The 269,741-nt window shown below is 43.1% G+C and overlaps 10 protein-coding genes and 3 long non-coding RNA genes across 17 annotated transcripts; 5 read left to right on the top strand and 8 right to left on the bottom strand.

Annotated features, from left to right (window-relative positions):
• Positions 1 to 2,903: 2,903 nt before the first annotated feature.
• Positions 2,904 to 23,739, top strand: map3k14a (mitogen-activated protein kinase kinase kinase 14a). Its single transcript, XM_079520361.1, has 16 exons — positions 2,904 to 2,959; positions 9,966 to 10,226; positions 10,583 to 10,670; positions 10,819 to 11,041; positions 11,757 to 12,236; positions 12,722 to 12,856; positions 12,955 to 13,084; positions 13,503 to 13,631; positions 18,693 to 18,797; positions 18,917 to 19,080; positions 19,632 to 19,782; positions 19,977 to 20,315; positions 20,504 to 20,613; positions 21,545 to 21,683; positions 23,076 to 23,176; positions 23,528 to 23,739. Exons 2-16 carry the CDS (start codon positions 9,974 to 9,976, stop codon positions 23,687 to 23,689), a joined length of 2,709 nt encoding a protein of 902 aa, XP_079376487.1. The 5' UTR covers positions 2,904 to 2,959; positions 9,966 to 9,973; the 3' UTR covers positions 23,690 to 23,739.
• A 2,272-nt stretch (positions 23,740 to 26,011) lies between these two features.
• On the bottom strand, positions 26,012 to 31,469 carry LOC306936666 (apoptosis regulator BAX-like). Of its 2 annotated transcripts, none has more exons than XM_079520257.1 (6): positions 31,368 to 31,469; positions 30,856 to 30,904; positions 28,576 to 28,746; positions 28,329 to 28,464; positions 28,132 to 28,236; positions 26,012 to 27,500 (listed from the first exon to the last, which is right to left on the bottom strand). In XM_079520257.1, exons 1-6 carry the CDS (start codon positions 31,396 to 31,398, stop codon positions 27,399 to 27,401), a joined length of 594 nt encoding a protein of 197 aa, XP_079376383.1. In that variant the 5' UTR covers positions 31,399 to 31,469; the 3' UTR covers positions 26,012 to 27,398. The 2 variants fall into 2 exon arrangements, with proteins under 2 accessions (XP_079376383.1, XP_079376382.1); XM_079520256.1 differs by lacking the exon at positions 31,368 to 31,469 and adding an exon at positions 31,097 to 31,343.
• Positions 31,470 to 36,391: 4,922 nt separating this feature from the next.
• On the bottom strand, positions 36,392 to 79,673 carry LOC306936664 (apoptosis regulator BAX-like). Of its 2 annotated transcripts, XM_079520253.1 has the most exons (11): positions 79,489 to 79,673; positions 71,426 to 71,518; positions 66,950 to 67,033; positions 62,475 to 62,558; positions 55,369 to 55,452; positions 50,909 to 50,977; positions 41,068 to 41,116; positions 39,104 to 39,274; positions 38,857 to 38,992; positions 38,660 to 38,764; positions 36,392 to 37,893 (listed from the first exon to the last, which is right to left on the bottom strand). In XM_079520253.1, exons 1-11 carry the CDS (start codon positions 79,517 to 79,519, stop codon positions 37,792 to 37,794), a joined length of 1,008 nt encoding a protein of 335 aa, XP_079376379.1. In that variant the 5' UTR covers positions 79,520 to 79,673; the 3' UTR covers positions 36,392 to 37,791. The 2 variants fall into 2 exon arrangements, with proteins under 2 accessions (XP_079376379.1, XP_079376380.1); XM_079520254.1 differs by lacking the exons at positions 66,950 to 67,033; positions 71,426 to 71,518 and having other exon boundaries at positions 62,475 to 62,567; positions 79,489 to 79,672.
• Positions 79,674 to 80,859: 1,186 nt separating this feature from the next.
• Positions 80,860 to 83,489, bottom strand: rps11 (ribosomal protein S11). The gene is made up of 5 exons (XM_079519450.1): positions 83,414 to 83,489; positions 82,240 to 82,380; positions 81,909 to 81,984; positions 81,554 to 81,683; positions 80,860 to 81,031 (listed from the first exon to the last, which is right to left on the bottom strand). Exons 1-5 carry the CDS (start codon positions 83,426 to 83,428, stop codon positions 80,908 to 80,910), a joined length of 486 nt encoding a protein of 161 aa, XP_079375576.1. The 5' UTR covers positions 83,429 to 83,489; the 3' UTR covers positions 80,860 to 80,907.
• A 42,079-nt stretch (positions 83,490 to 125,568) lies between these two features.
• On the top strand, positions 125,569 to 134,747 carry lfng (LFNG O-fucosylpeptide 3-beta-N-acetylglucosaminyltransferase). Its single transcript, XM_079520490.1, has 8 exons — positions 125,569 to 126,116; positions 130,743 to 130,791; positions 131,047 to 131,149; positions 131,494 to 131,647; positions 131,777 to 131,862; positions 132,233 to 132,398; positions 132,518 to 132,603; positions 133,163 to 134,747. The coding sequence occupies exons 1-8, from the start codon at positions 125,697 to 125,699 to the stop codon at positions 133,227 to 133,229; spliced, it is 1,131 nt and encodes a 376-aa protein (XP_079376616.1). The 5' UTR covers positions 125,569 to 125,696; the 3' UTR covers positions 133,230 to 134,747.
• LOC306936856 lies at positions 128,003 to 148,536 on the bottom strand. 2 transcript variants are annotated; one of them, XR_013791552.1, is made up of 4 exons: positions 148,446 to 148,536; positions 143,789 to 143,920; positions 143,549 to 143,684; positions 128,003 to 129,030 (listed from the first exon to the last, which is right to left on the bottom strand). It is a non-coding gene; the product is annotated as an uncharacterized lncRNA (long non-coding RNA). The 2 variants fall into 2 exon arrangements; XR_013791553.1 differs by lacking the exon at positions 128,003 to 129,030 and adding an exon at positions 130,580 to 130,775.
• A 528-nt stretch (positions 148,537 to 149,064) lies between these two features.
• Positions 149,065 to 197,733, bottom strand: ttyh3a (tweety family member 3a). Its single transcript, XM_079519579.1, has 14 exons — positions 196,711 to 197,733; positions 193,762 to 193,934; positions 189,373 to 189,484; positions 188,125 to 188,345; positions 185,165 to 185,260; positions 183,356 to 183,428; positions 181,599 to 181,674; positions 176,123 to 176,178; positions 174,872 to 174,964; positions 172,695 to 172,787; positions 170,706 to 170,842; positions 159,837 to 160,013; positions 156,411 to 156,495; positions 149,065 to 151,998 (listed from the first exon to the last, which is right to left on the bottom strand). Exons 1-14 carry the CDS (start codon positions 196,834 to 196,836, stop codon positions 151,912 to 151,914), a joined length of 1,605 nt encoding a protein of 534 aa, XP_079375705.1. The 5' UTR covers positions 196,837 to 197,733; the 3' UTR covers positions 149,065 to 151,911.
• Positions 197,734 to 198,677: 944 nt separating this feature from the next.
• snx8a (sorting nexin 8a) lies at positions 198,678 to 209,898 on the top strand. Of its 2 annotated transcripts, XM_079519580.1 has the most exons (13): positions 198,707 to 198,775; positions 200,118 to 200,245; positions 201,482 to 201,611; positions 203,196 to 203,386; positions 203,555 to 203,675; positions 204,008 to 204,144; positions 204,231 to 204,311; positions 204,407 to 204,567; positions 205,721 to 205,850; positions 205,952 to 206,020; positions 207,427 to 207,576; positions 207,932 to 208,081; positions 208,479 to 209,898. In XM_079519580.1, the coding sequence occupies exons 1-13, from the start codon at positions 198,739 to 198,741 to the stop codon at positions 208,557 to 208,559; spliced, it is 1,566 nt and encodes a 521-aa protein (XP_079375706.1). In that variant the 5' UTR covers positions 198,707 to 198,738; the 3' UTR covers positions 208,560 to 209,898. The 2 variants fall into 2 exon arrangements, with proteins under 2 accessions (XP_079375707.1, XP_079375706.1); XM_079519581.1 differs by lacking the exon at positions 200,118 to 200,245 and having other exon boundaries at positions 198,678 to 198,775.
• A 199-nt stretch (positions 209,899 to 210,097) lies between these two features.
• Positions 210,098 to 214,025, bottom strand: nudt1 (nudix (nucleoside diphosphate linked moiety X)-type motif 1). Its single transcript, XM_079519582.1, has 4 exons — positions 213,783 to 214,025; positions 213,503 to 213,650; positions 211,785 to 211,930; positions 210,098 to 210,803 (listed from the first exon to the last, which is right to left on the bottom strand). The coding sequence occupies exons 2-4, from the start codon at positions 213,643 to 213,645 to the stop codon at positions 210,631 to 210,633; spliced, it is 462 nt and encodes a 153-aa protein (XP_079375708.1). The 5' UTR covers positions 213,646 to 213,650; positions 213,783 to 214,025; the 3' UTR covers positions 210,098 to 210,630.
• Positions 214,026 to 215,462: 1,437 nt separating this feature from the next.
• On the top strand, positions 215,463 to 219,911 carry mrm2 (mitochondrial rRNA methyltransferase 2). Its single transcript, XM_079520255.1, has 2 exons — positions 215,463 to 215,935; positions 218,248 to 219,911. The coding sequence occupies exons 1-2, from the start codon at positions 215,632 to 215,634 to the stop codon at positions 218,679 to 218,681; spliced, it is 738 nt and encodes a 245-aa protein (XP_079376381.1). The 5' UTR covers positions 215,463 to 215,631; the 3' UTR covers positions 218,682 to 219,911.
• Positions 219,912 to 227,220: 7,309 nt separating this feature from the next.
• On the top strand, positions 227,221 to 230,835 carry LOC306937182 (tubulin-specific chaperone D-like; the record flags this gene model as incomplete). The annotated part of the gene is made up of 1 exon (XM_079520846.1): positions 227,221 to 230,835. One exon carries the CDS (start codon positions 227,221 to 227,223, stop codon positions 230,833 to 230,835), a length of 3,615 nt encoding a protein of 1,204 aa, XP_079376972.1.
• Positions 230,836 to 242,768: 11,933 nt separating this feature from the next.
• LOC306936370 lies at positions 242,769 to 243,463 on the bottom strand. The gene is made up of 3 exons (XR_013791486.1): positions 243,369 to 243,463; positions 243,141 to 243,251; positions 242,769 to 242,843 (listed from the first exon to the last, which is right to left on the bottom strand). It is a non-coding gene; the product is annotated as an uncharacterized lncRNA (long non-coding RNA).
• A 3,048-nt stretch (positions 243,464 to 246,511) lies between these two features.
• LOC306936922 lies at positions 246,512 to 247,418 on the bottom strand. Its single transcript, XR_013791568.1, has 3 exons — positions 247,324 to 247,418; positions 247,096 to 247,206; positions 246,512 to 246,798 (listed from the first exon to the last, which is right to left on the bottom strand). It is a non-coding gene; the product is annotated as an uncharacterized lncRNA (long non-coding RNA).
• Positions 247,419 to 269,741: the final 22,323 nt, after the last annotated feature.

Raw genomic sequence — 269,741 nt, 5'->3', positions numbered from 1 at the left:
GTGCTTTTTTTCTGCAAACTGTTAATAAAGTATTCAATCAATCAAAGCTCCTGAGATGCAAATATGCATAAGAAAATGATGCCTATCTCACAGTGGTGCTATCAACACTGTCACTTACATTATGTTACAGCTTTATTATTTATTTGTGCACATTTAATAATTTGACCAACAATAAAAATGTAATGTACAGACACAGTACACTGCTGTAGACCTATACAAGCATTTGCATAGCGGCCTGCCCTATACCATACACGCACAAATTTAGGCCTACACAAAGTCTGTCCAAAAAGGGTTTGATGTATTTGTGAAGTTATAGTTACAGTACTGTGCTCTGTGCTGTATTGTAGACAATGTACTGTGCTCTGTACTGGGGAGTCCCTGGGGGGGTCCCTGGAACATCCAGACCCCTACGCGCCCAGAGGGCCGGTGGTCGAGAAATGACAGAGTTACCGCGTGGGGGTCCCCGGAGCATCCAGACCCCCATGAACACATCCAGGAGGTCGGGTCTGTTCCGGTGAGCTTTGCCACATATGTGGCGCATGCCACATATAGGCTCTGGCCTGACAGCGCGTTGCATGTTCAAGTCCCGTTCACGACGACCTTTGCTGCATGTCTGTCCCCTTCTCTCTCCCTCTTTCCTGTCCGTCTTCACTGTAACTACTAACTATCAATAAAGGCACAAAAGCCAAAAACAAATGACAGAGTTACCGTGTTGCATGGCTTTCCGTGCTCGGACAGACACGTACAGGGACACGTATAGGGACACACATAGGGACACACATAGCTGCGTAATGGAGCAGAGGCACCGCTCAAAAAGAAAGAAAGACAAAAAGGATTGTTCAACAGATGTCTGCATGTCTCTGCACCAAGCAAGTGAATTCCGGTAATTCAATATTTTCCTAAAATGACTACAAAATTGTACAGTCTCTAAAATGAGATCATATATAAAACGAGCACATCACATCACAGCCAGAGTGGGCGTGGGTTGTGGGGGGTGGGGTGTAGTGGGGCGGGGCTGCATGGTAACATCCGTGCAAGGAGACCTACTTGTCAAGCTGTCAAAAATTGTAGCAACAGAGCCCTACTATGTTTTGGTCACATTTCTCTAATAACATGATGATGATGTTGTGTAGGCTTTCCTGGCTGGCTTGAAGCACCATTGACTTGATATCAAACATAGTAGGCTATAGGCTATTAGGCTACACACCCATCAACAAACACCCATCAGACCTTTTATCCAAATTATTGTATTTCCTATATTCTTGTTGTATTGGAGAGCAAGTGATTTCAAGGTCAGAGTTGAATCTCAAGCAAAGAAAAGGCTACCATATTTGGGCTGCATTCTTGACAACAAACTGACGGGTCAAAGCATGGCATCAGAGGTGATCAAAAAAGTAAATCAAAGAACAAGATCTTGCCGGACTCTGCCCTCAATGCCCTCAATGCCCTCAATACCCTCATATCTGACACCCACAGCCACAATACTAGAGTGAGGCAGTGAGCTACAACAATCTGGTTCCAACCACCTATAGAACAAACAAGCAATTCTCATTCTATTGCACTGCCACCAACGTGTGGAACCCCTAACAAAAATGTAGATCACTGCCACTGCAGGCTTCCTTCAAAACAGGCCTGAAAATCCATCTGTCAGGACTGGAGGCCAACGGGTAAATGTCACTTCTCACTTCTCCTATAGAAAGGTGATGGCATTCACTGCCTTCTGCCTATACGCTGTGTGTATGTGCGTGCGTGCGTGCGTGCGTGCGTGCATGCGTGCGTGTTGTCAAGTGAGTTCATGCAAACCAATTAAAAGTATTAACACTGTAGATAATTGTATATATTCTATCTATCTATCTATCTATCTATCTATCTATCTATCTATCTATCTATCTATCTATCTATCTATCTATCTATCTATCTATCTATCTATCTATCTATCTATCTATCTATTAAATAATTGCAACCTTATGTTGCTATGTAGCCTCCTACATTCACAGAATGGAATGAATAATTGTGTGTGTCGTTCAGTGTTACACTAATTAATAATTTGTAATGGTGGCAGTTCTATGTCATATGACATGGCAGCTAAAAGCCTTTCCCTGGATTAGGACACCATCTTGTGGCCACAATTTTAACATACCTATACAAACAAGTTACTATCATGTCCTTGTGAACAAACAAACAAACAAACAAACAAACAAACAAACAAACAAACTAACTAACTAACTAACTAACTAACTAACTAACTAACTAACTAACTAACTAACTAAATAAATAAATAAATAAATAAATAAACAAACAAACAAACAAACAAACAAACAAACAAACAAACAAATAAATAAATAAATAATGAATTGCAAGTAGGCCATACAGTTATGCTGTTACATAGGCTACAGTAGGCCCAGGAGAAGGAAAGGCTATATGAGATATTGTTTTAAGAAAAGATCACCACATTTGAGAACTGATTTGAGGAATCAGCAGGATGCCCAAATGCCACCATGTGGCAGGTGGCCATAGGCCTTTTGATTGATTGGTTGGTTGATTGGTTGGTTGATTGATTGATTGATTGATTGATTGATTGATTGATTGATTGATTGATTGATTGATTGATTGATTGAATACTTTATTAACAGTTTGCAGGGGGAAAAAGCACAGGAAAATACAGTTCAATACAAGGTCTTGTTTACATATTGGGGTCATTCAATTAAGTTTCAACTATGTCACCGTTTTTCTTTTTCATATATTTCTACAATTCACATGCGTGCAGAACCAACGCTGCTGCCTGCAGCAGAACTAAAGTTGAACTAGAACATTACTTTCGTTTTTCACTCCTAAAAGTCCTACCTCATGACGCAACTGTTTCCCACCAACAGACAGTACTGTAAACTGCACGCATCTGAAGTGCGCACAGCTCAGCAGCAAATCGGCCGACGCCTATTAATTGGAAAGCAACAACTCGGTAAGTCAACGATCCTTTGTTCTGTCCACTCGACAACATTCCAAACAACGTTAAGACGGCTTCACTTGATAGAACAATCAGTTTTCGATATTTCATAAGTTTGTTGCGGGTGGCAAAAGTAGGACCATGGCTACATTATTAAGCTATACGTGAAATGGCGGGGCCGGGTGGTGTGAAAGTATAAGCCAGCCGTTATAACTTTGTATAAAACACACATGAAGCTGCCCAGAAGACATTTCACAACATTATGTCAATGCAACAATCGTCTGTCAACAATTAGGCCCATGCTGGATGAATATATAGGCTGCATTAGCCTATGGCATTAATGTAGCAGGATATAGTGTATGGTCTGGTGATTTTTTTTTCTTTTCATAAAGTCTCGGAATGAGGACTTCCGCGCACGCCATAGATATTATGCACACACGTACGATTATGAAGCAAAACAAATGAGCCAAAGTGCTATATGGTATAGGAATAGGATATAATATGCATATATTTGAGTCTCGTGCCAGTTAGTTAATTATTTATCTTACGGTAAAGCATTTAAATTATTATTTTTTAAAGCTGAGAGTCTATACTCTCTAGGCCATTTTACCGTCATTTCTACCTAAATAGCCTATCTAGTGGCGTTCCTAACTTCTTTTATTGTGTTCATCGCTTAGGCTTTGTTAGGTGAAGTGTTCGTGATCCGTTTTCTCTTTTCTAGCAGTGCTACATTTTGGCAGCTGTGCTTATAGTAGCTTATAGTTTGTCTAGTTCAGTGGTTTTCAACCAGTGGCCCGGGGACCACCAGTGGTCTGGTCATTGAGGGGGTTCCAGGTGGTCCCCACTCCCCAGCTAAATGATGGAGAGTTGGTAATCAAATGGACCCTTAGTAGATCTTTAACTCTTGAGAGTGTAAAATGTTTCTGCATTAGCCTACTTAGTTTACATTTACAAGAAGTCTACACAATTAGAGAATGTAGAATAATTACAATACAGCATACAATTGTGGACAAAATCTTATCCAACAAAAACAAAATATTCAAAGTTTGGTGTCTGAGAGAGAGGCTATCTCTTCAAATGGTGGCCCATGGCTCAAATGCAGAATAATAATGGACCTTGAAATGAAAAGGGTTGAGAACCCCTGGTCTAGTCTGTTATTGCTGCTTATCAGCAATGCACAGTAACTGTGTGGTAACTCATGGCCTGCCCCTTGAAGCTAACCAGACCTGGCTCTGCTCCGTCTTTGGGAACCATGGGTGTCTTATTAGTCCAAAAATTCCAAATATCCCTTGGTGAAATGAAATGGCCCTCCTGTTTTTCTCCACGAAGTAGAAGGAATATGCAGGAGACAATAGTCTGTAATGTAGAATGATCAGCTCTTAGCCTACTACTTAGATGTAGTTATCATTCATACTAGCTGCACTAGAAGTACATCAGTAGGTCAATATAGGCCTACTACACATACGATTACATAGTGTATGTAGTATACTGAATGTTACAGTATATGTAGAATATCAGCATATTCATTCAGCAGTATTCTGTTATGTATACCATAGTATACAGAATTCAGTGTTCTGTGTTTGGCCACTATCAATGTCTTATAGTAACTAACTACTAGTACATATTCTACCATACACACATACACACACGCACACACACGTTCTACTACAAAGTTCATCAGACCTGTGTGTGAATTGTGTTATAAGCATGCACTCTGTATTTCCACTTAACTACACAAGTCATAGAATAATGTAGTGGTAACTAATGTCCTACGGTCTGTTTAAACACTTACAAGTTATGATAATGCAAAAAGGGGAATATCCGCACTCTAAGTTTCTTATGAGTTTCTTTACTAATGAATACACAGCAGCAGTCTACCTAGAGAAACAAACGCGCTTCGGCACGTAGGCCTTCCTCAGCGTTTCAAACTCTCTTGAGTTGAAATACGTGCGGATATTCTCCTTTTTTCATTGATCTTCAAGAATCTGCACCCTTCAGCTACAGAGACTACGACTCCCCCTGAGTAGAGCGTGCCTTCTCCTAACAGGTTTTTGTTCTAAGTTATGATAATGCCCCAGGGAATATTCTTTCTATTAAGCTAAAAGGTTCATCACCAGTGAATCACTAGATAGCACCTAATGAAATTTAGATTGTAGGAAGAAACTGTACAAAAAAACGATCTCGCATTTTGAGTTATTCTACTGCAGCTGCATCACAAGCGGAAATGTTGCCGGAAAGGGGGGGCGCGCGTTAGTCCGCCATCGCGTTAGTCCGACTATACGTGGTTCACCCATGGCTTCCGCGTGCGGTTAGGGTTTGTGGATAGGGTTAGTATGAGGCTCTATGGGTTAGGGTTAGGGTTTGGGGATAGGGTTAGTATGAGGCTCTATGGGTTAGGGTTAGGGTTTGGGGATAGGGTTAGTATGAGGCTCTATGGGTTAGGGTTAGGGTTTGGGGATAGGGTTAGTATGAGGCTCTATGGGTTAGGGTTAGGGTTTGTGGATAGGGTTAGTATGAGGCTCTATGGGTTAGGGTTAGGGCTTGGGGATAGGGTTAGTATGAGGCTCTATGGGTTAGGGTTAGGGCTTGGGGATAGGGTTAGTATGAGGCTCTATGGGTTAGGGTTAGGGCTTGGGGATAGGGTTAGTATGAGGCTCTATGGGTTAGGGTTAGGGCTTGGGGATAGGGTTAGTATGAGGCTCTATGGGTTAGGGTTAGGGCTTGGGGATAGGGTTAGTATGGGGTTCTATTGGTTTGGGGTAGGTTAGTACATGGCTCTATGGTCGGAATATTGGGTAGTTGGATTTATGGCTGTCAGATTATTGGGACATCGGACTAACGCTACGCACCTGGCAGGAAAGAGGTGAGACATAAGAAGGCGATTAAGAAAATGGCCTATGACGTTTGAAACAAATTGAGAGAGAGAGAGAAATGTTACAAAAAAAAATAATCAAAAAACAAACATTTAGTGCGATTGACATCCAGAATGTTGGCAGGCCATTGAGCTCAGACTATTCAGAGTATGTCTATTGAAAATAGACAAGTGTGCAAAAGAGTGAGATAACATATTGTAAACAAACACTGAGGTTATTCTACACTGTGTTTCATTCCATTGTGGGCAGAACTGAAGCAATAAACCATGCAAGATGTCTTCAGTATGGATTCAAGCACAGCACGCACATGGTTTACAGACACTAGACTACACTATACATTGATAGTCTCCCAGGACACATGTACTGGTTCCCTCAGGCTCAGCCACTGCACAGTAAATCCTTTTTAGTGAATTCACCGAATTGTATAAAAACAAGTTGTTTACTGTGTGTGGGATTGGTGAAAGCTTGTGTGTGTGGGTGCCATGGTGACAGTAGGTTATTCCATTTAGAAGGTTGGGTTGTATTAGTGTGACATGCTGAAGATGTGGGTGCTGTTAACATTAACAGACCTTACTAAGGGCTTTGGTATTCTGCTTATCTGAGTGGGTGTATACACAGTCAAATACTGAGTCTTCATTTAACTCTGAGATTGCGGAGATGACCCCGCAATGGTCCATTTGGTTATATTTGTACTCTCTTGACATTACAAATGGATAACTAAACATTTCACTGTAAATAGTCAGTGGCTATACAGTAGAGCCAGTGTGTGTTTCACATTACAAACAATTGCCCCACTCTCGATAAAGTGCTTAGATGTCATTTTGTTAACGATCTGATGACAGGGACTCCAAAAGCGTTGTTCTCCAGTTTCTGTGTCCTTTAGTGGTTCTTGTATGAGTAAGTTGTTATGGTTGCCAGCCATGAACTTGAAAAAGAGGAAATCAAATACAGGAAGTAAGATTATTCCGAATAGAGAATGAAGGCCAACCTTGAACACTCATTCTTACAGTTAACTGTTAACTGTCTTTGACAGATTTGTCTTTTCCAGTCCAGTCTTCTGAATATTGCTGTCTACCTTCCTGAAGTGGGTCAATTCAATTTGATGTATTTTAGTGCCAGTCAAGTGAAGACAGCTTGGAAGTCAAGTTTGAGGTATACAAATAACAAATAATCACAGATTTAAGATTTGGCAATGTGTTGTGAGCTTGTAGATTTGATGTGTTGTGAGCTTGTAGATTTGATGTGTTGTGAGCTTGTAGATTTTCAGTTCATTTTCACAAGTTCTTTGTAGGCCCGGGGTTTTGTTTGATTTTGAGAAAATGAATGATTTATTTAGTTCGTGCATTTTCCTTTTTTTGAGGGGCGCTATCCCCTCCTATAAACACCTATAGTGTTTAATGTTTGTGATGTCTGAACACAAACATTAAATGCCATTGACAATGCATGGAGAATTTACGTCATATGTGTCTGAGCAAATGGGCATACTGTATGTATGTCGGTGGGATCCCTTGGCCAATAAGGGACTACCGTTCTTGATGATGATGTACGATGATTAGAGCCCCTCACGGGTGTGATCTTTATCTTTGAAATATTTATATTTTGATGTAGAAAGCGAGATATTGGATAATGGATCCCGACACACTATTTGGCAAACACTGGTATATATTGTATTCTATTCAATTTGTTCTTTTGGCCATCCTTTAGTCCTGATTCTACACTGTTCCACTGCAGGGCTGGGCTATACTAGGCCTTGTCATAAAAATGATAGCAGAAAGCAGAGGCGGTTGAAGGTCAACCAACTCCTCCCAGATAATAGATTGAAGCTGGTGGTAGTTATTGCAGGGACCGATACCTTCCTAAATAGACTATCAACATTATATTGTAATAAGGAGTATGATTGATGACAATGTTTTGTCAGGTTGACAGATTCTATGAGCATGATTTTAATCCATGTGTTATTCTTATCTGTGTACACTGTAGTGCTATGCTACCCAGAACCACAACCAATTTCTTACAACAAACCGCGGTACAAGACTTTGTCCAACTATGTGGTCAGTGGTTACAGGGTGCTCAAGTATAGAATAAGTGCATGACTATTGCTTTTGTGTTTCACATTTTTTGTGTGTGACTCAAGTCACAACTTCAGAGTTAACTGGATTTTATCTAGAAGGGCAGTTCAGTGCGTAGATCAACAGATTGTTCCATTATTTAGATAAAGAGAGAAGAGGCAGAGCAAGCAGGCCAGGCCAGCCCGGCTGGAGGGGAAGGAGGGAGGGGAAATGTGGGGAAATGGAGATGCATTTCCCATAAGTCATTGTCAGCCAATCACAGCTCCTCCCCCTGGTTGGCCAAGAGCCAGGATCAAGCGACGCTGAGCAACCGAGGTGCACACGCACAGCACCATTACACAGAGGACTGGAGAGCAGAGCAGAAACACAGATAACTTGGACATAGAGACAGAGCTTGCAGATCAACACGGAATATCCTTATTTTACTGCTGTAAATGTCAAGCTGTTTAGTCCGGATATCCAGTAGAAACAAATAGAACAGACCGGCCTCTTTCGGTATGTGTAGATGCACCCCCCACCCCCCCTGCCCTTCTTCAAAGTCTGTTTATCTGTTATGCTATGTTCAGTGAGTTTGTCTCTTCTTGAAGTCAGTTGGGGTGTGGTATTGTGCTATGCTTTTGGAGTACCAGTGCTTTTAGCAGTGCCCAGAGTCGCGGAAGTAGTATTTAAGATGATTTATATGATATATATACACCGTATGATATTACATTGATATTACAGTGCAGTAGGTCACCACAGAAGGTACCACATACATTTTGAAAATGCAGTGTTTTATTAGCAAGATTTTAAAACCATTTCCTTTCAACATTTCTTTCCCAAGTTCAAGGTTCTTTATTATTTTTTTACATCTTGCAATAACTCAGCAATAAGTGGCAGCAATCCTAACGCTAGTTATTCAGCAGGCATATACACTTGTCATGGCTCACCAACTTCTACCTTTAAGGGCCTCTGTGAGGAATTTCTTTGTGCAGAAAATGGTCAAAAAGCCGAAGGACAGAGAGACTGATGTCAAATACAACACACACATGATGCAACATGCTGCAACGACCATACTGTAGCTCTCCGAGTTCACTTCCAATTTCTACCCCAAACTCTTCCTGCTTAAATTAAATGACCTTCTTCATTCTTTACCTCGTCAAAGTCTGAGAACATGCACACATTAAAGATGTACAGAATATTTTCATATGACAAGACAATGTTGTTAACTACTTCACCACAACAACTAATTCTAAATCTACACGCTCACAGTCAACAAGCTCACAACAACGCATTGTGAGCTTGTAGATCAACGTATTGAAAAAAAAAGTAGTTAATAGTAATACATTTCATTGATTTAGTCATAGCCTTCAGTTCATACATAAACACAACCTAATGTGTTTTACAACCTCTTGATCTCCAGCATGCATATTCTGGGGGTAACATTAGGCAACAATAGCAGATCGCTGTGCGTTTGTAGATCAGTGTTTTCTGACGAAGAGATTTGGTGTAGAGTGAAAAAAAGAGTGTACCAAGTAGAGTTGCAACTCTGGTCCGTTTTAACTAAGTATGACCTTGGTTTCTTGAATCTCTACTTATTGAATAAAAACAGAAATTGGACCCCAAAATGGATGTTTAAAATAAGGCTATTATATAGGGAATACTGACAGACAGCGCGTTTGTACTTCATGGTGTAAACTTTCCAAACAAGGTTGTGTTTACTGCCTCATCTACCTACTGTAGTACCACAAAGAAAACCCCACTGGATTTACAAAGGTCAAACATGATTCCTAACCCCTAACTGTACGAGAGCCTGATATAGCCATAAATATTAACGATTTGTATTTCACCCTGACACAAAGACTATTATTGTTCCACTCTGAGCAGGTGTGAAGATCAGTTGACAAAGATCTCAGCTGAACCCTTCTAGCACGCTCGATTGCTGTCGGTGTGCACTGCTCTGTATCGACAGGTGTGTGTGATTGCTTCCATCCGTAGACGAGAGATGCCCGACAGCTTGAACTGCAAGTAGTCGGGCCGTTAAAGTGTATGACTTCGCATCCACGTTGCTCATAACATTGCTGTCTGTGTCTTATACTCCAGTTGCGGAAATGGCGGTGAGGCAGAGGATCCTAAACTCGACCGCGCCTTTCTCCGGGTTGCCCCAAGCCAAGCTGAAGGGACCCTACCAGAGCTGCCCGACCCCAGACGAGGGGACAGAGGAGGTGGAGGTGGAACAGCACAAGGGAATGTTCATGTTCCCTAGTTTTAAACCCATTCTAGACAAACTTCTGACGCAAGGCACTGCAGAGCAGGTGGGCAAGGGGCCTTTGAAGAACTCCTCGTTCATCGCTCAGGCTGAATGTAAGTATGACTTGAAACGGAGTCATTTAAAACACACTGAAACTCTGATAACAATTCTTCGGGAAGTCTGCACAGCCTTCATTTAACAGAGAGTGTAAACATTAGGGCCCAGTAAGGGCCAATTTATACACTCTCAGTGTTCCCTATTTAATTTCTATACTTGTGTTTTTCCCTTTAAAAAATAGCTAAAATAGCAGCTCTACAAGCTGACAGTTTAACTAGATTTTTGACAATGTTTGCCTACGTATATATTGACTTTCCCAAAAAATAGAGACGCCAGGTTGAAAGTTGTGAAATTAGCACTGAGGATTTCTCTCCAGAGTGAAAGTGTCAACGTGTGCCCTCTGTGCATGTAGGCGAAACGCAGGACTCCCAGGAGTTCAGTCCCTCCTGCTATGAGCGTTCCTCCTACGTAGCCTCCCCCAACTGCTTCACCAGCAGCAGGTATGACATGATGTTTCCTTCCATGACAACCCTCAAAGCATTTCACTCCGTCTCCCACCCACGTCTCCATCGTGGATGTTGTTATTATTGCCATAGCTGCGCAATTCACAGTGTTTTCCACATTTGGTTTCTCTCTCTCTATCCCCAGCGTGTCCTCAGAGCACAACAATGTTGCCTGCCCGAGGACGGCTTCCGTCCAGGAGCCTAATGGCTCCCAAACGCAACTCAGCCCCAGGAAGAAGCCGCGGAAGAGGCAGAAGCGCAAGGAGAAGAAGAAAGAGGAGAAGAAAGAGGAGAAGAAGAGACAGAGACAACGCGTGCCTTCTGGTGTCCCCGAGCAGGAGAGTGGCAGCTCTGTTGTCCAGCTGCAGGTGTGGAAATAAAAAGATCACACTCGTGTGAAGTGAGGGGCGCCTGCATAGTGCATATGTTTGTTTAAGGTGCCGTTAACAAACGTTAAATGTCCATAGACTTGGCTGCCACTCTATGTTTGTTAAAAGTGCTCTAAACAAACAATCCATAGACTTGGCTGACGTCATTTCAAAACCCAGATGTTGGAGGGGATAGCGCCTCTCAAAAACCCTGCACATGTTTCATGTCCCACAAAGAGAGCAGTGGCATTGTTTGCTGCTACAAAATCACTGCAAAAACCCCATAGCTTTACAAAACGTGTCATTATAGCCACCACTATTCAAAAGTGGTCAGTCACGTAAACTACATTCTTGCATCCGAATAAGAACTGACACCAGATTTGCAATGTTGAACCTGTGAATACTTTTTCCTCTGTACATACATCCCTGCACACACTGTGCTGTGCTCCACAATATTTCTATGGACCCAAAGTTACAAAAACATATTTTTAAAATAAATTATGATGTAACCACTTAAGCCAAATATAGTGTAAAGCTCACAATGCGCTGTGAGCGTGTAGATCTGCTATTTTCACTATTTTGAAAATGTTATTTTTTTGGGAAATGTTCTACATTTCAAAGCAACAATGCACTTATATTGAAAAGAAAACGTACTTCATAATTTGCGCTTTCTAACTACTCGACGATGTACTTTTGTCCACCACTGCTCTTGAAGGAGGAAGTGTCCAACAAGTCTTGCAGAGGAGGGAGACGCAGGAGCAACGGTACCTCCTGCTGCAGCAGCATCGGTACCTCCTGCTGCAGCAGCATCGGCACCTCCTGCTGCAGCAGCGTCGAGAGCTCCGAGGTGCAGGACACCGGCCCTCCGTTGCACCACACCCAGCAGATCTGCTGTCAGGGTCCTGGTGGTCGCGCTGCCCTGGCCTGCTGGGGCAGCACCGCCGCAGTCCTGGGTCCCTTCTCTGATCTCACTGCCCGTGGAAGGGACAGTGACACAGAAGAGGCGTCCTCCGCCTGCAGCAGCGTGGGGGACTACACGCTGGCCCTGGCTGGACTCCGGGGCAGCGTGAGCCAGGGGGACCCGTGCTACGCCGGGCCCTTCTTCAGGGACGTGGAGAGGGACGCGCGGGAAGAGGAGGAGGAGCTCTCGGCGTCCAGTTCCTTCGTCAACGAAGGCTTGTTCTTTTACAACGAGGTATGTTGTCTCACTCAGTGGTTCCCAAATACTGTGGGTCGAGGACAGATTTTGATTGGTCCCCCTTTTTTTAAACTATTATTATTATTTTAAAAAATCACACCTGTGTGAACTGAGTGGTGTAAGGTATTATATAGCCTGATCAGCTGTGGTCTGACGTAATGTCTGACGTAATGAAATCAGCATCAACCAATCAGCATCAACCATGCTCATTTTTTGAGCACAGACAGACAGACAGACAGACACGTAAACTAACAAAGCCAGTTGTAGGAGTGGTTTACACCACTCAAAAATAAATAAAAAAAACATTCACAAAAAAGACAAAACAAAGAAATCTTTTTTGCTAGTTCTGCTAGTTTTGGATCCCGGGCAAACGTCTGCAAAACAGTCTGGGAACCATGCACTGCTCTAACTGACTGACAGAAACATCAATCCTTTTGTAGTTACGTGGCTCACGCTCACTTCTTCCCCTTGTTTCCTCTTAGAACTTCCAGCCTGTGGATTCTGAATACAGAGAGGGGAGGGAGTACTTTGTCTCTCGGTTCATCAAACAAGGCGCATACGGAGAAGTGCACAGTGGTCAGGATGTCAACACAGGCTTTAGATTTGCTGCCAAAAAGGTATTTCAATATCCCTCTTGCTTTTTCCTTCTTCTCAACGTCTGCATGCTCAGTGAGGTCCATGTGGTTGACCAACTTCTGGCCTTCTCGCCCCACAGATTCACCTGAAGCGTTTCAGCAGTGAGGAGGTGGGTGCGTGGAGTACCCTCAGATCTCCCCGCGTGGTGGAACTCTTTGGGGCGGTCAGAGAAGGGCCTTACGTTGTCCTCTTCATGGACCACAAACACGGTAAATAAGCTGTGTGACTATATTTGATAGTATGGCATCACGAAGCCTTGGTTCTCGCCCTGCCTAGGGCTGTCACAATCATTACATAATAATTGTCTAATCGCAATCATTTGAGATAATCGCAATCATTTTGTCATAAACGTCATTATCGTTTCCATTTTGAAAGATGTTCGTACACAAAAAAGCAGTATAAAAGTATAAAATGGATAAAAAATGTCTAGTCAGCTAGTTTGTCATATCTTCCCTGTGCACTCTTTTTTTAAATTACGAAGCCTAAAAGGCAAACAGAAATGTAATTTCTATTCATAGTGTTCCGATTTCCAATGCCAAAAACACAATAAAATCGCTAAACGCAATTATTTGTGTGCGACAATGAATCATCAACGTAAATGTGTAATGGTGAGTGCTGTTGTTCCAGGCTCGGTGGGCCAGCTCATTGCGGAGAGGGGCCGGCTGCCTGAGGACCTGGCCCTCCACTACCACTGGCAGGTCCTGGCAGCACTGCTTTACCTGCTGAAGAAACGAGTGGTGCATCTCGACATAAAAGGTATAGGACACACGGCAAGACAGAAAAATGACTTCACTTGTGCAATAGCTATTTCTGTAATACATTCATCATAAAATACGTAGACAGATGTTCACGTCAGTCGGGTCCCAATTATCCCAGTAAGAATCAGTCAACCAACTATTAGACCTATCTGTTTTCGGCCTAAATTATACTTTGTTTTTGTAACTGTGTCCAACATGACAGCTGACGTTTAGTTATATTCGGAGAGGGGTACGGCCATATGACGAAGGATGGCTTTACTCCACATTATCACATAATTTCTAAGAACTGCCACACTGTTTACAATGGTGAAACTGAATGTACATGTAACAATGTGAGAGTTCACATAATGTACTCTATAGTCCATAGGCCGGGACCCCAGAAATATGCCATTCACATAATGTACTCTATAGTATAGTCCATAGGCCGGGACCCCAGAAATATACCATTCACATAATGTACTGTATAGTCCATAGGCCGGGACCCCAGAAATATACCATTCACATAATGTACTCTATAGTATAGTCCATAGGCCGGGACCCCAGAAATATACCATTCACATAATGTACTGTATAGTCCATAGGCCGGGACCCCAGAAATATACCATTCACATAATGTACTCTATAGTATAGTCCATAGGCCGGGACCCCAGAAATATACCATTCACATAATGTACTGTATAGTCCATAGGCCGGGACCCCAGAAATATACCATTCACATAATGTACTGTATAGTCCATAGGCCGGGACCCCAGAAATATACCATTCACATAATGTACTCTATAGTATAGTCCATAGGCCGGGACCCCAGAAACATACCATTCACATAATGTACTATATAGCCTATCGGCCGGGATCCCAGAAATATACCATTCTGTGATCGCAAATGTTGTTGTGGAATACAGGTTCAGCTGAAAATTAGACATGCCTTGGAACATTTCACTGTGCTTGCACCCATATTATTATTATTTTATTGCAGAATAACACATGGTTAAAAGTACTGTGTGATACTAGGGTGACAAGACGTCTCGATTTCAAGCTACTTGTCCCAAGTTCCGACAAATATCTCTCAAATCTAAATCGTCCAGGTTTTCACCAGAATTAAAACGTATTAATTATTGTTTTCAGTGGTTGCATAGAGTAGTGCAATAGAGCGTCGCAGTCCCGCCTCCTACCAGGGACCAGGAAATGATTCTCCGTTCATTTTCCTCATAGACATTTCAGAAAGTATTTATTTAAAGACGTTTACGCTGCGGACAAAGCCAACTCGAGTCGTGACAAATCATGACAACAAACACAATTTTTGGGGCCGAAAAAATAATTAGAAAGAAGAAAAAAACGGCAGGTTACAACACTTTTTTGTTGTTTTTCTTCTTCGTAATTATTTGTTTGGTCCAAAATATTGTTTGTGTTGTCATGAGTTGTCACGACTCGAGTTGGCTTTGTCCGCGGCGTAACCGTCTTTAAATAAATACTTTATGAAATGTCTATGGGAAAAATGCATTGGGATTCATTTCCTGGTCCATGGTAGGGGGCGGGACCGCGACGCTCTATAGAGGGTATGTGCATGCATAATGTGAATGGGAAATCGAGTGGCAAATCGAGTGGCAAAGTGACATGGCAAAGTAAATTTAATGTCGTTTAACATCATTTAATGCAATCAGATTGACTTTTCTGATTGGATGTATGGGCTGTCAAGGCCAGAAAAGTCGTTTTTTGGCACTCAGTAGTAGGCGTTCCCGCATAACTTCCGGGTATGATGATGATGTCACGCGCATAACCTCTATTGTAGACGTTTATCATGTTCTTTTCATACAATGAACATGCTCACCTAACCAATCAGAAAACAATGAACATGCTCACCTAACCAATCAGAAAACAATAAACATGCTCACCTAACCAATCAGAAAACAATGAACATGCTCACCTAACCAATCAGAAAACAATAAACATGCTCACCTAACCAATCAGAAAACAATGAACATGCTCACCTAACCAATCAGAAAACAATAAACATGCTCACCTAACCAATCAGAAAACAATGAACATGCTCACCTAACCAATCAGAAAACATGAACAAATGCATTGCGTGTTTCAACACCGAGGCTGATGTTTGTCAATCAGACGTTGCCTGTATGTACAGTATGTAAAACCTGTGGGCGTACATGAACGTGCATGAATGGGCGCACGTACATGGCGACTGGCGAACGCGCACACATTGAGTCAAGGCGTTGAGTCTTCTTTGTTAAATTTAGAGACTTGTGTTGTACATTTTGAAACATGGTAGCAAGAATATGGATCAATGGCCAACGAGGAAAACAAACTAAGTGAAGTCTTTGCGTTTGGAACCAAAACAAGATGAATGAATAGATGAAATGTTTGTCATCTCTTAGGACTGACACTGCCTAGATATTGATATGGCTTCTGATATTTGACCCACTGCTGTTGTTACTTCTCGTCCTTCTGAATCAAATGGTATCAAAACACCGTTGACCTTTTTAGAGGACATATGGCAGCTTTCTAGTTGAATCATTCAACCCATTCTGACCTGAGATCAGATTCTAAAAATGTCTTCTACATCCTGACAGTTTTCTGAAAAAGCTATGTTTCTATGCCAGTCGTTCTTCGATTTTTCAAAAATAGCAGACCTACAAGCTCGTAGCGCGCCACTCGGTGGCGCGCTATGAGCTTGTAGATCTGCTATTTTTCAATAGCTAAAGCATAACATAATGCTAACACCAAAAGGGGTTCCCGCCCAAAATGGGTTAAACAGTAATTCCATACATCACAGATGTCAGCAGAACCGATGGTAAAGAATAATGTGTCACCTCGGTCTGTTATTTGAAAGTATTTGACAGAAGAAAACCACAAATAAGTAAGACAGATTCCCAATATTATTATCAAAGGACCTTTTCTGGCTTAATATTTCGCAGCTGTTGTGTGTGTGGAACACGAGTGTCATAGACGACGTTAGCCTAGATCTGATCTGATCTCCGGCACCTGTGTTGTGAAACCAGACTACCGCAGGAGACGGCAGGCTGGGAATTTCCCATAGTGTGACTCACCGCTTGCTCTTTAACAGAGGGCGCATGTGCACGGCGTCAGGAGAGTAAAGAAGGAGAGAGAAAGGCCGAACCAGACCAGACGAGAGAGAGGGAGAGGGACGGGGGAGGGGAGAGAAAGAAGAGAAGGAAGTAGTTCGGAGGGAACCGAGTACAAAAAGAAAGAAAGAGAAGGAAATAAAAAAACAACGAGAAGTGAAAAAAGTGAGAAAGAGAGAGAGGAGAGAAGAAAACTTAAGTGAGAAAGAGGATGTGCTGCATTTTCAAGAGTCGGACAAACAACATGGTTTTGTACTGTTACAGTATAGGGACCAGACGCCACCTGGTGTCTGTAGTGATTGAGATGAAAGAAGTTGCAGACATCAACACCTGTCGCCTGTCAGTTAATTATCAGTCCCGCCGCATTCATTCCACATTGAATTCAGCTGTCCAACAGCTGTCCCATAACCAGTGGTGGAAAAAGTATACTCACATGTTTTACTTGAGTAAAAGTATCAATACTGCAATGCAAAAATACTCTGTTACAAGAAAAAGTCCGGCATTCAAAATGTACTTGACTCAAAACGTACTTGACTCCATCTTAGCCCGTAGTACTTGCTCTAGCCTCGACGACCTTACAGGCGTACATGCATAGGCTCAATTTATGTAACTTAGATAGCATTTTATGTAGACATAGCACTCTAATAGTGTATACTGTACACATAGTTTCATTATATAGATATTCCACTGTTAGGTTCGTAGCAAGTTTTAAACATCTTTTGAAAATGTGTCGCATTGCGACGCATTGTGAGCTTGTAGATCGGCTATTTTCAAATGGCCGAAATGTATATAGGGCTGAAGTGTTTAATGTATGTTTTGTAGGCTACAAATAATCCAAAACTAGTAACAAAAAAAGTAACTAGTAACTAGTATTCAAATAATTGTAGTGGAGCAAAAGTACAATATTTGGTAGAAGTAAGTATTGGACATTGGAAATACTCAAGTAAAGTAGAAATACCTCAAAAGATTGTACAGTACAGTAAGTACAGTACTAATGTAAATGTACTTAGTTACTTTCCACCACTGACCATTTAAGCCATACTGTATATCGTTGTGTGATGAATTGTGAAAATAGCCCATCTTCAACTTCACGCTCACAACACGTTGTGATGCAACATGTTATGAGGGTGTAGATCTGCTATTGTTGCTGCCTTTGAAGAATTGTGCCGTACAGACAATGTACAGACATGCCAAAATAGTATTCTCTCAAGCCAGAGAACCATTCCATCTACTGTACAGATGCTACATAGAGTCTGTAACTATGCATCCTGAAAGCAGCTCACAGAAATCTGCCACCTGTTCGTTATTTCCGTCCACGGAAATATATTTTAAAATAGCTTCAAAATACATGTTTTAATTTCCATTTCTGCCACGCCACAACCTAGATATGCTTTGACTAATTTGATTTACAGTAGGACAAATAAATGCAAACTGCAAAGACAAAAAGGAAGTGGGGAGGCTTTTTGAGCCTTTGCGTTCCAATGATTTACAACACCAGTCCCTAACAGTGATGCACAATTCATCGGAAAAAGATCATAGACACCTATGCGACCTCATTTCTAAACTTGAGCGAGAATCGTGCAGCACTGGTTTGCTGTCCAATTCATGTTAGTTACTCCTATGTTTTTGCTACAAGAGAGAGAAGAGAGGTTTACGTCAAGCACTTTGATGTCTGTTTAAAGTCACAGTAGTTGGCTCCAGGTGCCACATTTTGAATGTAGTAATGTTAAGCAACTACAGACTAAAGACTAAAGACAATAAATATTTTCGGATAGACATGAGAATCGTGATCTCAATTCTTGTGGAGGGAAATGGAGATTCACATTTGAGCTAGAATCATGCAGCACTAGTCCCTAAGCCTAAGTTCAACAAAGTTTGATTCAACGACGATGACGGATAGGATATCATAATGACCAACGAATGAAAAATGTTGAATAATGTGTCTTGTCTGTTTCCTTCAGCTGACAATGTGTTGCTGTCAGAAGACGGTAAAGACACCTTCCTGTGTGACTTTGGACACTCGGAAAGACTCGACAATCATGGACAGAGCCTCAGTGGATGCAGAGGTAACATAGCATGACCTCATGATTGACCACATATTGTACAGTCCACACAGAGAAGTCAAAACACTTGGTCGTGGTCAGTGTCTAAATCTTCAATGTCTCCTTGTTCTAATGGAGAGCAGATCTGAAGGGCACAGAGACTCACATGGCTCCTGAGATCGTCAAAGCTCTGCCCCGCGGAGCCAAAGCAGATGTGTGGAGCAGCTGCTGTCTGCTATTGCACATGCTCAATGGGTGTCAGCCGTGGACACGCTACTACGCCTGCAGACTGTCCCTTTATCTCAAGGTATTCCTTCATGACCACAATCGATAACCCGCTCTCAAGTCATGCCTAAGAAAAAAATCACACCTGTGTGAACTGAGTGGTGCAACTGTTCACACACTACGTCACACACTAACCATAGCAACCATGCTCACCTGTACGTGGCCCCACGTACAGGTACACACATACATAGACACATAGATACAGACAAAGCTGGTTATTGGAGTGGTTTGCACCACTCAAAAATAAATAATCACACCCGTGTGAACTGAGTGGTGTAAGGTATTATATAGCCTGATCAGCTGTGGTCTGACGTAATGTCTGACGTAATGAAATCAGCATCAACCAATCAGCATCAACCATGCTCATTTTTTGGTACGAACAGACACGTAGACTAACATGAAATCACACCCGTGTGAACTGGGTGACCATAGCAACCATGCTCATTTTTTGGTACGAACAGACAGACAGACAGACACGTAAACTAACAAAGCCAGTTGTAGGAGTGGTTTACACCACTCAAAAATAAATCTGTGGCACCATTTACATCAAAGTTCATATTTGGATGGTTGCAGATAGCCAACGAGCCTCCACCTTTGAGAGAGATCCCGTCAGACTGCAGCGACCTCACAGCGGAGGTTATACGAGCAGGGCTTCAGAAGGACCCGGTCAAGAGAGCATCCGCCTCCGATCTCAAAGAGAAGACGGCCAGAGCTCTGAAAGAGGGTGAGTACGTAGGGTGAGAACTGTGCAACTGAGCAACTATAGCACTGGTATATAAATCGATATTATATCCATATTGTGATACAAGACAAGACTATCTGGGATTTAAACTCCATATTTTGTGTTGTCTTTAGTGTTCAGTGTTGTCTTTTTTCTTTTACATGTTTTAATCACTCCACTATAATGTTGGATTGCAGTGGGAGGACTCGCCAGCCCTGTCCGGGGGGGAGCCTATGTGGAGCCCCTGCGTCTGGTTGACAAACCTCCAGACTCCCCTCAACCCAGCGGAGTCAGCTTCGAGGAGGAGGAGGAGGAGGAACAACGCACACAGGACGGGGGGAGGTCCAGTTATGAGCCAGATAATGGCGATGATGATGAGGAGGAGGAGGAGGAGGAGATGAAGGCGGACACTGAGAAGAAAACGGATCATGGCTCCCCTCTGCGTCTACAGACACGCTATCACGACGAACCAAACAACAAGACGGCCAACGTCATCACCACCGTGTCTGAACTTGAACTACGTAAATTGGAAAGAGGTGACGTTTGTATTTTAAGTCTCAATAGTGTGTGTGTGTGTGTGTGTTTGTGTGTGTGTGTGTGTGTGTGTGTGTGTGTGTGTGTGTGTGTGTGTGTGTGTGTGTGTGTGTGTGTGTGTGTGTGTGTGTGTGTGATTACAATCAAGCGCCTGTCCTCATTAATTGCATCCGTGTGGTTTTGTGTTCAGATTTCTACCTGAGCAGTCTGTCCCAGCTGCACTCCGCTGAGATACAGGAACAGCTGCTGTCCTGCCTCAGCAGTGACTGCTACTCCAACTGGGAACCATGGGACAAAAAGGTAAGCCATCACTCATCCTAACAATTCATCTGTTACTTGAGTTCAGAGTACATGGGTGGCGTAAGTGAGAAGAACATAATTCAAAGTTATCGATCCGGCCATAAGATGCAAGTTGTACATCCCAGAGAGTTGAAACACTGTAGTGTTTCAACTACAGTCCCTATAGGAGGTGCACAGAACATTTCCTGGCAGTCCAGCCAGTAGTACTTGAGATGTTGTGTACAGACAGACAGGCCGAACAACCCAGCAACACAGCGGTCCTTAGAGCCCTGTTGCTAGTGGGGCTGGAATTATCTGTTGAGTATAATCTCCAACTGTCAAAAATAACTTTTTGTCAGATCACTGCAGGGTTTTTTACCCTTTATTTATCCCGACAAAACGTCGGCAACGCCCTTGCTTGAGCTGCTTCACACAGCAACACACACATTAAAACTTGGGAACTGTCCAGTACAACCACATGTCTTATGATGTTGGCCACTGAGCAGCTCCACTGGAGCCGTTGGAGGTTCAGTGCCTTGCTCAAGGGCACATCAACAGTGTTGAGGGAGATGGGAATGTTGTTCAGTCACTTCCACACCCAGATTTCTTTGTGCCGGTCCAGGAAACAAACCCGGAAACCATTCAGCCACAGGCACACTCCTCTGAACTTTAACCCATTATGACCTGAGATCAGATTCTAAAAATGTCTTCTACATCCTGACAGTTTTCTGAAAAAGCTATGTTTCTAGGTCAGTCGTTCTTCGATTTTTCAAAAATAGCAGACCTACAAGCTCGTAGCGCGCCACTCGGTGGCGCGCTATGAGCTTGTAGATCTGCTATTTTTCAATAGCTAAAGCATAACATAATGCTTAAAACACTGCTGTCCTGTGATGGGACAAAGTAAAAAAATTCTTCTTTTATCCCTACTCTCCTCTTTGATCATGTCCTATAGGACTCTGGCCGTTGGTCCCTCAGCCCTGGAGATGACCTCAGTTCCGGTGTGTTCTCCTACAACAGCCAACCAGAAGGCCAGGTTCTCAGCATGGACTGGCTGACTCACACACAGCTGGCCCCACCCTGCTGTTTTGAAGGTGAGATGGTTCAGTATTCATGTCTCCCCTAGTCTAGCATGGCCAGACTGTTGCCTCCCACAAATTTCAAATTCTTCCGTTCCGATCATACCGTCTGGAACACGGAAGCTCTGTTGATGATCAAGCGACAAAGCGGATGTGAAGCCTCCTCGCCCACTTCCGTTTTGTCTTTTCAGTTGCTCAAATTTATCCTGATATAAATCAAAATCGTCCAAGCATATATACAGTAGCTTGGTGCTTAGCAGAAATGTAAAGGTATTTTGAAATACATATTTCTGAACGGAAATGACAAACCAATGCCAGCTTCCTACCTCGGATTTCGGGAGGAGTAGTTCCAGACTCTGTATTATAGCTGGTGTATTTCTTGCTCTGTGATGGACTCAGGCGTGGACGTGTGCATTTAGAGACTAACATGCTGGTGTATTTCTTGCTCTGTGATGGACTCAGGAGTGGACGTGTGCATTTAAAGACTAACATGCTGGTGTATTTCTTGCTCTGTGATGGACTCAGGAGTGGACGTGTGCATTTAGAGACTAACATGCTGGTGTATTTCTTGCTCTGTGATGGACTCAGGAGTGGACGTGTGCATTTAGAGACTAACATGCTGGTGTATTTCTTGCTCTGTGATGGACTCAGGAGTGGACGTGTGCATTTAGAGACTAACATGCTGGTGTATTTCTTGCTTTGTGATGGACTCAGGAGTGGACGTGTGCATTTAGAGACTAACATGCTGGTGTATTTCTTGCTCTGTGATGGACTCAGGAGTGGACGTGTGCATTTAGAGACTAACATGCTGGTGTATTTCTTGCTTTGTGATGGACTCAGGCGTGGACGTGTGCATTTAGAGACTAACATGCTGGTGTATTTCTTGCTCTGTGATGGACTCAGGAGTGGACGTGTGCATTTAGAGACTAACATGCTGGTGTATTTCTTGCTTTGTGATGGACTCAGGAGTGGACGTGTGCATTTAGAGACTAACATGCTGGTGTATTTCTTGCTCTGTGATGGACTCAGGAGTGGACGTGTGCATTTAGAGACTAACATGCTGGTGTATTTCTTGCTCTGTGATGGACTCAGGAGTGGACGTGTGCATTTAGAGACTAACATGCTGGTGTATTTCTTGCTCTGTGATGGACTCAGGAGTGGACGTGTGCATTTAGAGACTAACATGCTGGTGTATTTCTTGCTTTGTGATGGACTCAGGAGTGGACGTGTGCATTTAGAGACTAACATGCTGGTGTATTTCTTGCTCTGTGATGGACTCAGGAGTGGACGTGTGCATTTAGAGACTAACATGCTGGTGTATTTCTTGCTTTGTGATGGACTCAGGCGTGGACGTGTGCATTTAGAGACTAACATGCTGGTGTATTTCTTGCTCTGTGATGGACTCAGGAGTGGACGTGTGCATCAGAGACTTCAACAGGAGAAGCATCCGGATCAGAGAGACGCGTCGGGTGAAGGTGGGCCACATTGCCACTGGAATCAGTGACCAGGTGAGAGTCATTCCTTCCTGCACCGCCATGACTCCAGACACCACTACTGTATGATGCATCAGTCGTGTCAGTCCATTCTAAAGGCTTACAACATGCTTCTATATTAACCCATTTTGGGCGGGAACCCCTTTTGGTTTATTATTATATTATGTTATAATTTAGCTATTGAAAAATAGCAGATCTACAAGCTCATAGCGCGCCACCGAGTGGCGCGCTACGAGCTTGTAGGTCTGCTATTTTTGAAAAATCGTGAAAATATTTATTTCAGAAAACTGGAGGATTTAGAAGATTTTTTTTACATTTCGAGGTCAGGCCTAAATGGTATTAACCACATCTATGCCTCTCGTTTAGATCTCAGAGAGGGTGTTCACCCTGGAGACCCAGGAGGGTCAACAGGTGGCCCATGACGAGGAGGTGCAGGACTCTGGGCTGGAGCTCTGCTGTGTGTCGGCACCCGACTGCAGTCCTTCCTGGAGGTGGCGGATCAGAGACGGACTGCTGGAGACTAGATAGAGCCACAACGACCCTTTAACCCATTTTGGGCGGGAACCCCTTTTGGTGTTTTAAGCATTCTGTTATACTTTAGCTATTGGAAAATAGCAGATCTACAAGCTCATAGCGCGCCACCGAGTGGCGCGCTACGAGCTTGTAGGTCTGCTATTTTTGAAAAATCGTGAAAATGTGGCACAAATCTTTGAATATATATTTCAGAGCTGGGGGGTCCCTGGAACTACATATTTTGAGATGGGGGTCCGTGGCCCAATAGAGATAATTCTGGGGGTCCTTGACATGAAAAAGGTTCAGCACCACTGACATAGAAACATAGGTTTTTCAGAAAAAAATTTGGATTTAGAAGCCTTTTTTTTATCGACCTCTCCTAAATGGCTTAACGTGCCATTCTGCCACTGTTTACAGCACCTTGCAATGCATTCACAACATGGCCAATGTTCCAACCTGCCGCCTTCACTGGTGGTTCTCTTGTTATTTGTGCCCTGTAAACAAGGTTCCTGTATCTCATGTTTTGAAGGGGGATACATTTGTAGTTTTCCAGTGTGCCTGTCTTATGCTTAATTGTCGGTGAGAGCTGTAGCCATGGTCTTTTTCATGTCTATGTAGAACCTATTGTACTGTATATACTGTACATGAAGTACTTAATGTACTGTATGTGCTGTCGCTGCCTTGACAGCTGAACTTCACTATGTGGGTTTCAAACTTTCAATAGAGTACTTAAGTCCTGACATCACTCGTTCATCCCCTGGGTCGCAGGTTTTTCCCTATGGAGAATAACATTTGGTCATAAAGTCGTCTCATAAGCATTGTGGTCCAAAAATAAACAAACTGTCTAGGCGATATTGTCAGGGAGGTGGCTCTGTATCGTTTACATTAATCAGTCACTCATATTTGATAGTCTGTTTCTGAGAAATTTGAACTAATTCGGCAGCAGTGACATTATTTTCTTGCCGTCACCCGTCAGTTGATTCTTCATATCCATACGAGTCAAACCATTTGTTTATTTTTGTAACACCGTTCTTATTTCAAGCCTTTTAATTCTGTCTGAGAGTATCTGTGGTCAGTTTTTGTTTCACTGTCTGCGGACGTTGCTGCGTCTCTTCAGTGATGTCTCCCTTGTTCATTTTGTTCTTAATTTTGCTGTCGTTTTCTGTGTTTTAGATTTAGTATATTTAGATTTTAATTTTCTGCACAGCACTTTGTAAACATTGAATTGTGAAATGTTCTATATAAATAAGATTGGATTGGATTATTTATTTGTTGACACAATATAAAGAAAGGTCTATGGGAATTCAGAATGGAAAGAAAACTGCGACCCAGATCGGATGCGTAAATTACGTCAGACTTCAGTGCTCTATAACGCTTTATCTTATGACATCAAAAACCACTGGGATTCTTGCACTGGCAAGAATTGCACCTGGAAAGCTTGGTGATGCGAGGTTACTGGCCATCGCTTGTCTGTTGACGATACCAAATCAATAAAATATATACCAATACCTCCGTCTTCTCATATACTGTAATTGTTCACAATGCCCAGTGCCCACCAATGAGGTTCCTGTTACTTATATGACCAGGTCTAGCAAAATGGTCCTCATCTCGCCTATAATGAAAAGGCAGAAAATCTAAAATAAACTCGATTTTTATTTTTTTGTGATTTTCGTTTTTTTTCATATTAACACAGTTTGAATGTTGAAGGTTTTCATTCCAACAGGTTATTGATTTGGGCAAATTAAATGTATACATTTATAAATCAAAGTAGGCTAGCCAGCTCTAGGTGTTGAAATGTTGTGAACATTCAAAGGGGATTTTCTCAGCTTTGGGTAAAACGGCACAATCATTTTAAAATGGTCATATCTCCTTCAAATATTTTCCAATTTCATTGAATGATACATCATATGAAAGCTTACATTCTGTACTTTAATAATCTGTAAAAACCTGAAAAATTACTCTGGTCGAGATGAGGGCCTATTTGCCAGACACGGTCACATTACGATCTAATACATTAACAGTAACTATTATGGATTAACTGTACAATTCAGCAATGTAAATCCTGTACTTTTGAGATCTGTACAATTTTATTTGCCAATGCTTAATTACTTTGTTAATTTTGCTGAAAAACATGTTGCTATATGTACTATAGCTACAACCTAAAATGACACGGCTGCTTTCCGGGATTGAATGGGTTAAAATAAAATAAAAATTAAACACCTTGCCATTTATACTATATATTTAGTCCAGGTTACGAGCCGTTATTAACCATCACTTTGGAATGCCGCTCATTGCTAAAACTGATTAATTTCCCAACACCAACCATGATAACACATATTTCATAGGAAGTCATAAAAATGATTTATTTTGTATTACAACATACAAAATGTCACTGCAAAAAGGTTTTCTGAGGGGACTCACAAAACAAACTTGTTTTACAAATGTGATAGAAAAAAGGTGAAAATCTGGTAATATCAAGTGATGTATAGTTTAAAAAAAAAAAAAAAAAAACACCACCAAGGCACTGACAAACAAGAAAATGTATAAAAAGAATTCCATGTTGAAACTGAAGGTAGGATTGTAGTTCGAGATTGAAAAGCTCACTTAAAAATACAGTACATTGAACACTATGCTTAGAGTGAGGTAATTATCTGGGAGTAATGCACAGTGCTCTGGGTGTCAGAAATGCATCAAGTCTTCAAGTCTTTAACCCCATGGGAAATAATGCAGTCATGCCTCTTTGCACTGAGGAGAGCTGAACCTCTCCTACACCAAAAATCCCCAAAACACGTCAGTTATTCGGCCCCGTTTCATCAAGTAACGGTCACACATTTACTCTGTGGAAGGCCCGATAAGGATCAAGAGGGAGAGATACCATGGTAAAAAATGAGCTGCGTTTAACAGGGTTTCTCAACAGGATTCATATCATTTATACAAAACTGCTCACTTTCAAAATCAGAGGCACTTTCATAATAAGCATTCCACACCGTAAAGAATTGTTTCGTATGATGATCTGTGGTAAAGTCAGCCAATCCTTAAAAATCACTTTATAACCTAAAGTGCATCCTCCAACTTGTATTAATTTAATCAATATCCACTCCGAAGAGCTTGTGAAAGGTACGAATGTTGCATCACATTCATTATTTTTTTCCCCAATTACAAGGACTTTAAAGCATGACTTTGCCACCATCAAAGATGTCACAGATTTTCACAAGCAAATATCCACTGACACATGCAAAAATGCATACAAACCATAGCACAGAGAGACACCACAAGGAAGTGGATGGAGAGTTGGAAGATGGGAGAAAAACTGAAAAGAATGAAAGTGCTATGCAGACTCTGGGCAACAAAAAAAAGGTTTGCAGTGACTAGTTTTGTACCAACTAAAAATAAATTACTTCAAATGTGTGCCTTGGGGTGGGGTCGGTCCATCTCTTCACCCTTCTGTAGTGCATTGCATGTCATCAAGCAGCACTGCACATGTCTCCGGCAGCATGGGGATTCACGGGTACGGACGTTAGACAATGTACTTCCTGATTCTTGGACATGAACGGAAGGTGGAGCACACAAGTGGTTTATTGCATCCGACTCTTTATCCATCACCTCTGTAGTCCTCAGAATCGTCCCTCGTGTCTGCCTCACATCATTTCCTCCGTCTTGCGCCTATGTTGCCTTGACTCGCCACAGCCCGTTTACGTCGCATTCCTCCTTCCTGCTCTTCGTCCTATGATAGTTTGCGCATAACGAGCGCAGCGGTGAGAGCCCCGACTGCAAACACCGCCACGGTTTGCCAGGTTGGAGTGCCGAAATGTGCACGGATCCCATCCTGAACGTCAAGAGAGGGAAAGATAGCATTGCTGACAACTACCATCAACCAAGCAATACAAATATATGTGCTTAGAAGATTGCCCAAATCTCTGCCAATAGAGACCAGAGCTGTCAGAATCGGGCCAAAAATTACTTTCGAAAAGTCCTTTTAAAACACCATGTGGGTTCGATCCATTCGAACCTATCAAAATTCTAATGTAATTTATTTTTTTATATAAGTTAGTACTGTAAAACCTAATTTAAACACAGCAGAAGTCTTTCTTTTGGAAGTTGGAGCAATCTTTACGTCAAAATGAAATTTGAATTATAATAAAAAATTGTTTTTATTATAATTCAAATTTCATTTTAAGAGAAATGTGACAATTGAAGCAGTTTTACAGTGAGGGACAATCCAGACAGTTTTTACATAGATTTTCAGATCAAGTCTCGTTGGAAGCGGTCTGCCATCACTGCCAAATTAATCACCCTGCCAAATGACATAGTTGTCATCAATTGATATAACAAATATGTGGTAGTTGGTCTGCTAGAAGCTCTCACAAGAAATATAAGGAAAAATATCCTGGTGGATATTAAGTGCAATGACGCAACATGGTTGGTTTCAAATCTAATGTTTTCCCTTGGGTCCTTACCCAGCCTCCTTGCTCTCGGATCCAATTAATCACATGCTCGCGTAGGTAGTCTGTGGTCCATGAAATAATGGTTCTAATAATGTCTGGGATTTGTGTCATCAGAGCCTGAATGGATGAGAGAAGAGGACATTCCATAATTATCATTTATCAATATCTGTTTGGAATAAGCGGGTCAGATCTGGGACTATCTCACTCACTTTGATGACAAGGCGACAGGCAAAGTAGAAGAGCGCTACAACTCTGCCCCAGTTGAACTTTCCATCTGAAAAGATCTCACAGGCAACTTTTAAGAATGCGTCCTTTGTAGGCTTGAGCCCAGGATTATCTATCAACCTGGAAAGCGGGAAAAAAAATGAAATGAAACACATTAAAAGTTTATAATCACATTCATGGAACATTATTAAGACAGAATTTTGGAATTCCACTGGAGTCACTGTCACATACATTTGGAGTTGTACATTTCCATCTAGCTCATCTCCAATCTGTTGCAGGTACTGGCCAAGCTTCTTGTGGTTTGGGTCAACCAGCTCTCCCCCGCCCAGCTGTTCCCGGGTCACAGCTGTATGGGCAGCTGTATGGTTGTCGCCATGCCGTTGGACCCGCTCATAAATGAAACTGCAAAAGAGGCCACAAAGAGACAGATGGAAATAGATTGCAAAGTAATCACCTAATACTTTGTCTTTGTGGGGAGGCGATAAGGGAACTACTGGGGGAAAAAAGATGACTTTACCATTTCTCTGATAGACAGCTCACAGTTGTGCCTACCTGCCTTTATCAAATAGTGTGATAACTTCCTCCCGTTAAAATTAAGGAATTGATTATTTATTTCAGATAGAATAGTAAGAAACCAAAAGGCAGCATTATACATGGCGGGGACATTCACATTTTTGACATAAGAATCTAGGAAATGTTTGAGTCTCAACAAAAAGGATGAGAACAGTGTGGGACAAAATGAGGAAGCTTAAAAATCTGTGAAACTATTTTTTATTCAAACAACAATCTTCAAATTTCATCATTTATTTGCTCTTCTTGTTTAATTGGTTATCATTAAAGGACCACTTCACCACTTTTCAACCTACCTTCATATAATTGGTCCTCACTAATGTTTGATGAAATGCCACTACTCTACTCAGTCTGTGTCTCATAGGAGGGCTATGGGCAGTTCAGAAACCTGTCCACCAGTGACATCATCGATGGGGAATCCAAGCGAATAGAAACTGCAGGCTTTCTATTCCTGAAAAGTTGCAATGCGATAATGGAAGCCATTGCTCTCACGATAATAAAAATCAAAATATTTTTGCCCAACGATGATGTCACTGGTGGACGGGTTTCTGAACTGCCCATAGCCCTCCTATGAGACACAGACCGAGTAGATTTATTTTGTTGGTATTTTCTCATGAACATTAGCGAGGACCAATTATATGAAGATAGGTTGAAAAGTGGTGAAGTGGTCCTTTAAACTGGTAAAGTCTCCAAAGACATGGGTGGCAAAGAAAGCAGAATGGAATTATCAGCCACCCCGCCTGTCCAGTGAATTCACTGAATGCTGTCAGGCCAGCCTCACAAGGTTTGTTCACACAGCATGCAAAAGCTTTGTCATTCCAAAAAATATATTTGCCTACTGTAGCATACAGTGTACACATTTTTTTACTGACATGGTATGTTGTGAACACACCTTTCGGGAGAACTAACAGCTACACCAAGTAATTTACTATTTCCAATATCAGGCTACAGCCAGTCAGATATGAAATATAACAAAATATGTATTCAATATTATATCTGTTTTTTGTTACTTTGTTTGCATCTCTGTTGTTTTATTGATCTGTTGGCTTTGGCATGTAACTGTGCCAGTTTTCCCTATTGTAGCCGAATCAGGAGCAGTACTGGCACCTGCCATGGAGGGGTTCTTCCGGTTTGAATGGCTCTCCCTCTGCCGGATAGCCCCAATGTGGAACCCCATCTTGGAGCTAATAGCGGACGGTGAGCAAACAGGGCTACTCATCATAAGCTATATTTACATTAGCTATATTTACATTAATAAAAATCACACCCGTGTGAAGTGAGGGGCACTCTTATCATCGTACATCATCTCATTCTGGCCAATCAGAATTTGTGTCCTCACCTTCGTCATCAATCTTTGTGTTACGCAATGTTTGTGTTTACACAAACACCCAAAATTGTCCATTCATTGTCAATGGGAATTTAATGTTTGTGTGAGACAAAGTTTGTGCACACACCAAAATCTGGACATAGGAGCACCCCTCAAAAAAGGTAGGGTGGGGGGGGCAGAGGATTCCAGCCACTCCCATGGGGCTCATTCAGTCTCTGGGGCAAGCTAGTAGGTGACACAATTGTTTAAGTCCAATTGTAACTGGAGGACAGACAAGTCAGACATGTCAGTTTAAATGGGAAATTGAGAAGTTTTATGGCTGTTGGTGGGGCATTTCACATTTAAGTGCCATAATGTGTTATTCCCCATGTTTGTGCCGAATTTAGGGGGAACAGGGTCAGCAGAGCTCCCACTGGTGCTGTGCCCATGGGCATCTCTCACTCTAAATAAGTAGTTTGACAGGTACATGGGCACACTGTTCCTCTGAGTGTTGTAAAGACCAGGCCGATGGCCATTGCAAGTTGTTGTACTCTTGTCTTCTACCTTGACCCAGCCTAGCAACGTGTTGGTTGCCCTTTGGTATATTTAAATCAGTTTGAATGATATAAACTTACTTCTTTAGTAGCACCGTTCCCAGTTCGAGCGACTGATCTCCAGTATTGCCTGAAAGACAGACAGATAATGTTTAGTGAATAATACAAAATCAGATTGAGATCACTGTGGAAAGTGGAAACCCACGTTAGCTTTTAAGGCTAGCCGACATCAGCTGCATGGCTAACAAGCTAGATATTAGATAAACAGATGAACGTAACCTTCAAACAGTAATACTAACACGATGATTCGTCACTGACTCACTGTTGTCTGTTTGGTTCTTAGTCAGACATGCCATCTCTCAGGCTAACTTTACACAGCTCGATGTAAACAGTTGTCGTTTCTCTAACGTGTATTGCCATTTAAGCTAGCCTAGCCAGTAAAGCTAATGACAGTGATAATTAACAAGATGTAACCTCAAAAACACGCTACTAGTACAAGTGACAATTCGTTTTTTGTTAATATTGTCGTTCACGTCAGTGTCTCCGTAATGATGTGTACATTTAAAGTGTATAAATAAAGTAGCACTAGCCACCTGAATCATGTCCTCCCGCTGATGATGCCATCTTGAACTGCAGTGCTTGTATGTATGGGAGCCCGCTTCCGTAAAGTCACGTGACACAATGTTTGTTTATGGGAATCAGATGCAGTCAGTGTTGGAAAGTAACTACATAAAGCACACATTTTAGGTGTTTTTTACTCCTCTACATCTCAGTGACAAATAGTCTTTACTCTCATGTATACTGTACATCAATTTTAAATTACTTAATTAAATTTAACTAATTACTTTGTATATTTCATTTCAAGATTTGTAAACATTTTGAAAACTTGAAATGGGACATTATGCATAATGACTTAAGTACTTTAGTTTTTGTACTTTTTATACCAATACTTTTGTAATTTCACGTAAGTAAATCTTTCACTCCAGACTTTTATTTGTAAGTCTAATTTTAATTGAATACTTTTTCCACGACAGTAAACTGGAAAGCCTGAGGTGAAATGGAACCAGTTGTCCTTGAAGTGTAAAAGTTGAGAACCACTGCCATGGAGTAGCCTACCCATTATTAAACCCAGCCTGGTAAACAGAGCAGGCGTTTTAGCCTAGATAGATACAGCATAGTATATCAAAGCCTTTCTTTGCAGAGCAACATTTAACAATATTACACAAATAGGTCTCAGCTTAACAACCCAGGGTATACTATATACAAGTTAATATAAAGCATGCAATAAATGTCTCCCATATTATGGGTTATACATTGCAATACAATTCTTATCAATGGAGGGGGGAAAAGTCCATATTTAAACTATGGGATGTGATTGGTTCCTAAATAATTGGGTCAACTGCCAGCTGTATTAACCCTGTACATGTACATATTTACCAAATGCCACAACTGAGAATCCCATTTATGCAGAACCTCAAAGTACATTTTACACACAATGAAAAATGCAAGTCTTATCTCCAAATCGGTTGTCCCTACATGACAAAAGACGCTGACAAATGATTTTTGCACTTGCTGTAATTTGGGGCAAATGTAGGATTTGCCCCAAATTTTGTGTCGTCCCTTTAAAATTGGGGTCTAAAAGGACCCCAGCAAACGATACTTTATTTTGTCGTTTCTTATGAACACCATCCTCGTCTAAAAGCCACCTCAGGAGTGTATGTGTGCATTAGAGACTAACATGCTGGTGTATTTCTTGCTCTGTGATGGACTCAGGAGTGGACGTGTGCATTAGAGACTAACATGCTGGTGTATTTCTTGCTCTGTGATGGACTCAGGAGTGGACGTGTGCATTAGAGACTAACACGCTGGTGTATTTCTTGCTCTGTGATGGACTCAGGAGTGGACGTGTGCATTTAGAGACTAACATGCTGGTGTATTTCTTGCTCTGTGATGGACTCAGGAGTGGACGTGTGCATTTAGAGACTAACATGCTGGTGTATTTCTTGCTCTGTGATGGACTCAGGAGTGGACGTGTGCATTTAGAGACTAACATGCTGGTGTATTTCTTGCTTTGTGATGGACTCAGGAGTGGACGTGTGCATTTAGAGACTAACATGCTAGTGTATTTCTTGCTCTGTGATGGACTCAGGAGTGGACGTGTGCATTTAGAGACTAACATGCTGGTGTATTTCTTGCTCTGTGATGGAATCAGGAGTGGACGTGTGCATTAGAGACTAACATGCTGGTGTATTTCTTGCTCTGTGATGGACTCAGGAGTGGACGTGTGCATTTAGAGACTAACATGCTGGTGTATTTCTTGCTCTGTGATGGACTCAGGAGTGGACGTGTGCATTTAGAGACTAACATGCTGGTGTATTTCTTGCTCTGTGATGGACTCAGGAGTGGACGTGTGCATTTAGAGACTAACATGCTGGTGTATTTCTTGCTCTGTGATGGACTCAGAAGTGGACGTGTGCATTTAGAGACTAACATGCTGGTGTATTTCTTGCTCTGTGATGGACTCAGGAGTGGACGTGTGCATCAGAGACTTCAACAGGAGAAGCATCCGGATCAGAGAGACGCGTCGGGTGAAGGTGGGCCACATTGCCACTGGAATCAGTGACCAGGTGAGAGTCGTTCCTTCCTGCACCGCCATGACTCCAGACACCACTACTGTATGATGCATCAGTCGTGTCAGTCCATTCTAAAGGCTCACAACATGCTATATTAACCACATCTATGCCTCTCGTTTAGATCTCAGAGAGGGTGTTCACCCTGGAGACCCAGGAGGGTCAACAGGTGGCCCATGACGAGGAGGTGCAGGACTCTGGGCTGGAGCTCTGCTGTGTGTCGGCACCCGACTGCAGTCCTTCCTGGAGGTGGCGGATCAGAGACGGACTGCTGGAGACTAGATAGAGCCAAAACGACCCTTTAACCCATTTTGGGCGGGAACCCCTTTTGGTGTTTTAAGCATTCTGTTATACTTTAGCTATTGAAAAATAGCAGATCTACAAGCTCATAGCGCGCCACCGAGTGGCGCGCTACGAGCTTGTAGGTCTGCTATTTTTGAAAAATCGTGAAAATGTGGCACAAATCTTTGAATATATATTTCAGAGTGAATTTTTTTTAATTAAAATATTGGCTTCTGGGGGGTCCCTGGAACTACATATTTTGAGATGGGGGTCCATGGCCCAATAGACATGAAAAAGGTTGAGCACCACTGACATAGAAACATTATTTTCAGAAAATAATTAGGATTTAGAAGCCGATTTTTTTTTATCGACCTGTCCTAAATGGCTTAACGTGCCATTCTGCCCCTGTTTACAGCACCTTGCAACGCATTCACAACATGGCCAATGTTCCAACCTGCCGCCTTCACTGGTGGTTCTCTTGTTATTTGTGCCCTGTAAACAAGGTTCCTGTATCTCATGTTTTGTAGGGGGATACATTTGTAGTTTTCCAGTGTGCCTGTCTTATGCTTAATTGTCGGTGAGAGCTGTAGCCATGGTCTTTTTCATGTCTATGTAGAACCTATTGTACTGTATATACTGTACATAAAGTACTTAATGTACTGTATGTGCTGTCGCTGCCTTGACAGCTGAATTTCACTATGTGGGTTTCAAACTTTCAATAGAGTACTTAAGTCCTGACATCACTCGTCCATCCCCTGGGTCGCAGGTTTTTCCCTATGGAGAATAACATTTGGTCATAAAGTCGTCTCATAAGCATTGTGGTCCAAAAATAAACAAACTGTCTAGGCGATATTGTCAGGGAGGTGGCTCTGTATCGTTTACATTAGTCAGTCACTTATTTGATGGTCTGTGTCTGAGAAATTTTAACTAATTCGGCAGCAGTGACATTATTTTCTTGCCGTCACCCGTCAGTTGATTCTTCATATCCATACGAGTCAAACCGCCGGGATCATTTGTTTATTTTTGTAACACCGTTCTTATTTCAAGCCTTTTAATTCTGTCTGAGAGTATCTGTGGTCAGTTTTTGTTTCACTGTCTGCGGACGTTGCTGCGTCTCTTCAGTGATGTCTCCCTTGTTCATTGTCTCCACCAGGCCGAAGGCATGGGGAGAGAGTATGTTTTGCACTCCGTCCGTCCGTGTGTGTGTCCGTGTGTGTGTCCTTCCGTCCGTCCGTTACCAGCTAATCTCCGGCACCGTTAACCCGGTCGATGCCAAACTTTGCACACACACTCCCTGGATGCCAACGATGAACCTCTGCCCCACATTTTCCAGAACGGCCTGTTATAGCGCCACCATGAGGCAGCTTTTCACATTCTTTACCTAAAACTGCACCGATCTGCGTGAAACGTTGCATGCACACTCCCTAGAGGCCAAGGACAAACCTTTGACCTGCATTTTCCGCATCTGCCTTTTATAGCGCCACCAGGAGGCCGACTTTTGTAAAACGTTTTTTGATATTACTCCTCCAGATTCTGTCCAAAAATCTCACAAATCGTTACACGGTATCTCTATGGTCATGTGCTCAAGTCGGATCTGTCCGATATTTCATATTCCATCCTAATTGGCTATAATTGGCTTTCACAGTTTGCAAGATTGCCCCGTTTTGAACAAAAGCCTCAAATCATGAACGCAGCATGCAATTTACGTGAAATCTTTCACACATTTTCTTACAAGGCTGAGGAATATATCCCACCCTTTTCACATTGGCCTGTTATAGCGCCACCAACAGGTTGATTTTTGCAAAACACATTTTTGGAACAAAATGCCTCAAATCATCCAATTGCCATCAAAGGCAAACATGTTTATATTACTCCTAAACATTTTGCCAAACATCTCACAGTCCTATCCTCCTGGTGGAGACCTGTGCCCAGAAGGGCACTTTTTCTAGTTTTGTTCTTAATTTTGCTGTTGTGTTTTAGATTTAGTATATTTAGATTTAAATTTTCTGCACAGCACTTTGTAAACATTGAATTGTGAAATGTTCTATATAAATAAGATTGGATTATTTATTTGTTGACACAATATAAAGAAAGGTCTATGCTCTATGGGAATTCAGAATGGAAAGAAAACTGCGACCCAGATCGGATGCGTAAATTACGTCAGACTTCAGTGCTCTATAACGCTTTATCTTATGACATCAAAAACCACTGGGATTCTTGCACTGGCAAGAATTGCATCTGTAAAGCTTGGTGATGCGAGGTTACTGGCCATCGCTTGTCTGTTGCCGATACCAAATCAATAAAATATATACCAATACCTCCGTCTTCTCATATACTGTAATTGTTCACAATGCCCAGTGCCCACCAATGAGGTTCCCATTACTTATATGATCCAATACATTAACAGTAACTATTATGGATTAACTACAATTCAGCAATGCAAATCCTGTACTTTTGACATCTGTACAATTTTATTTGCCAATGCTTAATTACTGTGTTAATTTTGCTGAAAAACATGTTGCTATATGCACTATAGCTACAACCTAAAATTACACGGCTGCTTTCCGGGATTGAATGGGTGAAAATTGCCATTGCCATTTATACTATATATTTAGTCGAGGTTACGAGCCGTTATTAACCATCACTTTGGAATGGCTCATTGCTAAAACTGATTAATTTCCCAACACCAACCATGATAACACATATTTCATAGGAAGTCATAAAAATGATTTATTTTGTATTACAACATACAAAATGTCACTGCAAAAAGGTTTTCTGAGGGGACTCACAAAACAAACTTGTTTTACAAATGTGATAGAAAAAAGGTGAAAATCTGGTAATATCAAGTGATGTATAGTTTAAAAAAAAAAAAGAAGAAAAACACCACCAAGGCACTGACAAACAAGAAAATGTATAAAAGGAATTCCATGTTGAAACTGAAGGTAGGATTGTAGTTCGAGATTGAAAAGCTCACTTAAAAATACAGTACATTGAAGAAGAACACTATGCTTAGAGTGAGGTAATTATCTGGGAGTAATGCAGTGCTCTGGGTGTCAGAAATGCATCAAGTCTTCAAGTCTTTAACCCCAGGGGAAATAATGCAGTCATGCCTCTTTGCACTGAATTGAGCTGAACCTCTCCTACACCAAAAATCCCCAAAACAGCCCTGTTTCATAAAGTAACGGTCACACATTTACTCTGTGGAAGGCCCGATAAGGATCAAGAGGGAGAGATACCATGGTAAAAAATGAGCTGCGTTTAACAGGGTTTCTCAACAGGATTCATATCATTTATACAAAACTGCTCACTTTCAAAATCAGAGGCACTTTCATAATAAGCATTCCACACCGTAAAGAATTGTTTCGTATGATGATCTGTGGTAAAGTCAGCCAATCCTTAAAAATCACTTTATAACCTAAAGTGCATCCTCCAACTTATTAATTTAATCAATATCCACTCCGAAGAGCTTGTGAAAAGGTATGAATGTTGCATCACATTCATTATTTCTTTCCCCAATTACAAGAGCATGACTTAGCCACCATCAAAGATGTCACAGATTTTCACAAGCAAATACCCACTGACACATGCAAAATGCATACAAACCATAGCACAGAGAGACACCACAAGGAAGTGGATGGAGAGTTGGAAGATGGGAGAAAAACTGAAAAGAATGAAAGTGCTATGCAGACTCTGGGCAACCGGAAGACTGCCGGAAGTCCCTCCCCGGACCTCAACTTTGAGGTCCTGGGTGACGTAGGGCAACCGAGCGCTCAATGTTAAAGCCCAGCTGCACGGGGTTTCCCGGTCATGAATCCACGGGTCCGCCTGTAGTCCCTCCTCCTACCACTAGGACCTAGAGCTTCAACGTTGGAAAGTCTGCCTGCCCCCTTGGGATTCACGGGTACGGACGTTAGACAATGTACTTCCTGATTCTTGGACATGAACGGAAGGTGGAGCACACAAGTGGTTTATTGCATCCGACTCTTTATCCATCACCTCTGTAGTCCTTCGTGTCTGCCTCACATCATTTCCTCCGTCTTGCGCCTATGTTGCCTTGACTCGCCACAGCCCGTTTACGTCGCATTCCTCCTTCCTGCTCTTCGTCCTATGATAGCTTGCGCATAACGAGCGCAGCGGTGAGAGCCCCGACTGCAAACACCGCCACGGTTTGCCAGGTTGGAGTGCCGAAATGTGCACGGATCCCATCCTGAACGTCAAGAGAGGGAAAGATAGCATTGCTGACAACTACCATCAACCAAGCAATACAAATATATGTGCTTAGAAGATTGCCCAAATCTCTGCCAATAGAGACCAGAGCTGTCAGAATCGGGCCAAAAATTACTTTTGAAAATTCCTTTTAAAACACCATGTGGGTTCGATCCATTCGAACCTATCCAAATTCTAATGTAATTTATTTTTTTATATAAGTTAGTACTGTAAAACCTAATTTAAACACAGCAGAAGTCTTTCTTTTGGAAGTTGGAGCAACCTTTACGTCATAATGAAATTTTAATTATAATAAAAAACAATCTATTTATTTTTAAGAGAAATGTGACAATTGAAGCAGTTTTACAGTGAGGGACAATCCAGACAGTTTTTACATAGATTTTCAGATCAAGTCTCGTTGGAAGCGGTCTGCCATCACTGCCAAATTAATCACCCGTTTCAATTTGACCCATTATCATTTTGAATTAATTAAAGTGATGTGTGATGATTAAACATATGTGCTCAACTACCGAATTAATCTGGTTTTATAGTCCAACTCTTTTATATTCAAATATGGAAAATTCGTTGACAGCCTTAGCACCAGGCACACCCAAAGAATAACAGTCTTGTGTGCATAACAAATATGTGGTAGTTGGTCTGCTAGAAGCTCTCACAAGAAATATAAGGAAGAATATCCTGGCGGATATTAAGTGCATTGACGCAACATGGTTGGTTTCAAATCTAATGTTTTTCCTTTGGCTCCTTACCCAGCCTCCTTGCTCTCGGATCCTATTAATCACATGCTCGCGTAGGTAGTCCGTGGTCCATGAAATAATGGTTCTAATAATGTCTGGGATTTGTGTCATCAGAGCCTGAATGGATGAGAGAAGAGGACATTCCATAATTATCATTTATCAATATCTGTTTGGAATAAGCGGGTCAGATCTGGGACTATCTCACTCACTTTGATGACAAGGCGACTGGCAAAGTAGAAGAGCGCTACAACTCTGCCCCAGTTGAACTTTCCATCTGAAAAGATCTCACAGGCAACTTTTAAGAATGCGTCCTTTGTAGGCTTGAGCACAGCATTATCTATCAACCTGGAAAGCGGGAAAAAAAATGAAATGAAACGCATTAAAAGTTTATAATCACATTCATGGAACATTATTAAGACAGAATTTTGGAATTCCACTGGAGTCACTGTCACATACATTTGGAGTTGTACATTTGCATTTAGCTCATCTGCATACTGTTGCAGGTACTGAAGAAGCTTCTTGTGGTTTGGGTCAAGCAGCTCTCCCCCGCCCAGCTGTTCCCGGGTCACAGCTGTATGGGCAGCTGTATGGTTGTCGCCATGCCGTTGGACCCGCTCATAAATGAAACTGCAAAAAAGGCCACAAAGAGACAGATAGAAATAGATTGCAAAGTAATCACCGAATACTTTGTCTTTGTCACTGGTGTCACTGATGTCACTGGTGGACGGGTTTCTGAACTGCCCATAGCCCTCCTATGAGACACAGACCGAGTAGATTTTTTTTGTTGGTATTTTCTCATGAACATTAGCGAGGACCAATTATATGAAGATAGGTTGAAAAGTGGTGAAGTGGTCCTTTAAACTGGTAATACTGGTAAAGTCTCCAAAGACATGGGTGGCAAAGAAAGCAGAATGGAATTATCAGCCACCCCGCCTGTCCAGTGAATTCACTGAATGCTGTCAGGCCAGCCTCACAAGGTTTGTTCACACAGCATGCAAAAGCTTTGTCATTCCAAAAAATATATTTGCCTACTGTAGCATACAGTGTACACATTTTTTTACTGACATGGTATGTTGTGAACACACCTTTCGGGAGAACTAACGGCTACACCAGTAATTTACTCTTTCCAATATCAGGCTACAGCCAGTCAGATATGAAATATAACAAAATATGTATTCAAATTTGTATTATATCTGTTTTTTGTTACTTTGTTTGCATCTCTTTGTTGTTTTATTGATCTGTTGGCTTTGGCATGTAACTGCCTTGCCTGATTGAAAAGCAGTACATCAGAACAGTTTAAAAAGCTGTGCTAAAAGGATAAGACAAGAAGTCTGGGGAGGGGGTGGGCATTTTTACATTGTGGTCCGTTGTACTCAATTCACCATCTCCGATATTAGCTCCGATATGAGGTTCTGCATGGGGCTAACCGGGCAGAGGGAGAGTCCGTTCAAGTGCAGACTTGAACGGACTCTTGTCCGAGATAACTACAGATGTTTGAGGATTTTCCGGAAAGTAAAATTTGGGTTGAAACAACCACTTAAATCACAAAATTTGTCAGCCTGTGCCAGTTTTCCCTATTGTAGCCGAATCAGGAGCAGTACTGGCACCTGCCATGGAGGGGTTCTTCCGGTTTGAATGGCTCTCCCTCTGCCGGATAGCCCCAATGTGGAACCCCATCTCGGAGCTAATAGCGGACGGTGAGGTTCCAAACAGGGCTACTCATCATAAAGACATACTATACATTAAATATCAGCAACAACACTACAAGCAATAGTAGCTATATTTACATTAATAACAATCACACCCGTGTGAAGTGAGGGGCACTCTTATCATCGTACATCATCTCATTCTGGCCAATCAGAATTTGTGTCCTCACCTTCGTCATCAATCTTTGTGTTACGCAATGTTTGTGTTTACACCCAAAATTGTCCATTCATTGTCAATGGGAATTTAATGTTTGTGTGAGACAAAGTTTGTGCACACACCAAAAGCTGGACATAGGAGGGGATAGCACCCCTCAAAAAAGGTAAGATAGTAGGGAACACAATATTGTTTAAGTCCAATTGTAACTGGAGGACAGACATGTCAGTTTTAAATGGGAATGGGCAATTGAGAAGTTTTATGGCTGTTGGTGGGGCATTTCACATTTAAGTGCCATAATGTGTTATTCCCCATGTTTGTGCCGAATTTAGGGGGAACAGGGTCAGCAGAGCTCCCACTGGTGCTGTGCCCATGGGCATCTCTCACTCTAAATAAGTAGTTTGACAGGTACATGGGCACACTGTTCCTCTGAGTGTTGTAAAGACCAGGCCGATGGCCATTGCAAGTTGTTGTACTCTTGTCTTCTACCTTGACCCAGCCTAGCAACGTGTTGGTTGCCCTTTGGTATATTTAAATCAGTTTGAATGATATAAACTTACTTCTTTAGTAGCACCGTTCCCAGTTCGAGCGACTGATCTCCAGTATTGCCTGAAAGACAGACAGATAATGTTTAGTGAATAATACAAAATCAGATTGAGCTTTTAAGGCTAGCCGACATCAGCGGCATGGCTAACGGTAACAAGACAACTCACCCTTTTTGCCACTTTTGGTGAGTTGTCAGGACAACTCACCCCGAACGTCCGGACAACTCACCCCGAACGTCCGGACAACTCACCAGGGGTGAGATGTCTTCACTTTCGGGGGTGAGATGTCTTCACTTTCGGCCACTTTCGGGGTGAGTTGTCTTCACTTTCGGGGTGAGTTGTCTGACTGAATATGTAGCCTTTGAGCTCTTTTATATACTTTACTGAACTAATGGTGACATAGTTCCTATTGGATATTGAAGTAGTCTATTTTCAGAACTTTACGACAACAACAACAATTTCTACAATAATATATAAGTATAATTAAGTCAAGGCATGATAGCACAATCACAATATAGGCTACAGATGTAAATATATTTATGACACAGTAAAATGTCGAAAATGAGTGCTATTCCTTTTTAAGTATGTCAAGGTCAAATTCATACAATAATGTTTGTATTTGTAAGGTTTATTAAATTTTAATAAACCTTACAAATACAAACATTATTGTTTGTATGTAGGCTACCCAGTAGCCTACCCATATGATTAGATGAATGTGCAACATTGTTTCCATCTTCCAAGCATATTCCTGCCAAAATGGAGATCTTAAATTGTTGAAAATGTCTTTAAACCTCTGATTCCACTCATTTCCTTGTATAATCTGAATGATTTATCCCATTTATCCTTAATATAATCTAGATTCATTCAACCTTATCTTCCTGAATTAAAGTGTGTGTGTGTGTGTGTGTGTGTGTGTGTTTTAAACTTCTGAAGAAATGTGAACTGAACCCCTCCTAATTTGGTTACTCCAGATGGCTGAATGGTTATATAAGGTCACTTGTAATTTCTCACATGCTAATGTATAACTAGCAGTAGCCATATCATCATCGTTGTTGGGGGGGGGTCAATATTGCTTTGCTATTCAGATGTAATTCAGTCAGTATAAGTAGGCCTATTAGAACTGTGATTGATCGTCCGTTGGGAGTGCAGTCTAATTAGCAACTTTGTACAGCCGTGAGACTCTGCCTTTGAAGCGCAAACATTATCCACAAACGACCCCCTCAATGCTGCATAGAGAGTGAGAGAGAGAGAGACACTCTACTCTACTTACAAGTGTTTCACCGGATTCTACTGTTAAATAAATAATTAGCCGTGACTGCGCACGTCTGTAGGAACCGATAGTTAGATCCGAAATTGCATTAGGCCTACTGTAATGGGTGCCACGGAAAGTACAGACAACTCACCCCGCAATGTCAGAAAGTGAAGACAACTCACCGGGGTGAGTTGTCTGGACTTTCGGGGTGAGCTGTCCGTACTTTCTCGCCCAACTCGCCCCAGCGGAAAGTACAGACAACTCACCGGGGTGAGTTGTCCAGTATTCCTGACCAGCTGGTCTCTTAAATTTGGAGGGTGCTTAAATACTACTGCTGGGGCTTGTGTGAACACAGTGTTCAGCCTAGGGTCTGACTGGATAATATGCCAATGTTTAGAGATCATTTTTTTAAATTCAAAACCCATAGGAGAGCATCTGAGCACACAGAAGGGAGCATTAGCCTTTTTGGTTTTAATTTTGGGAGCGAGGCATTCCTCTTGTGTCTTATTTTTAAAACGGTCGGCAGCGACATCTAACCATTCCTGCTTATACCCTCTTTCTAAAAATCTGTTGGTGAGATCTGTAGCTTGTGCATGATAACCAGCATCTGTGCTGCAAACCCTTCTAGCTCGATGAAATTGGTTAATAGGTAAACTTTTAACCAGATGAGTAGGGTGAAAATTGTCCCCTCGTAAAATAGTGTTTCTGTTTGTGGGTTTGCGATACAGATCTGTCTGTATCGTGTTATCATGTTTGATGACCAACACATCCAGAAAGCTAATTTGTGTGTCACTGAACTCCAGCGTAAATTGGAGATGTCCGTTCACAGCATTTAAATAGGCATGAAATTGTGAGAGAGCTTCTGCCGTACCAGCTCATGAAATAAACAAATCGTCAATGTAGCGTCGATATAAACGAATGTTGGAATGATAAGGGTTAACAATAGGATCTAGCACAAACTGTTGTTCAAAATAGCCCATGTATACATTTGCGTAATTTGGGGCCATTGTGCTACCCATGGCTGTCCCTTTGGTTTGCAAATAAAAATCATTCTTGTACAGAAAATAGTTCGTAGTCAACACTAATTCAGTGAGTGCAGTGTAGGCATGCCACGGTATGAGATTTTACAGGACGGTACGGTGCCGGTATTGAAAACCTATACCTCGGTATTTATATTAAAAAAAAAAGAAAAGATTGCCCCCCCCCCCCACCTATGTCTAGTGACTACCCCCACCTCCTTATAAGCCCTTCTTTGTTCCCCAACCTGTAGGCCTACATATCTTATTTTTTTATTTTTACCTTTTATGATAATTTGAATTTTGTTATTTGTCATGTGACTTGTCATGGACCGAATGGAAACAAGACTGCAAGGACTTTTTTCAGTGATCCCTTTGGACATTGACTGTACCCTATACTGATTACATTTCTGCCAATAAAGTATTCAATCAATGAATCAATAGCTATTCCCCACTGTATTTCACTGTACTATGGCTCCCCCTAATGGCCGTTTTGTACCCTGCACGCTGTAGTGCAATCTGCGCATGCTCACAACTGCGTGCCTCTGTGTTGTTGACACTTGACAGTTCACACTTTTAGTTTAGTACATGTGGAAATATGGAATATACAATTGGATCTGGGTGTCTTTCAGCAACACTAACTCAAAGGTAGGAAGCAACTTTTCAATCTACTGCAGCTGTGTGGTGAAAATAAATGTTTTGCCTTAGTCTGGGAGTGGAGTTGCACTGCATGCGCGCAGCATGCGCTGCCCACCAACGCTTTATTAAAATACCGTAAGCTCGGAAATATCACGGTATCAACACCGTGGCTGTTCCTGTCGCGGTATTACCGAAATTCGGTAAACCGTGGCATGCCTAGTGCAGTGACACATGCAGTACTGGGTTTGGTAAGAGAACCTCTTAATAGTAACCATAGCAACCCATCGAGCTGTCTAACCTGTCACCAACAACTTAGATCGGGTATTGATATGATGTTTGTATGTTTGTATTTGTATGTGTGTATGATTCCTTCCCCTGGTGGCCACACAGGGATAGCCTAATGGCTGCATTCTCTGTCCTGAGTGTCATAGCCGAGTTCAAGCCCAAATAAGGACTGTCCACAGGTGTGAGTGCTTGTCACGGATTTGTATCTGCCCACTTATACCTCTATATATACCTGTACTATATGCGTTGCTATATCTAATATACCTGACGAAGGCAACAGAGGTTGTGTTTTTCCCCCGCCTTGGTAAATAAAGTTTTTGGGGAGCTTTCAAAACTGCGATTTTAAACAGAGATGATTTTACAAAGTGTAAAATAACATGGAACATAACATTAAATAAATAAATCTGCTATGTCAATAGTAATAATCTGTCAGTAATATAAATCATCTTGACTAATTCCCTGTTATCTTAAATGACACTATAATCATGTACAGTATATGCAGTAAGACCTGCTACTGTTTCTGCTCATCTTTAGATAGTGTTTATCTGTAATATCAAACAGCTAAACTCTTCAACAGAATCAACACATTAACACTTAGACACAACATGTAGATCAAATGTGTGAAGTGATTAAATGTCAGTTTAAACACATAATATCAATAATAAGGTCATTATTCTACAGTACTGTATGTAGTAAATCCCTTCAACTGTTATGATGATAGAATATTTTCTGATTGTGAGTCAGATCATAATAGTGTTAATGTTTTGATTTTGTCTGTCAGAATATGTTTAATATTCTAATATGAAATATAAAGCGTTGACAGAGCATAAAATGATTGTTTAATTTTACGCTCTCAAGAGATCTATAAGGGTCCATTTTGTTACCAACTCTCCATCATTTAGCTGGGGACCACCTGGAACCCCCTCAAGGACCCCCTCAAGTTTACCAGCAACATGACCGGCAGTGGTGGAAAAAGTAATCAATTGTTTTACTTGAAGTAAAAGTATCAATACTGCAATGTAGAACTACTTCGTAGTAAAAGTAAAAGTCCGGAATTCAAATTGTACTTGAGTAAAAGTACAAAAGTATTTGCGCCAAATGTACTTAAATTACCAAAAGTAGAAATAACTCACTATGCAGAATGCCCCATTTCAAGTTTTCAAATGTATAAAACTAGAATTTTGCGGGCCTTCGGCCCGCTCATCCCAGCGCCATGTGATGCGTCGCAAATGGGAAGAAGGCAATGGCAACCCATGATGTTTTCATTTATGCATTTGCTTGGAAAGCGCAAAGTTGCCAAGCTGGCTGAGTGGCCCTGTTTGGTTTTGTGTATTTGCGTATGAAAGCGAGCGTGGCAAGGCGCAGGAACAGTATACTGTACTGTGCTGTACTGTAAGTCTTTGTACTGTACTGTACTCATGTGTACTGTACTGTTCTCTGTACTGTTATTAGTGTTGTGTTCATATTTTTTATTATTATTATTATTACATGGATTAATATTCTGATGTACTGTACTGTACTGTTGTCTGTACTGTTGATATTATAGTTGTTATTAGTGTTGTGTTCTTATTATTATTATTACATGGATTAATATTCTGATGTGAGCTTTCTTTCTGTACTGTACTGTACTCATGTGTACTGTACTGTTCTCTGTACTGTTGATATTATTGTTGTTATTAGTGTAGTGTTCTTATTTTGTATTATTATTGAAAGAGAGCATGGCAAGGCGCAGGAACAGTATACTGTACTGTAAGTCTTTGTACTGTACTGTACTGTACTCATGTGTACTGTACTGTACTGTTCTCTGTAGTGTTATTAGTGTTGTGTTCTTATTTATTATGATTATTATTATTATTATTATTACATGGATTAATATTCTGATGTACTGTACTGTACTGTTGTCTGTACTGTTGATATTATAGTTGTTATTAGTGTTGTGTTCTTATTTTTTATTATTATTATTATTACATGGATTATATTCTGATGTGAGCTTTTTTTCTGTACTGTACTGTACTCATGTGTACTGTACTGTTCTCTGTGCTGTTGTTGTTATTATTATTATTAGTGTAGTGTTCTTATTTTGTATTATTATTATTAGCGTTTTGTGGCGTGTGTGTGTGTGTGTGTGTGTGTGCGTGCGTGCCATTTCAGCTGCATCGCGAAGCGATCCGCACACACCACACACACACACACACACACACACACACACACGTGTCTGCAGTGACACTGCGTTGTACACAGCTGTTTTGTGTTGCAGCGCGTTGTTGCAGCGCGCGCGTGTGCGTGTAGTGTTGGTGTTGTTGTTCTTATCCATATATGCGCCTCGGTTCGTCCCGATTGTACCACGCCAGGTGTCGACGCGGTCGTGTTTGCATTATTGTAACTGTGCATGTAATCGCGGCGCTCTCCATCCAAGTTAGAATCAGTGTAGAACCTGTGTTGTTGTTCTTCTTCTTCTACTTTTGGTTTCCGGCAGGCTGTACACTGTGTGTGTGTGTGTGTGTGTGTGTGTGTGTGTGTGTGTGTGTGTGTGTGTGTGTCAGTGGCGGCTGGTGACTTTTGTCCTAGAGAGGGCGCTATGAAAATATCAAGAAAACATGCACTATAGGTATCATCACATTCAATGGAAGGCTTTTAAAAATAAAAAATAAACATGGCATTGCCAAACATGGCTAATTTCATGTAGATTGAGGCTACAGTTTTCTTGTCTTGTTGTTCCATTATGAAAAGGAATTATTATCTTTACCTGGCTCCATGTGGCTCATCATTCATGTTTTTCTAGCGTCTATGGTGACTGTGTGTTAAACTATATGTCAAACTGTGTTGTGATGTTTATGCTGCCCCCAAGTGGTTTGTGGTGTGAATAACATTGATCGCACACATTTTGCGACCCAGTGGCTTCCTATCGTTTGAAGACATGTGGACCGCAATGCATTACTCTTCAGTGCTGAGAGTCAAGGGCTACAGATGAACGCGCACCAACATGTGACACTCAGTAACCAATCAGAAACGTCACACAACGTAAACAACATTTGACATTTCATGGCAGCATAATACAACGTGGCAGCATAATACAACTTTGAATCACTGCCTTTGGTTAGTGGTTCCTTATATTATATAATATTTACGTTTCTGGATTGCTAATTTTAAATAAATTACAGGCTGCAGATGTCGTTTCTCACTTTTCTCAGTCATTCTTATTCACGTTTTATTCAGGGGTTGTGCATGGTGGTGCGGCGCACCAGCGCCCCCTATGGACCGGCCGCCACTGTGTGTGTGTGTGTGTGTGTGTGCGCGCGCACGTGTGTGTGTGTGTACTGTGTACCTTCCGGTAGTGTTTCCACCACGTGGGTCACGTGGTGGGGTTTTGAGCCATTGGGAAGGGGTGATGTAGTGTTGCCAGGTCCACGTATTGTAAGCGAGTGGTAGTGTGTGTAAGTATAGGCTGTAGGCTGTAGGAAGTCAGGGTTTGCGGCCTTGTTTACATAGACGTGGCAACAATGTTGGCGGCGCAGCCAATGAAAAGAGGGGAATCACGGGATGCAGTGTTGCCAGGTCCGCGAATTGTAAGCGAGTTGTAAGTAGCGTGTTGAATGGCATTTTTTCTGGGCTTGTTTTCATAGACCTGGCAACATGTGAGTGTGTGCGTGCGGGGGTGTGGGTGCTTGGGGAGATATTGTTTGTTGTGAAGAGATACAATGCCGGCGTGGGTGTGGAAGGGAGGCGACGTTGGTGTCAGTGCAAGGAGTAATGTTCCGCGGGTGGTGTTGAGGGTCGGCGTTCGGCGCGATATGAGGAGATAGCGGCCGAACGACGCAGAGGGTAAGTGTGTGACGTCACTGCCGTGTGAGTGTAGTCAAGAGAGGACTAAAGACCTACCTTTTTAATAAGGCCTTCCCCCAAACCCACTGATTTTATTCCCTGACCTCGTGTTCATTAACACTTTGATTGCTACAAGATCTCGACAGGCCTTTTTGGATGTTGCTACCGTTTAACATTGCACAAAGGCCTTGTTCGGGGGCCCACAGCAAAATGTTCTCTTATAGCGAGAATCACACGCATACATCAAAAGAAAGCTGAACTTGTCCACTTCAATTTAAAAAATACATTTTGATTTTACCATGTTCCATTCTGGAGATATTGACCTTTTTGCAACACCTGCATTTGCCTGGAAGTGGTTATCTTGAACAGCGAGCAGAGTTATGGATGGTTTAAAGTCAGAGACATTGACAGGCAGATATAAAATTGAACCCAATAAATATCCTATACATCCTATACACCGAATGAAAGCCCTGAATGTGTACTTTTACGAGGAAAAGAGTAAACATTGATCCCATGTACAGTTAGACAGTAATTGGTTATTGAATGCAGCTTGTGCCCACCAGATAACTTCAGAGAAGACATGGACGTTAACTCCTCAATATTCACAAAATAAGGCCTATAGCGACATATAAATACTATATACCGTATGAAACAGAAGACTCTCTGCTTTCATAAGAAAAAAACTTCTACTGTAGTAATAATAAAAATCACACCCATGTGAAGTGAGTGGTGCAACTCTGTCCCATATTCTGTTCTCTGCTTATTCAATACAGGTCGCTATATACGGACTGAGGCAGAAAGTCATGTAAACCTTTTATTTACAGTTTGGTCTGTAAACTTCTACTGTAATAATAAAAATCACACCCCTGTGAAGTGAACTGTTGAGAACAGTTGCACCGCTCACTTCACAGGGGTGTGATTTTTATTATTACAGTAGAAGTTTACAGACCAAACTGTAAATAAAAGGTTTACATGACTTTCTGCCTCAGTCCGTATATAGCGAGCTGTAGTGAATAAGTACAGAACAGTTGCAACGCTCACTTCACAGGGGTGTGATTTTTATTATTACAGTAGAAGTTTACAGACCAAACTGTAAATAAAAGGTTTACATGACTTTCTGCCTCAGTCCGTATATAGCGACCTGTATTGAATAAGCAGAGAACAGAATATGGGACAGAGTTGCACCACTCACTTCACATGGGTGTGATTTTTATTATTACTACAGTAGAAGTTTTTTTCTTATGAAAGCAGAGAGTCTTCTGTTTCATACGGTATATAGTATTTATATGTCGCTATAGGCCTTATTTTGTGAATATTGAGTTCGGGTCCATGTCTTCTCTGCAGTTATATCTGGTGGGCGCAATGTGCATCCACCCAGTAACCAATTTATGACAGACTGTACATGGGATCAATGTTTACTCTTTTGCTCGTAAAAGTACACATTCAGGGCTTTCATTCGGTGTATAGGATGTATAGCATATTTATTGTGTTTATTGTTATATCTGCCTGTCAATGTCTGACTATAAACCTTCATAACTCTGCATCCTTTAGATGATGATGATGATTCACTGCTTTCATTGTTTTGATCGCAGTAACATTGGGGGGGGGGGGGGGTCATGGGCACATTGGGCAGCAAAAGTCTTGATCGTACGGCTATAAAAAGTCCCATTCCACCGTTCGGTTCAGAACTATAGTATAACGGTGAGACGCGTTGTCATCATGAGCTGATTTTGTTTTTCAAGCTAGTATAGGGAACATGCCTGGGCATGCACGGTTTAGGACGCGGAAAAGTTCGTTATACATTACACCCGGGTCGATTACGTCCCCGACGCGTTCATTGCGGTCTTATCACTACAATTATAATGAATAAAAAAGCGTTACAATCACACGTCTGAGCGATCTCCGATTATGACGGCTCTGCATGGCGATACGTGATCCACCAACGGTAGACTGTCTGTTGTCATGGCGGCCCCTCTCGATACTGTAGTTCGTTTGTTAGTTCGTAGTATTGTAGGCTCGGGGATCGTTTGGTCGCTACAGTATGAAGAAGTAAACATGCATCTGTCCATGTGTGTTGCCGATCTGGTGCAGAATCTGCAGATCATGTGTTAGGCAGCGTAACAGCGTTCCGTATGTTTTTTTCCGAGACATGAGCCCCCATCTCGCAAGGCCCTCCTCCTGCAGGAGAAACAGGAGGGGAGGGGGGAATCGAGTATAAAAGCCAATAGGTGGAGGAAAGCCTGGTGAGGCGAGGTTAGGTGAAATTTGATTCTTTTCACACACGGGCTACATCGGCATGGGCGCATCCATTCTACACTGGTTTATACACGTAAAGCGGCCCGCCCTCCTGTTTTCAGGAGGGGAGGGTTTTTTTTTTTTGGGGGGGGGGTTTCTGATCACGTGAGCGGGACTAAGCAGCAATGATAGGGCGATGGTTCTTCATTGTCCGGGTGGGTAAAAAGATGAATGAAAGTATGCTATAAAAAAGTGATTGAAACGTATTGATACGTGATCCGCACCCGACGTTTGATTAATTGATAACGTATTGATACGCGATTCGCGTCGGCTGTGTTAACTGTTGTTTTTTTGTTTCCTGCTTTTAATCATGTAATGTTCTTTTTTTTTTTTTTTTTCTCTGCTTTTACCTATTGTTTCATATATTATGCCTACTGTAGCACTTTGAGATTCTGAGGAATGTAAAGTGCATTATAAATAAAATCCATTATTATAATTATTATTATAGTGTAAAAAAGAGCGTACCAAGTATAGTTGCTACTCAGGTCAGTTTTACTAAGGCCTCACTCAGACCTTTACTGCATTGCTGTACTCTCATAATACTCACAATCTGGAGGTGGAGACCTACTGCTTCTCCTCTTCATCACTGGTAGAGAGACGACTTCATCTGTGGTCTCTGCGCCCACTGCAACACAACACACACATCAACCACAGTCCAGATGGAACCCTAACCCACTGCAACACAACACACACATCAACCACAGTCCAGATGGAACCCTAACCCACTGCAACACAACACACACATCAACCACAGTCCAGATGGAACCCTAACCCACTGCAACACAACACACACATCAACCACAGTGTGTACATCAGCTATTTTTAAATGGCCGAAATGTATATATGAAGTGGTTACTGTATGATTTGTAATAATAATCAAAATCTACAAAGTAACTAGTAACTAAAGCTTTCAAATAATTCTAGTGGAGCAAAAGTACAATATTTGCCTCTGAGATGTACAGTAGGGCAGTAGAAGTAAAGGTATTGGAAATTGCAAATACTCAAGTAAAGTACAAATATCTCAAAATTGTACTTAAGTACAGTACTTAAGTAAATGTACTTGGTTACTTTCCACCACTGATGACTGGAGCTGCTCATTGATATGAGACTGACTATCAGTCACTGTTATAGAGTAGTATCACTATGATAGAGTCCAATACTGTAATAGTTGTTGAACTCATTTACATTTTACATAAATAATAATGCATAATGTATAAATAATGTATACTTGGGAAGCTCATGAACGTAATAAATTGTGGGATGAGCTTGTATATCTGCTATTTTTCAATAGCTAAAGTATAACATAATGCTTAAAACACCAAAAGGGGTTCCCGTCCAGAATGGGTTAAGAATTACCTGTGGGATTTGGGGTTATCTATGCAAAGTACACAAACAATCCATTTAAATAAACGTTAGACTTTAAAATCTCAAGCAATAGCGAGAATAAGATTTAACACTTGAACGCAGAAATCCACATTCAGTGGGAACATTTACCAAAAATGACAGATCTACAAGCTCACAAAGCGCTGTGAATTTGTAGACCTGCTATTTTTTAACGAAGAGATTTGGGGTAGAGGGAAAAAGTGGTCCAAGTACAGAGTTAACTCAGGTCTGTTTCACTAAGTATAGACTAGAGGGTTTCATTGTTTTAGACTCCTTCAGTTTGTATTCTGCTATGGAGAAAACCTGATGTAAATCTGAAAACACATTGGAGGCCATGAAGTAGAATTGATTTGATACTCACGCCCGACTAGTTCACGTTCACATTCATCAGTCATGAAAAGAGAAAACACATGGTTGGAATAGTTAGAAAACTGATCATTCACAAACAGAAAGATGACTAATAATTAGCAAATTGTTAAGGAACCTGAAATATCGAATGCAATAATGGAATGGTTTAAATGAATCGACTATATTTTGTTTATTATACAAAATAAGACCTTGCTTCATATATCATAATGATTCAGCATTCTATTTTCAACATTCTAATTTAAGTGATTAATTATGTACTTGGAGATACATATTATATTAAGGTTGAGTGTATTATAATGCACTTATAAGGCGTTACAACACTTGTAATTATGCATAACAACTTATAACAAGGTTTATAAAGTATTGTAACGTATAATCATATAATTTATAAGTGCTGGTCATAATGCATTATAAACTCAGTGGAACTGTACATTATAACTACCAGGTAACACTTTACTTAAAGGTCGGCTCTACAAGATAGAGCCCCAAATGTGTGAAGTGATTAAATGTCAGCTTACAACTTGAACCCCAGCATCCCTATTCTGAATGGAACGTTTGCCAAAAATAGTCGATCTACAAGTTCACAACGTGTCGTGTTGCGACGCATTGTGAGCTTGAAGATCGGCTATCTTTGGTGTAGTCAAATACCTCCACACACAAAAAAGGCCATACGCTCGACCTGGTCATCACTGACTCCGCCCCCATAAATAACCTCACTGTCTATTCCCTGGGTGTATCTGACCATAAGGTTGTCTCCATGGAACTGCCCTTCCCCCCCTCCCACGCCAAGCCCAAACGCCAAATCAGTTTCAGAAACTTCAATAACATAAACCAAGACACCATGACCTCCGACCTCATACACCTCTCTGCCACAACCCTCCCCTCTGCTGGAGAAGCAGTGGACTTCTACAACACCAACCTGCAAAACCTCCTAGACCTCCACGCCCCTGTCAAAACACGAACAGTCATCTTCTCACACTCAGCCCCCTGGTTCACTGGAGAGCTGAGAAAAATGAAGGCAGCCGGCCGCGTCCTGGAACGGCGACTCACAGCCACTGGGCTAACTGTCCACCGCCTAGCCTACAGACAGCACCAGAAAGCCTACTCAAGGTCCCTCAGGGAAGCACAATCACAGTTCTACTCAAACATCATAAATGACAACCCAGGAAATTCCAAAACACTATTCTCCACCATCAACCATTTTCTGAAACCACAAAACTCCAAACGCAGCGACACCACAGTTGAACAATGCAACACCTACCTCAACTTTTTCAAAACCAAAGTAGACAACATCCGCTCCCTCCTCTCCAGCCCCACCACGCCAGCTGTCCCAAACGCCACCCCACAGTCTGCGATCCTTCACCCCCTGTCCTGCTTCACCAGCACCACACAGCTGGAGGTCGAGGACATTGTTAGAGGGATGAAGCCCTCCTCCTGTGCCCTGGACCCCCTCCCCACCCCCCTACTCAAATCCAACATCCATGCCATAAGTCCCCTGATCACTAGCATCATCAATCACTCCCTCCAGGCTGGCCACATTCCTCCCTCTTTAAAGACTGCCATTCTCACTCCTCTCCTCAAAAAACCCTCCCTGGACCCAGACATACTTGCAAACTACAGACCCATCTCCAACCTCCCTTTCCTGTCCAAAATATTGGAGAAAGTAGTAGCCGCACAGCTCCAACACCATCTCAACCTCAACCACCTCAGCGAAAAAATTCAATCTGGCTTCCGTTCCGCCCACAGCACGGAAACCGCCCTGGTTAGGGTCACAAACGACCTCCTGATGGCGGCTGACGCTGGCTCCCCCTCCCTACTCATCCTTCTGGACCTCACGGCCGCATTTGACACCGTCGACCACAACATTTTAATCAACCGCCTCCACTCCACCATCGGCATCAAAAACACAGCACTAAATTGGTTCATATTCTACCTTTCCGACCGAACTGAATACGTCTCCCTGGGAGGTTCCAAATCCCACACCCAGCCCGTCACTTGCGGTGTCCCCCAGGGTTCTGTCCTCGGCCCCACCCTTTTCACACTCTACCTACTACCCCTCGGCCATATCATCAACAGACATGGAATATCATTCCACTGTTATGCTGATGACACACAACTATATCTCAAAACCAACACCACCGCCCCATCACAATCCTCACCATCACCACCACCACCCCTATCCGCCCTCACCACCTGCCTGGAGGAGATCAAGGCGTGGATGAGTCGCAACTTTCTGCAGTTAAACAGCTCCAAAACTGAAGTCATCCAAATAGGCACACCACACCAGATCCAAAACTCCCCCATAACCACCATCACCTTCTCTGGACAGGACCTCCCCCTCTCACCGGTTGTCACCAACCTGGGAGTAAAAATGGACCCTCACCTCAACTTCGAGCCCCACATCAGACATATCTGCAAAACTTCTTTTTTCCACCTCAGAAACATCTCAAAACTCCGACCAACACTCACGCTAGCTGACTCAGAGAGACTCGTCCACGCCTTCGTCTCCTCCAGGCTGGACTATTGTAATGCACTTCTCATCAGGATCCCTAGCAAGAGCCTTCAAAGGCTCCAATACATCCAAAACAGCGCTGCTAGGATCCTGATGAGAGTGCGCAAACGAGAACACATCACACCCATCCTCCGCTCACTTCACTGGCTCCCCGTCGCGTTCCGAACACAATACAAAATATCCCTGCTCACCCACCAATGCGTCCACGGAAACGCCCCCCTCTACCTCAAAGAATTAGTCTCCCTGAAACCCTCGACCCGCACCCTCCGCTCATCAAACACATACTGCCTCAACCCCGTCACGGCCAACCTGCGCACCATGGGTGACAGGGCCTTCTGCACAGCTGCCCCTGAACTGTGGAATGCTCTCCCCGTACACTTGAGAGTGCCACAGTCAATCGACTGCTTCAAGAGAGGACTAAAGACCTACCTTTTTAATAAGGCCTTCCCCCAAACCCACTGATTTTATTCCCTGACCTCGTGTTCATTAACTGTTGTTTTTTTGTTTCCTGCTTTTAATCATGTAATGTTCTTTTTTTTCTTTCTTTTTTTCTGCTTTTACCTATTGTTTCATATATTATGCCTACTGTAGCACTTTGAGATTCTGAGGAATGTAAAGTGCATTATAAATAAAATCCATTATTATTATTATTATTATAGTGTAAAAAAGAGCGTACCAAGTATAGTTGCTACTCAGGTCAGTTTTACTAAGGCCTCACTCAGACCTTTACTGCATTGCTGTACTCTCATAATACTCACAATTTGGAGGTGGAGACCTACTGCTTCTCCTCTTCATCACTGGTAGAGAGACGACTTCATCTGTGGTCTCTGCGCCCACTGCAACACAACACACACATCAACCACAGTCCAGATGGAACCCTAACCCACTGCAACACAACACACACATCAACCACAGTCCAGATGGAACCCTAACCCACTGCAACACAACACACACATCAACCACAGTCCAGATGGAACCCTAACCCACTGCAACACAACACACACATCAACCACAGTGTGTACATCAGCTATTTTTAAATGGCCGAAATGTATATATGAAGTGGTTACTGTATGATTTGTAATAATAATCAAAATCTACAAAGTAACTAGTAACTAAAGCTTTCAAATAATTCTAGTGGAGCAAAAGTACAATATTTGCCTCTGAGATGTACAGTAGGGCAGTAGAAGTAAAGGTATTGGAAATTGCAAATACTCAAGTAAAGTACAAATATCTCAAAATTGTACTTAAGTACAGTACTTAAGTAAATGTACTTGGTTACTTTCCACCACTGATGACTGGAGCTGCTCATTGATATGAGACTGACTATCAGTCACTGTTATAGAGTAGTATCACTATGATAGAGTCCAATACTGTAATAGTTGTTGAACTCATTGACATTTTACATAAATAATAATGCATAATGTATAAATAATGTATACTTGGGAAGCTCATGAACGTAATAAATTGTGGGATGAGCTTGTATATCTGCTATTTTTCAATAGCTAAAGTATAACATAATGCTTAAAACACCAAAAGGGGTTCCCGTCCAGAATGGGTTAAGAATTACCTGTGGGATTTGGGGTTATCTATGCAAAGTACACAAACAATCCATTTAAATAAACGTTAGACTTTAAAATCTCAAGCAATAGCGAGAATAAGATTTAACACTTGAACGCAGAAATCCACATTCAGTGGGAACATTTACCAAAAATGACAGATCTACAAGCTCACAAAGCGCTGTGAGTTTGTAGACCTGCTATTTTTTAACGAAGAGATTTGGGGTAGAGGGAAAAAGTGGTCCAAGTACAGAGTTAACTCAGGTCTGTTTCACTAAGTATAGACTAGAGGGTTTCATTGTTTTAGACTCCTTCAGTTTGTATTCTGCTATGGAGAAAACCTGATGTAAATCTGAAAACACATTGGAGGCCATGAAGTAGAATTGATTTGATACTCACGCCCGACTAGTTCACGTTCACATTCATCAGTCATGAAAAGAGAAAACACATGGTTGGAATAGTTAGAAAACTGATCATTCACAAACAGAAAGATGACTAATAATTAGCAAATTGTTAAGGAACCTGAAATATCGAATGCAATAATGGAATGGTTTAAATGAATCGACTATATTTTGTTTATTATACAAAATAAGACCTTGCTTCATATATCATAATGATTCAGCATTCTATTTTCAACATTCTAATTTAAGTGATTAAAGTGATTAATTATGTACTTGGAGATACATATTATATTAAGGTTGAGTGTATTATAATGCACTTATAAGGCGTTACAACACTTGTAATTATGCATAACAACTTATAACAAGGTTTATAAAGTATTGTAACGTATAATCATATAATTTATAAGTGCTGGTCATAATGCATTATAAACTCAGTGGAACTGTACATTATAACTACCAGGTAACACTTTACTTAAAGGTCGGCTCTACAAGATAGAGCCCCAAATGTGTGAAGTGATTAAATGTCAGCTTACAACTTGAACCCCAGCATCCCTATTCTGAATGGAACGTTTGCCAAAAATAGTCGATCTACAAGTTCACAACGTGTCGTGTTGCGACGCATTGTGAGCTTGAAGATCGGCTATCTTTGGTGTAGTCAATACCTCCACACACAAAAAAGGCCATACGCTCGACCTGGTCATCACTGACTCCGCCCCCATAAATAACCTCACTGTCTATTCCCTGGGTGTATCTGACCATAAGGTTGTCTCCATGGAACTGCCCTTCCCCCCCTCCCACGCCAAGCCCAAACGCCAAATCAGTTTCAGAAACTTCAATAACATAAACCAAGACACCATGACCTCCGACCTCATACACCTCTCTGCCACAACCCTCCCCTCTGCTGGAGAAGCAGTGGACTTCTACAACACCAACCTGCAAAACCTCCTAGACCTCCACGCCCCTGTCAAAACACGAACAGTCATCTTCTCACGCTCAGCCCCCTGGTTCACTGGAGAGCTGAGAAAAATGAAGGCAGCCGGCCGCGTCCTGGAACGGCGACTCACAGCCACTGGGCTAACTGTCCACCGCCTAGCCTACAGACAGCACCAGAAAGCCTACTCAAGGTCCCTCAGGGAAGCACAATCACAGTTCTACTCAAACATCATAAATGACAACCCAGGAAATTCCAAAACACTATTCTCCACCATCAACCATTTTCTGAAACCACAAAACTCCAAACGCAGCGACACCACAGTTGAACAATGCAACACCTACCTCAACTTTTTCAAAACCAAAGTAGACAACATCCGCTCCCTCCTCTCCAGCCCCACCACGCCAGCTGTCCCAAACGCCACCCCACAGTCTGCGATCCTTCACCCCCTGTCCTGCTTCACCAGCACCACACAGCTGGAGGTCGAGGACATTGTTAGAGGGATGAAGCCCTCCTCCTGTGCCCTGGACCCCCTCCCCACCCCCCTACTCAAATCCAACATCCATGCCATAAGTCCCCTGATCACTAGCATCATCAATCACTCCCTCCAGGCTGGCCACATTCCTCCCTCTTTAAAGACTGCCATTCTCACTCCTCTCCTCAAAAAACCCTCCCTGGACCCAGACATACTTGCAAACTACAGACCCATCTCCAACCTCCCTTTCCTGTCCAAAATATTGGAGAAAGTAGTAGCCGCACAGCTCCAACACCATCTCAACCTCAACCACCTCAGCGAAAAAATTCAATCTGGCTTCCGTTCCGCCCACAGCACGGAAACCGCCCTGGTTAGGGTCACAAACGACCTCCTGATGGCGGCTGACGCTGGCTCCCCCTCCCTACTCATCCTTCTGGACCTCACGGCCGCATTTGACACCGTCGACCACAACATTTTAATCAACCGCCTCCACTCCACCATCGGCATCAAAAACACAGCACTAAATTGGTTCATATTCTACCTTTCCGACCGAACTGAATACGTCTCCCTGGGAGGTTCCAAATCCCACACCCAGCCCGTCACTTGCGGTGTCCCCCAGGGTTCTGTCCTCGGCCCCACCCTTTTCACACTCTACCTACTACCCCTCGGCCATATCATCAACAGACATGGAATATCATTCCACTGTTATGCTGATGACACACAACTATATCTCAAAACCAACACCACCGCCCCATCACAATCCTCACCATCACCACCACCACCCCTATCCGCCCTCACCACCTGCCTGGAGGAGATCAAGGCGTGGATGAGTCGCAACTTTCTGCAGTTAACACTCCCAACGCGGATCGCGTATCAATACGTTATCAATTAATCAAACGTCGGGTGCGGATCACGTATCAATACGTTTCAATCACTTTTTTATAGAATACTTTCATTCATCTTTTTACCCACCCGGACAATGAAGAACCATCGCCCTATCATTGCTGCTTACTCCCGCTCACGTGATCAGAAAAAAAAACAAAAAACAAAAACCCCCCTCCCCTCCTGAAAACAGGAGGGCTGGCCGCTTTACGTGTAGAAGCCAGTTGAACGCTGAACGGAACGCTGCCTATTGCCTAAACACATATGCACCAGATCGGCATTGCAATGCATAACATCTGCAACACACATGGACAGATGCATGTTTCCTTCTTCATACTGTAGCGACCAAACGATCCCCGAGCCTACAATACTACGAACAGTATCGAGGGGCCGCCACGACAAGACAGTGTTCCGTTGGTGGATCACGTATCGCCATGCAGAGCCGTCATAATCGGAGATCGCTCAGACGTGTGATTGTAACGCTTTTTTATTCATTATAATTGTAGTGATAAGACCGCAATGAACGCGTCGGGGACGTAATCGACCCGGGTGTAATGTATAACGAACTTTTCCGCGACCTAAACCGTGGTGTTGTCATCTGTGGAAGTCATTTTTTCCTTCTCGTCGACATCACAGCCGGGTGACGCTTTTTTCCCCCTCCATCGCCCCCAAGCTGCATGCCCATAGCCTGGCTTGGCCAGCCTCATAGCGGGGATTCACTGAAGATTCTTCCCCGGAGGAAACATCAGTGAACCCTCGCTATGAGTCTGGCCGTGCCAGGCTAGCATGCCCAGGCATGTTCCCCTACACTAGCTTGAAAAACAAAATCAGCTGATGACAAAGCGTCTCACCGTTATACTATAGTTCTGAACCGAACGGTGGAATGGGACTTTTTATAGCCGTACGGATCAAGACTTTTGCTGCCCAATGTGCCCATGACCCCCCCCCCAATGTTACTGCGATCAAAACAATGAAAGCAGTGAGATAGATTAGGCGAGGCGGCAATCATCATCAAAAAGAAAGCATAGTTATGAAGGTTTATAGTCAGACATTGACAGGCAGATATAACAATAAACACAATAAATATGCTATACATCCTATACATCGAATGAAAGCCCTGAATGTGTACTTTTACGAGGAAAATAGTAAACATTGATCCCATGTACAGTTTGTCATAAATTGGATACTGGGTGGATGCACATTGCGCCCACCAGATATAACTGCAGAGAAGACATGGACCCGAACTCAATATTCACAAAATAAGGCCTATAGCGACATATAAATACTATATACCGTATGAAACAGAAGACTCTCTGCTTTCATAAGGAAAAAAATTGTACTGTAATAATAAAAAAATCACACCCCTGTGAAGTGAGCAGTGCAACTCTACTTATTCACTACAGCTCGCTATATACGGACTGAGGCAGAAAGTCATGTAAACCTTTTATTTACAGTTTGGTCTGTAAACTTCTACTGTAATAATAAAAATCACACCCCTGTGAAGTGAGCGTTGCAACTGTTCTGTACTTATTCACTACAGCTCGCTATATACGGACTGAGACAGAAAGTCATGTAAACCTTTTATTTACAGTTTGGTCTGTAAACTTCTACTGTAATAATAAAAATCACACCCCTGTGAAGTGAGCGGTGCAACTGTTCTCTACAGTTGCACCGCGCAACTATAAAGAACAGTTGCACCGCTCACTTCACAGGGGTGTGATTTTTATTATTACAGTAGAAGTTTACAGACCAAACTGTAAATAAAAGGTTTACATGACTTTCTGTCTCAGTCCGTATATAGCGAGCTGTAGTGAATAAGTACAGAACAGTTGCAACGCTCACTTCACAGGGGTGTGATTTTTATTATTACAGTAGAAGTTTACAGACCAAACTGTAAATAAAAGGTTTACATGACTTTCTGCCTCAGTCCGTATATAGCGAGCTGTAGTGAATAAGTAGAGAAGTAGAGTTGCACTGCTCACTTCACAGGGGTGTGATTTTTTTATTATTACAGTACAATTTTTTTCCTTATGAAAGCAGAGAGTCTTCTGTTTCATACGGTATATAGTATTTATATGTCGCTATAGGCCTTATTTTGTGAATATTGAGGAGTTCACGTCCATGTCTTCTCTGAAGTTATCTGGTGGGCACAAGCTGCATTCAATAACCAATTACTGTCTAACTGTAGATGGGATCAATGTTTACTGTTTTCCTCGTAAAAGTACACATTCAGGGCTTTCATTCGGTGTATAGGATGTATAGGATATTTATTGGGTTCAATTTTATATCTGCCTGTCAATGTCTCTGACTTTAAACCATCCATAACTCTGCTCGCTGTTCAAGATAACCACTTCCAGGCAAATGCAGGTGTTGCAAAAAGGTCAATATCTCCAGAATGGAACATGGTAAAATCAAAATGTATTTTTTTAATTGAAGTGGACAAGTTCAGCTTTCTTTTGATGTAGGCGTGTGATTCTCGCTATAAGAGAACATTTTACTGTGGGCCCCCGAACAAGGCCTTTGTGCAATGTTAAACGGCAGCAACATCCAAATAGGCCTGTTGAGATCTTGCAGCAATCAAAGTGTTAAACAGCTCCAAAACTGAAGTCATCCAAATAGGCACACCACACCAGATCCAAAACTCCCCCATAACCACCATCACCTTCTCTGGACAGGACCTCCCCCTCTCACCGGTTGTCACCAACCTGGGAGTAAAAATGGACCCTCACCTCAACTTCGAGCCCCACATCAGACATATCTGCAAAACTTCTTTTTTCCACCTCAGAAACATCTCAAAACTCCGACCAACACTCACGCTAGCTGACTCAGAGAGACTCGTCCACGCCTTCGTCTCCTCCAGGCTGGACTATTGTAATGCACTTCTCATCAGGATCCCTAGCAAGAGCCTTCAAAGGCTCCAATACATCCAAAACAGCGCTGCTAGGATCCTGATGAGAGTGCGCAAACGAGAACACATCACACCCATCCTCCGCTCACTTCACTGGCTCCCCGTCGCGTTCCGAACACAATACAAAATATCCCTGCTCACCCACCAATGCGTCCACGGAAACGCCCCCCTCTACCTCAAAGAATTAGTCTCCCTGAAACCCTCGACCCGCACCCTCCGCTCATCAAACACATACTGCCTCAACCCCGTCACGGCCAACCTGCGCACCATGGGTGACAGGGCCTTCTGCACAGCTGCCCCTGAACTGTGGAATGCTCTCCCCGTACACTTGAGAGTGCCACAGTCAATCGACTGCTTCAAGAGAGGACTAAAGACCTACCTTTTTAATAAGGCCTTCCCCCAAACCCACTGATTTTATTCCCTGACCTCGTGTTCATTAACTGTTGTTTTTTTGTTTCCTGCTTTTAATCATGTAATGTTCTTTTTTTTCTTTCTTTTTTTCTGCTTTTACCTATTGTTTCATATATTATGCCTACTGTAGCACTTTGAGATTCTGAGGAATGTAAAGTGCATTATAAATAAAATCCATTATTATTATTATTATTATTATAGTGTAAAAAAGCGCGTACCAAGTATAGTTGCTACTCAGGTCAGTTTTACTAAGGCCTCACTCAGACCTTTACTGCATTGCTGTACTCTCATAATACTCACAATTTGGAGGTGGAGACCTACTGCTTCTCCTCTTCATCACTGGTAGAGAGACGACTTCATCTGTGGTCTCTGCGCCCACTGCAACACAACACACACATCAACCACAGTCCAGATGGAACCCTAACCCACTGCAACACAACACACACATCAACCACAGTCCAGATGGAACCCATAACCCACTGCAACACAACACACACATCAACCACAGTCCAGATGGAACCCTAACCCACTGCAACACAACACACACATCAACCACAGTGTGTACATCAGCTATTTTTAAATGGCCGAAATGTATATATGAAGTGGTTACTGTATGATTTGTAATAATAATCAAAATCTACAAAGTAACTAGTAACTAAAGCTTTCAAATAATTCTAGTGGAGCAAAAGTACAATATTTGCCTCTGAGATGTACAGTAGGGCAGTAGAAGTAAAGGTATTGGAAATTGCAAATACTCAAGTAAAGTACAAATATCTCAAAATTGTACTTAAGTACAGTACTTAAGTAAATGTACTTGGTTACTTTCCACCACTGATGACTGGAGCTGCTCATTGATATGAGACTGACTATCAGTCACTGTTATAGAGTAGTATCACTATGATAGAGTCCAATACTGTAATAGTTGTTGAACTCATTTACATTTTACATAAATAATAATGCATAATGTATAAATAATGTATACTTGGGAAGCTCATGAACGTAATAAATTGTGGGATGAGCTTGTATATCTGCTATTTTTCAATAGCTAAAGTATAACATAATGCTTAAAACACCAAAAGGGGTTCCCGTCCAGAATGGGTTAAGAATTACCTGTGGGATTTGTGGTTATCTATGCAAAGTACACAAACAATCCATTTAAATAAACGTTAGACTTTAAAATCTCAAGCAATAGCGAGAATAAGATTTAACACTTGAACGCAGAAATCCACATTCAGTGGGAACATTTACCAAAAATGACAGATCTACAAGCTCACAAAGCGCTGTGAGTTTGTAGACCTGCTATTTTTTAACGAAGAGATTTGGGGTAGAGGGAAAAAGTGGTCCAAGTACAGAGTTAACTCAGGTCTGTTTCACTAAGTATAGACTAGAGGGTTTCATTGTTTTAGACTCCTTCAGTTTGTATTCTGCTATGGAGAAAACCTGATGTAAATCTGAAAATACATTGGAGGCCATGAAGTAGAATTGATTTGATACTCACGCCCGACTAGTTCACGTTCACATTCATCAGTCATGAAAAGAGAAAACACATGGTTGGAATAGTTAGAAAACTGATCATTCACAAACAGAAAGATGACTAATAATTAGCAAATTGTTAAGGAACCTGAAATATCGAATGCAATAATGGAATGGTTTAAATTAATCGACTATATTTAGTTTATTATACAAAATAAGACCTTGCTTCATATATCATAATGATTCAGCATTCTATTTTCAACATTCTAATTTAAGTGATTAATTATGTACTTGGAGATACATATTATATTAAGGTTGAGTGTATTATAATGCACTTATAAGGCGTTACAACACTTGTAATTATGCATAACAACTTATAACAAGGTTTATAAAGTATTGTAACGTATAATCATATAATTTATAAGTGCTGGTCATAATGCATTATAAACTCAGTGGAACTGTACATTATAACTACCAGGTAACACTTTACTTAAAGGTCGGCTCTACAAGATAGAGCCCCAAATGTGTGAAGTGATTAAATGTCAGCTTACAACTTGAACCCCAGCATCCCTATTCTGAATGGAACGTTTGCCAAAAATAGTCGATCTACAAGTTCACAACGTGTCGTGTTGCGACGCATTGTGAGCTTGAAGATCGGCTATCTTTGGTGTAGTCAATACCTCCACACACAAAAAAGGCCATACGCTCGACCTGGTCATCACTGACTCCGCCCCCATAAATAACCTCACTGTCTATTCCCTGGGTGTATCTGACCATAAGGTTGTCTCCATGGAACTGCCCTTCCCCCCCTCCCACGCCAAGCCCAAACGCCAAATCAGTTTCAGAAACTTCAATAACATAAACCAAGACACCATGACCTCCGACCTCATACACCTCTCTGCCACAACCCTCCCCTCTGCTGGAGAAGCAGTGGACTTCTACAACACCAACCTGCAAAACCTCCTAGACCTCCACGCCCCTGTCAAAACACGAACAGTCATCTTCTCACGCTCAGCCCCCTGGTTCACTGGAGAGCTGAGAAAAATGAAGGCAGCCGGCCGCGTCCTGGAACGGCGACTCACAGCCACTGGGCTAACTGTCCACCGCCTAGCCTACAGACAGCACCAGAAAGCCTACTCAAGGTCCCTCAGGGAAGCACAATCACAGTTCTACTTAAACATCATAAATGACAACCCAGGAAATTCCAAAACACTATTCTCCACCATCAACCATTTTCTGAAACCACAAAACTCCAAACGCAGCGACACCACAGTTGAACAATGCAACACCTACCTCAACTTTTTCAAAACCAAAGTAGACAACATCCGCTCCCTCCTCTCCAGCCCCACCACGCCAGCTGTCCCAAACGCCACCCCACAGTCTGCGATCCTTCACCCCCTGTCCTGCTTCACCAGCACCACACAGCTGGAGGTCGAGGACATTGTTAGAGGGATGAAGCCCTCCTCCTGTGCCCTGGACCCCCTCCCCACCCCCCTACTCAAATCCAACATCCATGCCATAAGTCCCCTGATCACTAGCATCATCAATCACTCCCTCCAGGCTGGCCACATTCCTCCCTCTTTAAAGACTGCCATTCTCACTCCTCTCCTCAAAAAACCCTCCCTGGACCCAGACATACTTGCAAACTACAGACCCATCTCCAACCTCCCTTTCCTGTCCAAAATATTGGAGAAAGTAGTAGCCGCACAGCTCCAACACCATCTCAACCTCAACCACCTCAGCGAAAAAATTCAATCTGGCTTCCGTTCCGCCCACAGCACGGAAACCGCCCTGGTTAGGGTCACAAACGACCTCCTGATGGCGGCTGACGCTGGCTCCCCCTCCCTACTCATCCTTCTGGACCTCACGGCCGCATTTGACACCGTCGACCACAACATTTTAATCAACCGCCTCCACTCCACCATCGGCATCAAAAACACAGCACTAAATTGGTTCATATTCTACCTTTCCGACCGAACTGAATACGTCTCCCTGGGAGGTTCCAAATCCCACACCCAGCCCGTCACTTGCGGTGTCCCCCAGGGTTCTGTCCTCGGCCCCACCCTTTTCACACTCTACCTACTACCCCTCGGCCATATCATCAACAGACATGGAATATCATTCCACTGTTATGCTGATGACACACAACTATATCTCAAAACCAACACCACCGCCCCATCACAATCCTCACCATCACCACCACCACCCCTATCCGCCCTCACCACCTGCCTGGAGGAGATCAAGGCGTGGATGAGTCGCAACTTTCTGCAGTTAAACAGCTCCAAAACTGAAGTCATCCAAATAGGCACACCACACCAGATCCAAAACTCCCCCATAACCACCATCACCTTCTCTGGACAGGACCTCCCCCTCTCACCGGTTGTCACCAACCTGGGAGTAAAAATGGACCCTCACCTCAACTTCGAGCCCCACATCAGACATATCTGCAAAACTTCTTTTTTCCACCTCAGAAACATCTCAAAACTCCGACCAACACTCACGCTAGCTGACTCAGAGAGACTCGTCCACGCCTTCGTCTCCTCCAGGCTGGACTATTGTAATGCACTTCTCATCAGGATCCCTAGCAAGAGCCTTCAAAGGCTCCAATACATCCAAAACAGCGCTGCTAGGATCCTGATGAGAGTGCGCAAACGAGAACACATCACACCCATCCTCCGCTCACTTCACTGGCTCCCCGTCGCGTTCCGAACACAATACAAAATATCCCTGCTCACCCACCAATGCGTCCACGGAAACGCCCCCCTCTACCTCAAAGAATTAGTCTCCCTGAAACCCTCGACCCGCACCCTCCGCTCATCAAACACATACTGCCTCAACCCCGTCACGGCCAACCTGCGCACCATGGGTGACAGGGCCTTCTGCACAGCTGCCCCTGAACTGTGGAATGCTCTCCCCGTACACTTGAGAGTGCCACAGTCAATCGACTGCTTCAAGAGAGGACTAAAGACCTACCTTTTTAATAAGGCCTTCCCCCAAACCCACTGATTTTATTCCCTGACCTCGTGTTCATTAACTGTTGTTTTTTTGTTTCCTGCTTTTAATCATGTAATGTTCTTTTTTTTCTTTCTTTTTTTCTGCTTTTACCTATTGTTTCATATATTATGCCTACTGTAGCACTTTGAGATTCTGAGGAATGTAAAGTGCATTATAAATAAAATCCATTATTATTATTATTATTATAGTGTAAAAAAGAGCGTACCAAGTATAGTTGCTACTCAGGTCAGTTTTACTAAGGCCTCACTCAGACCTTTACTGCATTGCTGTACTCTCATAATACTCACAATTTGGAGGTGGAGACCTACTGCTTCTCCTCTTCATCACTGGTAGAGAGACGACTTCATCTGTGGTCTCTGCGCCAACTGCAACACAACACACACATCAACCACAGTCCAGATGGAACCCTAACCCACTGCAACACAACACACACATCAACCACAGTCCAGATGGAACCCTAACCCACTGCAACACAACACACACATCAACCACAGTCCAGATGGAACCCTAACCCACTGCAACACAACACACACATCAACCACAGTGTGTACATCAGCTATTTTTAAATGGCCGAAATGTATATATGAAGTGGTTACTGTATGATTTGTAATAATAATCAAAATCTACAAAGTAACTAGTAACTAAAGCTTTCAAATAATTCTAGTGGAGCAAAAGTACAATATTTGCCTCTGAGATGTACAGTAGGGCAGTAGAAGTAAAGGTATTGGAAATTGCAAATACTCAAGTAAAGTACAAATATCTCAAAATTGTACTTAAGTACAGTACTTAAGTAAATGTACTTGGTTACTTTCCACCACTGATGACTGGAGCTGCTCATTGATATGAGACTGACTATCAGTCACTGTTATAGAGTAGTATCACTATGATAGAGTCCAATACTGTAATAGTTGTTGAACTCATTTACATTTTACATAAATAATAATGCATAATGTATAAATAATGTATACTTGGGAAGCTCATGAACGTAATAAATTGTGGGATGAGCTTGTATATCTGCTATTTTTCAATAGCTAAAGTATAACATAATGCTTAAAACACCAAAAGGGGTTCCCGTCCAGAATGGGTTAAGAATTACCTGTGGGATTTGTGGTTATCTATGCAAAGTACACAAACAATCCATTTAAATAAACGTTAGACTTTAAAATCTCAAGCAATAGCGAGAATAAGATTTAACACTTGAACGCAGAAATCCACATTCAGTGGGAACATTTACCAAAAATGACAGATCTACAAGCTCACAAAGCGCTGTGAGTTTGTAGACCTGCTATTTTTTAACGAAGAGATTTGGGGTAGAGGGAAAAAGTGGTCCAAGTACAGAGTTAACTCAGGTCTGTTTCACTAAGTATGGACTAGAGGGTTTCATTGTTTTAGACTCCTTCAGTTTGTATTCTGCTATGGAGAAAACCTGATGTAAATCTGAAAACACATTGGAGGCCATGAAGTAGAATTGATTTGATACTCACGCCCGACTAGTTCACGTTCACATTCATCAGTCATGAAAAGAGAAAACACATGGTTGGAATAGTTAGAAAACTGATCATTCACAAACAGAAAGATGACTAATAATTAGCAAATTGTTAAGGAACCTGAAATATCGAATGCAATAATGGAATGGTTTAAATTAATCGACTATATTTTGTTTATTATACAAAATAAGACCTTGCTTCATATATCATAATGATTCAGCATTCTATTTTCAACATTCTAATTTAAGTGATTAATTATGTACTTGGAGATACATATTATATTAAGGTTGAGTGTATTATAATGCACTTATAAGGCGTTACAACACTTGTAATTATGCATAACAACTTATAACAAGGTTTATAAAGTATTGTAACGTATAATCATATAATTTATAAGTGCTGGTCATAATGCATTATAAACTCAGTGGAACTGTACATTATAACTACCAGGTAACACTTTACTTAAAGGTCGGCTCTACAAGATAGAGCCCCAAATGTGTGAAGTGATTAAATGTCAGCTTACAACTTGAACCCCAGCATCCCTATTCTGAATGGAACGTTTGCCAAAAATAGTCGATCTACAAGTTCACAACGTGTCGTGTTGCGACGCATTGTGAGCTTGAAGATCGGCTATCTTTGGTGTAGTCAATACCTCCACACACAAAAAAGGCCATACGCTCGACCTGGTCATCACTGACTCCGCCCCCATAAATAACCTCACTGTCTATTCCCTGGGTGTATCTGACCATAAGGTTGTCTCCATGGAACTGCCCTTCCCCCCCTCCCACGCCAAGCCCAAACGCCAAATCAGTTTCAGAAACTTCAATAACATAAACCAAGACACCATGACCTCCGACCTCATACACCTCTCTTCCACAACCCTCCCCTCTGCTGGAGAAGCAGTGGACTTCTACAACACCAACCTGCAAAACCTCCTAGACCTCCACGCCCCTGTCAAAACACGAACAGTCATCTTCTCACGCTCAGCCCCCTGGTTCACTGGAGAGCTGAGAAAAATGAAGGCAGCCGGCCACGTCCTGGAACGGCGACTCACAGCCACTGGGCTAACTGTCCACCGCCTAGCCTACAGACAGCACCAGAAAGCCTACTCAAGGTCCCTCAGGGAAGCACAATCACAGTTCTACTCAAACATCATAAATGACAACCCAGGAAATTCCAAAACACTATTCTCCACCATCAACCATTTTCTGAAACCACAAAACTCCAAACGCAGCGACACCACAGTTGAACAATGCAACACCTACCTCAACTTTTTCAAAACCAAAGTAGACAACATCCGCTCCCTCCTCTCCAGCCCCACCACGCCAGCTGTCCCAAACGCCACCCCACAGTCTGCGATCCTTCACCCCCTGTCCTGCTTCACCAGCACCACACAGCTGGAGGTCGAGGACATTGTTAGAGGGATGAAGCCCTCCTCCTGTGCCCTGGACCCCCTCCCCACCCCCCTACTCAAATCCAACATCCATGCCATAAGTCCCCTGATCACTAGCATCATCAATCACTCCCTCCAGGCTGGCCACATTCCTCCCTCTTTAAAGACTGCCATTCTCACTCCTCTCCTCAAAAAACCCTCCCTGGACCCAGACATACTTGCAAACTACAGACCCATCTCCAACCTCCCTTTCCTGTCCAAAATATTGGAGAAAGTAGTAGCCGCACAGCTCCAACACCATCTCAACCTCAACCACCTCAGCGAAAAATTTCAATCTGGCTTCCGTTCCGCCCACAGCACGGAAACCGCCCTGGTTAGGGTCACAAACGACCTCCTGATGGCGGCTGACGCTGGCTCCCCCTCCCTACTCATCCTTCTGGACCTCACGGCCGCATTTGACACTGTCGACCACAACATTTTAATCAACCGCCTCCACTCCACCATCGGCCTCAACAACACAGCACTAAATTGGTTCATATTCTACCTTTCCGACCGAACTGAATACGTCTCCCTGGGAGGTTCCAAATCCCACACCCAGCCCGTCACTTGCGGTGTCCCCCAGGGTTCTGTCCTCGGCCCCACCCTTTTCACACTCTACCTACTACCCCTCGGCCATATCATCAACAGACATGGAATATCATTCCACTGTTATGCTGATGACACACAACTATATCTCAAAACCAACACCACCGCCCCATCACAATCCTCACCATCACCACCACCACCCCTATCCACCCTCACCACCTGCCTGGAGGAGATCAAGGCGTGGATGAGTCGCAACTTTCTGCAATTAAACAGCTCCAAAACTGAAGTCATCCAAATAGGCACACCACACCAGATCCAAAACTCCCCCATAACCACCATCACCTTCTCTGGACAGGACCTCCCCCTCTCACCGGTTGTCACCAACCTGGGAGTAAAAATGGACCCTCACCTCAACTTCGAGCCCCACATCAGACATATCTGCAAAACTTCTTTTTTCCACCTCAGAAACATCTCAAAACTCCGACCAACACTCACGCTAGCTGACTCAGAGAGACTCGTCCACGCCTTCGTCTCCTCCAGGCTGGACTACTGTAATGCACTTCTCATCAGGATCCCTAGCAAGAGCCTTCAAAGGCTCCAATACATCCAAAACAGCGCTGCTAGGATCCTGATGAGAGTGCGCAAACGAGAACACATCACACCCATCCTCCGCTCACTTCACTGGCTCCCCGTCGCGTTCCGAACACAATACAAAATATCCCTGCTCACCCACCAATGCGTCCACGGAAACGCCCCCCTCTACCTCAAAGAATTAGTCTCCCTGAAACCCTCGACCCGCACCCTCCGCTCATCAAACACATACTGCCTCAACCCCGTCACGGCCAACCTGCGCACCATGGGTGACAGGGCCTTCTGCACAGCTGCCCCTGAACTGTGGAATGCTCTCCCCGTACACTTGAGAGTGCCACAGTCAATCGACTGCTTCAAGAGAGGACTAAAGACCTACCTTTTTAATAAGGCCTTCCCCCAAACCCACTGATTTTATTCCCTGACCTCGTGTTCATTAACTGTTGTTTTTTTGTTTCCTGCTTTTAATCATGTAATGTTCTTTTTATTTTTTATTTTTTTTCTGCTTTTACCTATTGTTTCATATATTATGCCTACTGTAGCACTTTGAGATTCTGAGGAATGTAAAGTGCATTATAAATAAAATCCATTATTATTATTATTATTATAGTGTAAAAAAAGAGCGTACCAAGTATAGTTGCTACTCAGGTCAGTTTTACTAAGGCCTCACTCAGACCTTTACTGCATTGCTGTACTCTCATAATACTCACAATCTGGAGGTGGAGACCTACTGCTTCTCCTCTTCATCACTGGTAGAGAGACGACTTCATCTGTGGTCTCTGCGCCCACTGCAACACAACACACACATCAACCACAGTCCAGATGGAACCCTAACCCACTGCAACACAACACACACATCAACCACAGTCCAGATGGAACCCTAACCCACTGCAACACAACACACACATCAACCACAGTCCAGATGGAACCCTAACCCACTGCAACACAACACACACATCAACCACAGTCCAGATGGAACCCTAACCCACTGCAACACAACACACACATCAACCACAGTCCAGATGGAACCCTAACCCACTGCAACACAACACACACATCAACCACAGTCCAGATGGAACCCTAACCCACTGCAACACAACACACACATCAACCACAGTCCAGATGGAACCCTAACCCACTGCAACACAACACACACATCAACCACAGTCCAGATGGAACCCTAACCCACTGCAACACAACACACACATCAACCACAGTCCAGATGGAACCCTAACCCACTGCAACACAACACACACATCAACCACAGTCCAGAAACAGTGTTTCGGGGGTGAGATGTCTTCACTTTCGGCCACTTTCGGGGTGAGTTGTCTTCACTTTCGGGGTGAGTTGTCTGACTGAATATGTAGCCTTTGAGCTCTTTTATATACTTTACTGAACTAATGGTGACATAGTTCCTATTGGATATTGAAGTAGTCTATTTTCAGAACTTTACAACAACAACAACAACAATTTCTACAATAATATATAAGTATAATTAAGTCAAGGCATGATAGCACAATCACAATATAGGCTACAGATGTAAATATATTTATGACAGTAAAATGTCGAAAATGAGTGCTATTCCCCTTTAAGTATGTCAAGGTCAAATTCATACATTTAATAAACCTTACAAATACAAACATTATTGTGTTGAAAATGTCTTCAAACCTCTGATTCCACTCATTTCCTTGTATAATCTGAATGATTTATCCCATTTATCCTTAATATAATCTAGATTCATTCAACCTTATCTTCCTGAATTAAAGTGTGTGTGTGTGTGTGTGTGTGTGTGTGTGTGTTTTAAAAATGTGAACTGAACCCCTCCTAATTTGGTTACTCCAGATGGCTGAATGGTTATATAAGGTCACTTGTAATTTCTCACATGCTAATGTATAACTAGCAGTAGCCATATCATCATCGTTGTTGGGGGGGGGGGGTCAATATTGCTTTGCTATTCAGATGTAATTCAGTCAGTATAAGTAGGCCTATTAGAACTGTGATTGATTGATCATGCGTCCGTTGGGAGTGCAGTCTAATTAGCAACTTTGTACAGCCGTGAGACTCTGCCTTTGAAGCGCAAACATTATCCACAAACGACCCCCCCCCCCTCAATGCTGCATAGAGAGTGAGAGAAAGAGAGACGCTCTACTCCTAACTTACAAGTGTTTCACTGGATTTTACTGTTAAATAAATAAATAATTAGCCGTGACTGCGCACGTCTGTAGGAACCGATAGTTAGATCCGAAATTGCATTAGGCCTACTGTAATGGGTGCCACGGAAAGTACAGACAACTCACCCCGCAATGTCAGAAAGTGAAGACAACTCACCGGGGTGAGTTGTCTGGACTTTCGGGGTGAGCTGTCCGTACTTTCTCGCCCAACTCGCCCCAGCGGAAAGTACAGACAACTCACCCCGACATGTCAGAAAGTGAAGACAACTCACCGGGGTGAGTTGTCCAGTATTCTGGCTAACAAGCTAGATATTAGATAACAAACAGATGAACGTAACCTTCAAACAGTAATACTAACACGATGATTCGTCACTGTTGTCTGTTTGGTTCTTACTCAGACACGCCATCTCTCAGGCTAACTTTACACAGCTCGATGTAAACAGTTCCGCTCTCACCATGGCAAGACGTGTTTTCTCTCGCTCGTGCGCGTCTTCTGACTCAAAGTCACGGTTTCTTCCACATTTTCTCTTTCTCCTCCTATGGTGTACGGATTCCTATCTTAATATACCAAGGGGATTACATCGAGGTGAAATGGAGAAAAACAAAACCGTCAAAGGGGATTTTCAACCTGATTCCCACAGCGACTTTTACCTGTTCAGTGACGAAATCAACGTGAACAATGGAAAGCGGCCTGGATACGGCTTAGGAGCTATTCAGTCCCTACTAGCCCGAAGAAACAAGCTCCAGATTAGCAAAGGGAAGAGATCTTTCTTTCTCATTATTTTGTTACTGTCTGGCGACATCGAAAGTAACCCTGGTCCCGTGAACACGCGACAAATGGCAAGACTGCTCCGGAGTGGACAAGTAGCGGTGGAGAACAAAGGAATCACCGTCGACACACCAACACCAATGTCGACCAGCCAGGCGACGACCAACAACAACAACACCGCTGGCATCCTTCCTCACCACCAGCCAACCTGCACACCCATGCTGAATATACACGCTGACGTCCCGGTTGTGGATACTATATTCGCAAGACCCGAGCGCGTCCCAGGCAACAGCAGGAGGAGTGATCTAACATCGGCGGCAGTCGAGGCACAAGACACGGACAACACCACCATCTACAGGCGTGAAGAGTCTCCACATCCAACCACGGGGGACAACGCGGCTGGAGACGGACCCAATCGGCCACACCGTGATACTTTACCTGCTATTTCTCCAGTTGACACCATGGCTCAATCAACCCCACCAGAGCCCTCAACAAACCTGGACGAGGGACCCCATCCCCCACTCCCGCCACCCCACGACGACCCCCACGCACCCCCCACCCTCCCCCCACGGCAACCCGCGGCTTCTACAGACATCAACAATGGCCCTCCGCTCCCCTACTTCACCACGGAGGAAATAAGCACCATAGTCAGAGCCAACGGACTTCATATCTTTCACCTGAACGTCAACAGCCTTGGACCCAAAATGGCTGAAATCAGGCATATGTTTCAATGCGGTAAGGCGAACATCATTAGCTTCTCTGAAACTAAACTTGATGAGTCAACCAAAGACCCAGAAGTTGAAATAGAGAACTATTCTTTGATCAGAAACGACAGAAACAGGCATGGTGGTGGCGTGTGTATGTATATTCACAAAGACACTGAATATGTTACTCGTACTGACTTACAGCATGATGAAATTGAAACTGTGTGGGTTGAATTAATTTTCAAAAAGGCTAAATCAGTATTAGTGGGCACCGTCTACAGACCGCCTGACCAACATGGGTTCTATGATATACTTGAGGGGTGCTTAGCTGAGGAGGAATGTGTAGAGAAAATCCTGATTGGCGACTACAATACAGACATGCAACGTAAGGAAGCACCTGTGTTTAAGTCATTCAGTAAGTTCTGTGATCTACATAGTGTCAGTCAGCTAATTACCCAACCCACTAGAGTGTGTGCACTGTGTGATTCTACTCAAACGGTCATTGATCTCATTCTGTCCTCGGACAAATCCAGAATCTCCAAGAAAGGGGTTATTGTATGTGGGCTTAGTGATCATTTTATGATATTCTGTACCCGCAAAATACAAAAACTTAAGACCGGCTGCCACAAAACAGTCATATCAAGGGACCTCAAAACCTACTCTAGTGAGGTTTTTAACCAAGTATTGGAGAGTCTGGATTGGTCCGATGAGCTTAAAAGCACACTTGTCGAAGAAGCTTGGCTTGGCTTCAAAACCAAATTTACATCAGTACTGAACAACATGGCTCCTTTGAGAACCACCAGGGGCAAAACCCGCTCGGAACCATGGATGAAGTCGGACATACTGGCTGCAATGAAAGCCAGAGACAAAAAATGCTCTGAATTTCTAAAATGCAAGTCAAAGCTAGCCAAGCGCTTCGACAGTGTTCGCCAAGCTCGTTTGAACAACCTAAATACCCAACGAATCAAGCTACGAAACAATGTAACTGCCATGACCAAATCAGCTAAAAGTAACTTCATTAATGATAAAGCTCAGGAAAACAAAAACAATCCTCATGAGCTCTGGAAGCTACTAAACAATCAACTAAGCTATGGTCAGAAACTAAAAACCAGATTTTCAAACATAAACATCAAATCGGACAACACTCTCATCACTGACAACCTTGATGTGGCCAACTACTTGAATATCTTCTTTACAAACATAGCAACAACTCTGGTTAACAAACTGCCCTCCCACTCTGGGCTCTTTGGTGTAGAGCACATTACAACCTTCTACAGAAACCTAGGTGTTTGTAAAGACGATTTTAAACTAGTTATGGTAACAACTGATGAGGTAATTAAGAAACTGAGTGCCCTCCAACCCCACAAGGCCACAGGCCATGACAACATTCCCTCCAAATTTCTCAGAGACTCAGCCATCTCTATAGCTCCAATCATCACCCACATAGTAAACCTCTCCATCAAACAGGGACAGGTCCCCCAAGATTTCAAACTGGCCAAAGTAACCCCCTTGCACAAGAAAGGGAGTAAATTAGACCCCGGCAACTACCGCCCTATTTCTATTCTTAGTTCCATCTCGAAAGTGATGGAAAAAATAGTCTATGAACAGGTTGAAAAGTATCTTGCCACTAATAAATTATTGTACGAGTTCCAATCTGGCTTCAGAACATCCCACTCCACTGACACATGCCTTCTCTATTTGAACGACCACATCAAACAAGAGGTGGACGCTGGCAAATACTGCGGCATGGTCATGCTGGACCTCCAAAAGGCTTTTGACACCGTGAACCACTCCATACTGGTTAACAAGCTAAAAGCAATTGGTTTCGATAGCACATCAGTGAGCTGGATGCAATCCTACCTGGAGGGGAGAGAACAGATGGTGGAAGTGAACGGAACACTGTCCCCCCCCCTCCCAGTGAGCTGTGGCGTTCCACAAGGAAGCATACTAGGGCCTCTACTGTTCCTAATATATGTAAACAACATGACTTCAGCTTGTGACTGCAACTTGTTCCTGTTCGCAGATGACTCAGCACTGCTGGTCTCGGACAGGGACAAACTGCAGGTTGAAAATGCCCTCAGCTCTGAACTCGGTAGAATCTGCACCTGGCTCGCTGATAACAAACTATCTTTACACCTGGGAAAAACTGAATCCATTCTCTTTGGCTCTATTAGTAATCTCAGCAAGGCAAATGGCTTCTTGGTTAGAGTGGGTGACAATGTTATCACACGTAAAGATGAAATTACCTACCTAGGTTCCATCCTGGAGGCTAATCTTTCCGGTGATAAAATGGCCACCAACGTAATCAAAAAGGTCAACCATAGAACAAGATTCCTCTACAGGATCTCCTCACTGGTCAACAAAAACACCTTGAAGACCTTAACAGGAGCCCTTGTACAGGGTTTCTTTGACTATGCATGCACCTCCTGGTACCACAGCACCTCAAAGGCCCTTAAAATCAGGCTCCAGACTTCCCAAAACAAACTGGTCAGGCTCCTACTTGATCTAGCCCCCCGAACCCACCTAACCCCTGCCCACTTCGACAGGCTGGAATGGCTTAGGGTCGACGACAGAGTACAGCATCTTGCAATGGGTCTGGTCCACAAGATTCGATACACCACCAAGATACCCATGTACCTGTCTAGATACTTCCTTAATGTTAACGAAGTCCACACCCACAACACCAGAGGGAGTGCAACGAACCATGTACAACCCAGATTCGGCACAAACAAGGGACTAAATTCTTTTTGCTCCTATGCCACCAAAATGTGGAACGCCCTACCAACTGTCATTAAGACATGCGAATCCCTTGACTCCTTCAAAACCGCTCTCAAAGGGCACCTACGGATGGCTGCAATTCGAAACTGGCCCCCGTAAAATCTGAATCCCCCCCCCCCCCCGCCCCCCCCTTTTTCCCCTCACTGTATATATTTCTTTTCCCTTTTTACCTCCTTTATGATGAATTCCTGTTCTGTCTATAGAAGTGTCTATTTGTACGTCTCTAAATGTTTTGATGATTTGAACATGGTGGACCCTATTGGAAACAAGTGTAATGCTTAATTGGGTCGTCCACTCAGTTAACAGCCTTTGTATTGAGTTTGTGCTTGAAATGTACTGTAATTCTGCAAACTGTTAATAAATTCTTCAATCAATCAATCAGTTGTCGTTTCTCTAAGGCTGCGTACACACCTAAAGAACAAATGTTTGGTCCGTGTGCGATGCCTGATTGCTATTTGATTGCTGCTCCAATTCATTTTCAATGGGAGTCACGTCGTTTGATCGGACAAACCTGTCCGATGTGGGGGCGGAGGGCACAACAAACACATCGGACACCTTGTAGTCAAAACAGCCAACGAACAGGGTGGGACTTCAGATCGGACAGAAGGGTGGTTTTTAACCGCCAACTAATAGGAGAGAACTTCCGTTCTTGACAGCACTGGGTGGGGTTTAGGCTGTAGTCTTCTGAGTTACGTGACACAGACTATTATATCGCTTGTTTGTATGTCTTCTTTTGGCTACGGCCGTGCGTAACTTGGAGAGTCCAAGTTGCGCACGGCTGTCTCCAGTGAGTGAGTCCAGTCTGGCACTAAGTTCTATTCTATATACAGAAATACAGGACGATAGCCAAAATAGCCGTCGGGCCTCGGCAGTTGTGAGGCTGCATTAATAATTAGTTCTAAAAGCATGTCATTTTTACGGGGATCGCTATTGATTTTAATAGTAGACGCATATATGTCTATGAGTAGCCTAGAGTAGAAATGTAATGGCAGCGTACGAGGTTCACATGCGCAAATATAACAGATGTACAAGTTATCGACACGAATGGTACTTACGGTATGGTACACGATGTAAGCTTGTAGATCTGTTTATTTTAAGCATGCGCCACCGCCACCACGCAAAGTTATGACGCGCGCACATGTGGGGGGAGAGACCCGATATATTTTATAGCTCTATGACTATGGGAGAGACGCAGACAGAGAAATATTTAAAATCATCCTGTCTCGCTCTAGCGCACGGCCGCACGCATAAAGAGCCAATGGAGCAAATGTTAAATAAGCTACACAGGTGGTCCTAAATGATTAAATGATTACATCACTATAGCAAAAGACGTGATATAGGTCAACTCAACTGCAGCGGAGCTGTTCTGACTTGAAGCTTAACTGACCAGCACGGCTTCAAGTTTAAACCATAAGATGACATGGAAATGCCCGTCGATTTGATGCGCAGAAATAACATAGGCCTATATCGAATCAGGTTAAGGTGCACACATGGAAGAAAAGTCCTTTTTATCGGGATTCGGGGATACTTTGTTGTAGGCTATACGTCTCCGGTGAATTGTATGCACCAGCAGCAAGCACATTATTGTTCAAACACCTGCTCCTCTGTTGTCTTATTTGGCTAATAAAATAATTATTAAGAATTAATGCAATTTCAAGTTGTTGCTGCAATCATGATTCATGTTGCTGTTCTTCTCTCTGTGTGACTGAAGGTTGCACCCAAAAATTGTAGACAGTGATTTCCCGCACCCCCTCATGTTATTTTTCCCTCCGTCGCAAAATGACCTCTTTTCTTTTTTTCACTATTTGGTTCGCTTAACATGTCCACGTGTCATTTGTTTACATATTTGGTACGCTTTACAAAGTCCAGTGTGAACACCAAACGGACCAAAATCAAAATGCAAATATTTGGTCCTTGATCCGGACCTTCTAAGTGAACTTTGAGTGTGAAAAACGGCCTCGACAAACTACCGCTAGCTGCTGCTGCAGTCAAGAAAACTACACTGAACATTATGTGCATCTATTTCCGCGTATGTAGCACCGCCCAAATCGCGCAAAGCATTGTGGGACATGGAGGCATCAAATCATAAAAATGTAATCAGTGGTCGGTCGGACAGATCTGTGTGTCCGAAAGGTGTGTACGAAGCCTTACGTGTATAGCCATTTAAGCTAGCCTAGCCAGTTAAGCTGATGACAGTGATAATTAACAAGATGTAACCTCAAAAACACGCTACTAGTACAAGTGACAATTCGTTTTTTGTTAATATTGTCGTTCACGTCAGTGTCTCCGTAATGATGTGTACATTTAAAGTGTATAAATAAAGTAGCACTAGCCACCTGAATCATGTCCTCCCGCTGATGATGCCATCTTGAACTAGCCTGGCTTGGCCAGCCTCATAACGGGGATTCACTGAAGATTCTTCCCCGTATATGAGTCTGGACTTCGGCCATAGGCAGCTTGAAAAGTGGGCGTAAGTAGTTGCCTTGCCTCCAGCTTCCGCATACACTCTGCCAATGAGCCCGAGTCCAGACTCATATGCGGGGAGGAAACATCAGTGAACCCTCGCTATGAGTCTGGCCGCGCCAGGCTAATCTTGAACTGCAGTGCTTGTATGTATGGGATTGGGAGCCCGCTTCCGTAAAGTCACGTGACACAATGTTTGTTTATGGGAATCAGATGCTGTCAGTGTTGGAAAGTAACTACATAAAGCACACATTTTAGGTGTTTTTTACTCCTCTACATCTCAGTGACAAATATTGTCTTTTACTCTCATGTATACTGTACATTAATTTTAAATTACTTAATTAAATTTAACTAATTACTTTGTATATTTCATTTCAAGATTTGTAAACATTTAGAAAACTTGAAATGGGGCATTATGCATAATGACTTAAGTACTTTAGTTTTTTTTACTTTTTATACCAATACTTTTGTAGTAAGTCTTTCACTCCAGACTTTTATTTGAGTCTAATTTTAATTGAGTACTTTTTCCACGACAGTAAACTGGAAAGCCTGAGGTGAAATGGAACCAGTTGTCCTTGAAGTGTAAAGGTTGACAACCACTGCCATGGAGTAGCCTACCCATTATTAAACCCAGCCTGGTAAACAGAGCAGGCGTTTTAGCCTAGATAGATACAGCATAGTATATCAAAGCCTCTTTGCAGAGCAACATTTAAAAATATTACACAAATAGGTCTCAGCGTAACACCCCAGGGATATACTATATACAAGTTAATATAAAGCATGCAATAAATGTCTCCCATATTATGGGTTATACATCGCAATACAATTTTTATCAATGGAGGGGGGAAAAGTCCATATTTAAACTATGGGATGCAATCGGTTCCTAAATAATTGGGTCAACTGCCAGCTGTATTAACCCTGTACATGTAAATATTTACCTAATGCCTAATAACACTGAGAATCCCATTTATGCATAACCTCAAAGTACATTTTACACACAATGAAAAATGCAAGTCTTATCTCCAAATCGGTTGTCCCTACATGACAAAAGACGCTGACAAATGCTGTAATTTGGGGCAAATGTAGGACAGGATTTTGTGTCGTCCCTTTAAAATTGTAATTGTACCGCTACTATTCAATCAAATTTGTGTTGATAATGTTGGTATAAAATTGACAAAAGTGCCAAATCGCATACTTTGTGTATATGCTGCTGGGCTGAGTGAAGACAGACATGGACTACAAAATTTACAGAACATTTTTATTTTTGACAAAAGTCAGCTAAAAGGAACATCTTAGAACTTCTGGAATTGCTTCTTGGCTCCAGCTGCCTTTGTTACTTTGAGCACGTTGAACCGCACCGTCTTGCTGAGGGGACGGCACTCTCCGACGATTACGATGTCTCCAACTGTGACGTCTCTGTAGTGGGAGAAGCAGAGCAGACAACACGATATTAAAACTTCCATATGTAAATTTCATCCGAACTGCTCGCTCATGTTCAGAACAAGTTGCATCAGTATTGCCATTAGGCAGTGTCGTCATAGTCTTGCAGACTTGGAAGACCATCGTGAGAAATACATCATTTGCAGCAAAACAAAGCACCTACACTAAAATAACTAGTTGCTGGAAAGCAAGCAGTTCGGGGAGACAAGTTACATATTGCTTGGCTGGCTGGCCCCAATAACCATCTGGAACAACTTCATATCAATATAAATCTGAACTAGTATCATCTAATTACCTATAATTACATTGTCATTCTTTTTTAGATTGGTTGGGGGACCTCAACAAAGTGTTTTGGACAGACATTCCAATACAAGCTACTAATGTAATAAAAAGATTTCTGCTCAACTTTTCCACTTCTGGAAACAAGCGCATATAGTTTCCATGTTCATTTATTGCAGAAAGTGGAACTAAAAAGGTAGTGTAGGAGATGCCTTGTACCTGAAGGCAGGTGACAGGTGAACAGACATGTTCTTGTGCCTCTTCTCAAAGCGGTTGTATTTGCGAATGTAATGCAGGTAATCACGTCGGATAACAATGGTCCTCTGCATCTTCATTTTGGTCACCACACCTGTGAACAGATAACAGGGGAAAGAACGTTAATACAACTGCAGAAGCTAAAGCCATGAAGATATTAACAAAAAAATTGTCGATTCAGAGACTATTAATCCAACGTGGATCAATGCTCAAGGCAGGTCTACATCAGTGTTTCCTAGTATAGGCAGTTGTCTGAACCAAAATGTCTTGGAAGACAATCTCATAGCACAAGCACATAGATCCCAAAGTTGTGACTCACCAGAGAGGATACGTCCACGGATGGAGACGTTTCCAGTGAAAGGGCATTTCTTGTCAATGTAAGTGCCTTCAATAGCCTGGTGAGAATACAGAAGATACTTTCCTTTAGCCCTTTATACATAATTACAACAGTAAATTCAGGATAAAAGTTCAAAATGATTGCATCAGCTACGCCAATAGGCAGTGTCGTCATAACCCGACGGGCTTGGAAGACCATCGTGATATAAACATCATTTGCAAATTTGAAGTACATATACTACATAAAATGATAATCTAACACCACATCTAATCAATCAATACTACTCTTCTTGTATTTCATAACTTGACATTACCTCTCTTGGGGTCTTGAAGCCAAGCCCAACATTCTTATGGTAGCGAGGGAGCTTTTCCTTTGCCTCCTTCGCACCTTCAGTGGCCAGAACACGCTTCTTGTTCTGGAAGATTGTGGGCTGCTTCTGGTAAGCCCTCTCGGTCTGTGGAATGACACAAGAAATGTTAGGCCAATAGATTTATATTGATCATGCATGTTCTTAAACAAAGTGAGCTGCATCAGTGTTGCCATTTGGCAGCATCGTCAAAGCCTTGTGGGCTTGGAAGACCATCGTGAGAATACATCATCTGCAGTGAAACAAAGCTCCTTCACTAATATCACCATTGTAGGAAAAGCTGTTGAAAATAAATCATGGAATACTTTAACCTAAAAGGCATGTCTGTCCATCTGTCACATCACCTGCCTTTGTTTGGATAAGAGGATTTCCCTACCCAAGTTTCTAAATTAAATTATACTGAGGAAGTTTGTCACACATTTTACATTGGCTTCTGGCTATTTGTAAATAACTGGAAAATCTGCCAAGGGCAAACGGAGTGCTCTTGGTTAGAAAAGGACTCTAGTACATGCAGTAAAAGGGTGCTCAGGAAGGCAACAAATCAATAGATTGGTAACTCCACGCGAAACGTTTGTTTACGTAATTTTGGTAAAATGTTCCACTTCGGCTAATCAAACAGGAATTAAGACATTACCCAAATATCATTCACATATTAAGGGTCACTCAATATAATAAAACGTTCACTAGCATCTTTGTGGTTACATTAGCCATCACGAGAGATGTGGAAGCACCATTTACAACACGTCAAATTACCAAAATCACAGAGACAATTATTTGGGGGTCGATGTGTAATAACGTAACTGAGAATGAAAGTCAACAATCGATTCCCAAATCCTGCATTGCTAGACTACCGGTGGCAAGCTGAAGCTAAAATAGCTTTAGCTTAGCATTGTGGCTAATTTCCTCCATCTCTGGACTGCACGCGGAGCCGCGGACGGGCACGAAGAAGGGATGATTTAATACTTTTTAAGCTTTAGAAAGCATCGCCGTGTCTACAAATCCCTCCGTGTTGCACATAAGGAACAAGTAATGATATAAAAGAGACATTCTGCAGTCTAACTGTCTGGGAAGGACGTTAAAATAACGAGTAAATGTGGCCACGCCGTTTTCTTGAACGTACTTGTGCGTCCGCCATCTTCGCCTGCCGAGGTGTAAAGAGGCCTGTGCATGCGCGCGACGCGCGGAAGTTCACAAACGGGCCGGAAGTGACGTCTGGAAAAAATACGTGTTTTTTCGTAAGTAAGTAAAAGTCTAAATATAGCGATATAGAACTAATTTGTTAAAAGTAAAAGTATTTACTATTATTATTACAATATTTGTCTCTGAGATGTAGTGAAGTAGAAGTATTGGTAATTGGATTTTGCTCAAGTACACTACAATTATACCTTAAAAAGTACAGTAAATTTAGTTAGTTACTTTCCACCACTGTTATTAAGTGGAACTGATGGAGCACTGGTTCAAATACTCCTACTTTTTGCAGTAGGTCTAGGTCTACACCCTACATAATATAGCCACTGCAGTGCATTCTACATTGCTGAATTTTAATGCACCCTGCAGTGTCTCAACGTGTGTCTACCAGCAGGGGGCGGCAAATAACCATTATACCCTTGAGTGGTAAATTAAAGACTTGGCCTGCAGAACTTTTGTGGACCACTCTTGAGCAGAATATAATGGCAAGTTATACTCAACATAAATCCGAAAAGATTCATTTGTGATTCCTTTCCCCTAGTAAACTTCACATTAGGCCTAAATTAAACAAGTATGTTTTGTATTGCAGTAGTATTATTAAACCAGAAAATAAACAGCCGTCTTCAATAAATGACTGAAAACGTCCTCTGACTTTTAAACACTTCTTAAATTTAATTCTGTAAATGGATGTTGATTAATCTGGCATTGTAGTTCCTGTTGCTCCATCTCCATCCATCACGGATGGTGGTTTGATTATGCTATAAACAGAGTGGGATTCAGACAAAAACACGAATAACTAACTAATCTACTAACAAAGAATGTATGTCAGTAGCTATGAACTGTATACAAAAGTATACATCTGTCTCTAGCTCTGATCGGACCATAGCCTTAAGAAGTCACATCCCCCCTCCTCTCTTTCTGATGGGTTGGCAAGCATGAACAACAATGCTGAGGGGGCTTCTTTACTCAGTGGTGCCTGAGTGAATGTAGGCCTCAGAGTCTGAGTGAATGTAGGTAGGCCTCAGAGTCTGAGTGAATGTAGGACTCAGAGTCTGAGTGAATGTAGGACTCAGAGTCTGAGTGAATGTAGGCCTGAGTCTGAGTGAATGTAGGCCTGAGTATGAGTGAATGTAGGCCTCAGAGTCTGAGTGAATGTAGGGCTCAGAGTCTGAGTGAATGTAGGCCTCAGAGTCTGAGTGAATGTAGGCCTGAGTCTGAGTGAATTTAGGCCTGAGTCTGAGTGAATGTAGGCCTCAGAGTCTGTGTGAATGTAGGCCTCAGAGTCTGAGTGAATGTAGGCCTGAGTCTGAGTGAATTTAGGCCTGAGTCTGAGTGAATGTAGGTATCAGAGTCTGAGTGAATGTAGGCCTCAGAGTCTGAGTGAATGTAGGCCTGAGTCTGAGTGAATGTAAGCCTGAGTCTGAGTGAATGTAGGTCTCAGAGTCTAAGTGAATGTAGTCCTCAGAGTCTGAGTGAATTTAGGCCTGAGTCTGAGTGAATGTAGGTATCAGAGTCTGAGTGAATGTAGGCCTCAGAGTCTGAGTGAATGTAGGCCTGAGTCTGAGTGAATGTAGGCCTGAGTCTGAGTGAATGTAGGTCTCAGAGTCTAAGTGAATGTAGTCCTCAGAGTCTGAGTGAATTTAGGCCTGAGTCTGAGTGAATGTAGGTATCAGAGTCTGAGTGAATGTAGGCCTAAGTCTGAGTGAATGTAGGCCTGAGTCTGAGTGAATGTAGTCCTCAGTGTCTGAGTGAATGTAGGTCTCAGAGTCTGAGTGATTGTAGGCCTCAGAGTCTGAGTGAATGTAGTCCTCAGAGTCTGAGTGAATGTAGGCCTCAGAGTCTGAGTGAATGTAGGCCTCAGAGTCTGAGTGAATGTAGGCCTGAGTCTGAGTGAATGTAGGTCTCAGAGTCTAAGTGAATGTAGTCCTCAGTGTCTGAGTGAATGTAGGTCTCAGAGTCTGAGTGAATGTAGGTCTCAGAGTCTGAGTGAATGTAGTCCTCAGTGTCTGAGTGAATGTAGGTCTCAGAGTCTGAGTGAATGTAGGTCTCAGAGTCTGAGTGAATGTAGGTCTCAGAGTCTGAGTGAATGTAGCCCTCAGAGTCTGAGTGAATGTAGTCCTCAGAGTCTGAGTGAATGTAGTCCTCAGAGTCTGAGTGAATGTAGTCCTCAGAGTCTGAGTGAATGTAGGTCTCAGAGTCTGAGTGAATGTAGTCCTCAGAGTCTGAGTGAATGTAGGTCTCAGAGTCTGAGTGAATGTAGTCCTCAGAGTCTGAGTGAATGTAGTCCTCAGAGTCTGAGTGAATGTAGGTCTCAGAGTCTGAGTGAATGTAGGTCTCAGAGTCTGAGTGAATGTAGGTCTCAGAGTCTGAGTGAATGTAGGACTCAGAGTCTGAGTGAATGTAGGCCTCCTCAGAGTCTGAGTGAATGTAGGTCTCAGAGTCTGAGTGAATGTAGGCCTCCTCAGAGTCTGAGTGAATGTAGATCTCAGAGTCTGAGTGAATGTAGGCGTCCTCAGAGTCTGAGTGAATGTAGGCCTCCTCAGAGTCTGAGTGAATGTAGATCTCAGAGTCTGAGTGAATGTAGGCCTCCTCAGAGTCTGAGTGAATGTAGGTCTCAGAGTCTGAGTGAATGTAGGTCTCAGAGTCTGAGTGAATGTAGGGGCCCATATGGTGCCGGTGGTCATATAAAAGGGTGGAAGTGGTTTAATTGTGAACCCAAACTTTTCAATGTAGGCTCATCACATGACAACTAATGAGAAATGTCACCGCTGCCTTTCTGTGTGGAGTTTGCATGTTCTCCCCGTGTCCCCTATTGTAGGTAGTAGGTACCCTCACAAAAAACATGCAGTAGTCCTGGTCCGTAAACTGCCTCCCCCTGTCCCCCTGGCCAGCCGGGGCGCCTGATGGAGGGGAAAGGAACTGGTTGGAATAACTTGTATCTTCCACGCACTACGTCCAACTGGGGAAACTCCCCCCTGTCAGGTGAAAAGAAGCGGCTTGGATGCTCATGCATTGAAGGAAGCATGAGGTCAGTCTGTTGCTCTCCCCAGGTTGGCAGAGGGCGTGTAGCGCCCAGGATTAGATAATTGACACTGGGTGAAGAAATGGGTTACAAAACCATGGGATACAAATTAAAATCACACCTGTTTGATGTGAGTGGTGCAACTCTGGTGGGGGGGGGGGGGGGGGGGGGTTCCAGACCGTTACCGTGTGTCACTGTACTGTACTGGCACATCCGAAATCACCATATATACAGTTAATATGTGCGTGTGTGTTTGTGTGTGTGTTAGGTTGCGCACAGGTGGTGAAAAACAACCATGCTGTTTTCGTGCTCAGACGCACCCACCCAGCCAGCCAGCCACCTACCTACCCACCCACACACACACATAGCTCCATAAGGGAGTGGCAATATAGAAAAACTCTGTTACAAGTAAAAGTCCAGAATTCAAAATGTACACAAGTAAAAGTACAAAATATTGGCATCAAAATGTACCGGTACTTGTCTTAAAGTACCTAAAGTAAAAGTACTCATTATAGGCCTACAGGGCTGAAGTGGTTAGTGTACATTTTGTAATAATAATCAAAATCTACAAAGTAACAACATTTTCAAATAAATGTAGTGGAGTAAAAGTACAATATTTGGATCTGAGATGTAGTGGAGTAGAAATAAAAGTACAGGAAATTTGAAATACTCAAGTAAAGTACAAATACCTCAGAATTGTACTTAAGTACAGTACTCAAATGTACTTAATTAATGTACACCACAGGCTTTCCTATAAAGCTCCAGCTCCCCACAGCTTTCTATATGAGACTTAAAGGACCACTTCACCACTTTTCAACCTATCTTCAAATAATTGGTCCTCACTAATGTTCATGATATAATACCACATTTGTTTTCTACAATTGGTCTGTGTCTCATAGGACGGCTGTGTGCAGTTCAGAAACCCGTCCACCAGTGACATCATCGTTAGGCAGATTTATTTTTAAACAATATTTTTTTTAAATATACATTTAGATTTTTAGTATCGTGAGAACGATGGCTTCCATTTTCAGGAATAGAAAGCCTGCAGTTTCTATTGGCTTGGATTCCCCATCGATGATGTCACTGCTGGACAGTTTTCTGAACTGCTCACAGCCAGAGTATGAGACACAGACAGAGTAGGAAAGAATGGTGCTATTTTATCATGAACATTAGTGAGGACAAATTATATGAAGAATCAAGATACAGGTTGCAAAGTGGTCCTTCAACGTGATAAAGAAGGAGAGTGTTCTGTGAAGAACAGACCATCTCACCATCAGACACCCCAGGGAGCAAAGGAGAGCACAGCTGGACACCCGATCCCACAAGAGTGCATGCTCCCTCCCTCCCAGAGAGTGTTTGTCTGGACACAGAGGTTTGACCCCTCACACAAGGTCTCAGTATACAAAATGAAACTGTCACACAAGAGTAATGAATCACTGCCGTAGTGAAAACGTTGTTTGGTTTGTGCTCATCTTTAACAGTTGAGGTAATACGTCATCTGAGATAATAACAACCAGAAGTGGGTCCTTTGCTTAGCCATAACCCATTCAGGCCTGACGTCGAAATAAATAAAAAAAGTTTTCTAAATCATGACAATTTTCGGAAAGATTTGAGGCACATTTTAACGATTTTTCAAAAATAGCAGACCTACAAGTTCTTGTAGATCTGTATCTATTTATATATAGATCTGCTATTTTTCAATAGCTAAATTATAACATAATGTTTAAAACATACAGTGTTGACTTACTGAAATTATACATTACACAGAATTTGGTAACCAAATGAAGTTTTTATTGATCCCCACAATCCATCTATCACTGTCAAATATTTAGATTCTGGTATATTATTTTCAGTGTTTTTGATTAAATAGAGCCAGAGTGCTTCAGTGATCATGGGTAGCAGATTTAAACAATGGTACTATTGTTTGTCTGTTCTTTATTTTGTAATTATGTTCATTTAACGGAGACAAAGGGCACATGTTTATGATCTTGTGTAGATGATTTACAATATGTATTGTGTAATTTTCTTGTGTTTCAGTGGTGTGGTACAAATTACTTGATCATTGCATGTAGTCTTTGGGCTTCCACATGACAAAGCGAATCAAAGCTTTTAATCTAATGTAATTATGCACTAGCGTGTGAGAATACATCATTTATCCATTGCATCTGTAGCCGAATCTTTGGTGTTAAGAAGATTTGGTTCCAGTAATTCCGATTTGGTTAATTGTTGTTTCTCAGACCACCCATGTAAAGTGTCTTTGGGTACTCAGAAAAGCACTATAGAGGGTATGTGCGTGACATCATCATCAAACCAGGAAGTTATGCGGGAATGCCTACTGAGTGGCAAAAGACAACTTTATGGCATCGACAGCCTATACATCCAATCAGAAAAGTCCAATATGATTGCATTAAACAACGTTAAGCAATGTTAAACTCACTTTGCCACTCACTTTGCCACTCGATTTGCCACTCGATTTGCCATTCACTTTATGCATGCGCATACCCTCTATATGGGGCGCCCCAGCCCGCTGGCTGAGTGGTTCAGGTACATGCCACATATAGGCTCTGGCCTGACAGCGTGTCATGTGTTCGAGTCCTGTTCATGACGACCTTTGCTGCATGTCTCTCCCCTTCTCTCTCTCCCTCTTTCCTGTCTATCTTCACTTGTAACTATCAATAAAGGCAAAAAGCCAAAAACAAATCTTTAACAGAAAAGCACTATATACATTTGAGATATTATTATTATTATTATTTACTGGATAAAAATAATAATGTTTTTGGGCCCACCTGTTAAGTGGTCAGATGGGTGGGCTGCTTGGGTGGGCTGCATGCATTTTCAGAGCGCCTTTATTTTAATGATCAATCAAGCGATTGTGTTCCGGCTTGGATCAATGGAAGTATAGAACACTATTAGTTCCTTCCTATAGTTTAAGTTTTGGTACCACAAATAAAAACGTTTTATTGTTTAAAGGAAAGAAATAACATGAGAATGTTTTGTTATGCAACCTCTAGAATTTAGATAATCAAACTCTTTCCCTAAGTGGGGATATAGTTGACATACAGCGACAGCCAATTTCAGCCCAACTATCTCACCCCCCACCCCACACACAATTAAAACACAGCATGTATATATTCTAAAACTACCACGAAGTGTGAATGCTAAAAAAAAGTTTTTAATTAACTCATATCAAAAATGTTTTCCCATCTTCCAGTTTTCGTACACTATATTTGTATGTCAACACATGTCAACACGACCAGTAATAGGAGTTTTGATCTTTTCATCTGAATTGTCACCACATTCTTGGATTCTGGAAATATTCTTTTAATAGCTCATTGCTGCGGAAGGGTGGAGGTCTCTTCGCTGGCATATAGGAATGCCAGTTAGGCCCTCAACTCTTTGAACTGGCTCATTTTCCTACTCATAAATTGACTGCGTGTCACTTCACATTCCGCTGCTTTGCCCAACATGTTTACCCAGCGTCCCGGAGCATGCTTGCAGGCGTGCTTACTTGTGTATCTAATGGCAGGGATGTTAGCTCAGAAGGTTAACCCAGCGAGGGCAATGATTGCTATCAAAACAAAGACCTTATGGGAGCCCAGCAGGAGTTTTTCTGGTGATGGTCCTGTGTGCACTGTGCAAGGCCCCTCCCTGTTCAGGACTGTTTGGAGCCTGTAAACAACACAAAAAACAGTTTTTTTGCAGGGACAGCTAGGAGCCGCAATGGAAACAGGCCTGATGATCTGAACAGATGGGAGCAGTGTTATCTAGTTGAGTCTAGGCTGGGATATAGACCCCCCAGTCCCCTGACCCTCCTTTGTCTGAACAAGATGCCTCAGGTTTCGGGCTGGGATAGCAATAAAAAACGATTCCCCTGCACTAAAGTATATATCTTTTTTAATCATTTTGATGCAGACTTTGTGGGAAGTCTACATATCGTCGAAGTCGGGTGGAAAACTTGCATGTGGGGTGGCCATAGCTGAACGAGTATAGAGGCCACCTCGCCCATCGCCTGGGAAACAGAAGGTCCCTGGTTTGATTCCTGGCTATGTATCGAGGCGTCCATGAGCAAGACACTTAAAATCCCTAATTACTCCCCCCTTTTTTTGGCGCTCAATTATGTCCACCTGAGCAGCTATCAGCTGGGTGAAACTGAATGATCTATATTATTAATTATTATCCCGATGAAGATCTAATAAGATCGAAACGTTGACGAACAGCAATAAACGTTAGAGGAGCTTTTTCAGCATTGCCAGTGTGCAAACTCTATTATTCCTTTTGAACCTGAATGACTCCCACAGGATTAATGTTATTGTTAATCATGTACAATGTAATGTAGACTAATAGACTACATTATATTGTTTTTATGTCCAAAACTGTTACTTTACAGAACATAAGAAAAAATAACCTGCGTTCCAGTGGATCCGATTAGCTCTTATTAATACTTTTCTTGTGGTTCAATATTTATCAAACCCACAGAAACACTTAACCATTTTCACGTTCGCATTCCCTATTTTTAAAAAATAGGCTATTTTTATTACATTTGTTTTGTGCGAAACTGTTGTACGGCAAAGCTAGTAGGGCATTAATTAACTAAACAAAAGGAAAAAGTTGAAACATGGACATATAAGGAGGTTTCTGCCTGAAATCAACAATATACTTAGTAAACATAATACTATAGGCCTATCAACTTAATTGACTCGTGTTGACACTGCTAACTTCATATTGTTGTTGATGTTGTGCTACAGTCAACGATTGAACCTATCACTGTCCGGCTGCAGCACACTTCTGGGCTGACCCAGAGGAACATGGTGGGCTTCACTGTGGGTCAAAGCTGGGTCACTCTCCACATCTGGACAAGTCATCCCATCTGCCATTCAAATGTGAACAAGACCATGGGATGAAATCAAGAACTTGGGGTTGGACAAATTCAAATTGTAACATACTGTACTATACAGTATAGGCCCACATACAGTATACATGCACAGTAACAGTAACAGTAACAGTAATGTGTTAATGTTTCCATTTATTGCTTGGCGGCTTAAATTAACACATTCTTACTGTAGTCATAAACAAATGGTGATGTTTATTACACAAGCACTGTATGCCCATGTATTAAATGTGTGGTAGGATTTCATCATGTACTGTAACAGTGGGGGTTTGGTCTGCGGTGAAAGAAGTCGATATGGTGCAATAACTAGCATGCCAAGATCTACGACTGTGGGGTCAGAGGTACTGGTCATGCTTATCAGTATCTGGTACCAACAATAGCACCATGGCGCTTAACTGATTTTAAGTGATGTACCATATGCTGCTTCCACCGCACACATCATTTATCCCAGCGGTTGTCAACGTTTAGATTTGTTTTGCAAGGACCCCCAGTTCGATAGCATTAGGCCACGGACCCCCATTTGATGTGATTTGATCTCTGGGTGGGACCCCAATCTATATGTGTTCATTTCATTCTAATATATATATGGTCACGCCTCGTGACATCACACCTCCATATATGGTCACGCCTTGTAACACATCACACCATGGCGGTCTCCATATATGAAGATCGCGACACTGACCTCATCAAACCCTGGATATGGCCATACATGGAGAAGACTGGATCATCACCTAGATCTGCATATATGGAGCCGGCCAGCAACTCTACATCTGACCTCAAACCCTTAGATCTCCATATATTCTTATATGCTCCATATATGGCCAGACCTCATCTAACCCTGTACGCTCAAGACACTGCCTTCGCTGCCACCCTTAGATCTCCATATATGGAGCATACCTGTTCTGATGTTGCTTCTCGCCCTCAGGGCGTCTTACTGGAAATATAATATAATAATAATATTAATAATTATTATTTGCGACCGAAGGTCGCAGTTAACTATGGAATCGTGCATTTCCCGTCAGTGTAAATGGTAAATGGTGCATTTATATAGCGCCTTTATCCAAGGCGCTTTACATAGATTGTGCATTACATTCACCCATTCACACACACATTCATACACCGATTGCGGCGGAAGCCATGCAAGGCACCAACCAGCACATCAGGAGCAATTTGGGGTTCAGTGTCTTGCCCAAGGACACTTCGACATGTAGACAGGAGGAGCCGGGATTCGAACCGCTGACCCATGGATCATTGGACGACCTGCTCTACCTCTTGAGCCACAGTCGCCCCAGTGTGTGTGTTGGTTGGTCGGGGTGAGAGAGCATGTGACATCACGTGACATCAGGGATGGAACACGTGACATCATCAAGGATGCAGCACATGACATAAAGTGACATCATCAGGGATGGAGCAGGTGACATCACGTCACCCTTAGATCTCCATATATGGAGCTGACCTGTTCTGAAATTCCATATGTTGGTCCTTCCCCATCCTTCCTCTTCGATGTCTCCCTTTTGACTGATACCTGTCCATTTAAACTCTAGACGGGCCTGCCCCAAAGTTATTAGTGCAAACCCAGGCACCCAGGCGGATGCGTAAAGGGTGAGGTCGCTTCTCGCCCTCAGGCGTCTTACTGGTTATTAAAAGGACATTGGACCAACGTCTCCCTCCAGTGGTTCCCAAACCTTTCAGGTAGAGACCTGTTTGCCAGGGACCACCCAAACTAGTGAAAATAGCAATACAAGCGCACAATGCGTCCCTTCGTTCTGCGTTGTGAGCTTGTAGATCGGCTATTTACACTACTTTTTAATTACTATTATTTTTAGTTATGGAATTTCTTAGATTTATTAGATTTGTTTTAAAATGTATCAAATTATTTTCATTTTCTTTTATTAAAAAAAAGAAACTTTTGAAATATATACAGTATATTTTAAATAAATGTAGGAAAAGGAAATGGGATTTTTATTCGAGTCGTGACCCATAAAAATTGGTCCGTGACCCACAAATGGGTCCCGAGTCACTCCTTGGGAAACAGTGCTATATAAACACATGCTCATAGCTTTAAAGGAGACACGGCGGCATGGTCCTAATTTAATATTCTCCTGTCCAGACATGTACCGTATGCCTGTCAAACAGAGTGATGTTTGGCAAGTGGTGGACGGTGTATATGTGCCGTTTTATACCATGATGTGAGATGAAAGGGAAGGTCAACAGTACAGAGTGTCTTCTCTCCTATAGGCTCATGTGTGAACCATCCAGCATGGCTGTCATGATGACAGCTTCCCTGGGGTGCACTCCGCGTGACTGATGGGCTCGCAGTACTGCCTGGACTCATGAAATCGAAAAGACGAAAACTATAAACCATAATCTGCACCACATATCTAACTATGAGATGACATGCAGAAGCTATTTGCACTTCTTGTTGTCATGGTCAATTCAATGCCAGCTGCCTTTTGCCTGCATTCGGGAATGCAGCTGAGCTCTCGTTTTGCAATGTGAAATGTTATTCCTGCGCAAAAGACAAATTGGGAATTTGAATGCATTGAGACTAGCTCCACCACGGCATAGTGAATATAGAACTGGCTGTGAAATGTTTAAAACATGTAGAAATTAACACAAACAGAGTCCGCAACACTGGCTGTGTTATTAATCAGCACCCGGCCTGTATACATTTTTGTTTTTAAAGATTAATGGCAGCCGTCAGTGTGAAAACTCTGTTTATTTCCATATTTGAACACACAAATTTGCAATCTCAGGCAGGCTTCCTACAGCCTTTTGACCCTAAGCAGCATCATAAGATTTAATACTTAAACTGCAACAATTTGTCCTGTAAAGGTAACTGGAGAAAGGCAAAGCGACGCCCCACAGCTACGGCGAACAGTGAGCTATATATCCCCTGCAGCAGGAGGAATTCTCCCTGGCAGATGGCGGGGCAGAGCCCCTGAGGGCCAAAGGCAACGCTACACCCTGGGACCCGGATACCTAATCACGCCCTGTTGAGCCTCTCACCTGCTGCTTCGCCACTGACAATGTTATCTCATCTCCCTGACCTATTGTGGCTCGCATTGGCAATAATGACAGTCGAGAGACCCACGCAGTGCTGCAGTGGAGCAAGTCTCTCCCTGGAGAGAGACGGGACCATGGGAAACTCGTAGTAATCAATCTCGCCATCTTGCCTCAATTGACGTATCTCGTTTCATATCAGGGCACACAGACAGCTACTGTGCTTCTGGTATTTTAGGTCAGTCATGGAGAACGCGGGTTCTTTTTTCTTTCTTTCTTTGATTGAAATATATTGTTTTTCATGTTATTGCATGATTGCAGATAATGATGTTGCTTGCCTTTGTGCCTTTTGTGTATTGAACATGTTATCAGATAAAAAGGGGGAAAAGAAACTCAGTAATCTCAGTGAACCTTAGTAATCATGCAACTTCTTGAGAGTAGAGAGATAAAGTTGCACAGGTAAGAGTCTCTTAATACAACTGCTTCTTATTCCAAGCAGTAAAGTTGCCTGTCTGCAAACACCGATAATAACCAAGTGTGTTTAAAAACAGTAACAACGAATGCTCACTGAGTGCTATTGGTCTAATGAGAAAACAACAGCCACTGCTCACACGTGACCTTGGTTCCCACCATTTGAATATGATACTGTCACAGTGTCCTAGTTCTCACTGCGCTGCTTTAATTGGACTATTATTACTTTATCCCGCTGGATTCCTCTTCCAATTTGGATGGTAAATGAAATACTTTGAGGAGACAACCATTATTTAGTGCTGTGTACTGTACAAATCAAGGACACTGCACTAGAGTGAGATAGAGAATACGCACCGTGTCAACTGATGTCCAAATTAGACTAAGGTGTGATTATAATACTCTGTCGTATGATGGTACGTTGCACTCCAAAAATAGCAGATCTACAATGTGATTTTTTTGCTTAACTTCTCATATAGTAGCCTACATTAACTCAGTAGCCCTAAAAGATACTGCGTAGCCGACCATGAATACAAATTCTAGAGTGTGGCCCCTTGATTGAGAATTAGGTTATCCATCACATCAATAAGCGGACCCTTGGCGATAGAGCTGTCAGTGTGGCAGCCCCCCCTGCCCTCTGGAACTCTCTCCCCGTGGAGATTCGCCAGACGCCAACTTTGGACTCTTTCAAGTCCGCACTGACGAGACACTTTCGGCTTTTGGCAAATAGTTTGTTTATTTTTGTAATTGTACGTTTTTGAAAGGTGCTATATAAATCCAAGTTATTACTATTATTATTATTATTATTATTATTATTATTATTATTATTATTATTATTATTATTATTATTATTATTATTATTATTATTATTATTATTATTATTATTAGTATAGTAGTAGTAGGCTCTAAGGTTAGAATTGCATGTCTTTTCAGGGACTATCATGAAGGGACAAAGACACAGAGAAACAACTCCATCCATGGACACGACAGATAACCTTGTCCCATTGTGTGACTGGAGTCTTTCACTGTAGTGTGTGAGACGTGATAAAGATAAGGACAAATCCCAAACATTCACAGGAGAGCAAACAAACTCTGCATGCTCCCCCCTCAACTAAAACAAACATTAAATCACCTTATCTATAAGATGGATTTCATCTCGAAGACCACCTTCAGTTCAAAGTAAAGCAAGGAAATGTTGCCTCTCTGAAGACATAAAACTTTGGCACTTTCCTATTTGGCCTTTGAAATGCTTAAACATGTGAGATTGTCATTGTGAATTTGCCGACAGTAGTAGGTCTACAAATTCATTTTAGTGTTGGTGTCCGCTCAACCCAGCTATGAACCGTGTGAAGTGAGTGGTGCAACTCTGTCTGGGGGTCCCCAGGGGGGGGGGGGGATCCTGACCCACGGGAACGCACCCAGGGTGCCGGCCCGATTCCGGCGAGCCGCCCGCGTCCGAAACGGTTGAGAAATGACAGAGTACCTGTACTGGCACACCCGAAATTACTATATTAATATATACAGTTAATATGTGCGTGTGTGTTTGTGTGTGTGTTGCACACAGGTGGTGAAAAACAACCATGCGGTTTTCGTGCTCAGACGCACCCAGCCACCCACCCACACAGCCACCCACCCACACACATAGCTCCGTAAGGGAGTGGTTGCACCACTCAAAAATTCTATGCTGTGCATTGTAAATCAGTTAAATAAGCTAAAATACAACAGTCAGAATTGCATTGCAAGAGTATGTGTAAGGACAGTGTTAAATGCTGATTTCGAAGTCCACCTGCAGAAATGCTGAGCATAGGTTTTAGAGTAGGAAACCTGGTTGGAGGCAACCATCCATCCTGTTATCAAGACTTTGGCTGCATGTATGCTTCCTGAATGAACACTAAAAATGTACCTTTCCCATGTGATTTACATTTCCCTTGAAACGACCATATATTTTCCATACAAGCACAGACCAAACACGTGACGTGGGGACCATTCTCCTGAGATGATGCAACGGTCATTAGCCACAGAGGAGCAGTGGCGTGCACAGATAGACACTAGGGGGTGCTAGAGCACCCTCTGCCCTTTTGGCAATGTGCCCTTTTGGAAAAAAAAAGAAAAAAAAAACATTTTTTTCTCTTTTTTTTTTTGATTTTTCAAAAATAGCAGACCTACAAGCTCATAGCGCGCCACTCGGTGGCGCGCTATGAGCTTGTAGATCTGCTATTTTTCAATAGCTAAAGCATAACATAATGCTAACACCAAAAGGGGTTCCCGCCCAAAATGGATTAAGGCAACCGGCCGGTTCCACGCGCTGCACAAGGTGCCCTTTTTTAACTTGAGCACCTGCCCCTCTAAATGTCTGTGCACGCCACTGCAGAGGAGAGTGACGATGCTCAGCGATACTAATCTACAAGGAAGGCCCTTACAAAGTAGTGGGAATCCATGTAATGGTCAGAGTCCAAAGAAGAGAGACTGGTCTACACAAGACTCTAGGAACAGCAGCTGACGTACTAACAGTCCGACAGTCCTCCTACCCAAAGCCCAACCCTAAACCTAACCTCACAGGAAGCCACAGGTTAGTTTTAACCTGCCACGCATGTCGGGAGCCACAGGTTATCTTTAACCTGCCATGGCAGCGGTGGCCGAACGGATTGCGGAGCGGTCTTGATACCGGATGGTCGCCAGTTCGAATCAGCGGTCCGACACGTTAAAATTACCACCGCTGAAGTGCCCTTGAACAAGGCATTGAACCACTACGATGAAATGTTCTATGAGCAGGGCCTGGCTGGAAACAAGTTCTTGAGCTTAGCCCAGATACCCTGGGTAAATATAGTAACTTTGCTTTGCCACAGGTTAGTTTTAGGTTTTAACCTGCCATGCATGTCGGGAGCGCGACTGTGTTGTTGGACTAATTTGCCTGTCGGTCTGTTAGTATGTCTAACCAACGTATGCACCCCTAATAGACCTCACATTTTACTTTTTATCATGATGCAACATGAACACAATATAAAAGAGGAACAAAAATTAAATCGAAGCCCCTGTGGTGTGTGTCCCTTTGAGGTGGTCCCAACATAAACATTGATCTGTTGAGCAGAAGAGTAAACTTCCCTTGTTTGTACCATAAACACACTTCCTGAGGGCATTGTCTATCTGTAGAATAGATGTAGTGAGATACATCTCATTGAACTCTGCATAAAGATTAGACTCACTCTATTTGGCAAATAGACTCCAATCAGATTGACCTACACAGACAAATCTTCTGTTCTGTGTTAACTCAGGTGGTTCCATTTCGGTCCATTTTTACACTTTCATTGTGCTCTGTAGTTGGTCATCCATTGTTCTCACTATTGTTTCCAGTAAAACCTTGCTCTGTGTTTATACTGTAAATAATGTATCATTTTAAGGTCCCTTGTCCCACTATCTTTTCAAGTCAACATTTATCGTGTAAATTGGAAACCTTTCTGGTCTTATCCTCAAATCTTTGCAAATTAATGCCACAATAAGATTAATCCTTATCCAACAAATCAAATGTATTTTCTGCAAGAATGCATTTAAGCGGTCCCTGTTAGATAACAGTAACGGAATGGATCAGAGCGAATAAAAACACAAACGGGCAGTGCGTGGTTTCCCAAAACATCTCAGCGTTAAAATCATCTTGTTTCCATTACAGGGGCAAAGTGCATAAATGATCCCCAAGCTGTGATATTTTAGGAAAACAACTAGAACAATATTTGACTATATTATGAACAGAATGGATTTACTAACTATTTCCACTCATTTGATGTGTTCTGGAGCTTATTTTTCATTTCCTGCACTCCATAACTTCAGATTAAAATCTGTGGTGGCAACAACCCAACTGCAACAAATCCTTTACTACAACAACCAGGCTGATGATGTTATCACGATAGTCCCCAACACCACCGGCACCCTGAGAAATGATACAGCCAGCGAGAAGGCATGCCGTGCATAATTGGAGACATGATTGGGGAATAGCAGATAATGTGTGGATTTCAGTGGTGGAAAAAGTACTCACATTACTTAAGTCAAAATGTATTGGTATCAAAATGTACTTACACTTTCAGTACCAAAGGTAGAAAGTACTCATTTGCAGAATGTATTAAAAATATTTAGAAAATAGATGATCTACAAGCTCACAATGGCATTTTGTGAGTATATTTTCAAATACATATAGGGCTGAAGTAGTTAATGTGTTTTGTATTAATAATCAAAATCTACAACGTAACTAGTAATTTTCATATAATTGTAGTGGAGTAAAAGTACAATATTTTCCAAAAGTAAAAGTAGTAGTACTGAACATTGGAAATACTCCAGTAAAGTAAAAGTACCTCAAAATTGTACTTATAGTACTTGAGTACTATAAGTACAGACGAGGACGTATTCGGTGTTTCTGGGGCAAGTAATTAGCCGATCTACCCTTTTTGTCACACGGAGACGGCGTTTTGGGGGACTTTAACGGCTAATTTTGAAACTACCTTCCAGAGTGGGAAAGTTTGGAGACGCGACTTTCACGTCTCCGTGTGTACAGCGAATGCCGCCTAATTTGCTGAAATGGTGATGTCATAGTCCCCTCGCCCCTCCAAACTAACCAGTGTTAATGGTTTATTTCACCATAACCACTTACATATAAGTATCACAGCTATTTTATATTTGCACATAATGTCTATAAATCTCTTCTCCAAAAATAGCCGATCTGCAGCCCGCACGCATGCAAACCGTTGTTGAGATTGAGCAGGCATGCACGAGAGAGAAGTTGTGTGTGAGGAGCTGATCACAGATAGAGGGAAAGTGTTATATTTGGCCTATTATTTATGCTATATATTATTGACCGCGTCGCAGTCACAGTCACAGAGAGAGAGAGAGAGAGAGATGCTGCGTGTTAAAAAATAGAAGGGGCGCGCTCTCTCTCTCTCTCTCACACTCTCTCTCTCTCTCTCTCTCTCTCTCTCTCTCTCACACTTACTTTGTGCTTGCTGCTGTTTTCAGAAGAATTAATCCAAGGTTTGTCATATATTATGGTTTAGTAGGCATACACTTTAGCTGGTCAGTCAGTGTGTGCAGACTCAGAGAGAGAAGCAGCACTGCTCTGCTCATTAAATTGATATGACGCATATGCGCATCTGATCAAGATAATTAGTTATTTGGCAACACCTGTGTGAAATACCAACGCTTTCATATAGCCTTTAGAATAAGCTTTTTCTTTTTTTTGTGGCCATCTACAGGCCAGCCATGTGTACTGCATCTTTATCTTGAAAACGAAGCAGTTTACCGGTCTCGAGTGGACGTCGTACATAATTAACATAACCGCAATGTAGACGCAGTAAAGTTTTATATCGTTCAAAAAACTTAGGCGGGGAACAGCCCGCGACGTCCTCGTGAAGGCAGCCCCTGAATGTACTTTACATCACTGTGATAATGTGTGGGTTCTTCGCAGCCTGGAGGGAGTCCCACCCAGGGAGCTTGGACAGGAAGCAGTGCAGATGGAGGTCAAAGTTGGGTGGCTGACATCCTACTCACTATGTGTCCTGTTATTCCACTCCCCGCCAACACACAGACAGGACTGTGATCAGGGACACTGTCCAGGGACTCATCTTTAAAAACTTAACAAACATAACACAAACATAACAAAACATACTTGTTTTTGCTCCCTATGGGACTCTTACACCACATGCACGCTAGCAGCATCCCTATGTGGGCATGTTCTACAAGCTCTCAACGTGCATTGCAGCACAAGCTTGTTCATACTTTATTGTCTCCACCAGGCCGAAGGCATGGGGAGAGAGTACTGTATATTTTGCACTCCGTCCGTCCGTCCGTGAACAGCTAATCTCTGGCACCGTTGACTTGCTCGCAGCTAAACTCTGCACACACACTCCCTGGATGCCATAGCTGAACCTCTGCCCCACATTTTCCACATGGGCCTATTATAGCGCCACCAGGAGGCCGACTATTGCAAAACACATTTTTTGACAGTACACCTACAGATGTTGTCCAAACATCACGCAAATTGGTACACAGTCTCTCTATAACCATTAAACGAAACGGGTCTTTCAGAATTTTCATACTCCATCCTCATTGGGTAAGATTGGCTTCCAAAGTTCGCAGGAGAGCTCCGTTTGCCGCAAATCTAGAACATATCATGTGATTTCTGAACTCAATCAAGGCCAAGGAAGAAATGCCACTTTTTCAAATCAGCCTCATGGTGGCGCTCTTACTGGCCAATTCTTGTTTTTACCTATAACTGCACCGATCTGTGTAAAACTTTGTATGCACATTGTACACTCCCTAGATGCCAAGGAAAAGCACATCTGCTCTTTATAGCGCCACCAGGAGGCCGACTTATGTAAACCTTTTTTTTTAAATTACTCCTTTTTATCCAAATTTCACACAAATTAGTAGTCACGTGAACAAGACCGGTCTATTTGATTTCTCATATTCCATCCTGATTGGCTTCCAAAGTTTCCAGGAGTGGTCCGTTTTGTACAAAATGCCGCAAAACATGAACGCAGCGGTGAAACTGTTCATGCTTATTCCAACTAGGCTGAGGAAGAAATGCCACTTGACATTTTTCTAATTATTATTATTACTTTTTTTTTCGTTAAAGAAATTGGTGTAGAGAGAAAAAAGGAGGGGGCAAAGCAGAGACCCGTGGGGAGCATCGGTCGACAAACGATTCACCTACAATTATATTTAGTTGATTATAAAGGCCTATTTCATACGTGATATAAGATGACCACCGAAAACTACACGTCACGCCGCGGTGGTCAGCGACTCACCGTTCACCCAAACACATCTCTCTGTTTCTACTAACCACCATTTCGGTGGTCACCTTATCACCTAAAACTGGAGTATGAATAGGCCTTAAGTTTTTTTGATTGATTGAAATATTTATTAACAGTTTGCAGAATTACAGTACATTTCAAGTCACTACCAAAGGCCAAAAGCAACACAAGGGCACATGTACTCTGGTGCAGTGTTCCTACACGCTTTTAAGAGGCATATTCACATTCATATTTATTTACATATTTCTTTATGATACTACCTCTGGCCTTATTTGTATCATGTTTTCTGCTTTTCCAGGCCATTGCTAAATTCGGGAAAGCGGATGCTGTTGCTGGCTATAATGTAATACTCCTCATTCTCAAAACATGCAAAGATAAACCCCCAGATGTTAAATATATCTATTCCAGGCAGAGTTGTATCCTCTCTAAACATATCTTTAACGGTGCCTTCTCGGGTCAGGCCTAGAAATAATCATAACAGCACAGTAAACTCGACAAATCCCAAATGCTAAAAATATATCAAACAGCTCCACAGAACAGAATGCACACATAAACAGGATTAGGAATCAACACATAATTCATCTTCTTATTTTCTTTCTTTTTTTTTTAATGCTCTAACAATTGTCTATTGTAAACAGTGGTGACATCTGAGGGAAAATGACCATGTTGACACTAAGGGGAGGAATGTGAGAGGAGCTCGTGCAGACTACAAAAGCAGAGGCACAATAAGGACTCTTCCTGGAGATGTGACCGTGCTCACGCTGTCTCTCTGAGGTCGGTACATGGATGTTGGACCACGTCCATATCAGACCATGGCGAGGAGAACCAGTGGCGGAAAAAAGTACTCTGATTTCTTCAAGTAAAAGTAGCAATACCACAATATACTGTATTCCAAATTAGACTTGAGTTACAAATAAATACAACATTATTGGCATCAATACAGACGTAAAACTACTCAAATGTTTCAAAATGTGTTTGACTATTCATCTACAAGCTCGTAGATAATAATAATATAGGGTTAAAATAGGGTCGTTAATGCATGTTTTGTGATAATTATCTAAATCTGCAAAGTAACTATTAACTAAACTAACATTTTATTTAATATTTGTATCATCATTCTGAGATGTAATGGAGTATAAAGTATTACAAAATGCAAATACTAAAGTAAAGTAAAAGTACCTAAGTACCAAGTACTGTAAGTACAGTACTTGAGTAAATGTACTTGGTTGCTTTCCTTGGCTGGCGAGGAGCTACTGTACTGCACATCCCCCTGGTTGGTCTCAAGCAGCCTGACGGTCTGACCTGGGGAAATAAACATGTTTTCCGTCAATACTGCAGACACAAAGGGATGTCAGGAGATGATGACCCTTTCCCGGTAATCAGGACGAGATATGCAGGAGAGGAAGGACTCCTCCCCTAACCTTTGCTCGCGCAGTGATGAGGTTTCCATGTTTGCGTTGGCTTATGGTAAAAATACAATATTAAAAAAACAGCAGAGTACGGGTCTTGTTCATTGGTTTGGTATTGACAATAGAAACTACAAATGGCAATTCATCTGAATTCATACTCATAATTCATTTTTCAGGGTTAAGATATTTCAGTTGACATTCTGAGGAGTTTGGTTGGTTTAAAATGAGATGAAATTATGTTCCTGTCTTTTTTGTCACTTATTTGCATCCAAATACCAAAGCCATTGAAGGGATTGAATTTATTTAAAAATAGGATATTTCTGTTGTCATTGTTTCATTATATTGACTTAGTACTGCCGTTAACTTCCCAGGCCAGTATATACAGTATAGCTACATTGTCTCATGGTTATTTTCCAGTGACATTCCAGTTAAAAATGAAATGCCTAGAAATGAAACATTTAAGTTAATTTCTTTTACTTATTAATTTCTTTTGTTGTTCATCCCAATCCCTATCCCGTCATGTCAATCACACAAACTTTTATAATTGATTGTCTGAACTTTTGGGAAATATTACATCTGCGAATCTGTGGGTGAAGTTAGGAATTACCTGATGAATATAGATATTTAATACATGCATATGACACTCGTTATGGTCCCCCCCAAGAACCATCATGCATCTGCTCAGCTGTGGAGATATTACGGGGGGATATTAAGCAACTATTTTGAGTCCCTTTCAAATACTTTATGGTCAAGTAAGGGCCAAAGATGCATATCTAAGCGTTATTTGACCTGAGGCTTTCTTCTTTCCGACTGAAGTTCAAGACTTGTCCGGAGGCTCGGCCCACTGTCTTTCTTCCCCTGTGATCACTTTGACCCCAGGCCGTCACTCCAGTAATGTTACACAAATGTCATGCATCACAGGACTGACAGCTAAGAGGCAAGCGTTTGGCCTGCGAACATTGTCTGAGGGCTCTTTGTGATATAGAACAGAGACCCCTGACTAAATGAACAATGGTGTTTTACTGATAAGGTCAGACAGAAAAGAACGCGGTAGTTGTTTTCCCCTCAAAGCCTCTGTTAGAACTTCTTTGATGCTTCAGCTTCTTTATTGCTTGTCTTAGCGCTGTTTATTATTTGAGTTGGATGTTTTGGGTATTTGCTCCACGGTTAGTCCCACAAACCATTCTTTATTTCGAACGCTATCAAGCTTTCAAGTGCTTAATATGACTATCACATGCTTTATACTATAAAGCATTTAAATATTGTAAAGTTGTCTGTCTGTCTGTCTGTCTGTCTGTCTGTCTGTCTGTCTGTCTGTCTGTCTGTCTGTCTGTCTGTCTGTCTGTCTGTCTGTCTGTCTGTCTCACAGTCTGGACAGACACTCAAATTATGAAGACTGGAACAAAGCCCTCTGAAGAAAAAGTCTCACCTAATGTTATTTTCATCCCTTGTCCACATATCACATTTTCATTTCAGCATCAGCATTGATTCATTCATTAACAACGTAATGAATGCATGATTGTGCACACATCCTCTGTCACACTGTACAGCTGATACAGTCAAGGGTTGTTATCAGAGCTTGCCTATCAAATATAGTGTAGTGATCAGGGACAAAGGCTGCACAGATATACAGTACAGGACCCCTGAATTATAGATGAAGTGCATGGGCTCTGTCTGTCCTATCAACACACATTTAAACTGAGACACTCACAGAGAAAGTAACACACACACTCACAGAGAAAGTAACACACACACTCACAGAGAAACTGACACACACACACTCACAGAGAAACTGACACACACACACTCACAGAGAAACTGACACTCACACTCACAGAGAAACTGACACACACACACTCACAGAGAAACTGACACACACACACTCACAGAGAAACTGACACACACACACTCACAGAGAAACTGACACACACACACTCACAGAGAAACTGACACACACACTCACAGAGAAACTGACACACACACACACTCACAGAGAAACTGACACACACACACTCACAGAGAAACTGACACACACACTCACAGAGAAACTGACACACACACACACACACACACACACACACACACACACACACACACACACACACACACACACACACACACACACACACACACACACACACACACACACACACACACACACACACACACAGTGCAACTGGACACCTACTGCCCACAATGTGGAAGTGGAAGTAGATTCAAGGTGTTGAAAGCAGCTTAGAACGTAACCAGACCATTGAGCAATATTTGCGGCAAGTTTGAACCCAGTTGGAGTGTTGGTGTGCTGTGACACACCAATACTGACCCGGTACACCATGGCTGCGTTTGTCAATTTTAATATTATATAAGATAGATAAGCTCCCCACCCATGCAGACTCTCCCAAGTTAGTGCATCACATAGCGTCATTTCCCCCCCACACCATGCCCATATCCCCCCTCCCACACCATGCCCATATCCCCCCTCCCACACCATGCCCATATCCCCCCTCCCACACCATGCCCATATCCCCCCTCCCACACACCATGCCCATATCCCCCCTCCCACACCATGCCCATATCCCCCCTCCCACACACCATGCCCATCCCCCCCCCCTCCCACACACCATGCCCATATCCCCCCTCACAACACACCATGCCCATATCCCCCCCACACCATGCCCAGGCCATATCCCCCCTCGCAACACACCATGCCCATATCGCCCCCACACCATGCCCATATCCCCCCTCGCAACACAACAGTGGTCCCCAGGTTGATTCTTAGTCAGGGCTGCGGTCCCTGATTCATAATCAGTTGAAAACCCCTGTAAACGACTGATAGATAGAACAGACTGGTGTCCATCATGTACACACTGGGTCCTCTGACTTAGTATATTGTAATATTCAAGCCTCTGCATATCGACAGCTCCAAGTGCCTCCTTAAATTTCATTGTGATATAGATGTTATCTGCTCTATTTCCTCACACAACGTGCCTTTTGCTGGGAGAGAGTGATCATTCTGTCAGACCACTACAGTGAGTGGTTTATTACCCATTTATTGCATACTGAGACTATCCGATGAGGCCAAGGTTTGATCAAAGACAGTGGCCGCAACTTGCATTCCGCTGCAGGCAGCACCTCAAAGGAAATGACTCAAGTGCAGTAAACAGACAACAAGCTGTGCTTTTAATCTCTCTGTCTTATGTCTGGCGCTCCCTGTGGCTTTGCTGCTCCACATCTCCATGTGGAAATTTCCCCCCTAGATATTGCATTCCTCTGTCACACTGTCCCGGTTCGTTGGTCACGATTCAACATTGTGTCTTCTTTGCCTCATGGTCTCCAAAACCACACACACAGTAGTTGGCCAAAGCTTCTGGATCATGGACAACACTGAGTAAGTACCAACAGGGTAGGACTGACGTAATAGTCATTTATATTCAACCACCGGGGACGGCAGTGGCTCAGGAGGTGGAGCGGCCGTCTTGAAATTGGAAAGTTCACGGTTTGATCCCGGCCTCCTCCTGGCTGCAAGTGTCCTCGAGCAAGACACTTAATACCTAACTAACCCTAACCCGATCAGCAGGTTGTTGCCTTGCATGGTTGCCTGTGCCGTACGTCGGTGTGCGAATGGGTAATGTGTATAATAATGCACCATTGCTTATGTTTCTATGTGTGCCTTATTTGTGGTAAGTCATATAAAGGTATATTCAGTGGTGGAAAAAGTACTCACATTTTTTTTATCGTGCCGCATTGTGAGCTTGTAGATCGGATATTTTCCAAAGGGCCGAAATGTATATAGGGCCTTATGTGGTTAATGTATGTTTTGTATTACTAATCAAAATCTACAAAGTAACTATAGTAACTAAAGTTTTCAAATAAATGTAGTGGAGTAAAAGTACAATATTTGGATCCGAGATGTATAGCGGAGTAGAAGTAAAAGTAGTGGAAATTGGAAATACTCAAGTAAAGGCTAGGCTACCTCAAAATTAGTAATAATAATAATAATAAACTTTATTTATATAGCACCTTTTTTGACAGTGTCACAAAGTGCTTAACAATATACAAACAACAGTGTTACATAACAATCAATAACAATCAAACATCAATAAAATGACATTATCAAGGGAATTAAAAGCAAACATTGGTTATCGGTTTAAAAAGGCTTTCCTATAAAAGTGGGTCTTTAATTTAGTTTTAAAAATAGCCAAGGAGCTAATAGACCTCAGGTCAGATGGCAGGCTGTTCCAGAGCCTGGGAGCCCTGCTTGAAAAGGCCCTATCCCCCTTTGTCACCATTTTAGTTCTAGGCACCTCTAGTAGGGCATTGGCGGACAGGCTGGTGGGGTTTAATAAGATCTGCTAGGTATTGCGGTGCCAGGCCATTCTGAGTTTTAAAAGTCAGTATTAAAATCTTAAAATCAATTCTAAAATGTACAGGGAGCCAGTGTAGTGAGGCCAGTACCGGCGGGGTGATATGTTCAGATTTCCTTGTTCCAGTGATGAGTCTTGCGGCTGCGTTCTGTATTAACTGTAGGCGGTGTATGGATCCTTTGCTGAGTGATGAATAGAGGGCGTTACAGTAGTCCAAACGGGATGAAATGAGTGCATTGACAACTTTATGAAGGTTAGGGGTGGAAAGGACTGGTACTTAAGTACTGGTACTTAAGTACTTAACTAAATGGACATTTCCTGATGTTTCTTCGAAGATTTTGTTTAGTATTTGTGCTGCCATGGGGTTGTGGGGGGAAAAATATATGTGAATAATTGCTTTGAAAATACTATGTTGTAAAGAAAAATCAATAAACGTATGTTTTAAAAAAAAAAAAGTACTTAGTTACTTTTCACCACAGGGTATATTCATGATATAAACTGAATAAGATGTCATAGCTGTAATAATATACTTCTGTCTGTGTGGAAATAAGCACATTTTGTCTATAGGATCACATGCACCAATAAGGCCCTATAGCTGTTTAATATGCCAGAGAACAGACAGCCTTAGTGATGCACAGCAACAGGTTGCCATGGAAACCACACAGTTGTGTGCCGCTGTGTGTGTGTGTGTGTGCGCGCATGTGTGCGTGTATGCGCGTGTGTGTGTGCGCGTGCGTGCTCCTCCCCCTTTTCCAGTGGTGGAAAGTAACTAAGTACATTTACTTAACTTACTTAAGTACTGTACTTAAGTACAATTTTGAGGAATTTGTACTTTACATGTTCAGTACTTTTACTTCTACTCCACTACATTTCAGAGGCAAATCCACTATACAATTTTGATTATTAGCTAGCTATTACAAAACATTATCCATTCAGCCGTTTACATTTTTGGCCATTTGAAAATAGCAGAGCTACAAGCTCACAATGCGGTGCATCACAACGCATTGTGAGCTTGTAGATCTGATATTTTCAAAATATTTTAAACATGAAATGTGAAATTCTGCACAACGAGTACTTTCTACGTTTGGTACCTTAAGTACAAGTAGATTTTGAATTTCCAGACTTTTACTTGTAACAGAGTATTTCTACATTGCCGTATTGATCCATTTACTTAAGTAAAACATGCGAGTACTTTTCCCACCACTGCTTTTCTCTGCCCCTCCATCTTTCTGGTGGCGGCACACTTTCCCTTGGGGGTCTCACATACTCATACAGCATCTGTCCCCTGAACCCCCCTCTGCCCCCTGTCGGCTCACCCGCCCACTCTGGAAGCCAGAGGGGCCGCCGTCCGTCTCTCTCAATGGAGCCTGGCCACACACACACCTGCTGAGAGGGTCACAGGTCACCGTCCTAGCATGACCACATTACCACAGCCTGGCTGGACTCCGAGCAGAACCCCCACCGCCCACCCACCCACCCACCCCCACATAAAAGGCCAGGGGTTCCCCATTCATTCTCACGTCACTTTAAAGCCAGGCGATAAGAATCATAACCTTTTATTACCATTCATTGCCTGTTGCAAACTCAACAGACGCTTCAAACAGATGCCTAGAGAGTACTGAATGTTCATAAGTATATCATGCACAGTATAGAGCGTCGCAGTCCCGCCCCCTACCATGGCCCAGGAAATTATTCTCCGTTCATTTTCCTCATAGACATTTCAGAAAGTATTTATTTAAAGACGTTTACGCCACGGACAAAGCCAACTCGAGTCGTGACAAATCATGACAACAAACACCATTTTTTGGGCCGAACAAATAATTAGAAAGAAGAAAAAAACGGCAGGTTACAACACTTTTGTGGTTTTTCTTCTTTGTAATTATTTGTTTGGTCCAAAATATTGTTTGTGTTGTCATGAGTTGTCACGACTCGAGTTGGCTTTGTCCGCGGCGTAACCGTCTTTAAATAAATACTTTTTGAAATGTCTATGGGAAAAATGCATTGGGATTAATTTCCTGGGCCATGGTAGGGGGCGGGACTGCGACGCTCTATACTGTTGCTATGCTCGGGCACCTTGTATATCTTACCCTGTAAATACTAAATATATGTCGATATTTTAGTTTTTGTTGTTTGATATCCTTTCACCCCTTGTCCCCTGCACCCTCTTCTTCCCTTTCTTTCTTCTATGGAAAATGACAAAACAACTTATTTTACTGCTGTAAAGAAGTTGGTGTGAGTCGTGTGACAATAAAGCTGATTCTGAAACATGACGGCAATGAAGCACAAGCACATAACATAACCCACCCAGTCTGATCGGAAGACCCCTGAATGTTCTCCACCCTGAAAATGTCTGCCGATGCACGGGAACTTTATTCAATAGAATGTACTTACATACATAATAATTTACTATGCAGCCTAGATTGCCCAATTGTAATGGGTATTTCAAGTCACGGTTTTGAGGAAAGAATATAAAGGATGTTTCATGTCAATGACTATTAAGAAGACCAGTGGCATGGATTCTTCATGTAACTTTACCTTGGCTTTTCAGAACTAATATTTCCTTTTTATCTTCCCCTTGGAGCCTTGGCTGCTCCGTCATGTGATTGGTGTGCGTATGTGTGGAGACAACGGGAAAGGGAGCTCTCTTTGGTGTTCACTGTGTCTGGTGGACTGCCTGCTGCCTCGCAGGGCCCTAAAGGAATCACCCGGACCCTCATCAATCTGGACGCACATTCCAGGATAGCTGACAATGGGACTCCACTCTCTCCATGGCAGATGGCCTGCCTCGGGCTGTCCAAGCCAAGCTCCCATTGTTTAGGCCTGGGTTTCGATGCGGGGACCTTTGCCCCCCTCCCTCCTTCTGTGCAAGAGACTGAAGAGAGGGATATTTGGGCACACGATCTGAATTCAAACTATATGCCAATGAACAAATATCAAATAATTTGGCCATAATCTGATCTGAGTCCTAGCTACTCCATAACAATTGAATGTGAAAATAGCTTCTGACGTGATGCATATATATTGTAGCAACAAAATCCATAATTTATTGGAGATGCTGACAACTCACAGTCCATATGGATGAAGCGTAGCTCATTTAAATCCCCCAGGAGCCAGGCCTGGCCCCAGCAGGCAAATGGCTGCAGGCTATCACATGGCAGAATGGAAGCCATGCTGTTGTTGTCTACAAGATATATGTCAAGTCAAAACAAAGTGATTTGTGGGAATGCGATAGGAATGGCTTTGGGAAAAAATGTAAATGGTTGAAAAAAGTAGATTTAGTATCTAACCTAAATAAAAAACTTAAGAAAATACTAATAGATACAGACAGAGGTAGTACAGACAGAGGTAGTCCCTAGCTCCCTACTTGGTTTTACAACTATATCTTGTGGGTTGTCAAAAAAAACATTGTAGGCGTTTTCTTTATTTACCCAATAGTAGCTGAGCATGAGCGCTCCGTTTCAGCAATGCTGTGCACTTCACAGACACGCACGCACACACACACGCATGCACACATTAAAACCTGGGATGGCAGTCTGACCAGTGGCAGTACAACCACAGTCTGTTGGCCCCTGAGCAGCTCCACTTGAGCAGGTGGGGGTTTGGTGCCTTGCCTTGCTCATGGGCACTTCTGCACTATTGGAGGAGGGGTGAGGGGTGGCCATTCACTTTCCCGTGAAGAGTTTTCCCGCCAGTTCGGGGAATAGAACCACGACCTTTGCGGCATTAAGCGCACTCCTCCAACCTTTAGGCCGCAGCTGGCCACAAAGGAGAGTGAAGGCTACGCTCTCCCTTTGTGAAATGGGAATTGTCCCGGGTGCTGCACTAAATACACAAAGTATAAAGTAACTCCATTCAACAATTAGCATAAGCTGCCTCTCTATGAGAGATCATGCAATCTCACTCTCAACTTTTGTGAGGGAGTCGGCCGCGTTTAACACATCTGTTGTCTCCCATGTCTGTGCAACCCACAGACAGGTCGGCTCACAGTGTTCCCTTTATGCAGCTCTGAAAAGAGTCAAAAGACCTATAGGGGCTCCTGATGGATGGCCGTCATTCCAATGAAAATGGCAACCCCAGATAATGAGAAGAATGGCGGGAACAACCTCTCCAGATACACCCCTAAAGGTCCTTAAAGGGTGCTCTTAAACAGCCTGATGCTGCTGAGCCTAATCATGTTTTGGGGGGAAAACATGCCTGAGCAAGTTCTCTACCCACTTTTTTAAAGCAGGCCTCATTTGCATGCGTTAGAATTAACAATTTAAAAGATATATCCATTGTTATGAAAACGGCACGCCAAACAAGCATTTAAAAAGTGATACGTTACAAAGACAAAACCTATCTAGCAAAATATTAGTGGTCCATCATTTAAATGCTAGTTGAAAGTAAACAACTTGGTAATTAGCCAACTTCAGAGTAGCCTAGTTACCCTGAATACACTAAGCAAGTTAGTACAAAGCAATGTTGTCTTTCTGGATGACAGATTTTCCAATAACAATAAGAGTAGGAGTGTATAAAGATTAAGAATAAGATATTTTACAGAAGTACAGTGTCTTAAGAGCACATGGGTGACCTGTGATAAATGGCGTATTTATATAGCACCTTTATCCAAGGTGCTTTTTTTTTGTGGCTTTCACTTTTATTTTACATCTTTTATGGAGGGACAGACAGGCTGACAGGAAATGGGGAGAGAGATGGGGGGAAGACATGCAGTAAAGGCCGTCGGGATCGGGAGTCGAACCCGCGGCACACTGCCAGACTGGACTACCAGCCAAGGTGCCTGGACCGCTGAGCCACGGCCCAGGCCTATCCAAGGCGCTTTACATAGATTGTGCATTACATTCACCCACACAGGAGCACATCAGGAGCAATTAGGGGTTCAGTGTCTTGCTCAAGGACACTTCGACACTAACTCTAGGGGAGCCCGGGTTCGAACCTTGCGGTTACCATCCAGCCACTCTACCCCTGAGCCACCGCTGCCCCATGTAATCATATTGGTAAGCTGTCAGTCTGTTTTGACATAATGTGCTTATTATGTGCATGTCATGTCGATGTGACTGATGTGCCTGACACAGGACACACACATTTATGGAAAAAGAAAGGAGTGAAAGGTTATGTTCAAGTTCAGAGGAAGTTTACCACAGTGTCAGCCAAGACAGCACCAAAATAGACAATTAAGAAAACAATGCACTATTTTAGAGATGGCTTAGTGCTATTTATGAACTACCGGTACATGACGACACCATGGGTCAGAGGAGACAGGATGACATCTAAACAGAGCATCTCAAGCTTCCTCGGTTGCTAAACATATCAGTTATTTAACAAAATGTATAAATATATTTGAATTTGGTGAAATGAATGGGATGCGTATTACAATTTTATTTTTGGATGCTTTCGATAAAGATCATGCAGCTGGGGCTGCCAACCCTCTTGGATCCTGCAGGAGTCTCCTTGATTTCAAGTTCAACCACTACATCTCCTTCTGGATTCCTGGATTGTCATTTCTGTAGCCATCATTTTGCAGTGGGCTAGTAAAGCAAGCCTGATACAAGTATCAAACTCACACAAATTTCACCAGAACACAGGAAATGACATCTGCTAAAAAAGTTTGAAAAATAAAATAAAAAAGAAATCCTTGATTCTCAGTCCAAATATTGGCAGCCCTAGCCATCTGCTCCTATTGATATCTGTAAAAGAAGCACCTCTCTTGGGCCATGGCTCAATGGTCCAGGCACCTTGGCTGGTAATCCAGTCTGGCAGTGTGCCGCGGGTTCGACTCCCGATCCCGACGGCCTTTACTGCATGTCTTCCCCCCATCTCTCTCCCCATTTCCTGTCAACCTACTGTCTGTCCCTCCATAAAAAATATAAAATAAAGGCGAAAGCCACAAAAAAAACATTTAAAAAAAAAGAAGAAAAAAAAGAAGCACCTCTCTCAACAACCGTTTTGCCTGGGAGAAATATTAAAGCACGAGATGTTTATTTTCTTAAAGTATCCTTCCGTGTCCTGGAACCAGTGATACCCCTAGACCTATAGCTCTGCATTGTCTTTCTGCTGGCGAGATCCCCTTTAAATCAAAATGGACACTTGTGAGCCAACACAATGGCCTGCATTGTTTCTCGCTGAAAGGAGAGCATGTGCTTTGCTAATGCCGCACTCGTAGCAGCCAACCTCCGGGACAACTTCTACATTCAGCCTTTGATTAAGAAGCACAGTTAGCCATGGATGACTTCCTCCAAGGTGCCTGGAGGTTGTGGGAAAATGCCAGTGAATATAAGTGTGGCCTCAATTGGGGCCACCTTTGCCTTATTCAATGGGCTGTATCTATGGACCATAATAATACCGGGGTGTCTTCAACTGAGCCAATGGTTGGGTTCAGTACATGACTTTCGTAACTTGAAAGCAGAAGTGTAATCCATTTTAGTCTTTGTTTGCATGTAGCTATGGCAAGGATTCACAGCTCCTCTCATGCCACAGTGATACTGTGTGTCTGTGTGCGTGCGTGCGTGCGTGCGTGCGTGCGTGCGTGCGTGCGTCTCAGTAATATGATCACCCCTCTTCCCATGCCACAGTGGCACTGTGATAAACAGAAAGGTGCTTCCCCATCTTATTTAGGAAACACAACATTTGTTGTTCCACTTAAGCGATTGTAAAGGCGTTGTAGAACCCTCTTAACATCATGTTACTGGCCTCTAAGCCTTCAATAATTATACATACAAGAGACTAATGAATTAACTATAAAGTGGATTAACCCAGTATTTAGCATAGACTGACTGATTTGACCCGCTTTTGAGTTTAGCCCGAAAATATCATGGCTAAAAATAAAAAAATAATCGCAGGAAAGATAATGCAGTGTAATGCACATTCATTGCCCAGGGCTATCGCTGGGCTAAATCCTAAATGTGCAGTGTGAACAGATCTCCATAGCTCTTAAAAAATGTAAAAGTAAGCTACTTCACCAGCAAGTGACCTAAAAAAAGGAGAAAAAAAAGAAGATAAAACATTAAAAGAATGCACAAAGCTAGGATAATACTTGAATCTTAGGCTGGAAAAGGCATTCTATATAACAGTGTATCCGTGTAGGCAAATTCCTGTTGGCACGTCCCTCATGATCCATGTTAAGATTGTTAGCCAAAAACAGACTAACACAAGCTTAACTGCATACCAAGACAGGGACTGGAGCTGGGTCTGGACTCATGGAGCATGGGCCGGGGGGGGGGGGGGAGGGGGTGGGCTGCTGGGGTCAGGGCTGTTGGTGCCCGGCCTGATCTCAGCCTCATCTGTGGCAGTGTGAGGGCTGGGCCACAGACGGCCTCCCATTTAACAGTGTGATTAGCATGGCGCCCGTATGGAGATCTGTGAGGGGCGAGGAGGGGTCGCTGTCTTTGGAAGGAGATTAATGCAAGAGCGCAGGCAAGGCGGAACACCTGCCACTCGTTCCTCTCACACACGCAATCAAAGCGCCGGGTCTTAAAAAGAGAGAGAGACTATAGAGAGCTAACACTGTCAGCTTTTGTCTTTGTATTAGGCCTACGTGTTTTCCCCCCCGGCATATGACCATGCCACTTGCTGAAAACAACTGATTTCCGAGTGGGAGGAACATGTGACACGTGGTACAACACAGTACAAATGAGGCTTTGGGACTGGGACTCACGCAAGGCCATGCCTGTAAATGGATTTTAAACAGACAGTTCTGGTCCTTGATTGTGATTAGCTGAGCCATGTTCAAAGCCAGGCTCTATAAACACATCTGCGACCGCACGACATCAGATTCCTGGCGGGGGGGGGGGGCACGCGTTAGTCCGACATACGCGGCCGGTTAAGACTCACCCGTGGCTTCCATTCATACACCGATAGGCAGAGGAAACCACGCAGGGCACCAACCTGCCCATCGGGAGCAGAGTCTTGCTCAAGGACACTTTGACACTAAACTCTGGGGGAGCCCGGGATCGAACTGGGAACTTTGCGGTTCTCATCCGGCTGCTCTACCGGCCACTATACCCCTGAGTCACTGCCGCTCCATATAAGCCTGATTTCCACTGCCATGGCCTCACACCACTCCACCCCACACCGCCAACTACCACCGTTTCCACTGCAATTGGGCTAAGTGGTGTCAAAGTGGTACTAAATGAGTGCCTAAAAAGTACCCACTCCAGGGTGTGTCTGAGCTAGGCCAAGCAGGGCCAAACGCGTCATAATGCCCGATCACTCACAAACTTTTTATTTAGACCAAAATCATACAGTTGTGTAATGCATTATAATAGATTATATTGTATTATAATCACTCTCAATCTATTTTAGTGTATAGTAATTATCATAGTTGTAATACATTATACTTTATATTGTATTATAATCACAGTCATACTCCATAGTGTATTATCATAGTTGTAATACATCATAATATATTATAATCATTTATATTGTATTATAATCTCAGTTATAAGGGTCCATTTGGTTCTCGCCAATAGCTGGAGTACTCCTCTCCTGTGCACTCATATACATTACATTGTTAGGCAAGAAGCAATGACCTCCACCTCCTTACATTACAAAGCCCCCCCCCCCAGGAGGGGAGGGGAGGAGGGGGGTACTGCGAGGGGGTACTCTATTTTAATGGAAATGGTAGATATTTTGATGCGGTGTGGTGCGGTGTAGTGCCGTGTGGTGTGGTGCTAAAGCTGCAGTCGAAATCGGGCTATAGAGAGTAGCCTATAATTATTTAGGCCTATACCTGTGATTGTGAAGAAATACACACTCGGGTACATGATTGAGGTTGAACCGTATCCTTTCTTCCTTGAAATCTGTAACTCGATCAGTTCAATCCCAGTCGTGTACTGGGCCCTATAAGTAACAGTTGTGTCCCAACCTAACCTAACCTACTCCTGGCTGATGTCTCTCGTGGGAAATCATGAAGCTTGTAGTCTGTGTGCTAATGCTGCAGTTTCCCACGGATACTATGAGAGCTAAACAAGCCTGATAAAGAGGTCAGCTAGGCATCACATTTCTAACACTAGGTCTGTGGAAAAAAGCACGACCTCTCACTCACCGTTTAGAAGATGCACACATGGCATCGGATTGAGTTTTATTTTAGAGTTGGTCTTTGACGTTATAAATGATAATAATATAAAGAAACGTCTCCCTTCTTTCACTGAGAGAATGACAGTAGGACAAGGTCTCTGCTAATCCATTTTAATATGAGAGGATCATCCCTGTTAGACCCATGCACCACAAGGGTTTAATATGAGAGGATCATCCCTGTTAGACCCATGCACCACAAGGGGATAGACTTCTGCTCTGTGGGACGGAAGCTGGCCTTGTTCCCTCACGAGAGCTGGGCCAGGCCAGGAATTAATCCTGGTTCCAAATACAGCAGTCTTGCCTAGCTGACCAGGTTGCGTGTGTGTGTGTGTGTGTGTGTGTGTGTGTGTGTGTGTGTGTGTGTGTGTGTGTGTGTGTGTGTGTGTGTGTGTGTGTGTGTGTGTGTGCATGCGTGCGACTGTATTATGCTGACAGGTGGTATTCTATGTGTATAATACCATGTGGTAACCCCTATTATCATGTATCCCTAAATACTCAGTTCTGATCCTGCAGGTTTAGTTTCATGTTGTCAACAGCAATTAACTAATGAGACGGTTAAAGCTTGAATCACTGGTCCAGCAATCATATTTAAAAGCAAGCACATCCATACAATAAAAACTAGGCACAGAAAAACAGTAGAACAGGAATGAAGTCACCACCACAGCTGATGTTTCATGCATAAAGCTATCACTTCACTTCATGTGATGAAGGATAACATCAAATATTTGCTCTCCTTAAAATCATATTAATTCATGAGAAATCAAACAAAATCAAATCAAATCCTACATAAATAAGACAAATTAACCTATGAGATTGTGACTGAAACTAAACATAAAATTAGACGATACGACACTGTGAGCTTGTAGATTTATTTTCGACGACATTTCACGTAGAGGGAAAAAGCCAAGGGAGGTGCCAAATATAGACCCCTGGGACGGACTCTGGTCAACTAAATTTATAGTGTAGGGTTTAAAGAACACGCATATACATACATAAGCACAAGCCATTTTACGTGACCGGAAGATATGCGAGTGAAGACAGGATATGAATAGGAACAAATAGAAAACATGATGTTCTGACAAACAGGTGACAGAGACATCCTGTATCCTCCTTGGGCCTATGGTATATTATATTATTTTGAACACAAATCATGGTGTCAAAAGGCACATCTATATGTTTACACGGGTTAAGAGCGATTGAGTCAAACCGCACGCACGCTTGACCATTTTTCCAGCTTGTCTTGGGTAATTAGCCAGAATTCACTGTACAGTCTCAGTGATTTTTACAGGCCCGTAAAGTGATTTAATTGCCTTACTGAGTAGACACATCTGCTTCACGTCGTTCCCCCAGCCTCCCATGTTGCACATTATGCTACTCTCTCTGCTTGGGTTCACACTTGCAAAACAATGAGATGCGACAAATCCTTGCTACTCTGCAAATCATTTATTAACAAACATAATTTAGCTTTTTAGGGACAGCCTACATATGACCCACAAAGTGAAAGAAACTCACAATGAGTCATAATAAAAACAACCACAACAAAGCAGTGGAAATGGTTGACACCGTAAAACAGAATAGAGTCAATCAAAACACAGCAGGTCCTCTGAGAATAATGAATCTCTGGAAGAATGTTGGTTGCCAGGGGACCTCTGACTGAGCACAAAAGCATTAATTACAACTATGAGATGCTAAATGCGTTACAGATGTTGGTATGATGTTACTAATTGATTCGATGACTGACGCTGAATGTCTGGAATATCTGTTATTGTTCTCTGCGGGGAACCGTCCGAGGGCACGGGGATGAAGCTCAGATAGGGCAGAGGTTTCGACCTTGGTATCACAAAAATGTTCGAGACCCTCCGCCACTGGGGTGTGTGTGTGTGTGTGGGGGTGGAGGGGGGGTGGGGGTGCAGCAGTTTCCTTTCGGCCCACTGGGAGCCACCACAAGGCCCCGAGGCCAGGGAAGTGAGGAGGTCACAGTGGTTTGCTCGTTTCTAAACAGATCATGTATCAGAGAGAGCTCTGAAGTGTGAGACTCAGGGGACACCGAAGAGTCCCCCCCCCCCCCCCCCCACCACCACATTAACCCTGGCATCTCTATTTTCTTAATCTAACTGCTTAAATATTTTCACAAAATGAAAAGATGAAAACAAATGATATTTATTTCAAGTATATTCAAAGTGTAAAGTGGTTGACCTGAGGGTTTCGTCATGGGTACCACTAAGGAACAGCTAGTGCAGAGGAAGGCCTCATCGTAAATGTCAAATGTCTTATACTGCATTCTTATGATAAATGCTTGAATATTATTCAGCTTCAAATGGGCCACCGTCTTCACTGGTCAAAAGGTGTGAGATATGAAGAGACCTGCATCTGTAACACAGAGTTCTGAATTACAATAATAGAGGGTATGCGCGTGACATCATCATCATACCCGGAAGTTATGCGGGAACACTTACTGAGTGTTAAAAAAAAACGACCTTCTGGCTTTGACAGCCCATACATCCAAACAGAAAGGTCCACTCTGATTGCATTAAAACATTAAACTCACTTTGCCACTCGATGATTTGCCACTTTATGCATGCACATACCCTCTATTACGCCATTCCATTAGAGAACATTTGATGAAGAATACTCTCCACCAAGTTATCATGCTGGTGTAGGCTATGTGAGCGTGGTTGGTGCTAGCTACCACTGCGAGAAACGTGTCCTTGGTCAACCCCACAGAATTGATTGATTGATTGAAAATTGTATTAACAGTTTGCAGAATTACACTACATTTTAAGCACAAACTCAATACAAAGGCTGTTAACTGTGAGTGGACGACCCAATTAAGCATTACACTTGTTTACAACAGGGTCCACCATGTTCAATTCATCAAAACATTTAGAGACGTACAAATAGACACTTCTATATAGACAAAGAACAGTACAGGAATTCATCATAATGGAGGTAAAAAGGGAAAAGAAACATATACAGTGAGGGGAAAACGGTGTGAAAGATATGGAAGTTTAGACTAGGGGTGATCCCTACGATCATGGCCACTTCACTGTCAATACTGAAGCAACCCATCTCTAACTGCTGTCACCTCTGTGAGTTTCACGCAATGTACATAACACCCACATAACACACCCCTTAAGTGTAACTTCAGCATTTTCCCATCAGAATCTCCCACAGCAAACAGCACTCTGCATGCAGTGACAGTCCCGTGAGATTCACAGAGAGAGATTCGCACATCAGCATGCCCTGTCATTTACACAGTAATGCGTTCCGGAGCGCTATTCTTCTGCCATAATATGTGCACACAGATCACATCGCACATATCTTTTCATACTCCACAACATGACATGCATCATTCAATATAAAGCCTTTCTTGTAACACTGATGAGAACGACAAAACAACAAAATAGGAAACCAAACCACGCGACTCTCCCAAACATTCACAATCATTAAAAGACAGTAAAAGGAGGCTAGACAAGACTGGAGCCCTCCCAATTTAACATGTCAATCATTTGTTATTCTCATGACAGCAAGGACTGACACAAAGGAAGAAACGATGGGAAGCACCAGACTGAGTGAGTGGAAGTAGGGCAGAGGCAGGGGGGCTAGTATGTCTGAACAATTATGCAAATGGCCCGGGTTGAACTGTTGAGCTCTATTAAGTACGGAGGTGAAAGTGACTAATTATAACTAAAGAGAAGCACTGGGGCCCCGTTTAAAATAGGACAGCAGCACCTACAATTATTGCCCATAATCACGATGTGTCCATTTTTGCCCTGATGTCATATTAGTACGATGAAAATGGATGAAATGCAATGGAAATACGGTCGATGAGGATGTTTTCCATGATCACCCAGACCTCTTGAATACAGCAGTGTCATTAGATTTCATTAGATCATAGGTCGTGTCATATTGAACCCACAGAGGGAGACTTCAAACATTCCAGCAGCCAAGATACGTGTTTCCACCTCACAACAAGATAGTTTGTGTGAAAGGTCCAAACATTCGTTCAAATCTAAGCGGAATTGATTTTGCTCAATCTTAGGTTTACCCTGCCCCCCACTGACGGCCGTGTTCACTTTCCCTGCACGCTGTGCCATATTTACATACGGAAGAGAGCACAATGCAGATATGCTTAAGCACTTGAATGGATCCATTGTCATCCCTTTGTCCCCTGGATATCCCATTGTTTGTGCCAGCAAGAGGAAGGTTAGTAGAGAGCTAGAAAGAGACTGCAAACACAGTTTAGAAACTGCCTTTTATCCTGACAGGGTGAACTTGTCCCTGGGTTCTAAACAGAAGAAAGAAACTTTGGCTAATAGAGGAAGTCTGCTGGCTATACATATGCACCCCTACACCAGCATGCTGGTTAGAACACAAAGACCAGACAGGATTGCAGTGCCACAGCAGTATATTCAGGCTTTGTACAGGTGATTAGGACATGATGGCATCATGGCAATGATGATACTTACTTAGGCCTTGAAATTCCCTGAGGAACATCATGTCATAGGCCATCGATGAGGCTCCTCCGTCCCCTTCGGTCTTGTGCCCTCGGCTCCAGTTGTTGCCATGACAGCCCTTGTGACTTCATCTCCTGCTCTGTGGTTCTTCTCCAGGTGGCTCTAGGCCTTCGGCTTCTCCAGGTGGCTCTAGGCCAGGGGTGTCAAACTGGTGATCCGTGGGCCAGGGAGAGGTCCAATGCGGCCCTCGAGATGATTTTCAAAAAGGAAACAACGCTGCTACTCCCCCTCCCCCACCTGCCCCGCTAATGGCCCTGCTGTAGAAGGCTTTGTCTCTGCCCAGGTGCGGAATGTTGTCACTGATGGGCTCGTTAACAGTCTATTCAACTAGTAGTTGAGTTGTTGTGGATTACTCTCCTCACACTCTGATACAGCAGGACATGGAGAGGCTAACCAAAGTGGTTACGAGCTCAGTAGAGTTTAATTTCCCTTACCAAGTGAGGAATATAGTCTACTTACACACGATAGTCAAAGCAAAGAGATGCAAAGTGTCAGATTTCATGATGGCTACATGTCAATTTGCCATTTTGGATATTTTGGATAAAATAATGATTGCATTTTTAACAATTTTCGAGTGGTTTATTGGGTCTTTTTTGTATAGGCCTAGAGTCAAGGCCTATAGAGGCAATGATGATGATGGTGATGAAATTATGATTTCATTTAACTGAACAAGAAAAGGAAACACGGTATTAGTAGTGCAAAATAAACAAAGGCATAAACAAACGTAGGCATAAACAACTCAAACAAACAAATACTCACAGGGACATGCTAATAAACAGAAAGGAGCAAACTTAACTTACATAATGCATCAACTTTGGCACATATGTGGGGTTCCCACATTACCTCTCCAGGCAAAGGCAAATGTTTGTGTGGTTACAACCTGGGCCTATGTAGGCCAGCCACAGGTGTCCCAAATTAGTATTAGAGATAGGGCCCTGTGCACCCACCACTAAATGAGGTGATCAGCTCCCACTCCACCCCACTTTCAGCCAAAGAGTGGTGGTTTTGTACAACTTTACTTGGACAATAATAACATTCCATCACTTATTCTCACCAGGATATAGAAGAGCAGCCATAAAAGAAAGCTGTAAGAACAATATTTAGTGCAAAAGCACTTTCATTCCTCAAAACAGCATGCAGTCCTGTGCAGTAGAGACTGTGCTTTTGTCAGTGAAACATTGATACCCGGTAATTGAAAAAGGGTATTTTCTTAAATTTAATAATGGAATAGAGAATTAGAGTTAAGCTTGCGGAACATTGCTTGCAGGAAGCTAAACAATAGCGAGTAACAATACTTTTTCTCGAAAACCTGCCACTATATTATCATATATCTGTTACCATTTGGATGTTCTCACTATCATTAATGCTGAACCATAATTTGTGTAGCCTACATGTATTAGTTGTTATGGGGTGTCTAAATTGCGTGATATTATTTCTCTAAATAATCCATTGTTGTGATATGAGCACACTACAGTATGCCAATGTCCCTCTCCTTTCCGCAGTTTCTGGCTCACTCAGGGAGGTATCCATAACAGAGAGTCTTAAGACCTAACTTATGGCCTACTTTGTCTGGCATTTAACTCCTTTTGTGAATCTATAGGAGGTTCTTTTGGATCCCCTTGAAACTTGATCTTGTCTACGATGAATCAATAAAATAATATAGGCTCCATTTACCTCCTCAGCCCCATAGAGTGAGCCATTCCCAACAGTAATCTTACCAGAGAGCATCCTATGTTGTATATAGAGACGGCAGGGAAACTGAAACCAACTTCTGAAGGGCCGCCCAGTCCCCTGGCTCTCACTTCTACTGTGACCTGTAATCCTATCACAGCCAGTGTGTCCATGCTGGGAAAATAAACAGAACCAAAGACTGCTCCCACTACGCTGGCTGCCCTCGTCCACTGAGCCTCACGTTCACAGAGCACAAGCTCAGAGACAGATGAGAGAAGACCTAATGTGCTGGCTTTTTTTTTTTTTTTTTTTTACTTTAGTGCAGTTTCTCTCAGTTTTTTCTTTGGGTTGTCTCCTTCACTAGTGCACATGAATGCAAGTAGTAATGCGCACGCACGCACACGCGCGCACACACACACACACACACACACACACACACACACACACACACACACACACACACACACACACACACACACACACACACACACACACACACACACACACACACACACACACACACACACACACACACACACACACACACACACACACACACACTCCACAAGAGCAATGTGTGCAAGAGATGAGAATAGGGCAAATCAAAGAAAGCACATGGGTACAACTACAAAAGAATGAAACTTGTGCTAAAGATTTCCATGTTTGGTTAGGTTTTTCTTTTTGGCACAGAGCACAAGCTGCATCCATTCACATGTGTTGCACATGCAGCGTACCAAGACACATCTGAACATTTCTTGAACTGTAAAGCACATGTGTTTTCAACTTTCTGTGGTGTGTGCAGTGCATGAGTCAATATGAAGAGGTATGCTGTGAAGTATATACCCGGGTTCTGGTACATCACAAAACTATTGTTTTCAGGGACTTGTGCATAATTACGACAATAGTAATGATTTTTCCATTGATCTGGGACTTCTCAGGAATCTTTCACCTAAAACGTGGGTGTCCTCCCATATACAGACTATAAATAGCATTCCTCTAATCATCATGCTCATCTGCTGAGGCTCCGTGGCTCTGCTCGGAACCCCCGGCGGACATGTTGACATGATCAGGAGAAAATCAAGCGCTGTTGCGTTTATTTGTGGGCACCCAGCAGGGGAAGTGGTCTTCTGGGATGAAGGGGATTTAATTTCACTGGAATCCAGCGGTAATGTCATCTGTGTGGATCAAGGATGTGGTGGTGGTGGTGGTGGTGGTGGTGTGGGGGCCATCTTCTGAACAGAAGAACGGAGGCTGCTTTTATTTTGTATTTCTTTTGTCTCGTCGGTCTCTATGAAGGGAACATGATACAAAAAGAGGCATTATGTGATACAAAAAAAAGGCATTAACCACTTTCAACCTGGGTCTGGCAACCCTATTTTTTGGGAAAAAACTTAGATAGATAGATAGATAGATAGATAGATAGATAGATAGATAGATAGATAGATATGCTATTACTCCACCGTGCAACTAGGTGGTTAATAACCGACATTGTTTTCATCAAAGGCCTTTCAAAGGTGGGACAAATGCCTATAGAGAAAGAGTGTGTTCAATGCAGAAGAATGGGGGCGAAGAGGCCACCCCCCCCTGCCTGTTTTTTTATGCACATTGTCTGAAATCCTGAATGTTCATTTGGGTAAAGATTTTTGGCAGTACTTTGGCCTCCGTAAATTAACATTCAGTTTTTAGTTGCCTTCTATGGCTACTTTTAAAAGTTGATCAACACAGTGCGTTGTCACCTCTAAGAAGATTGAACTTTAACATCAACGTATGTATATGAAACACTTCCAGATTATATATATATACAAATTTAAAAAGGGTACTTTCCTGTCAGTGCAAGTATAAGCATATAAAGATGAATAGGCCTATACGCTAGAAGAGTGATAATGTAAGAATGCGTGAGTCAGTAATGTACACGCAAAAGGTCTTTTTAATGACTTGACTCCATACAGTCAGAGCAAGATATGGTACCTGACCAGAAACATGCTTAACTGAGCATAGGCCTACTAATCCCGGGGTCTGTTGGGGCGTGAGGTTATTTAAATGTCTGCACCACCAGCTGCACGCCGGTCTGAATTGAATCTCACGTCATGTCTTGGGTCAGAGATTTGCTTGCAGCACTAAAAGGCCCATTGCCTTGTGAGGGCCAGCATTTGAATAACAAGTGTTCAGGTTCAGGAATGGCCAACTGTTCAGAGGCGTCACAAGGTCAGAGAGGAACAATAGAATTGGCCTCCATTGGTGAACAAGGCAGTCCACACTTGGCTGGCCACGCCTAAAACAAACCGCATTGAATGGAACTTAATTCTTCCGAAACAAAACTCAAGATTTTAATATGTTTAATCATTAATGGTAAACTACAAACTCTGTGTACTTGTTGATGCAATGTTTCACCAGGTGCAGCCTAAACCTGCCCTGCCCAGACAACCACCTGCAGCACTGTTTTCCTTGGGTCAATATTTCACCTTTATCTCTGGAACAGGCAAACTGAACTTCTGATCTCCTTCAAGCAAGAAACCGCCAAACTAAACTTGTATATCACACGCGCTCGCGCGCGCACGCACGCGCACACACACACACACACGCACACACACACACACACACACACACACACACACACACACACACACACACACACACACACACACACACACACACACACACACACACACACACACACACACACACACACCCACACCCCCCACACAGTCACACAGTCACACACGCACACTTCATTGTTTTCACAGGCCGTGTCTTCAAGGCTGAAGGCAGCACGCTGCGTTCAAGGCCCGCCCACGAGGCGTGGCCTGCGTAGAAGTTTATATAGCTTCCCGTGCAACAGTGGCGCTTGTATACTCCTTAGCTATGAAACGTAACGGGACTACCGCCACATAACGTTTTCCGCGTACCACTGAGAGATATCACCACATGGACTTGGACTTTGTATCTGGAATTAATTCAGTGTGCTGCTGAATAGCGCTTTAATTAGTTATTTATTAGAATTAAAATCATGTTGAAAAACAATGGGAAGACAGCTGTCTCCATAGTCAGCGCAGCGTTTCTCTGCCTCCTCCTGTTGCTGCTGGTGGCTGCAGCGTCGCAGCATCACCGCTTCCAGGTGGCCGAGGATCATCCCGCGGAGGAGACGCTCCGCTCCCTGCGGAGTCTGGCGCCGGACCACACGAGCCCTGCCGGACCGCAGGCGAAGAAGATCGGATTCTCCGCGTATTTCACCAAACTGTCCCGGGGACGCAGAGAGGCGGAGAAGCCCGCGCTGTCCTCCGCATCGCCCGGGGCAAACGCGTCTCCTCCTCCCGCCGAGGACATCAGCGCCAGTGATCTCTTCATAGCTGTCAAGACCACGAAAAAGTTCCACCAGTCGAGGCTGAATCTTCTGCTGGATACGTGGATCTCAAGAAACAAGCCACAGGTAAATAAGAGGCTAAATAAGATTAAGAATATACATTTATGCCTGGATGGTAGCCTAATTGTTTTGGGTTATACATAAAACAATGTGATCCATTAATTCACCCCTTATCTTACTCGCGTTAGACTATACGATCATGTACGTGTTCTACGAAAAAGAAAATAAAGGGTATATAGATCTATCTTAGACTATCTACCTCTCCATGAGTCCCTGTAACTCTATGTAATTGTTTCTCTGAACTGAGGCCATTGTCCCTGACCCCGTCCCGTTGTGCTTTAACAATGGCCCCGTGCAACACATGCAGGTGATGCCTGCAATGATAGCCCGGCTACAGTGTTGCATTGTTCCCTTGTTATCAGATGACAGACACGCTGAAATAATGGCCACAGCAGCCATGTTCCATTATCCCGAATATCCGCTGGGATCTGTCACTTTTATATTCGGGCTCCAAAGTGATGTCCCTGAGAACGACGGGAGAGAACAGTTTTCAAGCCCACACCCACCCTCCCCTCCCTCCCTATTATCTCCCCTCTTTTGGGCGTCCCCCGTGAAAAGCCTAGTGTCGGTGCAATGGATGCTTCACAGCAGCGACTCTGACTGGTGCTGTCCCCTTTCCAGGGCTACAACAAAGCGTCTTTCTGATGGGGGAAGAAAAGCTTTCCCAGCGTCTTGTCTCACTCTCTCTCTCCATGGGAACGTGGGAGCCGAGTCTGGGTCAAGCCCATACCGAGGGATGGGAAGACGGGGGGCTTCGCTAAGGGGATGCCTGTAAGGGACAAAGGGGTGCATCTGTTGGGAAGTTTGGGTCCTGGAGGAGTAGCACGCTGGGGTATGAAATAAATGTGCCTTTGAGACTAGAATCTCTTTTAGGTTGTACACAAAGACACAGTCAACAGAAAACACACAGGCTAGTCAGAGTGGTTTTATACAGCAGCCATGGCTGTCACACATGGTTTTCCAAAAAGTCACTTTAATTGGCTTCGGACATATTCACACGTCCCACCATCCACGTTTTTCTTTCTCTCTTTTTTAAATAGAACATTTCCATCACCATTGTATTCCAAACACCACTGTTTCTGAGCTGAGAGGAATGATCCCTGGATAGGGAGAGAGCTGGGCCACGGAAACTGAGCGGACAACATTTATCTTTCAATGTCACATCCACTTAGCTAATTCAAAATCAATTCCCACTTTCTGTGCGCATGTGTTGAACACTTACATAAGCACAGCAAGAACGTCACAGCTCCCAGATAGTTAAATTAACGCAGATGACTCCGCTGTGTATACATAATTATATTATACAACATCAGGTAACTGTTAAGGGGAGGCTCCCAGATTGACTCTGCAGCAGTGTGCGTGGGAACGGGGTTGTGCTGCAGTGGATGATGTTAGTTATCCCAGCATCCTCCAGCTCTAACAGCGGGGCTTAGAGAGGTTAGGCAGCTGGTGCACGGCAGCGCAGACATAAAGGACAGACTCAACCCACAATGCAAGAGGGAGTTCCTAGAGGAGCACTGCCAGGTGGCCAAGAGAGGGAGAACAAAAGATGGCCTTAATGCTAGCCATATGATGCACCCAATTCCCACCATATCTACATATGGTCATCACTGCACTCATGAGGTCAGACGTGTCAACTGCGAACACCTGTGGTGGTTTTGATTAGTCATCGCGATGATGCCATTGAAAATGCAGGCTATAGCAGGAGGATAGTGTTATGTTGCTATAAGTCAGTGGGCATTAATGACATAACAATTGTACCACCCCCCCCCCCCCTCCCCCCCCCCCCCCCCACCAAAGTTGTTTTTCCAACATTGCTGGCGTTTACCGATACGGAGTCGGGGGTTGCTATGAGATGCTGTTGTTTGCACACAAAACGGAGACATAAACAAAGACAGAAGAAGAATGACTGCTGCAGGACAGTGAATGTGCCTGTGGGCCGGCCTCCTTTGTCTGGCTCTTGTTATAGCTGAGCCCCTCCAGAGATAAAGGTGGCAGACAGTAGGCTAGTGGTGAAGAATTTACTGAGCAGCATTTGGGAATGATAAATGCAGCGCACAGAATTGACGATTCTTTTTTAGAAAGAATAATTTGTCTTCTTAGGAACAGCCAGAGTCAAGATGTTCAGGGGATGACATGTGTCTGCCTATTTGGATTCAAAATATCAGCATATACATTTGACTTTGGTAGTGTCAGGACAGTTGGCACACGGATCACAATGGCATTGCGTTATACGCATTCCACTCTTAATTGAAATTACAGTAATCAGCTAGTGCTCCAGCATCAAGTGCTCATTTAGCTGGCTGTTGGAACAGGACTTGGACTGTGATGAATGAACAGATCTGTTTACAGCTGCTCTCGTCAGAGAGTGAAAGAAAAAGACAGTCTCGTTGTGGAGGTAGCCAATGAGACCTACCAGGAACACCCAGGGTCCTTGAAAAACAAGGGCTAGTTTTTGTACTATTATTCAAAGTGGCTTTTTTCAAGCCTTTGCGATCTGCCAGGGCACTGGCAGCCCATATATTTTACTATTGTGGCAGTTCTTATGCAAGGCCTGAGTGCTCCATTTACTGGTGCCATCCGCTTCTCTTGTTCTGGCCGTCCTGATTGCCTACCAGGTCTCCCACTGCAGTGCAGAACTGCTTTGTCATAATAAAAAAGTGCTGTAATAGCTCACCGTTTGTGAGCTCACGGCCAAGAACACAGAGGGGGGAAACAGGCTGGGTGGGGGCAGTTGTTGATGGAGGGAGGGGGTCTATAGTGCCCTTCCTTCCTGGGGTGCTGGAGTCAGCCAGCCAGGCACCACATTCAGCTCCGCCTGCAGGGCCGTGCCAGGCCTTCCTGTGGTGAGGAGAGCAGTCTCTCTTAACTCTCATCCCATCGCTCTCTTCTCTTTGCCCCGTGGCCTCTTCATCTCTTACTGGGAGAGAGTCACACAGACAGCATCATTGTTTTCATTCAGTATGAATTAGTATTCCATAGACGTAACTGTGCTCTTTTTTTTTTTTTGGGGAAGTTTCAGTTAAAGGACAAAGACAGATCAAAAAAAAAAATCTCTTTCCCTTCCCGCAGGCTTCTCTTTAGTTAACTCCTGCAGCTGTATGCAAATGCTGGCAAACATATTTAGAATTTACCCAGTGGAGACTTTACCCAGCATGAAAACTCACGGCATTGTTCTATTCAAGAGGGCCTAGCTAAGTATGTGGAAAGGGGGGTAGGGGGTAGCATAGGGGATGAAGTAGGGGGTGAATGGCCACACACAGATTTCGATTTACTAATCAGTAGTGAGATTCCCCCCCCCCCCCCCCCCCCCTCTTTCCTCCCTCGCCTTCGCCACTCTCCCTCCTCTTTCTGTCAGTACACCCAGGCAGTCCTGGCAGCTGCCTCAATGATTAGGCTGTCCATTCACGGGGCTTTTAAAGCAAACAGCGCCAGTCTCAGATCCCCTTTACCAGCGAAATCACCACCCTTCCTTAGACAAACACGGGCTCATGGCTCTCGCATCGTGCAGCATCTGCTCAGAGTTTATTCCGCAAACCAATGAAGCCGCCTTGCCCTTTTTCCCCCCCCTCTTCCACGGCAGACATTTAGGAGGAATAGTGTTTGCACAGGCAAACGATGAGTGCGTGCGCAACTGCGCATGTCCCTGGCTGGTACCGACTCAGCTGGCTCTTCAAAAGATGCAGTTGCTGGCTGCAGCTCAGCGTGTGTGGTTTGCCGCACGTAGTTTGTCATAAAGCACTCTTTATCAGTCAAACCCAGGGAGCAGGTGAGTCGCCTGCTGCACTGTGACCCGGGCGTGCCGAGACACGTGGCGCAGATAAGGCAGCGTGCCGTTCGGCAGGTGCTGTCTGACTCACCTGAGAGGTGATGGGTAAACAGACCAGGGTGGCAGTTACACGGCCTGAGGCTCGCCGGCTTTTTCATCCACTCCGCTCAGTCTGAGGTGCACACCCCACCTTGCACCTGCTCAGTCCGAGACGCCATGAAAGATCATATAATCCCTGCGTGCTCTCTGTGATGTGGCAGTCTTGGAAGCCCTTTGTTGTGTTAACTCCTTTTGTTACCGATACTACTACTGTTATCTAGCGCCCGCAGCTTATTGCTGCTCCCTTTGTGCTCATAACTTAAACTTCCTCATAAGCCCTCTGTGTTGGTACAATTAAACAAGAAAATTGCATTGGTGGTCTGTATAATACAGAGACTTGTGGCGTGCAGCATGCCACATGTTAGGCGAACGCACGTTTTATTTGCACAACATGTTGAACGTAGACAGTGCGTCCAGCGGAATTAGGGGCTGGTTTGGGAGTGAGACAAGGGTGTGGGGAGGGGGTGTTTGGGGGTTCATACCCCCCTTTGTTCTAGGTCTACGATGCTTTGGGGGGGCTGCAGAGTTGCCATGGAGAGAGTGAAACCCAGGACAAAAGGCCTTTATTGGGGCATGGGCTGTTTAACTCAATGTGTTTTTCACTGCATAAAAGACTGATGATGGATGCAAATCACACTGAGTTAGGAACAAGCAGCACATCAGATGACTGGAAATCAGTTGATCTCGTGACAAAGTTTTCCTCAGTTTCATTTCATGTATTTCAAGGGGAAGTTGTGTCATCTCTGGTTTTCTTTATTTTACAGACATACGTCTTCACAGATGGAGAAGATGAGGAGCTGAAAAAGAAAATTGGTAAGTTGATGTACTGTATGCTGACTATAATAAAAGTTGAAATTGGTTCATCATTACGGCCAATTTTAGACATTTTGAAAGCAAATCCTATCTCAATCTGTACATGCATATTTCACTGGTCTTAGTGGAAAGTCATATTATGACTCCAACAAAGTCACATTACATTTCCTAGGCCTTGCAGATCCAACATTTGGCCTCCAAAATAGGGTACTTTCTTGTAACTCTAACTAATAATCATTTTTCTCATCATCACAGGGAGTCATGCCATCAACACCAACTGTTCTGCAGCTCATAGCCGCCAAGCGTTGTCTTGTAAGATGGCGGTGGAATATGACAAGTACATAGAGTCTGGGAAGAAGTAAGTGCACCCACAATTTGTTTTAACCCATTGATACCTGAGGCTGAATCTGGGAACGCCTTCTAGGGCCTGACCTAAGGTTTCTGAAAACCTTACAATTTTGATTCATTATTTTTTTAAATAGTTATGTTTTTTCAAAAATAGCAGACCTACAAGTTCATAGTGCGCCACTCGGTGGCGCGCTATGAGCTTGTAGATCTGCTATTTTTCAATAGCTAAATTATAACAATAGCTGATGAGACACAGAGAGAGCGCCGGCATCAATGGGTTAACCTCAAACATTTGTTTCTTAAAGAAAAAAAGTTACAATTTTGCACTTTCTGACTGTAACTTCTGTTCTTCAGGTGGTTCTGTCATGTTGACGATGACAACTACGTGAATGTGCGGACTCTGGTGAAGCACCTGTCCCAGTACCTCCACACCCAGGACGTTTACATCGGTAAACCCAGCCTGGACCGGCCCATAGAGGCCACGGAGAGACTAGCGGAAAACAAGATGGTGGGTGGATGATTGTTGCCTTTTCCATAATATAATGTACTTCTTCCTGGGATATGCCAACTATGGACAATTATGCTATGTTAGACTACAAAGAAAACTAACAATCTCTCTGTCTGTAATGTGTTTCAGAGACCAGTCAACTTCTGGTTTGCCACCGGAGGCGCAGGTTTCTGTGTGAGCCGGGGGCTAGCGTTGAAGATGAGCCCGTGGGCCAGGTGAGATTTGATCAAACGTGTGCAACAGTGATCGTAAATAGCCAGTGGTGGAAAAAAGTGCTCAAATGTTTTACTTTTTTGAGCAGGAATAACAATCTACAAAGTAACTAGTGACTAAAGTTTTCAAATAATTGTAGTGGAGTAAAAGTACAATATTTGCCCCTGAGATGTAGAGCAGTAGAAGTAAAAGTACTGGAAATTTGAAATACTCCAGTAAAGTAAAAAAAAAAAGAAAATCCTCAAAATTGTGCAGTACATGAGTAAATGTACTTAGTTACTTAACACCACCGTAAATAGTAGACATGTGTTGTCCTCCTTCGGCGTGCAGAGTGCCGTTGTGTTAATCACGTGTATCGTGTCTCCTCCTCAGTGGCGGCCATTTCATGAACACCGCCGAAAAGATCCGCCTGCCGGACGACTGCACCGTCGGTTACATCATCGAGTCGGTGTTGGGCGTGCCGCTGACACGCAGCAACCTGTTCCACTCACACCTGGAGAACCTGCAACAGGTCTCACGATCTGAGGTTCACAAGCAGGTGAGATGCTCAACTGCTGCGCACTCAATGTATAGACGTATTGTTGCAGACGGTATTGATGAGAATCTTTTTTTTGGAAGGTCATTGTGCTCATGTGACATTCATTATTCTCCTCCTAGATCACGTTGAGTTATGGAATGTTTGAAAACAAGAGGAACATCATCAATTTGAAAGGGGCTTTTCCCGTGGAGGAGGATCCATCAAGGTGAGAGCTATACAGAATATAATCATTTAAATATACCGTATATAGATTTAGCATGTGTCGTACTGTATATATAGTCTATCTAAAGGCTCGTGACACGTTCGGATCTTGTAGATCAGGGTTCCCCAATAGGCGGCCTGCGGGCCATTTGCGGCCCGCGGAGCGCCCCCTTGTGGCCCCTGGAAGAATTTCAAAAAAGAAAAAAAAAGTTTTTTGTTTTGTTTTGGGGGGGGGGGGGGGGGGGGGGGGGGGGTCCCAGATATAAATGGCATTAAATGGGGGTCAGTAGCCTATGCATGTCAAACTGGGCACCCCCTCAAGGACCACTGGTGGTCCCCGGGACCACTGGTTGAGAACAATTTTTAATTAATTAATGAAAACCCAATTTTTCACGCGTGCAGACTCGGCCCCCAGCCTGGTTCCCTAGTCAAAATATGGCCCTTGAGGAAAATTAATTGGGGAACCCTGTTGTAGATCGTCTATTTTCCCTATTCACCGTGTACTGTAATGTGTATTAGTAAACGCTTAATCTAAATCTAACCCTCACACCTCTGTGTTTCAGGTTCAAGTCTGTGCACTGTCTCCTGTATCCAGACACGCCGTGGTGCCCTCCTCTGGTTGCCTATTAGGGCGACCCCTCTCCTTTCTCATCCTCGTCCCCGTCATGCCTCGGTATCTGGAAGGCTCGTGGGGACCAGCGTTTGGTTATTAGACCATGTGGCTGCTGTATTTTCGCCGCAGTGACACATGGTGTTCAATAGTTTTATTAGGCTGCTGTGCGGCCTCTGCCCTGGGACACTTCCTTCCTGTCTGGTGCCTGGGCTCTCTCCCATTGTTGCAATGGTAGCCAGAGCCAAACTCCTGGCAGGAAGTAGCTTTCAGCGTTAAGCTTTGCAGGCAATCAATTGAGCTTTGTGTTGCAAAAATTTCGCTTGTAAAATGTAATAATGTATTTGCGATTCTCATAGAATGTAATGCCTTAATGTTCAAACCTTTTGCCAGCTTTAAACAAATAATATTCTTTAGATTTCTGTTTTACGTTTGACCTATTCCAATTTTTTAAGCGATGCTGATGCATCTTTCTGGACTCAAATGTTTAACTAATCATTGTAATTTCTTTGATTGTGAGAAAATCCGTTTTCTTTAGTGGTTTAGTGGTGTTTTTTTCTCTTTTTCGCTTTGACTCCGGACAAACTCCATAATATGAAGAGGTTATGCTTTTTTAATGATATCTGTCAGTGTTATTTCTCTCACAATTTGAGCTGGCATTAGGTTTTTTATTTTATTTTGTACAAATGTAACCTTGGGTGATGTAATCTAAGGTATATCAGGATAAAGCACTTTTCCCATTTTATATTTTAGGTGAACCGACTGAATTTACATCAATTGTCCATTATATGCATCAGATCTTTGTTAAAACCAACCAGCAACCCCTAAATATCAATATCACAATATTCTATTGTATTTAAGAACAGTCCTTGCATTTAATTACAATCAGGGAAATTAATATATGACAGAGATGTTGATTTGGGGTTAACAATCAGATTTTGATTAGCTTAAAAATTAATGAATTTGAAAATTGCACAGTTGAGTTTCAAATAAACTGTTGTTTGCTCCTGTAATGATGCTCAACCTAAGAGGCTTAACTGACAAAAAATAGTTTAAGCATGGATGTCATTTAAGTAGCCCCAAACAGTGACGAAAGCAACAACAACACATGTTTGAATGTGGATATATTGACCACATACCTTTACGCAACACATATTTTTGCACAAAAATATTGCATCCTGTTATTGTTAAAATTAATGTTCTTTAATTCCAGTTAAAGAACTGTGCATTGACCCACATTGGGTGATACTGTACATCTGCAGCAGTACTGTGTACTGTGCCTTTGTTTATGAACTGTAGTGATTGTACATGTTTAGAATGTAATTTCCCGTGGCGGTTTACATAATGCTTTTGATGACCTTGATATGGTTTTGTACTGCTTTGAATTGTACTCGATGGCTGTGGTGGTTTATTCTCCAGTATCTGGAGGGTTCAGACAGTTCATTCAAACACTAGCTTCTCAGGGATTATGTTGTGATCCTGGTATTGTTGCCATGGGAACCACAGTGGGGCCCAAACTTTGAATAAAGTTGCATAACCACTGAGAAACATTACATATTTGTCTGTGTCTTTTTTAATTTCACTATTTTACTGATTTCATTCAGGTTATAGCTATACAATAACAGTCAGTGTCAAAGGTAGGCTAGTCATCTTATTATTCTGTCATTGGGTTAAAGCTGCAATATTAAAAATATAAAGCAATAATATGTCAAAATATTAATGACCTTTTTTATTTTTTTGGTATTCTGACAGCCAGCAATGGGTAGAACGCTTCAAAAAAAATTAGTCTCTGTGACACATCTAGGGGACGTAATCTGCATTCAACGATGTTCCTAGAAGCTTTGTCATTGGTCAAAAAAAACCTGGTCGCAGGAAGCAGACAAAAATTCTAGGATAATCTTTGAATGCAGATTGTGGCCCCTAGATGTGTCACACAGACTAAAAATTTTTGGGAGCGTTCTACCCATTGCTGGCTGTCTGAATACCAAAAAAATAAAAAGGTCATTAACATTTTGACATATTATTGCTTATAGCAGCTTTAAGGAGAAAAAATGATGTGAACTTTATTAAGAAAATGTGACACAAACAACAACTTCCAAGTGCAAGCACTTTCTTTTCTGACCCAATATACAGTATGTTTTCCAAACTGTCTTCCCAAGTGTGACGCTGAAAAGCTGGCCCAAACCCAGGGCGTAAATTGTAATGCTAATGGTGCACACTTAAAAGGACTGTCTGAGTCTCTCTATTTATTATTCTACAAGTGTGGGTATGGGAACGGACATACTGTAATTGCAATAGCAAACACTTAAGAGAAAATACACAGTGGAAACCACCATAGAACAGTAATCACATGTAACAGTTGTAATTTAGCTGACTGGGGTTGTAAGTAGACATGACAGTTTGGTGTACCTCAGGGATTACTGCGTTAAGATGACATGTGGAATTTGTGTAAATTGTATTAGGCAAAAGTTTAATCTCGTATCGCTCTTGCTCCTCATGGCGGTGCCGTGCCAGCACGTACGACCTAAATATGTTTTCATAGCCGAGAATGTTTCAAAGCTGACAACAAATCAGCAACGAAAATAAAGTCAGTCAAACATTTCTATATGGGCCACACACAATTATTGTGGCTACAGGCAATTCTAGGTGTTTTGGCAGCCCTCCATGTTGTGTATATGAATGTACTGTAAACCCAATAGATTAGTGGTTCCCAAAGTGGGGTCCGGGGACCCCCAGGGGTACTTGAGGGAGTTCCAGGGGGGGACCCAGCTAGATGATAGTTTGTAACCAAATGGACCCTTATGGGTCTGTAACTCAGAGAGTGTACAAATGGAACCAAATGGACCCTGACGGGTCCATTTGGTTCCATTTGTACACTCAGAGTTAAATTAGCATTGATTTTACAATATAAATTGGGGGTCCCAGAGATAGAAATGCTATTAAATAGGGGGTCCATAGACTAATGCATGTCAAACTGGGGGGTCCTTGAAATTAAACGGGTTGAAAATCACTGCTAGAGACATACAAATCTTTTCTTATGGGGGTCCCTGGCATATCTTTTCAAATGGGGGTCCACGGGCTAATTGGTGTCAATGTGGGGGTCCTTGACATGAAAAAGTTTGGGAACCACTGCAATAGATAATGAAATATAGAATTACATGAGAGAATGGGACTCTTGCCCGGACAACCAGGGCATTGGCTAGATAGAATGAAAAGACAATATATGGTAAATTACTGTATAACCTAAATGATTTTGACTGAGGTATTATAGGGAAATAGCCAAAGTCTGACTTGGTCATGAATTGCTATCTTTATTGAAAAACAAAAAACCTTTTTGTAAGTAAACAACTAAACTGATGCTTGCGCGTACCGTGTGCTGTACATCCATAACTTGCACATTAGCCTAATTATGACTAACGATAACGAATAGTCATTTCTCATGTCATCCACATTTACTTTTCTTTCGCATGGTGCGGTTCTTCTTCCTCTGACTGACAGGCTGAATATAGAGGGAGGTTTATCAATCAATCATCACTATGCAAATTAGATAATTGGGATTAGTTTATACAGTCCCGTTTAACGCAGTCTATGATTTTCAAGCCTCTATATAACTTCATTTGCGCCAATTGTGTCACAGAAACGGATGGGAGGGTGGGGGGGGGGACATGTTGATTGATGTCTGCTTGAACATGAGATCCAGACACATAAAAGCTTCCAGCTTTTCTCACTGCACATCTCAGGAAGGCAAAACCTATGATTATGGTCTGTGGTCTGGATGTTTGCTTGTGTAATTTGTCTCCCACGCTAGGCTTCGCTGACCAATCCTCGGCTATGTGAGGGAAGCCGACTGAGTTCAATATCATTTGAGTAATGCATGGAGCCTTGATATCATCTATTTCCTGTGTGTGTGTGTGTGTGTGTGTGTGTGTGTGTGTGTGTGTGTGTGTGCATGTGTGTGTGTGTGTGTGTGTGTGTGAGAGAGAGAGGTAATGACAGGTGAGAAATAACAAGTCCAGATCTGACTGGACTAAGAGATGGTAATCACAGAGCAGTATGTGACAGGATACTGCAGCACTATACACATGGTTATGCTTCTGTGCACCTGCTTGCACGTTATGCTAAAATGTATGCGCCGTTGTAGAATGGCGTCCCTTGCCGAAAAACAGCAGATCTAAAAGCTCACACCGGGGCAGACCAAGGCGCAGTTGGAGGAAACACATCGACTCACTGGCCTTGGAACGTCTCGGAATCCCCCAGGAGGAAGTCACTAATGTTGCTCTGGAGAGGGAAGTCTGGAGCTGTTGCCCCCGCGACCAGACTACGGATAAGCGGTTGAAGATGGATACATATATTATATAACTCAGGATTTATGGTGAGAGATGACTGGAGACTACCGTGAGTGATTTTCTGCCAGTGATTAAGATTATCCGGTATCCAAATATTAATCATGTCCTGTTTACAAAACAGAAATAAAATCCCATACGACTTGTTGATGTTTCTCGGTTTGAACTTTGAATGATCACACTGGTTTAGAAATGAATGACACATTCCTCTACATTTATGGCTTTACTCCCAGGGACGAAAAAAAAATAATAGTCGTGAAGTGTCTGCTACCCATGTAATGAAAGGCAAGGTTCCAAGAAAGAACTTCCTTATTGGAGATGACATTAATTCAAAGCCAGCCGTTATGAATTTTGTTGTGACTGTTTTGTTGGCCCCCACTGCTGAAAGAGGTCTGTATTTGTCTTTTCGGAAACAGAACCCAGTCCTTTATCTATGGAGTCAGATCAAAACTCTTTTTTAAAGATAAGATAGACCTTTGTTACCCGTGGGGAGATTCTGGTGTCAGCAGCAACAGAAACACAGGATATGTAAAGATAAGGATAGATGGATAACATCAAACATAAAGTTAAAAAAAATCAAATAAATTGTCTCGGATACTAGACATATGTGCTGGGTCTGACTCATTAAGCTAAATTATGTGCAAAAATAATAAATCCAGTGGATATGCACAATTGTACTTTCATCCTCAATGGATATATGAATGGATGGATGCATCAACAGTGAATATGAGATAATATAGGCCAGGTTTTTTTTGGTATATAACTTTGTAATGCTACTGACATCTGAGCGCAACACTCTAGAAAACAAAGTATTACATTGTGGGTTTGAGCTGGCAGGCCCTTTTTTTGTCAATCAATCAAGTCACCTTAATTCACTCACTATGTGAATAATGAATATATGAGTGGATATTAGTGTCTCACAAATTCTAATTAACAGGCATTTGACACTGTTTGTAATGACAGATTAATTGGATATGTTAATTTTAATCCTTCGAGGGGATACCATAGAACACTGGGTAAATCCTCCCTCCCTCGTTACCATGTCTAACATTGAGAGAAACCCTTTTGATCAGGGCTTGTTGGTCTGCGACTGTTTGTCCAGCCGATACAAAAACAAACACCTAGGTGTGATTTCCGGCACCTCCTAAATGAGGTGGGCGGGAATATGTGAAAATTCACAACCCGTTAAGTTTACCGTTTGTCTTCGTTTGAAATTGTGACACGGAAGAAAATAGAGGTCTAACTGTGTGTGAAATGGAATACCCCGGAGTGGCAAAGTGGGCCGTCGGAAATTAGCCGGAGCTGGTGGACCCTGACACCATCTCCAGCTGAACAGATCCGAACCGACACGTGGATGGTGGCGAAACTGCCACTGAGAGGGACATGCCACAGAGAGAGTTTTGATTGATTGATTGATTGATTGAATACTTTGTTAATGGTTTTCAGAAGAAAGCACAGGAAAGTACAGTTCAATTAGGGTCTGCTAAGAGGATTTAAACCCAAGAAAGACTATGGCTAGTTTGTTTCCATTGGGGTATTTCATAATCAATTCGTCGAAGAGAGATAGTGTGTGTGTGTACGCGTGCACGTGCGTGTGATTAAAGAGATGGTGGTGACTTGCACGTTGTCGTTGCCGTGACTTTGCCATATTAGCCCGTTTCCAATTAACATCCCACATTGTCTGCGGGATTAGGAGACGTAGTGCAATTCTCTGGCCCCACTTGGGAGTTCCCTCTAACAACTGGTCGTGGGCCTTTAATCCTCCTTGGTGTGCTCAAAAGGTTGAGGAATTTACTATAATCCAGATATCACATTTCCTCACAATGAAAGTGCCTGGACTTCAGACGTACTGATACGTTGCTCTGTCATTGTCTTGGAATCAGTGACCCGAGGAATTTCAAAGGCCCGGCTCAACTTGAACAGGTCCTGTTGTGAACAGCCATTTGATCTAACTCACATCTAATGTAATACTCATAATTGAACTGTTGTTTTTGCAACATTGTTCAAATTTAAAATGTTAATTCAAATTGTCAATCTCTTCATAGGTCAAATTTGTCTTTCACTATAATGGACATAACCTGACTCCGCCAGATGGGGCAGCAGAGAGTACACTGGGTTCCCCCCCCTCGAGAGCAGGAGGGGGGGGGACCCAGTGTACTCTCTGCTGCCCCATCTGGCGGAGTCAGGTTACAATGGACAAGCATGTAGGTTCAAATCCGCAGAGACAAAATTAGCCCAATCAGATCATTTCTTAGAAATGTGAAATAGGCCTGGCCAGAGCCTTAGATATAGACAGAGTTACGCAAACTGCGTTCACTTCATGGGGCCAGTCCAATGGCGGCTCTCCTACATAGACTTCTATTGAGCATGGGGACAACCAACTGGGACAAGTCCTGGACCGGAAGTAGGCAGAAATGCATTGGACTCAGGCAACAGCCCAGCTTTAATGATCTTAAATCCCTTCATTTTAGATTGTTTTTGAGTGGTGTAACCACTCCTACAACTGGCTTTTGTGTGCAGAAAAAAATGAGCATGGTTGCTATGTTCAAAATAATTTCTGACGTAATTAAATCACACCCGGGTGAACTGGATGACCGTAGCAACCATGCTCATTTTTTCTGCACAAAAAAAGCCAGTTGTGAAATCACATCCGGGTGTGATTTCATTACGTCAGATCAGAGCTGATCAGGCTATATAAAACCTTACACCACTCAGTTCACACTGGTGTGATTTTTTTAGTAATAGTACAACATTAACATTAAAGAGACTTTAGTTGTTACTGTACAATACTTTAAAACAGTTGTCATGTTGCACACATGCTTAAAATAGCTCTTATTTGCGCCGCCCTCGTTGAAAACAATGTATTTCCAACTCCAGCTTGTACCAGTTCAGGCTCCATGAACAGCGCTCGAGCGCTCGGTTTCTGCCCCATCAACATCGCAACTCTTCTATTAGATGGCTCTGGGCCTGGCCACGCGATTCTTTAGGCTTTCTAGATAGTTACACTGGTCGATCCTTTAACTTTACGTGACAAAACAGGCACTGAATGTGTCCGAGGAACGGGAGCAACGTTTGTCTTTAAACCTCAAGTCATCGCATTAAAACGATCTGACTTGGACTGACTGCATGCTCTCCTTTCTCTTGTTGAATGGTAATAATACTGACACCTGCTAGTGTGTTGAGTAATGCATATCCCCTCCTTCAACAGTACAGTCATTAGTCTAACAGCAGAGATCAGTATCAAGATCAATATCTATCTAGAATAGATTTAGATCCATATTGAAATGAAAACACGAATCCTGGCATTGTACTGCAGGGACACTAGATTTACAGTATTCATAGCTTTACCGAGGGTGACAAAAAAACAATTATTAGCTTTATGTACTTCAGCATGATATAATTTAAAGGAATAAGGTCGTGTGACAAAAGTAGGAACTGAAAATGATCTGAAGACTGTTATTAAGTGCTATTTTGGCAATATCTATCGCATACTTACAAAGAAGTTGACAGCGATACTAATGTATGTATACATTACAAATCCAGAGGCAACTGTCGCACACACACACACACACACACACACACACACACACACACACACACACACACACACACACACACACACACACACACACACACACACACACACACACACACACACACACACACACACACACACACACACACACACACACACACACACACACACACACACACACACACACAGCTTTGCATAAATGTAAAACAGGATGCAAATGCATATGAACCCTTCATATCCTAGCCGCAAGCGGCATCTTGTCGCTGTAACGGAGCTAAATCTTTCAACAACCACACCAACCACACCAAAAGATGGTTCCAAGACATCATGATGAACCAACGTTGTAAAGAGAGATAAAGGGTTGGATTATACCCTCGCCTTAGGACAGCCTGGTAAACGTCTCCTCTTTTATAAAGACTATTTTTAAAAACTGAACTGCTGTTAACATTGCTAATATGGAAACATTAATGTTCTGGTATTGAGAGAGCTGAGCTGAGATCATATGGTCCAACGTCTAATGTGGGTTAAACATGGCCGCCGTGGAGATGGTGGTAAACCACTGGATCATGACACAAGCTTTACATAAGAAAATACTTAAAAATGACCTTCAAAGAAACAGGAAGGAGAGGGATATGCTTTGGACAGATGGAAAGAAAAAAAGGATTTTGAATAGGGAAGGCTTGCATGGCGGCACGTCACGGCGAGTGGGAGGAGGGGATTTGGCGAGAAGTTAACTTCCATGAACTGACACGGAGACTTGTTCCACACAGCTGAGGAGTTAAAAGGTACAGAGAGGGTTGGAGAAGAACAGAAGCGACTCCCATAAAGCCATTCATTGGATGCATGCTGCCTCAGACTGGTGTGTAGGTGACGCGCACAAAGGGGGAGCTGGGGTGTGAATAACGTGTGCAATGACACCCAGGATACAGCTGCCTCTCTTTTCAGCCCGACCACAAAGGAGACGAGCAACACGCCCTGCTTCCTTTGACTCCCGTTCCATCTTAAGCATCTGGCAGCATTCCCTACAGAACTGGGGAACAAAAAGTGACTATGGGTCTGCAGTGCAGTGCAGTCAGTCCCAGTGCTCGCGCAGAAAAGGAGTGGTGGTGTGTGTACACACTGAACAGGCAGCAGTATCATCGGATACCGAGAGAGAAGGACCCAGTTTCTCCGCCAAAGTATTAAATGTATCACCATACATTACAATTCGTGTTAACTTAACTCTGAAAGGTGTAACTGTACACTGTCAGAGTTAAGTGATCTCTCCAGAGTTAGTGGTGCAGAAAGCGTTGAACATCGTATGCAGCTGCTTGTGACAGAGGAGATTGAGAGCGGCAGGCGAGGACAACCATAGGCCTGTGGTACGTTTGGTCCTGGCAGAGTGCCAGACCAGACACAGGAAGTGTCTACAGCGGGTCAGAGGGCTCTGCCACCATCTCGCCCCCAATTCAGCACTGCACCTCCAAGCATTAGTGACGCATTCCTACAGTCCCACAATAGAGTGGAGGCTAATTCAATTTCCGAGACAGACAGTCTGGGCGTGTGACATTTCATTAGTGTGACTGTCTCTTCCCTCGCTGAATTCACTCAGTCGTTGTGTTTGTTTAGAAATAATTAAATGAATTATGCTTTTGTTTGCTTACTACCTTGTTCGGTTCCACCATCGTAACAAAAAGCAATGAGACAGATGTCTACGAGATCGCAGAGATCTCTGAGCTCTATGAAATGAAATGAAATGATTACTATATTTACCCAGGGTATCTGGGCTAAGCTCAAGAACTTGTTTCCAGCCAGGCCCTGCTCATAGAACATTTCATCGTAGTGGTTCAATGCCTTGTTCAAGGGCACTTCAGCGATGGTAATTTTTTAACGTGTCGGACAGCTGATTCGAACTGGCGACCTTCCGGTATCAAGACCGCTCCGCTATCTGTTCGGCCACCGCTGCCACTAAGACCACTATGACCACTATGACCTGCCCAAGGCAAGGTTACTTTGGAGAAGTGGATTACATAATTGCCAAAAGGACCCGTGAAAATAAGAACAAAAAGGAGATTCACTGTTTTAGAAAATTATTTCAAGATCATTTTCATCTGACATGGCTATATCTCAGAACATGACTCAAAACTACACATATTAAGGTAAGGTGAGATAAAGCTTTACCGTCCCCAAGGGAAGATATCCACTGTGGGATGATTAACCCCTCCCTCCTTCAATATAGACATACGTACACAATGGCAGTTGAGACAAAGAACCATCAAAGTCCATAATAATTATCCATAACTTATACATTGTGTAAGATATAGTTACAGGTCAGGACAGATAGGGCTTTTCGGGGGGCTTTTCGGGGAGGGGTCAGACTTAGATGGTTCTTCGTACACAAACAGGGGCACCACCACCATGTCACATCCATGGATAAATATACAGTCCTATTTTGTTCAAATAGCTGACATGTTAGCGTCACCTTTAGGTTGGTGTAGCTCCTCTCACAACGTTGACGAGTGGACAGGTCGGGTTCTTTATAAACGGTCATTTATTTCTTCAGGCATTCTTCTCATTCCCTCAGTCATGGCATGCTGTGAGAATGATACTGTATAGGCCTATGTTCACACAAAAAACAACAATAAACACACCATCAACAAAATTGCACAGTACATAACATAATACTGGCCAAACATACAAAACAAAAAATTAAATAGAATACCTCGTTGGCCGCGTGTTGTGGAAAAGTGGTTCTTCGTTCTTCTTGACTTGAGAATGTCTTTTGACCGTCTGTCTGTCCTTCCTTGACTTCAGACGTGCTTCAATAACTTTAGCAGCGCGATATAACACTAAACTGCAAGTGTAAGACCAGAGTCTGAGTGACACAGGATTGTTTGTACCACCTAGCACCTGACCAGACCTGCTGTGTGCAATGACATGCAATCATGCATCAACCAATAATGGTCCAGTGTAGTGCTACTGACCCTATGGTACTGACAGACAGGTAACCTTTGTTCCACCAGAAGGTTATCACATAATGAAACCTATTATTTATATATGCATCATGAAATTATTATGAATTATACCTCATATCTTATTTTATTTTAGCAATCTTAGTATTATATAGTACAATCATTTTAATAACAGCAGTTACAGGTGGTAAAACTTTCAGTAGTATTACTATGTAGTTCATGTGATAATAAAGTTGAACGGCTCTGCATCTCGTCTTTCCATCAGTCGAGTCCATCCTAACACCCTCATAGTCCCCCTTTCGAAGAAATTAAAAGGCAGTCTGTGTCTATGGGCAGCAGCTGGCTGATGGCCCACAGGAAGCAGACAGAGCCAGACTTCTGGCCTGCTGGTGACACTGACCTCTTGACACTATAGTCATGTTTTGACAGCCCATCCCTCCTCCCCCCGCCCTCACCCTAAGCAAAAACATCATACAAATAGCAAAATGAAACGATATACAACACATGAATGGAGCATACTCAGAATGCAAATCTATTATATTTAATTCATTATAAGTGCATTATATATTTAAGCAAGTCTTCATGAATCATATAGAGGCTGCAGTATTTGTGTGAGAAAATAGAGTCAATACTGAATGCTCCATGCTTGATTGCATTACGTCCACCAGAGAGACAAAGCATATTTTCACTAGTAAACACCAGAAATGTTTTACCCTTTTGGTTTCGCTGTGCTATCAGCTGAGCTGGGAATTAGCTCAACTGAAGCTGGGCAAAACAGCAGAAGCTGGGCCAGTTACTTCCGCAGATTGGCAGTGGTGGAAAAAGTACTCAATTGTTTTACTTAAGTATAAGTATCAATACTGTAATATAGAAATGCTCCATTACAAGTACAGTCAGTCAGTCAGTCAGTCAGTCAGTCAGTCAGTCAGTCAATCAATCAATCAATGTCATCTTGCTCTCTCTGAGTCTCTGTCTTGCCCATAGACTGTAGAAAATAGGTCTTGCCTATCAATGCCTGTCTACTATTGCATGAATGCCTTCAAAATAATGCAATGTTTCAAGGGCCTCAGTTTCCTGCCTTGCATGTCATTGACTGACTGTCCTGTGTTTGCATAACACTGACTGAATAATGATGAAGTAATTAACAATCCCCAGAGAGGGTAGGTTTGCCTCAAAGTGTCACCCTGAGCTACCAGGACACAGCGCCCTCTTCTGGTCGCGAATAGCCACTGTAATAAGCTTCCTTTATCTATAAATGCACCACGTCTCTGTCTGTCTGTAAGTACGCGTGTACGGCTGTAATGCAAGTAACTCGAGTCGAGAACCGTTCGCCCCACCGACTTCAAATTCGACACACGCGTTCCACTTCCACACCCCCACAGGGAGTGCAGTGACCGGTGTCGAGACGGTCGGACACACGGTTGTCCAGAACCGCCACAAAAGGCCCGGGCTCTGTACAGGGCCCCAGCCCAGCGTCCATATATGGAGCTGGCCTGTTCTGACATCACAACACTCCATATTTGGCCATGCCTGACATCACAACACTCCATATTTGGGCATGCCTGATACATAACTCCATAGGAATAAAGGCACACAGAGAGACAGATGGGTGGAACCGTGGAACGGGCATGGATCTCCAACTTCCATCTTCCACTCAGTGCTTACAGCTGGGCACCGTTCTAGTTTCGTAAATGACTACAAACCTACAGACGACACTGTAGGTAAAGTGTTTTATTTGGTAAGATGCCCCGCCCTCCTCAATCATGTGTGTGGTTGTCTTAAATAAAGGATAATGAATGAATAAATGTATTGGCCTAGTTTCATTAGTTTAAATACATTTTAGCCCACCCTACTCGAAATAAGCGTATTAGGAAACGAGTAGCTCACTCCTCACCTCTGTAACTCCTGCACACCTGTTTGGCCAGTGAGGTTTTTAGGAGGAATTAAGCTCGTTTAGCGACCAGTTGACCATCCAGTCTACCTCTCCGCAGGGGGGGCGCGAGACTACTAAACTACAGAGTTACAAACACTACTGGTTCTGGTTGTGTATAACTGCCAAAGGTGGACAAGCTTATTTTCCTCACTTAATTTCAGTTTGTTATGAGTTGGTTATATTGACTCGTAGGTCTAAAATGTCAGAATCGATCAAATGCGAGAGTTCTACGAGAGTTTGATGAGGGGTAATCCAGACGAGGACGATTTCGGTGTTTCTCGGGCAAGTAATTAGCCGATCTGCCCTTTTTGTCACACGGAGACGGCGTTTTGGGGGACTTTAACGGCTAATTTTGAAACTACCTTCCAGAGTGGGAAAGTTTGGAGACGCGACTTTCACGTCTCCGTGTGTACAGCGAATGCTGCCTAATTTGCTGAAACGGTGATGTCATAGTCCCCTCGCCCCCTCCAAACTAACCAGTGTTAATGGTTTATTTCACCATAACCATTTACATATAAGTATCACAGCTATTTTATATTTGTACATAATGTCTATAAATCTCTTATCCAAAAATAGCCGATCTGCAGCCCGCACGCATGCAAACCGTTGCTGCGATTGAGCAGGCATGCACGAGAGAGGAGTTGTGTGTGAGGAGCTGATCACAGATAGAGGGAAAGTGTTATATTTGGCCTATTATTTATGCTATATATTATTGACCGCGTCTGTGTCAGACGCAGTCGCAGTCACAGAGAGAGAGAGAGAGAGATGCTGCGTGTTAAAAAATAGAAGGGGCGCGCTCTCTCTCGCTCTCTCTCTCTCTCTCTCACACTTACTTTGTGCTTGCTGCTGTTTTCAGAAGAATTAATCCAAGGTTTGTCATATATTATGGTTTAGTAGGCATACACTTTAGCTGGTCAGTCAGTGTGTGCAGACTCAGAGAGAGAAGCAGCACTGCTCTGCTCATTAAATTGATATGACGCATATGCGCATCTGATCAAGATAATTAGTTATTTGGCAACACCTGTGTGAAATACCAACGCTTTCATATAGCCTTTAGAATAAGCTTTTTCTTTTTTTTGTGGCCATCTACAGGCCAGCCATGTGTACTGCATCTTTATCTTGAAAACGAAGCAGTTTACCGGTCTCGAGTGGACGTCGTACATAATTAACATAACCGCAATGTAGACGCAGTAAAGTTTTATATCGTTCGCAAACTTAGGCGGGGAACAGCCCGCGACGTCCTCGTGTACCCGGCACATGATGAATCTTAGGCCTTGTCTTCACGAGGACGTCGCGGGCTGTTCCCCGCCTAAGTTTTGTGAACGATATAAAACTTACTGCGTCTACATTGCGGTTATGTTAATTATGTACGACGTCCACTCGAGACCGGTAAACTGCTTCGTTTTCAAGATAAAGATGCAGTACACATGGCTGGCCTGCAGATGGCCACAAAAGAAAAGAAAAAGCTTATTCTAAAGGCTATATGAAAGCGTTGGTATTTCACACAGGTGTTGCCAAATAACTAATTATCTTGATCAGATGCGCATATGCGTCATATCAATTTAATGAGCAGAGCAGTGCTGCTTCTCTCTCTGAGTCTGCACACACTGACTGACCAGCTAAAGTGTATGCCATTGCCTACTAAACCATAATATATGACAAACCTTGGATTAATTCTTCTGAAAACAGCAGCACGCACAAAGTAAGTGTGAGAGAGAGAGAGTGTGAGAGAGAGAGAGAGAGAGAGCGAGAGAGCGAGAGAGAGCGCGCCCCTTCTATTTTTTAACACGCAGCATCACAGTCACAGAGACTCTCTCTCTCTCTCTCTCTCTCTCTGTGACTGTGACTGCGTCGGACACAGACGCGGTCAATAATATATAGCATAAATAATAGGCCAAATATAACACTTTCCCTCTATCTGTGATCAGCTCCTCACACACAACTCCTCTCTCGTGCATGCCTGCTCAATCTCAGCAACGGTTTGCATGCGTGCGGGCTGCAGATCGGCTATTTTTGGATAAGAGATTTATAGACATTATGTGCAAATATAAAATAGCTGTGATACTTATATGTAAGTGGTTATGGTGAAATAAACCATTAACACTGGTTAGTTTGGAGGGGGCGAGGGGACTATGACATCACCGTTTCAGCAAATTAGGCGGCATTCGCTGTACACACGGAGACGTGAAAGTCGCGTCTCCAAACTTTCCCACTCTGGAAGGTAGTTTCAAAATTAGCCGTTAAAGTCCCCCAAAACGCCGTCTCCGTGTGACAAAAAGGGCAGATCGGCTAATTACTTGCCCGAGAAACACCGAAATCGTCCTCGTGAGTACAGGCCCTTAGGCTAGTCATACAGCATACTAGCCTACAGTAGTGTATACAGACACACACAGACAATAGGCCTGTGTTAGATATGGAACAGACCAGTCGGTTGGTAGACTGGTTTTAATGACTGCATTGCAACGGTAACTTACCTTAAAGATGGTCCAGAATAAGGTCTACAATCTCTACATGATAGGAGTAGACATGAGTGTCTCTCATCCTCCACATGCAGGCAGGTGCAGAAACACAGCAAAGCTCCAGCACTAATCATGTACCACCTCATCATAAGCCACCTGCTGGCCATCTTGAGTAACTAAATTACACTAGAGTAACTTGCTTGCCCAACACTGGACACAAATCAGTTATGATTGTGTGTGTCTGTCTGTGTGAAAGTATTTTTTTCCCCTTTGAAATTTCTATCACGTGGAATGTTTATGCATTTAGTGCACATTTTCTTTTATATATCTATCTTACATTCGCTCTCCATATCAGGGGCCTTGGGGTTAAGAGAGTCCGTCCTGAGAGGTCTCAGGTCGGGGTTCGATCGCCGTACCAAAGACTCTGAAAAATGGGACCTAGTGCCTCCCTGCTTGAATTGGATTGGGGTTAAGTTCCTGCGACATACTAGCGTCATGTCCAAGGCTTACTTAAATTCACTCTGTCAGTTGAATTGTTGGAATATAGTGAACCATTCAGCCACTGCAGGGCAGATCTACTTGGAAGAATTTTGAAATATTTGTGAATCACATGAATTCAAGCAAATCATGGCAGAACATTTAGGGTTTGTTTAATTTTAAAACACAGCGTTCAAGCTCAACAAACCACAGGTTTTCACATGTACAAGATTTTAGTTTTCAGAAAGAAATGATATAAAAACAAGGAATCTACAGTGAATTCAATCTCCAAAAAGCAACCAAAGATTAAAACTACTCACCATATCCACATGAATGAAACAATAAATTGTGCTTGCCACAGATTCTATAATGCAAAAAAAAAACTAAAATCAAATCCATAAAAAAAACGAAATTATAAAGAAAAGAAAAACAAAGTTTAAACTAATAATAAATTTAAACGACTTATTTTTCTTGATTTTTGCAGTTTATAGTCTGTACAAGTCTTGCATAAACAATAGGATTACTACTCAAAACAGTAAGATTGCATTAGTATATAATAAAAGTTTACAGAGCATAAATGAGTATCATTTCAAAAAAGTTCAGGCTCATTTCCTTGTTTGATTGCTGAGACAATCAAGGGCTGTGAACCAAATTACAAACAGCTCTTGAGTGAAGACATGTTTAAAAAGAAAAAGGGGGGGGGGGGGGGGTGTGTGATTGGCACAATGGCAAGAATCACCTCTCATACCCCTAACAATGCAGAACTAAAGCACAATTTATATATCGTGGTAGGACGTTGTCACTCGCCAAAAATGTGTTATTTTTGGTGAGTGACACCAATACAATGTATAAATGAGGCTTTAGAGAAGCCAGTTGAAACAGCAGTCAGTAGTACAAAGACTTCAGTCCACATCTGAAGGATCGTCATGCTTCATATGACAAGTAGGTGGCTCCCATGAAAGAGAGGAAGTAGCAGGAACGAATGCCATTCACATTCGCCTCCACAATCCCTGGGGTTAAAGCATACTCACATGATCCATTGGTTTTTGTATAAATCTAAAATGCTAGAACACATTTGTGAGACACTATATTGCTAAAGCATATACTCTTTCCTCTTCTTTGAAATTCACAGACACCGTGACATGCATAATCTTAAACAAACAGATGACATTTGCATTGAGATTCCTGTAGGACATGGCTGATGTAAGCAACCCGCAACAGGACAGCAAGAACTATTTAAAAAAAAAAAAAAGTCGGTAGAGCAGAGAAACTGGCCACTTCCCTGCTCCGTTTAGACCTGAGGCCCTGCAAACAAATCCACTCATCACTTTACAAAAGAACATGGAAACAACCACAACAGATCTGGCAAAAAAAAAAGAGGTCACTGAAAATAATTATCCTAGAGTTTCTTTCTAATAATGTTGCAAATGACAAGTAAATATAATTCCTTGTCCTTCTGTGCTCCAGAATCTCCGACATTAAGAAGCCAGTCGTCAGTGGGCGATAGAACAGTTTGTGCTTCCAGTAGCAGAAAACGGTTCTCCTGTGACAAGTATTTTTTTCCCCCCCAGAAAAGAGCACAGACGTCAAGAAACTTGGTTCATTGTGGTCTCTCTCAGATGATCAAAGTTATGAAAATCGGCAGCCTACGGTGCAAATTGAGAAACAAGCAACTGCAATTCCACTGTGCAGCTCATCCTCGTTGATGTGAGATCATCCATGAGTAGTCAAGTTCACAGCTTCAAAGCACCCTCCTCACTTCTAGTACAGTCATTTGTGGAATAGTGGCTTATCAATCCATTGTATATATATATATACACATAATAAAAAAATAAAATAAAAGCCACAGGGGGGGGGGGGTCACCATCCCAATAGGAAAAGATCTATAATTTTCCAATCACATATACAGTATGTGCAATGCTGCAGAGAGCAGGTTCCAAAACATTTTTCAAATTTAAGACGAATGCAGAAACAAGCCAACATGTTGTGCATGCTGTGATGAGTTGCTATTTGACTCCAGGAGGAACCCTGGTCGACTTGTAAACTGGAGTAAACACAGTTCCCTATGTTACCTTTAATTGAAACGGAGCGCGCTCTCCATATATCAGAACTAGATGAGGTGCTGAGATGTGACACTGTTAGACATGTTAAACCAACAGTACTCCAGTGGTCCAATTTGTAAACTGTATTTTGTTGACAGGGTTTCCTTGAGAAATCACTGGTACAACTAGATTGTGGGGTAGGCGGGGCAGTAGGTTTCTTCCATAGTTGTGAATAAGGCATTTCTCACACTGCCCCACTGAAGTAAAGAGTATACTACAATACTTGTATCAAGTATTTAACTAAATCAGAACCAGCAGTAGTAGTAAATCATTGTTAGTCTATGAACACCTCCACAATCGTCATCATCACAGCAATGCCTAGTTAGATGTGATTTCACACATTTAATGATACATTAAAAAACACATTTCAAGGAAACAAATGTTGGAAAAATGGAATGCCAAGTTAAAAACTAAAATATGCAATTCCAGGCATATCACATAGTTAGAAGATAAAAAAACAAAAACAAATAATTGATTTCATTGCCATGCAACCAGCACCAGATACAAGTTTGTGGTAAACGTCAACTTTTGATTGCAGATATAGTTAAGTAATGTATAACTGAGGGAGTCCAAACAAGAGACTCTGTTGGTTGGGGGGAAAAAATAACAAGCAAACAAACAAAACACCCTACTTTTTGCACACATTGTTGAACGGAATCTGAAAGATCTCTGAAGTCTTTTTTTTATTTTTTAGTAATCCTTCATCCATCTCTGCACAATGATGTGCAGTATTTGGTTCTATGGTGTCGAAGGTGTATAAAAGCCAGTGGTTTCGTACAGTACATGGCTGCCTGATCGACTGAATGAAGAAATGAATGGATCACGTGGAGAGGCGAGGCGAGGCAGCGGAGGAGCTTCACATTGGTCCGTAAGGTGGGAGGGAGGAACTGGTCCAGTGTGGTCTAGCGTGCCGCCGGCGTGGAGGCGGCGGCGGCGCTGGCGTCCGGCGGGCTGTTGGCCAGGTACTTCACCCTCATGCTGTTGGTGTACTGTAGGAGGACACGGAAATAACACAACTAATTAGCAACTTAACGTCTAATCCAGTGGTTCTCAAACGGTTGCATTTCAAGGACGCCTGATAACTGAGGGTGTGCAAATGGGGGCAAGGGGTCCACATTTTGGTTCCATTTGCACACCCTCAGAGTTACAGACCTCCAAGTGTCCATTTGGGACCCCCCTCAGTGAACCCGGAGGGTCCCCGGACCTCACTTTGAGAACCACTGATCTAATAAATATCAGTCTGCACAGATCCTCAGAAAGTGTAGTGAAGATATTACATCTGATTTAAGTATAGTGAAGATATTACATCTGATTTAAGTATAGTGAAGATATTACATCTGATTTAAGTATAGTGAAGATATTACATCTGATTTAAGTATAGTGAAGATATTACATCTGATTTAAGTATAGTGAAGATATTACATCTGATTTAAGTATAGTGAAGATATTACATCTGATTTCTAACATACGCAAGACGCTACTCGTAGGAATTTCTTACCAATATGCGATTGCAATAATATACAGTTCAGCACGATCCAACGATAAAACGGTCACCATTGCAAAGAGAATATACAAACAGTTACATTTTTAAATGTTATACTTGGGCTAATCAAAAATAGCCAATTTACAAGCACACTTTGTGTCACACACACACACATCGTGTATGCTGTGTGCTTGTAGAGGATCTATAACAATTTTATACGTATATCCATTTTCGAACACTTCTGAAAATCGTTTATGATAATTTTTCCTATAATGCCCAAAATGGGGATGCCGGGGTTAATGTGGTTAACCTTTCCAGCGCCTTAAGAGCGAGCTCTCAAGACAAAGAATGCATTGCGAAGAGCTATGATCACATGTTCACTAGGAATTATGTTAACGATCAGCAAGAGCCCTTTTGACCACTGGTGTCAACAGGAGGAAACCTGGTCGACTTGAAAACATCAGAAGCAGCATGGTGGAGGAAATGGTCTGTGTCAGTGCCGTGGTTCCCAAACTTTGTAGCCCGTGACCCAAATGAGAATTTAGATTAGTTTAGTTACCCAAACTAGTGAAAATATCCGATCTACAAGCTCACAATGCGGATCGGCTATATTCACTACTTCTTTAAACATTTGTTTTAGAATTTCTTATATTTTTCTTTTATTTATTCATGAAATTACTTTAGGCCTAATAGGCCATACAAATGGGTCCCGACCCAGTGTTTGGGAAACAGTGGTCTATACGCTACCAGAACACAGTTCACAGGTTCTACAGAACACACACACCAGGTCAGCTGTTAATGACCTGCAATCTTTAAATGCATTTAATTCCAAGTACAGATCTATCTACAGAGAGAGACTACGGTATAAATACATGTAGAAAACACAGTCTCACAGACAGGAGGACTAATTTTCTGGCAGATGAAGGAAATTCCAAACAAAGTGCCCGTTGGCAACTTGGCATAGGGGGTGGTGAAGTCAAAGAACCAAAAATACTTTTTTGGTCGCTATTCTATTTTATAAATGGATCATATTGATGAAATCAAGCAAAGGAGAACTTCATAGTACAAATCTCTCTATATATTAATATACGGAAGATCAATTATGTCAGAAATAACCTTCAGTGGAGAGTACAGTATTATAAATTGTGCAAACTTCCATGCATTGCAGAGTGGCGGGGCCAAACATTCATAGCCATTTCAGAAGCACCCATGCATGCAAAACAAACAATGCAAGCAACAAAATGTGACATCATCTTTTTATGATGTCACATAAGCTGGAATATCTTTGTTTATTATAGTTGTAGACTAGCATTTCAACATTTTGGTCGGTTGAGCTGCTGCATGAAGACACGTTCGCTGAAACAACGATGGCTTACCGTGGACATAAGAATGTCTCAAATGTTTGGTATTGGAACTTTACAGGAGACAGGACCATGAAAATGCAGTGTGGATGAACCGTAATGTCCTCAGGCTACATGGGGGCCCACAGTATTAATGTCAACATCAACGCATGTTTTAAGCACTTAAACTCGATATACTTCAGTTAACCGGAGGCCCCCAGGGGTCTGTGCCACTATACTCTTTTTTTTTTTACACTGTACACTAAATACTTTCACTGAATGTTTGACCCAGGGTTCATGTGGTTAAGGGGCATATCATATCATATAATATCATATATCCTATTTGATCATTTTATGTGGCCCAGAATTCCTGGCAAAGACCCAGCCGGGGGTCTTGTACATGCTTGATCGAGAACAGTTTTATCTTCGTATATTACATTATAAAAATACCTATATACACCTATAGACCTTTCAAACTCAAGGATTATCTAGAGTACTATTATTATAGCCTTATTAATCAGGCTATATGACAACCAGTGATCTATATTACAAAGTGGGTTATGTTATTCCGCCGGTTTCCAGCACAACAACCTTTTGTAACGGTGTGTGTACAAAATACAAATGTATAATTTTAAAGACCGACACCAAGTCAAACTCCTTGTTCGTGACTTACTCAGTAAACAAAAGGCATTCCGATTCTTTCACACACTGGACACGCAATGTCACTTGCAAACCCCCTCCCACCAATTCCAGTTAAAAACAATCAACAGGGACTGTTGCCAAAGTTCAGCTTGAGGGCTTCTCGGTACTGAGGTTGAATTGTTTGTGCACTCAAGGGTCATGGACACGCCTCACTCAGGGCAGATGTTCATATGTTCCTCCTAAAAAAGCTGTGGTGACTGGTGAGGGACGATCCCCGATTTATACTTGGTTGCACGCCAGTGTCGCGCGCACACACAGAAAAAAAAAAGCAGATTTACTGGTTTGCAGATCAGCCATTTTCAGTACAGCGGGCAGGACACACAGACGTGAAACCAAGCATACGTCAGGCTTAAGGGAAACATGCAGCCCAGGGCCACAGGGAACACACATCAGGTGGTACACTAGCAAGGGTCAAGACACAGTGAGAGAGAGAGAGACCCAACAGACTCTGGTTGTATGTGGACTGTGGAGTGGACAGGGGGGTGGAGTGGAGCCGGGGGGGTCTTGGGGCACAGTACACAGGGAGGAGGAATAGGCCAGCAAGTGGAGGTGTTGCAGGCATGTTTAGTACCTGTTTCACACTGCGCGGACGAGAGGCTACCAAAACGATCTTGAACTCTTCGAGGGCTTTAATTGCCAGCCGAGATGGCTGTCACTGCCCATGGGAGCCAAATACAACTGGATGGGTGTGCAAGAGAGAGAGAGAGAACAACGACAAAGAGAAGAGTATGTAGAGAAGATAGACAGGGCGGCGTCTCGGGCTCCCCGGCGGACGCACAGAGATGATACCAGGGAAGGGGAAGAGTCTCCAGAGGGGCTCAGGCAAGAGGTTGTGTGTCAGGGAACAGTCAGTGTTATGGTTGAGGTCCATTCACAACACACACAGCCTAGTAAAACACTTAAAGGAAATGCTTCAACCTAGTAGTCTTCCTAGTCTTGAAACGCATCAGGCTGAAGAAACAAACGCAACAACACCGCCAAAAGAAAAAAGCTTTTCAAATTGGTCCACGGCAGTTAATCAACAGGATCAATTAATTGAATTTAAATGTTGTTAGGGTAGATCTATTTTCTAATTAACATACAGTGTGATGGTGTCGTGCAGCATTAAAAAGCCCATCTACAAGCTTTCAACGTGTTGTGAACTTGCGAGCTTGTAGTTCTACATTTTGTTTTTACATTATGCCTACAACAGGTTGTACGCTGTTAAATATGTTCCAGTGAACATTCTAAAGAATTAATGTGGTTAAAATGTGCATATGTAACAATTTACCGCCAACATTTGGATGACGCCCATTGCTTTTATTTTGTTTTGATCCATTAAAACTGGGAAAGCATCCGTGTAATTTTTTATTTAGTTTTACGTCGGTTGTCCAGCAATAGCAGATGCGAGCTTACATCTGCTATTATTTATTTCTTTGAAAAATCTTGAAAGTGAAAAATCTTGAAAGTCTTAAGAGAGGCAGCTTGAGATAAGGGCGCATGTTATACACTTCTGTAAATGTCACTGATGAGTCTAGGACTAAAATTAAGCAGCATTATTTCAACCACTAAATATTTGACCACAGAAAATTCGTCCTGAAGGCTGAAGTTGACTAAAACCTTTCTGACACATGAACCACTTCAGTCCTATATAATTTGCTGTACGACGAATAGTGAAAATACTGCATCTGCGAGCCCACAACACTCAACACTGTCGCTTGTTGTTTAAATGACAACTGTTTTTGCCTCTAATAATGACACGTGCTGTGATGTGACGTGGAGTGCAGGGCTGTGCTGTGCTTCGCTACAACCCTCGCCACGGACGGCCTTCCAAATGACCCCAGCAAGGTGTTCCGTTCAGCGAGACAAGCTGTCCTGGGAGCGTTTTCCCACTTACCGAGGGGGGAGGGGACTCTCTCTCTTGGACTATCAGAGGTGTGTTCTCACAGCGCGCCGGGTTCTGGAAGTTGGCGTTCTGATTCCTGTCGGGGTGAAAAATGTACATGATGTCAGTACACGGCGGCATATAAAATGTACATGATGTCAGAACACGGCATGGGAGCGGAGGCGAAAGACGCAAATCCCTCATCCAGCGCCCCTAAACATGCACGGCATGAGCCCCGTAATCATATATACACCCATGCATGGATTTTACAGTTCTTAAACGTTGCATAGTCAATTGCTAAAGCCACCATTCCCATCATATCGATGCTGTAGCGTCCAGACATGGCAGTGTGACCCCCACCTCCCCATTAGCCCAGTAAGACCTGAACACAGCATCTGTGTCACCTTAGCTTTTAACCACTTTAACCATTATTTTAAACTTCTACAAGCTCATAGCACGGCACCGAGTGCTGTGCTACGAGCTTGTAGATCTGCTATTTTTTTCTAAAATCGTGAAAACATGTTCAAAATCTTTGAATATTCTTTCACAGCAAACGTTTTTAACTCAAATCTTCGCTTCTGGACGGACACACACACACACACACACACACCCTGGAACAACATATTTTCAGATGGGGGTCAGCGTTGCATATAACTACTTTTGGGGTCCACTGATGAAAACTGTCATGCCATGATTTAGTTCAGAAGACATTTGTAGAATCTGGCGTCGGGTCTAAATGGGTTAGTGTTCCTAATCCCGATGTTCATTCATAAGGCTGCTGGCGTTGCTTTTCAAAGGCCCCTGCAGCTGGACGCCAACAGCTGCATGTGTCAGCCACTACTCTCACTCTCACTGAGAGAAGCCAGCTCCTCTCCGGGGACTCTTAACCCATTTTGACCCGAGATCAGATTCTAAAAATGTCTTCCACATCCTGACAGTTTTCTGAAAAAGCTATGTTTCTATGTCAGTCGTTCTTCGATTTTTCAAAAATAGCAGACCTACAAGCTCGTAGCGCGCCACTCGGTGGCGCGCTATGAGCTTGTAGATCTGCTATTTTTCAATAGCTAAAGCGTAACATAATGCTAACACCAAAAGGGGTTCCCGCCCAAAATGGGTTAAACACTGACTGAAGTAACAGCGCTCCATCACATCACGGCGTCTCACATTCCTCGTCTCCACGAAAAGCCCGACTCCAGAGTCCAAACAGTGTGCGAGAAAAAAACGGTATCATCTCACACACTTCCAAGTCCTTCCCATAGCACCTCCTAAGTCTCCGGGAGCCAGTTGCACCACCTCACACCAAGTTCAAACTTAGCCTAGTCATAGCTTAAATTAGGTTTTAGTCAAGCCATTTATTAAAGGGGAATTTCACCCTAAACCTTTTACAAAAGTAAGTTGATAATTATGTATATTGACCAAAAAATAAAAATAAAGATATAGGGGAGCTGGGGCTGGAGCTGCTGCTGGAGGGGTCTAACGCTAGAACTCCTATTCAATCGCGCAATTGGTTTTAGTTTTTTGTCTGTTCTAGATGATGTGACAGGAACACCTGGTCTACGTGAGCTGATGTTAGACCCCCCCAGGAGCAGCTCCAGCTCCAGCCCCAGCCCCCCTATATCCTTTATTTATTTATTTTGGTCAATATACATAATTATCAACTTACTTTTGTAAAAAAAGGTTTAGGGAGAAATTCCCCTTTAAGCTATAACCAGGCTAAGGTTTAGTGTGAGGTTGTGCAACTGGCTCCAGGTAAACGGAATGCTCGCCTTAAAAACACGCTCGTCCGCATTTATTTCCGCCGTACCGCTTGTGGGGCGGTTCTTGGATTTGTTTTATTGAGAATAAGGTTAGAAATAAGTGTAGGGTTAGCCATAGTTTTATTGTGGTCAAGTTTAGGAATAGGTTAGGGTTTTGGGCACCGTTTTACCGAGGTTAAAGGATAAGACCAGGTTTGGGTTGCCATGATGCAACTCCAAATGTGTACAAGAAAAAATAAAGTGATTAGAAATTGATAATTAAAAATATGCTCCTTATTGACTTGCATTGCACGCAGAAACAGCTCTCAAAGTCACTCTTTTAGTACATAAAAGAGTGACATGACACAAACAAAGTAAAAAAATGGACAAATCAACAGGAAGTTAACATTTTTATAAAATAATAAAACGAGTCTTGGTGATGCTCTATATTGTCTGAATCAACTTTGTTTGTGCTTGTTTACGTACTCAAAGAGTGACTTTGAGAGCCGTTTCAGCATACAATGTAAGTCGATATTTTGAATTATCAATTTCTAATCACTGGAGCAATTATTTTTTATTTCTTTTCACATTTGGAGTTACATCATGGCAAGGTAACTACACAACCCAAACCTCTACTTACCCTTCAAGGTTCGGAATACCAGGCAGAGCATTTGCGCCGGCTGTACCGCCCATGGACATAGAAAGGTAGACGCCTCCTTCGGCTCTGGGGCGTCTGTATTCAAGTGAGGGCAAGCTTCCGCGTTGGTGCTTTACTAGTCTCATGTAGCCAGACAACTATTCCACAATCTCCGAATGCTATAGAGTCTGGAACTACAGCTCCCGAAATCAGAGTAAGGAAGATGCCATTTCCGTTTTTTATTTATTTATTTATTTCCTTTTCTGCTAAGCTAAGGCTGTAAAGACGAAACGGAAGTGGCGAGGAGGCTCCACTTCCGCTTTATAGTTTACTCATGACAGCTCTTCCGTTGCTCCAGACGTATGTATGATGAAAGCATTTGGAAATTGCGAGAGGCAACAGTCTGGTATCGCGAGACTAGTGCTTTACAGAAGCTTCCACGTGCGTCACAGAGCGGACGTTCGGTAGGCCAATCAGAGGCTATGTAAAAAATGTTACTTGAGTGGCAGCGTGGCATCCGGCCTCACGTCGATTCAGGTCGCTCCAATGAAGTGCAGCGGCCATTGAGGCATCTATTGTTGACGGGCGCCATCCCCTCCCATGCCCAGCTTTGAGTGTTTGTGCAAACACAAAACGTCGAAGACAAAAGTGAGGACGCAAATTGTGATTGGGCGGCGTGATTGGGTGGGAGATGTGCCATTGGTTGAGAACGCGATGATGTATGATGACGCCACTCACTTCACACGGGTGTTGTTTTTGGAGGGCGCTAGCCCCTCCTGTGTCCAGCTTTGAGGGTGTGTGTAAAACAAACATTGTCCTAACACAAAACATTAAATGCCATTGAAAATGGACGGCCATTTTTGAGCGTTTGTGTAAACACAAACATTACGTTAACACAAACATTGAAGACGAAGGTGAGGACGCAAATTCTGATTGGCCGGAATGAGATGACGTATGATGATGTATGATGATAAGACATCATCGTACATCTCACACACAGGTGTGATGTATGTAATTGTATATCTGTGGTACCCGGCGAGGCGTTTTGGAGCTGCCGTGACTTACATGTACTCGGTGACGGGTGCGTTGCTGACGGTGTGCGCGGCGGCGGGGATGCTGGTCTCGCTGCCGTAGCTGCTGCCACAGCTGTACATGCTGGGCATGTGGACGCGGTACAGGTTGTCCTGGTTCTGTCTGCCTCCGTGGGGGGCGATGGACTCGTCCTCGCTGTCCTCCTCCGTCCTGCAACCAAACAAATGACACACCAGTGTTGATTTCGTCGACTAAAACTAAGACGAAAAATGTTTTTTCACTGACGAAAACTAAATGGAAACTAAGCTATGACTAACTATACTGACAATTGTCAACAAATATAAACTAGACTAAAATGTTAGGAAGGGACTAGTGGACAAGAGATCCAGTATAAGTCATTTTACACTTGGTTGCATGCTGAAAATAGCCGATCTACAAGCTTCGTCCAATAGCCGATCTACAAGCTTCGTCCAGCTTGTAGATCGGCTATTTTCAGCAAGTGTAAAAACAGTCATTACGATGGCATCAAGGCCCGCCAAAATACATTTTAGAAGACTAAATCAACTGTAGATTTAGTCGACTAAAATCTTATGATATTTAGTCGACTAAAACTAGACTAACACTAAAACATTCCAGGTGACTAAAATGTGACTGAAACGAAATGAAAACTATTGAAGAGACTATGACGAATACTAAAATCTGCTGCCAAAAGCAACACTGACTGACTGACTGACTGACACACACACACACACACACACACACACACAAACCACACAAACAACAAAGTCAGACACCACCACCAGGGGGACCCCCACTCACATAAGAGACAAGAGCAGCACAATGATAATAATGATAATACCACACATAAGTGTCGTTTTTTTGTAGTAATTCGTGGTTGTATTATATAGAAATTTCACGAAATACCTTTCGTTTATGGGTAGGTTTCCTTCAAAACCTAGCTGCAGAACATTATTTTATGTACTCCCAGGACAGAAAATTCTAGAATTTTCGCTGTCCTGGGCTCTAAGGGTGACGTAGGAAGCCACGCCTATCCCGTATAGATACCTGCGTGGCTACGTCAGCCCTCATTCAACTTTTCTTCTGCTAAGCTGCGAGAACGAACTTTAACATTCCAGTGTGTGCAGGGTAATATATCTCGCAAACTCGGCCGAGAGATTAATTCTTTAGGACCGTGAGATCTCTGGCACACTCTCGAAGCAAACAGAAGGATACTTCTCGAGAAAAAAAGCCGAACTTCGACACAAGTGAGTTCTAGCCGGCAACTTGTTGCTACGCTAGCTTGTCGAAAAAACAGCTCGCGCCTCTTTTTCTCTCTCGCTAAAGCTAGCGTTTGTTAGCTTAAAGCTATCGATAGTTAGCTTAGCGCTACTAGGCAGATACGCCTGTGGTCTACTATTACACGCCACGAGGAAGATAAACCTGTGGCTGTTAAGCACTCGGACTCCTCTCTCTACAAGCAACCATGTCGCTGACGAGGGAGACCCAGCCCGGGGAAAGACGCCATCGACGACAGCCGGTGCCCGCCGACTGTCAAGAAGGCCCCAAACAAAAGACGTGCTCCACCTGGGGATGCGGGAACACGATGTCGGGCAAAGACGGGCATGACGAGTGCATGTATTGTCTCGGCCTCACCCACACCCGTGAGTCCATGGAGGAAATCGGTCCCGTTTGCCTCCATTGTGAGGAAATGGACGACGACGTCCTAAACAACAGGCTCGGACGTGTCCAAAGGTATTATGACAACTTTGCCGCCCACGGACTCCGAGAGAGGAGCCCCACTCCTCCCCCGCGACGAGCTCGCATACAAGTCCCGCCAAGGGGACAACGAGCTACCCCGAGACAGAGGCTCGACTACTCGGGCAACAGAGCCCCAACCGGAGCCTCTTCTTCAAGAGCAGCACCTGCCGGCGCTAGCCGAGACAGGTACGCTACTTCAGCCTCTGCAACCAGGGCTCACGAGGCCACTGATTACGAGGCTCATGGCGCGAGGCCAAGGGATACCTTCGCACCGCGCCGCTCTTCCCCAGCTCCACGTGCTCGACAACACGTCGTGCAGGCCACCATTGAGTGCCCGCCCAGACATACAGCTAGACGCAGACAGCCTGCTGTTGCACCCAGCTATATGGTGGACCGCCTGGACCCTTCCCCAGACCGCGCAATGTCTCCCGGTGGGGAGCATTGGACTACCAGGGAGGAAGGGGAGCTTCTTGATGACGAGCTCCCTTCCTTCCAGGAGCAACTCCAGGACTACCACGTCCTGGACGAGGCCTACGCGGACGAGCGAGATGGCCATGATGACCTCTCCCCCGGGGACTACGTCAGCACCACTCGTCGCCCCTTCGACGACCTGGATGCCATGGAAATACAGGAGCACCAGCAAGCCAGGGCTCCTGTCCCCCCGCCTCCTGTACCCCCCATGGATGACTCCAATATTTACGAGATATACAGGAAGGCTAGTGCACGTTGTAACCACACATGGCCTAAGTCAACTGTCAAGGTACTACCATGGGAAGGCAGGACTGATGAGTCCGCCCCCCCCCCTGCACCTAGAAGACAGAAGCTCCCTATGGCACAGGGCTTCGAGGAGGCCATGATGCACGCCTGGGACGAACCCCTCCTGAAGGTGGATTTTCCCAAGGCCAGCGCCAAGGGGCCCAACGACATACCAGATAAACAAACCCTCGCCATAGACTTCATGCCAGCTATGGACAAGGCTATAGCGGCCTACCTGGCCAACCCTGCAGCTCCTAGAGTGGATCACCACGTAAAGGAACCGCAGCTCCTGTCCAGCAGCGTGAGGGAAGCCTCAAAACTGAACAAGTGGCAGTATGCACACATGTCCTTCGTGGCGAAGGCCCTCAATGCAGGAGCACTTCTCCAGGGTTCCATGAAGAGCCTCCTCATTGAGATGGGACAGAAGTCCATTAAAGTCCAGCTAGCGGAACTGCCAGAAGACCTGGCCGAGTTACGCCGCCTGAATCACGAGATGGCCACCCTCCAGAGGGACTCCACTCTCCACAACGCCAAGGCAATGGCATGTTCCATCCTCCAGGAGAGATGGCGTTGGGTCGATCAGACCAGCGCCATCTCCCTGGAGACAAAGAAAGAGTTTGTGGCTGGAAATATCCACCCAGACAGTATGTTTAAGGACGCTCTGGCCAAGATGTCAGAGACCATCCAACAGCTCGAGTCCTCCACCAAGACGATGAAGGCGCTCGAACCGCTGGCCAACCAGGCCGCCCCGGTAGGCCGCCCCAAGGCTAAGAAGGCACCCTGGAAGGCCAAGACCGATGACAAACCCAGGTCCCAGGACCGGAGCGGAGATAGACAGCGACAGCCTGCAGGCCGAGGCAGAGCAGACCGCCGCACCTCTCCGCCGCCCTACAAGGCCAGGAGCGCTCCCAGAGGCCGAGGCCAGGGGAAGCGCAAATGACCTGCCCGGGCCGGGTCATCTTCCCCACCACACTCAGAGTTCAAGGCCAGAGGTGGGGATCACAGATCTCACCTCAGAGCCTGCGCTGAAGCGCTTAAGGGGGCCTGTACACAGTGCTGTGAGCACCGTTGTACAGACCCCCAAAATTGTTATGTGCAATTCACATGTGTATGTTTTTCCACGTTGTTCAATAAAGAAAACAAAAAAACAAAAAACACAAAAAACAATAAAACCAACTCTGAAGGGCATAGGCCCAGTGGGAAAGATAACCCACACTGTGACAGCTTTAGCTGTCACAGGCCAAGAGCCCCACGCCAATTTTTTCCAAACTCAATACCGAAAAAATTCACTAGAGGGAGACATTTCACACAAAGTAAGTCTTCCCCTAGGCAGGCCATGCACCACGCTGACAAGCACAGGGAACCCTTTGTCACGTCATCTGTCACAATGGCGGATATCCGGGGCTTCCCCGTGGATAATCCGTACAATTCAGACAGGATACAGGCTACAGTTCGCCTCCAAACCGCCCACTTCCAGGAAAATTATTTTCTCAGAAGCGAGCGGGCAAAAGGCCGCCATTCTGCAAGAGGAAATCAATTCATTAATGCAGAAAGGCGCCATCACAGAGGTGGCCCTCGACCAATCAATGAACGGTTTTTACTCCCGCTATTTCTTGGTAAAGAAAAAGGGGGGCGGACTCCGTCCCATTCTAGACCTGAGGGCATTGAATCGTCACTTAAAAAAGCTGCGATTCAAAATGCTTACTCCACCAGTCCTCCTACGCCTAATTCGCGAAGGGGACTGGTTTACGTCGATAGACCTGCAAGACGCATATTTCCACATTCCGATTTACCCGCCGCACAGAAAATTTCTGCGCTTCGGGTTCAGAGGAAAAGTGTACGAGTACACAGTCCTTCCCTTCGGAATGTCACTGAGTCCCAGAGTCTTCATAAAGTGCACCGCGGCAGCTATCGCTCCGCTCCGACAGCAAGGGATCCGTCTCGCTACATACGTAGACGACTGGATCCTACTTGCAGACTCTCCACGAGAAGCACTGTCGCACACACATCGTGTGCTCAGCCACCTCGACTCGCTTGGGTTTATAATAAACCACGAGAAGAGTATGCTTATGCCAACACAGTCAATAGACTTTATAGGCATAACACTGAACTCAATCTCTTACACGGCCCGCCTGAGCCAAGAGAGAATAGACGCAACACTGCAGTGCGTGGCGTCATTCAAAAGGGGACGCTCGATTCCTTTTCATGCATGCCTCCGGATGGCGGGGTTAATGGCCTCTGCGGTCTATTTAATCCGCCTAGCAAGGCTACATATGAGACCTTTCCAACGATGGATAGGCTCTCTACATGTACCAATGCACCGTCGGCACCAGAAGGTAACAGTAACATCACAATGCATACTAGCCCTTCAATGGTGGTCAGACAGGAAAACCCTCTCAGAGGGCGTCCCCATGGGAAAGCCTCTGATCAGGAAAGTCATCACTACAGACGCCAGCATGACAGGCTGGGGAGCCACGATGGAAGGACTCACAGCCAGAGGTTTATGGTTGGGGCCACTACGTGCCCTTCACATAAATTACTTAGAGCTCATGGCAGTCTTCCTCGCCCTGAAATACTTCGAGCAGCGCATCCTGGGTTGCCATGTCCTAGTCAGGACAGACAACACCACGGCCATGTGCTACATCAACAGACAAGGTGGACTCAGGTCCCCTCGTCTTCATCAACTGGCTCAGAAACTGATCCTGTGGTGCAACACACGCGTCCTCTCAATAGTAGCGTGTCACGTCCCAGGTCTTCTGAACACAGGGGCAGACCTGCTGTCCAGAGGACCTCTCCGCTACTCAGACTGGTCACTACACCCTCATGCAGTGGCCCAGGTCTGGAGCAGGTTTGGGAAATCCAAGGTGGATCTCTTTGCCACAGAGGAGAACACGAAGTGTCCCCTCTTCTTCGCAATCAGGGGACCATCAACGTTGGGGCTAGACGCTCTGTCACACCAATGGCCCAAAACCCTTCTCTACGCCTTTCCCCCGCTATCCCTCATCAGCCCCACTCTGGACAGAGTGAGGACTCAGGGTCTGAAGGTGCTCCTAATAGCCCCGTCGTGGGGGGTCTGGAGGTCGGAAATAACCCCTCTCCTCTACGACCAGCCGTGGAGAATTCCCCTTCGAGCGGATCTCCTCTCTCAAGCGAGGGGGGAGATCTTCCACCCTCACCCCCAGGACCTAGACCTATGGGTCTGGCCCGTCAAAGGGTGATGTTGACTGCCGTGGGTCTACCTCCGAACGTAATCGAAACGATTCAGAAAGGCAGAGCCCAGTCAACAAGGGACCGTTACGACACAGCCTGGCGCGTCTTCGAGCATTGGTGCTCACGAAGACCAGACCAAACAGTCCCCTACCAGGCCTCAGTGATCGACGTCCTGTCATTCCTGCAGGAGCTCCTAGACAATGGTCTAGGCCTCTCCTCAGTCAAGGTCCATTTGGCGGCAATCTCTGCCTGCCACCCAGGCTTTGATAACCAGACGGTGTGGAAGCACCCGCTGGTAAAACAATTCATGAAGGGTGTACGCAGGGAACATAGGACATGCAGATCCCTCGTTCCCTCGTGGGATTTGTCCCTGGTTCTAAAGGCGCTGGCTACAGCACCCTTTGAACCACTACAAACCGTGAGCCTCAAGCTCCTAACCCTGAAGGTGGCTCTCCTGATCGCACTCACGACAGCAAAAAGGGTCAGCGACCTACATGCGCTCTCGATCTCTCCAGACTGCATGAGGTTCGATGAGGGGTCGACCAAGGTCACCCTAAAGGCAAACCCCGCCTTCATTCCCAAAAATGCTCTCTCAGTGTGTGTGCCAGTGAACCTACAGGCTTTCCATCCCCCGCCGTTCTCCTCTGACGAAGACAGCAGGCTTAATTGCCTCTGCCCAGTCAGAGCTTTACGCATATACGCGGATAGACTGGCTCCCTTCAGACAAGGAAGCCAACTCTTTGTGTCCTGGGGTGCCAGGACCAAAGGAAAGCCCGTCACGAAGGTCACTATCTCTAACTGGATAGTGGAAGCCATCCGTCTGGCCTACACTAGCCAAGGATTCCCCTCAAGCCCTGAGGGCCCACTCCACAAGAGGTGTGGCAGCTTCCTGGGCACTCTACAAGGGTGTCTCCATTCAGGAAGTCTGCACAGCAGCAAGCTGGTCTACACCCTCGACTTTCGCCACATACTATAACCTAGATGTGGCAGCGCCTTCGCTAGCGCACGCGGTCTTGGGGGCCGCTGCTCAGTAAGGCATCAGGGCAGCATAGCGCTGCCTCCTGCCCTCCACAAGGACTAGGTTCTGGACCCAAAAGGGTCCGAGCCCCTCCCAAAAGGTTTACCTGGGACCCACTGGAAGTTCAGGTCACGGGAGTTCATAAAGTCCCATAAACGAAAGGTATTTCGTGAAATTTCTATATAATACAACGTTAAAGGTTACTTTAGTAACCACGGTTGTATATATAAATTGAACGAAATACCTTTCGTGGAACGCCCTTCTGTTCTCTAAAGCAGAAGAAAAGTTCCGAATGAGGGCTGACGTAGCCACGCAGGTATCTATACGGGATAGGCGTGGCTTCCTACGTCACCCTTAGAGCCCAGGACAGCGAAAATTCTAGAATTTTCTGTCCTGGGAGTACATAAAATAATGTTCTGCAGCTAGGTTTTGAAGGAAACCTACCCATAAACGAAAGGTATTTCGTTCAATTTATATATACAACCGTGGTTACTAAAGTAACCTTTAACGTTCTATTCAGTTTCATCTGTACCCAAACGATGAATAAAAACTATGTGTTCTATGGGTTTTGGGATATTCAACGTTTCCACTGTGCTTTACCATTGAAACACCATTCATGGACTATGGTCCGCCAGTGATCTATACCCCCTTTCCCTCTACATCAGGGGTTCTCAACCCATGGGTCGCGACCCCTCGGGGGGGGGTCGCCAAATTATTTTAGGGGGTCCCCAAATTATTTTAAAAAAAAGAAAAAAAAGATTTTTTTAAAAATTTTATTTCACGATTTTTCAAAAATAGCAGACCTACAAGCTCATAGCGCGCCACTCGGTGGCGCGCTATGAGCTTGTAGATCTGCTATTTTTCAATAGCTAAATTATAACTTATATAGCTTAAAACACCAAAAGGGGTTCCCGCCCAAAATGGTTTAAGGTTATTGTAGCAGTTATTGTAGAGTCTACATCACACCAGTTTGCTGAAAACAGCAGAGCTTGAGCTTGTAAAACGGAGCAGATAAAGTGCGCCCGTTATGAGATGCCCAGAAGACAGAGACGGTCGGGTATAGCCGGGGGTTCATGTGGTTTAATGCAAAAGGAACAAAGAATGTTAAAAATAGACTCATATTTATGTAATTGCTTCTGTGCAAAATGCCCCAGTTGTGCCACTTCACAGTGCATGCATTGGTTTCACTGTGAGGTACAGCTTGTGCTCGAGGGCCATGCAGGCACAAGGCTCTACTGTGTGACTGAGACGGGGGCCGACGGAACTGTGTATGAAGCACTGTGACATTAAGAAAGATGAGATAAAGATAATGCAAATAACAAAGGCTGAAAAAAGCCTAGTGCAAACCCACGGTGCACCAACGAGCGCCGATATCAAGGAGGCTGTCTCCCTCTAGTGTTCAGTAACACCCCCGGGTGTTTCAGCAGCATAACTAACCGATGACATCATCATAGAGTTGCATTCACTGCAGCATAAAGCACATTTTTTTTACCCCGCTGTTCAAAGGAAAATCCGACGTTTGATGTTAAGAGTTATATAATTTTATGAACTAAATAGATTTGACACTGATCTTTTAACATTAGGGGAACATCTTTACAATAACCTAGTATCAAGAGGCTGGAAATCCCATTTGGGGTTGAACATAATTGAATTTGTTGAGCACTGATGTTGATTGTAATTTAACCCATTTTGGGCGGGAACCCTTTTTGGTGTTTTCTTTTCAAAATCTTTTTATTCAGGTTTCTGACAGTCGCCCAGGGGCAAGTATTAAACAGACATATAAAATATAAAAATAAAACTCAATCCCCTATCCCACCCTCCCCCCACCCACAATCCCAAGGATAGTCGGAAATAAAATAAATATATATATATATATATATATATATATATATACACACACACACACACACACACACACACACACACACACAACTTTTTGGTGTTTTAACAAAGCATTATGTTATACTTTATTTTAGAAAAATAGCAGATCTACAAGCTCATAGCGCGCCACCGTGTGGCGCGCTACGAGCTTGTAGGTCTGCTATTTTTGAAAAATCATAAAAAAATGCGGCACAAATCTTTGAATATATATTCTTTCAGAAGACGTTTTTTTTTATTTCGACGTCAGGCCTAAATGGGTTAAATAAATATTTCAAGGTATACACTTTCAGAGTTAAAATGGACACTCAGGATGTTGGTGTGCAGTGTTGAGTAGTATAAGGGGGCATTTGCTCCTTTGTTTGATGACAGGAAACTCCAGCTGAGATGGAAGTGGAGAGGAACACGACGCAGCGGTTAGGAGTGCTTATTGTGTTAATTACACAGCAGTTTGAACCACTTTCCTCACAGAACGTTGCGCTAATCTTATCTGCCGCCAATGTAGTCCGGCAGCCGGGCTTGTGGGGTGGGAGATTTTGGTATATATAGTCTTTTTTTATTGGCCTAAAATATTGTCTATAGCATATACATACATTCATGAATCCACTTGCTGACCGGCTGTCAGTATTGAGCAATTTGTTTATAGGGGTTTATATGTGATCCTACCATTAACATCCTATATAAAAGGCAAAAATGTCAACATTTCATTATGCTTTAAGTAGCATGTGTACTAGGGGGTTTTCATGGCCATAGCTGCCATCACAAATGTGATGAAATGTGATGGGTGTGTACTGTGTTTTTTGTGTAAAACTAATGCTTGGAATGGATTCAGAATCATGTAAAATCTTGCCTTATATAGGATGTTAATGGTAGGATCACATATAAACCCCTATAAAACAAATTGCTCAATACTGACAGCCGGTCAGCAAGTGGAGTCATGAATGTATGTATATAGACAATATTTTAGGCCAATAAAAAGACTATATACCAAATTTCCCACTTTAAACCTGTCGGCTGCTGGACTAATGGGAGAAGTAAAATGGGATAGATTTCATCTAAAGTATTGCTGCACACAAAGTGCCACCACCAACGGCTGCGAGAGATTCAGGGCAGCTTTTCACTATTAAGGGGGCCTAACAGGAAGCAATCTATTTGAGGACGCAGCTGGAGTCTCCTGGCTATGTCCAAGGATAGTCTAAGAAGGATGAGACGCGAAGACCGTACGGGCGACGCCATGTTGCTTTGGAAGGAAAGAAACATGCGCAATGGGCTATATGCAGCCAACACTTCCGCGTTCAGCTTCCTTGGTCTCAACTGCGCATGTTTCTTTCCTTCCAAAGCAACATGGCGTCGCCCGTACGGTCTTCGCGTCTCATCCTTCTTAGACTATCCTTGGCTATGTCCCAGTGGTAAACTCAGACAGTCCCCCCCACCCAAAAAATGAAGTTTTAAGGTTGCTAGATGCATTCCTCAAGCACGGAATAACATCTTTGTGATATACCATCTGTTTCAACATCTCGGCTGTCCTTTGTTCCATGTCATGTAAACAAAGAACAGGGAAATGATCCAATTATACAAATATGATACATAATTGTTTAACCCATTCAGGCCTGACGTCGAAATTAAAAAAAAAAGTTTTCTAAATCATGACAATTTTTGGAAAGATTTGAGGCACATTTTAACGATTTTTCAAAAATAGCAGACCTACAAGTTCATAGTGCGCCACTCGGTGGCGCGCTATGAGCTTGTAGATCTGCTATTTTTCAATAGCTAAAATTATAACAATGTTTAAAACACCAAAAGGGGTTTCCGCCCAAAATGGGTTAACAGGCTAATTTAGTTGAATTACTTCTGAATTATTTCTCGTTGTGTGCAAACCGACTAAACGTAAACGCAGCAGCTCAAAAGTGGCCGAGTGGATCCTGCGTATTATGACGACAGCCTAGGTAGAAGGTGTCTAGCAGGCAGTGTTTCTCATCGTAGAGTCGCACACGAAAATGAGCAGTTTGCGTCGAATTGTGACATTGTAGATCAGCCATTAACACTGTCTGGCAGAAACTGATGCTGATTGACGTTTTTTTTTATTATCCTATGATTTTTGTAACACCCGGTGTCAATGCCTAAGCTGTAAACCTGGGTGCTACTCTCCCTCTTCCAACCTGTAGAGAGCCCCGAACTGAGTGAGCCCGGGACCTTCTAGCTGTGAGGCGACAGCGCTACCGAATTATGCCCCTATGTTTTCCTTTCACACACAGCATGTCCCGACAGAAGGTGCCACTCACCTCTTGGCGTGCCAGGTGTGGGGCACGCCGCAGATGATGGAGCTGAACATCAGCGCGGTGATGAAGGAGAACAGGACCAGGTAGATGAGACCCTCCAGACCATCGTAGCACAGGCCTGTCATGGCCTGGACATAATCCTGAAACATCCAGGGGGGGTGGGGTGGGGTGCACAATTATACTTAGTCGTACCAAGGTGTCCCTCAACAAAACCTGCAGATATACAAACTTACATAGCTTGTAATTCTATGATTTTCGGTTACAATGGAATATGAAATAGGTATTACAAAGAAATGTATTGATGACAATGATTTGATATCTATATTCAAAAAGGTTTTAACTAGCATATACTGCGGAACAAAAAAGTCTAAAGCTCTCCACAATTACCTATTAGGGCTGCAACTACCGATTATTTTCTTAGTGATAATTCTTTCGCTTTCTTATCTCATTTTCATTTTGAACAAATCGATTAACCACTTTAGCCATATTTGAGTGGTGTAAACCACTCCTACGACTGGCTTTGTTAGTTTACGTGTCTGTCTGTCTGTCTGTCTGTTCGTACCAAAAAATGAGCATGGTTGCTACGGTCACCCAGTAGCAACCATGCGCAGTGTGATTTCATTACGTCAGACATTACGTCAGACCACAGCTGATCAGGCTATATAAGACCTTACACCACTCAGTTCACACGGGTGTGATTTTTTATACTTTCTTTCACAACAGTGAAAATATCAGATCTAGCTTACAGATCAGATATTGTGACTACCGGTATTTTAGAGAGGTGCAACCACTCCTAGAACCAGCAATGTCTGTCCGTCCATCCCTATGTCTGTATGTTTATGGTACCAACAGGTGGCGCTGTTGCACCACTCACTTCAGACAGGTCTGATTTTTAAATTCGTAGAAACCTTTAACCTATAATGAAGTGCTCTTAGGGATCGATTAATAATGTATTATTGTATTGTTTCAACCGTAGAGCCTATGTTGAAATGTGCTCAAGTTATAGATTGAGAAGAAAAACAATGCTTGCCACAGTGTGCACAGTGCCTCGCTCTGCAGCGCCGAGACCAAAACACATCCAGTGGGCTGCTGCAATTCTTATGCAACAATTAATGAGCTCCAGCGTAGCGTAGTAGACTGGAGGAGAGGCAGGGTTGATTGTACACTGTCACAAGTTACATTCACACTCCAGATTTCACAGTGTAGGCACTGTTAGTTTGCACTTTGCAGGCAATGAAAACCAGTCTATTAACCCATTTTGACCTGAGATCAGATTCTAAAAATGTCTGTTTGAAAATGACAGTTTTCTGAAAAAGCTATGTTTCTATGTCAGTCGTTCTTCGATTTTTCAAAAATAGCAGACCTACAAGCTCGTAGCGCGCCACTCGGTGGCGCGCTATGAGCTTGTAGATCTGCTATTTTTAAATAGCTAAAGCATAACATAATGCTAACACCAAAAGGGGTTCCCGCCCAAAATGGGTTAATGTCCTACAATCAGCCTCTCAAATGGTGCATAGCCAGCATAGTTGATTTGACCGCAGCTGGAGCTCATGTACAGTACAGGAAAGCAATTGTTATCGACGTTGACACGTGTGGTTGATTAAACTGCAGTATTCGCAGAGGCGTTGGGGTCGCGTCACACAACCGGAACCACAAATATCTCATTTAGCTCAAAGTGTACCGCATAGATAACAAACAATTGACTCGCAGACCCTATGCCTGTATCCCAAACGGTCCCATTTTTCACGAGTAAATAACCCTTTATTTTTCGTTTCTTACATAGTTTTTAAATTTGTATTACTTTTTTTTTACAAACAAAAATGTCACAATTTTTCACAACTTAAATAATTCCATTAAAAAAAAATACTTTCAAGTAGTCGTGAAAATAGCAGACCAGCCATTCACTAGTTTGGGTCCCGGGGAGCAGAAACGTTTTGGGAACAGCCACTACTGTACGATATACCATGACACAGACATCATGCTGCTGCTCACCATGTGTAGGCTACGGCAGTCCACCAGGGCCGTCAGCTGATGCAGGCTGATCTCTGTGGTGTTCAACACTCCCTGGATCTCTAACAGTTTGCCCTACAAGAGAAGAGACACCACACCAATGTCACACCATTCAAAAACACACACACATTAGACCAGTGTGATATCTTTCTTACCAATTCAAAACCGCTCATTTATTCGTTCGTTTTCTTTTTTATTTAACCTTTATTTAACCAGTAAAAACACATTGAGACTCTTTCACAAGTGGGAACTGGCCAAGAGGCAGAAATAAAATGACACATCAACGCTACACTGTACAATTACAGCACAGCAAATAAAACATCCATGATACACCTCAAAGTACCTATGAAATATATACAACAAATCACCAAAGTGCTAATCTTTTATTATATATTTAATATATCCCGTTGTATGAACGTGTTGCTCGCTGAAAACACAAAACTTGAAAGAACAGTTATTTTTTTGACGGTGAGCGACACCACCATGAGAGTATAAATGATACATGGGGGCTTGTATCCTTGTGGAACTGTACAAATGGAAGTCCCTCTGCTGCAGAAAACCCCTCTCTTTCTCCTTCCCCAATATCATTCCAGCTGTAAACACGTGCGACGGACGACCTGATATGAATGTTTTCCTGTACTCAGCATGTTTCTGCCTGTGTGTGTGTGTGTGTGTGTGGCGACACACCAGTGAAGTATAAAGTAAACGCCTCCCCTCCATTCTCTCTCTCTTTTCATTCCAAAATGTCAGCCCTCATTTGTCCCTCGGTGCACCCAGTGGAAGGACTGCTCGCTGTGGGGGACAATGCCGCAGGGTGTTCGTTGCATTGACACCGGCCAGTGACCGCAGCGCCCAAATGGAGATAATGCAACGGCCCCAGGTGCGCTGTCACTGTCAGCAGACCTTTATAGTGCTGCCCCAGGTGCACATCACTTCTCTGCTTTGAGCTCTACTCACTGGACAGATTAACCCATTTAGGCCCGACGTCGACATTTTTAAAAATGTCTTCTAAATCCTCCAGTTTTCTGAAATAAATATTTTCACGATTTTTCAAAAATAGCAGACCTACAAGCTCGTAGCGCGCCACTCGGTGGCGCGCTATGAGCTTGTAGATCTGCTATTTTTCAATAGCTAAATTATAACATAATGTATGCAACCCCCAAAAGGGGTTCCCGCTCAAAATGGGTTAAGTCAATACAAATCACAAATGACAACAGTACACAGTCAAATGCTCAGTGTAAATAAACAAATGGTGTCTTTGGTTGTTACTGGGGGTATTTGTCAAATGAATTTGTTTCGCACACTTGAAATTATTATGACGCAACTCCTAATATTGGCGAGATACATTATCTTCAATTACATTTAGGCAGATTGTGCCAGTAAAGAACAGTATATATATTTTTAAATATACAGTATATAATGTCTATTGTCTACGGATTGAATTTACTATTTGAATTAAGAATGTAAACTTGATCCGGAGATCCAGATTTTGGATCTTCAAAGAGTAAAATGATCAGAAGTTTGCTAATGTAGTGACTTTGAGACCTGTGCAATGTAAGTTGTGGAAAATATATTTTGGATTATTAATTTATAATCAAGGGATCAAATATTATGCAAATCTCACCAATATTTGGAGTTCCATCATGGCAGGGTTACTACACGACCCAAACCTCTACCAAAGTGTCATTACATTTTGCTCAGGGACATTTCGACACACACACAGGGATGAGCAGAGGGTTGAATTGGCAACCTTTCGATGACCCACCCACCCACAGCAACTACAGCACTGCACTATTTTTGTCCTTATGCTAAACTACTTTGCCTTTTATTTATTTTTTACTATTTTGAAAAACATTTTGGAATAGTTAAAATAGCCAATCTACAAGCTCACAACGTGTCGATGTAGATTGGCTATTTTAACTATTCAAAGTTTAGGGATAAGGGGTTTAGCATGGACGAAAATAGAGCCCAGAGTGTAAAATGGATAAATCGACCCTGAGTGAGTATTTTACTGTGTACACTATGGCCTATGGCAGGGTACAGTGTATATAGTGTGTGCATGTGTTCCTAAAGCTACCCTAAATGTTTGTCATTTTCTGGAAGGAAGTGGATGGAGGAGGGTATACTATACAGACTTTATAAGTGGTGTTGGAACAGACCTTGGTTTGAACGTATTCTCTCGTGGCAGAGCGCAGCAGCTCAGACACGTCATCCTGCATCTCCACTAATGCTTTGTGGCTCCCAGAAAGCCTCTGAAAACAGGCACGCACACGCACACACACACACACACACACACACACACACACACACACACACACACAGTGAGGACCACCTCAACAGAGTGCCGTGTTATCACTAGTACGAGGCTGTCCTATTCGTGCCAGCCCCGGTGGAAGCAGAAGCACACCGGCTTTCTGTAGCCGCCAGGAAAATTCCTTAAATTATATATAAACCACCCTGTCCCATACAGACATAAAGTAACAGTAACACCGCACGGGACAGGGCAGCCGAGCACTCCAGCATTTCATTAACCCATTTTGGGCGGGGACCCCTTTTGGTGTTTTAAACATTTTGTTATAATTTAGCTATTGAAAAATAGCAGATCTACAAGCTCATAGCGCGCCACCGAGTGGCGCGCTACGAGCTTGTAGGTCAGCTATTTTTGAAAAATCGTGAAAATATTTATTTCAGAAAACTGGAGGATTTAGAAGATTTTTTTATAAATGTTGAGGTCAGGCCTGAATGGGTTAATTCATGTGGAGTGGAAAAAGTAAAGTAAACTGTTGTATTACAAGTCTTGGTGGATGTAGCCTTAAAGCCTCGTTTTATTTTGGTATAAATTACAACCAAGTCTTGGTGGATGTAGCCTTGAAGCCTCGTTTTATTTTGGTATAAACGTAAAACATTTTTAGGCATGTGCTGCTCTGACGCAATACTGTCTTTCCTGTGAATGTGTGGCGATGACACATGTTAGCTTCCGGTTTCCTGCTGGCAGACTGTTTAAGTATTGTACTCTCTCTCTGAAAAAACATTCCTTCACTCCAACGGGAGTGAGTCACAGCACTGCGTCTCCTGTGACTCATTAGCCAGATCATAAATAAGCAAGAGGATCGGTCCGGTGCATCATCTCCACCTACATAACGGCATAAAGCTCGATGTATACTTGGACGCACGCTGAGAATAGCCGATCTATAAGCTCACGACACATTGTGAGCGGTTATTTTCATTATGCGACACTGGCGTGCATTCAAGTATGAATCAGGCTTTTAATCTTTCATGTCTTGCCCAGACGGAAATGTCTCTAGCTAGCCTGGGGAGGAAAAACAGATTGAGATAATGACTTAAACGTTGAGGGCATACTGTAGGTTTGCATCCAATTTAGTTCCATGTGCTTACAGTACTGTACATACCTGCTGAAAGGGGTTGACTTGATCCATATTGCAGCCGAGATAATACTGAAGATTATCTGTGAATAAAAAGGACAATGCAAGTAAAATCAGAAAATGTGAGAAAAATCTCACAAAAAGAAATCACACAAAAATAAAAACTGTCAATACTGGAAATGAGGGCGGAGATCATGGTTTAGATTCGTCTATGGACCGACACTAGATCGATGCTTAGCCGAGCATCATCACCATTGTACCGACCCATTCCATTGTTACTATGACATATGAAAGTAGACCCAGGCAATGACATGCAATGCAAATTAAACTGAACTATGCGACAGTTAGATTGTGGTTTAACTGCTCGAGGTGCATCTATACGCGGTGAGGTAGTGAAACTGCCATCTCAGGGGCCAAGACAGGCCGGATGACACTTTGCCATCTCAGCTTTAGCCTTTCCACAGCCTGAAGGTCATTTTGGTTCAGCTTCCCGTAAACCTTGAATGGCTGTGAGTAATGCATGCCTACCCATTAGCTTGTTAACAAGGAGGAATGCTGCTAGTGAGGGTCAGTGGGGCAGTGGGGTCAGGGCTCTGTAAACAGTGTTAACGTGTGGGAACAAACACACCGAACTGACAATGACTCTTAGAACTGTTCGTTGTACAGTGTCTTTACATCATTGGATGTACATGATAAGTGGTACTACCAGCGCTGCCAACAGTCTTTTCCCAACACTGTGGACCTAACGGATCAGTTTTTTTCCCTAGTGTGCGCTTGTATTGCTTACTTGCCATGGTGGAGATTGGCTATTCTAGTTGCCGTGTGCTTTCGGAGCATATCCAGCTGCACTTTGAACAGAAACTTTCCATTGAGTTAGTTAGGCACCCATTTGCTATATTGGTACAGCTGAATTTGAACCCACACTATTGTAGGGTCTGGCACAGCGCTGAGAACCCACACTATTGTAGGGTCTGGCACAGCGCTGTGGAAGAGAACCCACACTATTGTAGGGTCTGGCACAGCGCTGTGGAAGAGAACCCACACTATTGTAGGGGTCTGGCACAGCGCTGAACCCACACTATTGTAGGGTCTGGCACAGCGCTGTGGAAGAGAACCCACACTATTGTAGGGGTCTGGCACAGCGCTGAACCCACACTATTGTAGGGGTCTGGCACAGCGCTGAACCCACACTATTGTAGGGTCTGGCACAGCGCTGTGGAAGAGAACCCACACTATTGTAGGGTCTGGCACAGCGCTGAACCCACACTATTGTAGGGTCTGGCACAGCGCTGAACCCACACTATTGTAGGGTCTGGCACAGCGCTGTGGAAAAGAACCCACACTATTGTAGGGTCTGGCACAGCGCTGAACCCACACTATTGTAGGGTCTGGCACAGCGCTGAACCCACACTATTGTAGGGTCTGGCACAGCGCTGTGGAAAAGAACCCACACTATTGTAGGGTCTGGCACAGCGCTGTGGAAGAGAACCCACACTATTGTAGGGGTCTGGCACAGCGCTGAACCCACACTATTGTAGGGTCTGGCACAGCGCTGTGGAAGAGAACCCACACTATTGTAGGGGTCTGGCACAGCGCTGAACCCACACTATTGTAGGGGTCTGGCACAGCGCTGAACCCACACTATTGTAGGGTCTGGCACAGCGCTGTGGAAGAGAACCCACACTATTGTAGGGTCTGGCACAGCGCTGAACCCACACTATTGTAGGGTCTGGCACAGCGCTGAACCCACACTATTGTAGGGTCTGGCACAGCGCTGTGGAAAAGAACCCACACTATTGTAGGGTCTGGCACAGCGCTGAACCCACACTATTGTAGGGTCTGGCACAGCGCTGAACCCACACTATTGTAGGGTCTGGCACAGCGCTGTGGAAAAGAACCCACACTATTGTAGGGTCTGGCACAGCGCTGTGGAAAAGAACCCACACTATTGTAGGGTCTGGCACAGCGCTGTGGAAAAGAACCCACACTATTGTAGGGTCTGGCACAGCGCTGAACCCACACTATTGTAGGGTCTGGCACAGCGCTGCGGAAAAGAACCCACACTATTGTAGGGTCTGGCACAGCGCTGTGGAAAAGAACCCACACTATTGTAGGGTCTGGCATAGCGCTGAACCCACACTATTGTAGGGTCTGGCACAGCGCTGAACCCACACTATTGTAGGGTCTGGCACAGCGCTGTGGAAGAGAACATAACTCTGCTGGTTATACTAGTAGCTCCATTTAGTACAAGATCAGACTTGAACTCATGCTCTAATTGCTCTCATTGCATCTCAAGTCGAGGGGTTATATAAGAGGAGGTTATAGACTTTGCCTCTCATTCTGTTGACGCGACTGACCCATTTCCGCAAGTTGGCCAAAGATCTTGAACGCAGAGGACCGATCAACCCGAAATTTGAATCACAAATTCCACTTCAACCCATACATTTGGGAGAATTCCACGGCCACATATTTGTGCCCATGGAGCCGCACAACATTGTGTGCCAGCTCACGTGGCCAAGTCATACACCTACGCGGAGTAACAATGTGGATTGCGGAAGTGCCGTTCATGCCTGTGCTTTGTCGCTGTGATACGTCACAGTCTTGACCTCTGTCTTCAGAGGCACAGCTTTCCTACACACAGCTTTTGCAGTTCTCTCGCTCGGTATGGAAAGTGAAAGTGTGAAAGAGCCCTTTTCTGTAACACCACGGCCGCACTTGGATTATCTGCCTCTCTCTTTTTGAAAAAACAACAACACGGAAACAACACGGTCAGTGGCCAAAGACACATCGCTGTCTGCCTTCGTTCAAAATGTTTGTGTGGACACACGATATTCACAGAGAAATAACAACACCACGGGCCGCTTTCTAGTTGGGTACAAAATGGCCTCTCAAGTCATGTGACAATGAGCATCATACAGGGTTCTAATATGTCATACTATTTTATTTGTACTGCCTTCAAAAATGTGTGGGCAGGTCCTATTCTTTCATACATCCAATCATCCCCAAATTGGAATCCCATGTTCAGGTGCCTTTGTAGAGCACTGTAGAGGAAATCTTGAAAAAACAATAAGGTGGCCACACACGCCAATAGCCAGAGTGCCAATATTTTATTAGGACAGCAGGTAAGACAAAAATGAATCCAACGTTTCGGCGGTTAAGCCTTCATCAGGGAAAAGCCTTTGTAGAGCACACCTCCCATCTGCCCATAGGGTGCACCACAATGTCAACTAGGGAAGCACCGAATGGGAAAATTCTTGCCCGAAACCGAATATAGGAAACAGTTGGCAAAAAAAACGAATACGATCAATAATATATCATATTTTTGTTTTACCAGTTTTTGTACAATTGCTGTCATGGCCGTACCTTTGTTGTAGTCGAGCTACATGATAATTCATATTTTTTACATTGCATAATTGATATCAAGAGCATAAATATTAATGGCAAAAGACATGATTACATTTTGATCACATTACCACAACAAAGCAGTAGGTTACGAATGGTAACCCCGGTTCTTTTGACTATTACGTTTCAGCTCTAAAATCAACCAAACCAAATACCACCGAATATGCATTTTTTAATGCCACTATTCAGTCAAATTATTTCGGTGGCCGACTATTCGGTGCATCCCTAATGAACTGTGAACTGTTATATAACTGTTCGTTATAGAAACACCATTTCCCCTGGAGCTTCCTCGTGTCCTGCCGCCTGCAATCCACGACTGTCACACAGCCCTGGGTAGGCCACCCAGCCTGACGAAGACCAGCGCTCCTTTTCCATTTGGCAATGTTCTCCATCGTCACAGCACCGTAGAGGTGGAGAATGATGACACATCATCACCCATGATGATAATTAGAGGCTAGCGCTTGTGACTTGATGTGTGCGCTACGCTACCGCTACGGTAATTCACAGCACACACTTGGCATGACTGTGCTTCTGATCCTGAAATACCAGCTGGTGAGAAAACCACCAGCAACCCAACAACACATGGCACGGTGACGTCCATACACATGGCTCTGACACACACTTCTCTCCCACACAACCGAGTTAAGTCATCAAATGGAATAAGTTCTCAGTTAAGTAAATGATGATCACACACAATCGCACGCACAATCATGCACACACAAGCAGATAACCTGGTTATGGACGACACTACTCCTATGTCGTAGCGTTGGGCTAATTCCCAGTGTCCCTCATAAACGGTCATTATGGTGCTGACAAGGGACATATATTGCATATACTGTACAATTATATCCTTGACCGGCAATACACAAGGGGTCTGAATGGTAGAATAATGTATGCCTTGTGATAAGGACAGACACTAATGCATTTCTTAGCACGTCAATTCATGTAAATCAACATTCAGCGCTGTGTCGCGTCGCCAAATCGGGTGATGTAACGACAATGTCAACTTCACTTGGAAGTCACTCTGAACGTTCTCTCAATTCAGATCAACTATCACATCAGTCAGGCTAATTTTGTCCAAGGGAAACAATCTATGTTTTATGAGAGAGAATTTTCCAAATTACCAAGATAGTAGCAGATTAAATTCACTGGACAACAAAAGGTGATAAATGGAAGAAATAATAATATCAGTAGACGTAGGAGTAATAGAAATCACAGAATCTGACTATTACTATAATTATACAATTTTTCAGTTGAAGAGCAGTTATTCTCGCTGAGCACCATACGTTCTTGTGAAGTAGTATGTAATTATCTACGGTATAAATCAGCCTGAGGGGGGCTGATGCAGTAGATACTGTCAGTACATATAACACAGTACAGTAGAGGAAGATCTGTGAGACGTGGGTGAAATGAGGCATGATACACAACAAAAGCTATGGCCGACATGGACTTGCAAAGCCTCTCTTTAGAACGAACAATGATGTAACTATGTATGGAAAGTGCGATTGGTGACTTTCGTCACCTCTCACGGGCATCGTTCTACGTCTTTTAACCCATTTCGGGCGGGAACCCCTTTTGGTGTTAGCATTATGTTATGCTTTAGCTATTGAAAAATAGCAGATCTACAAGCTCATAGCGCGCCACCGAGTGGCGCGCTATGAGCTTGTAGGTCTGCTATTTTTGAAAAATCGAAGAACGACTGACATAGAAACATGGATGGATGACCATGGTAAAGGGAGAGGTCAAGCTCATTTAACACATTTTGTGCCCAAGACGTCCACATACATCCTGGGAATTATCGCTATGTGGTGCCCAGGACGTCTTTTTTGTTTTTTGTGATTTTTATAAAAAATAAATAAAATGTCAAAAATAACATTGGGCACTATTTTGAAAATGTTGAAAGGGCACACAAAGCGTAACATAGAGGGAATTCCCCGTGCAGTCTTATTCAAGGACATCATCCTCCAGTCTCAAAATGGGCTGCTACAATGCATCAGTGAATAAACCCTGCCTAAACTAAACTAAAGAATAAATACAGGACATACAAAAAGGACAAATACATTGAACGGAGAAATAACTTGCATGCAGTAGCAGTACCTACCTTGATTCATGACTCCATATTTCTGTGCCACTTTGGTGACAAACATGTCAGGAGCAACACAGAAGTCACTCGCTCCCTGGGGAAATAAACACAACATAGAGCACATTTTCAAAGCAGTGGTTTACAGACTGGGGGCCCAGGCAACCCCAGGGGTTTCTTGGTTTGACCACTACTACAGTTGGGTGCCACCGATATTGTCCCTTATCATTTGACCCATTTAGGCGTGACCTCGAAATTTTAAAAAATCCTTCTAAATCCTCCAGTTTTCTGAAATAAATATTTTCACGATTTTTCAAAAATAGCAGACCTACAAGCTCGTAGCGCGCCACTCGGTGGCGCGCTATGAGCTTGTAGCTCTGCTATTTTTCAATAGCTAAATTATAACAATGTTTAAAACACCAAAAGGGGTTCCCGCCCAAAATGGGTTAACTGTCCTTTTGCGCAGATCACGCAAACCTCAGCAAAAAGAAAAGGACAATATCGATGGCCTCCAACTGTACCTTACCCAATTTTATACATTGGCTCAAATGGCATGAAATATTTTAGATGGGGCACGGGGGCTAATATTGTCGTCATTACTCCAATATTACTCTGAAAACTGTTTCAGAGTACTTAGAAACAGCATGGTCATGCCGATTCCCACACTAGCTTATGCTATGAGCAAGCACACTATGGTTGGGAAAACAATACCAATGCCTAACATTAAAATGTCTCCAAATGCAACACACAACATAGCAGACAATAAATAACAATATGTGATCATGATGTTATTGTCTCCACCAGCCGAAAGCATGGGGAGAGTACATTTTGCACTCCGTCCGTCCGTCCGTAAGTCTGTGAACAGCTAATCTCTGGCACTGTTGGCTTGATCGTAGCCAAATTCTGCACACACACACTCCCTGGATGCCAGAGCTGAACCTCTGCCCCAAATTTTTCATATGGGCCTGTTATATGCCACTTGTAAACCACCATCGCCCCAGCATTCAAATTCATATTCAGCGAAACATACTAGACCAGCGGTGGGCAACTTTGACGATGGAGAGGGCCACTATATTTCAACACTCACTCCCTAGGGCCATATATTACGGTCGTCGCAAAAATAGCCGATCTACAAACTCAAAACGCGTCGCGCTGCGACGCGTTTTGAGCTTGTAGATCGGCTATTTTTGCTATATTCGAATTGAAATCTTGAATTTTTGCAATTTTTTAAATCAGAATCCTGAAAATTAACATTTTTATGTCATTTCAAATGCCTTTAATTATACTTGTGTTGAAGCATTGAGCTACTAATTTAGACTGAAGTAATTAAAGCGGGTCATGTTTGCATGTTGTGGAATTGTAATCAGCTGAAACCAATATTATATCAGTATTCTGACATTAACCTGAGGGCCGCATTAAGTGAAGGTGGGGGCCGCATTAAGTGAAGGTGGGGGCCGCATGTGGCCCCCGGGCCACCAGTTGCCCACCCCTGTACTAGACTTACAAGCTCATGGCGAGGCATTGTGAGCTTGTAGATCTATTTTTGGGTGGAGAAATTAAGTGTGGACGGGGGAGGAAAAAAACAGTCAGCAGAGTACAGAGCCAACAGAGTATGACGACAGTCTCACAATAAATTAAAACCTCTGTGAAATGATCATTGGGAGCGATTACGATAACGACGATTATGGACCCGTCCCTACAAGCAGCTGGATGTTCATATTCCAGCGTAGACTTGGAGCAATGGGCTTGTGTTCCCATGGAGAGAGAGAGACACTTACCGCAGACATGGCCAACTCCAGGCCCAGGGAAGCCCAGCCGATTACGAGAGCCAACACGCCAAATAAGCATACTCTGGGGAGAGAGAGAGGGGGGAGAGAGAGAGAGGGGGTGGCCTTTTAACCTCCCTTGTTATGGTAATTGCTTCACTCAACTAAATTGTGTGTGTGTGACGAGGTAATATACTGTAATACATCATCATTTAGACGTTAAACACAACTTATCTATTGTAAGGGAGGGATTCAAAGGTCGTTTCGTTTTTTATTTCACCCTTAAGACCTGGAACACACGCATCTGTGTCGGGTTAGCTGTCAACCACTAACCATTCTTTTAAACTTTAGCTATTGAAAAATAGCAGTTAGCAGATCTACAAGCTTGTAGCTCTGCTAATTTTGAAAAACCTGTGAAAACGCGTGCAAATCGTTGAATACATATTCTTTCACAGTGAATGTTTTTAACTCAAATCTTTGCTTCTGGGGGGGGGGGGGGGGGGGGGGGGGTAATCACTGATATAGAAACTGTTTTTCTCAGAAAACCGTTAGAAAAACTGTTAGGTCTGATTTAAGAAGACATTTGTAGAATCTGTCTCAGGTCTTAAGTAACAGTATTTTACTCTGTTGAACAGACAAATTAAAAACATGTAGGTCACCAAAGTGTGTAAGGGTTTTACAATGGATCAGGTTGCAGTGGAACTAATAAAGGGTCCTTTAGGGCCAGTGTTTTCAGCTCTATGGAAAGAACTACAGGCTGCTCACTCAGAGAGAGGTGCACCAACACAGAATACATTATTGAATGAAATGACTGTAGTGACTTCCATACCACAAATCCATCAAATCTTTAAATTCATTCTTTTTTTTTAAGGAGACACAAAGCACTTCTGCTGTGGCATGACTCATATTGCTCATATTTATTAAGCCAGCTATGCATTAAAATGTCAAAGCTTTCAATAATTTGTCAGATTTCAATAATTTCTGACGGGGCCCTTGCCCATGATCCATATATGGAGCTGGCCTGTTCTGACATCACAACACTCCATATCTGGGCATGCTTGACACAGAACTCCATATAGGAATAAAGGGACACAGCCATGCGACAGTTACAGAAATCTCCATATATGGGCATAAAAGGGACAGATGGGGGGGAACGGGTACTCTGACACGGGTACAACGGGTATTGCATAGCCATGTGGGGCATGGATCTCCAACTTCCATCGTTACCTACTCGGTACTCTTACAGCCGGGCACCGGTCTAGCGTTTTGAATTGTGAATAAATGGACCGCTCTGAATTATGGCCCTGTGCAACACAGTATAGTAGGGTCGGATGGTACTTTTAAACAAACTGGGTGGTTTAAAGCATTGGTCCAAATTAACGGGATGGTTTTAAAGCCATTGGTCAAAATTGTAAGTCCACGAACAACCACTTCCAGCTCATTAACTTGTGAACCAATTAAACGTACTGTATGTCCACGTCATAACACCTAGTTCAGCATTATCATATTATGTCCACATCATAACACCTAGTTCGGCATTATCACATTATTTTTGGGGTTGCCAAAACCTCCAGTGATGTGCTACAAAAATGCACCGACAGACCTTTATTATGAATTCATTTCTTTAGTTATGCACTTTTTGTGTGTGATGGCTGACAGAGCATTAAAAAATAACTTCATTCTTCGACATTCACCCCACATCCTCATTCCGGACATTCTGGACAAGAGGCAGTTGATAAAGGCTATTTATCAACTGCGTATATGCATACGACCGTGTGGTGAAACTCACCCTAATAGACCATGTGATGAAATTAAACTCACCCTATAAGTGTTCCCTTCGAGTTACGAATGAGGCCAAACAGCACAAGAAGGCAGATGAGGACATCAAACAGCAGCTGTCCCAGGTAGCCCAGCCACCTGCGTAGACGAGCATAATTAAACATAATTAAACGCCTAGCAACACAGCACACACACACATGAATAAAATAACACGCAGTCGCATTAGATTGAGCAATCTCATCTATGCAAACGCATTTCTAAAGTTGAAAGGTCAAATTAATTCCCCAAGCTTTTAGGATAAAAAACAAAAGCTATATCAGCATTAAATTCTAGATTACTTTATCAATATTGAATTCTAGTTTACTTAAGAGTCATGCACACGCACATTCCAGTTAAACATCCATATTACACAATTGAGCATTACGTAAGCAATACATTGACATTAATATTTAGTATGAATCAGCAGACAAATTTCCCAGGTATTTCAGCCTATGCCAGACTTGAGATCAAAAGGTGGCGGCTGGGGTGGAGGAGGCAAGCTTTAACAGCAGCCGCACGACAGCTGGCTGTGCTCCAAGTAGCAGCTATAGTGAAGCAGAAGCCGTATTTGAAGGAACACTCTGCTAAGACCGTGAGCTCTGATTGGAGTATGAATGAGTGACGTAATGATCAGATGTGAATGAGAACAGATAGAACTGATTGACAGCTGATTACAGCTATCGGTATCCGACTCACGTGTCCTTGTATAAACTAACGCTATGCTTCATATGTTTGTATTGTAGGTGCAAATGTAACAACATATTTGCACACCAAAGCCCAAAAGAGCAAGTTTAACACCATGTGTTCTCCCTAAATGCCACTGGTTTGAGAATGAGATCCCCGAGGACTGAACACGGTGGGGAGGCTGCTTAAAGAAGAAGAAGCTGAACAAGTCGAAATCCTTTCTTGTTTTACAGTAACAACACTTGTCTGCTTCCTACTTTCCCATTCAGAGATAATTAGACGCTGGCTAACAATAGCCCCTTTTTTCACCGCCTGTTCCAAGGCAGGAACGGTGCGTTGTTATTCCGCCTCGCTGTTCTGCATAATAAGGTACTACAGGCATGGAATGGGGGAGTAGTACTGTTGTTGTGCTGCCTTTAAGCCTTCAGTGGAGGTACTAGTCACGGAGCAGAATAAGCCTGCTGTGGAGGTAATAGTCACAAAGCAGAATGAATCGACATTTTGTGTAAAAAAAAAAAAGAAAGCACAGCTGGCGGGGTAGGACAGAAGGGTGTGTCATCTTCTTCTGCCTGGAACCGCTCCTCCAATGTAAAAAATCTCATTTCACAAACACGGCTTCGACACATCTATTTTCGCAACCTGACCTGGCAGTTGCATTTTATTGATAACCGAGTGGGTTATACAACTTTGGAATGTGCTTGTTATGCTGTGGTCACATGGATTCAGACGGATGGACCACACCTTCTGGACAGCATGGGGAAAAAACATTGAATGGCAGGACAGCAAAACAAAGAACATAATGATCGGTGGTGATGTTGTAGGGCAGGCTGTCGTTTAGAAAGTTGTAGTGAAGTTGAAGTTGTCTCGTCTGTCATACTCTCCAAAGTCTGCATTGGTTTAAAGCAAAATAAAATCTCACAACTGAAAAATGGTGTCCCGATGTGCGATTTGGGAAAACAGTGTGACAGCAGCCCTCTCACACTGTTCTACATACAGTACTGTCAAGGTGAAGAAATCACAGATCGAGTCTTTAACATTTTGCTTTTATGAAATATCCCAGACCATTGTTATTTTATGGAAGATGCTGCATTGATAGACCATTTCCAATGCTCTAATAATAAAATTATAAAAGAAAGTAGCCGATTTACAAGCTCTCAGTGCACCTGCGAGCTTGTAGATGGGCTACTTGCGCTGCGCAATGTGCTTCCATAGAAAACATGCTGGCTTCTATATGGACTCCAAATGACTGAAATCAGTCGTGGCGACTGAGAACTTTAAACCATGAATCACAGCTGCATGCTCTACCGATGTCACAGACTGACGTCCCAGCACAGAAGTAATAGCAGATTACTTATGTCATGGATGACTGACGTCATAGACTGCCATCAATGGACCATTGGACCTTTTGCCAATGTCAACCATGCAATAACCTGTGCAATATGTTCCTGTACTATCATTTTAGGGTAAGGGTTATTCTAGTAATGCTATAAGACTTGTCTTAATATTCCATTGCGAACTTAAAATTAACGTTGCATCACCAAGAAGATTACACACACACACACACACACACGTGTAACACATGACGTTTGAGATGGCTAGGACATGTGCTGAGAACAACAGAGCAGGACCGGATCACAGGAGTCTGCCATTAAAGAATGGACACCACCAGGCAAAAGAAAACATGGCTGGGAGACCCAAAAACACCAGGCACAGAACTGTGACACAAGAGCTGGAACAAATGAGCCTGTCACAGTGAGAGTGAGCCGCAACATGCTGCCAGGGACCGAATGCAATGGAGAAGGCTCACTGAAGCCTTATTTGCCATAGGGGACGAAGAGGAGTAAGTAAGTAACTCTGTATGAGTGATTCTCTTGATTCTTGGCCAGTAATATAACACCTGCAAAAACTAACAGTAGAAGAGATGGCCGAGTGGACATTTATTTTGGTATTTTGTTTGGATCATATATATATTTTACTTTACTTGAGTATTTCCAATTTTCCGTACCTTTACTTCTACTCTTTTCAGAGGTAAATATTGTACATTTACGGTACTCCACTACAATTATTTGAAAACTTTAGTTACTAGTTACTTTGTCACTTCATCCAATATACATTTGGAAAAAAGCCATTCCACAAGCTCACAATTAGACTAACTAACAGCAACAACTAACAGATGGGCGAGTGGAATTTTCTGTTGGTATTTGTTTTGGATCATAAACTCCAAGTGTCTAGGAGGTTTACCGTGTGCTGTACTTCCGCTCATGACGAGTGTCTCTCACCTATACCAGTCGTAGAGCTCGATCTGCACTGCCAGCTCCTCCAGGGAGATGCGGCTGTTCTCCCAGAAGGGGATCTTCCCCATCTGTCTCACCAGCTCGTCCAGCTGGCCCTGCAGCTTCTGGATGATGGACACGTAATCAGTGTGCTTCTCGTACTGGCTCTCCAGCTGCTGCAGGTTGCCGTCCACCGTCTGGTTCAGGGAGGACGTGCTGTCGTAGACCTGCAGAGATCACTCCAAATGTTTAATACACATTCACCATGCAATTCAATTCAATGGAGCTTTATTGGCATGAGAAAACATACGCTTACATTGCCTAAGCAAGTGTCAAAATATAAAATAAAATACAACTTTTACCAACTCGCTCCGGGCGTACCGCCGGCGGAACTGCTCAGCCTGGCATTCCTAAAGTAACCTAAGTAAATTATGCTTAAACGGTTAAACATAACCTTAACCTCAGTAAAACGGTGTCAAAACCTAACCCTATTCCATACTTAACCCCGGTAAAACTATGCCTAACCCATAAAGGGAACTTATTTCTAACCTTATTCTCAGAAAAACAACATAAAGAATACAAGAACCGCCGCACTGAGCGGTAGGCGTGAGGTCGGCGGAAAGAAACGAGGGCGAGATAGATTATTATCAAAACAAATGGGGGGGGAAGTATATACAGTTGGAGGGGGTGCAGCATTGAGTAAACAGAGCTATGCCACAACATTGCATCGTTATATACATGTTATATATAAGGAGATAAACTAAATAAAGAATAGCACCAATCTTTTGCAGTCATTTTGGGACAAATTGCAGCATTGTTACTCAAAACTATTGAAATAGTATACAAAAGAAAAAAGATACAGATAGTAGTCCTTAGCGTCTAGGGTTGGTTGCATTCCATTGGCTAACCACCTTTTATCACAGCAGTTCACAAATCTTGCTACTGTGTTCACAGACTTCACACATTGTTGCATTTCTCCCAATAGGTATGGGAGTTTTTATTGTCGTTGGTCATGTGTTCATACTCACTTTGGGTGTGTGTAATCTGTGGGAAGCATCTCTGATATCTTGGTATAGTGGGCAGGTGGTTAGAAAGTGTAGCTCTGTTTCCACCACATGCCACTGACTGACTGACTGAGAGCATGCTTGGTTAAGAAAAACTAAACTAAATAAAAACCGGGAATCAATAAAGGCTGAGGGGCAAATGCAGGTGGATATTTCGGTCACACTTTCTTTTCTGGGGACTCTTTCTTACCAGTTTCTGCACCCCGGTGACTGTGCGATTGGCATGGCGCAGGGAGTACGTCAGCCGGTTCACTCCATCACAGGTCTCACCGTTGCCATAGAAACCGACGGCGATGCCAGCGCTGGGGTGGGGGGCACACACAAAAGGAAGGGGAGGAGAAAGAAGGGGGTGGTGGTGAGGAGGAGGGGCGGACCAAAAAGAAAGAGAGGAGACGAGAGAGACGGATACAGAGAGAGCGAGCACGAGAGAGGGAGTGAGGCGTGTGAACTCGGGATTAACCGATTAAGACCCGAGGACGAGATTCTACAAATGGCTTCTAAATCCAGTTTTCTGTTATCAATGTCAGTGGTTCTCAAACGTTTTCATGTCAAGGAGCCCCAAAATCATATATATATATATATATATTTGGCCGCCGACCCCCATCTCAAAATATTTTGTTCCAGGGACCCCTCAGAAGCAAGGATTTGAGTTCAAAACGTTCACTGTGAAACTATAATATATTCTAAGATTTCCACCACATTTTTTTTTTTTTTAAATAGCAGATCTACAAGCTTGTAGATCTGCTATTTTTCAACAGCTAAAGTTTAAAATAATGGTTAAACGCTATAAAAAGGTGACACAGATGCGTTCCCTGTCTCAATGGATTAACCCTGTTCAGACCACAGTGAACAGGCTAGCATTGAACCCCGGCGGAAACCCCTCCATAGAGCGCCTTAGCAACCGAGAGGAATTGGCCAGCTATGCCCGCGACCCCAAACGATGGCAGACAAAGAAAGCACTGAGACGGGACATCAGCCCTTGACCAGTTATAGAGGCCTCAGATTAGAGTGGACACAGTCTGATCATCACAGACCTGGACCATATAACCAGTTGGGCTACTAGCTAAGGGGCATGGCACTATTATTTATTTATTTCATTATTCAACAAGAACTACTATTTGGAATGAATACTAGAAATAGTAAATTAGCTATTATATAGCTATAATATTATATTACACACAGTATAGCAGTCTTCAAGAGAGAGAGACAGACAGACAGACAGAACGGGAGTCACAGAGAAACCAGCTCTGATTCTTTGGTTTTTATGATTTGAATTGACATTAATTACCTATATAATTTAGTTGCATTTTTGTTAGTGCCCGTTTCAAGTTGAAAATGAATCGCCCTGGTACTCCAGCATCTTTCAGGCAGTTTGTTTTGATAAGAGAGGGCATAAGTCAAAAACAACTTGCTTAGTTAGTTTAGTTGCTTCCTGTGCTTTTCAAAAACGGTTTGTAGAGCACGCACCCAAGCTTGGTTAACTAATGTCTCCGACGACACAACTCCAGCTCATTCTGCCAGCCCCTCTATTCGAGCGGTACAATCGGATAGTGTCAGACTTGACAAGATAAGTGTCGTTCTGTTAACACATTAAGACCTAGGTGGAATGCATGTTTCGCCTTAGCTTTTAACCACTTAAACATCATTTTAAACTTTAGCTGATGAAAACATTGCAGACATACAAGCTCATAGCGAGTATATATTCGTTCACAGACATAGAAACATAAGGTTTTTCAGAAAACCGTCATGATTTAGAACGGGGGATCTCAATGTTTTTGGCTGGGGAGGGACCCCCGAAAATGCTTTGGCCATGTGTTGCGACCCCTCCCCACCACCCCCAATACAAATTACCCGCTACAATAACCTTAATAACAAGAGAAAATACATCATAAATAAATACTGAAACCATATATAATCATAATAAGGAAAGTGTATGCAGGTGTGTACTATGTAAACTCTTCATTTCCATGTTTCTGCCATTCAGTTCAGTTTTTCTTTTTTCTATCATTTTTATCCCACGATTTTGTAACCCATTTTTCACCCCTGTGTCAATCATCTAATGTGATCCTGGGCTCTACACACCCTCTGCCAACCTAGTCCCCATATATGGGGGACATGGGGAGAGCAACGGACTTGAGCTCATGCTTCCTTCATGCCTGGGTGTCCAAGTTGCTCCTTTACACCTGACAGGGGGGAGTTTCCCTGGTTGGACGTAGCGCGTGGAAGGAACACGTTATTCCAACCAGTTCCTTTCCCCTCCATCAGGAGACAGGCGCCCCGGCTGGCCAGGGGGAGGCAGTTTAGAGACCAGGATTACTGCATGTTTTTTGTGAGGGTACCTACCCTAGGGGACACGGGGAGAACATGCAAACTCCACACAGAAAGGCCCTTTCGCCAACCCCGCCTCGGGTATGGGCACTGATGACGCGGAGGAGGAAACACGCCGCCAGCACCCACAGCGTCCCCAGCGGGAATCGAACCCAGGACCTTCTAGCTGTGAGGCGACAGCACTACCAACTGTGCCCCTGCAGTTTATTTTTTGTGTGTGAAAATAATCTGGGCACCCCCCAAAATAATTTGGGGACGATCCCCAGGTTGAGAACCACTGATTTAGAAGACATTGTGTAGAATCTGGTCTGATGTCTCAACGGGTCAATAAGTGTCGTGGTCCGGATAAAGGTAAGAGATGGAGGAGTCCTCGTAACCGTAACCCTCTTCACACAGCAGCATTCAGCCAGTGAATCAATGGGTCTGCCCGTTTCCTCGAGTACCGCTAATCTCTTCCTCTCACACACACTGAGGGGTGAAAAGGTGAAATAATGGGGCTGCGTCCAAGTGCAGGAAATAACAAAGCCCAAAGTCTTCCCACTGGGGACCAAACTGGTGGAAACCCGATCATCATCACCATGAAAGAAGATTTGAGGGCGGCCAAAGCAAAACGCACAACATACATCACCGTATGCCATCAGCAGTTGGCAAGGTAGCCTACATTTTCAAGATTATTTCTCTTATCCCTTGAGTTTAACTGACAATATCCTTAGCAGTGGAGCACCTTCATTTACCATTCAGTTTGCACACTTTACAAGGATGACATCTTGTCGATTGAGGCTAAGTAGCCCTTTGATGTCTCCTACGCACACCAATTTCACTTGGGTTCATTTTTCTTTCAAAACCACATTTGCATATGTGCAAGCAAGCATGAAAGCGCACACACACACGCACGCAAATGTGCGTGCGCACACACACACACACACACACACACACACACGCGCAAACGTGCACACGCACGCAAACGTGCACACACACACACACACACACACACACACACACAGTCTGTGTTTACTGTTTAGTGTGCTATTCAGAATCTGAACTGACTTAACCACAATGTCTTCTGATTGGCTATTGGCGGAACAAGAAGAAAACAGGAAAGAACTAGACCTCAATTTAAAATGGAAATGTTAAACAACAAGAACAAGTAATAACAGAGGTGCATCTTATATCCGTGGTCTCCATAGTCTAGGGAGGTTATCTTTATAAAAAATGCAAGCAAGCAAGTTAAAATTAAACCCATGAGCTATAGCTGCCTCCTCTTGCTTCAGACAAGTGCCCTTCAGCCATTCGCACAGAATAACAAATAAAGAACGATTACAGCTGCATGGCTGAACAAAAGCTAGTCACTCACTGGCAAAGTCAGAAACAGGTGTTGGTTGGTGGGAAAACATTCTGGAGATTTGGAGGAGGGAGACAGCTTCCTTATTTTTTTGGCATACTTCCAGTCAAACTTAAATTGGGTAGGGCCAATAATGGATCCTCAATATTGAAAATACAAACAATATAGATAATATTGGTTTGTAACTGCTTTGGCATAATGCATTTATAAACAACACATTTGTTTATAATAAAAAAGTCATTAGAATACAATAGAATAGAGACAGGATACTGAGGGCAGAAAGGGGGAAGGACATGCAAAATAGTTCTCCAGACAGAATCAAACTGTCTGGACGATATGATTATGTCATTGTCCTTTCAGCTACTTGTGCACTACACAATATTCAACTACAATATTCAAATAAACATGTATTATAATAACAACATTATAGACATTACTAGGGTGGTACTTCTATATGATTTTCCATTATGTGTTTGAGACAACATATGTGTTTACAATACATCCTGTGGGGCAGATAACCATTTTACCATAGCCTAGTCATTGAAAATTGACCCAATGATGAAATACAAACATATTACACTTACATTATCGGCACATGCCTAAATGCACTTGAAGGTGTAAACCTTGCACAAATCATTTCAACGTCATGTATCTTGACTTGATCATTTTGACAATTTTTTTTGGCAACATACTGATAATTTCCCACCATGTTTTGCCTGCAGTCATTTTGTTCACAGACAAATAGACAGAAAAGGAGTGTTGATTACAATACCCTGCTACACATCACTGCAGGCAAAGTAACTAAAGGAGATATTTTGACAACAGACTCCCCAAAACAACTTCAAACAGAAGAAGTGAAATAGCTTGAAGCGAGTACTCTGAGCCGAGTGCGTTACGTTCTGTGCTTACCTGCAGACGAGTGTTGCGATGATGACACACCAGGCTGTGCAGCAGCAGTCAGCGTTGGAGCGCTGCTCCTCACCCTTGTTCTTGCGACAGCACAGCCAGAAGGAATAGAAGAGCAGGAACAGAAGGTCCAGGGCCAGACAGGCCAGAGCCAACCCTCCCAGCAACAGAATAGACTGAAACGAGAACATTGAAGCCTCATGCATGAGTTGCATACGGTTCATACAATCTGAATTTGGTATAAAAATGTAGTACGGATGATGTGGCTTCATTCATGAGATTCTTTTTTATGAGAACAGAGCTTTTCGCCTGTCCCCTGAAAGTATATAAACCATCACACTTCATCGCTTTAAGTCATGAAACAGAAACACATTTGACCATGAAATGATGGGGGAAGTAAAAGTCAAGGGTCTGAAAGTTGGGTCATACTTGAAAGTCTATGCATGACATACAGTATACAACATATTGTTTTAGTTACTCATACCACCATTGTTCTTATGAAGTACTATTGCTCTTATGAAGTATTTATGAACGATTTGAGCGATTGTTTTGTGTGCATATTATGTGGTTGATTCGTGCAGCTTCGTACACAAACTACACACAACTCAAGATTTAACAGGGAGGCCACACCGTTATTACGTACGTACAAGTTATAACTCGTACGTACAAGGTAATATCTTGTACGTACAAGTTATATCTTGTACATACAAGATATGTACGAGATAATATCTTGTACGGACGAGATATTATCTTGTACGTACAAGATAAAATATATTTTGAATGCATGGCCATTCAGGGGCTCCGTAAGAACAACTAATTTGCGTACAGTATATTAATTAGGCCTTTCCTTTGTGCATACAAAGTATGGAGCTAATTTTAAATGCTGGACTTCTCCATGTTGACATCTCAAAGAAAGGAAAGCAAAAGGCCTTCGACTTCTGAAGACATTTGGGGAGAAAGAAACCGTAATGAAAATAAAAAAGCAATGCAATTTGCAGGTTCCATGGCGTCATGTGATTAACATAATTCTCCAACTTCTCTTCGAAGTTTGTAGCAGAGTAATGACAGCAGTGTGTAGACCACACTTCATACAATATTTAGGTCAGGGTGTTATGATCTACTAGAATAACTATAACAGATTACTGCACTTCCACAGACATTTCCGAATTCAAATGTTGCTAGTTACTATGTCACAAAAACATAGTGCTTTGTGTTGTACTCAGACTCAGAGGGGGTTACAAATCTTTCCCCCAAAACCTTTGCCCAACATATGCTGCTGAGTGATGACTGTCAAACAAAGCATGTACTACTTGCCCTTCGTTTTTCAGTCATGACTCACTATTTCCCCGTTTCCAAGAAACAAACAAGGAAGAAATGTGTGAAACAGATCACTTTTAGTTACTAACCATGACCCTGTCCACTTGATTGATTGGAGAGTATTGCACATGCTTAGTGTCTCACTGGTAATATGATATATCAGGTTCAGAATCAGATGGTTTGCAAAAAGGCCAGTCTCTGTGTTAAAAGACCATTTGGGGGGAAATCCCCTTTTTTGACTAGCCACAGCAGGTCTCAGTCTCATTGCTCATTCTGACATCAGTGCTGGCTGAAACTACACAGTAAAATCCTGAATGTTAATTTAACAGAGTGTACAAATGTTTGTACACTCCGTTAAGTGAACACTGATGATTTACAGTGTCGCCTCCTATAATCTCTTCCAGTGACACATGGCTCCAGACTAACATTTTAGTTGGTTGCACTGGTGTGCAAACTTTTTGATATAGGTGCACCAACATATACACAACCTATAGACAGACCTGCTGAAGTGAATGCAAGATGCACCAAATTGTTCTAGAATTTTCTTTTGCACTGGAAAGATATTTGAGTGCATGTTGTGCGGCAGTGCGCCCAAACTGGGTATCCACTGGAGCCCTGTGAAGACCTGTCAATGTTACGCTGGCAGTTAAAAACACACTTAAAGTGTGTGTGCTTCGTCGTCATCATCACACATAAAAGACCACCAGACATCCCTCCCTCCGACTCATGACTTTGCAGTCATCTTACACCTGCCTTCATGCGTATAAATAAAGGCCCTGCAAGTACTAGGCTTACTACCCCACACAGCTGTTGAATTCTTGATTTATTGCATTCCTAGAAGTCAAGTCACCTCACTTTACCCCAGACAGAACACATGAGTTGGAAGACATAGACAATGTGACCGACCTCTAGTAAACATATTAGAGGGTCATCGGGGTGAAAAGGGCTGCGAATTTCCCATACCATCATCGTACCAATAACTTCCTCCAGGTTCATAAAAAGTGAATTGTCATTTGCAAGAGCAGTTCAAAATCCACACATTAGCCATAATATGTGGAATGAATGATTTAATTATATTTGCTTACAAAGTGAAAATGTACAACTTTTTTGAGTAAATTGGCTAACCCCACAGCAGGGAGGGGTGACTGATATATCCAACAATGCATGCCAGAAGCCAGCTGGTCAGGTTGAATTCAAGGCCAGACACATGCAGAATTGCAGATGATGACAAATGGAACAGTAATGGACCATTTGTACTTGCACTGTGTGAATTACATTATCACTGAGGATTTTACAGTGTAAAACAGAGATCTCTGTTGTCATCATGGAGCAGAAACCAGAATAGTGATTAGAGATCTCCATTAGACCTACACTATTGATTGAATACTTTAACAGTTTGCAGAAAAAAAGAACAGGAAAGTACAGTTCAATCTTGCTTACTGTAAATCGCTCTGGATTAAGAGTGTCTGCTAAATGCCTAAATTGTAATACAAGGTCTGCTAAGAGGATGTATATATTGTATAACCCAAGAAAGCACTATATGGCCAATTGTTTCCATTGGGGTCCTTGACGTTCAATTCATCTGACATGGTAAAACGTTTATATTATTATGAACTTGATAACTGTTACTGTTACCTCTTGATAGGCCGGATCCTCTGGTCGAAAGTCACTGCTCGTCTGTTCGAACTTGATGTTGAAATGAGGCAGTCTGTGGAGCATGTTCACCCACCATGGTGGGGTGTAGATGGCCACCGCTGCCATGTCAGCTGTGGTGCCAAAGTGTCTCTCAGTAAACAACAAGCGAGGTGTGAGGAGAAGACAGCTGAATCCACCTCATAAAGTCTCTATCCAGCAGGATTTGGGGGGGGTTTAAAAAGAAAATCCCCGAACTTCTTTTAGCTCATAACAACAACGGTTACATCCGTGCTCTGCAGCCAGAAGCACATCCCAAAACACCCCAGAGCCAGGCGTTGCTTCGGGTGCCAATCAATATCACTTCCTCATTCAAACGCGGCGTGTAATAATGTTAGACCTCGTCCTGGTCCGTCGTACATGTTCCACAACAAACCATAGGATGTCACACAGCTTTAATACACCTTGACAAAACGTCACCTTGCTAGCTAAACCTGCTAATTTTAAGCGTAGCAATGCAGGAGGAGGAGGGAGGAAGCTAATTTGCTAAACAGCGGTCAACTTGCCTGGTCCCCAGAGACTATAGTCCTCCAGACCAGACACAAACTGGCCCTTTGTTTGTTTGGGGAACAGAAACTACCGAGTGTCCATTTGATATAGATGTCATGAAGCAGAAACAGCAGCAGTCTGTTGGGTTTCTTCTGGTCAGCTAGCATCCAGCAGCTACGTTACGTTAGCATGTTGCTGGCTGGTTTAGATGATCCAATCCAAGTCTCTTTTGTTCCACTTTGACATCTCTTCGTCCTCCGTTCGTTGTGTGTGTGACACCGAATAAATAAAATGCCCGCCTGCCTGTAGGCTTTATTTATGACGACGTTGGTTTGGTTTATTCCTAGATTCTTCAGTTCCTCCGCTCTACTGACAACAAGCGCTCAACAACACACGCTCCTGTGTCTCACAAACATCATAAACACCGTTTAGAATAGATGGAGGAGAGATTGGAAGCCTAAACTCATTTGTACTCCGTGGTGCGACGGTGTCGCTCGCCTAAAAGGATGGATCGCGCGCCATCTAGAGGCCACTCGAAGCTCCTGCATTGATCACTGTCAAAGTAGCTTTATAGATTGATTGGAGTAGTGGATTTTTGTGTATACTATTTAAATAGTTTTGAGGAAAAATGCTGCTATTTGTCCCAAAATTATTTCAAAAGATTGCTGCTATTCGTTTAAAAAAGCTTCCACCCCAACTAAACTGTTTTATTATATTTAACTTGCTTTGGCAATGTAAACGTATTTGTTGTCATGCCAATAAAGCTGAATTTAAAGTTGAATTTAATTGATTTGATTGATTGAATACTTTATTAACAGCTTGCAGAAAAAAGCACAGGAAAGTACAGTTCAATACATTGCTAAAACGAGGATTTTATTTAACCCAAGAAAGCACTTTATGGCTTGTTTCCATCGGGGTCCTTCATATTAAATTCATCTGAACATTTTAATGACACACAAACAACAGCAGTACTATGCAAAAACATAATTAAAACGTTTAGAAATGGAAAAGAAAAGTACAGAGTAGACTGTACAGTAAAGGGTGGACCCATGGTGGAGTGGAAACGAAGCAGAAACGTGCACTTGCAGTTCTGAAAACAGCTGTCTTGTTTTATTGAAAATATATGTAGGCCTACAAGCTCACCGCGATACGCTGAGCTTGAGATCTGCACGAGCGACACTGTCATACGTACGAAATATAATTCCGATTCAGGTTTGGTTCACTATTTACTTTAAATAAACAATAATACAAAAATTAAATTCACAATGAATACAACGCATTACAGTTGTAACAGATGTTGGTATTTGGTAACAACCGTAACATACAACAGTACTGTGCTACGTAGTGTCTTGAATCGTTGTTGCCATGGACTTTGTCCAAGGTTCGCTACAACTTTAAGAACTGAATTCCCCCGGTTTTTTTTTTTCTCCCTTCCCTTGCTCGTTTCTTCAGGAAATCACATGGAGGTGCTCTGGTGCTCACATGACGATCACAACTATGGCAGGAGAGATCACCGAAGGTAATGTTGTGTTTTCACCGCGAACGACAGCACTACACTTTGAGTCTTTGACTTGACTTTACTGAACTTATTAACTTTAAGCATATTTTGCCAGTCCTCTTGCTCTTAACGTGGTCGTTTGTTTGTTTTGCTAGAATCATGTTTGTGTGGGGATGTCCGCAGATGTGGTGATGTAACGAACGAACGGGAACGAAAGCCGTGACAGCTTTTCTTTTTGGGTACATTACGTTGGGAATCGGTTGGTCCACGGTCCTTACCTCAGTACCTTTTACCATTGGTTCGCGGGTCCCTCAAAAGTCAAAACGCAAATTATAATCGATGCAGTCGAACTTGGTCGTGGGGATTGAGTCACCTGTTGTGATTTTCTATATGACTATAATCTAAAAAAAAAAACGCAAATTAGTAGGTTATACCGTTATAGGACCCTATATGTGGCATACTTGAATGGATTTCTATATTGTACATCGTGTTATGGGACAAGTCCTTGAAATGTTGGTGCAGGAACGATCACTTTAAAAAGATAGAACTATATGTGATAGAACTGTGTGTCACAGTTCTATCTTTTTAAATAATGTATTGTGATTGATTCAGGAATCAGGATCACAGTTGAGGTTCAGTCATTATGATTATGTAATAATGTAGCCTATTGTACGCTACTGTGATTATTAAGTATCTGGATGATCACAGTTGAGGTGCTGGCTTCATTTAATTTACTGTGATATATCAGGATCACAGAGTTCAGTTTCACTTTCTTGCTGATGAATTGAAAATGGTGGACCCTGTTGTAAACAAGTGTACTGCTTTATCATGGTGTTGTCCACAGTAACAGTTTTTGTATTGACTTGTGCTTTTGTTTGAAAGTTTCAAATTGCAATCAATCAATCTTCATTTCATTTACTGTGATTAAGGGCATACAATATGCAATTTATGAGGCTATAGTGGTGGCAGTGTGGCACTCATTCATATTTGGTGAATCATTTGATTTGGTGAATCATTTGATTTAGTTGTCAATGGATATTGCTGCGGACAGCCTATATTTCAGATAATATTCATGTACCACTCGGTTGTATGTCACAGTTACATTACAATATACAATTTAGGCATTTAGCAGACACTCTTCATCCAGACCACCTTACAGTAAGCAAGAACACATGGTAATACTTCAAATACATAGAAATAGTCATCTATAGGATCATAAGTAGACTAAGAACCTAACATCCGTCTAACAGTAGAATATCTGTACAATGAGCAACATTTGCTGTACTTGAGCAACATTTGCTCAAGTACAGTTGAGCAAATGTTGATGGTGTCTGTCTAATAGGTGTTGTTGTTCCTCTCTCAGGATCAGTTCCCTCGTACTACAGGGAAGTGTACGAGGCGATCCGCTGTAGGGCAGAGGAGAGAGTTCAGGTTGAGGTTTTCCATCGGTTGCTGGACAGGACAGAGCTCCACAAGGCTGTTCTAAGCCAGGTGAGGAGAGTAGGGGGCCTAGGGGCCCTGTTTTCGTCAGTGCCTTATCCCTAAACATCTTTGTCTTTTATTTATTTTTTCAAGTTTGAAAATCATTTTTGAATAGTTCAAATAGCCCACAATGTGTCGATGTAGACCGGCTAGTTGAACAATTGCAAATTGTTTTTCAAAATAGTAAAAAAATAAGTTTAGGGATAAGGGGTAATCCTGGCAAAAAGAGCGCCCTATGTCTGCAAAGTAAAAATCCATGTAACTCTGAGAAAAATATAAGCCTTACTGGCCTATGTACACTCTGAGGGTGCACATTTGACCAATCTCAGAAATACAAATTGATAGATTATGTTAGCCTTTGGTCATCAGGCAGAGGCTTTGAGCCACTACAGCTTCATGTGATTAAAGGACCATTTCACCCATTTTCAATATATCCACGTAATTGTTCCTCACTAATGCTCAGTATACGAATGGCACCATTTCTGTGTACTTGAGGGTCGTGGACAGTTCAGGTTTTGGTAAATTTCAAACAAGATTTCAATTGTTTTATTTTGTATTAATTTGAAAACTAGAAAGCCTGCAGACTATTAGTCACTGGTAGGCAGGTTTCTGAACTGTGTACTGCCCTCCTCTGAGACACAGACCGAGTAGGCAAAAATTGTACCATATTGTAATAAGCGTTTGTGATATGATATAGGTTAGGTTGAAATAAGTATGTGTTGAAAATGGGTGAAGTGGCAAAGTGTATGTTTTTATGAGGTAGTATAGATAATATGCAGTTATGCTGGCTGCTGATATAAAGTCAGTGCAAACTTTGTGAACCCTATGACATGTGACCTGAAATGACATGGGTATTGAAAACCTGTCAACCATTATTTTGTCTTTTTTGGTTTTTCCTTTAAAACATTTATCTATAATTTCTACTGTTGTTTGCCTTCTGTACTTGTATATAGTAATGCTATATCATACTGTGATATAGGCTAACAACACTGTACAATGGCTTTATCAAATTGGCCAGGATTACATTTTTAACCGTGTCTATGGAAATGCCTCATAAAACGTGTAATTCAGCCGTCGCTCGTGGTCAAGTTGGATTCCCGCATTGTGTTTGTCGGATTTTGTAGCATATCATTGTTGTAGTATGCAGCCTTTTTTCTACTCCGGAATGTAAGCCACAGTTGAATTTAGCCTTTGGATTTAAAAAAAAATGTGACCTTTATGACATATTATGTGTTTCTTTTCCAGATTGCTGAGCATGTTGATTTCAGTGATGGATTCCTAAGCAAGTTGTCCCTCTATAAAGCACTAGCTTTGATTGCTCTTGCTCAGCAAGGGAAGCAGCCAAGTCCCAAACTGTTAGAGAACTGCATACAAGGTAGGTGGAAATGTGTTAATGATAGTACTACTGCAGTAAATGTATTGCTTAATGAGTAGCCTTGAATTCTTCAGTGTGTCTAAGGGCAACTTTAGCTTCCTGTAAAGTTGACTAGTTTTAATAGGCCTCTGTCTTCACAAGAAAGTCTGAGTCAATTGGCTCAGAAATGTCTCATTTACAGTCTATTGTGACATACCTACTACCTATAACCTCCGAGTTGTAGTGACTGGGGGATTAGTTGGCCCTGCTGCTTGTCATCTTAAAATGTATATTGTTTTTGACTACATAGACTTTTATCTTGCTCTTTATAGTTTTGTATACATGCTTGACCTCTTAAAATGGAATAGTTTACATGAATTAAGTGATGCTTGCAAACAAATCTTACCTGAAAAAACTCAAAAGGGTAAAACATCATAAAGTCATGGACTGATCTCCACTGTGGTTCTTTCTGTACAAGAAAAAGAAGAGAAAAGAATAATGTACCAAGATGGCATGAAGCAGTCAAATGTCATAATTTCAGTATTTATAACTCTATTTTCCACAATAAACAATGAAGGAGATCAAAAGCAGACCAGTATTCTGTGAAAATAGTTTCTTCACTCAGCATAGTCTGTTTCTTGCACTAGTGTTGTTCTTTTACCAGAACTATAGTGTGAAAGATGAGAGTGAAGGGTTTCATGCTTTTCAATGGGTTGCCATTTATACTTGCCTGAGACTAGCTCCGTTTCAAACATACTATGATTATTTAAGGCCTTCTATGTTATTTCAGGTGTTGCCAATATGGCAGCTGACTGCATACTATGAAACTGGTGTGTCACGTCTGCTAGTTTGCCATTTGACACAGAACGTTTACATTCTGTTCATGATTTCTCTGGAATGTGGGAGAAGTAGTAAAATTGCTGATCACATGAATTCTAGCCACAACATGAAGTGGGCACCACTGGTTTGTACTGGCTATAGACTATAGTGACTGGATTTTGGAGAAGTGATTTCAACACAACTACACTATTAAAGGACCACTTCACTGCTTTTCAACCTATAGAACCTATAGAAACTGCAGGCTTTCTAGTCCTGAAAAGTTGCAATGCGAAAATGGAAGCCATCGTTCTCACGATAATGAAAATCTAAACATTTTTGTTAAAAAATCTTGTTTAAAAAACATCTGCCTAATGATGATGTCACTGGAGGACGGTTTCGAAACTGCCCACAGCCCTCCTATGAGACACAGACTTGAGTAGAAAAATATCATATTTCATCATCATGATTATTAGTGAGGACCATATGAAGATAGGTTGAAAAGTGGTGAAGTGGTCCTTTAAGAGTGAAAAATTGGAATAAAATCACGCCAATGAAACTGCTGTAAATATTAGCAGAAGATCGCCGACTGATATCTGTTTTGATTTTGATTAAATCGGTATGGGAGAAATCAGGACACAGTGATCCGACCTGCCGTCCCTATTTTGGGGCATTTAATTACAGGAGAAATGTTATTTTCTTTTTCTTTCAAAAATAGTAGATCAGCCTTTGCCAAAAGATCTGCAGCCAGTCGGGGCTCTAATTAGTGGTTGGTTTTGCATTTGATAGAGTTGCCAAAGCCCCAGCTGGGTGAGCCCAAAGACTTGTGTGCATTGAGGATGCAGCCAGCTCAGGAGGATCCACTGACGGTGTCCCAGACACTGGACAAACTGCTGGCCAGGGACATGGTCAAGGTGGAGCTCATCCCAGAGAAGAAAGGCCTGTTTCTCAAACACGTGGAGTACCAGATCACTAGCCAGGCAAGGGATTTAATAATAACGTGAACATAACAAATATGGTCAGCTGGTCACTTACAATGTCCATGGCCTGGAAATGGTCCATGATTTATTTTGTGCCCACATTATAACATATTTCTGCATTGAAAACACAATTTTAACATTTTTATTTTTTGTATTTATTCTTTTTAGTATTTCAAGATCTCTGTTTACAGACGGTACAGTGATTTTGATGTCTTCCATGAGTTTTTGATTCAGAGATTTGCCTACAGAATGGTGCCTGCTCTGCCACCTAAAAGAATGTTGAAAGGAGGTACTTTACTCTTCGAGTGTTTTATATGCTATTATGCTCCTTAATTTCCGTGATCACACCTCTTTGTTTTCTTTTTTACATTCATAACTACTGTATCCCTGTATTATTTCCTGTTGCCTTGGAAAGAAAAGTATTTTAAAACGTTTTTCAAAATAGTAAAAAATGGCAAATAAGTTTAGGGGTAAGATAGGGCCCGGAAGTCCCGAACGGTTTCGTACTTTTGGTGGTCAGAATCATATTCAGTGCTGCAATATGGTGTGCTTTGTTATGCCACCTGCCTTTCCACTGCATTGGGTTTCACTTTCAAGTTGAGCTTTTATATCTGTCCACAGTCTTGACCTCTGTCTCGGAGCGAGATTTCATAGAGGGGAGACGACGTGCTCTTTGCCGGTTCCTTAACTTGGTAGCAAGACACCCATTCTTCTATGAAGATGAGCTGGTCAAGACTTTCCTTACCTTTAATGGCTCGGTAAGGTGGCCTTTGTTTTCTTACACTACCTTTTAAAATGTTTTTTTTGTGTGATGATCTTCCCACTCACCACTTTCTCCAAACAGGATGTTCAGCCGAAACTACGAGATGCTTACAAGAAAATGGGCGATGAATTCATGACCAACAGGATAGCGACTCAGGCAAAGGTTTGCCCGCATTTGTTTCACAGGAGAAGGCAATGCATTATTTCCAACAAAATGTGATTGCGGTTTCAGTTTCACTAACTTCGTGTATTTTGTAGGAGTATCTCCCGGCTGACATTCAGGCTCAGTTCTCGGCAAGCAGAGAGTTGATTAGAAATATACACAACAGCTTCCACAAGCTGCGAGACAGAGCTGAGAGAATGGCAGAGCGCTCAAAGGAGAACGCAACTGATCTACTCATGTTTGGCAGAGAACTCAGGTATTTTACTGTTTGCGTGTACTGTAATATCTTTCTACAGTAGAATGACCTTACCCATACCCACCCAGTCAGTAATTGCTAGGTTTCTCACTGCTGCATTCCTTCACACATTCTAAATAAAGGAGTGGTATGTGCTATCAAAATATGTAAAAGATATTCCTATATAAATAATTGTCTGTTTTCTGTGATAGGCTAGACGTTCCCTCTGTAAGTGACTGCTTGTTTTAGGCCAGGCCCAAAACAGCTGAGAACCACTAGTGCATACAGCAGCCTACCTAATGATACTGTTCAGGGGAAACTAAGAACTGTACTTTGAAATTATATATATCAACTAGTATATTTGAACACACAAGGAATTTGACCTGGTGAGGTTGGTGCATTTGAATAAATAGAGATACAGTCAGCATCAAAATATTACAATATTTACTAGATAAGAGATACAATTATTTAAAGATAAACTAAACAAATCCCAGTAAATGTGAACCAGGAAAGACCTAAGAACTTATCCAAGTTTTTAAATATTTTCTCTTTCTCTGTAGTCCAAAGTAAACATACCTGAGGCCAGGCCAGACCACAGACTTAATTTAGACCATTTATTTTATATCTCTGGGACGTGGGACCTAAATCTAAACGGTAAAATCCTGTTTTTTGTTTTTGTTTTTCTGCCTCTATTTGATAGTGTACAGTAAGTTGACAGGAAATGGGGGGAGAGAGATGGGGAGTGACCATAGATTATATAAAAGGATAGAGACTGAACTGGCGCGAAGCTCCGCCCCCCCCCAGCTATTCATGTCAGTGGAAGTTGCTCAGTGGCGTTTTGAAGCACCCGGAATTTTGGTGGTCAAATGCGGAAGTGCAACCGAGCGCTCAATGTTAAAGCCCAGCTGCACGGGGTTTCCCGGTCATGAATCCACGGGTCCGCCTGTAGTCCCTCCTCCTACCACTAGGGCCCAGTGCTTCAACGTTGAATAGCCTCACTGGCCCCTTGGGAGTGACGCGCAGCAAAGGTCGTCGGGATCGGTAGTCAAAATCGCGACACGGTGTCGGGCTGGATTAGCAGCCTAGGCTGGCCCGGGCCATAACATCCTGTGTTAAACTATTGAGAGTGGTACAGCGTCACAGACCGTCGCTCTAACGGTCCATGATGTTTCAGCACGTTGGGTTCAGATGACTCGTCCATCCCTTCCCTGTCCTCTGCGCCGTGCTCCTGGGGTACACTGCGTCGGTCTTTGAAGGGCCTGTCTGTGGAGTTCGCTTTGCTATCTGACAAAGCTGCACAACAGGTACGAAGCACGACCCTTCACGCCTGTCACCCTAATCTACTGTACCATAGCCCCCTTTTTGGAACTGTTTCTGAGACTTTTCCTAATACCTTTCCTTACAGGGCAGAAGGGAAGAAGATGATGTTGTGGAAAAACTGAATCTTTTCCTGGATCTTCTTCAGTCATACAGAGTGAGTGGCTGTTACTTTATTACTTTATTTCTTCAATCTGAGCACAAAGACACAAACATATATATCGTCTGGCACATGGTGCGTTTAAAAAAACAAAACAATAACCAACCACAGCTAACCACACAACAGAACATCTAGTCCCAGACATACCCCATCGTGATCACTGTGTCCTGCTTATACTGTAAGCAAAATGCCCTACTTTGATGTTTTGATCCTTCATACAGATGTGGCAGAAGAAAACACAAGGGGCCCGATTCATTAAGCTGTTTTACACTCATATTTCGGGTGAAATGAATTTCCCAAACTTCTCACGTTAGTAGTCTAGAATAAGGCATTTCATATGACACAAGCTTTGGTCCCATGTAAGTCTGCATCCGAACAGAGTTGAGAAAGAGCATCCCTCCGCAAAATTCACAGACAAAAAAAAGACTGAATCAGACTACTAACGTGGGAAGTTTGGAATATTCCTTTACACCCAAAATATGGATGTAAACAAGGAATCCAAAGAAATGTGTTGATTTAATTATACCTCCCATCATAGGCTAGCTCAGTGCTACCTCGAATTTCTGTATGGTATGATGGCAAAAGAAAGAGTGCCATTATCACTTCACAGCACTCTGAACCTCTGCAGTTCAAATCACATTGTATTTGACAATGGGCTCTATGCACACACGCCATTTTGGAAAGAACTTGGGCCCGTTCCCTACTTCCTTCACAGGTGTTACCGCTGATACTAACGAGGGCTCTGTTCCATTCTGGTCAAACAGAGTCAGGGTGCTGCTATGTGCGTGTTGGCTCACTGGAAATACACCAGTGGGTCTCAAAGTGTCCTTGAGTGGGTGTGTAACTCTGAGAGTGTACATTTGTACTAATTCATGAAAGGAAGGGATCATCATCTGAGTCACGTGACTGGACGCCGGGGATGCACCATATAGCGGCACACTTCCACCCTCAGTGCGGTACACGTCGCTCCAGTGAATTGCAGCAGTGAATGAGGCGTCTACCTTTCTATAGGGAAGTGGCCCGGAAGTAGGAAGAGTTATTGTGTGTGGATAGAGCCCATTAACATTGTTTGAGGGGCACTCCTACTGTACATCCAGATTTTAGTTAATGTCCACAAACTTCGTCTTAGACAAACATTAAATTCCCATTGACAATGAATGGAGAATTTTACGTCATAGTGTCTGAGCAAATAGGCATAGTGTCTATTTTACGTCATGATGATGTACAATGATAAGAGTGCCCCTCACTTCACAAGGGTGTGATTTTGTTCCTTTTCTGTACAAATGCAATCACGGTGTAATTTCACCCTCAAATCTATTGGCAACAATTCCTGAGTTTGAGCATTTTCCCAAGGCTACAGTATGTATGACTGTGAACTGTGAAGTGTTTTGTTGTTTTCCTAGGATCTGTGTGAGCGGCATGAGAAGGGGGTGCTCCATGAACACCAGAGAGCTCTGCAGAAGTACAGCGTGATGAAGAGGCAGATGATGAGTGCCTCGGTGCAGCCCAAGGAACAGGTGTCCGTGGAACAGCTGGAGTCTCGCATCGTCCAGGTTGGTGTTTTATCATAGTTTAGCTGGATTTTATCCAAAGGAATTCAATTATAAAGTGTTGCATTCAATTATAAAGTGCATATATAGTGTTACAATGTGCTAACGCAAAACAATGTTTGCATTAGAAAGTTAGATGCACTTTCTTCCCTTCTGGCTGCGCTTTCTATGCCGACTGTGATGATGTTGTAAAGGCTAATTACATTTAGTAGTGTGACCATGTTGTATGTCAAAAAATGTTGACAATGTTTTCAGTTGAAAGTCTTCATCATGACATGACATGACATTCATATATAAATTAGGGTAAAGGCTGTGTTCATGACAAATCTAATCTGTTTTATTCCCCCTTCTGTTATAGCAAGAGAACGCAATTCAGACCATGGAATTAAGAAACTACTTTTCTCTCTTCTGCCTTCACCAAGAGACACAGCTTATCTTCACGTACCTCCCTATCACATCTCATATTCTGGGGGCTTTTGTCAACTCTCAGGTCCAAGGACACAGAGAGGTTAGAGTACTATTACTAGAACTATCATTTTGTACAGAATATTTAAAGCTTCATGAAAGAAAGAATGTGTTTCCCCTACAGCAGGCTTTCCCAAACTGTGGTGCGCCTACAGTATATGCATGATTGTGTGGAGGCCCTGCATGATTGTGTGGGGTGACCACACAATCATGACCAGCCACTACAGTATGATTTTAAGTACGTGGCTGCGAATAGGCCAAAAAAAAGGAAAATAAAAGACCACAAAAGAATGTGTGAAAGCTCCCCCCCACACTATCAAGGTCTGGCTAGGGAAAACACTGACACATGCACGTAAATCTAAAAGCTTACCTTTCGGTTGTGGTCTGACTGGGCTTTCTTACATGTCACTTATGGTACCTGATCTCTGTTCTTTGTCCAGATGGGTGAAGTGTGGAATGATCTTCAGCCAAAGCTTGGGTGTCTCTTTGGTGCTAATAATGGAATGAAGCCCCCCTACTGAAGCTCAAGTGAATAATCGGATGCAAGAGAGAAATCACCCCCCACCCCACCTTGTGACAGTGATGATGACACATACTGACAAGTATTTTGCTCTCTGAGCTACAGGAAGATGTGGAATGCACAAAATACATTCATAAAATTGCCTTTTAGTATGACAGGATAATTGTGAATGTAGATGATCTGCCACACTAAATGGAAGGGATATTGCATAAAGGCTATTCAGTTGTGGTCAACAATCTGTTGGATCTAGTTGTTGAGATGAAGCTAATGAGTTGCAAAATTGGACCACTGAACATTCAATACTCAGACACACAAAATAAGTGTGTCTGCAGAAGTGAAGGAGAACAGCATATTTGTGGGCTTAACTGATATCTTGAACCATGTTCATATAGCTGAAATACTGTAAGAGGAACAGAAAATCTTATACTGTTTTTTATTAAGGGATTGATACTAAGTATTATGTACGTTTTTCAAACCTGTTAAGGCATTCTAGGATTTATTTCTGAATAACTGTAGACCAGTATATTTTTGATACAGATGTTTTTCTTTCTCTTTTTTGTTTATAAATATAGGGGCATTTTTCTTGTATATATCTTTGTGGAGAACTGCTATTCTTCTAACTAATGCAGCTTTGTTTACTCTTTGTGCTTTTACAGTCAGTGTTAGGACATTCCCTGACTAAATTATTTTCTTGAGTAAAATTCATACTAAAATTATTTCATAAGCTGTTTTCAAATTTAAGAGTTTCAGAATCTTTCAAATAAGATGTAGTTTTATGGGTTTTTTTGGTGGTAATAACACTAAACTATTGATTTGCAGCACCAAAGACAGAACATAATGCCAATTGCCAACTGAATCATGATTTTACAGATGTCTTTTTTTTCTGTCTAATTATGCTCAACTTTATATGTGCCACCACCAGGATTGTTTTTAATTTCAGGGAGTTACCTGACAAGAATTAAGACTGGTATTGCACATTTATTTTTGTAGATGTATTCTAGGACTTTGGTAGAGAGAAAAGGACATATTGTAATTTGTAACAGGAGCCAGATTCACAGACACAGGGTAGGACATGCACAGGTCACCAGGCACTCATCCTGGGATGTTGTAAATTATACGGTCACCTGCAGGTATGCCACTAATGTACATGGGTTGCACATCGTATCGCACACACCGAAAATAGCTGATCTACAAGTTCACAACACGTTTGAGCGTGACGCATTGTGGGCTGGTAGGTAGAGCTGCTATTGTCGATGTGTGTAACATATAAAGCAGGCTTGTCGTTTACTCTAATTGAAATGAGTTGAAATTAGCCTAATTTATTATATAGTCTATTCCATTTCTTTTTGGCAAGTGACACCATTGTATGATGGATTATGAAGTACTGTAATTAAGCTTTTATAAACTAAACTGTTAGAAATAATTAAGTAGTAATTCTGTTGAGAAAGAATTATTTTAGTGGAGTTGAAATACTGATCAAACATGTAAGGGATTGAATTATTTCTTTGAATAGAGATGCAGGGTCAACAGCACTCCACATTGTGTCTCCACAAAATATTTTATTGACAAACTTAATATATAACAAAATTGCCTTTTGCAAAACATTTGGATTCAAGTACATTAGATGTGCACACTTAAACACAGTAGGGGTGTACAATTAGGAATCCAATTAAATTGTCTCCTATATTGTAAATATGGGTATAATAAACAATGCTTTTTTTTAAACAAGTTAAGCTGTTTGTTAAATCAGCTATGTTAAAAAAAAACGCATTTTGTGGCCTTCATTTTGAGGTCATACAAGGTATGAATATGTGAAAACATTTTCAGTTTTGGGGGAAGCAACATTAAAACATAAAAAATAAATGTGCACACTTTCCAAGAACCAACGTTATGACATTTTATATTTATACACAGTAAACACAAGGCTCTGATAAGACAGCAGGGCTTGGTTACCTCTTCCTGCAAATGCCACTGAACAAGGAATAGCGAGCTGATGGATTTCTTCAGTATGTTCTTTGTTTTGTCTCCGTTGTGAATAACAACAGTTCTGCAGACCTTCAGTGTGTGACCGCTCATAGCTCCGCCACTTCCTCCAGTTTGTGGCTGAGCATCAAGTCGTGACCCTGGAACTTGAAATGGCCACTAAATTTCTTCTTCTCTAGCATGAATGGAAACCAGAGATGGTCGTCGGCCCACATTTGATTGAAAGGTATTTTGTCACACTCGAACCACTGAGGCTTCATCTCTACAAACAAACGGAAGAGAAATTAGTTGAACTCTGAGGAGTTCTAAAGCATCTCCCTTCGCTATCTTCATTTACATCTTAATGAAAACACTGATAGTTTTCCCATTAGATATACAGTGGTAACCGTAACCACTCAAACCTTCGTTGAGTGGGTCTACTAGGTCCCCTACTTGTTCCCTCTACACCAGAGGTTTTAAACTGGTGGTCCGTGACCATGCATTTGGTAATGTAAGAAAGTGAAGATTTTTACTTTTTTCCTCGACCACTAGTTGTCGCTGCGACATACTAGCGTCATGTCCAGTGAGTGTACTTCTTGTACATCAAGCTGCCTCATGTTAAGGAAACCGGAGATAGGCTCCTGCCCCGGCCCCCTATGGGCCTCATAGTCATGGCTCGGCAAGGCTTAGTAGATCAGTGGTTCTCATCATTTTTTAAGCTCTGGACCACTACCATATTTCAGTTAATTAAATAATGACTATTAAAGCCAAGGCTTGATTTAATTAGCTCTGCGTAGTACCCAACACAACAGTGGTGCCCATGTTCTTATTAGTCAGGGTGGTTTACAATCAGTTAAACCCCTGCTCTACACCAAAGATATTTAGATCAGGTAATTTCGGGGAATGTTTGCCCCTAAACTGGAATGCTAGGTTTCAAGTGTTTTTTCAGACTGGGCAATATATCGATATTGTGATATGAGATGAGATATAGTATGGGATTTCGAAAAATTGCGTATTTGGCAAAAGTGTTGTCTTATCCTGGTTTTAAAGGCTGCATTATAGTAGTGATGTCATTTTTAACTTACTTGACTGTTATAGCTGTACTATTATTTGCCTTGTTTGATTAGCTTTTCCATATTGACCAGCGCTAGCGTATGTGCATGGTGACATTTACAATGCTGTTATGCTTCTGTTCGTTTACACACACAATGTGGTCTCTATTCATTCAAAATTGTGGTCTTTTGTGGTGTATTGGAATTCATACCATCGGATTCAACTGGCTCGCCGTTGTAGCTGTCAGCTCTGAACACATGGACATCAAGCAGCTCTTTTTCTCCAACAAATTCAAATTTTATATTTCCGACCTTCTCGAGAACGTCTACCGTGAGACCACTTTCCTCAAGTAGTTCCCTGTGAATGGAGAGAACATTACAGTGGAGCTCAGAACAAAAGAAAAACAGTTTTCTGAAAAACCCATGTTTCTATGTCAGTCGTCCTCAAACATTTATGTCAAGGACCCCCAAAAATATATGTAATTGTCGCCGACCCCCATCTGAAAATATGTTGTTCCAGGGACCCCCAGAAGATTTGAATTTAAAATGTTCGCTCTGAAAGAATATATATTCAAAGATTTGCGACACATTTTCACGATTTTTCAAAAATAGCAGATCTACAAGCTTGTAGCTATGAGCTATGAGCTTGTATATCTGCTATTTTTCAATAGCTAAAGTATAACATAATGCTAGTTAAAACACCAAATGGGGTTCCCGTCCAGAATGGCTTAATCATGTATTTCTGGTAAGTTCAACATTCTCATTCTGCATGCTGTCCCTTGGTAATGTCAGCCAGTGTTATAAAGACGATATTAGAAAATAAAGTGCAACATGGTAATGTCACCGAACTATAGTATAAACAGTATTTCATCCTCAAAATTAACTAGTGGAATTCACCCTGCAACACCTCAAAGAACAATAAGGCCAACTCATGCAAACCAACAGGAAGGTAGGAGCGCACACAAGTAGTGGGGAGGTGCTGACCGCGGGAGATCAAACTGACTGAGAAAGGAGAGAGGCCGCACAGCTCGTAGTCACGATGCCAACAAATTTGTATTTTTCCAACGTTTCGGCAACAAGTTGCCTTCTTCATTCCCTTCATTCTTCATTCCCCGAAGAAGGCAACTTGTTGCCGAAACGTTGGAAAAATTAAAATGTGTTGGCATCGTGACTACGAGCTGTGCGGCCTCTCTCCTTTCTCAGTCAACTCATGCAAACCAGAAAATTGGAATGCAATTGGAATTTCCTCTACATGCGTACTGATTGATTAAAGTGCAATATAGGCCTATCACTGATTGGCTTCCCTACTCATACTCTGCTCACATGATGCAGAGTCAGAAATAGAACCCATTTTCAACCAATTTAAGTGCAATGATTGCACTTAAATTAGTTGAAAATGTGATCTATTCAATGTGTATTTTTTCCCATACACTATATTATTGGATGCTGCTACAGGTAGAATTTCGGTAGTCCTGTCATTTGGCCTGATAGGTTGCAGTGCATTAGTGGATGGCGAGTGGAATGCATTGGGTGTGAAACATGTCAGCTGAGCATCCTCGCTTGGTGACCCTACTCACCCTCTGGTACTCAACCTGCGGGTCGGGACCCCCAGGGGGCTCACCACATATATAATCACACACACATACATTGCATTGTGCCCTGACCACCTAAAATTTGACCCTGTGGTCTTGCCCCTAGACTTGTTTTGGTAAAGGTCTACTTTCACTCCTTGATGTCATGTATTGCGCACAGATGTGCCGACACACACACACACACACACACACACACACACACACACACACACACACACACACACACGGTTTTATGAGCAATATACAGCCTATATCAAATAAACATGGAAATAAATAAATATAAATAAATATTTGGTCGTTTACTAGCATAAACATTACTGGTGATCAACTTCACTTACCGCCTTGCAGCCTCTTCAATCGACTCTCCTGGTTGGACTTTACCTCCAAAGCCATTCCATTTCCCTACTCCAAAACCTCTCTTCTTCATGCCCAGCAACACTCTCCCCGGTTGGACCACCAGCACCAGAGTTAGCACCTTCATCGCACCTGGGTAAAGATTCAAGAAGTGATGGGAAGGGCTATACTTTGTAACTGACGAAAGTAAGAATTAAGAGCTAAATTGTAACAACATAACATTGATATGCAACATTACATCAATATTAAGAAATATTCGCTTACTAGTTGAACTGATGAAAACAATCCAAAGTGCTGGTTCAATCCCCGGCCAGTGTCGAGACGCTCTGACACAGCGTTCACAATCACAGCAGCCTCGTGTGAGTGAGAACTGAGAGCCACAAGACGCACTGAGACGCAAACTATGTGGATGGGTCTACTCGCAACGTTCACCACGGTCTACGAGTCCAGTCCTTGTTCTAAAGATCAGCGAAAATGTGTCGCCTTGAAATGTGCTCGGCCTGGGCTGGAACCGTCCAAATGTGAAGTAGCAACCAGGGTTGCCATGTCTGCTAATTATATGAAGCGACTTTGGGCTTGTTTCTTAAAGGACCACTTCACCACTTTTCAACCTACCTTCATATAATTCTCCATTTGTCAGCCTTCTGATTGACCAACCAGCAGGCTCTTTCTGCCTTGCCCTGGTTCAGCCTTGTTTATGTTGAATTTGCTAAAACATCATTTTTGAAAAAACTACGCTTCTGCCAGAAACCCGTCCACCAGTGACATCATCATCGATGGGGAATTCAAGCTAATAGAAACGGCAAGCTTTCTATTCCTGAAAAGTTGCAATGCGATAATGGAAGCCATCATTCTCATGATAATAAAAATCAGACCAGTCTGAAGCGAGTGGTGCAACAGCACCCCCTATTGGTACTAGACTAAACATAGTGACATAGTCCCATAGTCCCACAGGGACAAAGCTGTTCCTTGGAGTGGTCGCACCACTCAAAAATCAGACCAGTCTGAAGCGAGTGGTGCAACAGCACCACCTATTGGTACTCTAAACATCGGGACATAGTCACATAGGTTAGGACATAGTCACATAGGTAAGGACATAGGTTGGGACATAGGGACAAAGCTGTTCATTAGAGTGGTTGCACCACTCAAAATCTAAATATATATCTTTTTTAAATCGTGTTTTAAAAATCACACCCGTGTGAACTGAGTGGTGTAAGGTATTATATAAGGTAAGGTATTATATAGCCTGATCAGCTCTGATCTGACGTAATGAAATCACACCCGGATGTGATTTCACAACTGGCTTTTTTTGTGCAGAAAAAATGACCATGGTTGCTACGGTCATCCAGTTCACCCGGGTGTGAACTGGACGTCAGAAATTATTTTGAACATAGCAACCATGCTCATTTTTTTCTGCACACAAAAGCCAGTTGTAGGAGTGGTTTACACCACTCAAAAATAATCTTCCTAACGATGATGTCACTGGTGGACAGGTTTCTGAACTGCCCACAGCCCTCCTATGAGACACAGACTTCATGAACATTAGTGGGGACCAATTATATGAAGATAATTTGAAAAGTGGTGAAGTGCATGGTCCTTTAAGTGTAGTGGTTATTTTGGGTTTATTTCCTAAATAATGTCGATCACCCCCAAACTGCCCCAATGTCCACAGGCAACGTCATGTCGCTGGCTTCCATTGACAACGAATGGTACACTGCATCGTTTGCATCTGCCAGTGTGAACACAACATAACAAAAAAGTGACGTCATCTCCAGTCTTCAACCTAATTTGGCAGAGTATGACGTCACTGCTCTCTATATAACATCACCTGTTAGGCCCAATACATTCATTGTGCATATTATACGTACGGTACATAGCTTTTTTTTCTTTTATGGCTTTTTTCCTCGTTGCTTATTTCTCTCGCAGAATCTGGCAACGCTGGTAGGAACCTAATGTCAGTGCTTTCTTTTTAGCACGGGGAACGTAAACACTCAGCGCCCTCCTCTGCTCCCATGTTCATTCATGGACATAATACGAATTAAACGCATGCTGCGATCGACACAGACGCAGCTTGTGTACACATGATGAAAGATTGTGATCATAAACACTTATAATGTGGCGTCCATCATCCGTTCAGAGAAGATATCTGCACACCACGCTGTGTCTCGTGAAAAAGATTCCGAACAACTTGAAAGGCAAGAGCACGACCGATCAGCGTTGGCTTGCGCGACAGCTCAACGACCCCTTTGTGAAGGCGTCCCACGACAACAATTTCCGATGCAGAAGCGCCTTCAAGCTGCTGGAGATAGACGAGCAGTTCAAGATATTGAGACCCGGCCACAGCGTCTTGGACTGCGGCGCTGCGCCTGGGGCATGGTGTCAGGTGGCGGCTCAGAAGGTCAACTCGGCAGGGACAAGTGAGTGTGACCTCCATGATTACAAAAAAAGTAAAAAAACAAAACAAAAAAAGAAGCTTTCATTTGTCCCAAAATGACTGCAAAAAATTGCTTCTCATTTTTTTCAAATAGGCTTTATACCCTGTATAATAACATACTGGTCAGGCTCCTACTTGGCCTCACCCCCCGAACCCACCTCACCCCTGCCCACTTTGACAGACTGGCATGGCTTAGGGTCGGCGACAGTACAGCATCTTGCAATTGGTCTGGTCCACAAGATTCGATACTCCACCAAGATACCCATGTACCTATACGTCCTTAATGTTAACGAAGTCCACACCCACAACACCAGAGGGAGTGCAACGAACCATGTTCAACCCAGATTCGGCACAAACAAGGGACTAAATTATTTTCGCTCCTATGCCACCAAAATGTGGAACGCCCTACCAACAGTCATTAAGACATGCAAATCCCTTGACTCCTTCAAAACCGCTCTCAAAGGGCACCTACGGACGGCTGCAATTCGAAACTGGCCCCTGTAAAATCTGAATCCCCCCCCTTTTCCCCCTTACTGTATATGTTTCTTTTCCCTTTTTACCTCCATTATGATGAATTCCTGTACTGTTCTTTGTCTATATAGAAGTGTCTATTTGTAGTCTCTTAATGTTTTGATGAATTGAACATGGTGGACCCTGTTGTAAACAAGTGTAATGCTTAATTGGGTCGTCCACTCACAGTTAACAGCCTTTGTATTGAGTTTGTGCTTGAAATGTACTGTAATTCTGCAAACTGTTAATACAATTTTCAATCAATCAATCAATCAATCAATCATATAACGACGCAATGTGACAGCTCCGTTTACAAAATCCTGTACCCCCTCCAACTGTATGCTTTCCCCATTTTCAACTGTTATCACTGTGTCAGTGTCAGGCTAGAGGTATCTCCCAAGATTCTGATAGTTAGTGCAGTGGTTCAGCGTGCAATGTAAGATCCTTTTAATAATAATGAAATGGTAAAATTGGCTATTTTCACATTATTTATCTGTGGAATCGAGTCAAACTAAATGTAATGCCTCAACTCCTTGAATTTCCAAGTGCTTGTCAGGGTGGGGTTCCCACGTTCAAATATTAATTATCATATTTTGGGGGTCCTGTCCCCAGTTCAAATATGATTATTTTGGGGGGTTTCAGCTGGTGCGACTTGAAAGATTGAGAACCACTGATTGTACACATACCAAATCCTCAGTGTTATTTCAAAGTTGCCCCTCCCATGTAGGACAGAGTCGACAGAGTCCCTCTCCCTGCTTAACCCGGCAGGGGACATATTATGAGCTTTTAGGCACTTGAAGTTGTCATCAGTGGTGTAAAGTAACTAGTAAAAATTTGAGGTATCTGTAGTTTACTTGAGTATTTCCAATGTCCAATATGTTTACTTCTGCTCCACTACATCTCGGATCAAAATATTGTACTTTTACTCCACTACATTTATTTGAAAATGTTAATTACTAGTTTCTTTGATTATTAATACAAAACATACATTTCATACTTTATCCACTTCAGCCCTATATACATTTCAGCCATTTGAAAATAGCCGATCTACGAGTTTGTAGATCAGCTATTTTCAAATGATGTTTATACATTTGAAAACTTGAAATGGAACATTCTGCATTAACGAGTACTTTCTCCTTTTGGAAGTAAACTTTTAATTCTGGACTTTACTTGTAACAGAGTATTTCTACATTGCAGTATTGATACTTTTACTTAAGTAAAACATTTGAGGACGTTTTCCACCACTGCTTGTCATGCAACCAGTAGGCGTCCTACTCTACCCGATACCATTGACTACATTTCCCATTGGAAGAGTCATTCCATTCCAACGACTGCAGATGTGCCAGTTACATTGTATTAAAATACTCTACAGATTGTTTAACCCAGTTAGACATGAGGCCGATTCTAATACAATGTCTTCTAAATCCTAAAAGTTGGTGCTCAACCTTTTTCATGTCAAGGACCCCCAGAATTATCTGTATTTGGCCGCGGACCCCCATCTGAAAATATGTAGTTCCAGGGACCCCCCAGAAGCTAAGATCTGAGTTAGAAACATTCGCTCTGAAAGAATATTATGTTCAAAGATTTGCGCCGCATTTTCAAGATTTTTCAAAAATAGCAGATCTATTTTTCAATAGCTAAAGTATAACATAATGCTTAAAACACCAAAAGGGGTTCCGGATTGCAACTTCTTCTCTGCGAGTATATAGTAGAAATGGGAAAAATGAAGCCACAGCTAACATTTTGGTGATTGTTTTGCTTTATCTCCCCCCGGGTCCTCCCCAGATCCAGAGTTGCCCTGTGGTGCAGTTGTCGGGGTCGACATCAACCCACACATTGCGCCTCTGGACGGTGTCCACTTCCTGTCCAATCATGACATCACCGACCCCGCTACACATGCCAAGCTAAAGGAACTTCTTCCTGATGGCCAGGCGCACGTCATCCTGAGTGACATGTGCCCTAACGCCAGTGGTTTCAAACACATGGACCATGAGAGACTCATCTACATGTGTCTGTCTTTGATCGACTTGGCTGAAAAGAGCTTACACACTGGGGGCTCCCTGGTTTGTAAATACTGGGACGGGGCTCTTGCGCACACACTGAGAGATAAACTGTGTCGTGCTTTTAGCAGTGTGAGAACATTGAAGCCGAAAGCCAGTAGAAAGGAATCTTCTGAGCTGTATTTCCTTGCTAGAATGTACAAAGCCCCAATAAAATGACTGTAGTTTTACTAGTTTGCACATTGTTCTTACTTTGGGCCTCTGCTTTGGATAAAACACTGAGCTCTAGGCAGAAAACATTGCAGTGGAGCGTTTTGGCTTTGTACAAATGTTGATATTACCTCAAAATTCACAATTTACAATTGTCCCAACAGACAAGCAATCCAATATATCCTGAGGGCAATGAAACTATTCTGTTAAAATATTTTCAGTTCTGTAAAGAAAAGAAAAGACCAGCAGATGGCACTCTTTAGGCATCAGTAGGACAGCTCTGAAGCTATAGGAAAATCAGTATGGCCTGGTTCCATGAGCAGTTATTTTTGAGGGGCGCTGGCCACTCCTATGTCCAGCTTTGAGGGTTTGTGTAAACACAAGCATTGAAGACAAAAGTGAAGACGGAAAAGTGAGTATTGGCCGGAATGACAATTGTGATGATTTGATTGGTTGAGCACGGTATGACGATAAGAGCGCCCCTCACTTCGCACAAGTGTGATTTTTGAGGGGTGCTATTCCCTCCTATGTCCAGCTTTTAGTGTGCGTGTAAACACAAACTTCGTCCTAACACAAACATTAAATGCCATTAACAATCAATGGCCAGTTTTGAGTGTGTAACCACAAACATTACGTAAATTGTAATTGGCCGGAATGAGATGATGAATAATGATGTACGATGATAAGAGCGCCCCTCACTTCACACTGGTGTGATTTTTATTTACTTCTAAACAGTTCATGCAATATCAACATTAAATTCAAGATTCACCTGACCTGTGTCATATTTCTGAAGAACACAATGAGTTTTCTCTTATATTGTTTTATAGAAGAGTTGTGATAATTAAATCTGGTATTTGTTTTTGCAGGAGAGTGTCGTTTACCAAACCCGGTTGTGTTAATAATTTGCACTGCCAGTCAAGTAGAAATATATAATCATTCTCATTAAGAGCTTATAAAGGGGAAACTGAATGCATAAAAGAATCACGTACAGCATGACTAATGAAAAACAAGAAGCTTTGCTTCTGCTGATTATAGAAGAGAGAGGTCTTATTTGGAATAATTCCTGTTCAGTAGACTGCTCCCATCTGACATTCCGTTTTTAGTCAGTGAGCTGAATACTCTGGGAATGGCTTTTACTTTTGTTTTTCTTCATTGGGGCCTTTTAATGCTTCATCTGATTCTATTCTGATCAGAGTTTGAAACTGCTGTTGGTTATGAATTAAATAGAACTCCATCAGAGCCAATAATTAAATAAACATGAAAATAGAAATTTCCTTTGAAATGACAATACAGAAGCAGCGTGCCCAATATAAACTTGGCAAAGATAACTAAACACAAGTTATACCCAGTTATACCTTAAGCTATTATGTATGAATTTCCATCTATGATGCCAATGAAAGGCATAGGTTCACATGTATTGTTGGCATTCTGTACATTGTCATTCACCAAAACATTATTGATGCACCATGGCGCATAGCTTTTATATTTGCTATCTTTGAAAAGGTTTCAACATTTTGACAAGTTTAAAATGAGGCTTAAGTGATTAGAACCAGGAAACACTTTTACAATATCCAAACTCGATATCTTGTCTCGTATCACGATATCAATATATTGCCCAGCCCAGAACGCCCACAACAGAACAGCAGAGCAGTAGAAGACTAGACTATGCCTCTAGACTAGATGAAACGTGACTGGAACGTGAACAGATGACCAATTTTACTCCTCATTGCTTGTTGTTTAGCCCTCACTTTGGTGTTCAGATCCAAATTATTTCAAAATCACTATGGGATTTATCTAAATTCTATTGGAGCTCAGCCATGCGATGGGATGAAATGATGATTCATTCACAGGGTAATTCACTCTTGTCCTGCCAGCTGGTCGTTTAAATGTAAATATTAGAGTAAATCATATGGGGAACGGTTGGAGTGCCACAATTTCTAAATTCAGTTCAGAGTTGCTACGGCTATAATAATCTTTATATTTGTTGTTATTGTTATTATTGGCGCTGCTTTCGATTCATCATGTGGCTGTTGCCACATGCTGTTGCCAAACAGTTTCACAGAGGCTCATTTCTCTGTAAACCACTGCCTCTTCAATGGTGTGGGATGGTCAAGTTAAGTAACACAATATTAACATTCATACCTGTTTAGAATTAATTATGTTGCCAGGTTACTGCAAAATGGTTCAAGAGCACCCCACACAATTACGTGTCTTAATTATGTGCCCACTGCCCATATTAATTAAGCATGTTTTTTGTTTGTTTTTACCAGGAGGCAGGAGCCTTGCAAAAATGGTGGCAGGGAGGGAGAAGGACGTTATGTTAACTTGAGCCACATCAACCATTTTCAAAATTTGGAATTTTGAAGAATTGGTCCTCCTCACTCCTCACTAATGCTCATTCTCCACAGTCCACATCTGAGACAAAGATAGCACTGAGAAATGCTGTCATCTTATAATGAAGATAGCACTGAGAAATGTTGTCACCTTATAATGAGCATTATGAGGACCAATTATTTGCAGATAAGGTAGAAAAATGCTCCTTTGACATTCACACTGAAAGTGTGTTTCCCTTCCAAGCAGAATGTTACTTTTTGAATCACGATTTTAGCCTTCCGGGCTGCAGGCAGGCAGGCAGGCTGGGCTACTCTGCCATTTTGACATCACATTACCAATTCAAACCCAAACGTCCATCATGGAAAACCAAACACGTACCCCTCAGCTAAAGGGGAATAATAATCTCTGGCCAAGGTAGATATTAGGCTTCTGGCTTTAAGGCAGCTGGCTACTCAGCGCTCACTGCACAAGCTTAAGATATAATGGGTAAAACTGAGCCTTTGTCATGTATGGACAAATTGTTTCTTCATTCATGCAGCAGTGTTAATTGTCCAATATACATGTCCGCTTAAAGATAGCTTCATAAGCACACTAGTTTTACATTTTGACAGGAATTTCATAATTAGGTTTTTTATTTCATTTCCAATTAATTAACTTTCCAAGGGACAGGTGTGAAGCTGTCTTGTTGGGGTCATTGGGCTATCTGCTGGCTGGTGGATTTATAACTGGGATTGAATGGAGGACAAAATGATATTTTACTTATGTGTTGGACTGTGAAAGTTACGGACTAAAGTTTGTGGATTCCACTGTAGGCAAAATGTTTTAACAAAATGAACACTATAGTGTCACTGTCCGTATTGTGTCCACATTTGGTGAAAGAACAGTTCTACAAGATCACAACACGTCATCACAGCAGAATGCTTTGTGAGTTTATACATTGCCTATTTTCAGCGAAAAGATTTGGTGTAGATTTCAAAAAGGACTGCCGCCTAATCTAAACAGACCCAGCTGGGGAACTTCGATCAATGAAGTATAATCCCGAATAGCTAGTTAATAAAATAAATACATATTTTTGAACATTATACGTGAATAATTTAGCCTAGATAATGCACAAAATAGGAACACACTGGTTGAATGTGGTTCAGTTCAGTCTGTCTCTGGGTTTTATAAATATGTATAGGCTATTTATTTTCTCAAGGCATACTATTTTTAGAAACAGATACAAATTGCTTCTTGGCAATATGCCACAATTTAATTGCGGGAGTGTGATCCAAGTGTGATCCAGGTTAGTTAATTTTCTCCACTTAGCAACTCAGGTAAATGAGGTAATGACTGAAAGCCCCTTGGATTACTTAAAGCCAGAGTGGAAACAAGGGAGTGTTTTGGAGTGCACATGGTCATTAATCTTTCCAAAGATGCTGAAGGCAAAATGTGACACGGTACTACAGCAAGTACCCCAAAGACCCCTGCCATGTCAGCACTGTATGGAGATCTGGTTGTATAGAACTACAGTAGCTGAATGTTTCCCTCTACGCGCCTATATGGTAGACAGATCTGCCCACAGTTCTCTGTTGGTTGTCTGGTTTCATTCCTGGAGGGTACAAACACTCACCATTTGACAGAGTATTCCACCAGAGGCAGTGAAAACAAGACTTTTAGAAATCTAGGAAAGCAGCAGGCCGGCCAATACATGAAGAGAAAAAAACACCCCTTTATTTTTGTTACTAATTTTAATGTTGTTTTGGCACACTCATGCTGATTCTCATTTTGCAGAATGTCCCATTTCAAGTTTTACATTTTTTGTATTTTTATGTGGTGCAACCACTCCCTTACGGAGTTATGTGTGTGGGTGGGTGGCTGGGTGTCTGGGTGGGTATGAGCACGAAAACAGCATGGTTGTTTTTCACCACCTGTGCGCAACCTAACACACACACACAAACACACATGCACGTATTAACTGTATATATGCTGTGTACAGTGACAGTACAGTACAGTACAGTACAGTACAGTACAGTACAGTACAGTACAGTACAGTACAGTACAGTACAGTACAGGGTACTGCCCCCCGGGAACCCCCACACAGAGTTGCACCACTCACTTCACACGGGTGTGATCTTTTTTTTGCCAAACAATAATAATAGAGCTTAAGTGGTTAATGTATGATTAGTAATACAAATCTCAATCTAAACAGTTGTAACTAAATTTCAAATAGTGGAGTAAAAAAAGTACAATTTCCCTCAGAGAGAGTGGAGTAGAAAATGTGAAATTCTCTACTAAAGTAAAAAAAAAAAGACCTCAAAACAGTACACTGGGTCAGGACCCATTTGTGGGTCGTGTACACATTGTTATGGGTCCCTAGTACATTTGGTTTTTAATTATTATTATTTCAAAACATTTTCAAAAAACATTCCCAAAAAAGCAACACTTTTATCTCTCTCAGTAATTTCATGAAGAAATAAAAGAAAAATCTAAGAAATTCCATAAATTAGCATAAATATTTAAGAAGTAGGCCTAGTGAAAATAGAAGTTCTGTCAGAACAACACATGAGGATAGAATATATTTTTATTGAAGGGCGATAGCCCCTCCTATGTCCAGCTTTTGGTGTGTGTGTGTGTGTAAACACAAACTTTGTCCTAAACATTAAATGCCATTGACAATGAATGGACAATTTTGAGTGTTTGTGTAAACACAAACATTTGCGTAACACAAACATTGAAGATGAAGGTGAGGACGCAAATTCTAATTGGCCGGAATTAGATGATGTATGATGAAGTACGATGATAAGAGTGCCCCTCACTTCACACTGGTGTGACTTTTGAATATAAAATGAGCAATATATGTATTATGGTTTGGCTTGGATGGTTTGGATCTGCTTTTTATGTAGCCTACTCTGATAAAGCGCATCAGTCCCGACCGTACATAAACATCAGATCCAAAACGACAGGTGGTAGCTGGGGTGGTGGCGGGTGCGCAGCACTGTTTGCAAGACAGTGTTTGGTGAGAGCAGCAGCAGCAGCAGCAAAGCAGGAATGATCAGTGCAAACCTCCAGATTAAATAGAGCGGTCTGAGAATGGAATGAGTGTGTGATTGGATGAGTGGATCGATGTGGACGTGGAGTTGAGGCGGCCCAATGGACCGCCCGCCAGAGTTTCCTGACAGAACTTGCTCTGCGCATGTCTGTGACAGGCACGACACCCATATCTACAAGCTTACAACGCGTCAGATCTGCTATTTTCACTAGTTTGGGTTGGGAGAATGTCTAATTTCTGTTTTAGGTCACGGGCTAAAAAGTTTGGGAACCACTGCTTTACACCATTGGTAGCCAACTATTCAAGTATTCATAAACTATGCATCCCCTGATTCATTTGCTCTGCAGGGTGTGTCTTGTTTTGTCTTAGTGCCACAGGAACATACACATTTGCTTTGAAGTAGCTAACTTGCTACCAATCTAATGCATGATTTAATATTCATAAAGCATTCTTTAGTATTTATGAAATTCCTCAGAACGTTTTTACATGCTAATGCAGATTCAGAGGGCAACCCACTGAAAAGTACTGAAGGAAACCTCTAGTTGAGATGAACATATATCAAATATATATGAATTTCTTTAATCAAGACAGTAAAACAAGTAATTTGACATCAAACGGTTAGCCTACATGCATTTTGTGTTTGTTTGTAATTACACAGTAAATGTTCATCTCTTTAGGCTATGGTTGCATCTTTTGTGCCATTAAATTAAAGCGCACGTGTGTGTGTGTGTGTGTGTGTGTGTGTGTGTGTGTGTGTGTGTGTGTGTCTCTTAGAAGAGACACACAACTGCTTTGTTTTTACACGATGTAAAAAGTTGTGCAAACCATTCTTTATTCAGTTGAGGATGAAACAAAGTGCTCCTCCCTGCCGCTAAACCGCCTCAGAGAACGCTTTTTGGTGGGTATCAGCATGTCAGTGTGTGCACGCACGCACGCACGCACGCACGCACGCACGCACGCACGCACGCACGCACGCACACACACACACACACACACACACACACACACACACACACACACACACACACACACACACACACACACACAGAGACATTTCCTGGTCTGCTTTAAGTGAAAGTATCACATGTCATGAAGTCAAAGTCTGGTATTAAAAATGTACTATAGTAAAAGTATTGGCATCAAAGTATACTTAAAGTACCAAAGCAAGTTCAATATGCATACAAAATCTTTTGAAATTAGCCAAAGTATAGGGCTGAAGTGGTTAATGTATTTTTAAGGGGCGCTAGCCTAGCCTCGGTAGCCTGGTTAATACACCAGACCGAATCAGCCGTTGGCAAAAAAAAGTTGCCTACCAGCGGATTACGGTCTGGCGAGGCTCAGTAGCACGCCTCTTTCCTACAGCAGAGAACAGGTCGGACCAATCGGGACACGGTATGCAATATAGGCGGGCTTTGGTACAGTGACGTTCAATGCTTGAGACCTTTGACTGACAGTAGCTCTGACCAATTGCGTCGAAGAGAAAATGTTCCCCGGGAAATGAAATCCAAGTGGAGCCAGCCCAGACTGATATACCGCGACAGTGTTGTGTGATATTAGTCTGGCTTATTAGCCAGGCTATAGCCTCGGTCCCAGGCTCACTTAACTGCGAAAAAGAAGAGCCTGGTCACAACCTAAGGCAGAGAAGCTATCGAAAGGCGGGACTTCCGCCGTGTAACCCCCCCCCCGGAAGTTAACGTTTTTTGACCAATCGCAGCGTTGTGTTCCCGAAAATGTATTCCCGCTGAAATGATCATTGGGTGAGGACTAGTAAACACAGCCGCACCGCGTGACGTAGTTATCTTACACGCAACACTTCCGCCACTTCCGCTGATAGTCTTTTCAGCGTAGGTCTTGGCCAGGGTGGCGCTAGCCCCTTCTATAATCAGCTTTTGTCCCCACATGTCTCAAGATTTGCCATTGACAATGAACGGAGAAATGACATCAGAATTCCGCTAAATATGACGTAAATTAAACATCAAAACATTAAACGCCATTGACATTGAAGGGAAAATTTACGTCATATGTAAACGAGCAAACCAGCTAACCAATCATAGGCAACAGGCATTCTGATTGGCCAGTATGAGGTGATGCATAATAATGTACGTATGTTGATAAGAGCTGATAATTCCGCTAAATATGACGTAAATTAAACATCAACACATTAAACGCCATTACATTGAAGGGAAAACTTACGTCATATGTAAACGAGCAAATCGGCTAACCAATCACATGTTGGTGGGAGCGCTTGGCCAATAAAGGACCACCGTATGTAGCAATGTCAAATGTCCGCTAACATAAATTTATGTACGATGACAAGAGCGCCCTCATTTCATACGGGTGTGATTTTTGTAATAGTAATCAAAATCTACAAAGTAACATCATGTTTGAGAGACGTCTCAAACATGATCATCATACATCACATTCCGTGCTCAGCCAATCAAATTATCACAATTGTCATTCCGGCCAATCACTTTTGGCGTCTTCACTTTTCTGCCCTCACTTTTCTCCTCAATATGTACTTTGCTGTTTGCCAATCAAATCATCGCTATGGGGTGAGCAGCCAATCATCAGCCAATGTTTGTGTTCACACAAACCCTCAAAGCTCGGCATAGGAGGGGCTAGCACCCCTCAAACATCACACTTGTGTGAAGTGAGGGATGCTTTTATCATCATACATCATCATACATCAGCCAATCAAATCATCAAATTCCGTGCTACAAACACATTCCATGCTACAAACACACCTACACACAAAGCTGTGCATAGGAGGGAGGGGCTAGTGCCCCTCAAAAAGGAAATACCTAAAAATTGTAAAACAAGTATTGAGTTTACATGTCCTTAGTTACTTTCAATCGCTGCATCCGAACCCTCAAGTTTTAAACCCAACTTAAATCATAAACTAGCCATTCATTAGATTTTTCCCATGGTGCTGGCCAACAAGCCATGGGCATGCAATGCCATTAAATTCAGAACATGCCTGTGCAAGGTTCCGTGGTTAGGTTTGTGTTGTGTGACGTCAGACCAGTGCTCAGGGCCTCCTATATAAGGTGTTGTAGGGCCTTCAAGCATGAAAGGCAGGGACAGGGTTACTTCTGTATAGGGAGTCATTTCCACTTGATACCAACCACACAATAGTTAATTCCTCTGTTTTAAAAAATTATACAACTTTGTTGTTAACGCAACATGGTATTCGCCGAGGTGGAAAGTGCTAGTAGCGGTGATGAAGGAGGGGAACCTCACATAATGTTAATCTTGGAGGGTTTCAATGAGAGTGCAGAGGTCCGTGCTTTAATCGCCAGCCTCCCAGAGGTGCACGGGAACAATATCACAAGGGAGTCCACATCAGAGAGATTCCTGCTCATCATGGATAGATACCAGGAGCAGCCACATTTGCTGGATCCACATCTAGAATGGATGGTGAACATGATGTTGGACTTGGTAAAGAGTGAGAAATCTATGCTGGTTCACCTGAGCTTCAAATTTCTCTACATTGTCTCAAAGGTGAGGGGTTATAAAATATTCATGCAGCTCTTACCTCACGAGGTTTCTGACATTCAGTCGGTTCTGGACCTGCTGTCTAGGCAGGATCCCAAAGACCCGGAGGTTTGGGAAACCCGCTACATTCTGCTGCTGTGGCTCTCCATGACCTGCCTCATACCCTTTGACCTCTCACGTCTGGACGGCCATCTAGACTTGGACGTCGCCCAGGCCAGAGAGCCCACCATGGATCGCATCCTAGCTATTGCCAAATCATATCTAACTGTCAGTGATAAATCCAGAGATGCTGCATCTGTATTGGTATCAAAGTTTATGACACGCCCCGATGTAAAACAGAAGCGCCTCGGAGACTTCTTGGACTGGTGCCTCACAACTATATCCCAGACAGATGACCAGTCAGGGGAAGGAATAATAGTGCTGGATGGTACCCTTCACTCCTTGGCATCGCTTTTCAAACATGGGAAACGGGATGACTTTCTACAGTATGCACCTATGGTTCTACAGTGTCTGGAACAGAAGCATCTGTCAGAGAGCAGCTACGCTATGTTGAGGAAGCTTGGAGTTAAACTAATCCAAAGACTGGCCCTCACCTTCCTCAAATCACGTCTGGCCAAGTGGAGGTACCAGAGAGGAAGTCGCTCCCTTGTAGTCAACCTGGCTGTGTCTGAGGCTACTACAGATGTTGAGGCTGTGACTCCAGATGTGGGGACTCAGGATCAGGAGGACTATGACATTCCAGAGGAAGTGGAGAACGTCATTGAGCAACTGCTGGTGGGATTGAAAGACAAGGCAACAATTGTCCGCTGGTCTGCAGCTAAGGGCATTGGCAGAGTGACTGGGAGGCTTCCAAAAGAGTTGGCAGATGAGGTGGTTGTGTCAGTGTTGAGCTGCTTAAGCTCCCAGGAAATGGACAATGCTTGGCATGGTGGTTGTCTGGCGCTGGCGGAGCTGGGTAGAAGAGGCCTGCTGCTGCCCTCCAGACTCAAAGAGGTTGTTCCACTCGTTGTGAAGGCCCTGACCTATGATAAAAAGAGGGGTAAGTGTAGCACCGGCTCCAATGTGCGCGATGCTGCCTGCTATGTGTGCTGGGCTTTCGCCAGGGCCTATGAACCTTCGGAGCTCAAGCCTTTTGTCAACCAGATTGCCAGTGCACTGCTGATCACAGCCTTGTTTGATCAAAATATCATCTGCAGAAGAGCTGCATCCGCTGCTTTCCAGGAGAATGTTGGAAGACAGGGCACATTTCCTCATGGTATTGACATCTTAACTGCTGCAGACTACCATGCCGTTGGAAATCTTAACAACTGCTACCTGACCATTAGTTTCTACATAGCTAGTTTGTCAGAGTACACCAAGCCAATCATAGACCATCTGGTAGCCATGAAGGTCAAGCATTGGGATGCGGTGATAAGGACGCTTGCGACCAAAGCTCTTCACAACCTAACGCCTCAAGCACCTGATTATATGGCGTCAACAGTTTTACCCAAGCTGTTGTCTGTGGCGATGGGTACTGACCCCTACAGTGCTGACCTTGACTGTATTGACCTATACAGTGTTGACCTCCACATTACTAGCCTCCACAGTCGCCATGGAGCTATCTTGGCATGTGCTGAGATCACCCATGCCCTGCACAAACTGGCCACACAGAACAACAGATCTACAGTGGACTACATCTCTTCGGTATGTGTGGACGGATTAAAGAGCATTCACCAGAGGCTGTTTGACAAGAAGCATTACCGGGGATGTGACGGTAAGCTGCTGCGGCCAGCAGTATGTGCTCTCATAGAAAAGATGTGCCTCTCCAAAATGCCTTTCAAAGGCGACCCTGTAATTACCGGCTGGCAGTGTATGATTGATGACACCCTGAACAGCCACGACTTGATGTCCAGCAAGGATGCAGTAGTGTTAGCCCTGGCCGCTTTGTGTGAGGAGAATTACCGAACAGAGACGGGCCAAGCTGACTCCAAAATGCAGGAGGTCTTGGTTTCCCGATACATTGCAGGGCTGAACAGTCCAGCAGTGCTGTCTCGTTGCGGCTCAGCCATGGCTCTAGGCTGTTTGCCGCGATTTATGATCTGTGGCAAACTGCAACAGATCCTCAAGGGCCTTCTACAGTCCTGTAAAGAGAGCCAAAAGCAAGCAAATCTCACAGAGGCGAGGTCATATGTGGTCAGAGCCATTGCTCAAGTGTGCCTGACAGCAGGTGTGCAGGCCAGTGGGTCCCCGGACTCGGTCGTGTGTGTGGAGAACGTAGCAGGTGTGTACGCAGCCCTGCTCGACTGCATGGATGACTATACCATAGACCACAGAGGTGATGTGGGGGCCTGGGTGAGAGAGGCTGCCATGTCCAGTCTGTTGGATGTCAGCCTGCTGGTGGCCAGCGATGCTCCAGAGCTGCTCTCCCCAGATGTGGTGAGGCGTATGATGTGTTCCCTGGCCCAGCAGGCAGCTGAGAAGACAAACCGCTACAGAGCCCATGCTGGCACAGTCCTTCTGTGCCTCCTCCACAGCACAGAGCCTGCGGTGCTTCATATCCCCCACCGGGAGGAGCTGCTGAGCATTTTCCCCGTTGAGAAGACGGCTAGTCTCAACTGGAAAGATCCATCCCAGGCCTTCCCCTATATCACCCAGCTGCTGAGACTGCCTCAGTACCAGTATCACATTGTCCTGGGTCTCACCGTGTCAGTCGGAGGAATCACAGAGTCCACGATGCAGTCTTCCTCCAAGTCTCTGTTTGACCACCTGAAAGGGATCCAGCAGAACGCTGCTGCTCTTGGACAGTTTGCTGACACGCTGTTGAGCATCTTCAGAGACCACCTTCGCAATGACAGGGTGTCTATTCCTTTCCTGAAAATGTTGGATCAGATGCTGGCTAACAGCTGCTTTGAAATCTTCACAACTCAAGAGAATCATCAGTTCTGTTTGGACATGTTGGCACTGTGTTGCAAGGAGATCAGGAAGTCCACGGACTTTCACAAGCTAAAACCGTGTATCGCTGTGTTCTGTGGACTGATCCAGTTTCCAGGCAATGTGCGGAAGACTATTCTGCAGCAGCTGCTGCTGCTGCTCTGTCACCACTTTCCCAAGATCAGGAAGACCACGGCCAGCAACATGTATGAGATGCTGCTGATTTACGACGACATCATCGAGACAGAAGTGTTGGATGATACTATGACCCTGCTATGTGACACTAATTGGGATAGTGAAGACACCGATATGGTACGGTCACAAAGGAATCAGCTCTGCGATTGGTTTGGAATAAACAGGCCCAAAGTAATTGCTAAGAGCTCTGTCCACTAGGTATGTGGTTCATTCCAAATGTGGCCATATAAACACGGCATCATCTCAACCGAGGACGACATATGGAAAGTGACTGCAGCCCTCACAGAGAGTCGCATTGTTTGTCTAACTACCGTACAAAACAATTAAGGCATGCATCAATCAAAACAAAATGCAATCCGTCAATTTTCTTTTTTTTGCGACGAGAGAGACGACAACAACATTCGAAGACCAAAGTTGCACAAATCAGCTCCATCTCCATCTCTACTTAGTTTATTCATTTATTTGTTTATTTCGACGGGATAGCGTTATATTATTTTTAGAATCAGCCTCTGGTCTAAATAGGTTAACAACATACTCTTTTTCCCATTGGGTTAACTCTACGTCTTAGAGTAATAATAAAATGTAAGTTCCGTAGACTTGCGTACAGGACTACAATCACTACTGTAACACTAAACTTAATGTTAGACAAATACCGGTAGATAAAACATCTTGATGACAGCAAAGACACTTTACTTTACCTCTAATGTAATGCCAATTAGAGACATCTCTTTGAAAAGGTCTGTAATTCAGTAAGAAATCATTAGGTTTCTAAACCAATAAAAGGTGGTTTGTTTTAAGATTCATGCCTGAACCAAGTAGGTCTACTTGTGTGCAAGGTGCAAGTTGGCACCTCGACAGAGTGCATTTCCAGTTATCACAGCATTTGCCCTGTCTGTGTGTCTCTATGTCTGTCTGCAGCTACTCTCACATTATGAATGTATAATAACAAAGCCATTGTCCCTCCAGGCTATGGGATACACGTATGAGATACAATCGGGCATCTATCCATCCAGCTTATGGGATCTATTAAGTACCCCATTAAACAACACTCTCATCCTGTACATCTGTATCAGATGTACGTATATTATCCAATTGCAGACATGCACTAGATTAATTAACAACAATAAGTACAGTCATATAAACATGACATGTTCCAGAGCAGCACAGCCCAACATGACAATATACACGCTGTTAAATCACAATGGGGCCGAGACATGGACCCTCACAGTACAACAGAAAAAAGCCCTGGATGGAGTCTACACAAGAATGCTACGAATGGCACTAGGTGTCACATGGACGGACCGCATCAGAAATGTGGACCTCTATGGGGACCTACCACGCGTCACGGACAAAGTCAGAGAGAGAAGGATGAGGCTGGCAGGGCACTGCGTCAGGCACCCAGAACTTGAGGCAAGTAAATTGACCCTATGGGAGCCAACCCAGGGCAAAGCCAGGAGGGGAAAGAAGCGTACCATCTATGTAGACGTGCTGCGGCGCGACAGCTTGGCTGACAACACTGCAGAGCTCAAGAACCTGATGTTGGATAGGAATTTGTGGAGGGCAGCGATCCAGGAATCCCGAGTTGGTGTTGGCTAGACCTCACTCTCGCAGCAACTAACTAACTAACTAACTAACTGATTGAGACATCCCTGCTGAACTGAACAGTAAATGTGTCATGCGTGTGTGTATATGGATCGGGAGCCCAATCTGTCTCCATAATGCCGATAGTCACACACATACACACACACGTCTGAGCTGAGGTCTCTCTTGACTGTCTTGAGACTATGCTGGCATGTTCTGCCACCTTTCAGATAGCTGTGTACATCTCATCCTATACATGCCATTACCAGTTTCATGTACAATTCATTGACTGTCAACTTGTGTAGCCGTAATGTCAGTGACATTAAAGAGCTTAATTCCTCTCATGAATGTGGGGCAGGGCAAGGCAAATGTATAGCACATTTAAAGGCAATTCAATGTGATTTACACATTAAGCAAAGAAAAATGAAAAGGCAGTTAAGCACGTATATCCTTAATAGAAAACACCTATTTAGGAGTTAGACAGAGCAAACAATATAAAATAGTAAGACAAATGAAGTGATAATAGAAATGAAAACCTGACACATTTCTCAATCTTGACTGGTGATATACAAACTTGACAAAAGGAATTCACAGTCAGACTGTGAAACCTGAATGACAGACATATTAGAGAAAGAGATGTGGACAATGAATGTGTACTTTATAACAGACAGGCAGACAGTAGAAAAGATGTACAACTATTACAAGCTGTACATTGTCTCGTCATATGCGATGCTGCTTTCATGGCTGTATTTAGAATTTTCACTGCATATTATTATAAGGGCATCTACTGAGTGCACCTTTCTAGTGCACCAGTTTAATGTACCCTTGCAAACAACCAATTAGTATGCACTCCATGGCCTTTTAATGAAATCTGGTTCATAAATACTTTATCAGAAATACTTAATCAAGATAGATTTTAGAGAAAAGTGTTTTGAATCCATGGTATGTTTACTTTACAACTAGCCTGGGCACCATTTCATTTCGGTATATGATCCTGTCGGGAGCGGATGATATCGTTACGTCATGTTGTAGTATTGTTTTGTAGTTCGACAGGCAGGAACAACAGGCGGCAACTTCTTCCGATTTTTCTCAATAAAAGCTACAGGCTACGAGAGCTTTTATTGAGAAAAATCGGAAGAAGTTGCCGCCTGTTGTTCGAAAACAATACTACAACATGACGTAACGATATCATCCGCTCCCGACAGGATCATACGGACTTTTGAAACAGAGACCAGGCTTTCCTCCGAGGTGGTGGAAAGCCTGGTGAGGCGAGGTTACTTTACAACAGGGATTGCTTCCCAATTTCCAGCAAAACCTGTCAGTCAGTCAGTCCGTCCGTCATGGTCGATCGGTGAACCAAAATTCTACAGCGCTTGCTCAGTGACGGCTCCAGAAAATTGTGACGGGGTGCTATGGGGGGCTGGCTATTTAGAGGGGGGGCTAATGAATCTTGGTTTACATAGAAATAAGTCAATTGGGCTTGTTTTGAGGGGGGGGCTAAGCCTCCACCAGAGGGGGCTAAAGCCCCCCTGGAGCCGTCCCTGCGCTTGCTCCATGCGCACCCACCCCTCTAGACCATAAAGCACATAAAGCACGCTGTTTTACAATTCTACATCTGACCTCAAACCTCAAACCCTTAGGTCACATTCTCACCTAATACTTCGGTAGACTCGATGCGAATGGGCGGAGAAGTTGCGATTCTTGCATATTTAATTTGCTGTGGTTTGCCTTCACACTGGCTGTGTCAAGCGCAGCAAGGAAACGAAGCAGGGACTTTTATCAATGTGTTCAATTCACAAAATACACAGTGAAGCTATGGTGTTAAAAATATACTTTGAGTAATAGTGTGTGTGTGTGTGTGTGTGTGTGTGTGTGTGTGTGTGTGTGTGTGTGTGTGTGTGTGTGTGTTTGTGTTTGTGTGTGTGTGTGTGTGTGTGTGTGTGTGTGTGTGTGTGTGTGTGTGTGTGTGTGTGTGTCAGCCACTGTTCTTTTGGGCACATGAACGAGGCACTGCGGAGACGGGAGCGCAAAATGATCCGAAGTTTACAATAGCTACTCCCAGAGTCCCATTGATGATCCGATCACCATATAGCCTACAATTATTATGCATATGCAATGTTAGCTATACAGTTTATAAATCATGCTGAGCTAAACATGTGTTTTAATTTTGAAGTATTTATATTTAAACAAGATGAAGAAAGTCTCCACTCGGATCCCCACACACAGTGACAGGCTAGGCCTCCATGTTTACGCATGACAGACAGACAGAATATTCTGTACACTGCAGTGTTTTTTATGTGTTTCCTTAAGCAATAGATTCATGTGCTCGTCCTCATATTTCGATGAGGGCTTCGGTCTCCTTATTTGACCACGTCACATGGTAACCTAACGGGACATCTTTGTACTGCGTAAAATGCATATCCCTTCTCCGCCTCCAACTGTGCAGCTCCTTATCCGCCACATAGTTTGCTTCATTTCCTTTATTTGCTACGGATTGCATTCCCCACCTGCACCGAATCGAAATCAAGTGCGATTGGAAGCGAAGCGAAACCCCCGTTTTTGGCGGAGTAGAATGCGGTTCTTTGATGCGCATTAGGATTCGAATGAGCCTTCACACCTGCCAAACGAAGCGCACTTTCGGAGAATGCGCAGCAGGATTCGTTTTAATCGCAGTAAAGCTTTCTGGTGTGAATGTCACCTTAGATCTCCATATATGGAGCTGACCTGTTCTGACATGCCATATGTTGATTCCCCCCCACCCGTCCTTCCTCTTTGATGTCTCCCTTTTGACTGATACCTGTCCATTTAAACTCTAGACGGGCCCGAACTGGGCTGGCCAGAGGCCCCGCCTGGTCTTACTAATTAGCACACATTTTACGCCCTACCCAGCCCGAAAACGTCAATTAAAAATCACCCCTGTGTTAAGTGAGGGGCGCTCTTATCGTACATCATCATGGCGTAACATGTGGATTTGCCCATAAACATAATTATGACGTAAATTCTCCTTTCATTGTCAATGGCAAATGTGACAAATGCGCCCCTCAGAAAAAAAGAAGAAAACAAAGAGGTCCATATATGGGCATTCCCAGACCTGTTGTTTCAGCACGATTCTTGCCCTCAGGGCGTCTTACTGGTGGTGACTAGTATGGTAGTTGCCTATTCCTTGTCTAGTCAAATAGTCCTTAATTATCCAGGGTTTGTTGTATCATTTATCATCTCAGAGGAAAACAAGTCGTTCGGATGTGCGGTTGTCCAGAACCGCCGATCCGACCGATATGTCCATATGAGCATATATGGATATCCAGTTGTCAAGGACTGCTGGTCATGACAATATACAGGCTATGGGCATGAGTCTGACATCAGGGATCTCCATATATGGCCATGGGGGACAGAGATACTGAGATTTCCTGTATGGGCACCAAAGGGACACAGACAGACGGGTGGTATAGTTTTCTCACTCACTCACTCACTCACTCACTCACTCACTCACTCACTCACTCACTCACTCACTCACTCACTCACTCACTCACTCACTCACTCACTCACTCACTCACTCACTCACTCACTCACTCACTCACTCACTCACTCACTCACTCACTCACTCACTCACTCACTCAATCAATCAATCACTCACTCACTCACTCACTCACTCACTCACTCAATCCTGCACACGTGCAGTCGTGCATGCATGTAAACACACTGTGTCAATATATGCAGATTTTCAACAAGCACTGATATCAGACACAACAGAGTCTATTCATCACAAAAAACAACAACACATATTTGCGCATGTTCAAGAATTCTTGGCTGCTTTGTTTCTAGCTTTGGGAGATAACTGCACACTTTCACAGATGAGGACAGCCAGGGGGTTACTGTTCAGAGTTTCTGACAATCCATATCTGAATTTAGTTTTGTTTTTTTCAGTTGGATCCTCCTTTAATGATGAGAACTTCTCAAAGTCAAGGTAATTTGCCTGTCCTTGGCAGTGACTACGGTTCAGTAGTGGTTCTTCTAATGAGATGAACTGAACTCATTACCTGGACCCTTTCATTTGAATCTGCTGAATCATATCAAGTGATGAGTCTTTTGCTGACTCATGTAACATAACATTAATATTTAACTAAGCTGCACAATACTGCAATATTGTGTGAGAGCTGGTAAGCCACAGCACTGTCATCTATGCCTTTGTCTTATCATCTAAGTATAAAATGATATGTCAGGGTATTTTATAATGCCTATACCAAAGATATATGTTGACCAAAGTGATTGGTTAGCTGTAGTGTATATACTTCTTGATGGGTGTACGTTTTACAATGGCAATAAACAATTTACTACATAATATGACATTAGATGGCAATGCAAAAAATGATTAAGTTGATAGTAAAAGTAAGACTCCAGATCATGCGACTGTTTAACAAAGAGAAAGGGCATTGATTTAAACAGGGATTCAATTTGAAAGCGAGCTCAAGAGAGTTGATCCCATGAAGTGAGTTAATCAAAAGAGCAAGTTGCGGACAGAACATCCATATTATTGATGTTCCATATCCTAAGTAAGAGGTATATATTTCACTCTTTGACAGGCTTCCTGGTTACTGTGCCATTTTAGATTACTGCGTTAATACTAGTGGTCTGAAATCTACAGTAGCCTATCGCTTTTGTTTAAAAACTAAACAAAAAAACACACCTTTTCACTTGGTACTGTAATTTGTCCTCAACCATGACGATCATAAGAACAATGTGATGAAAAGTGCAGAACATGCTTCTGAAATAGAACCCATACATCAAGCTATATCACATTTTAATATGGGTGCAAATTGTCCCAAAACGTGATATGTTACCTACTTGTGTTTTGCGTTTCAATGTTAATGGTTTGAAATAATTGTCACTTTTTGGGATAGAAGTGTTTGTGTTGGATTACATATATGTATACTGATCTGACGAAGATCTGGTAACAAAGTAATTCTTTACCAAAAGAATGGTGTGCGGGCCCTACCTCCTTCCATGATTGTCTTATTGGCCCTGCACCCACTGTCGAAGTGCATGTAAATAGGCATGCTCTGTGTTGGATTACATCACAGAGGTGAAACGGCCATATATGGAGACGGCTATTATTGGGAGGTAGGCCTACTTCTGTGGACTACTAGTAGACAGTTTGCATGCAAAGTTTGGCACTGATTGGTCCAGCGATTTCTGAGATTAACTTTGGACACGCACGCACGCACTCATGCACACACGCACGCACATCCTCTCATAGATGAAGTCTCCTGCAGAGACATAACATTGAGGGACCTCTACAAAGGGAGCACCTCGAAGAGCACAAAAAGTTTAACTGTACTGTATCAGTAGTTCCCAACTTTTTCATGTCATGGACCCCCAAACTGACACTAATTTGCCCGTGGACCCCCATTTGAAAAGATATGCCTGCAGGGACCCCCATAAGAGAAGATGTTTACGGCTCTAGCAGTGATTCATTTCAAGGACTCCCCGTTTGACATGGATTAGTCTATGGACCCCCATTTAATGGCATTTCTATCTCTGGGACCCCCAATTTATATTGTAAAATCAATGTCATTTTAACTCTGAGTGTGAGTGTACAAATGTGAGTGTGAGTGTACAAATGGAACCAAATGGACCCTGATGGGTCCATTTGGTTCCATTTGTACACTCTCAGAGTTACAGACTCATAAGGGTCCATTTGGTTCCAAACTATCATTTAGTGATATCATTTAGTGAGGGACCCCCAGGGGTCCCTCAAGGACCCCTGGGGGTCCCCGGACCACACTTTGGGAACCACTGCTGTATGCCGTAGAATCCCCCACAGCTTCCTCGGGTCCTGACAGCTTTTAGGGCAGTCTTATTTCTATGTTCCGGATCTCAGGGCAGTCATGATGAGACTAAAGAAGTGTCTCCAAGCCATGGAGTTTTAATGAAATTATTCAAATGATCATTCTTTATATTCATTTGAGAACGTCAAAAGGCTGAAGGATGTTGCCTACCAGGTGTCACAAGTGTTTACATCAAGCAGACAAGCATGCACGCACGCACGCACGCACGCGCACACACACACAGAGACAACACATGAATGTCCAAATTTCCTTGTTTACTGCTTTTTAAAATGTCCAAATGTTATCTCTGCTAGACCATAGCATATTACAAAAAGTCAAATGAAATGTCACAGTTAATCAACATAATGATGGAAACTGATGGGAGTGCATCAACAGATGATCTAATGTCATCCAAATGTAGATGTACTGGTACATACCGAGATTGAGTCAAGTGCACAGCTCATGCGGCGTGTCGTTAGTCGACATTTGTGTTTTTAATATGTATTTATTTTTAAATGCCCTGTCAGGGATGATTTATGTGGCTGGTTTGATGGATGCATTGTTGTGACTCAGCAGCAGAAAATGAAGTTGCATTTGCCATGACAAAAAGTGAAATGAGCTTATTCTCCATCATCACACACGGGATGTGCAATCACAGTGAAAATGGATGAATAACCAATCACCAGGATGCCACTTTACCAAATAACACAGAGACACAAGCAAATCCCTTTTGGTTGGACAGTTTTGTGTATAAAGCCCCAATGATTCTAAGCCTCGCAAGATGCTTAAGTTGAAAGCCTTGTGCTAATATTTATTTATTTATTTAAACTGTTTAATACATTGATTGCATTTCTTTCCTTTTTAATTTTTGAGTGGTGCAAACCACTCCAATAACCAGCTTTGTCTGTACCCATGTCTGTACCTGTACGTGGGGCCATGTACAGGTGAGCATGGTTGCTATGGTTAGTGTGTGACGTCACTGCACCACTCAGTTCACACGGGTGTGATTTTTTTTAGGTGACAGATTTAGACTGTGTTGTATATTATGCAGTACATTGACTATTATTGAGTGGTGTAAACCACTCCTACAACTGGCTTTTGTGTGCAGAAAAAAATGAGCATGGTTGCTATGTTCAAAATAATTTCTGACGTAATTAAATCACACCCGGGTGAACTGGATGACCGTAGCAACCATGGTCATTTTCTCTGCACAGAAAAAGCCAGTTGTGAAATCACATCCGGGTGTGATTTCATTACGTCAGATCAGAGCTGATCAGGCTACATAATACCTTACCTTATTTCATTACGTCAGACATTACGTCAGACCACAGCTGATCATGCTATATAAAACCTTACACCACTCAGTTCACACGGGTGTGATTTTATCTGTATCAGATCAATTATATCCAAATACAGATAGGAGATTTAATATAAAACACTGCAATTGGGGCACACAGTGTTAACTCAGTGTTAATCTATCCATTTGTAACTCTTTTTAACTAAGTGTACAATTTAAATGAAACAAATTGCTTTCATTTGTATACAATGCTCTCAAACATTTTTAGCCTGACTGTCTGTCACTCTCTTCTGACATATATATATTTCTTTGTTTATTTATTAAGTTGGATCGAGCTGCATTCCACATTCGGGGAGGTGTGTCCTGGCAATTAGGAAACCCTGAGGCGCAATGGACATAGTGGCCGAATTTGGTATTGCAGCGCTGGGCCAAGAACATGAACGCGCTGGTCCGTTGACTATCATTGCGCACGTTCATGATGACACGTGAACGCGGTTTCAGTGCAATGGCAGCGCGTTCATGTCTTTGGCCCAATCAATCCCAGAATGCACTCTGTTCCTAACCGGAAGGAGGAGTGAAATCGCCTCATGCGCTTCTGAGCAACTTAATGCAAGTGGATGGAAGGAGAACTCGGGTGCCGTCTCTATTCATATATACTCTAAGTCTCCATCTGGCAATAACCGGGATGGCTATACAAAATACCTGGCTGTGACTGCACACAGTTCTCTTAGTAGTAGCTAGCTGGCTTCGCCCATACTGATAACGTGGATTCACTTACGGATTCCTCCGGGGTGGAGCGTGAGTGAATACTCCACGCTATGTGTCTGGCCAAAGCCAGGCTATGAAAATTTGAGAACCCAACTGTAGTTCCTATACTTAATGGCACTACTGGTTGCCGACGGCCAGGTGGAAGTTCTTACGTGTGCCAGTACAAACTGATCTCCAAAACATGTCCGTTGAGTTATTTTCTGCAGTCCTTTTCCTATACAACATACAGATAAAATAATAAGAAAGAAACTGTAACAAACACAGGCGACCAGCCCTCCTGAACACAGTGGAAAACTGTTAGCCTCTGCCGTCTGCCACTGGCAACACCTGTGCCTGATTAGCAGCCTGGTTAAATACCTGGGCTGGCCTTGACATTGACCAATCTGCAGTGACATTGTCAATCAGGAAACATTAGGTCATGATGGCTCTTACACCAGCCCCTAATTGCTACTGGTGAAATAACAACAGAGCAATTCTAAAAACATAAATACAAAGAGCCATGAAAAACAAAACCAATACATAAACCTTTACAGGCGATATTCATAATTGCACATTTCAAAACTCAAACTCAGGCAATATAATTGCAAAACTCAAATAGTTTTAATCTGAACCTTCACACAAAAGGCAGATTGTTATACTGTAGGTAGCCTAAGCCTACAGGTTTCAATGTTCAACAACTTGTTCAACAGCTGTTCAGAACAGCACAGATGGGAATAATGTCATTGTTGCCAGCCCCTGTATGGCCGCAAGATACAAGTTGATGATGTAATGCAAAAAGTTCAGATTTTGGCAGTTTGGCATCTCCACCAATCCCCATTCCTTCCTCTTGGGTTGCATTTGTGAGGAGTGCGCCCAATGCGGGCCTGTCCAAGTTCTGGCTTCATGCCCTATGCACAGGCAACCAAAAACAGGCCTCTCCCCTATGGAAAGGACAGCTTCGGTGTGCCCTTTTCCCCCAGTCATAGACATTGCTCTGCTCCATGCCCACTGCCCACACAACACAAACAGGATGATGTAGTGATTGTTGTGTAGGAGAGATAGGATTGTTCTGATTCTGAATGAAAACTTTCTGTGGCGTGGATCCGTTTGTGTCGGCGTTGCGCCGCTGAACATACCGCACATTGATGTTTGGTCAGTATTGAAGATCTGGGTCTGCCGGGCACGGTCCAATCCGGCCCAGATGATCTGTTGTGCTGGCTGCTGCTGCTGATTTCCCCCGGTAAGCACCCCTATGGCTCCGACTGGGTGGCAAAAGCAGAGTGCGTGGCTGCGTGCGTATAGTGAGAGAGAGAGAGAGGGGGGGGGGGTCCAGTCCCAGACGGCACGACACATGCACGTTATGAGTATAATTTTATCACCATAGATTTCACTGTGTAGGCTAGTTTATGAATGGAACACATTGATAAAGGTCCCCCCTGCTGCGTTTCCAATTGCTGCGGATGACAGTGTGAAGGCAAACCGCAGCAAATTAAATATGCAAGAATTCCAATTTCTCCGTCCATTCGCATCGAGTCTACCGAAGTATTAGGTGGGAATGTGACCTTAGCTGCGTGTTCATGTGAAGTCTGCGAGGGCTTGAGGGATGTCCCATTTGAAATCGGTAAGTCAGTGAGGGCTCAGCCCCGCCCCTTTATGTGCCCTTTGCCAAAGTCAGCATCGATGCTGACTTTGGCTGACTTTGGCAACGAGATTACCCACAGTTCATAGCGTTACCAGGGGAATGAGGGGGGTCCTACGAACGTCAGTCAATTAAGTATGCAAATTAGTTATGTATCGCGGTTAGAATGTCAACAAACACAATAGTGCTTTCTCACTGTTCTCAAAGGGAGACGGAATGGAAGGATAGGCTATATATTTAAAGGTATATTCAGTGATTTCACTTAATTCAAATATCACTTATTTTTTCTTATTTTTTGGATAATCCTCCCTACTATAAAGTGTTCTGACCATATAAGGAGTTCCTCCCTGTCCCCAGTGAGCCCCTGGGGTCAAAAAACCCTAGTTTCGGGTTGGGCTTTGGGTGGCAAAGCCTTCATCCAATCAGGATGAGAGGGGCCTTCCTCCAATCATGATCGAGTGGGGCGGGCCTTGGTGCACGTGCTGTTGGTCTGTTGTACTTCCCCCACTGTAGAGCGTGTGCATGTGCACATCTTGTTACCAGTGCAGAAATCACTGAATGCTCCTTTAATAACAATAATAATAATAAGGGAAACATGATGAGAAATGACTAATGAGTAAAGTAAAAGAATATGGAAATGCAATTTATAAGGAATATTATTATATGAATATTACAACCCCTATGCACACAGGAAAGTGTATTTATGAAACTAATAATAAAACGATCCGCTTAAATACTAAAATAGACATGATAGACAATATGTATGAATAGGCCAAGCATGTAGGCACTGGCTGTGAATAAGGACAGTTTTTATGAAGTGATGCAAAGTGTCATGAATGGCGGACTCATCTTAAGTGCTGTACGTCCCATTCCTTTCACAACAATCAAGCCTCTCACCCTCAAGCACTTACAGCTGACGTCACTAAAGTCAATGAGGGTTCAGGGCTCAGGGCTTGAGGGAGGCAATTGGGATTGGGCCAGCCTGACCATGCACCTCCCACGTAGCTCCAACCTTTGGAGCTCTATACAGTATGTGTAAGCGCCCTCGATTGATGAAATGATGACAAGGTTGAATGGTCTCGACGGGTGTGTTTATTTTGTTCCAACACCGTGAAAACTATAAAAATATAGAATACATAGTTACAATTCCATAGTCGAAATATTTATAGTTTCATTATAAAAACTGTGCATTTAATTCATCACTTCAGGTATACAATCAACAATAAAATGATTAATTTATGGTCAATTATAAAAGCAGTGATACGAGAACTCAATTCATTTCAATTCTAAGACAAATAAATACCAGAGGAAAATGCACAATAACCAAACAAAAACGCCAAACAAAATACAATTAATCCCAAATAAATCATGAATGAAACTCCAAACAAAACCAAACAAAGAAACAATAATTTACCTCAATCTGCTCATCGAGGGTGCTAAAGGGCTGCATAAAACAACTTGGATCTCAGGCCACATCAAACAGTCACATCAAACAGTCAATGGCCACAACGTAGTGTGACAGGCACTGTAGACAAAACACAACTTCAGTCAAAACGGTTCGCTAAAACTGTGATGTACAAGCAACCTTACTTAAGTGAGTACAAAGGTGCACGGTGCGTATAAGCAATCAAACATTTCATACCTTGCCGCGCAGTCTATCAAACACACGCTGGAGTGCACACACAACGCTGGTGTGCGTCTCTCTTCCCTGTTGATCTGGCTCAGCACAGTGTGAATGCTATCTCTCTAACTAATAGGCCCCAGCTAAGTACATGTAGGTGTAGTGACAGGAAGTTTCAAAGTAAAAGTAAGCCAAAATACAGGAAGTTTCAGATTAAAGGCAACCCAAAAATAGGCAAAGTAAGTAAACAAATTGACTTCAAATAAATAAATAGTTGAAGTTAAACCCTAGTGTCACGGGCAGTTACACTCCCCCCAATCATGTTACTAGGGCAAATCATTCTGGATTGAACGGAACATGATTTACAATGTCTTTACAAGGTACATGAGGTTTGAGAGGATACATTGGTGATTCACTTTTAAGTAAAGAACCACTTTTGCAATTGGCCTTTAGATGACAGGATTAGAGGAAAGATCTTGCTGCCAATTAGTTTTCCATTTCCAGGTCCGTCACCCGAGTGTCCTTTTCCATTTTGATTGTTGTCTGTCCTAATGTGTCCGTTTGGGCTGTTATTAATTTGTTGCTGTCCATGTTTGGTGGAGGGGACCTCTATAGCAGCCATGTCTCCCAGCTCTTCCGGGGAACTGTTGCAGTGGACATGTATGGGGTCATCAATTTGGACTACAGCGTTCGGTAGAATGCCCTTGGTCTCAACCGCCGTGCACTGGAGCGGACATTCTTCCTGTAGCTTCCGTGTCTGCTTGCCTTCGCTACACTCCTGCTCGAGTTGGGGCAGTACGTTTTTCAGTTCTTTGTTGATTCTCTGCCTCTCCTGGTCCAAGGTGTTCATCTGGATCCGTGTTTGCTCCCTCAGGGAGGAGAGCTCTGCCTCCTGATCCCTCACAGAGCGCACAAGATCATCATTATTTTCTGCCTGTAGATCTTTTATGGTACTGTTCAGCTGAGAGTCACTAGTTTTTCTGCTTCGCAGGGCACTGTTTGTATGATTGAATTTAATTTGTGTCTGATCCAGTTCCTCTCTCAGTTGTTCAGTCTCCTGCTTCTGCTCTACAGTGATGGCAAGCTGTTGTTTAAGCTGAGCCCTTAAGGCCTCTAGCTCTCTATGATTTCTATCAATCTCCATGTCCTTATTTCCTAGAGCATTGTGCATGTTGGCCAATTCCGCTCTCTGTTCCGTCAGTTCTTTATTCAGACGATCGATCTCTTGCTGCTGCTGATCTGTCTTGGTCCCTTGCCGGGACTCACTGTCTAGCTGCTCTTTGGCCTTGAGGACATCATCCTGGCTCTGTTTCATGGTATTGAGAAGCTTCACTGTTTCTCCATTCCTTATCATGATTTCGGCCACTTCCATCCGCAGGTGTTCATTATGCACCAAGGCCATCCGTTTATGGGTGCGCAGGTCATCTAACTCGGCCTCTAAACAGTTTACTCGAGACTCCAACTCAGTCGCCCACCTCTGTGGGTCCTCTGTAGATGACGTGCTCGAGTATGCGATGGCAGCATGGGTCTCGTGACTTGTATGGTTATCTGGGGAGTCCTTCGACATTTCTCCCCCCGTTCTCTTATCTCTGCCATTATGCAGGCAGGTAGGATGAGGTCGATTACATATGCCACAGGTGTGTCTTCTCCTGCATTCCTTGCCGACGTGTCCCTTTCTCAGGCATCCGAAGCAGAGGTTGTTTTCAAAAATGTAAGCTTTCTTGTCCTCCATAGTTGTCCTTGCAAAGCTGGGGCATGTAGCAATACTATGTGCTTTCTGAGCACATATGGGGCAGGTGAATGCAGGCTTGGGGTCATTCTGGATAGTGGTATGGAAAGCTCTGGCTCCTTTAGGGGTCCTCTCATCCGCAGGCCTACGATTCATTAGGAAGGGGGAGGCCATAGGGTGACAGGCTATACAGGCTTCTGCTTGGTACTTTGTGAAACATGATGTGATGTTTGGAGGAGCAGAGGGTGGTTTATTGCAATGTTCGGAATCACTTTCAAATAGGTTATAAGCTTGAACCCGTGCTGCTGCTACTCTGATGTCCTTCTGGGCCTTAAGTTGTTGTAGCTTAAGTTTTTCCTCTTGCAGTTTGGCTTGTTGGCTATGGATCTCCTGTAGTGCCTTGGCTGTTTCCTGTTTGGCAGCAAGATCTGCTTCTGCATCAACTCTTTTCTTGGAGGCTTTGGAGGACGTACTGGAGTGGCGACTGGAGGTAGTTGAATCATCACTATTTGCTATGGAAGGAGTTTTGGATGGGTGCAATGAATGGGTTCCACGGGACTGTGCACGGTTTTCAGTCCCATCTGAAGAGTCAGAGACGACAGTTTCCGTATTGGTGTGTCCGAAAATGGACCCATACGCCTCCTTATCAAAGGCCATGCTGATACGCAACTTCGCCAGCACCTCATTGAAAGGCTGGCCAACGGTGTCCAGGAATTTATCCACTATCTCGCAAATTTCTGAGGTGATAGTGCCGCAGGCATCCATTTTCTTTACAGTGTCTGGAGTAGGGGTGCCGTTGCGTTGTATTGATTCGTAACATTCAATTATTGTGTTGTGTTGTTTCTGGCTAGCTTGTTTTATGACACGGAGATCCTCTTCTGAACAAAATGTTTTTAGTGTGGTTCGAATATTTTTAGCCAATTGTGCCCAGGTGTTATAAGTTTTGGTAAATCTGACCTGGTGTGCATTGGTCGATGCCTCAGTGGCATCCTGTGTGTTGGCTGTTGTCTCTTCAGAGTGTGTGGGTTGCTGCATATTGACTGCTGTCTCAGAGGTTGCCATTTGTTTGGAATCTGTAGCTGTTAGAGCGCGGACACTTCAATTTTTTTTTTTATGTCTGTGATTTAACATTTAGTGCATCAAACCCATTAATACAAAGGAGCTCCACAGACATGTACAATTAAAACCCCAAAGAGGAGAAATATCAACCAAATAAATTTCAGCACAGTTTATGCAAATGTCCCCTTTACATTTTCAATAATGCAATCAGCTTGAAAGTTCTCAGTTTGCTGTTAAATAGCTTGACATGTGTAAAGAACCTTAACAATCTATGTACACACACACTTACACTTAGTTTCCTTTTTTTGTAGTTTTTTTTAATTTTGTTGTTTTTATTTATTTATTTATTTTGTTTTTGCATTGTCCTTTTCACAACCTTCAAACTTATTCAGTCCAAGATGTAGAGGCTACCTGGCATAGGTACCTCTCAATGTAGGGGTTACTGTGGTGTTGTGTGACAAACTTGTAACAATGAGCTGGTGACTTGAAGAACTGGTAGCTGTAGAAGATGGCTGTGTAGATGATGGCTGTAGATGAGATGGTGTTGACTGTCGAGTTGCATTCAGCGATGAGTTTTCACTGTAAGCGCCCTCGATTGATGAAATGATGACAAGGTTGAATGGTCTCGACGGGTGTGTTTATTTTGTTCCAACACCGTGAAAACTATAAAAATATAGAATACATAGTTACAATTCCATAGTCGAAATATTTATAGTTTCATTATAAAAACTGTGCATTTAATTCATCACTTCAGGTATACAATCAACAATAAAATGATTAATTTATGGTCAATTATAAAAGCAGTGATACGAGAACTCAATTCATTTCAATTCTAAGACAAATAAATACCAGAGGAAAATGCACAATAACCAAACAAAAACGCCAAACAAAATACAATTAATCCCAAATAAATCATGAATGAAACTCCAAACAAAACCAAACAAAGAAACAATCATTTACCTCAATCTGCTCATCGAGGGTGCTAAAGGGCTGCATAAAACAACTTGGATCTCAGGCCACATCAAACAGTCACATCAAACAGTCAATGGCCACAACGTAGTGTGACAGGCACTGTAGACAAAACACAACTTCAGTCAAAACGGTTCGCTAAAACTGTGATGTACAAGCAACCTTACTTAAGTGAGTACAAAGGTGCACGGTGCGTATAAGCAATCAAACATTTCATACCTTGCCGCGCAGTCTATCAAACACACGCTGGAGTGCACACACAACGCTGGTGTGCGTCTCTCTTCCCTGTTGATCTGGCTCAGCACAGTGTGAATGCTATCTCTCTAACTAATAGGCCCCAGCTAAGTACATGTAGGTGTAGTGACAGGAAGTTTCAAAGTAAAAGTAAGCCAAAATACAGGAAGTTTCAGATTAAAGGCAACCCAAAAATAGGCAAAGTAAGTAAACAAATTGACTTCAAATAAATAAATAGTTGAAGTTAAACCCTAGTGTCACGGGCAGTTACAGTATGTATTCATTCAGCTTTTGAAGCTTTGTACTTGAGTTATTAGCTTTTTGGACTTGTTAAGTTGTACCATTGGTTTGAGGCCTGCTTCTGCTAGAGTAAAATAAATATCTGCATCTGCGTTCTCTGTCTGCCTATACATATATGTAAATATGTAAATATTTCCCCCTAAAATACAGCATGTCATGAGGAAAATAACTTTATACTTTATACTTGACGTTAAACCCCAGTATCCACATTCTAAACTCACAATGTGTGAGCTTGAGATTTGGTGAGATTTGGTGTACGACAAATTGAAAAAGAAGGCACCACGTTCAGTGCAAGTAATCAGTATAAAGTCTAAGGGCAATATTTTCGTCCATGCTAAACCCCTTATCCCTAAACTACTTTTCCTTTTTTTTTTTCTTTTTTTACAATTTTGAAAATAATTTGTAATAGTTCAACTAGCCGGTGTACATCGACACGTTGTGAGCTTGTAGATTGGCTATTTTAACTATTCAAAACATATGTTCAAAATTGTAAAAAAAAAAAAAAAAAAAAAAAAAAGGCAAAGTAGTTTATGGATAAGGGGTTTAGCATGGACGGAAATATAGCCCTAACTTAAGTGGTTCAATTGAATCGATTAATTCCAAATATTATCAAAGTATCCTGCGGCACCCCTGCACCCCTGCATGGACTTGCGCCACGGCACCCACTTTGCGAACCCCTGCTGTAGGTTCATGCAGGTAACACTGAGGACTTGTTGCTTGTGTATCCTTTCAACATATTAAGCGAGGAAAAAGGAGAAGTTGAGAAGGAAAGGGGCTATTAAATTCCAGGCTCTGTGTGTGTGTGTGTGTGTGTGTGTGTGTGTGTGTGTGTGTGTGTGTGTGTGTGTGTGTGTGTGTGTGTGTGTGTGTGTGTGTGTGTGTGTGTGTGTGTGTGTGTGTGTGTTAGGCTTCACATTCAATCTTGTCAAATGCAACACGTAGCATGAGATGGTGTTTCATTTTCACTTCCCAGTTCCCTCACTCAGTCGGAATCCTTTTATTTTCTCAATGATGTGGTACAGTATTTTGCTGCAGTTGAGGCACTGTTTGACTCAAATAAATCACTCTGCCTTCCAGTAAAATCCCACCTTCAGTGACGGAAACTTTAATGGCATACTTGGCAATATACACCGTTGTTTGTAACAGTTACAATTTTGTAAATGGATTCAGCACAAGTGCCTTAGAAAACTGTCTTTTGCTTGTCTTTCTCTCTGGCAGTCAAAGCAAAAAGTCACTTAAAGATCAGAGAAGGACTCGCACATAGAGATAAAGAAATCAGATTATTATAGGTTACTGCACTGATGATAGTCCCTGTGTGGACTCGACTGATCTTTTAACCCATTTTGAGATCAGATTCTAAAAATGTCTTCTAAATACTGAAAAGGCTATGTTTCTATGTCAGTCGTTCTTTGATTTAAAAAAAATAGCAGACCTACAAGCTCGTAGCGCGCCACTCGGTGGCTATTTTTCAATAGCTAAAGCATAACATAATGCTAACACCAAAAGGGGTTCCTGCCCAAAATGGATTTTAAATATGTCCCCAGGACTTGGGTAAATGGTGCATTTATATTCGCCTGGCTAATAAGCCAGACTCAAATCACACTGTCGATTTCTTTTTTCGCCAACGGCTGATTCGCCTCTGGCTTTAGCCAGGCTACATTTATATAGAAATTTTATCCAAAGCGCATTACATATAGATTCACCCATTCACATACACATTCATACACTGATGGTGGAGGAAACCATGAAGGCACCAACCTGCTCATCGGGAGCAATTAGCGGTTCAGAGTCTTGCTCAAGGACACTTCGACACTAACTCTGGGAGATCGAACTGGGCACCTCGCGGTTCCCGCCCGGCCGCTCTGCCGGCCACTCTACGCCTGATCCACTGCCGCCCAGCACTGTACCTCATGCTGTTTAAATATTCAATCAATACTATCACAACTTACAGACTGATTTCATCATTGCTGTGTGCAGTCTTTCTCTGCTCGTATGTAAATACATTCAGGACACTAAATGATGCTATACTAACTCAAAGTAAAGAATTAGGAGGGAAGGGAAGGCCAGGCATAGGCTACTATAAATGCATATCACTTTTACCTACAGTATACCCAGCTATTATTGGTCCCCTGTTTTCATAATTACAGTATTATTAATACAGTTTAAGAATGTAATGTTGAACTTTTAAACGCAATCTCCTAATGAGTCAGAAAGTAATAGCCTACAGGGGAATAATTTAATTTAGGTCTATATAATGTTATAATTACAAGTCCACAAACAGCATGTTCAGTATATTCAAGAATGACAAGATTGTTTTGAATCTACAAATTAGGGTTTATTCACAAAATATGTTCTGAAAATAGGCTTGGAACTTTCTTACCCCATCAAAAATAAATATAAATCTGTTTTACTCCAATGCTTACAAACATTTCCACTGCTAACACAGAATTAACATCAATATAGGCAAGGTTTCAGCCTGATCAGAGCCCATTGATTTCCACCTTTTCACCCATTCACACACCGATGACGGAGGAAACCATGCAAGGCACCAACCTGCTCATCAGGATCAATTCGGGGTTCATTGTCTTGCTCAAGGACACTTCGACACTAACTCTGGGGGAGCCCGAGATCAAACTGGGAACCTCCACTTCCCAAGCGGCCACTGCCCCTGAGCCACTGTCGAGGTGCATGCATACTTTGCATAGTTGAAGAAACCTTGTATGAGGGCTCCTGTTAGGATCTTCAGGGTGTTTTTGCTGACCAGTGAGGAGATCCTGTACAGGAATCTTGTTCTTTGGTTGACCTTTTTGATTATACTTTGGTAGGAATTTTATCACAGGAATGATTTGCCTCCTGGATGGAACCTAGATAGGTAATTTTGTCTTTTCTTGTGATAATATTGTCGCCCACTTATCAGTGATATCAGGTGCAGATTCTACCGAGTTCAGAGCAGGCAGAGAGGGCTTTTTCAAACTGAATTTGTCCCTGTCCAAGACCAGCAGGGCCAAGTGATCCGCGAACAGGAACAAATTGCAGTCACAAGCTGCATGTGTCATGTCGTTTACATATATTAGGAACAGTAAAGTGCTTTACAGAGTTGAACGTAATCGACGCAGAAAGCGATAAGCAACAGAGGGTGAGAGAAATTTCTCGCGTCCAGTCCATCCCTTACGTCGTCCGTCAATCTGGGAACAACCCCCAATCCAATTGTACGGATATAACTAAACTTTGTTTCATAGCTTTGCTTAATTACTGATTCAGACCCTCCGCAAAGGGGTTATAACAAACAGGTCTGGTAACTGTGATTTAACACACACCAACTGTAACATTTATATTACTCAAACATACATAGCCTCGACGTTGCAATAATGCCCGTAAACAATCACTTGATTTTGGCCATTTTATTACTATTATCTCATAACACACTCACACACGTACAAACATACTTCTACTAAACTTGTGTACAGTATAAAGCCTTATTTGCCTTGTCTGGCCCGTGTTAGATAGTACAATAGCATTGATGATCATTACAACAAAGGAATCTGAGACTGTGGCGTTTAGGTAATAACTGCAACACAACAAGAGAAACACAAGATACATACTATTAATTCACAGATATAGCGACTGCATAGGTGCATCATTTATGACTGAATTTAGAGCATTTAACGAACATATAACACATTAAAAGGACTTACTTAAACGCGTCATCCCGTTTGCTACATTGTTTCTGAAAGAGTGAATGAACACATCGTGCCCTGGTATAGCTCGCCCCTTCCTCTGTCACCCGACACTTCCTATCCCCATACCATTGTAGTAAGACCTCGCATTCCTGGTATATAGTATTGGTAACACATTTGGTAACACATTTACCCCCCAATTAGCTGTATTAATATCTACATCCCTGAGACATACTGTAATTGGTTGATAAGAGGATCTCTGTTCTTATATAACACAGAGTATTTACTGTATAGGCAGTGAACTTCATAAAAGCACCAACATTCTATACATAAATGACACAACATGAAGTTACAAATATAAGCTGGGCCGGCACTTAATATTATAATGATCCCACTCACGGAATAAACTCGACACCTCCCACTTTTAGGCTACGGTTTGAAATAAACCCAGTAGGCTAAATAGATTCCCCACAATCATTTGCAAACAAAAACATTCAAACAAAAATAAAAAATAAGTATATCAATCATGCTTCTAATCGATGAACGCCTCCGGATGGCACTCACCAGCTGAACTTATGAAATAATAAACCTAGTTTACTTTCATGCACTGAATTCATTTTGATCTCAAACTGACTGTAGGAGGTAGGCACCACCGCTTTGCTCCTTACTGAGTGACAAGTATGCCCCATCACCCAGCTGCCTCAAGTAAACACCCACTGACTAGTCTTACTCGCGCAGCATGCATATGGAAGAGTTCGTTAGGGTATTTCTCAAGAGGACTTTCTAGTCTAATTCACTGATCTTCAACCGGGATTAGGACAACCAGCCGCCGCACATCACGATGGAGGATGACGGATGGCCATGCCACCACGTCTTTCACCACCTGCGACCAACTGATGGGCAGACTTGGACATGTCCGCACCTTTACGTCCCTGACGACACCCTGGTTATCTGGATTCACCTCCACGACACGACCCATCCGGAATCGACCTCGTAGAGCATTCTGGTCCGCGACCCACACCAGGTCGCCGACGGCCACATTCCGTGCTGGAACGTGCCATTTCTCTCGGATGAAGAGATGAGGGCCCGCCAACTGGCTCCACCGCTTCCAGAACTTGTCCACCTCGCGCTGGACCGCCCGAAGACGACTGTACGGGTAGCTAGGGAAGTCAAAGCCCAGGATGTCTCCCCTGGGCCCTGCCCGCCCCAACAGCAGAGAGTTGGGAGTGATGATGTCCACGGAATCCTCGTCGACTTGAGTTCTGGCTCCGATGGGTCTTTCGTTGGCCAGGTTAGCAGCAAGGTAGAGTAGAGTCTGGAACTCCAACGCCGACAGATCATCGGTGTCGCCGACGCTGCTCAACGCCCTTTTCAGAACATGGACGGCAGCTTCGGCCGCCCCGTTCCGATGCGGTGAGTCCGCTGGGCTAAACTCCCATGCCCAGTCGGTCCCTGCAACTGCTGCTCTTTGCTGGATCTGTTCCTTGTCAATGTCCCCTAGGAACTTGTATAGATCCTCCAATGCTGGTCTCGCGCCAACAAAGTTCGTACCCTGATCAGACCACAACTTTTTTGGATGGCCTCTCAGAGCAGTGAATCGCTGGTAGGTCTGCAGAAAGCCTTCTGTAGACAAGTCCTCAACTAGGTCTGCATGGACAGCCCGTGAGGCCATGCAACTGAAGACCACGCCCCAGACTTTTCTCTTAATGCGTCGCTTCACAGTGCCCCTGACAGTGTAAGGACCGAACAAATCCAGCGTTGTGTACTCGAACGGAGCTGCTGGATTTGTGCGCACTGTAGGAAGATTAGCCATCACTTGACTGGATAGCTTAGCCCCCCGTTTGCGACAAAACAGGCAAGAGTCGATCACCTTACGTGCGACCCTTGGCCCCTGAACCACCCAGGCTTTCTTCCTGACTCGCAGGAGTGTCCCAGCCACGCCCTCGTGGTTTGCACGATGGGCCTCCTCACACAGTAGTGTGCTGAGTCGTGCCTCGTAAGGAATGATGGGCACGCCCTGGCTCTCTTGGTCAACGGTCTGAACCCGGCCTCGGCATAGCAAGAGACCTGTCTTGTCGTTCTTACTAACTACAAGACGGTTTAGTGTCGTTGTCGGGAAAGAAATTCCCTCTTGGGCGGCAAGGCACAGCTCCTTAAATGCTGTGTCCCGCTCTCCGACAGAGAGCACCGCCCCCCACTGTACACGACTGCCGGACTTGAATAAGCCTCCGTGGCCGTGCAACACCCTGCGGACGTAGCCAACTGCCCCGCAGAGTTTTGACAGTGTGCTGCATCTAGCCAAGTCCATTTGGTTCACAAGGCCTGACCCCCACAGCTGTTCAGTTTCGTCATTAGATGCTGCCACAGAACCCCCATCACTGACTGGTGAAGGACCCCTGCTGACCGCTGGAGACCCCCCATTGTCTGGTGAAGATCTGCCACTGACTGGTGAGGACCCGCCACTGTCTGGCAGTGGCGCGGACCCCTGGTTCTTAGTTTGGGATCTAGTAACAGCAGCAGAGAATGCTTTCATTTTGAACACTTTTCTCTGCAATGTACTCACGATTTCCCGCGATGAAGCAGCCACCTCAGCAGCAGACTTCATAGGCCATTGGTCGACTGGTCTGGCTAGGAACTCTGGTCCCTTTTGCCACAGGGAATCACTGTCTAATTGCTCAGGAGAACCCCCCCTCGTGACTAGATCAGCTACATTTTCCACCCCGGGAACCCACCACCAGTCAGTCACAGGCCCCGCCTTCTGGATTTCCCCAACCCTAATAGCGAAGAACGTTTGGAACCCATAACTGTCTCTTTGAATGGCACCCAGCACTGTCTGGCTGTCGACAAAGTGATACCACTTCTCGATTGTCAGCCTGCTATGCTTCAGCACGTACCCTTTCAGTCGTGCGGCAAAGACAGCACCGCAGATTTCAGCTTTCACTGCATCGCCCCTTTGGTCTAGAGGAGCCAACTTGGCTTTTGACTCCACCAGACGAGTCTCCACCCCGCTAGCAGTTTCCCACCGCAGGTAGAGCACCGCTCCGTAGGACTCTGAGCTCCCGTCGGAGAAGGTGATGCCCCAGGGTTTCCCCACCCATCCGGGCGGAGTGATACACCTGGGGAACGTGATCGCACTCAGCTTTGCGTATTCCTCAAAAAGTTCAACCGCTCTCACGCGGAGATCGCTAGACAACGGTTGATCCCAAGTGTCTTTGGTCAATGACCCCGCCTCTTGGAACGCCCTCCTGACTAGAATAACGCCTTTCTGTTTCAGAGGCGTCACAAGGCCAATGGGATCATACAGCCCCGCTACTTGACTCAGCAACATACGCCGAGTCAGAGGATCTGGCGTCTTCTCCGCCACCTCCTCCAGAGCAAGGTTTTCCTCGCTCCGCACTTTCTTTTTTCTGGCGGAAAAGTTTATGGCAACCATGATGAAGAGGCTGTCCTCCTTCACATGGTAACCAACCCCCAGAGCCTTATTGTCCTCTTCCCTCATCTGATTCGGAAACAACATAGTCTCTGGTTTCATTTCTCCATCTCCTTCCCTCCCACTTTGGCCTGACCGTACCCAGGGCTTTAGGTGAAACCCCCCGGTAGCCAGAATGGTTTTAACCCCCGCCAGTACCTTCTCCAGCCTCTGGGGGCAGTTGTGAGATAGAAAAATGTCGTCTACGTAAGCGTTCTCCACGATTACGTCCCTCTCGTCAACCATGTGGGTGAACTGAGGTAGATACGCTGTCTCGCGCATCGCTATTTGAGCTATGCTACCCGCTGGACGGTCTCCCATATTGACCCGTACAACTGCATAGTCTTCAATCTTGCTGTCAACTGAGTCTCTCCATAGGAACCGGTGCAAATGTACCTCCCGCTCTTCTAGCCAAACGGAGTGGTACATTTTGCTTACGTCGCCAATGGCGGCGTGTTCCCCTTCCCTGAAACGCAGCAACACTGCTCGGATCGGGTTCAAAACATCGGGCCCCTTTAGCAGGATACTGTTCAAACTCACGCCCCGGAATTCTTGACTACTGTCCCAGACTATCCTAACTGGCGTGGAAACTGAGTGTGGGTTTGGTGCCATAAGATGGTTGATCCACCAAACAGCCCCGTCCCACATGTCCATGGCAGCTTTAGACAGCTTGACAGCAGCACCCCTTTTGAGCATCTCATGCACCTGGCTAGCATAGGCCTGGTACCACACGGGATCTCGCCTGAGACGTTTCTCAGACTTTAAGAACGTGGCCTCAACCGCCGCTCTGTTATTCGGTAAAGTAGACGGGTCCTCTTTCCAAGGATAGCTCGCGTCCCAATGCGACTCATCGCTGTGAGCGTCGCTTGTCTTAAAAGTTAGGCCCCTCTTGACAATCTCCATTTCTCTCTCGTCAGCGAGAGACATCTCTTTTCCACCAGGGGCGCATTTCCCACAACGACAACCCCCACACAGGGGATCGCATGCCGCCCCAATACTGTCCCAACGCCACCAAGACAGTGCCGCGCTGGTCTCAGCATGGCAAGTAGTAGTCTTAATTTCAACGGCTCCACCTCTCATTGAAAGAGCAAAATGGGTTGACGCCCACTGTCCTGTGACCATTTCACTGGCGTCGAATAGAGACGGATGACATCCGCTAACCGTCTTACCCAAAATCCCCGACCAAAGTACCAAATCTCCACATCTAGCCAACCGCTGTGGGGCTAAACGACCCTCACGCGCACTGATAAGTATTTCCACTTCCAGTGGACGTCGCAACTCCTCCGGATCGGTGCCCGGAAAAAGATCTGCAATGCGCCTAGGATTAACTGGACAATTGATCTTTGCAATCTCATCCAGACCATAACAAGTCATGTCATGGTCCAGTGGAGAAGAGCCCTTCTCCCCCATTGTCTTCAACTTAATGGAGTATTTTTTCGTCTTGAATGTCTTTTTCATCCCTCCAACGCCCTGCACGCTCAGAGTGACAGGTCTTCCTTTCAGCCCGAGCCTTTCTGCAGCTTTGTGGGTGATATAATTTGTATCAGAGGCGAGGTCTATCAAAGCCCCCACCCAATCACCACTTTTCGTGGTTACTTCCAGCGTCATCATCAGAGCGGGCAACTCTCCGCCCTCAGTGCAGCCTGTCGTGGATGTATTGTTTGTGTAAGCTTTGCGCACTATAGCTAGTTGCTTTGGCGTCAACTCGGCCTCAGCAAGCTTAAGTTCAATTTCATGTGTAGGCCCACGTGAGTCCCTCCCCACGCTACTAGCCCCCCCTCTCGCGCTGTCACTATTATTATTAGTGCTACTATCCCCGTTTCGTGGACGCGCTTTGGGGCACAACTTGAAATTATGAGGAGGCGACGAGCCGTCCCTTTTGCACTCACTTAACCTACACAGGAAATTGTCATTGCGCACTCTGCATTGGCCGTCATGTAGATATAAACACTTAAAGCATGCTTTATGTTTCTTCGCATACGCTCGCCGGCCTTCGACGTTAGCTTTCATGAATATTTTACAACGGAACAATGCCCCTGAGTGATCGCTCTCTCCGCAGATTACGCACGAACCCCGCGCCTCCTCGCCGCTAAACGTAGCCCTTGTCGACGCACGCTTCTCGCGCGCCCCGTTCCCCGGCTTGTCATTCTGTCGGTCATTATTACGGCTACGTGGGCTCGGATCACTTCGTTTGGTCCCTATGCCTTTTGCATTTAATTGTTCTTGTTCAACGAGCACCTTTGTATGCTCGCGTAAGAAGGCAATGAAATGCGGGAACCTGTTTTGGCTATCAATATTATTATTTGGATTACAACGCATCACAAGCCACCGTTCTTGCATTTCTGGCGGCAATTTAGCCTCCAAATTGTGAATGACGAGCTAATTTTGAATGACGTCGCCAGCATTAAGATCCGCTAGATCTAGAACCGATTGCTCTATTAATCTAACAAGATTTAATGTCTCCTTTGGCTGGCCACTGCTTACAGCGGGCACACTTTCCAGCTTCATTATAATCTCCTTAACAATCTGTCCTACGTTGCCATAGTGGAGTTCTAATTTCTGGTAGACCTCATCTGAAGTCTGGCAATAATCAAGCCTTAATTCATCATTTATCCTTTTATCAATGGAATCAATCAGTAGCTGGTAACGCATGTCATCACCCCATCCAGGATTGTCAAAGAGTGCATAAATCCTATGCCACTGTCTCTTCCATCTGAAGTATGACATGCGTTCCCCACTGAATTGGGGTAATTTCATAGGCTGAGCAGCCAGCTTGCTACCGGCTGACTTCTTTCCTCCATTGTCAACGGCGAGAGGTACACTTTCTTGTTTAATTTCCTCTTTCATTTCTATTATTATTTCGCCTTTGTGCTTTAAATCCTGGAGGTTGGCACTCTTACGTGCTTTCAAGGCATACACCTCAGCTAATACCTTGGCCAAATTCCCGTCAGAAATGCAACCTTCCCAAGAGTTTAATAACGTCTGCATGTCTGTTAATGATCGATCAATTACACCCTCTAGCCCGTAAATAAGACTTAGGTTAATATCCTGTTCTTCGTAACGGTCAGGACGCGCTCTATCTGCCGCCTCTGCCACCCACTTGAGGGCGCGCTGCACAGACTCATCTATGAACCGCTTCCATAAGTTTTCCTGCAATTCTGTCCGAGCCAAAAGATAGGACATCTTTGCGGCATCGAGTCTCGTACTAACAACAGCTATGTCCATAGCGTTTTCATCAGCCTCTACCATTGCACTTGTATAATCCGTGCTACAAGTTAGAAGCTCATCAAAACCTATATCCATGTCTTTCAGTAAAGCCTTAAGTTCACTTTCGGACTTATGGGCAGCCGTACTTTTGGCTTTGGTCGTTAACCTTGTTAACGCGCCTTGGCTCGACGCGCGCGCTTTCTTTAACACAGCTAAGGCTGCCATGGTTACACGAAATGGCTACTCGCTCGCCCCCCCCACCAACCTTGTCTCTCAAGATGGCCGGTCCGGCGTTCCTCCCTGGCGGCCAGTCGTGCTGTGAAACATACACAATGCGGTAGCCCCACTCCTATGCTATTAGCGTTAGCATTGGCTAGGCTAGCCCCAACAACATCCAACTGGAGTTAACCTCCTTTAGCTTAGCATTAGCGTCAGTCAGCCAGTTCCTCCTTTAGCTTAGCATTAGCGTCAGTCAGCCAAAGTTAGCCACCGTTAGCCTAATGCTAGTTGGTTGCTAGGCACAATGCAATGTCAATGGGAAGGTGGCTAGCTCCTTGCTTGTTTACAATTTAGCTTGGTCTGGTATACCCCCCAAAGTCAATGCACAGTTTCCTTTCTGCAACACACAATCCCAGCGATATTCCCCCCAATGCACAAGCACTCATGTGGGCACTGAAACTCTTTATTTAGGTCGGCAAAACCGGATGCTTCCTAGCACCCAGGGCACAACCTCCTTAGCAGCAGGATCACGCTACTAGCATCCTTTCCTGAGTCAACTCAGGTCACCTCAATACGGCACGGATGATTCCCGCAGATATCAGCTACCTCCGGCAGCCTACGGGTTTCGGTCGCTGGTCCTTGGACACGGCGATCGATGACGGGTCAGCGATGCTCCGCAAACGCTGGATGGCCGTCCCTTCGTTGTCTTGCTTCTCAGCTAGCGTCACGCTAACAGCAGACAACCACCATTGCTCACGTAGTAGCTAAGCTAACAGCTAAGCTAACACGGGCCGATGGCTTTCATTAGCATGTGGATCACACAATGCTCGTATTACGTTAGCAATAGCTACGGTGACTTAAGTACCGTTGCTTCAGTAATACGTCGATGGATTACACCGCAATGAATCATTACTCACCGGTGATTACACACGGTTAATTATTACTGGTGGGTTACACCGCAATTAATTATTACTGGTGAGTTACACCGCAATTAATTATTACTCTACGGATATAACTAAACTTTGCTGTTTCATAGCTTTGCTTAATTACTGATTCAGACCCTCCGCAAAGGGGTTATAACAAACAGGTCTGGTAACTGTGATTTAACACACACCAACTGTAACATTTATATTACTCAAACATACATAGCCTCGACGTTGCAATAATGCCCGTAAACAATCACTTGATTTTGGCCATTTTATTACTATTATCTCATAACACACTCACACACGTACAAACATACTTCTACTAAACTTGTGTACAGTATAAAGCCTTATTTGCCTTGTCTGGCCCGTGTTAGATAGTACAATAGCATTGATGATCATTACAACAAAGGAATCTGAGACTGTGGCGTTTAGGTAATAACTGCAACACAACAAGAGAAACACAAGATACATACTATTAATTCACAGATATAGCGACTGCATAGGTGCATCATTTATGACTGAATTTAGAGCATTTAACGAACATATAACACATTAAAAGGACTTACTTAAACGCGTCATCCCGTTTGCTACATTGTTTCTGAAAGAGTGAATGAACACATCGTGCCCTGGTATAGCTCGCCCCTTCCTCTGTCACCCGACACTTCCTATCCCCATACCATTGTAGTAAGACCTCGCATTCCTGGTATATAGTATTGGTAACACATTTGGTAACACATTTACCCCCAATTAGCTGTATTAATATCTACATCCCTGAGACATACTGTAATTGGTTGATAAGAGGATCTCTGTTCTTATATAACACAGAGTATTTACTGTATAGGCAGTGAACTTCATAAAAGCACCAACATTCTATACATAAATGACACAACATGAAGTTACAAATATAAGCTGGGCCGGCACTTAATATTATAATGATCCCACTCACGGAATAAACTCGACACCAATGCAACGCAACGCAACGCAACGCAAGCAGTGTTCCTCGACGCAAGCACAGAAAAGTACCTCTGGCGACCTTTGGGAGCAGAGCGCAATGCTTTTCCTCCTCTGCTCCTAGACCCCCTCTTTCTGAAAGAGGAAGCCACTTCCGCCGGCTCCTTGAGTTGTAAATGTAAACACGGAACGGCATGGATCACATAGAAACATGACATCATTGTTCGAAGCACAGTTTGCAAACTGTGATCACTGTGATTTGCAATTCGGTGATCAGGCCCGAACGGAATCCGCGGCCGCGGTGTTCCGACGAGAACTCAGTGAACAGAGTGTGTACAAGCTCTGATAGTTGTGTATAATTTATCGTCTCCTATGCTTCCATTTGGTGACAATTTGGCCGTTTACAGCAAGGGGCCAGTGAGGCTATTCAACGTTGAAGCTCTGGGCCCTAGTGGTAGGAGGAGGGACTACAGGCGGACCCGTGGATTCATGACCGGGAAACCCCGTGCAGCTGGGCTTTAACATTGAGCGCTCGGTTGCACTTCCGCATTTGACCACCAAAATGTGGTGGTCAAATGCGGAAGTAGACGTTCTGAGACGGTACTTCCGGCAGTCTTCCGGGTGCTTCAAAACGCCACTGAGCAACTTCCACTGACATGAATAGCTGGGGGGGCGGAGCTTCGCGCCAGTTCAGTCTCTATCCTTTTATATACTCTATGGTTTACAGACGCGACCTACAAACCTTGTTTTCCGTTGCTGATGATCATATTTATGGTTCCTTTTCTCAGCCTCTTCAATTGTGTATATTTGCATGATCTTGAAATCCCAGGCAGTGGTTTTGTTGACAGCCTGATAACTATAGCTGCCATCTAGTGGATGAATAGTTGATTGCACATTATAGACCCACGCAAGTCAACAATAGCGATGCAACTCAACAATAGCAACGCAGGGGATTCTGTATGGACACTAATATCCTTGCGTGTATTGTGTGTTTTCTCTCACCCCCAACACAAGCCAAAACGGACTCTGTCGAGGCCTTAAAGGGGAAAACCACCCATTTTCAACATTTTACTATGTCATTAATATACTTTAGAGCTGTTGTGTGGAAATAATAAAAAAAATCCCCCCATTCTGTGTTTCCTAGAAATGTAATTGTGAAAAAAATCATTAACATGGTGAAACACATCTTGATGACATCATCAAGATGTGTTTCACCATGTTAATGATTTTTTTCAGACCTCTAGTTCTAGGAAACACAGAATGGGGGAACTTTTTTATTATTTCCACACAACAGCTCTAAGGTACATTAATGACATAGTAAAATGTTGAAAATGAGTGGAATGCCCCTTTAAGGCCCTAGTACAGTATGCTTCCTTGTGGAATGAACTCAGGTTTATCCTCTCTGACTGAGAGGCGAGATAAGCATTGGCACCTATTTTTATATAAAGCCATTGCTGGGATGCTCCCGGACTATATTTGTTCCTTGATGGAACTGAACAATAGCACCTATCAGACCCTCTCTAGTGATTTCTTAAGGCTCAAGGTTCCTCAGACCCAGACAGAGTTGGGCAAGACAGCTTTTTCTGTCAATGGCCCAACTTCATGGAATGAACTCCAAAACTCTTTAAAACTGAGCTCCCTGCCATCCTTCGGTCAGTTCAAAGGAATGCTCCAGAATATTTTTCACCGTGATTGCTCCTGCTTCAATTGATTTATTTGTGATGGTTGTTCTGTATGAAGTTCCTTTGTAATTTACCCTGATTTATAATGTTGTGTTTGATGTCTGTATTGTAACTTCGGCTACGTTGAAAATGAGGGCTTGCCCTCAACTGTATTTCCGAGTATAAATAAAGGTGAGAAAGAAAAGAAAGAATGCAACAGCTTACCGGGAGAGATTGGGGGGAAAGCAGTGTTCCGTTCACCTCCACCATCTAGTCTCTCCCCTCCAGGTAGAATTGCATCCAGCTCACTGATGTGCTATCAAAACCAATTGCACTGGGCATGGCATGCAGAGCCCTCCATGCAGGCACTATCGTAAACTTCCAGGTCTTGCTCTGTTGACTTGATCCTTGATGAAACCAGAACATTGGCTCCTGTTGTCAACAGAGGCACGCTGGGCAAGACCTACGCTGTACTGTAGACGGTATCATTGTTTTGGGCGGAAGTTTCGGGATTTTGGCAGAAGTATACCGCTCAAGGAAATTACGTTGACGCTTTACAAATCTGTTTACATCTCCGTGAATGAAACAAGTGTTGTGATTGGTCGAAAAAAACATTGTATCCGAGGGAAATACATCCGACGGATGTTCCGGCCCGACACTTCCGCCAATACCGTCTCTGCCTTAGGTTGTGACCAGGCTTTTCTCTTAGCAGATGAGTAGGCCTGGGACTGAGGCTACATCAGAGGTGGATCAACGGTCCGGGAGGATAGTGCCTGCCTGTTCCACATGGTCAAATAAAATAATAGATGTTATTTGCATAGTCTAGGTTCATTAGTTTTTTTTTTAATAAGTATTTGTAGTGATTCCCGAGGGGAAATTCTCTGCATGAGTGCAGGGGGGGAGCAGTTGGGGTTATGTGTCTTGCTCAGAAATACTTAACCTCATGAAACCTACTGTAGCTAGAGTGTCCCTATTTTGGGCATTTCACAACAGGCGAACATTCAACAAAAATAGCCAATCTACAAGCTCGCAATGCGAGCGTTGGATTGTAGATCGGCTATTTTCAGTGAAGACATTTTGTGTAGAAGGAAAAAAGAACGGGCCAAGTACAGACCCCTGGGGGGACCTTGGTCAATGAACTACTGTATATAGGGTTATATGGCTAACCAGGTGGCACAAAGGCCGGATGAGCCTTCTGATTCTCAGATGTCCGTACTTGCTGCCCAGGCTTGACTGTGTTTAAGGAATAAGAAACTGCAAAAGAGATTTAACATGCAGCATGGATGCTAGACTTCATCTATAGTCTAGGCACTTTTTCCACGTACCTCTATCTCTTTGTGTAAATATTGAAGATGCCCCTTTTGAGGTAACAGTTGTGGTGGGTGTGTAAACAGCATGTAGAATGATGTGATGTTGCATCTTTTGTTGCAAGGTAGTACATCTAACAACTTTTGTTCAAAAATCTGGAACAGTTTTGCATCGTTAGTATTTCATCCGTGCACATGCAGTCCTTGAACAAGTTTACAAAACTCCAGATTGCCGGCGTGGCACGACGCTGCTTCTAAAAACTAGCTACATAAAAGAAGACACTGTGTCCACCTGCATTTTGTCATACAGAGAATAAACTCAAAACCCAGACAAAGTAGAAAACTGAGAGAAATTGTAACACTTCTTTCCACAGAAACGAGTAAACAAAAACAGTTATAGGTCCAGATCCCTTTTTAAAAAGCAATACGATAAACTGTAATAATGAACTCAATCAAAGACAACGTTAACTCTTGTCAGTGGGCTAGACTGCTTGCTGCTTGTTGGAACTGTTCCTCAAAAAAAAAAAAAAAAGTATGACGAATGGATATCGAAAAATTTAGTTCTACAATAATGTATCGGAGATCACATAGCCTAATCTTTTAGGCTATGTTAGATTTATCATGATTATCCATTTCAATAAAGACATATTTCCTCTCGGTGTATATTTATGATTGTGTAATCCCCCACCTAAAGATTGTTGCTTCCAGACTTGTATAACAGACTGCATAATAACTCCAAAAGGGATTATGTTTAATTAAAGAGCTATCCCTGCGTGTCATTCTTGAATCCTCTCAGTATCGGTAATATAATATAGTCTACTCTACATGGTCATGCTCTAAGGTAATATAATATAGTCTACTCTACATGGTCATGCTCTAAGGTAATATAATATAGTCTACTCTACATGGTCATGCTCTAAGGCCAAGCTAATATAATATAGTCTACTCTACATGGTCATGCTCTAAGGCCAAGCTAAACTAATATAATATAGTCTACTCTACATGGTCATGCTCTAAGGCCAAGCTAAACTAAGCTAAGCCGAGAGTGTAAAAATGGACCCTAACAGTTACATTAGCACTTACAATTTGACAGTGTTGTATTGGCATTCACTTATTATTGCTATAATAATATTGCTATTGCTTCAGTGGATTTTTAGATTAAAGCCTTGCCTCTCTGTCCCCATGTTTCTAAAATGTCTTCCATAATAACAATATGACATTTCCCGCCGCAGACCGCTCTCCGTCCCCATTCCTTGCGACTGAAAAAGGTTGCAAAGTTTTCACAGGTTTTCTTTGTTATTAACCGAGTTTCTACCGACTCTCCTTGACTGATATGTTCAAAGTGTAACCTTTAGAAACTGTAGATGATTGCAGAGTGTGTTGCTGTTTCTAGCTACAGTACAGTAAGCAATATGTACATTATATATGTATAGACACACACACATACTGTATGGACGTGTGCGTGTGCGCGTGTGCGTGCGTGCGTGCGTGTACGTACTATTGTTTTGCAAAAACAAATGTTGTGGATTGGACAGCAGCTCTGTGTCACATGACATGTCACACCCACTTCCATCTTTTCTACACAATCTCTCTCCACCGTATTGACACTTTATATCATGCTGTGCATTGACTGACAGCCAGGGAAGCCACAGCTTAGATGAAGAGCTCTGCATCTAGCAGAGCCGGGTTTCGTTGTAAGACACCAGTGATATTCTCTACACAAAATTCTATTAAAGCTGCAATCCGTAACGTTTATGCCCGTTGTCTCACCCCTTGTTTCAAATAACTTCATTGAGATTGTCAACCAGTCGTAGTCCCAGGACGACAAAGTCAGAATCATGTTTTCTGGTTCTGAGACTATGGGCTCCATTTTCGTCTGATCTTTCTAAATACACTGTTTTGGGATTTAGCAGCGGGGAAGGGGTGTTCCCCCACTAAAGTTGGTATTTTGGTTACCTGTCTAAATCCCTAAAACACCCCCGTACCCGTTATATTATGCATAGGTGTGGTTTGGGCGTTACAATAATTAAACCAATCACCAGTCCACGTGCCATTGCCTTTAATAGATCCCTTATCCGTTGCCCGTTAGTGCTATATTGCTTCATAGCCTTACGGTCTATAGCCCATGGAAGAGTGTTGCGTTGCTGCCTTGAAGTCTCACCTGTGCTGCACCCCCCCCCCCCCCCCCCCCCCCCTCGTGCCGTTCTTTTTTGAGTGGTGCAACCACTCCCTTACGGAGCTATGTGTGTGGGTGGGTGGGTGGGTGGCTGGCTGGGTGGGTGTATGAGCACGAAAACAGCATGGTTGTTTTTCACCACCTGTGCGCAACCTAACGCACACACAAACACACACGCACGTATTAACTGTATATATGATGCTTTCGGGTGTGCAAGTACAGTACAGTACAGTAGAGGGTACAGTAGAGGGACAGCCACATGGTAACTCTGTCATTTCTCAACCGTTTCGGACGCAGGACGGCACGCCGGCACGCCGGAACCGGCCCAGACCCCTGGGCGCATTCCTGGGGGTCTGGAACTACCATTAAGGGACAGAGAAAGTTCCTATATTCGTAATTTTCGGGCAGCGGCTGAATTGCGGGCCGCGTCTCGGGTAATGGCGGCGACGAAATTGGAGCCCAAAGTGTGTGGATTGCCCCGAAGGGATTTATGGATATCTGGTCAGGCCATACAAGTTTCAAAACATTGTGACCACTATAATTTTGTAGAACTACGCTGTATTATGAAATATATATATATAGTTGATATGGACAATGTGATTGGCTTGGCGTTGGCGTCTTAAGGCCTATTCAGACTCCAGTTTTAGGAGTATGAATAGGCCTTAAGAGTTAAGGCCCATTTCTGCTGTCCTTGAATAATTAACATGATGTAGCTTACAATACTTTATACTACATATAAAAAGATCTAGGCCAGATAAAATCATTTTGTGCCTTAAATGAGAATAGATTTTATGTGGGTGGGTTGAAGGGGGGTTTTTTTCTTCCCAAAAACCCATTTCTTCATTAAGTTGTTTTGATAGCTCCTAGAGGCTTTAATGTAGTAACATGTATGGGAGACAGAGCACTGATTAAGGGTATTTGCTTTGTATTCATCAAACAAGCACATGGCCCCATGATCTTTGAATGAATGTGCAATTATATCATCCAGTGAAAATCAATAATGTGAACATGGTTTCATCGGTAGGATCCTGCATATATATCCACTCTGATGCCAGACAGACAATTTGGGTGCACATGTTACAGAGAAAGTAAAAATCAATCTCACGTTGTTCTTATTATCCGAGGGCTTGATTTTGTAATGTTCTAGCAAAGAATGATAGTCCATAGGTAATAGTATGAGATATACAAGCTTCAATGTGGGAATAAAATAAAACGTTTGAGACCTATAAGATGTGCCTGCAGGCTGTTTGTTTCTTGGCCGTGACTATGCGTCCTCAAATTTAGTTGTACTAAATTCTAATTAAACCTCTCCCTTGGAAGATAAAAGTAAACCTTGTTGTGATGCCGTTATCCAACATTTTGACAGTCAATACATCATCATTTGTACTCTTTGCAGAAGGTACAATACTGTAGGGCTGAAGTGGTTACTGTATGTTTTGTAATAATAATCAAAGTAACTAGTAACAAAAGTTTTCAAATAATTGTCGTGGAGTAGAAGTACAATATTTGCTTCTGAGATGTAGTGGAGTAGAAGTAGAACTATTGGATATTGGAAATACTCAAGTAAAGTACACATACCTCAAAATTGTACTTAAGTACAGTACTTAAGAGTAAAAGAAAAAGTATTTGTGGTGCACACAGACACACAGAGAGGGTGAAAACAAACCTCCGGCCATTCCAGACAATTCCGGCTTGGCAGAAATAAAACGTTTTGCATCAACTCTTTGGAGCAGCTTAAAGCCATGTTGCTCTTGCCGTGGAGACAGCTAAATTCCTCGACTCGAAACACAAATGTGGAGAGAAATGTGACTCATAAGCTATTATGTTGCACTGTGGGATGTGCTGCGACATCTGTGTGACATCATCCAAGGGGCTGACATGCTTTATGAATATAGTCCCATTAACAGCTGTGCTAAATAGCAAGGAAACAAAATGACTGTGTTGATCCTTTTGAACATTTCTGAGAGCCATTTGAATGGATGGGAGGAAAAATCTTAAAACGTGAATAAATCAATGCTTCCAATTCTAATGAAAGATTATATTTTTCGTCGCGTTAGAAGTAATCATACTATACCTCCCATTGTTGCCGATCCCCGCGGGGGTGTTTTGGCTACATCTAGCTACTTCAGCTGCTGGCCTGCAGGATGAAATTAGTCAGATAATACGCCTTCATAATCATAACATCCCTGGCATAATTGTTTACCGGTATGTTGTAGTTTTTTCCATTGGTAAGCACATTGAAAATGCATAGATGCTTACTTTAAAGCACCTGTAGACATTTTTATTATTCTGTTATTTTTTTCTTCCAATATCATTTTTATCCCACGATTTTGTAACCCATTTTTCACCCCTGTGTCAATTATCTAATGTGATCCTGGGCTCTACACACCCTCCGCCAACCTGGGGAGAGCAACGGACTTGAACTCATGTTTCTCCTTTACACATGACAGGGGGGAGTTTCCCTGGTTGGACGTAGCGCGTGGAAGGAACACGTTATTCCAACCAGTTCCTTTCCCCTCCATCAGGCGCCCCGGCTGGCCAGGGGAGGCAGTTTAGAGACCAGGATTACTGCATGTTTTTTGTGAGGGTACCTACCCTAGGGGACACGGGGAGAACATGCAAACTCCACACAGAAAGGCCCTTTCGCCAACCCCACCTCGGGTATGGGCACTGATGACGCGGAGGGGAGGGCACGCCGCCAGCGCCCACAGCGTCCCGAGCGGGAATCGAACCCAGGACCTTCTAGCTGTGAGGCGACAGCACTACCAACTGTACCACCGTGCCCCGTCTTTTATTTTTTCCTACATAAGAAGAAGAACGGGCAGTTTATAGACCCTTTCACTAGTGGGGCAAGAAAAATAATAATATCTATAGAAAAATCACACCCGTGTGAAGTGAGGGGCGCTCTTATCATCGTACATCATCCATTCATTGTCAATGTGTAGGATAAAAACAGCCGATTTTTCCTCGTCCACATATGACGTCAATTCTCCATTCGTTGTCAATGGGAATCTAATGTTTATGTAAAACTAAAATCTACACTATAGTGTAGATGCGAGTGCGAATCGATGACGTAAAGCCCAAACTGCACCAGTCGCAACTCCTTGCAACAAAACAGTTAGTCAACTACACCAATGAAACTCCTTGCAACTGCCATTGGGTATAATGGTTGCAAGTAGTTGCATGTTGCAAGGAGTTGCATGTTGCAAGGAGTTGCATGTTGCAAGTAGTTGCATGTTGCAAGTAGTTGCATGTTGCAAGGAGTTGCATGTTGCAAGGAGTTGCATGTTGCAAGTAGTTGCATGTTGCAAGTAGTTGCATGTTGCAAGGAGTTGCATGTTGCAAGGAGTTGCATGTTGCAAGGAGTTGCATGGCGAATCATTGGTGCGGTCTGGGCTTAAGAGGCGCTGTATCCTTTCCTGCATTCAGGTTGTATTTCACACAACAGTAGGCTACTCAAGTAGGCTTAATAAATCCCATTTTGGCGAACTGAAAGAGCTCTAGCACTGTGCACTAAACACCAACTTTATACACTTGATGCAGATCTAATATGTAGTAGGGCTTGTAGGCCATCACAATGGCGCCGGTAGACGTGACAGCCTACCATGACGTCAGCCTTGCATTCCCAATTGCAAGCACGTAGGGGTGGTGCTTGAACAAACATTTACAAACAAACAAATGCAGAGACAGAAATCATTTATTGACTAAACAATCTCTGTCTGTGTTTGTTCCTTCATTCGTTTGACTAAACTTTAGTCTTTCCTTCACTGGATGATGAGTCCTTTTTATTTTGGTCACTACACAGAGGCTTGTTGTCACACATGCGGCCATTGATTTAGTATAAGGGTGTCAGCTACTGTTCTGTGTTTACATCTTGCAGTCGCTGACAAGATAATGCATCCATAATAACTGTAATAAGACGAGATACTCAGACAACTGAGACAACAGATAAGGACGCATTAATGGCATCGGCTGTGGAATTCTATCATCAGTCTTCACAACAGGACAGATAAATGGCAAAGGTGTTGTTGAACCTCCATCTCAGGGTCGGAGCATTGTGTCGATCATGATGCCATTTGGAAAATGTGTTTTGAGGGAATTCCATTTTAATGTGTTCGCTCCTCTGAACCAGAGCAGCAGAGGGCTGAAACAGACCTCTATTGAGAGCCGGAAGCGCACATCTTCACTGGATCAGTGAGAAACACCACGGAAATGGACCATCTTTGTGTAATATTTTACGGTATTATAGGCTTCTCATTACTTTGAAAGGAATCATTTACAAATGTTCTTTAATTGTCTCTTTGTTGTTGTTGCCGTGGGTGTTTTATGCAATTGTTTTATCTGGTTCCCTCGCTTATTAGCATACCCTGCAAATGATGAATGAACTAAATTAACTTCAAAAAACACACAAATGCAACAAAGGCAAATTACAGGGTGTTGATAATTAACATTAACAGATTAACAGATTTCAGAATGTTTTTACCTTTAGCATGTTTACTACAGTATCTCT

The sequence above is a fragment of the Electrona antarctica genome (genome assembly GCF_951216825.1).
Source record: "Electrona antarctica genome assembly, chromosome: 14".
Taxonomy (NCBI): Eukaryota; Metazoa; Chordata; class Actinopteri; order Myctophiformes; family Myctophidae; genus Electrona; species Electrona antarctica.
The sequence above is the reverse complement of the archived record's forward strand: the minus strand, read 5'-3'. Positions and strand labels throughout refer to the sequence as shown.

Bases quoted from the DNA above. Each gene is read 5' to 3' on its own strand.
- map3k14a (XM_079520361.1), top strand. From the start codon at position 9,974: ATGGCGGTGAGGCAGAGGATCCTAAACTCGACCGCGCCTTTCTCCGGG. The intron at 10,227-10,582 runs GTAAGTATGACT...CTGTGCATGTAG, and splicing joins GTTCATCGCTCAGGCTGAAT to GCGAAACGCAGGACTCCCAG. The intron at 20,614-21,544 runs GTAAGCCATCAC...CATGTCCTATAG, and splicing joins GGGAACCATGGGACAAAAAG to GACTCTGGCCGTTGGTCCCT.
- LOC306936666 (XM_079520256.1), bottom strand. From the start codon at position 31,130: ATGGCATGTCTGACTAAGAACCAAACAGACAACA. The intron at 28,747-30,855 runs GTAAGTTTATAT...CCTCTTTTGCAG, and splicing joins GGAACGGTGCTACTAAAGAA to TTTCATTTATGAGCGGGTCC. The intron at 27,501-28,131 runs GTAAGGACCCAA...CTTGACGTTCAG, and splicing joins TCCGAGAGCAAGGAGGCTGG to GATGGGATCCGTGCACATTT.
- LOC306936664 (XM_079520253.1), bottom strand. From the start codon at position 79,519: ATGGCATCATCAGCGGGAGGACATGATTCAG. The intron at 67,034-71,425 runs GTACAGCAATGC...CAGTTGGCGCAG, and splicing joins AGATTGTGAGTATTATGAGA to AGACCACAGATGAAGTCGTC. The intron at 38,993-39,103 runs GTATGTGACAGT...CCCGCTTTCCAG, and splicing joins GCAAATGTACAACTCCAAAT to GTTGATAGATAATGCTGTGC.
- rps11 (XM_079519450.1), bottom strand. The intron at 81,985-82,239 runs GTAATGTCAAGT...TATTCTCACCAG, and splicing joins GCTTCAAGACCCCAAGAGAG to GCTATTGAAGGCACTTACAT. The intron at 81,032-81,553 runs GTACAAGGCATC...CTCCCACTACAG, and splicing joins CACCTGTCACCTGCCTTCAG to AGACGTCACAGTTGGAGACA.
- lfng (XM_079520490.1), top strand. From the start codon at position 125,697: ATGTTGAAAAACAATGGGAAGACAGCTGTCTCCATAGTCAGCGCAGCG. The intron at 126,117-130,742 runs GTAAATAAGAGG...TTTATTTTACAG, and splicing joins TCTCAAGAAACAAGCCACAG to ACATACGTCTTCACAGATGG. The intron at 131,150-131,493 runs GTAAGTGCACCC...TCTGTTCTTCAG, and splicing joins TACATAGAGTCTGGGAAGAA to GTGGTTCTGTCATGTTGACG.
- ttyh3a (XM_079519579.1), bottom strand. From the start codon at position 196,836: ATGGCAGCGGTGGCCATCTACACCCCACCATGGTGGGTGAACATGCTC. The intron at 188,346-189,372 runs GTAAGAAAGAGT...TGATCTCTGCAG, and splicing joins TCACCGGGGTGCAGAAACTG to GTCTACGACAGCACGTCCTC. The intron at 185,261-188,124 runs GTGAGAGACACT...TCGTCTACGCAG, and splicing joins GAGCTCTACGACTGGTATAG to GTGGCTGGGCTACCTGGGAC.
- snx8a (XM_079519580.1), top strand. From the start codon at position 198,739: ATGACGATCACAACTATGGCAGGAGAGATCACCGAAG. The intron at 200,246-201,481 runs GTGAGGAGAGTA...TTTCTTTTCCAG, and splicing joins ACAAGGCTGTTCTAAGCCAG to ATTGCTGAGCATGTTGATTT. The intron at 201,612-203,195 runs GTAGGTGGAAAT...TGCATTTGATAG, and splicing joins GTTAGAGAACTGCATACAAG to AGTTGCCAAAGCCCCAGCTG.
- nudt1 (XM_079519582.1), bottom strand. From the start codon at position 213,645: ATGAAGGTGCTAACTCTGGTGCTGGTGGTCCAACCGGGGAGAGTGTTG. The intron at 211,931-213,502 runs GTAAGTGAAGTT...CTCCATTCACAG, and splicing joins ATTGAAGAGGCTGCAAGGCG to GGAACTACTTGAGGAAAGTG. The intron at 210,804-211,784 runs GTATGAATTCCA...GTTTGTTTGTAG, and splicing joins CGAGCCAGTTGAATCCGATG to AGATGAAGCCTCAGTGGTTC.
- mrm2 (XM_079520255.1), top strand. From the start codon at position 215,632: ATGTGGCGTCCATCATCCGTTCAGAGAAGATATCTGCACACCACGCTG. The intron at 215,936-218,247 runs GTGAGTGTGACC...GGTCCTCCCCAG, and splicing joins GGTCAACTCGGCAGGGACAA to ATCCAGAGTTGCCCTGTGGT.